Source organism: Macaca thibetana, chromosome 4 (genome assembly GCF_024542745.1).
Source record: "Macaca thibetana thibetana isolate TM-01 chromosome 4, ASM2454274v1, whole genome shotgun sequence".
Taxonomy (NCBI): domain Eukaryota; kingdom Metazoa; phylum Chordata; class Mammalia; order Primates; family Cercopithecidae; genus Macaca; species Macaca thibetana.
The window spans coordinates 135,511,880-135,781,884 of record NC_065581.1 but is presented as its reverse complement, the minus strand read 5'-3'; the positions used below and the strand labels follow the sequence as shown (position 1 = coordinate 135,781,884).

The window sequence follows — 270,005 nt, the reverse complement described above, 5'->3', positions numbered from 1 at the left end:
CAAATGTATTGCTTCATGTAGAGTATACTAAAAGTGTGTTCAACTAAAGAACAATTTTTTCAATTCACAGAAACTTTTGCCCAGAGAGCTGCACCAAGCCTGTGCACTCACAATTTTTTAAAGATTCTAATAAACAACTTCATAATTTTCTTAAAGTGCATCTTCCTTGTTTCTGTATAGCTTTTGACATTGAAGGCTAAACACACCAAGTTTGCAGGCCAATTTTACCTAAGCAGTAATTCGACAGTAATATGAGAGTTCACTTCCCCTCTGCAGGTTGAAATGAGACTTAAGTTTCTGCCTGCAGATCTTCACGCCTTCATGATGTTTAGGGCCTTGGTCCTGAACCACCACTCTCATCCATCTTGCACTATCTGTCCCGCTCTGTCAGCTTCCAACACCATGATTTTCTGCCCTCCCACGGTGCCACTGCTCTCCTTGTGTCTAACACAGTATCTTTTCTTTCTGCTTTCTTCCTCGACCACAGGTAAAGTTCTGGGCTTGGACTATTCTACCCTTAGCAGCTCTCGGTAAACTACGCATTACTCAGCCCATCCTTGAAACCTCATGTCCCACAGGGTTTGCCGTAGTCCCCTAAGTAGGACCCACTGGACACAAAGCAGAAGCACTTTCCCCACAAGCCCTCCTGAAATCAGCATTTGCATTACTGGGTTTGACCTTAGTTTTCTGATTGCTAGCCACTTCTGTATAAGGGGTTGGCCTGATTTCCTTTATGTTTAGCTATTGGCCAGGATCATGTTCTAACTGGGTAGAACACTTGGCATCTCATCAACTTCATTCTATCACCTTCTATATGAAAATTTCAGTGGCTCTGTTCTACCCACCAGATTGGACTACCATAGATATTGATAGCTCCTCAATCAAACTGAGGTTCACAGTATCCTTTTGGACAGGTATCTGGACTTCAGGTCTCCCTTTTCTAAGAGTGGCCTTACAGCTGGATCAAGTCCCCTAAGTCCTGGCTTCATCCCAAGTTCTAGTCTCCATTTCTCCTAATCTGCGTGTGTACATCTATGATTTCAGCAAGCCTCAGTCCAAAACCAAGCCTGTTAAAAGTCCTATAATAATATTTCACTTGACCTTGTCTCTCATAAATCATTGTCTATACTTTGTTGATTTGATAAGTTTATTCTTTTCTTCACTCAACCCGTGAACAACATCAACAAAAAAAAAATGTTCGGTCTTTTCCAGCGCAAGAAGAAAGAAAAAAAAAATGTTGACATGAGCTATGTCAGCCTGCGTGAGGCTTCTCTCTAGCTTTTAAAACAATAACCAATCAAAACTGTTTGGGTAAGGTTGCTTAAACATACTATAATTGAATTCACATTTTACAATTTTATAGTGGAAACAAGAAAAATGTAGTCAAATATTTACCTAATTTAATGCTATTTCTAGGACAGTCTCTTAATCCACTAATCCTACTTTATAAAGAGAAGAAAATGAGATTTATTTGGCATATGTTCTTCCTAGTGAACCTATTTTAGTCCCTCATACACATGCTTACAGATTTATAGTTATTGCAAATACAAACAGGTGGAAACAGCCTGTGGTTAGTGAAACAGTGGCAAGAGATGACTCCTACAGGTAACAGCTTCCCTTGACAGAGAATCACAGCACCTTTTTTTGACCTTTCTATGTTCCTTAAGTAGTTTAATAAATAAACAACGAGGGTAATGTAGAATTTTTAAACGGAGTTTTACATCTTCTCTCAGAATGAAAAGAAAGATGAACTTTGGCATTTGTCAGAACTGGTTTCAACCTACAACTAGACAGCTACATGACCTGAATGTCTTTAATTATGAATTTCCCTGTGTGTTAATGAGAGCATAATATCTTACAATTTGATTGCCAGGATTAAACTAAAACGTAAAGCAACTAATATGTAAGAATTTAATAAAGGTAAAATCCCTTTCTCTTCATTCTCTTCTAAATGTTAATCTAAAGTTTCTTATACAATTAATTTTCCTCTTTAAGATTTAGTTTCCTATTCTATCTAACAGAACAAAACTTTTATAAAACATATGGTCACCATTATCTCCTTTCAATATCTTCCAACTTACCCTAAGTGAATACTAGTTTCCAATTTTCTTCAGCCATATGAAACCTGGGAAAAATTAGTCAAATAGGTATATGCTCCCCAGTTACTAAGGGTAATGAAGTGCTCATATTAATGCTTTTGAGAATATCCTATTTAATTTAGATTGGGTATATGTGATTATATTAAATAAACAGTATTCTTTTAAAACACGTAGACCTTGCACATAACTCTCCATATTTGGGGGTGGAAGGTGGGCTTTCCGAATGTTCTGATCTCCACCAGCCCACTTCTCCGAGACTACTGTCTTTAATGGGTTATTCCTGTCACACTTTACTAAACTTCCCGACATCGCCATTTTTTTTAACATGGAAGTATCTAGTTAAATCTGCTACTCATGCTGCCATTTAGGGGATATTGTTTCATCTTCACCTATATGTGTGCCTTATTTTAAAAAACATTGTTTTCATTTTCCAACTACCGTCTGCAGTCATCCTCTGATGCCTTCCACATAGTGGGGACTCAGCAATCAGGACCAGCTTATTCTCTCCTGAACCTTTTGCTACCCAAAATCCTCCCCCCCTATTTTTTCAATGCTCTCAGGTGGTCCCGCACTTGATGCTTAGATTCTAAAGCCAAAGTCTCATCCATGGCAACAAATAACCAAGATAGAAACCTACTCCGACACCAACCTGATTATAGCAATAATGGTATCTCCCACCTTTGTAATATTCTCTCTTCATCTCAGCAATGCTCATAAAATCTACCCAAGACTTCTTAAGATATTTCTTTTTTTCTCAATGAGTAATTTTAGCAAACATAAGAAAGAAAAGCGCCAGGAATGTAAACAAGAAAGGTCGGGATAATCAGGGCCATAAGCAAGCTCCATCCCATGTCAGCCAGCCAGGGCACCCAAATTGTCTTCTTCAGTGGCCATGGCATGACTTTCCAGGTTCAACCAATCTCAAGGCAGCTTTGGAACAATCAAGAAACAGTTATGCCCTAGGTTCCAACTAATCTGTGGGAGGCAAGCACACAAGAAATAAGAAAGAAATTGACAAAGAATATACTATTTACAGTTTTCTTTATGTTACATTTTATACAACCTTACAGAGCTTTGTAATGGCTAGAATGTCTAACAGGCCCAGAAAATGTTCTCTACCTCCTTCCTCACCTTGAGCTGACATTTTTTAAAAAGAAGTAATGAATTGAAAGACTCTTGAGTACCTTAAAGGAGCAGGGAAAGAACTGGGAGCCCTGTGTTTGAGTCAAATTCAAAATTTGCTTAATGACCTTGGGTAAATTGCTTTGCCTCTTTGAGTCTGTTTCCTCATCTAAAAATGAGAATGACATTATCTTCTTCCTAAGTCCATTGTGAGGGATAAATGAGAGTATATTTGAAAGGATTTCAGAAAATATAAAGTGCCAAACATATGGTAAGTGCTATCATCCAATTCCAGCAAAATAACAGAGTAGAACCACCCATCAGATGAGGGGGAAGCTACAAAATGTGCAATTTGGATCAGCGCACGAATTTCATTCCCCAAACCACAAAATTATCATCCCTGCTTCAAGTCACCATACTGGTCTCTCACATCTTATAGAATGTATATTTTCAAAGACAATGTGTAGAGATTTCCAGGGCTCTGGAAAATGGAATTGTTGCCCCTGGGAGTATAAGAAGCGAAACACAAAAATTGATCTTAAAATAAGCTCATTATGTGGCATTTTGTTAGTGTTGACTAGAGAAATAAGAACAAAAGATTTGATGTAAATGTGATTTAATCTCTCAAGGAGATTAATGTCTTCTTATATGTATACATAATTTTCTAAGGTAAATTATATTTTTCCAACTTATTTTGCAATCATTTCTAACATATTTCCCAATCGCCCCTCACCTCCTCCACTCTAATCCTACGGGAAAGCCTTTGCCCATCCCTGTCTGTTTGTTTGCCTTATCAATTTGCCTTATCAGTTTGCCATCTATTTGCTGTCAACCCCCAAATACATATCTCCAGCGCCGACCCCTCTCTTGATGGACAGATTTTGATATCTGACTGCCACTCAATGCCTCTACTTAAATGTCAAACACGTCTCAAATTGAACTCTTTATCTGCGCTCTCTCTCTGTACCCTGGTTTTCTCCATCTTAGTTAATGGGTACTCCATTTTCTAGTTGGTTAGACCAAACACTTCAGAGTCACATTTCCACATTCATTCTATCAGGAAATCTTTTTCGTCCTACTCTTCAAAACAAATACCAATCTAACCACTTCTCACAGATGCTACAGCTACCATTTTCGTCATAGCCACCAACATCTCTTGCCTAGGATACACAATAGCCTTTTGAAACTTACATCAGTATATGCCATGGCTCTGCTCAAAACCCTCCAGTGGTAACCCATGGTAGTCCAGGGAGAGCCTGACAAGAGTTGACTCTACTGTTACCTCTATGACCTCATTATCCTATTTTTCTACCCCAGCTCACCCTGCCTCAGCCACACTGGCCTTTTTACTGTTCTGTGAATATCCAGGCACATTCTCTTCTTATGACCTCTGTACTTGTTTTTTTTATCTGCCTGGTGAATGCCCTAAGAGATCTATATAGCTAACTCCTTCACATTGTCCACTATCTCAAGGAGGCCTGCACTGACCATCCTATTTAAAATTTCAATTCCCCTCCCTAGCACTACAGATCCATTTTATCTTCTTCTTATTTTTTTATCTTCTCTAAATGCATAGCACTAATAACTCCAATATGATCTTTATTGGGTTTTTTTTTCTGTCTTTCTGTATTAGAAAATAAAACCACAAGGGCAATGTCTCAGGTAGAGTACCTGGCACTCAAAAGATATTTGTTAAATAAATGACTTCAGTCTGTCAGTTTTCTAGAATCTTGAAAGTTGGGTCATGGGATGTATTTGTTTCCTATTGCTATTCTAACAAGTGACAATAAATTTTGTGTCATAAAACAAGAAAAATTTATCCTCCTACAATTCTGAAGATTGGAAGTCTAAAATAAGGTTTTCAGCAGGATGTCTTCCTTCTGGGGACTTCAGGTCTCTGTTTCTTTGCCTTTTTCAGTCCTAGAGATTCCCTGTACTCTTGGATCATAGTCCCTTCTTATCACCCCACCTTCTTGTTTCTGTTGTCACATTTCCTACTACTCTTACTCTGATCTCCTGCCTCCCTCTTAAAGTATCTTAAAGAAGCAATGAAAGGTTGAGGTAATTAGGGCCATTAGTAGAGCCATTAGACTTGTGATTACAGCAGGCCCACACAGATCATCCAGGATAACTTTCCCACCTCAAGATCCTTAATTTATTCACACCTGCAAAATTCCTTTTGCCATATAAAATAACATTCACAAGTCCCGGGACTTAGGACTTGAACATCTTTGGGGTGGAAGGACAATATTCAACCTACCAGGTTGAATATGAGAAACAGCTAGAACTACAACAGCTGAACAGATGCGAATGAAACTACTACAAAACTATATTTGCCAGTGGAGCAGGCACAACAAGGAATAGCCAAATTGGGGTTCAAGCTTTATTTGAATAACTTGGGAGACAGATAATATAATTTATATTTAGGCACCTACTGAAGATAGAAAGAAAACTAGTAGATTTGGGTTAGAGAAGTTTTGATCAAAGAGCTAAGAGACAAGAGTAAGAACTTGGTCCAGGGTGAAACACAGCATTTCTCCTAAGCCACATAAAGGATTTTGGACTTGGTTCTAAGGGAAATTGGAAACTACTGACAGGGCTTACATGGGAAAATGGCCTAATAAGACATACATTTTGAAACATAGTACTCTTGCAATAATGTGGGAAAAGAGTGAAGAGTAAGAGGATATGTGAAAAGACCACTTGGGAGAATGATGAAGTAGTCAAGGTGACAGTGGCTTGCTACTGTATTGAGTCTTAGTTTCCTCTCTGTCAAACAAAGATCATATTATCAACCTCACCTGGCTTTTGCAATGATTCAATAAGAATACACATAAATCACCATGTTGGGCACATAAACTGTGCTGGCTACTGGCATTGTAACTCTATGTTATCTATTCCTAATACAAAATTACAGAGCTACTGCTTAAAAGGAAATAAGGTATTGATTATACCTAAAACAAGGTATTTAAAAACCAATAAACCATTGACCTAAGCACAACAGGATAAGGAGCTGCCCTCTGCACTGTCTGATTAGGTTGAGAAGATAGGTCTTTCCACACCTCTTGCTAATAGAAGTAAGAGATGACAGTGAGCTCAGAGGGAACTTTGGGCCCTGGATGTTAATAACTGGGAAACAGGGAGAAACAAAATCATCACAGTGACATTTTGTTGCTAAAGATGCAATATTATGAAAATGAAAAATGTTGAGGGTCTCAGAAGTGCTTTTCCTTGTGTCTCCAAGCAATGAGGTCGAATAGTACTGGGTATAGGAATAGACTTGGGCATGGCAAGTAGGCTCAAGTTGTGGCTCTATCATTCACTAGTCTTACCATTGGGAAAGTAATGTAAACTCGCTGAGCTTCAGTTACCACTTCTGAAATCAAGATAACACCAGAAATATATCACATATGACTTTTCATCAGAATTTGATGAGAAAATGCTTGCAAAGTGCTAACACAGTGCATGACACAAAGTACTCAAATAGTTATTATTACATTATTTATGCTGTAGCCTTTTTCTTTTCTTATATGTTGATCAGTCCAATATCTTCAAGGAATTGTGAAATAGCATCCTGAAAGTTAAGGGAGGCAGAAAACAGACCAGAAAGGAAGCAGCAGAGAGAATGCTAGGGTCAATATCAAGTCATCTTAACCAGGGACAACACTCGCCTATGACTCAAGCAAGGATGGGAAATTGTGTTGCAGTCGAAGCGTGTCAGCAAAGAGCAGACTAAGAGCAAGCAAGGGAAGATGTAGGCTGGAGCCAAGGGGAAGACGGAATGACAGTATCACAAGAAGAGGTCATCTCCTTGAGTGTCCGACTCACTGTTGCCAGGAATCCGACAGCCCACAGGAGGAGGAGGACAAACGAGAACACTGGGCGTACCCTTGAACTGCAGCTGCCTTCTCTGAAAACACAGGCATGTTAACTCTCCTTAGATGAAAAGGGGAAAGAAGCTCTTTGTTTGCAGTCTATTCCAGAGGGCACTGAGTGTCTCCTATTGGAGTGTGAAAAAGAACCACTTAAAACAAGACTGCTGTTGTCAACAAATAAAATCAGGAAGACAAATCTCATTAGATACTATCAAGACTAACAGAGACTAGTACTTCTGAGCTTTCCAATAGATTTGGACTGCCAAGGTTTATGAGTTGCATATGGCTAGGAAAATAAAATAGATAATCTAATTTTCCAAAAGCCAAGGGAGTGTGAGTCAAAGATAAGAAAAGAAGGCTTATATAACTAAGTCTCCTCAGGAGGAGAATGGGAGAGTTGCCTAATCCACATTCTTCCCTTTCGATGTCCCATGAACTCAGGCTGAGAAGAACACATTTAATGCTATGGGAAGGAAGAACTGGGATTTTTGTCTCAGCAAAGTACGTAGAACAGGCACTTGGAATAGCTGTCATAAGATGAATTTAGAAATTTTCAGAATTATAAAGTGTAAGATGTCTTCAGCAAACTAGATATGACTGGTTACAGGTTATGCCCATACAGAAAAAGATTTCAATGGCTCCCCATTGCCTAATGATTACAAGATCCTCCCCCTGGGGAGGAAAAACCTTCCCTTTCTCTGTTCAGTCCCCATGGTGAGATCAGGAAACCCTGAGTGTCCCAAGTATGCCATATCACCTGTGTGTGAAGACTAATCAGAGGATGCCCCGTCCAAATTCTAAATTCCCAAGATGAAAGGACTGTCCATCTCAAGGCAAGCATCCACTCTTGGTCCAATTACACATAGTGAGCCCCACACCACAAACATGGCTCCCAGAACATGTGCAACGGGGGAAGGAAACTGTAGATTTGTTAGAGATCCTAAAGTGTGTCCAGATTACTTTTCCCTCTCTTTATCTCCTGATTGCTACACTCAATCACATTAGACCTGTTGGAAAAAGAAATTACACAGGACTTCAAGGCCAAGATTTGGAAAATAGTCAGTATATGCGCTCAGGCTCATAAATCTTAAATTGTATTGTACCTTTCTAAGCTTAAAGGGCATGGGTCTCAGTAAAAGTAACAAAATCACATCAAGGTGGGGATGTTCAGAGTACAGTTTCTCTGGTACGTGCTGGTTCCTTACCAGAGAACGTGTGTAGATGCCAGTGTACATGTCATGGAAGCCTGGCACTGGGATATTTCGAGTCTCTTTTAAATCCAGCTATGTCACTTTGAAATGATAGCGTTATTATCTTAAAAAGATCATCAGTGCCATAGGGTTGAATTCATCTCAGTTGATTTTCCCCTAAGTCTCATGCCTGTAGCTACAGAATGGCACCTAGTTCTCATAGATGAGTGATCATTCATCTGCAGAGCCACAGGGCCCAGGAGGTACTGAACATGACAGGCTTGGCCCTGGCCTGTCACACAGGCCCCACTCAGTGTCCCCTCAGAAAGAAGCCTCTTCCTTGTCCTTCCAAGCAGTGCAATATATCCCTCTTTCCCATCACTAGAATACGGTGGTTTTGTCTCCTGGATTAGGTTGTAAACATTATGGCACTGCTTAAGTGTCAGTTTGAATCCTGGCTCAGCCACTTGACCATGTGACCTGGGAGAGAGAGTTGCCAACTGGGAAAAAGGAGATAAAAATATCACCCTCTTAGGTGTGTTGTGAAAATTAAAAGGCAATGTATATAAAGCACATAACATGTTGCCTGGTACAAAGGAACTGCCCAATAAAGGCGAATAACATCATTATCATTTTTTGAGAGAAGAGTCAGTATCATACTGCTATTTGCATGCAATGCCTATACCTAAGTACAAAAACAATAAATTAAATAGAAAAATGGCCACTCCAGGACAATGCCTCCAGCCACCTGACACAGAGACTTGCCAAATGCCTAACATGAAGACACAGCATTGGCAGGTTGCTAGACTTGCCTGTCTTCTTTGAATTCCTCTTTGGTTGCTACACTTGCCTGAGTTCTTCGAATCTCTTTAGAATCCTACCTATCTGTGGATGCTAGACTCACCTGTCTTCTTCGAATCCCTTTAGAATCCTATCTATCACATGTGGGTAAGTTCTAGGAGTGTATTAGCCACAAATATCCATTGAGCACCTATTATGTGCTAATTACTGGCTTTTAACTTTGGAGATATCTGATGAGAAAAAAAAAAAAAAGACCCTGTTCTCAAGGTGCCAACCATCTCATTCCTGAATGCATTATCTACTTTAACTCTTAATGTTCACCTCGTGTTCACCAATCCAAAAGTTTTCACAATTTCATGGTTTGCAATGATTTCAGATTTTCCAGCTGAAGCAGCAGCATCTTTTCCGGTTGACAGCATCCCTCAGGACACTGCTGTCAGCCCTACTCTTGCTCTGGTTCTATTGCAACAGCATCCAGGTCACTGCTGTCATTGTAACTAACATTCACAAATGATGGGCACAATTTACAAAGTATTTGTGTAGATTGTCTCATTTATTGCATCCAGATGGGATACGTATGGGTTGCTTTACCACAGCTCCATACAGCACAGTCTCTGCTGGGTTTTAGAATCTTTTTAAATAAGCCTAGATGCTCAGTTTTCTTTTTGTCCACAGCAGGTCCCTGAGTCTTTGTCTTTATGTAACAATTTATATGTTATTCACCAAGCTTCTCTTCTAGGTTCAGACTCAGGGTAACACATTTTGTGTTTGAAATTTTGTGTTTCTCTCAAATCCATGGCTTTGTACTTACCATCCTTTGAAGGTCATCCGCTACCTTTGCGCCCATTCAGAGCTTTGATCATTCTTATAGTCCGAAGTCAGATCCCAAAGCATCAAAGCATCTTCATTCTGAAATGATCTTATGCTGCCCTGGGAAGGAAAGTTTCTTAATTTATTTTTATTAATTTTTATCCACTAAATATGTATCTCAGTCACAGCATTTAAAATCTTAGTCATTATATTTCTCTACCTAGATAATTCATTTTCCTTATTTTCTTCTGTAGGTAGTTTCCTAACTACATGACTCTGACAGAGCCACAGAAGTTGCATGTGTACTAGGACATATTTTGGTGTAAAAGTTTGAGAAATAATTTTAAAATCTCAAACACATGTATCAGTTTCTCTCTACCTAAATGTTTCTTCACTCTCACTCAGGATGATGCAATACTGCTCTGTGGTGAATTACCATGGCCGTTCTTGTGGGTCAGTGCTCATGCCACATTAGTGATTGACATTTGACTATCGCTCATGTGTCCATAAGTTTATGTGTATATATTTTGACATAAATAGACCAGTTTTAAATATCATTTAACTTCTTAGCAAAAAAAAAAAAAAAACCTGATACAAAATCTCAAGTTAAAAATGGCTAAAAGAAAATTCTATTCTATTCGCTTAGTAATTCCTATGTATAAATCAACATATTCAAGGAGAGGATGAGGAGCAACATTATTTGTAACTATACCAACTTTGCAAGGACAAATAGTTCATAATTTCTAAGGAAGCCTTCTGTAGTAATCATCTCAGGCTACGATAACAGAATGCCAAATGGATGATTTAAACAGCAGAAATTGATCCTCGCAGTTGTGGAGACTAGGAAGCCCAAGATAAAGGTGCTGGACAATTCAGTTCCTGGTGAGGACTCTTTCCCTGGCTTGCAGACAGCTGCCTTACTTTACATTTCCACCTTGATGCATATACATCAAAAAAGAAGGGAGATCTCTCTTTCTTCCTGTTAAAGCCACTAATTCATGATGAAATCTTGCCATATTTAAAAGAAAAGCCACTAGTCGTAAGAGACCCACCCTTATAACCTCACCTAACCCTAATTATCTCCCAAAGCCCTCATCTCCAAATTAACTAATGAATATTGGGGAAATAAAAACAGTTCATAACACCTTCTTTATTGAATAATAATCTCTCAGCTCAGAACAACTTTGGAACACCAAGGCAAAAAAAAAAGAAAAAAAAAAAGGCAGCATTATGTTAAAATAAAAACATTTAAGGTCAAATTGGAAGAAATATTCATCATTGTAATAATAATGCTGCTGAGTTTGGTTGCTGTATACATTATTTACTGTGGGCCAGGTGCTCTTCTATAGCATTTATATTCTCTATTATATATACTCATTCAATGTGCAAATATGATAAATCTAAGGATCCTAAATATACAGTTTATGCATTTGTTATAGAGTATATATAACCAGTACTGTAACAGAGAAACAAATAATATAAAAAGATATCTCTCCTGGTTTTATGAATTCACTAACAAACATATGAAACATTATTAGCCTCATTAGTTATCCATGAAATGCAAATTAAAACAGCAAAATGTCATTTCTTCACCCATGAAATTAATGAATATTAAAGAAAATGATGGTGCGAAGACATTGAGATTATCACTCAACTGCTATTGATGGAAGTATAAATTAGTATGACTTTCCTAAAAAGCAATTTGACAATATATGCAACAAGAGCTTTACAGATTTTTCTCTTCATCAAGCCAGTAATCATTTTCTGGCATACTTCTCAGAAATTAAAAAATGAATGATTATAACAGCTGGGTAACAGGTCCTTATATAAGTCAGATTGTTTCAAAAAATACAAAGACGGACCTAATAACTTTGAGACAGAGATCTATTTTTTTTGGCATATAATGAACTTTTTAAAAATTCAAAAAACTGCGTATCTCTGAGTATCACTAAAATAATTGCAATTAACATTTGATTGTGAAAAGTTGTTCTGTGTCTACACATATATAATTGAAAAAGAGGACTAAATCAATGCTGAATTTATTAGGAAAAATATCTATCCATTGATAACTAAATTTTTTAAAAGCTGAAATCCTTTCTCAGAAACTAAGTTTCAGTAAAACTTAAATGTTTTATTAATTTTATCAAAGTATGTGATATATTTTTGTTTCATCAACAATAACTTCAACATATATACTTATTTTGCTGTAGAGAAACACAATTGCTTTGTATCATTGAATGTATTACTTTAGGATAAACTTCTAAGGAAGAAAGTCCAATAAAAACAGGAGTTCAAGGGAAAAAATGTAGAAATTCTTGCTATTAATGATGAGCTTCCATGCATTTTTTAAAACAGACAACAGGGTATCAAATCACTATGGTTCTGATATTATTCTTGAAATAATTTAAAGTATTAGAATGTCATTTGCAATTATTTAAACTTAGGATGAAAAATGTTAGATTTTAATGAAAAAAATATTCATGGTAATACATCCTTGTAGTAATCATTTTAGGGAGTATGTAAGTGGAAAATTTTGAAGAACATCATTATAGTGTATTCAGTGTATTGTTTACCATCCAATAATTAGGCTTTGGAATCAAAGCCTTCTGTAACACTTGTCCTAAGTCTTGTTTTACAGGGCATCATATTTTTCAATGCATCTAGTATATGTTCCTTGGGTTTTGCTATATAAATTATAGTAGGCAGAACAAAACTCTTATTATATGTGGCAATGCAGAAAAGGAATGAGAATCAGGACAGCAGCTCCCAACCAAGGATACCTTCAAGAACGCTGCTAATATGGAACAAGCTTTAGTGTCTCAGAGTTATCAGCCCTTCTTTAACACCAGCTCCCAAACACGTTTAATTTAAAATCATTTGATTTAAATGTGGAAAAGTTTCTTAAAGGTAAAAATCATAAAAAAGAAAACTTAAATTAATGGTATCCCTTAAAGACAGGCAAAATTCTTGGAGAAGGAGGCTTTTTCACCTTTAGCCCAATTTTCTTCAAAAGTTACTCTGAGTGATCTTTTAGATACTTTAGCACAGTCAATTTTCTTCAAAAGTTAACCATTGTGAGTAATATTTTAGATAAGAGGAACCAAGAAGTTCTTGTATTAACTAAAAATAGAAATACAGATAATTCAGATATTAGAAATTAGATGTGAAAACGATTTTATGATCAAGTTTCCCTCTGCAAAATATCCAAGTGGGGAAAGAAAGCCTTGATAAACCTTATTCCTCTGCCTTTTCCCCCAACAATCCCAACTAAATTCATAGTTCCCAATTCCTATTTACATGTTGGTGTTTGGCAATAGGCATCTGTTCCCATCACTCCAAAATACTCTAGACCTGCTCTCTAGGTCAGCCTTGAACTTGTAGACTTCAGCTCCAGTGGTTTCTACTTAACTTTCATCTGGTTCACTTCTCTCAATTATTTGACATAGTTGAGCATTTCCTTTCTGTTAAACCTGTTATCAACCCTGACATCTGTGATTTTTACTCTTCTGACATTACTACTATGGTTTGAACTGTTCCTTCTAAGGTATTTCTCCCTTTATGCATCCCGTAAGCGGAGAAAGGCATTCTTCAAAGTTGTTCTTAGCCCTCTCTTGGCCCTTCGCTCTCAAGGGACCATTTGTTTTGCTTCTATGGCTTTAAATATCACCTCCCTGCAGTATTTTCTAAATACATATTTTCAAAGAAATCTTACCTAAAAGATGTCTCAGTTGTAACTGTTCAGTCTTTTCAACACTGTAAGCTCAACATATCCTCACCTTCTCTCCTTTCACACCCATAATACTTCCCCCTCCCTTGCCCCAATCACTTCATTTCAAACCAGTACTTCTCCCTGTTCTGGGAGTCAGTGAAAAGCACCATCATCTTCTCCTAAAGGTCTTTAAACCCCGCTCCCTCACTTCTCTTCATCCAATGGAATCATCAAGTCCTTTTGACCTCACTCTGCAACATCTGTCTGCCCCGTTCTCACTTTTCACTGCCACAATCCTAATTCTGAGCCTCATCATTTCTGACCTGATCTAGTCTTCAATATTCTAACTGGGCCTCCAGCTTAAGTACCACTATACTCCGTTAATAATTACCCAACTAACAGTGTCCTTTCTTTATCCTCCCATTACATTTTACCCATACAATTAGTTGTACCCATATCTGCTTCCCTCAAATCAAAGCCCATTTGCTAGGGATACATTCCCCGTCAATCCTAGTCACAAATCTAAATCCAATCTCCTTGTGGAAATGCACACACAATTGATTTTTACATCATCACAACCTAATTTATGGTATAGCACATAGCAAGCACCAAAATGCTAAGAAAAACAAATGGATAGCCATTTTTCTTTCAGAAATGTTAGAGTATTCCTTATCAAAATAATATTGTCTAACGAACTCGGTATACTTTGATGTATTATCTAGTTATGCCTAACAGTTTCTTAAGAATAAAGAATCTTCATTCCTTCTCCCTTCTCTTTTCTTTTTTTTTTACAAAGTTTCACTCTTGTCACCCAGACTGGAGTGCAATGGCGCAATCTTGGCTCACTGCAACTTCCGTCTCCCAGGTTCAAGCAATTCTCCTGCCTCAGCCACCCAAGTAGCTGGGATTACAGGTGTGTACCACTACATCCGGCTAATTTTTGTATTTTTAGTAGAGAGGGGTTTTGCCATGTTGGCCAGGTTGGTCTTGAACTCCTGACCTCAGCTGATCCATCCACCTCAGCCTTCCAAAGTGCTGAAATTACAGGTGTGAGCCACCACGACTGGCTCCTTCCCTCCTCTTAACATCATAATTAGCATGAGGATGAATGAAGCATGTCCTAGAACATGTTTCAGGATTCTTCGACAAATGGAGATGCACAATCTCTTACTTAATTCTTCATGTTCTCAGTAAAACTCCTTGTTTTTGCCAAATACTTGACAAAAAAGTAACAAATATAAGAAGTAATGTTTACTTGCCAACAAAATTTTAGTCTCCCTGATTCTAAGTATGGATGTCCAAAATAATGCCTTAAAGATATAAACAAGATAGGGCACACAGCTCCCCACCGTCTCTTGCCTAAGATACTACATTCCTTAAAAAATAAATGAACTTGGTCCTTGTCTGTTCTTACACATAAAATCATGCCTGCCAAAATCAACAATTATGCCCTCACAAATTGTAACCAAATATACTTAGGCCCAAATTTTAATATAATTTTACACATACTGGATCTTCACTCCCTATATAAAAACTATACGCTGCATTAAAACAGTCTAACAAACATCTCTCTAGACAATTTTTCCAAAATATAATCCTCAATAAGACTCTAAATAAATTTTAATTCTTTAAACATCTAGTATTTCTTTAGTCAACAATACAAACTGCATGATACAAGCAACCAAAGCTAAGATGCCCCAAGATTTTCCCCATTGAAATGAGAGTCATGAAGGCACAAGTGAATGATTAAATCACTCCCTTTTTGTGATTGTAACAAAGCTACAGTCAGGTGAAAGAAAAATTTAACTGATTGACTGCTCAGAATTTGGCCACTGTCTGTGACTCTCCTTATGAACTTCCCTCCAGGGGAAATTCCTTGTTCACTTTGGCCCTTGCTGGAGGGGAAGGTGACTTGAAGCAGAGATTACATGAAAGCTGTTATTTTGTAAAGGTTACAGGAGATGCAACAAGAGGCAGCGCTGAGCTACCCAGGTGCAGTGAGAGAAGAACATCAAAAGAGGAGTAAAGACAGCACGAAGTAGAGCTGCATTCTCTGAAGCTTATCTGAGCTCCTTCAGTTCAGAAATCAAGACTTGCAATCTCAAGATAAAAAGCTGGCTTGTGACAAAGCCAGTGTTTCTTGACCAAGTTGGAAGTACCATAGAAGCAGTTTTTCTTGCAACCAATCTATTTCTCATATACAGTATGCAGCTACATGTGAAAATAACTCATGAAACTCTTCAAAGAAACCTTAAGGACTTGAAGAAATGCTTATGTGGAAGGAGGGGGTTCTAGTGTTTCATTTGGAATCCTTTCTACCAGAGCCAACCGACTGCATACATGACTTTAGGGCACAAGTGAAAAAGAGAAGCTGGATGCCAAGTCCGGATTCCAAGATGTGAAGCCAATGGAAATGGGAGGGAAATTATTATTGCCATTTAATATGTATTAAATATAACATTTGAGAGATCACAGACCCAGAAACACCAGGGCAAGGAATTGGAACTTCTGCCAGCATGAGCAGCTAACGCCAACTGAAAGGGCCCAGGATTGTCCCAGAAGTGAACAATGTATCAAGACAGAAAATGAACTGCATAAGAGTTTTTCTTCCTAGACCTTCTGGTCTGAAATGTGGGGAGAGAACTCTGTCTTTATGCCAATCTGTTTAACTTAAATGAAACAAACAATATTTAAAGTTGAGCTGAGCTCACGGAAGTAGAAAAAAGGTGTTTTCACAAAATTATTTCTATGCCCTACGGTGCCACCGATAATCTAAGGAAGAGTTACTAGCACTGATTTCCAGGTGAGATAGTGTGGCATTGGAATCAATGACTCCAAATGAGATAAAGAGGGACATTCCATAAATATCCAACAAATGACTCCTAACTTGGGGAAAGGAATGTTCATGGGGGATGCTATCAGAATTACCCTTCGGGGGAAGGCTGGTTATTCTAAATATAGGTGCTGCCCACCATTCCGCCATTCTCTCATCTATTTATTGGGATCTATTACTGACTAGGTCTGTTACATCTTTTCTCTGTATTGATGGGAAAAATAGAATATGGCAGAATTACATATAAATATAAATATATATATATATTTACACACACACATTTGTTTTTTTTAGACTGAGTCTCACTCTGTCACTAGGCTAGAGTACAGTGGTGCCATCTCAGCTCACTGCAACCTCCAACTCTCTGGTTCAAACAATTCTCCTGCCTCAGCCTCCTGAGTAGCTGGGATTACAGGCACATGCCACCACACCCAGATACTTTTTGTATTTTTAGTAGAAACGGGGTTTCATCATGTTGGCTAGGATGGTCTTGATCTCCTGACCTTGTGATCTGCCCACCTCGGCCTCCCAAAGTGCTGGGATTACAGGCGTGAGCCACCGTGCCAGGCCCAGAATATTTTAAAATTATTAAGGTACAGCTCTGATAATATTGAGCAAAATAACAAATAATAAAAATACATTTATTAAATACTATCAGGCTAGTATGCTGCTGAGTCCTTTGTATGGATTATTTAATTCTAGTAAGCTGCTAAGAAGTAAATATTCCTATTATTATCTTTATACAAAGTATGAAATGAGGCACAGGCAAGTAACTTGTCCAAGATCACATTTGTTAACCCAGGTTGTCTAGCTCCAGTATCCATATCTTCTCAAAATATTACTTAAATTTGAAAAAAAAAAAATACTTAAAATTTAAAAAACTTTTTCCTAGCATCAAAGGCCCTATGTGAAGCACTTCCAACTCTTTCTTCTGCTAGTGCCTTATTTGCTCTCTGTGTAGCAGGAGAGCTCCTTATACATGCTGTCCGTACTCACAGTCCCCAATTCTCATTCTCTTAACCCCGCTACAAGCATCCTTATCACTTTACCAAAACTACTCAGCAAGGTCTACTAAGACCTCCATATAGATAAAGCCAGTGGTTAACTTCTGCCCTTTAGCTCATTTGAACTATAAGTAGCATCTGATACTACAATCACTCCCACTGCAGTTGGCTTCTGGGGCACCACTGTCTCTCGGTTATCTATAAGGTTACTTATTTTCAACCTCTTTGCTAGTTCCCTTTTTTTCTAACCGCTAATGTTGGGTAGCTTCAGGGCCAAGTTCTTGGTAATTTTATTATACCCAGACTCACTCCCTTGGTGATCTCATGCAAGGTCATGGTTTAAAAGTCCATATGCATGCAGATGAATCCAGCCTAGACTTCTCTCCTTAATGCCTGCTCATGTAACTGCTTTCAAAATATTGCCACTTGGATATCTAACAGGCACTTCAAATTCCATACATCCATGACTGAACTCCTGAATCCCTGCTAACGGTACCTGATTTACCTCCACTTCCCTATTTCTCTTGTTGGAAAATCCATCCTTGCAATGGCTCAAGTCAAAAATCTTGCCGGGCGCGGTGGCTCAAGCCTGTAATCCCAGCACTTTGGGAGGCCGAGACGGGTGGATCACGAGGTCAGGAGATCGAGACCATCCTGGCTAACACGGTGAAACCCCGTCTCTACTAAAAAATACAAAAAACTAGCCGGGCGAGGTGGCGGGCGCCTGTAGTCCCAGCTATTCCGGAGGCTGAGGCAGGAGAATGGCGTGAACCCGGGAGGCGGAGCTTGCAGTGAGCTGAGATCCGGCCACTGTACTCCAGCCTGGGCGACAGAGCGAGACTCCGTCTCAAAAAAAAAAAAAAAAAAAAAAAAAAAAATCTTGTGGTTATCCTTGATTTAAAATCCTCTTGTATCAGAAAAAATACTGTAGACTCTACCTTCAAAAATATATCTAGAATCTGATTACTTATCACTCCACAATTACTGCCCTCACCAACAGTGCCCTGCTTCACTCTCAGAAATGTCCTGATTTGAACAATAATCGCCCTAACACAAAGCCCTCCATGATCTTATTCCCCATCATAGTGTTACTTCTCTTCCCTGCCCTGTTACTATCACCAGCCCTGAGTCCACCCCAGCCACACCTTTGGTAACCGGCACATTTCTGCTTTGGACCTTTGTTCTAGTAGTTTTCTTTGCATAGAATGTTCTTCCAGATATCTACATGGCAAGTTCCTTGAAGACTTGTTTCCAGTATTTTCTTAGTTTTTAATTATTCAATGAGACTTCTTGTTGAATGCTGCAATGACCCTATCTCTCCACAACTTGTCCTATTTGTTCTGCTCATCTTTTTTGTCTCTATTGTACTTACCACCTTTCAATACACTATAGAATTTTATTTGCTCATTAATATTTCATTATCAGTCTCCCTCCACTAGAATGTAAGCTGTATGAAATAAGGGCTTTTTGTTACTTTGTTCACTGGTGCATCTCAAGGGTAGAACATGTCTGGCATATATGTAGGTGACCAGTAAATATTTGTTGAATGAACACATATACACTATCACAGTGACTGGCAAGATGGCCAAATAGGAACAGCTCTGGTCTGCAGCTCCCAGCAAGATCAACGCAGAAGGCAGGTGATTTCTGCATTTCCAACTGAGGCACCCTACTCATCTCATTGGGACTGCTTAGATAGTGGGTACAGCCCATGGAGGGCGAGCCGAAGCAGGGTGAGGCGTTGCATCACCCAGGAAGCGCAAGAGGTCAGGGAACTCCCTCCCCTAGCCAAGGGAAACCATGAGGGACTATGCCGTGAGGAACAGTGCATTTCGGCCCAGAAACTACGCTTTTCCCAGGGTCTTCACAACCCACAGAGCAGGAGATTCCCTCAGGTGCCTACACCACCAGGGCCCTGGGTTTCAAGTACAAAACTGGGCGGCCATTTGGGCAGATACTGAGCTAGCTGCAGTGGTTTTGTTTCCTAACCCACTGATGCCTGGAACGCCAGTGAGCCAGAACCATTCACTCACCTGGAAAGCGGGCTGAAGCTAGGGAGCCAAGTGGTCTAGCTCAGCAGATTCCACCTCCACAGAGCCCAGCAAGCTAAGATCCACTGGCTTGAACTTCTTGCTGCCAGAATAGCAGTCTGAAGTCAACCTGGGATGCTCAAGCTTGGTGGGAGGAGGGGCGTCTACCATTACTGAGGCTTGAGTAGGCTGTTTGCCCCTTCAGTATATACAAAGCTGCTGGGAAGTTCTAATTGGGTGAAGCCCACTACAGCTCGGCAAAGCCACTGTAGCCAGACTGCCTCTCTAGATTCCTCCTCTCTGGGCAGGGTATCTCTGACAGAAAGGCAGTAGCCCCAGTCAGGAGTTTATAGATAAAACTCCCATCCCCATGGGACAAAGCACCGGGGGAAGGGGCAGCTGTGGACACAGCTTCAGCAGACTTAAACATTCCTGCCTGCCAGCTCTGAAGAGAGCAATGGATCTCCCAGCACAGCACTCGAGCTCTGCTAAGGGACAGATTGCCTCCTCACGTGGGTCCCTGACCCCTGTGCCTCCTGACTGGGAGACACCTCATACAAGACAGCTCCAGCTGGCATCTGGTGGGTGCCCCTCTGGGATGAAGCTTCCAGAGGAAGGAGCAGGCAGCAATCTCTGGTGTTCTGTAGCCTCTGCTGGTGATACCCAGGCAAACAGGGTCTGGAGTGGACCTCCAGAAAACAGCAGCAGATCTGCAGCAGAGGGGCCTGTTAGAAGGCAAACTAACAAACAGAAAGGAATAGCATCAACATCAACATCAACAAAAAAAGCGTTCACACAAAAACCCCATCCGAAGGCCACCAACATCAAAGACCAAAGGTAGATAAATCCACGAAGATGAGGGAAAAAAAAAAACAGCACAAAAATGCTGAAAATTCCAAAAACCAGAACACCTCTTCTCCTCTGAAGGATCACAACTCCTCACCAACAAGGGAACAAAACTGGATGGAGAATGAGTTCGATGAATTGACAGAAGTAGGTTTCAGAAGGTGGGTAATCACAAACTCCTCCAAGCTAAAGGAGCATGTTTTAACCCCATGCAAGGAAGAAAGACCTTGAAAAAAGGTTAGAGGAATTGCTAACCAGAATAACCAATTTAGAGAAGAACATAAGTGACCTGATGGAACTGAAAAACACAGCACAGGAACTTCATGAAGTATACACAAGTATCAATAGCAGAATCAATCAAGTGGAAGAAAGGACATCAGCGACTGAAGATCAACTTAATTAAATAAAGAGTGAAGACAAGATTAGAGAAGAATGAATGAAAAGGAACAAACAAAGCCTCCAAGAAATATGGGACTATGTGAAAAGACCAAAAAGACCAAACCTAAGTTTGACTGGTGCACCTGAGAGGGATGGGGAGAATGGAACCAAGTTGGAAAACACTCTTCAGGATATTATCCAGCAGAATTTCCCCAGCCTACCAAGACAGGCCAACATTCAAATTCAGGAAATACAGAGACCACCACAAAGATACTCCTCAAGAAGAGCAACCCAAAACACATAACTGTCAGAGTCACCAGAGTTGAAATGAAGGAAAAAATGTTAAAGGCAGCCAGAGAGAAAGGTCAGGTTACCCACAAAGGGAAGCCCATCACACTAACAGCAGATATCTCTGCAGAAACCCTACAAGTCAGAAGAGAGTGGGGCCAATATTCAACATTATTAAAGAAAAGAATTTTCAACCTAGAATTTCATATACAGCCAAACTAAGCTTCATAAGTGAAGGAGAAAAAAAAAATCCTTTACAGACAAGCAAATGCTGAGAGATTTTGTCACCACCAGGCCTGCTTTACAAGAGCTCCTGAAGGAAGCACTAAATATGAAAAGGAAAAACCGGTACCAGCCACTGCAAAAACATACCAAATTTTAATGACCACTGACACTATGAAGAAACTGCATCAATGAATGGGCAGAATAATCAGCTAGCATCATAATGACAGGATCAAATTCACACATAATAATATTAACCTTAAATGTAAATGGGCTAAATTTCCCAATTAAAAGACACAGACTGGCAAATTGGATAGAGTCAAGACCCATCAGTGTGCTGTATTCAGGAGACTCATCTCACATGCAGAGACACACAAAGGCTCAAAACAAAGGGATAGAGGAATATTTGCCAAGCAAATGGAAAGAAAAAAAAAAAAAAGCCGGGGTTGCAATCCTAGTCTCTGATAAAACAGACTTTAAACCAACAAAGATTAAAAAAAGGCAAAGAAGGGCACTACATAATGGTAAAGGGATCAATGCAACAAGAAGAGTTAACTATCCTAAATATATATGCACCCAACACAGAAGCACCCAGATTCATAAAGTTCTTAGATACCTACAAATAGACTTAGACTCCTACACAATAATAGTGGGAGATTTTAATATCCCGTTGTCAATATCAGACAGATCAATGAGACAGAAAATTAATAAGGATATTCAGGACTTTAACTCAGCTCTGGACCAAGTGGACCTACCAGACATCTACTGAACTCTCCACCCCAAATAAATAGAATATACATTCTTCTCAGTACCACATAGCGTTTATTCTAAAATTGACCACATAATTGGAAGTAAGACCCATCTCAGGAAATGCAAAATAACTGAAATCATAACCAATAGTCTCTCAGACTACAGTGCAATCAAATTAGAACTCAGGATTAAGAAACTCACTCAAAACCACACAACTACATGGAAACTGAACAATCTGCTCCTGAATGACTACTGGGCAAATAAAAAAATTAAGGCAGAAATAAATAAGTTATTTGAAACCAATGAGAACAAAGACACAACATACCAGAATCTCTGGGACACAGCTAAAGCAGTGTTTAGAGGGAAATTTATAGCACTAAATGCATTGACACCCTAACATCACAATTAAAAGAACTACAGAAGCAAGAGCAAACAAATTCAAAAGCTAGCAGAAGACAAGAAATAACTAAGATCAGAGCAGAACTGAAGGAGATAATGAAAAACCCTTCAAAAATCAATGAATCCAGGAGCTGGTGTTCTGAAAAGATTAACAAAATTGATAGACCACTAGCCAGACTACTAAAGAAGAAAAGAGAGAAGAATCAAATAGACACAATAAAAAATGATGAAGGGGATATCATAACTGATCCCACAGAAATACAAACTACCATCAGAGAATACTATAAATAACTCTACGCAAATAAACTAGAAAAACTAGAAGAAATGGGTAAATTCCTGGACACATACACCCTCCCAAGACTAAACCAGGAAGAAGTTGAATCCCTGAATAGACCAATAACAAGTTCTGAAATTGAAACAGTAATTAATAGCCTACCAACCAAAAAAAGCTCAGTACCAGATGGATTCACAGCCGAAGTCTACCAGAGGTGCAAAGAGGAGCTGGTACCATTCCTTCTGAAACTACTCCAAACAACAGAAAAAGAGGGACTCCTCCCTAACTCATTTTATGAGGCTAGCATCACCCTAATACCAAAACCTGGCAGAGACACAACAAAAAAAAGAAAATTTCAGGCCAATATCCCTGACGAACATCGATGCGAAAGTCCTCAATAAAATACTGGCAAAGGGAATCCAGCAGCACATCAAAAAGCTTATCCACCACGATCAAGTTGGGTTCATCCCTGGGATGCAAGGCTGCTTCAATATACTTAAACCAATAAACGTAATCCATCACATAAACAGAACCAATGACAAAATCCACATGATTATCTCAACAGATGCAGAAAAGGCCTTTGATAAAATTCCACACACCCTCCTGCTAAAAACTCTCAATAAACTAGGTATTGATGGAACATATCTCAAAATAATGAGTCATTTATGACAAACCCACAGCCAATATCATACTGAATTGGCAAAAGCTGGAAGCATTCCCTTTTAAAACCAGCACAAGACAAGGATGTCCTCTCTCACCACTCCTATTCAACATAATATTGGAAGTTCTGGCCAGGGCAATCAGGGAAGAGAAAGAAAGAAAGGGTATTTAAATAGGAAGAGAGGAAGTCAAATTGTCTCTGTTTGCAGACAACATGATTGTATATTTAGAAAACCCCATCGTCTCAGTGCAAAATATCCTTAAGCTGATAAGCAACTTCAGCAAAGTCTCAGGATACAAAATCAGTGTGCAAAAATCACAAGCATTCCAATACACCAATAATAGACAAGCAGAGAGCCAAATCACAAGTGAACTCCCATTCACAATTGCTATAAAGAGAATAAAATACCTAGGAATCCAACTTAAAAGGGACATGAAGGACCTCTTCAAGGACAACTACAAACCACTGCTCAAGGAAATAAGAGAGGACATAAATGGAAAAACATTCCATGCTTATGAATAGGAAGAATCAATATCATGAAAATGGCCATACTGCCCAAAGTAATTTATAGATTCAATGCTATCTCCATCAAGCTACCATTGACTTTCTTCACAGAATTAGAAAAAACTACTTTAAATTTCATATGAAACCAACAAAGAGCCCATATGGCCAAGACAATCCTAAGCAAAAAGAACAAAGCTGGAGGCATCATGCTACCTGACTTCAAACTGTACTACAAGTCTACAGTAACCAAAACAGCATGGTACTGGTACCAAAACAGATATATAGACCAATGAAACAGAACAGAGGCATCAGAAATAACACCACACATCTACAACCACCTGATCTTTGACAAACCTGACAAAAACAAGCAATGGGGAAGGGATTCCTTATTTAATAGTGTTGGGAAAACTGGCTAGCCATATGCAGAAAACTGAAATTGGATGCCTTCCTTACACTTTATACAAAAATTAACTCAACGGATTAAAGACTTAAACATAAGCTCTAAAACCATAAAAACCCTAGAGGAAAACTTAGGCAATACCATTCAGGACATAGGCATGGGCAAAGACTTCATGACTAAAACACCAAAAGCAATGGCAACAAAAGCCAAAATTGACAAATGGGATCTAATTAAACTAAAGAGCTTCTGCACAGCAAAAGAAACTATCATCAGAGTAAACAGGCAACCTACAGAATGGAGAAAATTTTTGCAGTCCATCCATCTGACAAAGGGCTAATATCCAGATTCTTCAAGGAACTTAAACAAATTTACAATAAAATCAACCCTATCAAAAAGTGGGTGAACGATATGAACAGACACTTCTCAAAAGAAGACATTTATGCAGCCAACAAACATGGAAAAAAGCTCATCATCACTGGTCATTAGAGAAATGCAAATAAAAACCACAATGAGATACCATCTCATGCCAGTTAGAACGGTGATCATTAAGAAGTCAGGAAACAACAGATACTGGAGAGGATGTGGAGAAATAAGAACACTTTACACTGTTGGTGGGAGTGTAAATTCGTTCAACCATTGTGGAAGACAGTGTGGCAATTCCTCAAGGATCTAGAACCAGAAATACCATTTGACCCAGCAATCCCATTACTGGCTATATACCCAAAGGATTATAAATCATTCTACTATAAAGACACATGCACACATGGTTTATTTCAGCATTATTCACAATAGCAAAGACTTGGAACCAACCCAAATGCCCATCTATGATAGATTGGATAAAAGAAAATGTGACACATACACACCATGGAATACTATGCAGCCATAAAAAAGGATGAGTTCATGTCCTTTGCAGGGACATGGATAAAGCTGGAAACCATCATTCTCAGCAAGCTAACACAGGAACAGAAAACCAAGCACCATATATTCTCACTCATAAGTGGGAGCTGAATAACGAGAACACATGGAGACAGAGGCGGAACATCACACACTGGCACCTATCAGGGACTGGGGAGCTGGGGAGGGAGAGCATTAGGAGAAATACCTAATGTATATGACAGGGCGATGGGTGCAGCAAAACACCAACGCACATGTATACCTATGTAATAAACCTGCACGTTCTGCACATGTATCCCAGAACTTAAACTATATTTAAAAAAAAAAAAAAAAGTTAATTATGCCGTCTTATCTTAGACATCCCTTCACTTACTTTCCCGGTTCACTGCCTTCCTTCCTGTCATAATCCTTCTGCTTGAAATAGACGTTGTCAAAAGCCTAATTTCAGCTTAGAAAAATGTCCTCTTCTCCCACCCTTCCCATTCAATGGATTAAGGATAAAAGCAGACAAACAGATTGAATATAGAAACTCTGAAATTATTTACAATTTCAGAATCAGTAATCAAAGCAAGAGCTCCACAGTGTTCTTACCTAACTGCCTGGCACTGAGTCTTAGCAACTTCCCTATGAACTCAGGTTCATTCAAAAAACTTCCCGTAGTTTCGATTCAAAGGAATCCCTGACCAATACTGCCACCTACTGATGAGTAGGTGAGAAACCAGGACAATCAGAGAGTGCAAACCAGTTTAATGAAAACGAGGAAAGACAATAATGAAAAATCCCATGAAGTTGGTAAAATAATCTGCCTTTCCCAAAGAGTACTAGTAAGGAGTTTACATCGAATTCTACAGCAGCATTAAGCAAAGATTGTGTAAGTGCAAAGAATTACAATGACCTCCGATATAGTCTGGCTCTGTGTCCCCACCCGAATCTCATCTTGAATTGTAATCTGAATTGTAATCCCCACATGTTGGGGGAGGGACCTTGTGGGAGGTGACTGAATCATGAGGGCAGTTCCCCGTGCTGTTCTCGTGATTGGGAGTTCTCACAAGATCTGATGGTTTTGTGAGGGGCTTTTCCCCCCTTCACTCTGCACTTCTCTTTCTTCTCTGTCCTGGCGCCATATGAAGGACATGTTTTCTTCCCCTTCCGCCATGACTGTAGGTTTTCTGAGGCCTCCCCAACTATGTGAGTCAATTAAACTTCTTTTCTTTATAAATTACCCACTCTCAGGTATTTCTTCATAGCAATGTGAGAACAGATTAATGAAGCCTCTTTGAGAAAGGAGCATCACCAACGTTAACAGGACAACCAGTCCTCCCTTAAGAGTTCAAATGTTTCAAACTCAAGGCAAATACATTTGTTTTTATTTTGTCTCATACACACACAGAAAAACAAATAAAAATCTAGCCTGAGATTTAAAACTCACTAAGGGAAAAGAATCACAGCAAAAGCAGTAGGTTAATATCAGGATATTTATATTCAAGGATCTATAGTATCAAGCTTTTTTTCTCTTTAGATCCAGCCATGGTGGCATGTACCTGTGGTCCTAGCTACTTAGGAGACTGAGGCAGGAGGATTGCTTGAGCCCCAGCACTTGAGGCTGCAGTTAGCCATGAATGCGCTACTGTACTCCAATCTGGACAACAGAGAAAGACCCTGTCTCTAAAAAAATAAAGATTTTTTAAAGTCCATATTTTTTGGTTATTTATGTCATATTATTCAATATTGATTAACTTGGGTCATGAGTTCTAAAAGGCATTCAAAATAAAATGGCATTTTCACTTTTTAAAAATTAAGATCTGATATTTTTTCATGATCAAAAATATGTTGTGTCTCCCTCCTGACCCTCCTTTTCAGGTAGGTAGCAAACATTGTGAAAATTAGTTGGCATAGGCTTCAGAAAACCTTTTACTTAAATCATCATCCTCACTGCTATCTTTTTTTTTTTTTTTGAAGTCATATACACCTAAAATGTTCTAAGCCCTTAATTTTTCTTTTATGTTGTTAATTGTTTTCAACCCACTAAAAAGTACCATTTTGCTAATTGGGAAATTAATACATATTGTCAAAGAAACAGACTAAACTGTATTTTGAAAATCCTAAAAAATAAAAATTTGTAAAAGGAAAAAAACTAAAGATGAAAACACATTTATATCTCTGACATCTTCCTACTTTAAAAATGACAAAGAAAATAGCAGAAATAAAATAGAGGTGACTTTTAATAACAAAAAGAGTCCATTTCTCAATATTAATAAAGAGCAAAAATACTCATAAACACATAGGATTAAAAGTAATGATTCCAAGAGAAGATAATTTAGAAAAAGGCATTTAATTACAAAATTTTCTTTTAAATAAAAAAAGCAATGGCACGAATCACCACAAAATTATTTAAGTGATCATATCCACAGGCTGTTCTTGTAATTATATGCTAAAAATTTATGACTGTTCTCATTAACACCATTCCCCCCCCTTAATTAGAGACATCAAGAGCTTCTGAGAATGTGTAATTTTTCCTAAAGTACTACTAAAAGTATCATAAACACCGTTTGTGCAGCATTCATTTACATCACCTTTTATTTACTACCTTCTAAACTCATAAAATATTTAACATTTCTCTACTTCATTTCTCTTATTTACAATACAGAGGCTCATCTCTTGTCACAATATGGTTTGTGCATTAAAATCCCTGGGAATAGGCTTTTGACAATATTTTAATAAATTGACTCCTATTATTTAAAATAAGAACACAAACAAAAGCTTGTTCACCCAGAAGAATAACTCTTCCAGTAGACTTATTCAGGAGTTTAAAAAAAATCCCTCTTTAAGTAAAGTACTTTCTTCAACCATTACTGGATTATACTATCATGCATATTTATAACGCTAATATGACAACACGTAAAGCCAGCTATGACTTTTAAAATTCCATTTAGAAGAGTACAGTAGACAGAAAGTGCTTTGGCTTTCACTCTCTTGTTATCCATAATCCAGTTATTATTTCACATGGGTATATTTTATTTATTCTTAGTATATAAGTATTTAATGGTTCAGTAATAACTGGCAGCTTCTGACAGTCCTATTTTCTTGATCGCTGATACAATTCTGTGAACATAAGTCAGATGAACTGAAAAAAAATGCAAATCACCTCCTGTGATACAGCAGGAAAAGGTGGAACGTTATTATTTGAGCAAATGATTCAAAGAGATGAATACTAACATTCTGTCGTGACAGGAATACTGTGAAATTAGGTATGTTTTAATGTGCTATCTTCACAACTTGCCATACCTGGTATTTGTTATCTTTTTGGTCAAAAAGCAAACCTAACTGGGAAAGGGCAGATGTGAGGAGGTAATAGAGGTGAGAGAGCATATATTACAGTATACATGAGTTTAGGAGAAAAGAGTGGGAAGAGAATACATTTTCACATATTAAAAAAAACAACTATGTCACATCTGGACACATTTCACAGAGCATATGAAAACTGCCCATAAGCTAATTAAGCCTCTTTACTCTCACTCCAGAAATTTTTTTCTAATAATAACATTAATAATAATTAATATAATTCTGGCAGCAGCACAAATCTATGACTTTTTAAGGCTTGAGGGAGTCATTTTTAAATAGTTGGGTACAACTGAATAATCAGAGTCCTGCCATTTCTTTTATTTACACTCTTGACTCAGCAAGAATTATTACAGAAGGTCCACATGGTTATCTGCAGCTGGTTAAGTCTTCTACAATGGCTTTGACTTTATAACCCACTCAGCATTTGGGTTAAGCTGATATAAATCCTTCATGTAAGTGTCATCATCAAGGCAGCGTTCCCCTGTTAAAATAGATGTTGCGTCAGTTTAATACAGCAGGTAGATTGGTATGCAATTTTAAACTTAAGCTTAATTATTTAACTCTTAAATCTTGGGCTTCAACATACTTATTCTACTTTGGGAGGCTGAGGTGGGCAGATTGCTTGAGATCTGGAGTTCGAGATCAGCCTGGGCAACATAATGAAACCCCGTCTCTACAAAAAATACAAAAATTAGCTAAGCATGGTGGCTCGCACCTGTAGTCCCAGCTACTCAGGAGGTTGAGGTGGGAGGATGGCTTGAGCTCAGGAGGTGGAGGTTGCAGTGAGCCGAGATTGCGCCACTGCACTCCAGCGTGGGTGACAGAGGCAGACACTGTCTCCAAAACAAAACAAATCAAAAAAAAAACTTCTCATTCTTTCCTGTTTCTCAAAATATTGTAAAAATTGGCCAACAACTGGAAAAGTAAAATTGATAGTCTTTCTCTAAATGAATAGGTTTCAAATTAATTTAGGAAGCTGAAAATATTTTGTATGATAGGCTTTTAAATGGTTCCTTAAAACCTTAATCACCTTATTAGGAGGGGCAATGGTTCTGAATCCACCTAAGAAACTACACTTAATTCCCAAGATCTAAAAGTAAAAGAACAAATCAAATATATTAATATTTAAATAACCTTTACTAATAGAGTTAACAATTCCAGGTTTCTAGTGTCATGGCCTATTTAAAGAATAAGCCTTCACATTCCTATCTTTAACTTTCAATAATTTATTAACATTTTTAATTCCCACAAAAACATTCTACATAATTTATTGTTTTATATGTATGTATGTATATCTGTGTGTGTGTGTGTGTGTATGTGTGTGTGTGTGTGTGTGTGTGTATATATATATATTTTTTTTGAGACAGAGTCTCGCTCTGTTGCCCAGGCTGGAGTGCAGTGGCCTGATCTTGGTTCACTGCAAGCTCTGCCTCCCGGGTTCACATCATTCTCCTGCCTCAGCCTCCTGAGTAGCTGGGATTACAAGCACCCGCCACCATGCCCGGCTAATTTGTTTTTTGTATTTTTAGTAGAGACGGGGTTTAACCATGTTAGCCAGGATGGTCTCCATCTCCTGACCACGTGATCCACCTGCCTTGGCCTCCCAAAATGCTGGGATCACAGGCATGAGCCACCGTGCCCGCCCTGTAAAATTATTTTTAATTACTATTTTGAACTTAACATTATTTCATTTATTTCTTAATAATTTTACCCTTACCATTTCCAAGAGTCAAAAAAGAGAAAAAGATTATTTCAAATTTTTAAAAAGAGATGGGTAAGACTCACTGATAATTACAAAAGGGTAAAATATAAAACATGGTCAAAATTAATTCATTCCATTTTTTAAATTACTAATGTGAATTTGAGTGTGTGTGCATGTGTATAAAATTTAGCAGTAAATCAACTGTGGCAAAAGTAAATCTGCTTTTACTAAAAATATCTAATACTGTACTATAATAAAGTGTTATCTTAGCCTTATATAAACTCAACTACTTCCTTTACTATGTGACATGAGTATATTAAAAAGAAGAGAGTTTTGAAAAACTTGCATCATTAACCATTCCAGGAGTTATTCTTACTGTATAGGGAACTTGCCTTTGCTGAAATTGAACATAGATGGGCATTTGTACAGAAGGAGCTCAAACAGAGCCTGAAGAGAAAGGTCAAACCATTAAATAAATTCACAATATTCAGCAACTATCTAAAGCATGGTATATTTTACTTCTAATTTCCTGTTCTTCCTCCAAAGACATAAATAATAACCACTGGCAATATCCAAACAGCATGTGAAATGTAAAGAGAAAAAAAACCTGCTTACCAATATTTCCTCCAATTTCATACAAAAAAACTTCTCCTTTCTTGAGAGTCTGGGCAACCCCACTATGAGGGACAAAACAAAGGGATTACTTGTATCATCAAACAGCTTGCAAGTAAATCACTTTAACGTGCTTGGGGAATTCTGGCTGGTATGGAAAAATTCATAACTTAGATACACTGTAATTATCTACACGTTTGTATTTTCCCATCTGTTAAATGTACCCAATAGGTAATAAAAGTGTCACACCTGTACATTAAGATAAACAAATGGAATTATACATCTGAAGGCAAAATAGTAAATCAGTATCTAAATTTGTAAAATTCAAAAGAAAAGTTAATGTAACATTTCAGCTGCCAATCAAATTATTAATATGATTATCCACTTTGTATACAAGCCTAAATGGTCCTCATAAAACTATTAAAAGAAATGTTTCCACCTTAGTTTTCACATTATGCTTATTCAATAAGTATTTATCATGGGTTTGCTGTGCTGACAACTCCAGTAGTGTGCAAGATGCATATAAAGAATAAGACATGCGTCTGGCTGGGTGTGAAGGCTCATGCCTGTAATCCTAGCACTTTGGGAGGCCAAAGCAGGTAGATCGCTTGAGCCCAGCCTGGGCAACATGGCAAAACCCCGTCTCTACCCAAAATACAAAAAATTCAGCCGGGCATGGTGGTGAGCGCCTGTGATCCTAGCTCCTCGGGAGGCTGAGGTGGGAGGACTGCTTGAGCCCAGGAGATGGACGTTGCAGTGAGCTGAGATTGTGCCACTGCATTCCAGCCTGGGAGACAGAATGAGACCCTGTCTTCAAAAAGACAAAAAAAAAAAAAGTGTTTAAAGATTTACACTCTTCAAAGAATAAAGTGTTCCAGAACAAGCTTCAAACATAAAAATTGGTGAAACTCAGTGGCTTTCAAATCTTTCTATAAAAGAATTACCTGAGAAACCTGCTAAAAATTCAGACCGAGAGCTCTAGAAACTCAGATTTAACTGGTCTAGAATAAAGCCCAAGAAACTGCTTTTCAAATGCTCTATAGTGGATTCTGAAGCATGGCAAGGTTAGTAGACCACTGAGATAAGGCCCTGAAGACACGCTCTCTGGAACTGAGAAGAGAAAATCAGGTCTGACTTGTATTCGAGCCATTAGGAAGAACATGGTATAGCAGCAGCCTCCTCACCACCCACGGAATGGCTTCTGGTTCTCCTCCTTTCTCTCCCCGCCCTGTGTCCCTGGCACACTGGAGGGCTCTCTGGGTCCTCAGGCTATGTTCCACCTGCTGCACTGCATCTGATCCACTTTGTTTCCAACCAGGGTGTAGGTTTATCTTTTAAATTAAGTAATTTAATCATTACTATTTTTGTTTTTAATCTAGTACATAACACAATCAACTATGGGTCTAAAGAGAGTCCCTATTTCTGTGAAAACCAAATTGAATGTTTCAGGAGGCTTGATTTAAAGAAAGACATCTAGTTAGATATTGCTCTCAGACTGATTCTCAAGTATCTGTGTTCCACTTTAAAGAAACAGGAACTAGATTTCCTGGCATACTCTGATTTTTGCATAATGCTAATCAACAAATTCATCATTAAAGAAAAGGCAATAATCCTTTATCAAAGAATGAATGAATGTGCAATTTATTATACATATATTGTATGTCATTCATGTATCTATTGGCTTCAGTTGAGGAGGTGGGGGGAGAAAAAGAATGGAAGGATATACAGTTTCCAACTGCCCCAACACAGGTGGAATACAAATGGAAGAAGCACAGGAATGTGGTGGAAGAAATATATAAACATTTACTGAGAATTTCACTTATTATGTGGCCCAGACAGACAGTGCTATATGTGCACAATCATTTTCCAGTTAATTACAATAATAGACGCTATTCTGGTCCATTCTTATAAATGAGGAAGTTGGACTTAAAGAGATAAAAACTAGCTGAAGGTGAAACAGAAATAGTTAGCTTTGAAATCCAGATTGCATCCGCAAGCATAGGGAAAGGGGCTGAGGACTGGGTGCGGAAGTGAGGTAAATGGAGGAGAAGTTTACCAGACTTCCATCTAGGTGGAGAAGGATAGGAGGAAGAGCGGGAAGAAGATACCCTAATCCGGGTGTAGCAAATGCTTATTTAATACAAACACAACAAGCAGGAAATCCAAAATTGTCAGAGGATAGTTGTCACAAGTTGGTGCTTTCTGTAACAATATACCTATGATTGTTTCATGCTGTACCTTAAATATTAAAGTCACAGTTGAATGTGGTGTACAGCTTCATAGTCTCACACTATTAGCAAGTAGAGGAACAAAAGCACAGACTAAATTGAGCACTTGGGTCCTGAAAGTAAATGTAAATTAACTGTGTCTGGCTGGAAAGAGCTGCTTATATCTGAAGTCTGGCCAGGTCTTCAGGTACACATTCTGGGAGACAATGAGAGCATGGCTGGTGGGAAGAATGGCAAAAGTTAGTATCTACTAAGTCAAAGTAGGGAGCAGAGAGGAAGTGGACTGGCTTTGCAGAAGCTGCAAAACACTATAGGGAGGAAAGACATTTGAGAACTTCCAACTGCCCCCAGGACATAATCCCCCAAAATCCATCTACTCTCAGACTCTGCACTAGTGGTTCCCAGATCTATGGTGCTCTGTAGATCCTCCAGCCAGCATGGAGAATGGTTATGGGACTGCCTTTGGAGTGAAACCACAGATTGAGAATTCCAGTTCTACCACCTATGAAAAAATGTGTGACCTTGCAAATCTCTGTTTTCTCATCAGTGAAACAGATGCAATAATAGCACTTACTTCAGAGTGCTGTTTTGAGGGAAGTTTACACTGGCTTATTGAAGCCTAGATATTACCAATAAACCTCTCTCTCATTTCATCACCATCTGTTAGCTGCACAGAGTCATCCTTTCTCCCAATTTATAAACCCTAAGGGAAGGTACTTTAAAATATATGTTTATATCTCCCCTTCCATTTATGGTACTAGAAGTATGTAACATGTTTGTTCTGTTTAAGGCCCTGTGCTAGAACAGAAACATATTACATACTTCTAGTACCATATATTAAAATCGGAGAGGCTTTGGCGGAAAGCTTGATTGAAGCCCCCAAATGTTAGAATGAGGAGATTAAATTCAATGAAAGACCAAGAGAGAGTATTCGTAAACTGAGATGCCAGTGCCCTGGATTTCCCTCTGTTTTTAAACATTTAGTTTATTTCAGTGACTGAAAATGAGGCTGGAGAAGGCATGAAAACATGACTTCAGCTAAAAAAAGAATTCAAAGGGCAAAACCTGAAAATTCAATATACTTGTTAGAATCTCTAAAATTTAAGAAAAGACACTACAAAGTGTTGTGGAAAGGGCATACTCTACTATAGTGAGAGGGATGCTAGCAGCTTTCCAATGACTTTCCCTGCCCCGTCAACCCCAAAATATAGATGAAGGGCCTGTTGTCCTTAATGAGGATGGTATGTTCTCCCCTTGAGACTTCAGCACTCAAAGGCCTGGTTTTCCTCTTTCAATTCTTTATGGTTTGTTTTTAAATTTGACCATTTTGAAATTCATTATATTTCATAGAAAAAGTTGTGTCTTTTCTTTATTTTAATGCCACTGCATCCTAATTAGTAATTTTTCTTACAGCCTACAAACAGTAATTAACCTCCAATCAACATATCCTGGAAAGAATATTGAGTGGTCTCGCTTGGCAAGCCCATCATAGGCCCAGTGAAGGAACGCTCAGAAATCCTGCTTGAATCAAGCTCAACCTGAACACAAGCCACATCAAATGAACTAAACTCATTCTAACAGTCTAATGGTTAAGTCTGCTGTTCTCTTCTTCTGGGAAAACAACATTTTTAAGCATTTCATACTACCCCACAATTAAAAAAAGGAAAAGAAAAAAAGCAGCAGCGAACGGGAGAGAGAGAGCAAGTGAGTTATGCCATGGAATAATTAACACAAAACAGGCCTCTACCTTTCTTGGCTGAGAAACCTGGCAAGTACATCACTGGCTTTTAGTTCTTCAGTTAGCTGTATTGCCATGGAAACTTTCGAAAGATGGGGAGCTTGCACTCGAATCACTCCCTGAGGAACGTCAGCCTGCAAAGCAATAATGACACTGGAACAAAGCTGGCAGCAGCTGGAATGTGTAACTCTACAATGCATTATATAGTAAGTGTGCTTAACTACTACACATTTTACTTCACTACATAAAAACCTTAACTACTGTATAATGTAATTTGCTAAATTACATCAAACCTCAAATATCCTCTTAATGGTGATAGGGGAACTTTATAATGCCTGTGCAGTAATGCTTAATTATTTTTAAAGATGTAAAGAATGACAGCAATAACCATTACTGCCATATTAAGTGCTGATTTCTGAGTATTATCTACTAGAGGGTGCTTCTTCATGTAGCAATTTATGAAACTGAATCAGAAAGAAGTTACTTTGTGTGCTATTGCAATATGTACATTTGAAAAATCTTCCTGGACATTCACAAAATTTCACAAAAATTTTTTTGTCTCTGAATGTTTTATAAAAAAGAAACATGCTTTTCTATTTATATTATGTCTGTTCCCCATTTGGTTAATGAGCTCATGCTTTTTGGCTATACACTTTGAACTTACGATGACCCCTTCTAAATCTTTTGCCCACGGATGTGAAAAACATTTTATGGATTCGAGGATACCAGTGAAAGTTTATGAGGTTTGTAATACCAAAATGTCAGCTATAGCATTAGAGATATTAGGCTTAATTAATTCCTAAATGATTTTGCTAAACTAAATACTATTATTTATAACCATTATGACTTAGACCTTAGAATAAACACCAAGCATAAATCATGTTTAAAAGATAATGCTTTAAAAAATATAAATACCCTGCTCAATTGAACCAAAATTTATTAAGCATCTACTGAATACTGGATATTGTACTATGTTTACTTACCTAGTAATAAGAAACAAGTCCTTTACTGCATAATATTATTTTATGCCCACAATATGTCCTTTTTTTTTCTTTTTAATGTACACAGTCTTGAATTTTTTTTTTTTTTTTAAAATAAACATCTCGGGAGTTTGAGACTAGCCTAGCCAACATGGCAAGACCCTGTTTCTACTAAAATTAAAAAAAATTAGCTGGGTGTGGTGGTGCCCACCTGTAATCCCAGCTACTTGGGAGGCTGAGGTAGGAGAACTGCTTGAACCCAGGAGGCGGAGTTTGCAGTGAGCCAAGACGCACTCCAGCCTGGGAGACAGAGTGAGACTCCATCTCAAAAAATAAATAAATTAATTAAATAAATATCAAGCAGAGATATACAACAGATGCCATTAATCTGATTTCTTTCAAAGTTCAACAAAAATAATATACCTTTAGAATCAGGCTCTATAAAAATGTAGGTACCCTAAAAGATTTAATATTGCTTCTCAGTAATATCAGAGATTTAGTGTGGGAATAACAAGAAAAAGAAGCAACACTGTATAAGACTGTACAGTGAATATGGGACTGTGTAAGGCCACGGACTGCAAACAACAGCTAGACCTGCAAAGGTATCACAAAGGACCTGACCATCAACCTCAGAAATCCTGCTGCAGAGTGGGTGGTGCCCCACCTGCTTCCTTCCTCTGACCCATCAGTGAAGGGCCACAGAACACATTACTCCAAACCTTAACAAAAATAGACAAAGGCTTCCAGGGCCTTGCACTCATGATTTTGCTGGGCTAACTTTGGTCACAGCATCCTCTTCTAACTTCTCTTGCAGGACATATTATGCTCAATTCAATCTGTGAAGGACAACCTAATTCCAACCTCCCAATTCCAACCTGTGCCCAAATCCCTCAATTCCTGCTTCATCTTTCTACCCAGCCTGAATCCTTGGCTTGGTTTTTTGACTTATTGATACTTTAATCTATGACCTTGACCTTATCCCTAGGATACAAGTATAATTTCCTCTGTCCTTGATTCTGTGACAGGCTTTATTTTCACTTGTAACACTTGGGAAAACATGCTGCTTCTTGCAATGGATGGGGCATTTCATGTGGTACAAAGCAGTTATTAAATCAATGGTGTAACATACAACTCAGGAACTCCATGAACTTCTCCCTGGGGTTTGAACTCTAGGTTATTTCCCACTATGGCCATTTAACCTGTTTGCATGGCCTCACCTATCTGTTGCCTCATAGAAGGTGGAAAAGAATAAGTGGCATGGACACTTTTAACGTTACACTAAAAATTGTAATAGCAACATCTGAAGCATTGAGACTGTGCTCGTAAAACCCCAATCTGCCTTGTCTACTCAGTAAGCACAACAATATTAGTATTTTGAATTCTGTTAGTTTATCACTATTATTACTATTGTTTTGTAGAGGGACCTGAATGGCAGGCTAGAGTTTGCAGATAGCCATGTACTTTATATCGAGGTTAAAAGTTAGGAAATCCTGGTTAAGTCATAGTGTCAAATATCCTTATATATAGGTTTATCAGGGACAGAAATTGCTCCTATAGTCACATCTTATCCAGCCCTAGAATATCAGGCAGTCAAATCTACACTGACATTTAAAGTGAAGATGATTGGATTAAGTTTTTATATAGAGAAAGTCCACAATAAATGAGTTGCAAAACCAAAATGATTCAGAAAATAATATATTATCATAGAGAGTTTAGGGATATGGTAACCTTAAGTCAGCTCCTTGCCTTTCCCCCCACTATTTCTTGTAGCACCACCTATTGTTTAGATAAAAAGGCCCATCAGCACTCCAAGCTTTCCTATCTTTGTGTACGTTCTACTCCCCCTCCCAAATCTCTCTCTGCTAACCATTTTTCAAGGCTCAGCTCAAATACCTCAAACTCCATGGACTCTTCCATGCTCCACAGGGTCAAAAAGAATCTCTTCATTCTCGTTCTTATAAAGGAGCGCTGACTCTCCTTTATAAGGGTCCTACTATATGACCTGTAATCTGGTTGTATGCCACATGTCTTACTGTCATATGTAGCCACCCATCAATGTTTATTAATTAAATGAATCATTCAAAATTACTTATTTTTTGTTTTTTTTTACTAACAATTACAACATAAACAAAGTAAAATTAATCTAGAATAAAAGAAAGTATGCAAAGGGGTATCTCCTTAATGGCAAAAAAATCATCTTAGGAACATTGTCTAAAAGAAACAAGTTAAGGTGCCTCTATCCACCATATGGTATTCCTTCCACTACCAAGAAAAGACAAGAAGGGAAAGAAAGCAGAGAAAAGGAATTAAGTATGCTACAAGAGACGATTCAGTCACTTACTTCTGTAGAGAGTCAAAGAGAAAAGCCAGAGTTACTAACATTAGCATGTACCTGCTTGGGGATGTAGTCTCTTTTCCCCTCCAACACCTCTCATGAAGAGCTGAATGTATTAGTCTCTTCTCGTGCTGCTATGAAGAAATACCCAAGACTGGTATTAAAGGGTTTAATTTATTAAACCCTTTAATCAAAGAAAAAAGGTTTTTTAATTGATTCACAGTTCCTCATGGCTAGGGAGGCCTCAGGAAACTTACAATCATGGCAGAAGGCACCTCTTCACAGGGCAGCAGGAGAGAGAAATGTCAAACAAAGGGAAAAATCCCTTATAAAACCATCAGATGTCATGAGAACTCACTCGCTATCACAAGGACAGCAGCATAAGGGTTACTACTGCCATGATTCAATTACCTCCTACCAGGTGCCTCCCACAACACATGGGGATTATGGAAACTACAATTCAAGATGAGATTTGGGTGGGGTATCATTCCATCCCCAGCCTCCCAAAATCTCATGTCCTCACATTTCAAAACATAATCATGCCTTTCCAACAGTCCCCCGAAGTCTTAACTCATTCCAGCATTAACCCAAAAGTCCAAGTCCAAGGCCTCATCTGAGACAAGGCAAGTCTCTTCTGCCTATGAGCCTGCAAAATCAAAAGCAAGTTAGTTACTTCCCGGATACAATGGGGATACAAGCAATGAGCAAATGCACCCATTCCAAATGGGAGAAATTGGCCAAAACAGGGGGCTACAGGCCCCATGCAAGTCTGAAATCCAACAGGGAAGTTGCCAGATCTTTTTTTTTTTTTTTTTTTTTTTCCCAATGGAGTCTTGCTTTGTCACCCAGGCTGGAGTGTAGTGGCGTGATCTCAGCTCACTGCAACCTCTGCCTCCCGGGTTCAAGTGATTCTCCTGCCTCATCTTCCCGAGTAGCTGAGATTATAGGTGCTTGCCACCATGCCCAGCTAAATTTTGTATTTTTAGTAGAGACAGGTTTCACCATGTTGGCTGCTGGTCTTGAACCCCTGACCTCAAGTGATCCACCCGCCTTGGCCTCCCAGAGTGCTGGGGTAACAGGCATGAGCCATCATGCCCAGTCTAACCAAATCTTAAAGTTCTAAAATGATCTTCTTTGACTCCATGTCTCACATTCTCACATTCAGGTCATGCTGATACAAGAGGTAGGCTCCAACAGCCTTGGGCAGCACTGTCCCTGTGGCTTTGCAGGGTACAGTCCCCCTCCCGGCTGCTTTCACAGGCTGCTGTTGAGTGTCTGCAGCCTTTCTAGGCACATAGCAACAGCTGTCAGTGGATCTACCATTCTGGGGTCTGAAGGACAATGGCCCTCCTCTTATAGCTCCACTAGGCAGTGTCCCAGTGGGGACTCTGTGTGGGGACTCCAAACCCACATCTCCCTTCTGCACTGCCTTAGTAGCGGTTCTCCATGAGGGTTCTGCCCCTGCAGCAAATTTTGCCTGGACATCTAGGCATTTCTGTCTATCCAGGCATTTCCATACATCCTCTAAAATATAGGCGGAGACTCCCAAACCTCATTTCTTGACTTTGGTGTACCTACAGACTAAACACCATATGTAAACTTGCCAGGCTTAGGGTTTGCACCCTCTGAAGTAATGGCCCGAGCTGTACCTTGGCCCCTTTTAGCCACAGCTGGAGCTGAAGCAGTTGGGATTCAGGGCACCACGTCCTGAGGCTGCGTAGAGCAGGGGGGCCCTGGGCCTGGCCCAGGAAACCAGTTCTCCCTCCTAGGCCTCTCTGTGATGGGAAGGGCTGCCTTGAAGGTCTCTGACATGCCTTAGAGACATTTTTCCCATTGCCTTGGTGATTAACATTTAGCTTCTTGTTACTTATGCAAATGTCTGCAGTGGGATTGAACTTCTCCCCGGAAAATGGGTTTTTCTTTTCTATCACATTGTCAGGCTGCAAATTTTCCAGACTTTTATGTTCTGCTTCCCCTTGAATGCTTTGCCGCTTAGACATTTCCTCCACTAGATACCCTAAATCATCTCTCTCAAGTTCAAAGTTTCACAGACCTCTAGGGCAGAGTCAAATTGCCACCAGTTTCTTTGCTACAGCAGAGCAAGAATCACCCTTATTCCAGTTGCCAACAAGTTCCTCATCTCCATCTGTGACCACCTCAGCATGGACTTCTTTGTCCATAACACTACCAGCATTTTGGTCAAAGCCATTCAACGCATCTCTAGAAGTTCCAAACTTTCCCACATCTTCCTGTCTTCTGAGCCCTCCAAGTCTTTAGGAAGTTCCAAATTCTTTCATATTTTCTTATCTTCTTCTGAGCCCTCCAAACGGTTCCAACCTTTGCCTGTTACCCAGTTTCAAAGTCACTTCCACATTTTCAGGTATCTTTACAGCAGCACCCCACTCTATCGGTACCAATATCTGTATTAGTCATGGTTCTCTAAAGGGACAGAATTCATAGCATAGATGTATACATAAAGGGGAGTTTATTAAGGAGTATTGACTCACATGATGACATGGTGAAGTCCCACAATAGCTCATCTGCAAGCTGAGGAGCAAGGAAGCCAGTCCGAGTCCCAAAACCTCAAAAGCGGGGAAGCGGACAGTGCAGCCTTCAGTCTGTGGCTGAAGGCCAGACAGCCCCTGGCAAACCACTGGTGTAAGTCCAACAGTCCAAACCTTGAAGAACTTGGAGTCCAGTGTTCGAGAGCAGGAAGCATCCAGCCAGGAGAAAGATGAAGGCCAGAGGACTCAGCAAGTCTGTTCTTTCCACTTTCTTCTGCCTATTTTTATTCTAGCCATGGTGGCAGCTGATTAGATGGTGCCCACTCACATTGAGGGTGGGTCTGCCTCTCCAGTCCACCAACCTAAATGTTAATCTCCTTTGGCAACACCCTCACAGACACACCCAGGAACAATACTTTGCATCTGTCAGTCCAATCAAGTTGACACTCAATATTGACCATCACACGAAGAAGGCCTCTAATAGTATGACCATACGCCCATGATTTCTAAATGAGCTCAGGTATCATAGCTTTGGGGAGTACGACCATGCTTCCTTATGAAATGAGGTGTTGAGTTCAGGGTGGTATAAGGACTTGCACAGAAAGCACCACATCTGACCCAGGAATCTAGGATCTTTCTGATAGTTAAGAGTTTTAGAGTCCCAAGGTACTAGCTTCTGGGGGCAATTGAGAGTTTTCACGTATATGTGTAATGTTAGGTAATTGACATATAATTGACATAAAAACCACAGGCTGGTTTTTGCCAAGATGGGAAGCAGCATGAGTACCCTCCTACAGATTCCTTCTGGCTATGAAATAAAACATTTCCCACATCCCTTTCCCTCAATGAGCAGGGAATGAGGTTAAGCCACCTTTGAGCTCAGCAAGAAACCGTCCCAAGCTACAAACTGTAATCATTTTGACTTATTTCAAACAGCTTGCATATCAACATCCTTGGAAAGCATTTCATTAAACTAACAATAGTACATGGTTTTCATTAAACCTTCCTAGGCTGACATTCCCTGACCACTAGAGAACCTGTATTCTATAGCAAGGAAAGCGTGTGTGTGTGGTTTGTGTGTCTATGGGATATGAACATTTCTCAGTTTGTTTATTTCTGCAGTGATTCATCCTATCCAAATTCTTACAACGATACAGAGATTGAGAGTTTGACTCAATATGGATCTACAATGTTCTTTATCTCCGAAGAAGAAATGAGTTTAACCAATATATATAATGGTAAAACTAAAGAGTTAAACTTGTTTCTGGGAAGTTTTTTGCTGGATATCTTGACAAGGAAGGCCAAATGATATTTATGAAGATGACAAACAATAAATTATGCCAAAGCCATCATTTAAATGGTGTATGACAACCACTATTAAGTACTAGAATCATGCTCTATCGAATACTGAAGCTATTAGTATACTAATTACATTGAGATGCCAAGCTTTGAAAAGACACAACATGCCTGATCGTTAAGCCAAACAGTCTGTTCTTAACTTGAGCCATAATAATAACTGAATCTGTACACAGTATGATCTTTATAACCTTTCTATTTCACATGTTTTAATCTAAAGTTGTGACTCTGTCCCCTGCATTTTTTTCCCCATTGAGAGAGGGGAGGAGTGTGCTTGCGAACTGCAGTTATGTGAGGTACAGCAGGACTGGAGAAGGGCAGTATTTGACTAACACACCATCAAAGAAAAGTCACAAAGGATTTTACAACTTCAAGAGTGTTAATTTCTTATGCATGCAAAGATTATAATAATAGAGAAAATGACCTCATATTGTCTTCACATGTTTTACATATTGAAATAAAGTTTATATTTCTAAACCTGATTTTATTATTATCTGGTTAAATAACAATTCTAGCATTTTTTCATAAGATATATAAAAACACTGCATTGCTCATATTTTTGCACTCTAGAGATTAGAAATTGAATGTCAGACCTGTAGAAGAGGTCTTTTTCTTTTCCATTAAAAGCTAATTTAAATGTAAAGCTGACATTTTTTATGCTACAGAAAACCCTTTTTATCTTCAAAAGGCCAAATTGGAAATATAGCTTTTTCAAAAAGAAGGCCAGATATAACACATATTTTAGAAAATTAAACAGGGACATTTTAGCAAGGTATCTTAAACTAAAATGGTATATTCATCACCCTAGTCTGAACTGACAATACTGGGAAGTGGTGATATAAAAGGAATTCTCTAATGTCTTGAACTATGTGCTAATTATAATTGGATCTTTGTTATCCAAATGCCTTAAACTTTTATCCAACTCACAGATTCAGAGGATTTTAAAGAAAGGCTTAAAATAACTTCCATAGTTAATAAGCATTCAATTTCCAATGACATAAGTTCTAGTATTTTTTATTTTAATGTGGTATTTTTATGCACTATTACAAAATCAGGGAATGTCATAAAAAGAAATAAGATTTTGTGCTTGATATTGTAATTTGATTTTCCACTTGGATCCCCAAGTAAATCCAGACACTGTTTCCAGACCTAAAGCAGATGCTTGAAACAATACCTGCCGCAACGCTTTGCAGCGAGAACCATTAAATGAAATCAGAGTTGCAATTCTAAACAGAGTTGTGCATAAAGGCACGCAACTCTGGCCACAAACAACTCAGCATCTACACCACACTGCTTCCAATGCCAGGATTCTTCCAGTGGTAGCAACAGATTTCTTTTTCACAGCCATAGCCCTATACTCTAAAATGTGACAAGATTATTCTGGAACTTTTAGCAAGTCACGTAAGCTCTCTAAAGCTTGAGTTCCTCCCTGGTAAATTAAGGGTGTGATACTAGCATGTCCCAAGTTAACACTAACATTAACCCTAGGAGAGAAAGCCTTTTGTTTCCTTGACCTGTGAGGTCAAATGTGGTAAGCAGCATACGGCATCTTTGACAGAATCTCACAGAGCCACTCTGTAGCCTCACTCTCATAAACGAACAGCCTCCCTTTGAGAGGTGAGCTTGAATGGCAGAAGAAACATCATACAAACCTAAGTCACAATAACCCTGAGGCCTGGATGAGTCAACAAATCATAATCAATTGTTCATCAAAGCTGCCCCCACATTCTTAGTAGGCAGAGATGCAATCTGAGGTAATTATAAGATATCTGGCATTTCCTTTAAAATTCTAAAAGGAAGAAACATGTGGGAGATAGGATGCAACAAGATCAGAAAAATGTGTTCGATTATTGATGATAAAGGTTTTGGGGGGCTCATGTACTATTCTTTCTACTCATATGTGTGTTAAAAAAAGTTTCATGATAAAATTAAATATACATGTGCATACACACATACAAACACACCAATAGGAAGAGGGAATTACCCTTCCAGTTTTTAGACAATACACACGCCCAAGTCCTGCCCTGGGAGAGTCTGACTCAGTGGGTCTAGTGAGTCACCCAATCATGGTTTGCTTTTTGTTTTGTTCTAAAATAATATTAGTAGGCCAGGTGCAGTGGCTCACACCTGTGATTCCAGGTGTGAGAGGCTGAGGAGGGAGGATTGCTTGAGGCCAGGAGTTCGAGATCAGCCTGTGCAACATAGCAAGACCCTGTCTCTACAAAAAAGTTTAAAAATTAACCAGGCATGGTGGTGCATGCCTGTAGTCCCACTTACTCACGAGGCTGAGGTGGGAGGATCCCTTGAGCCTGCAACTTTGAGGTTACAATGAGCCATGATTGCACCATTACACTTCAGCCTGAGTGACAAAGCCAGCTCTTATCTCCAAAAATAAACAAACCTTTAAAAACTTAAATATTACAGATGCCTCTATTGTGAACTTCTGGTTAAACACCATTAATCTGATCCTAGGCTATCATTTTATAAAAGAAACTGAAGCCCACAGAGGTAAAATGACTTGTCACACTCACTCATGGCAGAGCTGGGGCTACATCCTCAAGCCACATGACTTCTGAGGTCTATGTGTGGGTGCAGGTGTGTGTGTTATCAATCCCAACAAGTTAAAGGCTATCAGAAAATGATTGTTATTAATGGTCTACAATTTTCTTATTGTTCCTCCAACTGTTTCTTCCTAGTATAATTAATGCATAAGACATATTAGTATTTAAGAACATCTACATTTGAACCAAACACTTAGTATGCTGTAATCACTAAAAACACTTGCCTTATGAGGTAAATTGAGTACATCTTACAAGCTGGCTCAAATTATTAATTACCTAGTCTAGCATGTCTTAATTATACGAATGCCCGATTTTAAACAGTTAGCTTTAATAGCATACAAAATTATTATTTTTTAAGAGGGGTGTCACTGTGTTACCCAGGCTGACATCTAACTCTGGGCTCAAGTGATCCTCCTGTTCAGCCTCCCAAGTAGCTGGGACTACAGGTGCATGCCACTGCATCGAGCCAAAGCCTCTTAAAAATATTACCTTGAAGAATGTTTACGATCTATAATCTCTCTCACTCTCCAATCCCTGGCAACCTAGCTTCTTCCAAAAATTATCATTGACAATGTTTTGGGGAAACTAATAATTAACCTTCAAATTCAAAAACCTTTGTCCAATGTTAACCTTACTCAGCCTCTCCGCAGCATTTGGCATTACTAACCAAGCTCTTTTTACTTAGTCTACTCTTTCTGCCTGGGCTTCAGATAAACTGTACATCCTTCAACTTTCTCTTATTTCCTATTATTTCCTAGCATCCTTTACCAGCTCTTCTTGAATGGCCCATACTTCAATATTGTAATCCCTAGAGATCTCTCTTTGTCTCTTTATTTTCTTACTCCTATATCCACCTTGTATAATATGAATCACTCTATGGCTTCAACAACAATTTCTAGGCTCATCCCAAAGCTGTGTCTCCAATGCTGGATGTTCCTTAAAATTCAGGCCCCCGTAGCCAACTCTCACACAGGCACGTTAACCCAAAGTGTCAAAAACTTACTTTTAAGCCTGTTTCCCTTTTGCTTGATGCTAAAGTCACCCAAGGCAAAATTTGGCAAGTCATTGTAGATTCCCTTCTTCTTCCACACCCTTCACATCCAATCAGTATCCACATCTTGCAGGGTTCCTATTGGCTCACATTCTAAAGTTTTTTCCATTCTCAACTGGGCCTTGGCTCTAGCCCAGAACCATTTTAAGAACTACATATAAAACATATTTTATAACAGCAGTGATCCATGTTCATTGTATTACCACCCATAAACCCAGAGTTTTGGTATATATCCTTCTTAGAGTCCTTCTGTGATCTATGGCGAAACAAAGGATAATGGTGAAGACTCCATGGATTTAAAGTCATACAGATTTGGTTTCAAATTCCAGCTCCACCAATTCCTGTCTAGATAACCTTAGTAACTTTAAGATCAGTAATTCTCATTTTCCTCATCTGAAAAAAATTACACAATAATACACTCCAATTGGACTACCATAAATATTACATGAGACAATGTTTATACAATGTTTAGCATCATGCCTGATCTATGCAAAACATTAAAATCATAGTTACTACCCCCTAAAAATACAGCACTACACCACTCACTGATTCCTAACTTCTTTTTTCACATAGTAACAGATTACGAATCTCTTCAATGTCAAGATACACATTTGTACATTTTCATGGTATTTCGCTGTATAGATATGCCATAACATATTTAACTAGCCACCTCTATTCTTTTGGATTATCTCTAATTTTGGTCAGTGTAAGAAAATGACAATGAACTTAACATAAATATTTGCTTGCTCATGCTATTACTCTCAATTTCTGAGTCCAGTGAAGTGCATGGTTTTCAAGACTTTGCCACATGCCACTGTTCTCTGGAAGGACTCTACCAATTTATACACTCCCATCAACAAGGAAATTACCTACCATCTCCTACTTACCCTCCAGTCTTACATTCCCTCAATCTTTCCTTTGCCTTTCTGCAGTTCCCTATCATGCACAGAATAGAAACTTTGCTCTCTCTCTCTCTCTCGAGGCTCACTCCTGCTTCCCCCATCTGCCCCTGTCTCTCTACGCACCTAAGTGGCCAGTTAGTATGACCTGATTGTCTCTCCAAACATTTCAAATATCCCCACTTATATGTCTAATAGACATCATACTCAACAGGTCCTAAATTGAAATCACGAAATTGAAAGCAATACCATCCTTCCAATTTCTCAGGCCAAAAATCAGTCATTTTTGACCTCTTTTGTTCTCCTACATGATTTCCATCAGGAAATCTCAATAGCTTTAACTTCAAAACAAAATCCAGAATCCAACCATTTCTCCACTTTCCAATGCTGATACCCTGATCTGAATCACCATTATCTCTCACCTGGATTACAAGAACCTCTCAAATGATCTCCCTGTTTCTCTTTGCCCCCTTATAGTCTATTCTCAACACAACAGCCTAAGGAATCATTTTAAACCATAGTATAGATTTTCAAGCCTTTGTTTCACACTCCCGTTTCACTCAGAGTAAATCCAAATTTCTAAAGATGATCTGTCTACAAGGCCCTATGCAATCTTGTCCCCTTGCCCCCTGACCTCATTTCACACTACCATTCCCTCTGCTGGCTTCACTCCAGTTACAATCACTCCTTAAGGTAAGTTCCTACCTTAAAGATTTTGCACAGACTATTCTTTCTGCCTGGACTGAGTTTCCTGAGATATACACACAGCTCAATTCCCTGCCCTTCTTCTTGTCTTTGCTTAAATGAATAATATCCAGACTATCTCAACTTAATAGTGCCAGGGGCTCTCCTTCCCAATTCCCCTTGTTCTGTTGTTTTTATTACTTTTGGAGGATAAACCACATACTAACACATTATATGAATTACTTCCTAGATTTACTTTTATTTTTAGAATTTAAGCTGTAGAAGAGCAGTGATTTTTATATGTTTCATCCAATAATTTATATTTCAAGTATCCAATAATTCCTGGCACACAGTAGGCACATATCAAGTAACTGTTTAACAAATGAAAAAAACTACCCCCAGGCAATTTCATGCCCTATAGTTTCATACTGCATATTTGAATGATTTGGAGGAGAGTCAAGAAAGTACAGCAACCAGACAGAATGAAGGAGGGGGCGTGGCTTACAGCAAAGTAGATGGTCTATGTTCCATCCAAAGGGAACAGCTTCTACTCAATTCCAGGCAATTGCTACCCTGCTCGAAAGCAGGCCCCTTACCGCCAGAAGATGAGGGATGTCCCAACATCCATTTGTTATTCAGATGGTGGTTCAAACTTTCACATTAAATCTTTTAGTTTTAGAATTCTGGCAGTTGCCAGTTGGAAGAAACATGCAAAAAACTCTTGTTACTTAGTGACTTACCACATATCCACAGTATTTGAACTTAGCTTGCACCTCTACTTGTTCTGTGATTGCTTTCTGTGTCTATTTACTCTCCCTAATAAAATGACATAATTTTTTTAAAAAACCTTTGGATATTGATTAGAATTTTTTTTTGAGATGAAGTCTCACTCTGTCACACAAACTGGAGTGCAGTGGCACAGTCTTGGCTCACTGCCTCCTGGGATCAAGCGATTCTCCTGCCTTTGCATCCCGAGTAGATGAACTACAGGTGTGTGCCACCACGTCCAGCTAATTTTTATATTTTTAGCAGAGACGAGGTTCCACTGTTTTGGCCAGGCTGGAGATTAGAATTTTTCTACCAAAATGACAGGCCAAATGGACCTCCACCATGGGCTGCGATGTCAGAAGGCTTCCTCTGCGGGTTAGATGGCTCCTCTCTAGTGACACCTGAACAACACTGATTTATTTTTCACATCTCAGCTTGACTCCCCAGTGAAGCCTCTCTCATGCGTACTTCCTGTTTTGTCGATGACAGTACCGTGGTCAGGCTTCAATCACATACCTCTGAGCTACATCCCTTCTACATCCCTTCTCCTGGCTCCTCGAGGGTGAGCACTCAGCTCCCTGACTCCCTGGGAACACCTAACATAAAGTGGGGGCCTAGCACCAAGGTGGCAGTAGCATTTTGTTAGATGAGTAACTGAATTTCACATAAGGGAAAAACAAAACAAAACTCAAATGCTTTTTCCCATAAATGACAAAATCACTAAAATATTCCATCTCCAAAAAGTAAACATTTCATTTTTTCTAAATATTATTAAAAAGGTACACCCCAAATATTTCCTTAAGTAGATCCTCAGCCTCAGAGTATCACGGCTAAATGCCCTATAAAAAGACAAGGCTATAAAGTCACTTAATATGAATGAGAAGGGCTGCAAAACAGATTTTATTCACATATTTACAATGGTCTTAGAGGTAACAGAACATTCTAAATTTAACCAAAAGCCAAACAAAAATGCTTTCTAAAAGCCTTTAGGATAATATCAAGGCCTTTCTAAAAAAAATAAGCATTATTTACAACTTCTCTTTATGTTTTTAAAGATATTTAAAACTTGATTTAAAATGTTTTACAATGCCAAGAAAGTATTATTTTTTAAGAGTGAGAGATACAAATAAATCTAAGAGAAAAACTTTGTTTTTATGGTTACTGGATCCATAAGCAGGTCATAACCAAAAATTCAGACAAAGGCTGATAACTGCATTTTCACATTATTCCACAAGATGTCAGCATGTAACTAAACAACTTCAATGGTGGTGGTAGAGGGAGGAGGTGGATTCACTTAAATAGAACAATAGAAACCCGTTCATTTCATGATCTTACGCTACAGCTTTGGTAACTCACTTCATAAACGCATATCCATGTATATTTCATTATTGTAAACCCAGTTCTTAATATATCCTTACAGTACTTTATAAATACAGCTATTTAGGTATTTCTTTTTTGAAACACCTTAATTTTTTTCTTTCCAATTTAGCTCTCAAAATTCTTCTGATCAAATTAAGAACCTTCAAATACTTATTAAAGTCTAGGAATAATCCTCGGCACAACACAAACATTAACCTATTTGTCTCTCTGGATTAGCTATTTTCCCCCATTCTACAGATGAGAAAAATTTAGAAAAAAAAAATGTCAGTGGTTCACGTGGGGTTACTTACTCACTCTAGATTATATATTCAGTAGGCCACTAGAGTCTCTGCAGGAGAGGTAGGGGTAGGGGTAGGGGTGTGTGTGGGGGTGTGTGTGTGTGTGTGTGTGTGTTCAGTCTTGTCTTGATATCTTCCTTTGTTCCCCATTAACAGCTCACATGCTGAGTCACCAACACCTGACCAACTATCAATCCTGATCATTAGCAGCAGTAGTAGGAAGATAGTTACTGATGTCTTTCACTTACAAGTAGTACCAAAGCCTAGTAAGTGGCAGAAAGTCATACTATGACGACATTAAATAAAAATATTTGGTATTAAAAAATAACTTAAAATCAGAATAGACACACGTCTCCACTATTTTCTTACATCATTTGTACTCTTATCTTGCTTTTCATATTTTTCTCGGTCATAAGCCATTTTCTTCAGCAGTTTCTTCATGGCTCTTTTATCCTTTTTATGATTTTCCGTGTTTTGCTTCCTCACTTGGTTTACAATAAACTTGGGAATCTACAGAGAAAAGGAATTAATCTTAGAGAGGAAAAAGAAATGCCAGCATTTTAAACTACAGAAAAAAACTGTATTTTTTAAATTTCGAAAGGAGTAAAGAGTTTCTCTTTTTGATAAGACTGCCATTTTCCATGCAGTATTCATTAAATCTGTGAAAAGAAAGTGCTTCATATTATTCCCTTACCAGGTGTGCAGGGCATCCACGTGGTGTAATTCACCACCCACTGTGGAAGGTTCCAAAAGAGGCTTTGTGAAGTTCAAGGACACAGTGGCCTTCTTCCAGACTGGAGACCCCCTGAGGTGACGAGCAGTAGAAGCCACCACCTCCATAGGTCTTTCCTTTTGCAGCCTCCTATCTACAGCCCTGCTAGCTAACCTAAAGTCCCCTTCTAATAACCAGCTAGCCTCTGCTGTCACGAGAGAAGGAACAACTCCCCAAGAAACAAGAGCTGATAGGTGGCTAGCAAAAATCCAGGACAAATTTATCCTAAGAAATCACATTAGCAAAAACAAAATATTTTAAGGTATCAAAATGTAACCATGAAATAAGGTTGACAAACATTGAGATTTAATAAATGGACATTAATTTTTTATTAAAAAACACATTTGAAATCATCTACATCAGTTGTCTTTTTATAGATTATAAAGACTTCAGGATCTAAATATCATCACTCTTTTTAACAAATTAATGTTTGGAAGTTCCTCAAATAAGAGATTGAAATATTCAATATTATAATTTTGCTTGGAATTCCTTTAGGTCATTTTTTTCTAAATGCTTCTAAGATGCCTCGCTGAAAAATTATAAATTTCATTGGAACATGAGCACCTAATCAACGAAGGCTCTCATCCACTACCATCCACTGATAAGCTGTCAAAACAAGCTCAAAATAAGTGTAAAACAGAGGAAACCATTTTTAAAGATGTTCTCAGCCATAAGGGTACAAAATGCATGCACCCCTTTCAATAAAGGGTCTATGAATAAGAACTGAATAATCTGAAACGAAGATAGCATGGGCTTTTAAAAATAGAGCAGGACTAAACACTGAGAAATGGGAAAATAGGCAGAAGTAAATAAAAAGTACTTCTTACAAGGCATGTTTTGACATAATTTTAAAACAGAAATTCACAGGGCCCTCCTTACCTATACAAATAAAATGTCTTTAATATTTTCTGCACTCACAAATTTTAAATGTAATTTAATAAAGCTAATAACAAACATGTAGTATGTTTTTAAACTACTAAGAACAAAGCATATGATATATACTTACTGTCCACAGAAGTTTTTGATACTTAATCAATAAGTGCATGGTATTTGCTGTCCCAGCTGCCATTACAAATTCTCGCTGTTCACTGGACTTCAATCCCAACGCATGACACATAAAGAGGTTTGGGGCCATGACCATTGCTACATTCATGACTGTCATTTTATTTTTTTCTTTATTATCTATTACTCTTTGGAGAAATTCAAGAAGGGCCTGAAACAGAAATGACTCTTTTGAGATTGGTGTCATATATGAAGATAAAAGATTAAAGCACTGTCGCATATGCAATTTTTATTTCATTAAAAAAAACAAGTTGTGTATAAGCACAGTCAACTAATCACATCCAACAGGCCCTGTTACCAAGACTTCTCCATTTGGTTGACGCTCCCTGAGGTGGAAATTTGCTTCTACTAAGGACCTTGGTGCTGGAGAATGAAGCAGGGATGGCACATAGCTGAACTAGGGAGCAGAGAGAGGAGAGGGGAAGTGTCAGACCTCTGGCCTATGGGAGTCATGGAGAGCTGAAAAGTAATTTAAAACATCATACAAACATTTGCCTATTTTAGGAAGTGCTGCATTTTCCTATGTAGAGACTTTTAAAAATTACCTCAAAAAGGGTCATTCGACTCCAGTTTCATTTGCTTTAAGGCAATCAATATCTGGCTGATATGGAACTTATAAAGAATGAACCAGGCACTGGGCATGGTGGTGTACACCTGTAGTCCCAGGCCCTGGGCATGATGGTGCACACCTGTAGTCCTAAGTACTGGGCATGGTGGTGCAAATCTGTAGTCCCAGGCACTAGGCATGGTGGTGCACACCTGTAGTCCCAGATCGGTGGGAGGATCATCTGAGCTTAGGAGTTCAAGTCCAGCCTAGGCAACAGAGAGAAACCCTATCTCGGAAACAGAGAAGAGAAGAGAAGACAAGAGAAGACAAGAGGAGAGGGGAGGGAATATTGTGATAGAAAAAGTGGAGAAACGAAGAAAGACCAAAGAGAAATTTTTTTTTTTTTTTTTTTTTTTTTGAGACCAGGTCTCGCTCTGTTGCCCAGGCTGGTGTGCAGTGAGAGATCATAGCTCACTACAGCCTCAAACTCCTGGGCTCAAGTGATCCTCCTGCCTCAGTCTCCAGAGTAGCTGGGACCACAGGTGCACGCTACCATGCCTGGCTAATTTTTTTTATTTTTCATAGAGGCAAAGTCTTGCTATGTTGCCCAGGCTGGTCTTGAATTTTTGAGTTCAAGAAATACTTCCACCTCATCCTCCCAAACTGCTAGGATTACAGGCATAAGCCACCATACTCAGCTGATAATTTTTTTTTTTTTAATGAATGAAAAAAAGGAACTTTTCATCAGAACAGGTTAGGTTATGCTCAGCTTGATGCCACGTACATCCACCCCTATTGCAGACACTCATTGTCCTCTGAAAGTACCTTCTCCAAAAGATAAAGGCAGCTGAGGTCGCCCTACTCTAACAGGGCTTAAGATTTCTCTTTTGCCTTCTTCATTTGTTCTAGAACAACAGTAACTAATAACTTCACAGGTATTCAATGTTCTCTATGAATGAGGCAGTTTATGAAGCACATTATAGAGATTACTTAATCCTAACTTGGAGACAGACGCTGTAATTACCTCCATTTTACAGATGAGAAAACAATGTTTGAAGAATGTAAGTAACTTCCCGGTGGTCATACAGCTAGCAAATCCTGAGAAAATTTAATTACATGTCTATCTGGCTTTTGTTTCTAAATTCTTAACTACTAAAAGAATCATTTTTTCATAGTTGGCCTAAAATCCCTACCCTAAAAAAGCCAAATATACTATACTAAAATGGAAAAAGGAAAAAAAGTGTCTATCTTTCAAAGAATTTCAGGAAAAAAAAGTTACTGTAAGTTCTAACAGGTTGCTCTTGAATCAAGTTTAGCTGCTATATAGACCTTGAAAATTTGAAACAAATTAAGGACAGAGCTTTAATATCTAACAACGAGATTTATGTATCTAATTTCTAGTACAGTGCTCAGAAAGTTAAATTGTAATCCAAGCATAAAGTTATATAAAACAACATGTTCTCAAATGAGGACAAAAGATTAATTGAAGTTTAGAAAAAATATTTAATTTTGTTCCACAGAGACCAGAATAATTGTTCAGGGACCAGTGTATCTCTTTCTTTATGAGCATAAATTACAGAGATTAGGTAATAAACCATTTTAATTGTGGTGTGCATATGTAATAACGTTACTCAAAATATTACTACCAGAATACTAGAGAATAAGACAGTTGATATAAAATTAACGAAATGTTAGCCCAGCCCTTGCTGAAGGAACTGCAGAATTTTCTATCTGAACCTTAAGAATTTCCCCTTTTTATATATATATATTTTTTTATTTCAATAGTTTTTGGGATATAGGTGGTTTCTGCTTACATGGGTAAGTTCTTTTGTGGTGATTTCTAAGATTTTGGTGCGCCTGTCACCTGAGCACTGTACAAGGTACCCAATATGCAGTCTTTTATCTCTCACCCTTCTCCTATGCTTCCCCCGAGTTCCCAAAGTCCAGTGTATCATTCTTATGCCTTTGCATCCTCATAGCTTAGCTCCTACTTATAAGTGAGAACATGCAATATTTAGTTTCTTATTCCTGTGTTACTTCACTTAGAATAATGGCTTCTGGTTCCATCCAAGTTATTGCAAAGGCCATTATTTCATTCTGTCTTATGGCTGAGTAGTATTGCATGGCATGTGTGTGTGTGTGTATGTGTGTATCTATCACATTTTCTTTATACACTCATGAGAACTTCTCCTGTTTCAAAAAGTATTTACTTTATCACCATCCTGGTGGTATCAATCTATCACTGGCCTCACTCTCTGAAAAGCCAGGTTTGAATCCCAGCACATTTACTTATTAGCTGGGTATGATGTTAAACCTTTATATACCTCTGCTCTTTAAAGCTTTCTTATTTGTAAAATGGGAATACTTATCTCAGCCTGGAAGGATTGAGATAATGTATATAATGAGCTTCTTAAAACTACAAGAAAGATAAATGTCAAGAATTATATTAACATGGATCCCCTCTTGCTATCGTAAAATCAGTCTTCAGTATGGTTCCAAGTCAAAGGTAGGTGTGATTATTTGTCCAAATGCATCATAATTCAAAGTAAAAAGGAACTGTGGGCTGGGAGCGGTGGCTCACGCCTGTAATCCCAGCACTTTGGGAGGCTGAGGTGGGCGGATCACCTGAGGTTGGGAGTTCGAGACCAGCCTGACCAACATGGAGAAACCCCGTCTCTACTAAAAATACAAAATTAGCCAGGTGTGGTGGCATGCGCCTGAAGTCCCAGCTACTCGGGAGGCTGAGGCAGGAGAATCGCTTGAACCCGAGAGGCGGAGGTTGCGGTGAGCCAAGATCACGCCACTGCACTCTATGCACTCTAGCCTGGGCAACAGGAGCGAGACTCTGTCTCAAAAAAAAAAAAAAAAGTAAATGTGGTTAAGTAGCTTGCCCAAACACACCTGTCACTTCACTATCACACCAAGATGTGGTATTTAACATGGTGCCTCCTAACCCTTAGACTTGCTGTAGCAATATTCCAAACAAGTCATGTACGTGATTCTGTCCTTCAGATGACAACTGAAGGCGTGTTGCTAGCACTGGATAAGTCAGGGAATTTTGCGTTAGGCTTCCTGAAATTATATTGCATTGGAGTTTCCCTTCCCTTTTACAGAACTAAATTTATGGCTTATTCTTTGCACATATGGCATTCTTGTTAAAATGTTCTATTATTAAAGTTCTGGTTTGAAACCTTCAGCAGAGCTGGCTAATTAAGTCACTAAAGCTTAAGTAAACATGTAAAATTACTTGTTTGCATCTTCCAGTTTTTTTACCAAAAATAGTACTTCCTCCCCCTTAATTAAAAAATTATGTTTCCAATAGCCTCATACACAAAATGTAAGAACTATCCTATAATTTTAAAAATATTTTTTAATAGTTTTTTTAAAAGAATATGCCTGGGACTTTGAGGGCAAAGTCCAAAGAAGAGTTCCAGATCAGTCACACCCAAAGCAGCCATATTGAATTGAGTGCTTCCTCCCACAACGACTTGAACTCATTTGAATGTAGGGGTATCTTAAGTAAATCATGAGTCTTGCAATACTCACCGCACACTGGTCATTGATAGGACGGTCACCCAAAGATGTGCCAAGAAAAAGTCAATGAGTAAGAAAAAGATGTTCCTCCCTATTTCTGAGTAGTTGAAGCCCTGTGTTGGGAGCACTGCTGACAAGCAGGGGACATGTTGGATCATCAGCCCCACTTTGTCCTGGGCCATATGCCCCTGTCTCAGCCACAGTCTACACACACTTACACAGCAGCCCTGGGCACACACATTTCAAATATAACCCTTTCTGAATTGACCTCTGTCTCAAAAGCAAATTGAACCAAAACCTAATGCTGCCTTCTGGGTTATTCATTTGACAACCAGTGAAGCAAAGGGCTTTTTTTCTGACTTAGGAAAGGGAATAGCCCTTTGGAAGTTCTCCTGTAGCAGACATAGCATTTTTACCTCCAGTAATCCCCATAAGCTTCTTCATCAAGAAAAGTTGAGTATTAATATGCATTCCATGGCATTAAAGAACTATCAGTCATGCAGTTACAATTCAAGGAGTTTTAATGAATTAAGAGAAAAAAATTCCAAGATGTAGCAAGTAGTAAATTTTTTTTCTTAACTTGAAAGTTCTTTTCATGAGGAGATTTCATTTTAAATAGAAAAAAATGAAGAGGGTAAAGAAGCCCTCTACCCATATAAAAAATATTTTTACGGCAAGGGCAAAACTTAAGATAATACTTTTACTAAGTTAATTTTTTTTCTTTTTCTAAGAGTTTATAATTAAACCTTTTGCAACTACACTATAAACTCTATAAACTCTGCTGTTAAGGAAAATAAATCAGTGTGGCACAATCCCTGATTATAAGAGCTTCTGACAACACTTACAATAGATGGTATTAAGTCATATAAACATTAGACCAAATCACTTCAAAATGATGATATAAATCAGAAACCCAGGATAAACCTTTAGAGAAATAACTAGAATTTGTTTGAGTTGGTCTATACTTTGGCTAACAAATGTATCAAATCACCATTATGACTTATTTCAAAATCTACCATTTCTAACTACAAATTGTAATATCTTTAGGTAGTAGTGGGTTATATTTGATGAGCTTTAGAATTTTTGTTTTAAACATTTATATTTTACCTTACTGCTGCTAACTGCTTATTAAATACAATTCGATAAATGCAAAAAAAAAAAAAAAAAAAGAGGAGAAAAAAACTAAAAACCACCCAAGTTTCCATTAACCAATGAACCTCAATCATCTGGTTTGGAAGAATAAATGTTATAGTGAAAATTTAAAAAAAAAACTTAAAAATATTAGTAACATAACCTCATAAATAAAGAGTTAAAGACTTTCACCCTCTGTCCTTAAAAGTAGGCTTTTTTCTTTACAGACTTTTATGACCATATCCAAGATACACATCTTATTGCTTTGCAACAAATAGTGAAAAATTACTGTGCTTAGTTCTAAGGGATATTTAATGTAAATTAACCGAGCTGACCTTCAGTGTGTCCCTGTTTGCATCAGGTAGGAGGATGACAAGAAGGTTCAAAGCCTGTAGTTGCTGCTTCTTGGTTGGAAGATCTGTAGAAAAATTAAATAAATCTGAACTCTTTTCTTTAGTGAACATTTTCCTTTACTTTCTTTTTTCACTTTTTAAGGAAAAAGTTATTTGGCATAAACATGACTATAAAATCTAAGACACAACGACTGAGCAGCAAGCCTTGTTGAGAGTGTGTTTGTGGGAGATCAGCAAAAGCAGCTGCTGTTAGGAGCTTCCTCTCTCTCAGAATGCTCACTTCCAACTGTGATCATATGACGCGCGGCCTTATGTTTGCAGACACACAACAGTGCTTTGGAAATAATTTTAACTTCTGCATGATAATTATTCCCCAATGAAAAGACATAGAGGATGGGACCTTCCACGATATGGTATCAGGGTGCGTCTGTAACAGTGAAGTTTGTTTCTTTTAATGGCGAGTGAACAAATGCATGGTAAGAGTCCATTAATTCCAACAGGAATATGTAAAATACGGCCTGGAACACGATAGGTGCTTATAAATGCCTGTGGAATAAATTAGAAAACCAAGCAGCAATTCAACAGTCTCAGAGGTGCATTATTATCATTGATGCTATCATTTTCAGTAGCCCTTACCCTATTTAAGTAATACTCATGGATATTTAGAATCATTCCAGCATTTCTTTTCAGCAATAAATTTGGTCCTGTAATTCATATCCAGGAAATGTATGCAACGTAGCACAATTTAAACATTAAAAAGTATTTCCAGCAGAAGCTAATTTATTCTGTTTAAAGAAGAAACTTGTTAAGAAAAAAATACTTTAAACAAGATGATTTCAGTTTCATCTCTCCTAGAAATTCTGAAGAAATGTCATGATACGAGATGACTCATGAAACCATCTCAATATTGTATGTGTTAAGAATAGCCTGGCGGTTCTGGTTGAAACTGTAGCTCACTGCAATTTTTTTTTTTTTTCTGAGTCGGAGTCTCACTCTGTCTCCCAGGCTGGAGTGCAATGGTGCAATTTCGGTTCACTGCAACCTCAACCTCTCGGGTTCAAGCAATTCTCTGCCTCAGGGAAGCAGGGATCACAGGTGCACACCACTATGCCTGGCTAATTTTTGTATTTTTAGTAGAGACGGGATTTCACCATGTTGGCCAGGTTGGTCTCGAACTCCTGACCTTAAGTGATCTGCCCACCTCAGCCTCCCAAAGTGCTGGGAGCTCACCATAATTATTAATAGTGCCCCTCTTTCATTCTTATAAGTGTCCCTGTTTAAAAGATAAAGATACAGTTACTTGGAGGCAGTGATCGCATTTTTACTTTTCTTCATGGCCTCTAGGTGTAAAATGGATAATTAGGTCAGTAGATAAACCTTATAAGATGTGGGTTCACTGGAAAAAGAATTGAGAACTATTAGAGACACTAATGTGTAACTTGCCCAACATGACAAAACGGCAGTACATAAGAAGCAGCTTGTGACCTTCCGCCAATGAGGCAGCAAAATGCTTTGCTCCACATTTCTGCATGACAATGTCAGAATTTAATTTTTCAAGAAATGCTCACAGACCCTACCACTTCTCCTTGTGCTTTTATAATAACTGCTCATCCACAACTTCTCCAGTAAGAGTTGCTTTTTAACACTTGGCAAAAAAATTGTATCAGAGATCTTACATGACTCATTCTATTATAAGAGAAACGTGAAGTTTCCAGGTTTTAACAGTGAAATATATTGTATTGCTTAAATGGCATACAATTAATCTGTACCCAAAGAGAACATTCTGTTATCTGTTTACTCAGAAATGCATATTTATAAGAAAAACGGAAAACAATGCATGGCAGCTGAGCACCCACTGACATCAGTTGAGTCAATATGTCCACCCAAATACGTCTGGTTACGTTCTTTGTGATGCCAAATGTCATTAAAACAATTAACATAGATGGCACCAGCAGAAGGACTGCTTCAAAGAGGGATAGTACTTACTCTGGACAGCCTGAAAGGCTTTGAGATACTCCACACTGAGCAATGGCTGAGGCAACTCCCGAATGAAGAGCTTCAGCAGGCTGGCGGCATCATGCTGTTTGACACTTTCCCAATTAAAAGTCCCTTCATAAAACTTTGCTTCTAGTTCTTGGCAAAGATTCTGATAGGCACAGGAAAAAAAAAAAAAAAAAGCAGCTATAAGTGCATTTTTTTCTTGCTGAGAGTATGAAACATTTTCACTTTCAAGAGATTCTGCTCTTTAGACAAGACAAAGCAAACTACCAAAAGTCATTATTTCTTTTACTCAGAAAAAAACTACTCCTCTCCTCTAATCCAAACGTACTTTACCAATAAAAAACTGTACCTAAGGCCAAAACACATTTTAAAATTTATACTTTTTCCTGGACATTCCACAAACTGTAAATAATAAAGTTTTAATTAAGAGATTTGGTTAAAATAATTGTTCCATTTTGGGGCTTCATCTACATATTATAAATCTTCATTAAATTAAGAAAAAAATCATTAAAAAAGAAGTATGTTTTAAATTATTTAGAAGTATATTACATAACAAAATACATACTCAATCTCTGGGCCTAAAACAGAAGGCTACCTCTGATTAGTCACCTATGGGAAATGGAAAACCCAATTTTAAAGCAAACGAGGCATGAAAATACATCAATATACCTGTCTTTAACGCACAGCCATCCTGCTGCCAGCTGCGGAAAACAATCTGAGTCCATGCAGAATTAGAAATATCTAGTTCACTTACCTCATAACTCTACAATATTTGTCAGGCAAATTATTACTAATAAACCAATTGAGTTCTGTAATTACTATTTTTTGTATACTTCTTTACTATACATAAATCTTACCATGTTAAAAACCATCACAAGTTTCTGTCAGTTTCCTCTATTACATAAAACCATTCTCCCAAAGTATGTTTTCTGTTTTCTTGTAAGGCAAATTACCACATTTTCTCTTCCTAACACAACAACCATTCTCTACCCTCAATTATTTGTGTAATTGATGAAATAGGTGAAGGGGAGTGGGCAAAGACAGAAAAAGAAATAGGGAGGAGGGAAGGGGGAGGGAGGAAAGGAGGGAGAAAAGGAGGGGGAAAAAAAGAGGAGGGATGGAAAAAAAGAGGAGGGAGGAAAAGATAGAAAAAGGGAGTGGGAGATAGGGAGAGAAGGAAGAGGAGAGAGAGGGGGCATGGAGGGAAAGAATGAGGGAGGAAAGGACAACAGAGGAACATCCAGAGAAGAGAGGCAGAAAGAATGGAGGGAGAGGGAGAGAGAATAGTACAGAGAAATTTGGTGGGGCCAGGGAGAAAAGAGACAACCAAAATTTTTGCATATTATCTTTTAAATTATTTATAATGGACCAGCTGCTGCATAATTTGGCATATGACAACAGGCTGGGTTGAAGAGTTGAGCCAGCTGAATCCACTTAATTGGCCTTCTTAGAAATTACACTTAGTTAAACTTGTCCTTCTGCCAGCCTTCTCATTGCAAAGTAAAATCTGCATTATATTCACTATTCTGTACTAAGTAAATGTATTTTTGCCTCCTGTGAGCTGGCCATCGCAGTCTGCTAGTGAGGGCCTGAGTGCTTTCAACAGTGAATTGAGGACTATCTTGCTGATATGGGTAATATGAAGTTATATTTGTTACCTGTTTCTGAGGAACTATATCTTTGTTAGTGAATGTACTTACTAGAACTTGTCTCAGAACCACACAATGTCCATGACTGACTAGTGGCGAACGTGCCGTAGGTGTTACATTAAGTGAGACAATGACAAACTATGAAACTTACAAACACCACAATTTCAGGGACGTCTAAATATCAGACGCCAAACCCAGGGGACACAAGTGGAAGCTTATGATCTGAATATAGCAGGCTACTCAAATCCTATTAAAATGAGATCACTATGCAGTAAGAGCCAAGGAGGTTGAAACTGGTGTCCTAAATCAAGGCAACTTATCAAAATAAGCAGGTGATGCAAACTGTGGAATGTATAAAGAGTAATTCCAATCCTGGCCACGCCACAGCCCATTAGAAGCAGGCCAGGACAGTGTGCACTCTCCAAGAAACACTTAGTCTTGATCCAGTTCTAAAGATTTCATAAAGAATGTTATGAAAGTGAAGAGAGATTATCTCTCTTCTCTCCTATTTTCTCTTGGATTTTCAAATTCAGGAAGACATGCATTGGATGTGGGCAGTGGTTACTTGTGCTATCTCAGTGCAGAGGTAAAGGTGAATCTGGAAGATCGGGTAAAAGTGAATAGTTAATGGCTGCTTTCCAGATACAGCTACAATTCCAAGTATGAGTCCCCTTGATATTTAAATCCCCTGAGGGGATATGTAGTATAAATCCCCTGAGGGGATATGTAGTATGCATCCCCTGTAGGGTAATTCCATGTTTATCATGCATTCATTGGAAGCTTCATCCCCCAGAGCAAAAAGTGAGGCACAAAGATGACAGCATCCTGGCCAAATCTATCACAACTATCCCCACGCCATTAATATTTTAACTCATCACATTCTCTTGTCATAGTATTATTATAGGTAATATGGTGATTTTGGAAAAAAAAAAAAACGAAAAACAAAAACCAGACAGGACTGTAAAAAAAAACTAAACTGAATGATAAAAGGTTTTATTGTTTTATTTTATCTACTTTACTAACAATGGAAAAAAGGGGTGGAGAGGACAAGCTTTTTTAGCTTTTAAAATGCATAAATGTAAATAAACAATAAAATGTTTACAATTAGTAGAACCCAGAGATTACCTTGATTCTAATGGCAGCTCCAGGGATTCGTAAGAGGCCTTCGGTTTCCAAACCTCCCTCTTCAATTCGAGAAATTAGCTGTGCATAAACAGAGAAACATTCTAATTTCGATATTTGTAACAGGTACAATTCCAAATTTAACATCTGTTTCACATGTAAATAGAACTGATTACAATGACATGTAAACTGGATTTTATGAGGTTTTGAATGCTATTGCACTACCACTGTCCTTCAAAACAGTAAGTCCAGAAACTTTTGTTGTAATTTAGAAAAAGTTGGGCCTTATGCTACTTTATAACAGAAGTGTGTAATTTCACACAACAGCTGTGGTACTCCAAACAAACAGAGAATAAAGATGCTCATTGTTTAAAAGCAACTAAGAACATCTATTTATTCTGCTTTTCCAGAAACCTACATTCTGCAATCAAATAAATCTTATGAAAATCTAACATTTGCATACTTACATCTCATTTTTAGCTTGTTCCAAGAAAGAATTATTTATGACATGCAGAAAAAAAAAACTGTTTGCAAATATTCATTTTTAAGCCTTTGGTGTTAAACAAAGAAAAATGTCCTTGTATATGGCCTCTAAGTCATACCTGATGCCCAATGAATACACTGATCTAACTCCAGATTCCCACAAAAAGCATTTTTGTTTTTGTTTTTTAAAAAAGCAGAAACCCGCAAAAATAAGGCAAATGGAGAAATTACAATGACTATTGGAGGCTAAGAAGAAGATAAAAGAGTGGTCAGATTCTTGGTAAAGTGATCTTCTTGGAGTAGGCATTCCCTGAGCAGTACACAAAGCCTTTACAGAACATATTCTGCTATTTTAAGAAAATCAGTTTTCATGTCCTCGTTTAAATATAAGGCATTTCCTAGCATCATACAGGTTTTCCTCCCTGGCACCCATTCTCATTTCACAATTGCCTTCTCTACTTTATAAGAGACAGACCTATTCTTCACTCATCCACAATCTTACTATAATATTCTCTGCATGCCCGAAGGCATAAAATCTTCTAGAGTATCAAAAGAATGTAAAAAAAAAAAAAAACAAAGCAAAATCAGGGAAGCCTCCTTTAATGATTAAACAAGACTCTATAAACTACCCAGAGCTTACTGTTTTCCCCTTGCACATAAAAGTGTCTGTTAGGAGCAAAACCTGGCATCATAAATGAGGTCTTTTGACCTTTGTCTCGATATTCTGAAGTTAGATATATTGTAGGATGTGGACATTGGAAGAGATGTCAACTTTTCTTTCAAGACTTCGCCTCTTCTATTCCTGGGTTATATTATGGCCAAAGAATGCACTGATATTGAGGAAGCCAGATAAGAATTAAGCATAGTAGTCTCAAAATTCTCCTAAGGATTATTAGGAAAAGAGAAGCATCTTTGATCAGTCAAAGCAGTACAGGATTTTTAAAAATTCTTCTGGAGTATTTTCCAAGACCACGTTTTTTGAGTAACACTGGATAAAAACCCACAGCAAAAATTTTAGGCGAATTATTTTAGATCAGATGGGCGTTATTCAAAATAAAGCATTTAAAACCAAATTTAACCAATATTCAATGTATAGCCAATTTTCATTTTATGTGATCTTATAAAATGTTTAAAATGTTTCTAGTCCTATTAACAAAATGTACAATTGTATGCTAGCTGCTGAAGCAAATTAGTTTTCAGCAATACATGCCTTTCACTTTCATTAAGTACACAGGAAAATGTGATTGTGACTTCTAAATAACTGAATGAGCATAATTTCTGCATTTTAATATTTTAGTCCTTTTCATTATTCTCTAAGGCTAAAAACCAGCACCCAAGAGAGTTATGTACATATATCCTCTGAAGGAATGCCACGTGTTTTCTCATATATCTCGCTCTGAAAATAACATATTTTTAGCTACCACATTATACTGCATTATTAAAATATAAATAATACTTTATAGCTTTCCTTTTCTTATCAGGATTAAAATAGAGATGAAAAATAACTACATTGACCCATACATTTTAATGATGCTGTTTTGACTAATTTACCTATGTTGTGTAATTTATCAGTAATTTTCATAGCATTTCTCAAAATATATATTACATACTTATGTGAATTGAAAAATGAAACGAAAATACAGACTCTGACACAAAGTATGGCTGAGTTGGCTGATTCATTTGACAGTGAAAACACTAGATTTGATAATTAGGTTATAAGGCAGACTTTTTTCATAGATTAAAAATTAGCAATATTTCTATTTCCCCACCTTTCTAAGAATACAAGGTTTAAACAATGTACCTCTGAGTAAAATAATAATATAACAGATAAAGGTTCATAGATATTAAATAAGCTTTGTTAGTGCCCTTTCTGGGTATATAAGCTCAAAAAAATAGTCCTCTAAAGACTGGTAATGAATCTTCTTGCAAATTAGTCGTTTCTAATTTTCCCCCTTTAACAAAACAGAGATAAGACCTAATTGAGTTGTCAGCTGATAAATCAAAACTTTTTTTGTGATAGATCATTGTGACTTTTTGCTTAAAATTCACAGGGGATGCAAACAGAGGAGTGTTATCTACAAGTAAACTTTTTATATGCTCCTTTATTTTTTATAGAAACAAAAATACTTTAGGGCCATTATCCAATCCTTCAAACAGATAGACAGCCAGAGTCTGCAGAATGTTAAGGGACCAAAAATGTAAAATAACCAACTAAATAAATAAAAAAAAACTTCAAGAGAAAATGACAAAGGGAGATTTTTCTTAATAGACTGGATGCAATCCTCAGGCAGATCACATGGCATCATTGAACCTCCACAGAAACTAAAGCTCGCTGTATTTCTGTGGTGTGATGGTGAATTTCATTCACCATCTGGCTAGGCTATAGTGCCCAGGTGTTCAGTCAAACACCAGTCTATATGTTGCAGTGACAGGTTTTGTTGTTGTTGTTGTTGTTGTTGTTGTAACAGTAGACTTTGAGTAATGAAAATTATTTAATACTCTCTATAATGCGGTGGGCCTCATCCAAACAGTTGAAGGCCTAAAAGATTTTGGTTTCCCAAAGCAGCAGCAATTTCGCTTCAAGATTGCAACAAAGAAACACTGCCTAAGTTTCCAGCCTGCAGCTTTTCTACTCAAGATGGTAGCATCAACTCTTGCCTGAGCTTCCAGTCTGCTAGCCTGCTCTACATATTTCAGACTTGTGAGCCCAATTGTGTGAGCCAATTAAAAAAAAAAAAAAATCTCTTCATCTCACTCTAAATATATCCTATTGCTTCTGTTTCTCTGGAGAACTTTGACCCAGGAAAGGATGCTGCTGAGATCCCTGCTTTGTATAGGCTTTGGTATATAGTAAATTGCAACTGTTACTGACAGAAGAATTTGAATATGTAGCCTGTATTTGTCAGCCTCCTCCTGTTAATCACAGGTACTGCTGACAGCTCTCCATAGATACATGTTCTGCACACGGTGGCTAGCAGAGGCTGATGGGTGGGATAAACTGTGTAGAACAAAGTTTGTCAGGAGAAATAATGAGATGCAGGTTTGAAGGTAGTGGTAGATATGAGAGGAAAAAAGCACCAAATGTTAGTAGGTAAGACAGGGAATTGACTAGTTTGGAAGAGCGGAAGAATAAGTGCCAAGTAGATTGAGCCTTAGTACTGGATGAGCTTGCTCAGCCAATTAACTGCAAATCAATTTCTACTGTCCCAAGAAATTTCAGAAACTGTGATATGCCTGGGCTGCAGCAAAGAATCTACAGCTTGGGTGGTTCGCAACTGAGTTGACCTGTCTTCCTCTCTGTGCGTTCCTTAGCTTTTCTCAAATGTAATCTGTGTTTCTGAACAATGATGGCTCAGAGGTTGCATGGAAATTTTTATATTGCCACAGATAATCCCCTTATGAATAATTGAGTGTTGACTACACAAGTGACTTAATAGTTTAGCAATCATTTTCTAATTCTACTTTATGGTTTCTTTGCCTACTTTGGAAATAGGCACTGGTAAATTAAATTGGACATCCTCACTGTAAATAGAAAAGCTTAGGAAATATACACAGGCATGAAATATTCATGAGGATGCAATTCCCTAGAAATTTATAAGCAGTTCCCACTCCTATGTATTATAGAATTGAAATCTCAATTATACAAAGCCAGCTAATATAAGACAGGAAAATGATGCCAGGTAATCACAGTTACAGTAATAACACAGAAAGCATCACCATGAATATAAAACTTATGAGCCCTTGAAACAAATTTGCTTCCTGAATAGAAAATCAAAGTACAAAACATGACAGTATATCAATTGGAAAACTATATTATAATAATATGAATACAAAAAACCACTATTAGCTTAAGTATGTTCTCTCTATGCTGACCGATCCAAGCCTACTTACTTTTTGAAAGATCAAGGGTATTCGAGTTCCTAGTACTTTCCTCTGATCTTGTTCTAATAGCACTGTCAATGGAATGCAAAAAAGACCAGAATCTGCAAGAAAAAATTGTCAATCTATAAAATATTAATATAAAAATGTTAAAGCATGAGATTTCTGATACTGTCAATCAGACAACTATATATTGAGCAACTACTAAGTGAATGACAGCATCTCAACATTATATATATGGTGGCCAATAGCAAAATCCTGGCCCTGACTTATAGAGGCATGTAGCAAGGAAAGACAGCTAAACAAATGATTGCGAATAATTACCAACATAATTACAAAAGTGCAAACTGCTGCATAAGAGAAATAGAGTACTGTGACAGCATGAAAAATATCCAGATAATTTACTAAATGTAATCAAATTAAAAATTCTTACTTAAAAGCAAATATTGGCCAGGTGCAGCGGCTTATGCCTGTAATCCCAGCACTCTGGGAAGCCAAGGTGGGAGGATTGCTTGAGCCCAGGAGTTCAAGACCAGCCTAAGCCTGGGCAACATAATGAGACTCTATCTCTATGAAAATTTAAAAAAAAAAAAGTTAGGCAGGTATGATGGCAGGCTCCTATAGTCCCAGCTACTTGGGGGGCTGAGGTTGGAGGATAGCTTGAGCCTGGGAGGTTGAGGCTATGGTGAGCCATGATTGCACCACTGCACTCCAGCCTCGGTGACAGAGTTGTCACCTTTTTATCACCAAAAAAAAAGCAAATATCATTCGTCTTTTCCACATTAAATAGACACTGAACATTTTACAATACAGCAAAATATAAATATTTGCTTTCTAAGAAATCAGGCAAGATTAAGATCTTGTTCTACAAATGTTTCTTTTTAGAAAACAGATACTTGCTACTCTTAAATTTGTGGTTGTATACACTTAGAAATAGCTCCAGAAAAAAATAACGGTAATAATTTACAATTTTTCTAAATTAAAATCATATGCCTTGAGTCTGGTATGAACATGGCTTCTACCAGCACTTCCACCCTGCCCCCATCACTGAGTGGACAGTTAGCACCAAAGTGGTAACTTTTTCCTTTATGACCCACACCAGCATGGAAGCGAAAATCATCTGTGAACATGAAAAAGGGGATTATCTTGTGGTGTGAGGACAGACATTGGATATTGTGACACTTAATTGAGATGCCATTCAAAAGAATGCCAGTACCCAGTAAATAACTTTCCAGTTTGGGAATTCAGAAAAGATGTAATCTCAAAAATGCCAGGGGTCTAGGGTATAACATAAAATCAGTATCTTGGATAAGACAAACAGGTATTAAATAAAAATGGAAAGAAAGTCTATTAACAGTGATAGCCTTGATAAAACAATTTAATGTTTCTTTGCCAGGATGCAATTCTAAAACATACCAATAAAAAATAAAAAAAAAAAAAAAACTCTCTGAGCCACTTTAAAAATCTTGGGCACTGACCCACAACTGCTGAAATTGTATTTCTAGTTTATGTCTGGAGAAGACTTTGTGATGAGCTTCTCAGAAAGCATCTTAAGTCTTCATTATCAACAATGGACTTCGGAAAAAACAGAGCACCATTTAACTCAGAAATTCACCATCCTAGGCTTTAAGCTCAAATACTCAAAGGAACTAAGCACAGAATGAGGTCTTCTGGGGCCTAGCATGACAGGACAAGAAGGGAAGGTACACTTCAGTCCTACAGAGTAATTGCCTCTAAAACCTAAATCAGGTGAATACTCATCTTTGTGAATGTTACCATAGCAATTCCATAATCCTCATTCTTGGTTTCTCTTTAGGAGGTACCTCTAAGGTTAAATAAGAGGACAAAGAATCCTAAAGTAAAGCTTTGTCAACAGAGAATTATGTGGATTTCAAGACCAATAAATTACTGGAGAAACAAAAACTGAAGAGGTGTCTGTTCTCCATTATATCATAAAAAAATAAACTGTTTATTTAATGGGTAAAGCAAGGTACTTACAAAAAAAAAACAAAACCACTCCACATTTCCATGATGAGTACAGTCTAGTGGTATTGTTGTGTCACAATGGTGGTATTTTCTTAATAGGGGAAAGAATGTCTTTGCAAAATAGGTAAAATTAGAATGTCGAGGAACAAAGGGGCAGACTACTAACTGGCCTATTTATTTTCTATCCAATGAATAAACAAAAGTAGTCACTGAGAATCAACAGTCTTAAAGTCATTTTTCAAGACCTGATTCTGGAAATAAGTATGTGCACCAAATACGTATCTTTTTAAATATATAGTTTTTAAAGGAGAAAGCACATGAGTTACAATTGTTTCAGATTTTCCTTCTATGAGAATTAAATTATTTCATTATGCCTTTATTCTCTATAGTCTAGGACACAGTGTATCTCTATCCAGTTACAAAACTTTTGAAGGCAACATCTTAGAATATAAACTTTAGACGTCTTCAAGTGTTGGTTTATTTTGTAGGTGTTTTTCCCTGTCTCCCAGAAACACTGCTAAAAAGTCAAGTCCATCCTTGCGATTTGAGAAATAAATGCAACGAAAAAAAAAAAAAAAAAAAAAAAAAAAAAAAAAAAAAAAAAAAAAAAAAAAAAAAAAAAAAATTTAAAAAAAAGGGGGGGGGGGGGGGGGGGGGGGGGGGGGGGGGGGGGGGGGGGGGGAAAAAAAAAAAAAAAAAAAAAAAAAAAAAAAAAAAAAAAAAAAAAAAAAAAAAAAAAAAAAAAAAAAAAAAAAAAAAAAAAAAAAAAAAAAAAAAAAAAAAAAAAAAAAAAAAAAAAAAAAAAAAAAAAAAAAAAAGGGGGGGGGGGGGGGGGGGGGGGGGGGAAAGGGGGGGGGGGGGGGGGGGGGGGGGGGGGGGGGGGGGGGGGGGGGGGGGGGGGGGGGGGGGGGGGGGGGGGGGGGGGGGGGGGGGGGGGGGGGGGGGGGGGGGGGGGGGGGGGGGGGGGGGGGGGGGGGGGGGGGGGGGGGGGGGGGGGGGGGGGGGGGGAAAAAAAAAAAAAAAAAAAAAAAAAAAAAAAAAAAAAAAAAAAAAAAAAAAAAAAAAAAAAAAAAAAAAAAAAAAAAAAAAAAAAAAAAAAAAAAAAAAAAAAAAAAAAAAAAAAAAAAAAAAAAAAAAAAAAAAAAAAAAAAAAAAAAAAAAAAAAAAAAAAAAAAAAAAAAAAAAAAAAAAAAAAAAAAAAAAAAAAAAAAAAAAAAAAAAAAAAAAAAAAAAAAAAAAAAAAAAAAAAAAAAAAAAAAAAAAAAAAAAAAAAAAAAAAAAAAAAAAAAAAAAAAAAAAAAAAAAAAAAAAAAAAAAAAAAAAAAAAAAAAAAAAAAAAAAAAAAAAAAAAAAAAAAAAAAAAAAAAAAAAAAAAAAAAAAAAAAAAAAAAAAAAAAAAAAAAAAAAAAAAAAAAAAAAAAAAAAAAAAAAAAAAAAAAAAAAAAAAAAAAAAAAAAAAAAAAAAAAAAAAAAAAAAAAAAAAAAAAAAAAAAAAAAAAAAAAAAAAAAAAAAAAAAAAAAAAAAAAAAAAAAAAAAAAAAAAAAAAAAAAAAAAAAAAAAAAAAAAAAAAAAAAAAAAAAAAAAAAAAAAAAAAAAAAAAAAAAAAAAAAAAAAAAAAAAAGGGGGGGGGGGGGGGGGGGGGGGGGGGAAAAAAAAAAAAAAAAAAAAAAAAAAAAAAAAAAAAAAAAAAAAAAAAAAAAAAAAAAAAAAAAAAAAAAAAAAAAAAAAAAAAAAAAAAAAAAAAAAAAAAAAAAAAAAAAAAAAAAAAAAAAAAAAAAAAAAAAAAAAAAAAAAAAAAAAAAAAAAAAAAAAAAAAAAAAAAAAAAAAAAAAAAAAAAAAAAAAAAAAAAAAAAAAAAAAAAAAAAAAAAAAAAAAAAAAAAAAAAAAAAAAAAAAAAAAAAAAAAAAAAAAAAAAAAAAAAAAAAAAAAAAAAAAAAAAAAAAAAAAAAAAAAAAAAAAAAAAAAAAAAAAAAAAAAAAAAAAAAAAAAAAAAGGGGGGGGGGGGGGGGGGGGGGGGGGGGGGGGGGGGGGGGGGGGGGGGGGGGGGGGGGGGGGGGGGGGGGGGGGGGGGGGGAAAAAAAAAAAAAAAAAGGGGGGGGGGGGGGGGGGGGGGGGGGGGGGGGGGGGGGGGGGGGGGGGGGGGGGGGGGGGGGGGGGGGGGGGGGGGGGAAAATTTTTTTTTGATTTTTTTTTTTTTTTTTTAAAAAAAGCAATTTTCCAAAATTTTTTAAAGGGAAAAAAATTTTTAATTTTGTTTTAAAACTTTTTTTTTTTTTTTTTTTTCAAAAAGTTTTCAAAGGGGGGGGGGGGGGAAAACAAAAATTTTTTTTTTTTTTTTTTTTTTTTTTTTTTTTTTTTTTTTTTTTTTTTTGGAAAAAGGGATTTTCAAAAAAAATTTTTTTACTTTCACTGCTGAATAAACTGGGACTAAGATGTTACTTTATAATCACAAGCACACAGTGGTATGTTTTTCTGCCTTTCTCAAATATTTCTTTTTTAATATTTTTTTTTTTTTTTAGAAAGCAAACCACAAGATAAACAGGCAAATTTCACTAGTGTGTACATTTAATACAAATTACAATCCCATTGTGTTTACCCATTACTAAAACTGATCATTCTCTTACAGTTTGGGTTTACCTTTGAATTTTCCATATAATTCAATTGCTGATTAGCTGATTTAACTGCATCTATTTTATTCCCTTTGCTTTGGTACTATTTGCATCTTATCGTTAATACTTCATCGTCTCAATACTAGGGCAAAAGACATGTCCTAAAGCAGTAATTCTCAAAGGGTAGTCCAGGGAACATTGGGGGTATCCAAACCCTTCCAAAACGTCCAGAACTATATTAATAACTAGTAATGAGGCATTATTTTGCCTTTCAAACTCTCATTCTCTCATGAGTATACAGTGCAGTTTTCCAGATGTAAATGAGTGCCATTGCAACAGACTGAATGCAAACATAAATATGAGAATCCAGCTGACTTCAACTAAAACCAGACATTAGAGACTTGCTAAAATTAAAACCACGATACACTTAATTTTTAGAAAATATGACTATTTTCCATTTTGAGAAAAGGGTATTTATTTTAACTATAATATTCTTATATTAAATGGACTAATATTTTTTCAATTTCTCAATTTTATTTTCAGATATGGTAAGTGTCCATAAGTATAACCCACATAAACAGAAGGTTTTTGAGGCCCTTAATAATTTTTAAGTGTATGAAGGAGTTGTGAGATGAAAATGTTGGAGTCACTCTCCTAGAGCAATTCGTAAAACCTATGACTTTAAGTGAGAAGCTAATTCCCTTTAAGCAAACTCAATTCCAAAAGAGAGACTTCAAGTCCACTGTAAGACGAAGGGGTCTTTCTTAACTGTTTGTAATGTGTTTTTTTTTCTAGGAGAACATTAAATAAACAGAATGAACATCACTGAAGATGGGGCCTAAGCAAATTTCCAGCAGGGGGCAGGATGGCCTCCATGGGGCACTGCACTGGATTCAAGAGGGTGGAGCCAGACCACAGGTGGCAAATCCTGTTTTCATCACTTACTATGTGACCTTTGGCAAACAATGTCCCCTTCTGCGCCTTAGCCTCCTCATCTGTAAAATGAGAACAACTGAACCTAACTTATAAGGTTGTGGTGAAGATCAAATGATAAATAGCACTCAAAAAGTATTACATATTATATTTTTTTCATGGAGCTTTTAAAATAATATCAGCATGTCATGGTCTTCCTTTATTCCTATGTGTCATGGCAAGGTAAGAAAAAAATGAAAACAATAATTATCTTATCGAAAGACAGTTTATTTAATTCTGCAAAAGTCCTAATAAGGTAATCTTATTAGGTTACCTAAGTCCTAAGAAGGCATCTTCTAGGTGGAGAAACTAGATTCAGTTAAGTCCCTTATACATGGCCACAAAGCCAGTGATGTCATGAGGATGCAAATTCAGTTCTCCTAAATCCTAAGTTTTGTAACCCTTCTGTTTTACTCCATATTTCCCATCCACCAGAGTAGGCAGGGAGATACCTAGGTTGATAGGTGTTCATGTGGTACTGTGAGCCCCTCAAGGAGAGCAGCCACTTCTTAACCACTTCTGTAACCCTGTTGTACCACAGACCTGGCACACTACGGGTGGTCTGTCACAGTCCACTAAATGAATAAAGACGCACATCCTACAGGGAGGAGAGCAAAGAATCAAACTCAATGAGGTGGAGGGCCCCTGGCTTCGTGTTCCCCTGATTTTCTGTGATTTCTACTGAGTTTTCCTTTTTAAAAATCACACAAAACTGGTCACTTTTTCCCATGTTTGGTCCTATATTTCTGGTAATTGCTTCATTTTCTGAATGCTAAACCAACCATATTTACCTTTTTTTTTTTAGTGCTAAAAGTTTCATTAAAATCAATTGCTTTGTGTCTAATAAGCCAAGCACACGTAATACAGGCATTTAAAGCATTACTCAAGGTAAATGTTTACAGAATCCTGAAATATTATTAATTCAAACATTTGATTTACCTAGCGATATATGTCATGAGCTTATTTATTTATTTATTTAAACATTGTGCTTAATGAAGGAGTTAGTTCTTTATCCCAATGTTTAATTCATAGCAGCAGCTTTAAATATTTATGAAGTTTCCTGTCGTTTTTTGTTTAGTTAATAGACTGAATGGTTCAGTTCGTTGGCTAAGAGAAAGCAGTGAAATTTCAGCAAGAGAAAAGTTCTCTACCTCTTGGAAAATGTGTTTAAAGAAAATAATAAGGCCAGGCATGGTGGCTCATGCCTATAATCTCAGCACTTTGGGAGGCTGAGGCGGCTGGATCACCTAAGGTCAGGAGTTCAAGACCAGCCAGACCAACATGGTGAAACCCCATCTCTACTAAAAACACAAAAACTAGCTGGGCGTGGTGGCAGGTGCCTACAATCCTAGTTACTCAGGAGGCTGAGGAAGGAGAATCACTTGAACCCAGGAGGTGGAGGTTGCAGTGAGACAAGATTGTGCCATTGCACTCTAGCCTGGGAAACAAGAGTGAAACTCAGTCTCAAAACAAAACAAAACAAAAAAAAAAAAAAAAAAAAAGAAAAAAGAAAAGAATAAAATAAAAATTTTCAAAAAAAAATATAAGGTCATTGATTCCCATGTGTTACCATAAATTAACTAGGTAGCTTTCCCTGGCTGTGTTGCTCTTTTGTAGGATTTGCATTTGGGAGTCCTTAGGCATTTCATCACTAATAATCAACTTGACTTTTTAACTCATCAAATCGCTCTAGCTTTGACTTGGAAAGCAAGAGAAAGGCTTCAAAAGCGTAGTCATTAATGTCAAGCCTCAGCATGTCAAGTTACTTCTCTAACTTGTTTCCATGTGTGAAAAATAGGGATATCTACCTCCTGGATGTCATCTAATAAATAAAATAATTACAGACCATAATATCTGAGATATAATGTGTACACACTACGTAGGGCTAAGTTTTCAAACTAAAGCAAATTAAAGGTTATAAAACCTGATCTCCAAATTTAAGAGGAGAAATTTGAATCCACTGTGAGAGATCATAAAGAATTAACAAAGACTGCTCGATGCTGTGAGGAAAAGGAAGTGAATATGAAATGAGGTCAACAGAGAACAATGTATTACACAAAGCCTACTGCTTATTTACAGAAGCAGAGGAGCATGGAACAGAAATGGAACTGAAGGTTTTATCTACTTAGACACCTGCCTCAGAGTAGTGAATAGAAATCTTACTTCTTCGACCATGGGAAGGACTTGTAGAAATTTAACAGAGTCCACACCTTCTAGAAGACAAATGGACTAAAAAAAAGTTTGTATAGATGAGTATAAGCCTATTTGCATAAACAAATACATGGACAGATTAACAATAATGTCTAAAGGATGCAACCTAAATCAAAGGTGATTTCATATATTTATTTGATCTAATATAAATTCATGATCAGGAAAGATAGAACAGGAAAACTGATCTTGAGCTAGTCTCTGAAGAATAGATTAAGGTTTCCTTGGCAAATACGGAACAACAGAGGGGTAGAAATGGAGAGGTCATTTTAAACTTGGGGCACAACATGAATATAATTAAGAAACTAGGTGAAGGTAAATTAGTTAAAGAGAGAAGAAAATGGCAGAGGGAGTTTTGTTTTGAAAGCTCTCAAGTGGAGATTGATTATATTTCATTCCATTGTTAGAGTCAACAACTTAAAAGCCAACAATGTCTTCATTTTGTTTAATTAGATTCTACTATCTTTCAATTTAAAACCTTTCCATATTTTGTGATGAAGACTGTCACTTTGAAAACATACTTTTCGGCTGGGCATAGTGGCTCATGCCTGTAATCCCAGCACTTTGGGAGGCCGAGGTGGGCAGATCACAAGGTCAGGAGTTCAAGACCAGCCTGGCCAACATAGTGAAACCTTGTCTCTACCAAAACTACAAAAAATTAGCCAGGCATGGTGGTGCGTGCTTGTAATCCGAGCTACTCAGGAAGCTGAGGCAGGAGAATCTCTTGAACCTGAGAGGCAGAGGTTGCAGTGAGCCAAGATGGTGCCTGGGCGACAGAGCAAAACTCCATCTCAAGAAAAACAAAAACAAAAACATACTTTTCCTGAGGATAGTCTGGCAGAGTGGATCATCATTTTAGGCCAATTTGCATACTCTTTTACTTTTCCCATTAGGTATAAACACAAAGTTTTAAAAATATACAAGAAGGCCAGGCACTGTGGCTCATGCCTGTAATCCTAGTGTTTTGGGAGGCCGAGGCAGGAGGATCACCTGAGGAGAGGAGTTCAAGACCAGCCTGGCCAACATGGTGAGATCCCGTCTCTACCAAAAATACAAAAATCAGCCGGGCATGGTGGCGGGCACCTATAATCCCAGCTATTTGGGAGGCTGAGGCAGGAGAATTGCTTGTATCCAGGAGGCGGAGATTGCAGTGAGCTGAGATCGCGCCATTGCACTCCAGCCTGGGCAACAAGAGTGAAACTCCATTTCAAAAAAATATATATATATATATACACACACACACAAATATATATATACACACATATATACACATATACACACACACACATATATACAAGAGAGCCTGGAAACAATTCAGATGTCCACCATTAGGGGACTGACTTGAAAAATTATGATATACCCATACAATGGAGTACAATGTATCTAACAAAAAGAAGTGAGAAATATTTCTCTATACTACTATGGTATGATTTCCAGAATACACCAGTAAGTCAACAAAACAAAAATCAATGTGGAAGAAACTGCATAGTGAGCTACCAGTTTTCTATGAACAGAAGGATAAACCATGATATTAAAAGGAAAGAAAATTTGCTTCTAAGAGGAGGGATTGAATAGGTTGGTATATATATATGTGTATATACATATATACACGTATATACACATATATATACTAACATATATGTATACACACATACATAAATACATACACACACACATATATTTGAATGTTCATATATATATATATGAAAGTTTGCCTCTAAGAGGAGGGATTGAATAGGTTGGTAGCTGAAGGATAAAAGCTAGACTTTTAATACACTTTGTTTTTCAACTTTAATGTTGGACTACATAAGTATTTTACATACTTATAAACCAAAATTAAATTTCAAGAAAAGCAATCTCTAAAAGTTGATAATAAAATAAAGCAAATTAACCAAACCAGGTATGCAGTTGATGGCTTAACCATCCAAAGAGTAACAATCCTAGACAACTTAAAACACAATAATTATAAAATCCCTTTTAGGATGTACCCCCAAAACACACACACACACACACACACACACACACAATAAAGAAAGAAAAACAAGTTTAAACCATTTCTAGTAATCATATTATTGATGGTAATATTAGCATACTCTGAGAATACTGTGCATTAGCGTAGGATAAAGCAAACATGCAATTATGTGATATTCTAAATATATCATCTGCCATTTCCTGAGAACTACAATTCTCAGCATGGGAGACAGAAGATGCTCATGTACTTCTGTGTCCTCTGAAAAGGCTCAAAAGTAATGACCAGCCCAGAGAAATGAACACTTCTAGTGTCCTGATCATAGTCACAAAAGTCTATTTCTGCTCAACAGAATCAGGGTTTCCTGCAGAAACAAATCGGTCTAGGTCTGGAACAGAAAATACACTAGACAAGCCTATAAAATCTTGTCCAGGATGTCAAATATGTATAAATCTATGAGTTAAGACTATTTTTACAAATATATATAAGTCCATGAGTTAAGACTATTTTTTACAAAGCAAATTAAAACATTAATTGGTCACAGGTGAAAACTGTAAGTCAACAATTTCTGACAACAAATAGAAGGTAAAAATGACCACTTTCAGAAAGTTGTTCTCAAAGAAATATCCAAATGAATAACTAAAAAAGAAGAAAATATTAGATCACAATTTTGTAACCGTTAATAAATTACTGGATCCAGGTATTGATCAGCAACAGCTGCTACAGTGACAAAAAAAAGAAACAGCTATTATGAGCTTCCCAACAGAAAACACACAATCACATATCTGACATAGTCTTGACCCCCCCAAAAAAGTGAAATTTAAAGTCAACTAATTGATAAGAAACAAAAGAACATGTTAAACTACACCAGGGGAATAGTCAGAGGGGGAAACTCTCCACAATTTAATAACCAGGTTTCTTTAATAAATTAATGAGGAGGGAGGAAGGAAAAATAGTGAGAGGAAGGGATAGAGGGAAAGGAAGAAAGGAGGAAGGAAGGAAAGAGAGAGAGGGAAAAAGAAACAGAGAAGGAGATTTAAAAATTCTTAAAAGACATATCAACTAATTGCAATACAATACATGAGCCTTATTTGGATCCTGACTCAACCTGTATAAAAAGATCATAAAATGATGTGATACAATTTGAAATCTGAAAACTGCTTAGATATTTGAAATTAAAAATTGTTGGCATTTTTGGTACAATAATGGTTATATGGTTATGAGTTTTAAAATCCCCTCTTTGTCTTTTAGAAATATAGATGATAAAATGTAATTCAGAGATGTATTTCAAAATAACACAGAATAGGGAACTGGGTGGGGGTATGAATAGGTCAGGATTGGCCATGGGCTAATGAATGTTGGGGCTGAGTGCTAAGTATTTGGGGGTTCGGAATACCATTCTTTTTAACTTTTGCCTTTGTGAAATTCTGCATAATAAATGTATTTTTTAGAAAATACAAGATATTCAGTAGCAATGAGAACATTCACTACACAGAGCTTGGTTTCTAAACACAATTTGCTGCTAAAAAGTACCAGAGCTTCTTGGAGAAATGGATGCTTTCAAGTCTGCAGGGAGAAAATTACAAAGAGAGCCTGGAACATCTTGTGCTAGAAACTGAAGAAGCAATTATGGAAGACTGTGTCAGCCAGTAAGTGTAGAAGGAATAATAGAATTTTAAAATAGCCATTTCTTAAGCACCAGGTTAGTTATTGTTTAAGGCAAAGTTACAAATGGATGGTGAAACCACTGGCCAATAGGCTTTACTGACATAAAAGATATTTGCCCAGTCTCAAGGATGACAAATTATTATTAATTGCACATAGGAAAGGTATCTTTTTACGATAAGGAGATCTAGTGAACATCTCTCCTTAGATAAGTTGGTGATCAAACTTCTATCACCAATAAAGGGACCAGCTGGTACTATGCATCTCTTCTGATGATGCAATCGAAGGCATAAACATCCTCCATGCAGTAAATGTGGCTAAAAATGTATAACTTGAATCCAGTCCTGAGGAAACAATCAGACAACTGATTTGGACTCTTCGATAATACTGAAGGAAAGCAGGAGACTGACCTAGATTCAAGAAAACCAAACAGACATGACAACAAATATAGTATATGACCCTCGTTTGGAACCCAAATGGGAGTGGAAAAGGGAGAAGCTATAAAGAACAATACTGTGACAATTGGGAAAGTTTTGATATGACTGTATATTAAATATGATTATCACTTCAGTTTAAATTTCCTAAGTATTAAACTAAAAACAAAGTTAGAACATACATATAGATAGATATAGAAAAGAAAAAGAGGTTATAAAATGTTAATAACTGTTGAATTGATCTATGAAGGCCAAATGGTGTTTGCCATACTATTCTTTCAACTTTTCTGTGGGTTCTACATTTTTAAAATAAAAAGTTGATGAAAAATATATCCTGAGCCAGGTGTGATGGCTCATCCCTGTAATCCCAAGACTTTGGGAGGCTGAGGTGGGAGGATCGCTAGAGCCCAGGAGTTTGAGATAAGCCTGGGCAACATAGTGAGACCTCATCTTTCTCTGTCTGTCTCTCTCTCTCTCTCTCTCTCTCTCTATATATATATATATATACACACACACACATATATATGTATATGTGTGTGTGTGTGTATAACTGTATGTGTATATATATGTATATGTGTATGCACATATATGTATATTTATAAATAGTGTACTACATACAGGTAACGTGGCATCATCGCCTTTGCTCTTCTGGATTTTCTCCTTGGAGCTCTCTTTCTGATTGAGTGCTTGCTCGGCAAATGATACCTCCAGGTTGATGTCTGTTTCAGGGGCAGGTGTCTCCTCAGGTGGGATCAGCTTCTCTTCACCAACAAGGTTAGATGTCTGGTCTGGGGGGCCAGGGGAAAAGAACCCAATTCATATGCTTTATTTCTTTCTTTTTTAAAAAAATTCTAATGCATCCACTACATAAAAACATTTGGGAAGAGTACTATTATCTCCAGGCAATACTTAGCTGTTATTTTAATAATAAAGAGTATACTCAAAAATCCTATCAATGGTGCATGGGAAGTGGGCAGGGAGACTGTGGTGACTAGCAATCCATAGTTCAATTGTGCAGTCTTTGAGAGCACAGTCCTTAAACTGGGTTCCAATTCCAAAACATTGCTGGAAGATAGTAAACTTTTAATGAAAAACCTCAAAAGGTTTTGAAGTATTAATTGTTGTTTTATTCTATACTGAGAAACTAAAAGCAAAAAAAGAGGGAGGTAATGAGCAGTAATCTCTTGTAAAGCTAGTAATTTACCATTTAATTAATTTCCTCAGAGTGGATCAGATTCCTGGAATAAACTTCTTCCACACCCTGCATTTACTTTCTGGAATATTACCTACCTATCATAGTAAAATTTCCAAAACAACAGTTAGTGCCAAATAATTATCACTATGCGAGTCAGGTCTGGACGTACCTGGTACGGGAATGGTTGGGTTTCCACCTGATCATGTCAAAGAATATAAAAGTTCCCATGACTATAAATACTAGTCAAATAATTTTCACATATTTACATCAAGATTTCAAGGATATCGTAAGTTTAACTTTGTTTTGGCTTTTTTTGGTTTGTTGTAATCCTCCACAAAGGAATTTACATTTAAAAATCTCTTTGCTGAAAACACCAGGTTTAAGCTTTGGAGAAGATAATTCTAAATTTGATTATTTGGTAAATTTACAGTTTTAATGCAATTGACAGAAAAAAACCTAGAGCCAATAACCAAGATTACTGTTATTTTCTCACTGTTGACCTTTGAATCATAGTAAGAAGCTCTGAATTACAAAATACATCTATGCAGTGTCTACACATGCTTACATACTAACAGGCTCACGTACAAACAAAGTGACAGAAGCTAAAGTTAATTTAAAAAGTTAATAAATGTCATAAATGCATACATTATTAAAAGTCTGCGGTTCAGAAAAATAATCTTTATATTCATTTACATAAAAGTGAAAATGCCTGTTTTAATCAAAATCAAGTTTAGAAGTAAATATGGATCTAGTTTTATTCAGTCCCATTAAATAACTAGGGTAGACTTCGTGGGCATGAGACCCCTGCAGCCACACAGGGCTCCAGGCTCAGGACGGCTCCACACTTAGTTTAATACTCTGCTGTTACATCATGAAATTAAATAAGAGGCCCTATATTTTCAGTTTGTCCCTGACCTTGCAAATTACATAGCTGGTCCTGATAGCATCTGACAGTTAAGAAAGTAAGAATTTACCTGTGCCAATTCCAAAACTAAGAATACATTTAAAGTCCGTTGATATTATTAGTATTCATCTGCTGCCATGTATATTTATGTTTCTCAACAGCCTGTGACCATTTTTTAAATTAGAATACCTATACCTTTTGATGATTAATTTTTTTTAAGTATCAACATGAATGTCAAAGCACAATTTTAATTTTATTTTCCCTCTGGTTTACACTCCTTTATGTTTTACTGTGACTATGTACGTTGGTTTCCTAGGAAACTATTCTAAGAGGAAAAAAATGATTAGCCATTTTCTTAAATTAGAAGCTACCTTTCTAGCAGCTGAGTAGTTGTGGGCACGAATTTCAAAAGTACTCTTTCTTCTCACCACTTCCATGTCAGGGTTACAATGAATACCCCCACACTCACACCCACACCAACGGACTATGCTGAATGTAAAGCTGAGTAACTGTAATTAAGGTATTACACATTTAACACACAAATTCCCTTCAAAAGCATGGCAAAAAAAAAATACCGCATATCAAAGTTCTGGTTAAAATAGAAAATCAAGTTGAAGTGGAGCACAGAAAAAAAGAGTTTCAGGGTTGAAGGGGGTACTGCTACAAGAAATGGATGATTACTTGGCTAATAAGTGATGATTTAATTATCTACTCTTAATAAGAACAGAATGCTGAGATCAACCTTTTGGTTCTTAAGGTCCTAAAATAAATAACATTTCTGTCATCTAGTTTATTTTTAAGTGCACAATAGCACTGGGTTACAAACATTTTGCAAATCTCCCTCAAGTTTTTCAGTTGTCCAAAATATCCTGAAATGCCTTAAAAAAAAATTTTTTAATCACCTGACTTTAAGATTCAATTGCTTCTATTTAAAAAAAAAAAAAAAAAGATTTTTCTTTCCTCTGTAGAAATTCAAAAGAAAATAAGAAACTACACATATCAATATAAAAGTTTAAAAAATTATTGGGGCATTATTAATATTTCTAAATGTATTATTAAATACTGGGCCTTTCATAGAGTTTATGATTTAATGAAAAATGAACACATTACAGTGAATTAATTAATTTGGAATGTAACAACCCTTGCAACTATAAAACTTAACAACTTTTTCATTTAGAATAAGTATTGTTGGTGGAACATATTTAAAAATCCAAGTGTGGGGAAAACATTTAAAAGAGACTATGTCTCCCACGCCTTCAAATTTTAATCAGAAACAGCCCCATTTTTGAACCTGAGACAATGTTTCCATGCATTTCATCCTGAACTTTCCAACGTTTGGCTTACACTGGTTAATTCACTGGCTAGTGAAAGAGCATGGCATTGCCCAGAACAGGTGCAATAGGGAATACTCAGTGACTTGGATGGCATCACACATTCTCTTGTTATTCTGATTGGAGGCTCTATGCCCACTACGTAGCATTCTAGCAAAAGCAGATGTAAATCAAGCAGCAAGTTTGTCACATTTCACTTGCCTGCTGCAAGCTAGGCAGGCAAGTGCTCACACTATGAACTTGTCTTCCAGAACTTTTGTTGATATAGCCTACATCATGATCCCTGGCAGGGGAGGAAAACACCAAGAAAAGGACAATGTTTTCCTCAGTATCCATTCACCAACTGCCAGTCACTCTTCCCCAGAGCCCAAAGCATATTGACACTGGCACAAAAAAACCTGTCTGTCTCTCCTGATGACCCAGCTCTCTAGCAGGCAGGGTAGCTATGCCAGCTTGCTTGCCACTTCAACATCTGTGGGTACATAGATTTGAGAAAACACCTAGTGATTTCATTCAGTTATAACGCATAAAACTGAAGAAACATCCACAGAATAGTAAAAAGCAAGTGCTTTTATAAATATATATGTGTGTATACACATGTGTGCATATTACCTTTAAGGCAGGGGTGCCAGAGAGAAGTTCTAAGAAAAGTATGGAAGGAAAATATCCCATATGATCTTGAGTAATGTAGGATTTTTATAGGAATGTTGGAACACTCCTCAGTCCTCCACAGTTTACCTAATACTCCTCCCACTACTACTTCCAAACCAAATGCAACACTGTTAATGGCATGAACACCCCAGTTGCTAAATTTTAGGAATATAAACATAAATCACCTGTTTTAGTTTGTTAAATAACAATTAACGATTAAATTTTTAAGCTTAAATCGATTAACTTCACTTAGAATATTTTCCCTTTCTGTAAACAAATGAAATAGCTATAAACTCTTTCTTAGTAAGTACTAATACAGCCTTAATAGTCACTTTTGGCTGGGCATGGTTGCTCACACCTGTAATCCCCACACTTTGGGAGGCCCAGGAAGGCAGATCATTTGAGGTCAGGCGTTCAAGACCAGCCTCACCAACATGGCAAAACCCTGTCTCTATTAAAAAAAAAAAAAATTAGCCGGGCATGGTGGCATGTGCCTATAATCCCAGCTACTGGAGAGGCTGAGGCAGGAGGATCACTTGAATCTGGGAGGCGGAGGTTGCAGTGAGCCAAGACCACACCACTGCACTCTAGCCTGGGAGACAGAGCAAGACTCCACTTCAAAAAAAAAAAAAAAAAAAAAGTTACTTTCTTCCATACCTCAAGTTTCTAATTCACTTCTGAAACAACAAATGTTAGCAGAGAAACATGAAAAGGAGAATTATAATCAATTGCCCATAAAAATCTTAACTATTTAAAAAAGTTTTTCTATAATATCTAAAAAATTACCCCATTTATGAATTAGGAGCTTGTGATTTAAGAACAATGCTGCAAGTTTGTTGGCTCAGTGACCAGCTGTATGGCATTGGAAAGTGGCTTCTCAGCTCTAAGCCTCAGCTCACTCATCTGTAAAATGGATTAAGAACAATAACCATTACATTGTTTTTGGGTGTATTAAATGAGGTAGGCATCTCCTGATAACATCTGGCACATGGTAAGCACTCAGGAAGATACGTATATGCATTTTGAATCAGAAGATAGGGATATACATTAAAAGAAAATTGAAGGCCAACTATATGCTCAGCCTCATGTAATGATCCACTTGGGACTTTTCATTAGCATTTTAATAGAATTTGTTTACTAGACTTGAAGGTGAATGTTTCATAAGACTGTAACTGTTTGTTATGCTAATTAAAGGGGGCGGGGAAAACAAGAGAACAGGTTCAACATACCATCTCTTCCTTGGTATTTGTTTTCATTTGTTCTAAGTGACTGCGATTCAGTGTCATCTGGAGCCTAAACATAGAAAACAGGCCATTTAGTCATCTCCAACTCAAAACCAGAGAAAATGATATTGTAAATAATTTTGTTACTAATCTTTAGAGTACAAGAAATGTACTCAGAATTATAACAATCACAGTGCAAAAGGGGCACTAAGGTAATAATCAACAAGCAATCATCCAAAAAATATTTTATTACCTACAACTTGTAAGAGACAATAGTATGCCCAGTGGGAAATATAAAAAAAGTCATGAGTGTGTCCCTGTCATCAAGAATGCTACTATTTAGTGGAGGAGAAAGGATGAACATGTTAAAAAATTAGTAATATCTATTAATTGACAAATGGATAAGCAAAATGTGGTCTATCTGTACCATGGAATGTTATTTGGCTATAAAAAGAAATGAAGTATTGATACATGCTGCAACATAAATAAACCTTGAAAACATTATGCTAAGTAAAAAGAACCCGTCACAAAGAGCCACATATTATATGATTCCATTTATAGCAAATGACCATAATATGCAAACCATAGAGACACAAAGCTGACTAGTGGTCACCTAAGAGTAGGGAGGGAAAGATGGGGAAGGACTGCTAATGGATATAGGCTTTCTTTTGGAAATAATAAAAATGTGCTAAAACTGATTGTGGTGATCATTGCACGATTGTGAATATGCTAAAAAGAACATTGAATTGTGCACTTTTAGTGGGCGAATTGTATGGTATGTGAATTATATCTCAATCATGCTGTTATAAAACGATAAAAGTACATGTCCCTAATAAAATAGAAATTCTTCAAGTAAAAAAAAAAATCCAGAAATAAACATGAGATAAGTAACTAAATTACCAAACCAGCAATAAGACCTAAAACATCTGAAGGAATTCCTGTTTTCAAGGGGCCGGGGCAGTGACACCCAAGGAATGGAGCCTTCCAAAGGTTTATGGAGATGGTAAACCACGGCTGACTCTGCTCAGCAGTAAATGTGGCCAGACAGTACTTCCTCCTTTCCAAGTAAGGCATTCAGAGGTCAGGAAGGAGAGTCTGGATCAACCACAGAAAGAGGTCTATTCAAATTATTTTTAAAAATAATATTGATAATTCTACTGGATTTTATCTCAGACAGAAAGCGGCCATTGCAGTCTCACTACACGTTTCACCTCAAGCTGTTGTCCAGGAAGGACTTCATCCTCCACCTGAAGTCTAAAAAGAGCCTAGAAAAGCACTAGGCTAGGGACATCTTGACCACTAATGAACCACTTAGAGATGGGGAAAACCCAGGACAATGTTACAGTGACTACTACCAAGTCACAGAAGTGGGACGTGGGTACCCAGCATCACTTTAACCCCTTGAAGGACAGAGCAGTCCCATTCTCTCTCCTTCCTCCCACAAGTCGGCAGAGGCTGGTCCTGCATGGCACAATGAGCAGAGTGATTCCAATCTCACAAAAGAACACATATTTTGGAGCATGTGGTTGGAATTATTTTCCTTAGCAATTGAAGATGGCAGTACAGATGGTGTTCATTTCTGTATTATATTTTCTAGTGTCAGCAAGGCCTTCATGAGGAAGCATTTAACATGGAAGAGCTGAATATACAATCGCTCAAAAACAGAAGAACTGCAAGTGAAGATGGCTGGCCCACGTTTGCTTGAGGGATGGGGGAGATAAAGCACTTTTCTCATGGGTGGCAGTGTTTCAATCAAAGGCATGCAGTGTAAGCAAGTTACCATTATTCAAATTTCCTTTTGCTAGTTCTCTCTTAATGACTCCATCAGATGACACAATCCACCAATTACCTTGGACTCAAACCATGTGGTTCTGACACTGCCAGAAACTTGCTGGAAAAATGTTGTTTCTAGCACCGAGTAGCAACATCCTCTTGGAGACTGGCAGAAATCCCACAGTTTATATTTTGCTTAGGCTCAGCTCTCTGTTCCATCCCCCTTTTCACTTTTCACTTCCTCTTAACTCCCTTAGTGAGGGTTCTCTAGTTGGGAAGAAAATGTCATAATACTAAATTTCCTTACCATTCATTTTTCTTCAGCTGGAAACCTAGCCCAGTCCTTTAATACTAGTGGATATCCCAAATAACCACTGGGTAGTAAGCAAGTGCTTAACTTAAGCAAGTGCCTGGAGCAATTTAATGACCCCAAAACTCCTATAAAATGGACTGGACTTGATTCGAAATTGATCATGCAAAGAGAGTAGCAATCTGCAGCTAGAAGGGCTTTCTTGTAAGAATAAAATGTCTAGAAAAAGCAAGAGTGTCTACATGACAGGAAGATACCATGAATATAAACCCTTTCATTCCTTTTTTAAAATAAATAATCATTCAATTTTTGTTATCTTCTATAGTGTGAATAGAATCTCATATTCAGGATGCTTAATGTCAGAATCGTGTACAAAATGCAAATATACCAGGATAGAGAGTGGTTAAAAGCATGTACTTCAAAATCAAACAAATTTGGGGTTACTATCTATAGGACACTGAGCAAGTTACTTAAAATCTGGCAGGGCGTGGTGGCTCACACCTGTAATCCCAGCGCTTTGGGAGGCTGAGGGAGGCAGATCACCTAAGGTCAGGAGTTCAAGACTAGCCTGGCCAACATAGTGAGACCCCGTCTCTACTAAAAGTACAAAAAATTAGCCGGGCATGGTGGCGTGCACCTGCAGTCCCAGCTACTCGGGAGGCTGAGGCCGGAGAACTGCTTGAACCTGGGAGGTGGAGGTTGCACTGAGCCAAGATTGTGCCACTGCATGCCAGCCTGGGTGACAGAGAGAGACTCCATTGACAAAAATAAAAATTAAAAAATAAAATAAAATCTATGAGCCTCAGCCACAGAATGGAAATAATACCTCACTCACAAGACAGCTGTAAGGATTAAGTGAGATAAAGCACGTTAAAGTGGTTGGCACAGTAATTGTTCAGCAATGGTGGCAGCAGCTGGTATTGTTATTATTATTACAATCATTGTTCAAGAGTCCCATTCCGTGTTCATTCTCCTTCCAACCACCTCACTGGGTCTTTTAGGCCAGAGCTACTCAAGCCAGAATGTAAATCAACTTTGACCTCAAGAACACCATCTAGATCAGCTGATTTTTTACTTTTTTTCTGGCAGCAAGACTTTTTTGATGAAAGAAAGAGGATCATTTATATTCTGTGCAGGCTCCTTATGCCCTTACAGATGAGTAAAAGGTAATCCACCAACTGGCTTGTTCGAGTAGCACTGATCTGAGCCACACAGTTCTTGTACTGTTGTTGTTGTTGTTGTTGTTGTTGTTGTTGTTACTGTTGTTTGAGATGGGTTCTCATTTTGTCACCCAGCCTGGAGTGCAGTGGCATGAACACAGCTTACTGCAGCCTCGACCTCCAGGGCTCAAGCGATCCTCTGGCCTCAGCTCCGCAAGTAGCTGGGCCTACAGGCACATGCCACCACACCCAGCTAATTCTTGTGCTTTTTGTAGAGATTAGGTTTTGCTATGTTGCCCAGGCTGGTCTTGAACTCTCCAGTCTCAGCCTCACAAAGAGCTGGGATAACAGCTGTGAGCCACCACGCCCAGCCTCTCAAACTTTTATCATGCCTTCCCTGATACCTCTCTTCATTCATCAGTCCCACAGTCTCTACCAGACCCCACAGCTTTCATTAATAAGTCAATCACCTAGACAAATATTTACTCAATCTTTTGTGTGCTGTCGCTGTGCTAAGGCTAGACACCTTAAAGTTTAACCTAAAGCTGCCTCCTTACGTATCTTATGTTCATCCTAAAGGGTTTCTCTGTATTTAGTGAACTCTAACCTAACTGAGTATGTAAACAGACTGTGTAACCTACTCGTGTCAATCACCAAATTTTGACCAGTCAAAGGTGGCCAACTGTTCAAACCATATTCAAATAAGGCAAACACAAAGCTGTGACCAATCCGGCTGATTCTGCACCTCACTTCCATTTTCTGTAGATCACTTTCCTTTCCCTGTCCATAAATCTTCTTTGACCACACGGTAGCACTGGAGTCTCTCTGAATCTGCTGTGATTCTGGGGGCTGCCCAATTTGCAAATCACTGTTTGCTCAATTAAATTCTGTTAAATTTAATTTGTCTAAGGTCTTTCTTTTAACACCACAAAGGAGAAGTTACTTCATGTCTCAAGGTTCCTACTTTGTAATTCAGCTGCAATTAGCTCCCTCACACTCTACTTATCCATCCCCAAACGAGTCTAGGGACAAATCAAATATTCCTACAAGCATTAATAGATAGGGAAGAATACCCTAATCCTACTTTTGTCTAAGTAACTGTTGGTAGTCACGTTGTCTGAGAAGCTGTCCGCTGTCCCTGTCACCCCTAGTGGAGTTAGAGTCACTTCTAATGCTCCAAGGACACCCTCTTCCCCTAATGCATGGATTGTCATGCTGAATTTTAACTAGTTTTGTTTTCTGCCTCATCAGTATAACTTCCAGAAAGGCAGGAAGCAAGTCTCTCTTGTTTGCTGCAAGCATAGAGTTTTGGTGCCTGGCACAGAATAGGTGATCATTACATTTTTAATCATTCGAATTAAACCAGATTGATCCAATTAATTGTAAGCAATTAGTCCTTTGCCTTAACATCAAAAAAGAAAACCTACTGTTTCTTTCGATTCTCTCTGTTGAGCAAATATGTCTCTGACGTCAGGAATCTGGTACTGTTTGTTTTTCTTCCTCAAGGTCTGGGAGACCGTCTCTACTCGTTTCTGAACTGCTGCTGCCTGGGTCCGGGTCAATGTTGATAAAAACACCATGCTTTCCTGTGGATCTCCAGCAGACTCTCCGAAGAGATTGGACAAACCGGCCTCTTTAAGCCACTCTTCTTCCAATTCTCCCTCTAAGACAGTAGAGAAAAGTAGTACTTAAATCACAAAATATAAGAACCTTTATATTTTTTAAGCTGTTAAAAATTCTTACTAAAACTCTTCTATTGTAACCAAACCACAGTGCTAATAATCATTATCTAAAACTTGGACAACTGCCATACACTCCAGCCACGATATCAAATTTTAGATGGATTTCATATATACTCAATTGAAATTTTTAAATGACTTCACATGTAATTAACCTCTATAACTTCCTTGCAGATTAACCCAGAGGATGATACTATTCCCCTTCCAGAGATGAGCAAAGAATAAAGAGATAACTTACTTCCATCAAGTTACAGAAATAAGTCAATGCTGGGGCTATATATTAAGCCCAGTTTCTTGGCTTAAATTCAGTACTACCTCAGAGTCCAACACTAATTTATGGAAAGCCTTGTTTTCTCTGTTCACTGTAGCTGACAGGAAGTGCAGCAAAGAAGTTAACAGCATCAGAACATTGGGAACTAATCAATTTCAAATTAATTTTTCTAATCTTCCAAGTCAGCACATCAGATTATTTTACAATGTTTTTTAAAAGCACAATATATTCAGCAAAAAAAAGCTTATATAGGAAGCTAATCAAACAAGAATCAATTCAAAACACTGAAAGCAGGAAGTAAATATTCATGCAAATATTGTGTAAGATCTAATGAAAGTTATTTAAAAGCAGAAGGATAATTAGAATAGATTCTTTCCAACCATCATGTTTATAGAGGAAAATAAAGGAGGGATGAATTGGGACACAAAAGACCTGGATCTGTACCCCATTTCTGCACCTTGATAGCCAAGTCTCTTTGGACAAGTTACTTAGCCTCAAGTTGACTGTTTTCTGATCTGTACACTAAAGCATACCTCTTCCAGCTATGCTATAACCAAAGGTGAGAATGTTATATGGAAGGAGTTTTGAAAAGCCCTGAGACAGACTGAATCACATGGTATAGCACCTAGTCCTGCCTGTCTTTCTATACTATATAAACTTCTTGATGGCAGAAATCAAGTATTAATAACTGACTTCAAGAGACATAAGCCAGTACTAGGCACTGTGCACACCAGACAACAAAAACAGCTTACTAGCATAAAAAGTCAGCAAGGCCAGGCATGGTGGCTAGGCTTGTAATCCCAGCACTTTTGAGGTGGGTGGATCACTTGAGGTCAGGAGTTGGAGACTGGCCTGGCCAACATGGTAAAACCCGCTCTCTACTAAAAATACAAAAATTAGCTAGGCGTGGTGGTGCACGCCTGTAATCCCAGCTACCAGGGAGGCTGAGGCAAGAGAATCTCTTGAACCTGGGAGGCAGAGGTTGCAATGAACTGAGATTGTGCCACTCCAGCCTGGGTGACAGAGCAAGACTGTCTCAAAACAAAACAAAACAAAACAACAACAAAAAACTAAGTCAGCCATTATTATTTATGCTTTTAAGGTAGTACTCAGTATTGGTGTACAAAACCAAATTGCCAGAAAAAAAGCTGATGTTGTTACACAACAAGGAAAATAAACAAGATTACTATGTAGAGTCACTTTTTCCATTAAAAAGTAGAAGTAAAGCTTAAACAATTTAAAGTCTAAGAAAAGGTGTGGGCATGTAGAAAACATTCCCAATCTTCTTGATGACCACATAGTACATAATAATCAATGAATCTAATTAACATTGGAGAATTATCAAACAGCTAACGACATACTTCTATGTATTGGGTTTAAACGCTGCTTTCTCAAACATATTCTCTCCTTATTCAGCAGACTAGTATGCTACATCCATCTTGAAACAGGGAGAAAGAAAGGGTGAAAGATACTATTAATTATCATAAATAAGCTTGACTTTATTGGTATCATATTTGGGAAATGGTGACAGAAAAATAAACAAGAAGCTAAAGAATGAGTTAACTGTAGTGTTCTTCTAGGTCTGAGAAATTAAATTAAGAAAAATCCCCAAGTCTTCTTTTTAAATAAGTATTGGTAGATTTTTCAAGCAATGTTGTAGCCAAGGAGAAAAATCTTATTTATATAGATTTTGCTACTTAATTAGATCCTAAGTAATTTAAGAAGTCATTGTGTTGAGAAGTAAGTCTCTATTCGTGGATCACAAAGCACTGATTGGGGCTCTTACATTTTGGCATTTATATATCAACTTACATAAACATACTGACAAATGTATAGATGGCACAAGGCATAGAAAGAAAGCTAATATAACAGACAAGAGAAACGGACATGAAAAACTTGGCAACTGCTTGAATTTCAGAGATTAAAAGAAATGGTACAAAAAAACTTTTAAGTAAAGTTTTACATGTTTCTCCCAGAATATCAATTATTACAGCAGACAATGGGAACTATGGCTGGAAAGTGACTCTACAGAAATTATGCACCAAATACAAGAAAGAAGTAAATATGGAAGCTAAAAACGGTAATGCCACCATCTACTGCCCAACTCTGTATTTTTAGATTAGTTGGCTAAACATGAGCCATTGCATCCAATCTGGAGAACTATACTTCGAATGACAAAATAGCCAGGACCACAGCAGGTCTTTGAAAACCACCCACAAAGATTGGTTTATGTGAATTTTCTTTCTAGAAAGGTCCTGGCTAGGAACAAGATAAATATTCTCAAATATATGAAAGGCTATCATGTAAAAATAGAAGAGCTCTGTTCCATTTGTCCCAAAGGCATAACTACAGCAAGAGAGTCAAAGTTAGAGGACAGCAGACTGTAAATCAATAAAACAAAGATCAAAGGAACTCAAGCTGACTGACCACTGGAAAAACAGTATCACTGCAAAGCAGTGCTCTTTCTATCACCATCTGCACTCACTAGAGACCAAATGACAATGTGGCTATTATATTACAGAAGAAATTTAAAGAGAGGTTAGATAGTTTCAAAGATGAAGTCTAACTCTAAAAAGCTATGATACAGTGAGCTTAGCCAACAACATTCCAGCCATATCTATGACTACGCTAACTTACTTATGCCACTTGTATCTGGCAGTTGCATCCATAAATCTGCCTCAAACAAGTAATTTTCAAGTTGAAAGGCAGTATCTTTTTTCGGTGGTCCTAGCTTTAATTTTTTTTTTTTTTTTTGGTTCTCTTCCTTTCTATGCATTCATTTCCTATAAATACAAATACAAACAATAAAAGCTTTATTTAGTTAGTTATTACCATCAGGTTCTTTGACGACAACCACCTGTTGATCTTCTTGTCTGTTTTCACTAGATTTCTTGATGTTTTCTAGTTCTATCCAATAGTCTTCCATAGACAGTTCATCCAAAGAATCCTGGGAAATTGATCGATCAAATGGAGGCTTCTCCATAACTCTGGTGGTGGTGCTTTCCTGGTTCATAGTGTACTGGCCATATCTGCGACTACAAATTCAAAAGAACACATGGTTTATTTTAGTACAAAAGGAAGCAGTATAATTTCTAAAGTATCACAGCAACATGCTGGAGAATTTGTTAACTCCTTAAGTTCTCCTTAATAAAACCAAAGGAATATATATTTTGAAACTGTTTACTCTGGAGTGCTACTGATTATAATATGCTTGTAGAATAAACAGTTGCATGCTCCACAGAAAAGTATGGTGAAGTACAAAGAGCAACATGGTAAATTATTTTTCCATTTACATTAAATGAAGACTCATTTTTCAAATATATTTTTTAGCGACAAGGTCTTGCTCTGTTGCCAAGGTTCAAGTGCACCAGTGTGACCATCGCTCACTCTAATTCCAAACTACTGGGCTCAAATGATCCTCCTACCTTAGTCTCCTGAGTAGCTACTACTACAGGCATATACCATATTGCCCAGCTATTTTTCTTTTGGTAGACATGGGGTCTTGCTGTGTTGCCCAGGTTGGTCTGAAACTCCTGGCCTCAAGTGATCCTCAACTGATCCTCGCACCTCAACCTCCCAAAGCACTGAGATTAAAGGCATGAGCCACCACACCCAGGCATAAGAGTCATTTAAACCTGAAAGTTAGTTTTTAAAAAGCAACATGTTAAATCTTAATTACAGACTATTAATTGGGAATGAATTTTATACAATTTTTGTGTTTATCATTTATATTCATAAACAAAACTTAGTCAACTGTTATATAGTAAATATCTTCAACCGATGAAGTATTTGAATTTCCATTTTATTTTTGAAATCAAAATATAAATAGGATGATTTAAGTTTGCTGTTATAATCTACTGTAGAAAGCAATTTCTAATCTTTATTTATAAATGGACCCATGATTTATATGTATTAAAAATTCCAAAATGTGGTGAAAACTCATTTATTAGCAACTCTGAATAGCTTGGAATTACCTCAAACATTTCTCTCTCTGATATCATCTATGAAGAATAAATTGAATAAATAAGAGTATTTGTATAACTTCAAGTAAACGGTATTTTTTGTTATAATTCACATCTCACCTACTTCTAAAATAGAATTAAAGGAGCTTGTAAGACCTAGATTTAATAAGTTTTTGTTTTATTATTTACAGAGAAAACCATGCCTGATTCCTTAAAAGAAGAAATTTTTCAGCTTTGATTTTTTCAGAGGCTTCCCCAGCCATGCTGAACTGTGAGTCAATTACACCTCTTTCCTTTACAAATTACCCAGTCTCAGGTATGTCTTTATTAGCAGCATGAGAATGGACTAACACAACAATAAATTTTTTTAAAGCCTTTCCTTTATTTACAGTTGATATGGTTTTGCTATGTCCCCACCCAAATCTCATCTTGAATTGTAGTAACCATAAGCCCCACATGTCCTGGGGGGACCCAACAGGAGGTAATTTAATCATGGGGACAGTTACCTTCATGCTGTTCTGGTGATAGTGAGTGAGCTGTCACGAGATCTGATGGTTTCATAAGGGACTTTTCCCCTTTTTGCTTGTTACTTCTCCGTGTTGCCATCATATGAAGAAGGGTGTGTTTGCTTCCCTTTCTGCCATGATTTAAGTTTCCTGAGGCTTCCCCAGCCATGCTGAACTGTGAGTCAATTACACCTCTTTCCTTTACAAATTACCCAGTCTCAGGTATGTCTTTATTAGCAGCATGAGAATGGACTAACACAACAATAAATCCAGTAAATTTCCATTAAGAACATGTGCAGAAAAATGCAAGTCATTGAGTAACACCAATTTACATAAAATACACATATATCCTCTTGCTTCAAAACATGCATAAAGGCAAAAATGTCACCCTGCCAATTTTTTTAATTTTTTTTAAAGAATACAATTTGAGTGAGGACAATCGTTGAATAACTGTTTTGCTATTTTAATTTTCAGATTACTTCTCTCAAGAAGGACTTCCAGGAAGTAATTTTTTGTTTGCCAGATTGGTTTTACTTACTGTACATATTGAAAATAATTTTAAAATTACAATAAAATTCTTTAATAGTGTGTGAACATTCACATTTAAACTAGCCTTTCCCAAAATTGTTTAAAATAGTAGGATTTTAATAGTACATAAGGGAGAGGGTCACTAAACTCTGGGCAAATCTATCCAGCAGCTTAATTCCTACTGGTTTGTTAGAAAAAGTCAAGGAACTTGGCCGGGCGTGGTGGCTCACGCCTGTAATCCCAGCACTTTGGGAGGCCGAGACGGGTGGATCACGAGGTCAGGAGATCGAGACTATCCTGGCTAACACGGTGAAACCCCATCTCTACTAAAAAATACAAAAAAACTAGCCGGGCGCGGTTGTGGGCGCCTGTAGTCCCAGCTACTCCGGAGGCTGAGGCAGGAGAATGGCGTGAACCCGGGAGGCGGAGCTTGCAGTGAGCCGAGATCGCGCTACTGCACTCCAGCCTGGGCGACAGAGCGAGACTCCGTCTCAAAAAAAAAAAAAAAAAAAAAAAGAAAACTCCAGAAACTAGAAAAAGTCAAGGAACTTAATTTAATTGCCTATTGCTGCAAATAAATGCAGTATAACTGAGCACTTAGCTTTAATATGCTGATATGCCAGTTTTATTCCTTTAAAGATGAGTCTTCCTGCCTTGATTACAAACTTTATTAATGCTGGTTGCATGCATGAATAAACAATCACTATAATCTCTCCCCAGTAGCAACCTTGGGGTGGTGATGGGTGGGAATTAGGACAGGGGCCAACAAGCCTAAGTCTAGACATGTTTGTGAATCTCTTTCCTTAAGTCTCCATTGTTCATTGTTTGCCTTCATGGGACATACTGCCCAATCCATCCACCCTTTCCTGGCTCCCAAAAGTCTTCATTCCTGAGAGGGGCATCAACGGTCAGCTAACATGGACCAGACTGCCACAAGGGTTCCCTTAATTCAAGGGGTACTTCCTCCCTCCCTGGCCTCAATCGTCCTGTTTACATCTCTGTGTTCCACCTGGGTCCCCATATCCGGCCCCAATGGTCATTACATAGCCAGTATTTTTCTTTTAGAGTTTTCACTCCTGATTCTTAAATTAACATGTAAATGAGAAAGTCATCCCTCTCTTAAAAATAAAAAATATATATTTTTAAATTTCTGGTTCATCAGCTCAACTTATCTATATTGTTCATATTCCTTACTTCTGCCTTACCAGGATAGCTGATGTTAATTTACAGATGCCTGCCAGATTTATTTTTTCATATTGCATGTCAAATATACAGATTCTTTATCCTTTTGTTTTCTCTCTCATAGTGTGAAATTGACCACCTTACTTCTGTCTCCTTCAACTCTTACCCCCCTGTGAGACCACAATAAGTACTGTAAACTGTGTGAAATTGACCAAACCATCCTACCAGAAAAAATAGGACTGGCAGTGTTGGAACACATCCCACCGGACAACCCACCTGGGTGCCCGGCGAATGATGTATAATGACTAACGCCAAATAATTTGGTTTATCTGCTCATGGGAAAAAGGTGCAGTTGAACTAGAAGTACATTAAGCCTTTCAGTCCTGAAGGAATGTGTTTATTCTGGCAAGAATTTTCCAGTAAATTTCCATTAAGATAGCATGTGCAGAAAAATGCAAGGTCATTGAGTAACACCATTGTTACATAAATACACCATCTATATCAAGCCTTGCTTTCAAAACATGCATAAAGCAAAAATTGAATAGCTTAGTGCTGATGAATTGACTCAATATTTTGACTTTAATAAGATTCAGAAGCTGAATAGCTTTGTGATAACCTAAAAATACTGAGTCATGGAAAGGAGGAATTTTCTTTTTCTTTCTTCCATATTTTTTTGATCACTGGTAAATACTGCAAGAACACATTTTCATTTTTAAATAAGAGGGGATGAGGAGTGGGAAGGACGCAGCCATTCAGTAATAGACTACCCTCCTTGGTCACCCTGCCATGTATTTTTTAATTTGTCTAAAAATGTAAGTGAACATTCCTTCAGTTTACATCAATGAACATGTTGTGTTACTTCTTTTCTTTGTAGCATATATTCTACTTTTGTACTTCAGACAGGCAGTGACTAAAAGCCTGGACCCTCTTAAAACCATTCTGCTAAGAGGCCAGTTAACTGGTTTCCTCTTTTCTGTTTTTAGGAGTATGTTATATGATACCATGTTCATTCTGCAAATGAGGTTCAAAAACATAAAGCAACATCTGCTAGATGTAATGAAGTACAGAGCAGAAATATTTTATATTTCCAAAAGATCCAAGCTGACACATGGTGTTGAAATCAAAGAAACACGCAGTTTATACCACAGGCAACTACCAGTGACCCCTACCTGACTTTCTAGCAAGCAATTATTCCAAGTTCCTTCCTCCTCCCTCTCCCTCCAGAATTCTGTGTGCTAATCATGCCATGGATATGCTTCAGAAGCTCCCGCATTTCTCACCTTTTCCAACTATAATGACAGAACTAGACACTGTCCTCTAAAGGAAGTTGCCAGCATTGCTCTATAAAGAATTGCTTCCTAGCTTGCTGTACAAGTCACGCTCTTTCCAATACACCAGAGTATAATCATTTTGCTTTTTTACCATGGACACTCACATCACAAGCAAATATTCACTTTACAGACCCTGATGGGCCTTCCCGGAATCTTCTTTTCCCTCTTGCTAGCATGCTCTGTTTACAAAAATGAGGGCTTTGTTTTGTTGTATTTTCCCCAGGTATATGCTATCCCATTTTCTGGTGATACATTTTCCACCTAATCAGTGAATTTCAAAGGCAATGATATCGTTCAGGGTATGAGTTATAATGCCTGTTATTTATTTTGTCATAGCGAATATTAAACTGGTCTGACATTTTTTCTTTACAAAGAGGTGGAGGTTGCCATTGATTATACTGAGGTCAGCTAGAAGATTGATGATTTATTCTGCTATCAATGCAGTCAGCTCAGTCAGCAAAATGAAATGGAAACATATGGAACTAGGAATCTAAGTACCAAATGATTCCAGCTCTACTTAACTGCAATCTTTGGGTAAATCACTCAATTTCTCTACTCCTCACTTTTCCTATCTAAAAAATGGGAAGAATAACAGTAGCCTTGCTTGCTTTGTTTGTTGTGAAAATTCTTACTGAAGTGCCTCATAGGTAACCATGAAAAACGTCCCCTAGGTATACTTGTGCTAACTGCATAGAACTGCCCCTTCACACTGTTTAATAAGATCCAGAGGAATCATATGTCCTCTAGAACATTCTCAAGCTTTTTGGTCTCAGGACACCTTTACACACTTAAGATTGTTCTAAGACCCTCAAAGAGCTTTTGCTTATGTAGGCGATATCTATTGATATTTATAATACTAAACACTGAAACAAAAAAATTTAAATACTATTCATTTAAGAATAAACATCTTCACAGAGATAACATTAAAAAGGCCATTTTTCAAATAAAAATAGTGAGATGAGTAGCTCTGTTTTATATTTTTGAAGCTGCCTTTAATGTCAAGCTTAAAAGAAGACATCTGGATTCTTACATCTGCTTCTGCGTTCAATCTTTTACAATATTACAGTTCACGTCGTCTCTGGGAAACTCCACTGTATTCTCATGAGAGAATGAGAGTGAAAGAGGCAAATAACGTCTTAGCGTTATTATGAAAACAGTTTTACTCTGCTACACACCTGAAAGGGTCTGGAGAGCCTCTGGTGTTCCCAGACCACACTTTGAAAACCACTGTTTTAAGAATTCTCAGAAACAACACCTAATGGGTCTGAAAATGCACATTTCAATTCTGTGGGCAAAACTCCAGAAAGCCCTCTGAGAGAAACAGACTTGCTTTCCTAGTGACTGGACCTATTTCTTTGTTTTTGTTTAGTTCTGTATCTTTTCACACAAACTGGGACTTATTCCAATATATCCATATTTAATTTATACTATAATGACAAAGAATAAAAACGTCATTTAAAAAAAACCCCTCCCTTACCAATATTGTTAATCTTTTGCTGGTGTCCATGATGAGTAAGGGGCAGAAGTTCTCTCTGGGTGTCCCCTTTTGGCATATATTTGAAAAATGTGCCTTAATGTGCCTTTGTCATCCCTACCCTCTAGCTAAAAACTCCCTCAGGGCAGATTTATTTGTAAGTAGGATGTTTCTTCTGAGCTCATATATTTAACTATCTGGTCCAATTTCTACCCTGTGTTCCCTACCCTGTTAAAAGTCCTGCTGTGATGCTTTATACCCAGTCTGTCTCCTGATTCTGACCCTTCGAGGCATTTTTGTGGCCCAAAGTCAGCTTTCTTGAAATCCTCTGATCCTAGCACCTGTTTTGTTTTGTTTTCTTACAAGATCCTTTCTAAAAAGGATATACTTTCTTTCATGTTCCCTATTCTACTTTTATTTCCATGCAGGACAAGAAGTGATTGAGTTGGGATATACATACAGTGTAAGACAAAAGAATAAAGTTTATTTTTGTTTCGGCTTTGTTCTGTTTTAACGTGTAGAAAAAGAAAAGGCGGGGGGTGGGGGTTCTTACTCAGATCATGACTTATAAACCATAATGACTAAGAATATTTTAGAAAAAGCCATATGTATTGAAGTGTAAACATTAGAATACTATTGCACCTCAGAGATTTAAACCTATCCCATCATTTTGTAGATGAGGTAATGAGGCCTGAAGGTTAAATATTCCCCAATTTTACCCAGCAAAGGGGTGACAGAACCGAGATTAATGCCCTCATTTCTTCTTCAGTGGTCACTTTAATATGTCAAACAGACTAAAAAGGGTAGGATTTACTTTGTTTTCCCCAGATGCATCAATCTTTCTGAGTTTGTATTGCGTATAGCCAAGGCAAAAGTAATCTTGTTGACAGTCTATAATTTGCACTTTCAAATGACCATTACACTTATCAAGAAAAAAATACATTTAAAAATCAAACCATATATTTTTAAAAGGGATGAGAATTATTTTCCAATGCACTTTTTCTTTTTAATTTTTCAATTTTTTTTTTGTTTTCTGAGATGGGGTTTTGCTGTGTCTCCCAGGCCGAAGTGCAGTAGCACAATCATAGCTCGCTACAGCCTGGAGTTCCTGGGCTCAAGCAATCCTCCCAACTTAGCCTCCCTGAGTAGGTGGGACTATAGGCACACACCACTTCACCTGGCTAACTTTTTCTAGAGACAGAGTCTCCTTGTATTGCCAAGGCTGGTTTGGAACTCCTGGCCTCAGGCAATCCTCCTGTCTCAGCCTCCCAAAGTGTTGGGATTACAGGTGTAAGCCACTGTCCCTGTTCAATGCCCTTTCTAAAATATGGTTTGTGGCCAGGCACAGTGGCTCACACTTGTAATCCCACCACTTTGGAAGGCTGAAGTGGGAAGAGTGCTTGAGCCCAGAAGTTCAAGACCAGCCTGGGCAACTAGTAAGACACCCATCTCTATTTAAAAAAAAAAAGTGTCATGCTGGGCATAACTTCAAATATAATCTGTTTTTTAAAAAACTTTGTTTTGTAAATTTTGAAATTTTAAAATTTAATACTGTTTCTTTACATTATCTCTACGTTGGAAAAAAAAAAGCATGTTTCTCATGTGTAGATTTCTCTCTCTCTTTTCAGCAGTGATATTAAAGAACTACTGTAATCACTACCATGGCGAGATGGCAAAGCTATTAATATTGTGTAATGGCCCTGTCCATCAAAATATGCTGAATTTGAATGACTATGAAGAGCTGCAGCCTATGAATGACCCAAGTCATTTTTACCCCTTCGAAGAGAATGCCTACTGTTGTTTAGCTGAAAGCAGTAATTATTAGAAGTGGCTCTGACATCCAGGAAGAAAGAACACTGATAATGCCTGAAGGCAGTAAGAAGTTGATTAGAAAGCAATACCACATCACTCACCCACACACATACCCATGCAACCATCAGAACCCAGAGAAAGAATCTAATCTCTTCTATCTGACTCAATTGCTATAGTCTCAAGGATGTACTGAACTTCACATAAACTTACTTATTTTCCTCTTTGCATATCTTACCCTTTTCATTTTGGGAAAAAAATAAAATTTACTTAGTTCTTTCAGCTTTCCTTTTCTTTAAAAATAAAAGTTGCAGCCCGGTGCGGTGACTCATGCCTATAATCCCAGCACTTTGGGAGTCCGAGGCGGGCGAATCATGAGGTCAGGAGATTGAGACCAGCCTGGCCAACACGGTGAAACCTCGTCTCTACTAAAAATACAAAAATTAGCTGGGCATAGTGGCGCACGCCTGTAGTCCCAGCTACTCTGGAGGCTGAGGCAGGAGAATCGCTGGAACCCAGGAGGCAGAGCTTGCAGTGAGCCAAGATCATGCCCCTGCACTCTAGCCAGGGACAGAGCAAGACTCTGTCTCAAAACAAACAAACAAACAAAGTCACTTAACATCTTGTATAGTGCTTTATAGTTTTTCAGTGTTCATCCACTTTTGGGTTTGTTTTATACTCCTCACTTTTGACAGGCAGAAAAGACAAAAAAAAAAAAAAAACCTCAGCAAAACAATAAGCAAATGACCTGATTATCCTGTTTATGTCACATTACCTAAGCAAAACTGAGAAAAGAAGCCCATTAATGACACTGTTAAGAGCTAGCTTTGAGGCCGGGCGCTGTGGCTCAAGCCTGTAATCCCAGCACTTTGGGAGGCCGAGGTGGGCGGATCACGAGGTCAGGAGATCGAGACCATCCTGGCTAACACAGTGAAACCCCGTCTCTACTAAAAAATACAAAAAACTAGCCGGGCGAGGTGGCGGGCGCCTGGAGTCCCAGCTACTCGGGAGGCTGAGGCAGGAGAATGGCGTGAACCAGGGAGGCGGAGCTTGCGGTGAGCTGAGATCTGGCCACTGCACTCCAGCCTGCGCGACAGAGCGAGACTCCGTCCCAAAAAAAAAAAAAGAGCTAGCTTTAAAAACTTAGCTTTATCAGTTTTAGAGAAATACATGGCACAACCAATTCATAGGTGCTGGGTTTTTTGTTTGTTTTGTTATTTATCGTTGCGACTTTCACTCTACTTTTTCTTTTTTTGTTTTGTTTGTTTGTTTGTTTGTTTGTTTTGAGACGGAGTTCTGCCGTTGTTGTTCAGGCTGGATTGCAATGGCGTGATCTCGGCTCACCGCAACCTCCACCTCCCGGGTTCAAGTGATTCTCCTGCCTCAGTCTCCCAAGTAGCTGGGATTACACACATGTGCCACCACGCCTGGCTTTTTTTTTTTTTTTTTTTTTTTTTTTGTATTTTTAGTAGAGACAGGGTTTCTCCATGTTGGTCAGGCTGGTCTCAAACTCCCGACTTCAGGTGATTCGCCCACCTCAGCCTCCTAAAGTGCTGAGATTACAGGCGTGAGTCACGGAGCCTGGCCTCCCTCTACATCTTGACATCACTAAAAGAATAGGGATATAGTAACCACCGCCAGGTCTGGTAGAGAGAAGGGAGGGAAGGCCTAGAAAGAAAGGAATATGGGAAAGGCAGCAGGCAGCTGAGGCAGGTTGCAAAAAATCACTTCCTTTTTAGATACAGACACAAGGAACATATAAAGGGAAAATGGTAGGCCACCACTGGCCAGGCATAGGTGTCTTGCTTTAGAGCTCTGGTTCTAGGTAGAAGTGAAATCCTCTTTGTTCCTGAGCTTGCCAAATCTCTCAGGAAGCAGTTTTTCCTCCTCAATCGGAGGTACAACTCAACAAGTAGCCAAATGGGAACCTGGGACCTTAATGTCAAAATCACCTTCCAAGACAAGGATGAAGGTATCTGTATTGGGGCTTTGACATAAAAATCTCAGGATCTTGCAACATGGGTTCAAAGCATATCCACTTCATTCAATTATCCGTCACCATGACTTGCATCCACCTGATACCCTGGACCTGCTGTTCTTTCTCCAAGACCCTCTATCTTTTTCTTGTTCTGGCCAGCTGTAGAGCCACCTGGAAATAAAACACCAGTAGCTACCTCGCCACTCGGAGCATAGGCTCTCCAGTTTGATCTGTTTTCCAGCTGTCATTACTCAATTTCATATCTCAGTACCTTTCTCTCTGGGGTTGGAATCACCTTGCTTCTGTAGCCTCCCCACATCCCTTACCACATCCTGCACTTTGATGATCTGCTCATGAGTGTCCCCACCATTAAATTATGTGTTTCTTGGGGGCAAGAATCCACGTTTCTTTTTTCTTTTTTTTTTCATTTTAGTATCCCTGGGTTCAAGCAAACTGCCATAGCAGATGTTGGTGAGCTGTTCAATTATTAAAGTACTGCTGCCTCTGAAATAATTTCTAAGGCATTTCTTATTTAATTGCACAAAACTACAAAAAAATAAGAGAGAGGGATGAAAACTGGATAGTAAAGAAATTAGTCATCAGAAAACTCTAAAATGAATTAAGGTAAATGTCCCACGTCTCCATGATGCTACTTGTGGATGTTTAGTCTAAAAGTAGGTTTCTTAAAGGAAACAGAAGCATCCAAAAGGAAGGGCTGGTTGCATATGAGACTGTAACTAATATTAAATTATAAACAAGTTTCGGCTCAGAGTTTTTTAAAGCACACATTCCATAATTCCATTCTTCACCTTAATCTTTAAAACAAATAAATATTTACTGAATGCACTACTCTCTGGTTGGGTGCCTTATCACAGATGTTGCTTTAACCAAGCTCTTCAAACCTTTAGTGTGAGGTAGGTGACAAAAGACACCAGCACCAGTTATGGGTGGAATTTTCCAGTTCCTCACTGAACTAGTGGCCCAGACAAGTCTTTCCAGCATAGGCCTCCAGGTCATGGCCTTTACTTCAAGATTGTCCCTAACACTCTTCAGGCCCTGCAGTGGTTCACCATTCCTTCTTCAGTAAGAATTTCACCTCCTCTTGGGCCATTTCTGCCACTGTTATCCACTCATTCTCAAGTCATCCCCTGCTCAATCACTTCCTGAGATTTAGACCAATAATTTGAGGTGACATCTATAGTCCCTTGCTCTGGCCTAAGTGCTACTTATTCCCCGCCAGCTTCGTATGTTGAAATCCTAACTCTCAAGGAGATGCGATTAGAAAATGGAGCCCTTAGGGAGGGGATTCGTGCTCTTATAAAGGAGGCCCCAGATGGCAGCCTCGCCTCTTCCACAATGTGAAGGACATGGTGAGAAGGTGCCATCCGTGAGAAAGCCAGCCCTTCCAGACACCTAATCCACCAGCCCTTTGATCTTGAACTTTCCAGTTTCTGAAACTGCGAGAAATACATTTCTGTTGTTTATAGGCCACCTAGCTTATGGTATTTTGTTACAACAGCACAAACAGACTGAGACACCCTTCCTGGCATCCCTGCCCCTCCCCTGGTCTGTTTCTCAAGTTCTCCAGGGTTTGCCTGAAGCCCCCTCACTGTCCATTACTAAAGTTGTTCCTTCCCAAGATGGAGCCCAGCTTCCTCCGCACGACTGTCTAGTACTCAGTTCTTGTTTCACAGCAACCATATAGCTTTAGAGGTAGTGATCAGCATCTAAATTTTTTGTCAACCTTTATCCATTCATTTTTATTGCTCTTGGCAAATCAAATTTTTCACCTTTTCAGTTTCAAAGCTGTGCTCCTGTTTTCTTTCTGAGAAATCTGTCAAGTTCCCAAGACATTTTCATGGATAAAATGAAGAAAGATTCACTAATGAAGATTAAAGGTTTTTCCACCTCCCCTCATATTCTTCAAGTGGTCACTCAAAATTCCCCCATCGTAATTTCTATTAGTTCAGAATCTCATCACTACAGTTTGCCAATACACCTTAAACATGTAATAATACAGATAAATTTACACCAGGATGCAAACTCCCTCACATATAAGACTTAATATGCTTCAAGATCTGGGATCCAAGAAGAGTATTTAAATATCAGCCAGGAATTTCATTCTGGCTGCTGACTGACTACAGATTTATAAATTGTAATATTCTGACATCCCTGCAGTTCATAAAAAGTTTCTATTGATTCTTAATACCTGTCATGATATAAGCACTAACAAAATACTTGTTGATATAATACAAAATTATAAACAATGTTTTGAAATTTAATGTTAGAATAGTACTGAATATAATCATGGTTTTCCTTATTTCCTATAGCAAATATATTGCCCTCCAGCAGAACTTTTATATAACTTTCCATGCTAATAAAAACATCAACACAAGGCAATGGTGAATTTAAAAAAAATTTTTTTGATAATAACAAAAGCTACATAACAGCATATTATGAAAGAGACATGGGCATTATCATTAAACTCTTCTTGGTTCTTTGTGATTATCCACTGCAATAAGGTAGAGAAATCATCTCATATCTCAGTGGGAGTAGGAGAGTATGAAACCAACCTTCCCCCAGCTAGCAAAGGAAAAAACATAGACAAACACTGGATGAAAATATTAAAAGTGAAAGGAGATTTGTGTTTATGTTAGAAAATATAAGTGGAGAGGATATTTATAAAGTAATGTTGATGAATAGTAATAGAACAATTAAAAGCAGCAGCACTTCTGTGGTAAATACCTAGATTGAAAAAAGAAAACTGCTTCCCTTATGTTATAACTGTAATTTTACGGGTAGCTCAAAATGAACTTCAAACATTACAATGCTCCACTGGTAAGTATGGAAGGCCAGGAAGTGTTTTTATATGCAAGGTGCTAAAAGTCAGCTCTACTAGGGGGACAGAGAGGATGGAGAAATAACTCCCAGCCAAGCAAATAATTTAGCCAAGCTTAGAAACAATTCATTTGTATTTTCTACTAAATGTGTTCAGCAGTCAGTAACAAAGTAGAATATGTGAATACTACTACAAAACAATCTTTTTAAGTGAGATTATCTAAGACCACTTTTTTCTTCACATATTTGAAACGCTGAGCCCAAGACAGATGTGAATGCAAGCAGCCTAAAAGATACATGAAATATAAAACAAGAACTAAAGACAATTTCCATATGCAAAATGCTACTTGTGGGTAACCCACAACATTTGAAGAAAAAAAAAAATCCAACTGACCAGCCTGGGCAACATAGTGAGACACTGTCTCTACAAAACATAAAACAATTAGCCAGGCACAGTGGCATGTGACTGTAGTCCCAGCTACTCAGGAGGCTGAGGTGGGACAATCTCTTGAGCCCAGAAGTTCAAGGCTACAGTGAGCTATGATCATATCACGGCCCTTCAGCCTGGGTGATAGAGTGAGACCCTGTCTGGAAAAACACACACACACACACACACACACACACAACTCACAAAAACAAGCATTTTCAGTAAAAGCCACTGAGCTTTGTTTAGAGGATAGGAACAGGGCTTACAGGGCAGTGAAGCCTAACATGAATATGAGGGATGGACAAAGGTTTTACAAGAAGGGATTGTGGAAACCTGAGAAAGGTGAAGGGAGGAGAGGTAGATGACAGAGAAAAACACTTTTAATAAGGAAGCACAGTTAATGCTATTCTTGTGCAATGCCACATCATCTAGCACAATATGGGCATACTGAGCTCCAGCAAATGCCACCCGCAGACACATCAAATTCTAGGCGGATTAAACCCCACAAGCTGGAAGTTTATTACCCTGTCCTAGCTTAATTTCTGTCCTGATCCTTAAGAAACATCTCTCCCTTCCAACCCTTAGTCTCAGTCCCATTACCAGGCTTACACTAGCCTACTGCTTACCTGTTTTTCACATGGGGCAGCAAAATTCCCACTTAACCAAAAGCAATATGGCATCAGGTTCCAAAATGTCATTCCCTGTGGGGATCTGAAACAGCTGAAGATGAACATAAGTAGTTCATGGCCTCAAGAGTTGCCCCGCTACCTAGAGCCAAGGCTGTCTTGGCACTCCATAGAAATCTGACTCTGTATCAGTGTCCCATTCAAGGACTTCCACCTCTAGTCTTCCATTTCCATCCCTCTGGTTCTTCTCTGCTTTTGCCATTGCTATACACCTGGATCCTCCTCTCTGCCCAGTTCCTATAAAGAAATGATCCAAGTTGACTGATTTCTACTTCTCCCCAAAATGCTGTCTGCTACATCACTTTCCTGAGCCCTGAATTCTGCACTGGTCAAGGCTCCCAGGACCTCAACTGAACCTCAGCAGAGGTCTGAGCTACCCATGCCCCTGCTTGTCAGGAAAGAGAGGTGGAAGAAAGAACTGTTGTGTCAGAAATCCATCACTTCAGAAGAGATTAGTTAATGAGCTATTGAATGGAAAACAGAGGCTTGACTGGGTGTGGTGGCTCAGGCCTGTAATCCCAGCACTTTGGGAGGCCGAGGCGGGCGGATCACCTGAGGTTGGGAGTTCGAGACCAGCCTGACCAATATGGAGAAATCCCATCTCTACTAAAATACACAATTAGCTGGGCATGATGGTGCATGCCTGTAATCCCAGCTACTCGGGAGGCTGAGGCAGGAGAATTGCTTGAACCCAGGAGACAGAGGATGTGGTGAGCTGAGATCGTGCCGTTGCACTCCATCCTGGGTGACAAGAGCAAAACTCTGTCTCAAAAAAAAAAAAAAAAAAGAAAAGAAAAGAAAACAGAGCCCGTAGAGACCACAGTTATAAAAGATGATGAAAGGATTAAGAGCATGTAATATCCTCCAGGGCAGAAGTCAGTATTTATGCTGTATCACAGCCATGGAAGCCAGTGTAGATGATAGCATCAAAAATAGAACTTCCTTTACCATCTTGCCAGGATAAGTCTACAGAAAGATCAAGGTTGTCAGATACTCTAAGGTAAAGATCAAAGACTTAAAACTTTTTCTTGCTTTTTTTTTTTTTTAAACTCATGTGTTTGAGGGCCAATTGTTAAAGGCTCCTACCTCATGAATGACTTCAGTTATTTGCAAAAGCCAGTTCTGTAAAATGCACAGCTTTCATAAGACAAATATTGTCAGACTCTAAGCATACTTTCATACACCAACCAACACAATACAGAAATGCTAATTTCTTAATCCAATAGTTTTATGAATACAGTTTTACTGAACAATGCCTATATTTATTCATTGGTCTTCTCTCATTACAGATATTAATCAGAATTATGTACTTAGGTTTTATTATACAAATCATTGCGGTTATGGTTTTAAAAGGAACTTCATCCACATAGTATATGTCAGGCCTCTGAGCCCAAGCCAAGCCATCGCATCCCCTGTGACTTGCAGGTCCGCCCGCCCAGATGGCCGGAAGTAATGGAAGAATCACAAGTGAAAATGCCCTGCCCCACCTTAACTGATGACATTCCACCACAAAAGAAGTGAAAATGGCCGGTCCTTGCCTTAAGTGATGACATTACCTTGTGAAAGTCCTTTTCCTGGCTCATCCTGGCTCAAAAAGCTCCCCCACTGAGCACGTTGTGACCCCCACTCCTGCCCACCAGAGAAAATCCCCCTTTGACTGTAATTTTCCTTTACCCACCCAAATCCTATAAAACGGCCCCACCCTTATCTCCCTTTGCGGAGTCTCTTTTCGGACTCAGCCCGCCTGCACCCAGGTGATTAAATAGCTTTATTGTTCACACAAAGCCTGTTTGGTGGTCTCTTCACATGGACGCGCATGACAATATATATTTTCCATTTCAAGTAATACAGGAGACATTGAAAAAATAGTGAAACTGAAATGAAGCCAAGGCTTCAGTGTTTTGGTGGAGTGATACTATAGAACTTGAGTTCCTGCTTGTTAATGATAAACAGATCACTAAAGTTGTGATTCACATAATCATTCAACAACTACTGACTCCCTATTAATTGCAAGGCAACTATAAATGCTGACGTTTGAAGTCCAAAGAAGCACAGGGCTTTACTGCTGATCTCTGAATCTACATTTTGATAGAGGTGATAACATATGTAGGGAAAGAGTAATACAGGGCAGCCTTGGCTTGTTTGAGTGGGACAAACAACAGGTGTGGCAGTGCTCACTGCCAGTTAAACGTAGGCAACGACAAGATGCCAAAAAGTGTTTAAAAATGTCAATAGCACAGTAGGCCGGGTGCGGTGGCTCATGCCTGTAATCCCAGCACTTTGGGAGACCCAGGCGGATGGATCACAAGCTCAGGAGTTCAAAACCAGCCAGGCCAATATGGTGAAACCCCCTCTCTACTAAAAATACAAAAATTAGCCGGGCATGGTGGCGCGCACCTATAATCCCAGCTACTTGGGAAGCTGAGGCAGAAGAATCGCTTGAAGAACCTGGGAGGCGGAGGTTGCAGTGAGCCCAGATCACACCACTGCACTCCAACCTGGGCGATAGTGATTCGGTCTCAAAAAAAAAAAAGAAAAAAGTCAATAGCACAGTAAGAGGAGGTGAGAAGGGAGATTCCAGTCTTTTGCTACGCCTCATTCTAATTGAAAAAAGCTCTCCCAGAGCCAACAGTGTCTTCCTGTTGTTCAGTTCAACTTTATTTCCCTCTAACTTAAGCCCATTTCCTGTGAGCAAATAAAGAAGTAATCAGTGTCCTCTTTATATTAATCCCCTCCTGGGAAAAGTTCAAGGCAGTCCTTTACTATATCTTGAGTTGGCCAATCAGTATTACTCCTTTACTTTTTTCCCCTATATTTTAAAAAGCAATGTCTTATAAATACAACCTGTAGTACACATTCTTATTGACATCTAAATCATGAAGTACCTACAGATAATAGCATATCATCTTTGTTCTGAAATTTTTCCATTGGGCCTTTTTCAGATTGGCTCTTACTCTGCAAGTGAAAGCTCCAAGTTGACATTAATTTTAGAAACAGGTACATATTTAAGCCCAGGTGGGAAGTCCTTGGCACAGATACCAAAGTTAAAAGCCTAATCATAAATGTTTTTTGCTTCCTAACTGGGGAAATTAGCACAGTTATTAATTGCTTTCCATGGTTCTAGTTTCTTTTTAAGAAAGCCTTTGCAGATCATTTGCATTAATATTATGCTAATAAAAGGGGATGGTAACTAGTTTAGTCTCTTCAGTAGTAACTACAGATCAGAGAGAGATAATTTACATGTTTTCTTAATTGAAGTGAGCTGGCATTTACACACTCATTTTCATCATTTTTGAAAAAAAAAAAAAAAAAAAAAAATACATATTGGGCCAGACTGGACAGGAGTAATTTCTCCAATGGAATCATCTAAACTCAAGTATTTCCAGAGACATTTTGCTTCTAAGCATGAATCTCAAATGACAAGGATGAGTATTCAAACACAGAGCAACCATCTGCATCACAAAATACATTTCAGTTCCTCTCTGCAGAAGGAATTCATTTACCGTGGAAGGCCATTCACTTCCACTTCTGAGTGCTTATTCCTCAAAAAGCTTCCAAGTATTGTGAGAACAATGATTAAAAGAGGATCTTTCCATCTGTGCTGCATTAGGCTGCAACACAGACCCTCCTGCAGAAACAGTTTTTGCATAATTCATTATGCCATTTTAAACCCTCATCAGTGAATTGCAATAAGCGATGGAGTATGTGCATGACAGAAAAGAGACCGACGTTTATTAGCTGCCCGCTAAGCAGTCACCTAATCCTTACTTTGGGCTATTGCTCCATGAATCATAGTATAGGGTCACTCATCTTATCTCCAGTAGGTTCTTACTCCCACTTGAAGTGTGGTCATCATTTTTAGCCCATACTAATGCCTCCAGAAAAAGTGTTTCTTACACCATTATCGCTGTATAGTGTGGGAAGGAAATACTAGTGGAAGAGAGAAGGTGGCATATCTTCAGGTCTACTGTTCACCATGTGAGCATGGCTGATACATCCTACAAAAGGAATGACAATATCTTGTCTCTTCTCCTTCTAAAAATCATATAGCACACCTATAAAGCCATAATTTCACCTGCCACTTTGCCTTGGAAGTGGCAGGCAAGGACCTCTCTGGGTCCCAACTGACACCCCAACCACAGAATCTGTATCTTGATTTTGTTATTTGGAGATCTGTTTAAGGATGCACTGGAAAAGAATTTTATGATTACAAAAAAATTAAAATAAAATTGTCTTAGGTACCTCAAAAAAAAAAAAAAAACAACAACCTTTAAACACTGAAAAACTGATTAAGCAGAAGGTAACAATGATGGCATGCAATGTATATAATTTTAAATTACCAAAAGTAGTGAGAAACTGTGTGGACAGCAGGGTTGAGGATGCGGACAAATCTTACACTAAAATTTCTCACTTTCCATTTCTAATTCCCTAGGTCATGGTAAAAAGAAAAACAATACATTCTGAGTTTTCTATTTATAGGTAACAGTAACATCTGACATATGATAAAGTTCTTCAGTTTGGTGATTCAGTAAGAATCAAGAAATCATCTCAAAAATACAACTTGAACTGAGTTCACTGATAGACTCTTCACTGAAACAAATTTAAAGTCAGTAACTCATAAGAATGGAAAACAACTAAACATCACTTTACGGAATCTTCAAAAGCACAATTTGGCGGGGGGGGGGGTGCGTAATGGGAAACCTTCCTGAGGTGTTTCAAATATGAGAAATAAATTGATATTTGAGAACAGTGCTGGCCAATAGAAATAAAAGGTGAGGACAAAAGTTATTTAATATTTTTTAGTAACTACATTTACAAAAGTGAAAAGCAGATAAAATTAATGTTAATTTTAACCCACGCAATATACCGCAAATATTATCACTGCAACATGTAATAAATATGGGAATTATTAATGAAATCCTTTTTATTCCATTCTAAGTCTTTGAAATCCTGCACGTAATTTGCACTGTCATCATAACTCAATTTGGAGCAGACAGTCCAAGTGTTCAATGACCACAGGTTGCTGACGACTACTGTCTTGACAGGGTAGCTTTAGAATGAATGAGGCAGTAGGCAGGTTCTCCTTGGACAGCCCAGCAGATACAATTGCTGTAATTCCTTCTCACTGCTAACATGTACAAGTTAATGCCTGTTTATCTACAGAATATTTGTTTTCTCATTGACTCAGCAAATATTCAGAGAAAACCTACTTTATTCCACACTATGCCAAACTAAGGAACACAGGTGTACTTCACACAAGATAGGCCTAGAATTTTTTATTTTTATTTTTATTTTTTATTTTGAGGCAGAGTCTCACTGTCGCCCAGGCTGGAGTGCAGTGACGCAATCTCGGCTCACTGCAACCTCCACTTCCAGGGTTCAAGTGATTCTCCTGCTTCAGCCTCCGTAGTAGCTGGGATTACAGGCACTTGCCACCAAACCCTAGCTAATTTTTTTGTATTTTTAGTAGAGATGGGGTTTCGGTATGTTGGCCAGGCTGGTCTCAAACTCCTGGCTTCAAGTGATCCATCCAACTTGGCCTCCCAAAGTGCTGGGATTATAGGTGTGAGCCACCATGCCCGCCCTGGGCCTAGAATTTAGAAGGCAACAAAGACATGTGCAACTCCATATCCTAAGTGGTAAGTGCTATGGAAGCACATATCAGGGAAGCCACAAGCTCTAGTGAAGGGATCCGTTGAAGGCTCCACAGAAGAGTGACATGAGCTGGAGGTTGAGTACAAGGGGTCTGCCAGGTAGAACGTGATGAGAAAGGCCTTCAAGGCATGGCAACCACACAAGCAAAGACAGAGAAGCAAGCATGGACAGCGGGTTTAGAGAACCACGAATGCGGTGATGTAGACAGACTGCATTCGTTTTCAGGGAGGTACAACCCCCTGGGGGAGGGAGAAAGCACCAGCTGGGGGGTTGGGGGTGGGGGGAATAAGACTGACGCCAAATTCTGCAGGACCTTGCTTGTCAAATTAAGAACCCTGGAATGCAGGCAGTATGACAATGGAAAGTTTTTAAACAAGCAAATGTCACTATCAAATTCCTGTTTTAGAAAGATAATTCTGAGAAGGCACATCCTGAGACAGCCTGGGGCCAAGATACTGTGGAGTAAACAGATTGCTGAGAGATGATAAGGTCCTGAATCCAAAGGGCATTGGTAGAAACAAAAGTGGAAGGACACATGCAAGAAGTTTTTCCCAAAGAGAATGCTTTGGTGACCAATTAGACAGAGTAGATAAAGGAAACAGAAGAAACAAAGATAATTCCACAGTTTGTTCTTGGACGGGAGGGTAGATGGCAAAGTCATTAATTGAGAAAGGGAAGATAGAAAAAAAAAAAAAAAAAGAGCAGTTTGGCAGAGAATGTGACACCCTCAGTTTGGACCTGTTGAATCTGAGGTATGTTGGAGACCCTTGCTACCTAAATGTGCTCCACGGACAAGCGGCACCAGGCATCAAGCTTGCCAAAAAGACAGAACTCTTAGGCTCCACTCCAGATTTGTTGGATTCAAATCTGCATTTTAACAAGATCCCAAGGTGACGCCTGTGCACAGTCAAATTAGACAAGGACTGATCTAGGCATCTGAAAGTCTACGTTGTGCTCATGAAAGAGTTACTGGCTGGAGGATAATTTTGGAATAATTAGCATATCCATGAGAGTTAAAACGATGGGAGTGGAAGAGTGTACCAAAATCAAATTTAGGATGAAAGACTCTGTGTGTGGTGTGAGGGAGGTTGCATGTTTGGAATTGAAATAAAGAATCATCATAAAGGTCTACAATGGCTCTCTTGTTAAGTACATTAAATAAAAACTGAACCAAGAAGAAAAGGAAGAGGAGGAGGAGAAAAAGAGGAAACAAAACCTTTAAAAACAAAACAACAACAACAACAAAAAGAATCACAATGGTGAATTAACATTAAAGCTATAAAGAACTTCTTTTTATGATTAAGAAAAACTCATATTAATGTTCCTTAATAGTCAGGGATGCTGAGCAACAAAAATTTGATATGAGTGGAAGGAGAAATAAATGGAAACTTTAAAAAAGAAGTGGGAGCAGTCAGGTGTGGTGGCACACACCTGTAGTCCTAGCTACTGGGGAGGCTGAGGCAGGAAGATTGCATGAGCCCAGGAGTTCAAGTCCAGTCTGGGCAAGAAAGTAAGACCTCATCTCCAAAAGAAAAAAGAAAAAAAAAGTGGGATACAAAATATGGATAATTTGTTTAATAATTTGTAAAAGACTTTTTAAAAAGTTAATATATGGGATGATTAATATAAAAATATTAACAGTGGTTTGTCTTGATAGTAGGATTATAGATTACTTTGTTCATTCTACTTTATTGTTCCTTTCCCCCTATTTAGTAAGTATCCACTCCTTTTTTCTTTAAATGAACAAAAAAAAAAAAGACACTGTTTGCTGGGATGGGGGGAATCAAAAGGCCTGGATTCTTGGCTAGTTTTGCCAAGCAGCTAACTGACTTTAGGCAAGTCATTTCACCTCTGCATGCCACGGTCTCCGCGGCTGTATACTGAGGGGCTTGAGAACAAGATGTTCTCTTCTAAGATGATTTCCAGCTGTGACTGTCTAGGATCCAAATTGGCAGCAAGGTGAGATTCATGTGTTGCCTCTAAACTCTCCCTTGACAACACCACAAATAATGTGCAGGGTATCCGTTCAGCCCTCCACCCTCAGCCCATCCCAGTCTCTGCATCCCACCAGATCACCCAGCGAACAATTTTCCTGGAGTTTTGTTCAGAACCCAACAGCTGTTTAGAGCTGGTTTCAAGTCCACCAAGCAGTCATCTGTGTCCTCTATTTCCCAGGTGACACTGTTGTCACTACCTGTTGTTGACACACACACACACACACACACACACACACACAGAACACAGAGCCCCTGAAACCAAGGGCCCCTCCCAAGATCCATGCAAGTTGCAGCTCTCTGAGGCATAATACTCTCTGAAGGCTCCATGCTAGATGCCAAATGATTAAAAACCATTGTGCATAATTACCATTCCATGTAAAAAGCCTTAAAATATATTTTTAATGGTTTTACTGCAGGTTACAGAAGCAAAGGCAGGAATAGCAAGCTGTGCTCTTTCATGTGGGAGGATAGTGCACATGAATACAAATATGGCAGAAGATGAAAGTACAGCAGACAAGGACAGGCTGCTCTTTCAGCAGCGACAGCAACCCAGTGTGAAGGGCCCATCAGGGCATGATGCCTGCTTCTCAGCTCCTTGGAACAAATACTCAGTGTAAACGCACTCTCTCCTTTTGAAGTGGGTGCGATTTGTCTATTGTCATCCTCTTGCCTTAAATTATGCTCCAATATGGATCTGGAGAGGTGTTTTTGTTCTTCTGGTGCAGAAGTCCTTCACATTAGCCCATGAAAGCTACTAAAGGGGTTCTTCTCCTGTAATACATGCTTCCCTCTACAGCAAATTTGTAGTCAGATGGCCTCCTTCGAGTGATACTGAATGGCCATGTGAAGCCTTCTTTCTGTTTCACTGTGCAAGGATTCACAAGCATGACCTTGTAGCCATAGGCAAAGTCAGCTGTTTGGTTAAAATCAGGGTACCGACAGCTCGCACTATCTGATACAAGATTCACTGCTCTCTATGCCTTAATCAATTGGTCCTGCTTAGAATACAGAGAGGCACATTAGGCTAAACTGAATGTGTAAGTGAGGAACAGTATGGATTGAGCCTGCCACCTCTTAATTCCAACACATCTCAATTCCTAATAAGAATTTAAAAGCCTAAAATCTGCCAGAAAAAGAGAACTCTCATGCATTTGAAACGTAAATGTTAATTAAAATTTTATTATTTATGCTGCCCAGTTGCTCCACTGTAAGAATTAAAGGTGTATTTAATAATTTGTCAGGGGCAATTATCACAATAACAAGACTACGAGGCAGTTGTCATTGTAACCCCCATTTTAAGGATGAGGAAACTGAGGCTTAGAGAAAATCAGCATGGCCAGGAAAGTGAAGATGCAAACCCAGCCGTGTGGCCACAAAACCCATGCTCTAGCCTCTGTATGATAAAATCCTTTGAAATCTGTCCTCAGCAAGGGTAACACATGCTGTGACAGGGTTTAGAGCTGAAACAACCCTGGAGAACATGAGGTCCAGTCATTCTCAACCTATGTATGCTTCACAGCTGGCTGGCAGAAGAGGAGCAGCAAATACTCTGGATTATCAATGCGCTCCAAGACATATGTGATAGATACGGACGATCCAGTCCCTATCTTGCTCTGACAACACAGGCTTTTTCTTTTTTTCTAGAGATGAAGATAAAAAACAAGGTTCAAGTCTGGTATAAAATCCTCTGCATCCTGTTTCCTAGGCCCCAGTAATTAAGTCCAGTCCTTAATTACTCCAATGTGAATATGGCACAGCAGAAAAACTGGGTGCTTTGCCCAGTAACATCCAGGTAGTTAATAGCTGCACCAAACATCTAAAAAGGTCTCCTGACTCCCAGTCAGGAAACAGCACAACCAAGTATCCTCCATTAGGACAGACTGTATCATGACAGAGGAAACACATTACTCTTTAACTTTATCAGCAGGGTAATAAAGACAGGCAATAAATACTCTTTTATTGATAATTATTTTCACTCTGTGAACTTTGACAGCCCAACCCACTGATCTTTTGGCTAAAGAACAATTAGCCACAATGATAGCACTTCACATATTCTCCACCATATCCACACGTAATGAAATCTCCTTTGGAAAGAGCTGTTCATACTAAGATTTTAGCAATCGCAAACTGAAGCCCACCAGGGCGACCTGGCAGCCAGAAGTGTTTTGTTTGGCCAGCAGCGTGTTTCAAACATTTTTAAATTGGTTTACCATGTTTTTTTCTTGTAACATGTTTCTCTGAGCAGGCAGCAGGTGCGGTGGGGCTGGCCCCTTTGAACAGGTTATCTACCTCCCAGGTTGGCACAGCCCCCACCAGTCCCATCTGAAAGCTCTGCTATCTATGGGTCCCTGCGGGCCTCTGGGTTTGCAGCCTCTGCTTTACTGCATTAATGTTATGGGATTAAAATGGCATGACTCGTTATCTCGAACCCATCACCAATGATTGGCATCTGAAATCTGCATCAAAATATTGGGCTTACTTTAATCAAGACAACAATGAACACAGCAGGGGATGGGGAGATAGGACTGAACTGATGACCAGCTAGGTTGATTATGGTCCTTCCTTTATCAGTAAATAGCAGTATTACTTTGATCAAGACACCTACCCTCAATGGATCATGGTTATTTCCTCATTTGTAAAATAGGAAAGTTGGACTGGCTACTTTTTTTTTTTTTTCAACTTTGAAATCCCGTGAGATGTTTCCTACCCAAATTGCGTACAAATCTAGGAATTTTCCCAGGAATAGAGATGTTAGTGAAGAGTAGAACCTGAGAAATGTGTCTTTGGAGTCACCTAGACTAGAATTAGCAACTTGGTTTCATCATTTTCCATAAGATCAAACGCAAGTTATCTAAAACTCTCAGAGCCTCAGTTTCGTCACCTTCTTTCATTTACTCAAGATTGAAGTAAATGAATTTGAGCATCTACTATATATCAGATACATTCTATATGATGGGGATTTAGTAGTGAGCAAAACAGTCTGTGGTCTGATAGAACTTACACATTCTAGTGCAAGGAGACAAAATATAAACAAAAATGTATAACCAGTCAGGTGGTGAGAAGTGCTATAAAAATAAATTAGGTGGGTTAAGAGGATGGGTGGGTAGCAGGGAGCAGGTTACTAAAGATGGAAGAGAAGATCTCTCTGATGACACTTGAGACCTGAATGAAATGGGGGGATGACACTAGAGACCTGAATGAAATGGGGGGATGACACTAGAGACCTGAATAAAATGGGGGAAGGGGATAGCGGGCAGGGAGTTTCAGCCATGCAGATATCTGTGTATAGACTGTGCTAGGTGAATAGTTATTATGAAAATTTGATGATGTGAGAAAGAGAACTCTCATAGAGCCTTTAGCACTTTTTAGAAGTGTGATAAGTTCCTTTCCTCCCACCTCTTCATTCCCCACTTTCCCTCTTCTATGCCTGTTTGTCTTCGGGATCTACTCTCTGCCTTTACATCAGCCCCAAACACAACACAGCGAAGTAGACCAAGGGTTTAATTCCACTCTCTAACCAATGACAATCTACATCTGTCAAATCCTATTTTTAATAATCAAGTAAGAAGGCCGGTGCAGTGGCTCACGCCTGTAATCCCAGCACTTAGGGAGGCTGAGGCGGGTAGATCGCTTTGAGCTCACAAGTTCCAGACCAGCATGGGTAACATGATGAAATTCCGTCTCTACTAAAAATACACACAAAAAAAATTAGCCAGGTGTGGTGGTGCATGCCTGTAGTCACAGCTGCTCGAGAGGCTGAGGTGGGAGGATGTCTTGAGCCCGGGAGGCAGAAGTTGCAATGAGCCAAGATGTGCCATTGTACTCCAGCCTGGGCAACAGAACCAGATCCTGTCTCCAAAAAAAATGAATAAATAAAAAATAATCAAGTAAGAGAGCCAAGTCTTGCCTCCACTATGTTCTGGGAAAGATCCTTTTATAATAAAATGCTCCAAAATACAAACAGGTAGTTAATAACAACATAGAGCAGAGCAGAAGAGGTTAAGATCACAGTCTCCCTATCAGAAAAGCCTGGATCACATCCCAGCTTTGTTTGCTGCCTGCATGACCTTGATTAAGTTGCGTAATCTCTCTGAACCTGGATTTTTTCACCTGTGAATTAGAGACCAACAATGTTACCTCTTCTCAGAGTTCAGGAGAAACCTGAATGAGATATGTACATAAAACACATGCAACTTTCTTGGCACAGAGGAAAGTGCTCAATGATGTGCATCTGTTTCTATCAGGGCTTTTCATTACAAGTTACAGAAATCAACTCCAATATCTTTGCCTGCTGCTAGTCTACTGGCAAAATAAATATATTAAAAATATAAATTAAAAGAGAAAAAAATTAACTCTGATGAGCCAAGCAGAAGAGAATTTTTTTTTTTTTTTGAGACGGAGTCTCCCTCTGTCTCGCAGGCTGGAGTGCAGTGGCCGGATCTCAGCTCACTGCAAGCTTTGCCTCCCGGGTTTATGCCATTCTCCTGCCTCGGCCTCCCGAGTAGCTGGGACTACAGGTGCCCGCCACCTCGTCCAGCTAGTTTTTTTTTTTTTTTTTTTTTTTTTTGTATTTTTTAGTAGAGACGGGGTTTCACGGTGTTAGCCAGGATAGTCTCGATGTCCTGACCTCGTGATCCGCCCGTCTCGGCCTCCCAAAGTGCTGGGATTACAGGCTTGAGCCACAGCGCCCAGCCGAGAATTTTATTAAAAGCGTACTGGGTGGCTCCCAGAATGTTCATCAGCCAGGAATAATGCCTCGGATCACGCCACGGACTGATCCAGGAGCACCAGGGAGCAGCAGATGATGGTGCTCCACCAGCAATGCCGGTAGCAATTGACATAGCCCTCTTTTTGTGTGGAAAAGAGGGTTACTCTGCCTCCCAGCAAGTTCTGAAAGTAGAGAACTCCCCGCACCAGAATGAGCGCTCAGATTCCGGACAGTCAAAAGAATCACAAGTGTCCAGCCACACCACCAGTGCAATACAGTCCTCCTCCCTCCACATCATGAGGATTGGCTTCAGGGCCCCCTGTGCATACCAAGCCCTGTGGATGCTCAAGTCACCGAGTTGGCCCTCTGTTTCTGTGGGTTCTTATTCACAGGGCCAATGGTATACAGTATCCTCATCAAACCACCTTTGGAGCACCTACTAGTTGATCACGCTACTTCCCTCACCAAGAATGTCCCTGGCCCTCTCCACACACTTCAGCCACATCCTGGAGACCCCCAACTCTGGGATGCCTTCAACCTGAACTCCAGGCCCTGCCTCCACCCTTCCCCAGCTACTTCTCTTGCAAAGTACCCTATTATAAACTGATTTACATCCTGACTATACCTGTGCATATAGACACCGACTCTTTTTAGAAGTAGAGATAAAAAACAAATGTATATACAGTTGTAAATACATCCTGGTTCACTAATCATTTCTGTGTATATCTCATCCCACAAATAAGATTACAAGTCTTGGTTGACTGGGAACGCCATTCTTTTCTCCTGTATCTGTTAAACGCCTATTTCCTATTCTTTGTTGATGCTTAATAGCACTTCCTTTAAATCTGGGATGAAGCATAGGTTTTTTTTATAGGGAGGGTCAATTGTCTAATTCATCTACAAATATTCCTTTGTTAAAAAAATAAATTCAAAATCTAATATGGAATGAGAAAAGTAATCAGTCAATATTATTTCACAATATTGAAGCATTTACAAATTATAATAAATTATCATTTTGTAAACTCAGTTTTGTTTTGTTTTTTTTAATCTAAAGGGAGTAAAAATATCTTCCCACTCTGGGAAGTGGGGGAACCTACAATGCCCCAATTTTACCAAGAAAAAAAATATTTTTTTTTTCCTATGGAATAACATCCCCATCTTGTGGGCACTGTTGTTCAATGTTTTCAAAAATCATAGCAACATTTTTAGAAGAGTGATATCTCTTAATACTTCTCAGGGATAGAATTGAACTACAACCCCTATTTGGCCCATAAGCCAAAAGTTCCCTGTATCTTTAATAAATGCTTTCTGCACGAAGCATTCAAAAATTTAATCAAAGTCTATAATGAGTCAGGCATCAACCAGGCCTATATAAAAAGAAAAATATATATGTGTGTGTGCGTGTGTGTGTATGTTGTGTATGTGGATGTATATGCATACATATCTTTGGATTCACGGGTATCTAAAGACAATTCCTACCATGAAAGGATTCTCTACTCACATGAGTAATAAACTCATTCAGGAAACATATATTGAGATCCAAAGTGTCTAGTAGGGCATTGGCTATTCCCCTCAGGTCAGGATTTGCCAAGCAGAAGGCAATACATACATGGAGGACAGGGAGAAACTGACAAGAAACTCAGTGGTTCCCAGCAGGCTCTTGGCCAAGGACAGGAGGCTGATAATATCTGCCTGGGCTCTTGGCCAAGAGGAGGAAGGTTACTGAGCATTTAGAAATATGCATGCACAAAAGAACTGAAAATCAAGAAGGGAGAGGAGGGTTACGAGACAATGGAACAATGGAAAAACAAGGGAAGAAAGCATCAGTATCCTTTTCATCAAAGGGAAGGAAAGACATGCACATCTATAAAAAGGAAGTAAAATGAAAGTGAGGAAAGAGGCTGACAACAGTTTCCAATTCTTTCTCCCTCGGTCTGTCAAATGCCCCTTGGATATGCAAGTAAATCTGCAACTTCAAGATACCATAGATATGTAAAGTACCCTAGTCAGCTACCTGCCATCCATTTGGAATTATCATGTAACAAGCTTATCTGGTCTTGTTTATATTAATTTCCCTCATTCAAATAGTTCTTTTCTAGAGATAATGTTTCCCAAGCCAGGACATGATATAAACCCACTATTTCTGATCATATTTATTTCAGATGACCTTTTTCATTGAAGGGTATCACTGCATGATGGAGCACATGTGCAATATAAATACAGCATCCTCAACTGCTAGTCCACAAACCATAAACTTATCCAAATAATCTCACACACACACACACACATACACACACACACCATTAAAAACAGTCTATGGCCGGGTGCAGTGGCTCACGCCTGTAATCCCAGCACTTTGGGAGGCCAAGGCGGGCAGATCACAAGGTCAGGAGATCGAGACCATGGTGAAACCCCATCTCTACTAAAAATACAAAAAATTAGCCGGGCGCGGTAGTGGGCGCCTGTAGTCCCAGCTACTCAGGAGGCTGAGGCAGGAGAATGGCGTGAACCCGGGAGGCGAAGCTCGCAGTGAGCCGAGATTCGGCCACTGCACTCCAGCCTGGGGACACAGCGAGACTCCGTCTCAAAAAAAAGAAAAAAAAAAAAACAGTCTATGGACTCAGTACATGTCAACATCTCCAAAATCTCTTTTAAATCTTTCTAAACCATAAAAGAAGTCAGTCCCAGGGCACCCTGGTCCATCTGGTCCCCAGATTCTTCAGTCTGCTGTTCAAGACTCTATGAGCTCTGCCCAGCTTTTCTCCATTCCTCCTCGGGTTCCTCTCCCACTTCTCCCTTCAAGTCCCCCACTATGGCCAAACAGTACCAGCTTCCGGAGCCCACCAGGCACTCTTACTACCCCAGAAGCATTGCCTGTACCGTCCCCCTCCACCTAACACCCTCGACACTTCCCTAATGGCCACACTGCAGCGAATGTCCTCCACTCGATCTCTAAATGTCTACCACGTTGTGCACTGCTCTTCTCCAACAATCACTGAATGACTCCACAATTATGATGAGATTCCTTTAGTGACAGTCTGAGGTTGCAGGGAGAATTGCAGATTTTGAAGTCCAACAACCTTGCTGCTGACAGGACATAGAACTCTGGGTATAATATCTAACCTCTTTGAACACTTGTTTCCCTATTTGTAAAACGAAATTGAACAGTACCTATCATCTTGCATGGCTGTTAAGAGGACTAGAAATAATTCACATAAAGGGCCAAATAGAACTGCCTCAACTCCAGAGAAATAAAACAATTACGCGGTGTCTGTAGGACAGGCTGTGTGCTCAGTGAAAACAGAGCCAGGCACTACTCTCCTCTGTGGTCTCCGTACTCCAACTACTGTGCTTGGCATCTAACATGCACTTTTTTGTTTTTTCTTTTTTCTTGAGACAGAGTCTCGCTCTGTTGCCCAGGCTGGAGTGCAGTGGCGCAATCTTGGCTCACTGGAACCTCCGCCTCCCAGGTTCAAGCCATTCTCCTGCCTCAGCCTCCCGAATGGCTGGGACTACAGGTGCCTGCCATCATGCCCGGCTAATTTTTTTGTATTTTTAGTAGAGATGGGGTTTCACTGTGTTAGCCACAATGGCTTCGATCTCCTGACCTCATGATCCGCCCATCTCGGCCTCCCAAAGTGCTGGGATTACTGGGGTGAGCCACCACACCCGGCCCTAACACACACTTTTTAAAGTCAGAAAAAATAGGCCAGGCACGGTGGCTCATGCCTCTAATCCCAGCATGAGCTGGGAGGCTGAGGCGGGCGGATCACCTGATGTCGGGAGTTCAAGACCAGCCTGACCAACATGGAGAAATCCCATCTCTATTAAAAATACAAAATCAGCTGGGCATGTTGGTGCATGCCTGTAATACCAGCTACTTGGGAGGCTGAGGCAGGAGAATCGTTTGAACCCAGGAGGCTGAACCCAGGAGGCTGAACCCAGGAGGCGGAGGTTGCAGTGAGCCAAGATCATGCCACTGCACTCCAACCTGGGGAACAAGAGTGAAACGTCTCAAAAAAATAAATAAATAAATCCAGGAAAAATAACTAAACTAATATGCATCAAAATGTTAATGAATCTATATTCAAGCAAAGGTTTTATAGACAATTGGTTGTTTTTTAATTTGTAGTTTTCAGGACTGCCTTAATTTTCTAGAGTAAACAAATATTACAAAAGCTATGCTAAATATATTCACTACAGCACCATAATTTTGGCACATAATCCCCGTTACACATTGCAAGTAGAAATTACATCGACTTTATATCTATTTGTCTCTTATACTTTGTATAATTTTTCTCCTCAGGCACTTATGCTTGCATAAAGCAACTTTGCTGGACTGAAATAAGGACAGTTTTTATTAAAATTCCCCTTAAATTCAACTCCAAAACACCTCCTCAGAATTTTGTTTGTGACCACAGTGTGTGTTAATTTGGTTATCAAGTTCAAACTTTCTCTGGTCTAAATTCAACTTTAAAAAAAAAAAAAGAAATAAACCTAAGAGAGCTTACATTATCACTTCATGGATATCTCATTATTATGACATTCCCACTCCCTTATATGGTAGGTGTCTACAGTCATCTGGAGTTTTAGTATTTTAAATATTCTTCAATATATTATGCAAAGTTAACGCAAGTGGAAGATGGAGAAATTCTCTATTTCAAAACTGAAGCGGCAACAATGTGCCCATTAAAATGAAAAGGAAGATCACATATCACAGGTAATGTTTGTTCCTGCATGCTGGTAGAGAATATTCACACCAAGGATGAAGGGTGGTACCCTCTCAAACTTAAAAGCAAAACAAACTGCCAGAAGAGAAGGCTACATTAGTGGACAACTAAATTATTTGAAAAGTCTCTTATACCATCTACTTCACATCAAAAGGAGAATCATTCAGATTCACCAAAAGTATGTGAAGTCGTAACTCCTATTTTTTTTTACTGCCCTCCCCCCACCAAGCCTTTCTCAGCCTACTCCCCTCCTCTGGGAACTGCCAAATCATAACACTGTGCTCCCCTGTGCTCACCTGCTGGCATCAGCAGGAACCCAGCTCCCCCTCAGGTTCCTCCCCTCCACACAGATCTCAACTTCCTCAGGCCTTCCCGGAGTCCCAAGAAGTAATGACTTTTACCCAATTCCCAACCTGATGTCAGTTTTTAACACTTCCCGGTACCAAGCCCTTCCCAAGATAGAAAACCTACCTCTTCAAATCATAACATTTGCAGAGTTACAGTATTTTAGAGATGTCAGGAGTTAGAAGCCATGGATACCCTCTAGTTCAGTGGCTCTCAACCTTAACACACTTACTTGCCTTTAACCTAATACCTATTTTATAATCTTCACTTTTATGATTCTGAAGTAAAATTCAAGTAATTTACCTATACATAATCCTGTGTGTATGCATATGCCCTTTATCATAATATTAAGGAGAAATAAAGGAAAATCATTTAAAATAGGTATTTCAATATGTGCCTGGACACTAACAGACATAAAACGAAGTGGTCAACTGTTTATATTTACCTATACTTATGAGTGCGTTCACATTTGGAAAAAAAATCAGAAAACATTCTGCATGAGAAATACAAAAATTAAAAGGATAAAGGGACACATGTGTTCATCTTCACAAATGAAAATGTGAATTAGGGCCAGGCGCAGTGGCTTATGCCTATAACTTCAGTGCTTTTTGGGAGGCTAAAGTGGGAAGACTGCTTGAGCCTGGGGGTTCAAGACTAGCCTGGGCAAAAAAGCAGGACTTCATCTCTATAAAAAAAATATATTAAAAATTACTCAGGTGCAGTGATGTGAGCCTGTAGTTCTATTAATAGCTACTTGGGAGGCTGAGGTGTGGGGATTGATTGAGCCCAGGAGCTCGAAGCTACAGTGAGCTATGATCGTGCACCTACACTCGAGTCTGGGTAAACGGAGTAAGACTCTGTCCCTAAAAATAAAAAATAAAAAAACTTGAGTCAGATTAAGCAGAGGTGAGACTGACTTGTACATGACATCTTTTCAGGAATGCCAGCTAGGTCATTCTAGACACCAGACAATTCTTTGTTTGGCAGGTCTGTCCTGAAATTGTAGAATGTCTAACACAGCTGGAATCTGCCCTACAAATGATGGGACAACATAAAACACCCCCACAAATTCCCAAAATACCCTTTAGAGGGCATTACTGAGAAGTACTGATCTAGTTCACCCCATTTTGCCTCTGAGAACACAGAAGTTCTGAGAGGTCAAGTGATTACAATACTCACAGCAGGAATAGGTCATGAACCATGACAAAGTGGGTTCCAGAAACAAGTCTCATAATCACCACCCACACATACATGTGCACGCACACACACACTTCCTCTCCCCTCCTTTCTTCTACACATGGCTGAGATTTTTCACCTATGTCCTCTGCAATCATCGTGCTTCAAATTCAACCATCTGTGTCCCTCTGACCCCACCCGTCCCAGGTTCTTCCTGAATTGTGTGTGCCAACCTTACTCCCCACGGCACATCAAGTCTCACTAATGTGCCCACAACCTTGGCCTTGTTAACTCAGAGCACCAAGATCTCTAACTTAGCATTCCCCTTCTTGAGCTCCAACCAGCCTCCTGACTGTCTCTGGGACCTTCCACTTCCCAATCAGCCCTTTATGTCAGTTCCTTCCTTCCCACTCCCAAACTCAGCACCCAAGAGAACTCATTCAGCATTGCTCCCTCAACATTAACCATTATGTGTAACACGGGTCTCTTGGTTGACACCCACTGTTGGCTTTTTCCTTAGTCCTTACTACACAGAAGTGTGAAGTATATTAAGTTCCATATCTACACAGGCTTGCAATACTTCCTATTCACCAAACACAGTACAATTCTATTCAGTGTAGTTCTAGCTGTTTAAACATTTTTTTCAATGGCTGTCCCCAGTGTGCTGAGCTAATGTCTAATTCAATCAACCTATAGGAAACAACTTCGCTTTTATAATCATTAGGCAATAAATGATGAGGATGCTCCTTCCAATAATGTCTTTGTTCATGCTCTATGGCTAAGAGGAATGAGTTTCTCAAAGAACACATTTCCTTCAAAATCTGGTTCTTGTTAATATCCTCAGCAAAGCTTTCAAGACCTTAGCTCATATTGATCTCTGTATTCTCAACTTATTAACAATGACAGATCTTCAGAGAAGAAAGAAATCTACAGATTACCTAGTCAAGTCATTTTATTTTACAGATGAAGAAACTGGAACTCAGAGAAGGGAGCAAGCAGTATCCAGTGATACAACCAGTTGTCTGCAGAGAAAGCTGCAACATAGGTCTCTCCACTTCCTGCCCAGTTTCTTTTGATTACACCAATGACTCATTGCATTTACAGACCTTTCAAAAGATCAGAATTGTTTTTCTTTAAAAATATGCTTCTGCATAAATTTTAGAAAGATAATTCTATTATGCTTCACAATGTCCTTCATCTAGTGCTTAAAAATGGAAATATTTTTGCTTGCTACATATTTTCATACTACATGGAAATTTAATACAAATATCCACTTCCTATTTCCCTTGTTAATTTCTTTCTCTTTCCCCCTCCCCCCCCAAGTCAAAAACCATCTGCAGCTTGCTTCCCAGGACAAAACAGTCATGCCAAAAAAAATCTTAAACAGAGTAGCCAAATCAATGTCCCAAATGAAGGTTAAGTTATACAGCATTTTGGTTTCCAACCAGGTTTATTTTACAAGTGTTTTTTCTCTTTATAGGAAGGAGAGAGTAAAGGAAATCACAACATTTCTAAAGTGTGCCTGCATGCCTTAACCATTAGTCAACAATGATTCATACATTTTTAAGCTCTTAACTGTCTCAATGAAACTTGTCAGATCTCAACTATTTTATATGGTAAATGCCTTGAATGATCAGATTCAATTATTTCTATTCTTTTCATGCACTTATTTTTACCATTTGTTTCTTAAATTAATGTACATCAGTTAACTCTTTTTAATGGTATCTGTAGAGACCAGTCAAAATGCAAAATAACAACTCATTTCACCAGCTTTGAAAATCTATTATTTCTATTATTTGAGGTTATTTTATAATATATTTTAAATACAACTGCAATGTAGAAAAGGAAGTAGATATGTTATCCCAAATCTACTAAACTGAGTGACAAAATAGAGAAAGTTTCTAAAGTACTGGCTCAAATTTCACTGCCTTAATCTCTAGGCCTACAGAGTAATACACACACACACACACACACACACACACACACACACACACACACACACACACTCCTCCTCTTTGAAAAAGATGATAGTCATTGATTTGTTTTAAGCTTCTTCCCAATTCTGCCTCAAGCTTTTAATCTCCCCATCACTAAATACATATATTTTATTACAGTATTTTATAAACTGTCTTAAAATTTCAATTAATAATTTTTACCTACATGAAAAGTGTTCATTGAAATTCTCATTATTACAACTACCTGGTATTGAAGGAAACAAGTGTAAGATGTTAGCAAGGAAGGAGGCACATAGGAAGATTTGTAATACATGTCCACAACTTTAAAAAAAGACACTGTAGGCTGCCTGCCTGGTTCCATCATTAATTGTGAAATCTTGAATGTCACTTAATCTTTCTGGCCTCCTTCCTGCCATGTAAACCAAGGGAGAATATGAACATGGTATCTGTTTAAAATTCTATGGCTCTAGGACACTACAAAAAATGTACTGAATTATTTTTCTGTGACATGACTGATTAAAGAGCTTATATACACAGTCAGCTTTCCGTGTCCATGAGTTCCACATCTGTGGATTCAGCCAACCATGGATCGAAAATACTCGGGAAAAATAAATATCCTACACAAGTTCCAAAAAGCAAAACTTAAATTTGCTGTGCACTGAGTACTATGTTGAATCTATGCAAGTAAAGTGATGTATGGGTAGTGTGTTAGGTATTATAAACAATCCAGAGATGATTTAAACTATACAGGAGGATGTGCATAAGTTATACTATGCCATTTTACATCAGGGACTTGAGCATCTGTGAATTTTGGTGTCCTCAGGGGTTCCTGTTCAATCCCCCATGGATACCAAGCAAGCGAGGACTGTTTATGTTTAGTTAGCCCCTCAGCAGAGGCCCTCCCCAAGAGTTAAATTATGAATCCCTGATGTTTGTGACATCGGTTCACTATCACGTATTAAGTGTGGCCAACTGAATCTACGATTATTTCACAATTTTTATAAGGTGTCACCTCCATTCTTCATTAAAAAAATTTTGACAAAATTGCTAACGAGCAAAACAGCCACGAGGGAACACAATAATAATGAAACGATACCAGCAGCTTATACTTACTGCGCTCTCACCATCTGCCAGGGACTCTTAAACATCTGCACAGGTATTTTTGCATTTACCCCTTACAATCTTACCATTCTGATTTGTCAGTTGAGACACAGAAGGACAAGTGGTGAAATAACGTGGCCCATGCCACATTGTAAGTGGGAGATCTGGACTTGGACCCCAGGCAATCCACCTTCAGCTCACTCAGGTGGCTAACCCCTTCACCTGGGAGTGTCTAATGAAGAGACTGAGTGGCAATATATGTACGTCAGTTCAATCTCACACTGATGAGCTACATAATCCTAGAACCCATTTTTCACATCTGCAAGGTGTGGGCGGGTGTTGGAGCTTTCACAGTCCATTATCTGGCAATGTAATCTGGAAAGCCCACAAAAGCGTTTACCACAGACATCTAAAAAAGATGGATACTTCTCTCCGGAACACCTCTTACAGCACAGCCACTTGCCTTTCCCTGCTTAGTATAAATGGACCTAAGAGCAAGGAAACAGCTGGGTTCCCAGCTCTAAGACATTATGAGAGAGTATCTCAGAGGGAATAAGAAATAGAGACTTAATTGTTTTTCCTTGTTCCTAGAGATCCAGGTAATAAATTCCCCTCCATATGTCCCTATGTCTACCTGTGCTGTCAATCAAATAGCTACTGTTTTTAGACCAACTCCTACACCAAGTTTACCCAAGAGCCACCTCACTCCACCTTACTCCACTCAACCCTGCTCCATGCTTGTCCACAATTGGGGGAGCAATTGAATCACATGTAAGGACTGACCAATAAGGGGCCATGGGTCATTTTAAATGGCAGCTCTTATTTCTGCTCATGTTTAAAACAGATCTGCCCAAAACACCTGGTTGGTGCCATTGGGGTCAGACACTTGATCCATTGTATCAAGTGTCAGACTCTGATTCTTTCCTGGCTGTCTTCCAGAAGAGGCTACTGAATGGTGAGAAAGGTAGGAGAGAAAGAGGAGAGCTGCTGACCGGCCAAGCTTCCTCATATCTTATGCAGTTGGTCAGTGTTCCTTTAATAGGTGGGAAAGTAGTAATCTGCAGCAAAAGTAGTCAATGTCTTCTAACGAGGGAAAGTGGTAAGGACTGTTATTTCTGCTTTCTAACGACCCACAAAGGTTAAATTACCCTAATGAGTTGCAGAGGGGGGCAACAGGTCCAATACCACAATTAGAACCTACATCACAGGGTCAGTCTCTTCAATGGAGTTTAAGGTATTCAGAAACTGAATATTCACTAGTATGTGAAACTATCAAACGATCCAAAAATCAACTGTCCGTGGCTTAGGAGCTCTCACACCCCTGGCATCTCCACGGTTAGAGCTCACATGGAAAATATTCCTTTTCCATCCTGAAGACGGAATGGAAAGACTCAATCTACTCATGGAGCTTAATATTATACACCTTATAGAGCCTCAATTTTAAATGTTACAATAATACTCTTTAAAGCACCTGCAAAGTGTGATGCACTGAGCAGGCACTCACTGCATAACACTCATCAGGGATTCTAGGTTCTGGTCCTCCCATCACCAGTTAGACATGAGCTCCCTGAGTAGTCACTTTACCTCTCCAACGTGCATTTCCTTGGGTGTGTTAAAAAAAAAAAAGGGTTATACCAGATGACACTCAAAGTCCCTTAAACACAAAAATCTGTAACTACAAGGTAAAAGTAATATCCTCGAAAATTATCAAACCATCAGTGGTTTATCTGAAAACAGACGAAAAATTTTTGTCCTCTTTTTTTTTTTTCTTAAAGTAAGGAAAATAGAGGATTCGGGGACAGTAACACCGCTGAATTTTTGTAAGCCTAGATAAGATAAATGGCAATGCCAGATCTAAAACGTAAATTCAGAGAGACTGTCAGAGTCCTGTGCCAAAGGTCAAGTTTAAATAAAAAGTTGTTTTGTTGGCCAGGCGCCGTGGTTCACGCCTGTAATCCCAGCACTTTGGGAGGCCGAGGTGGGTGGATCACGAGGTCAGGCGAGTGAGACCATCCTGGCTAACACGGTGAAACCCGTCTCTACTAAAAATACAAAAAAAATTAGCCGGGCGTGGTGGCGGGCGCCTGTATTCCCAGCTACTCGGGAGGCTGAATCAGGAGAATGGCGTGAATCCGGGAGGCGGAGCTTGCAGTGAGCCGTGATCGCACCACTGCACTCCAGCCTGGGTGAAAGAACGAGACTCCATCTCAAAAAAAAAAAAAAAAAGTTGCTTTTGACTAATATAACTCCATCTACCTTTCTTTCCTTGTTCATAATAATTACATTAACTTATGATTATGGGTAGCTAGTTTTAGCCAGTTTGGTGTACTCTCACTTTCACTAAGTACACCAATTTAAAGTTCTGACTCTAAAAGAAATGAGACACTGTTTTAAAGCATTTAGATTGTATCTCTGGGTTATATTTGTGTGTGCTATTCAACAAACTCCTAGAAATGTCCTCACTGATGTTTACAGAACATTCAATGAAAGACGCAAAATAACAATGGCTACACTATTTCTCAGAATTCTATCATTAAGAGTACCTTGAAAAGCTGGTTGGCTCTTTCCCACACATCCCCAACCCTCTTGGTCTTTTATTATAGCAACACTGTTCACAAGTGACTTCTTCCTGTCATCATTTTTCCTTGTCCTTGCACAGAAACCTTCGCAACCAAACTTCAGCACTCCTACCACTGGCTGATATTTAAGCTTCCCATACAGCAATAATATTACCACCAAAGCTATGAGTAATTTTAATGTGGGAAAGGGAAAGGAAGTGCAAGATAGCAATAACTGAAAGGTAAAAAACAAAACTTGCCTATGAGTATCATCCATATTTTATCAACTCTGCCTTACATTTCTACCAAAGTAGAATTATCCTTGTTTGTTGTCAGATAACAGAGAAATGATTACATGCACACAAGTTATACCAGCTCACCGGGGGGAAGGTGCAAACTTCAAGTGTGTGTTCTTTCAAACCATGCCCCATTGAACCCCAGAGGTCCATAGGGTAGGCCTTTTTGGGTCTCTGATCAATATTTACACAAAACATGAAATAAAATTCCCCGTTACATCTCTGAGCACATATCTGAACTTAAATGCATTATGGATTAGAAAGTTGCAGTTCTTTATTGATCTCTTTTCCAAATCCATGCTGATACAACATTTGTGCTTAAGAAAAGCTGTACAGGCAAAGATATTGCTCAAACATATACAACACACTCAACAGATGCCTGGCAAAATGCAGGAGCCGTTGGCATCTGTACTTATGGAGATACAGCAACCAAATACATTGTAATTTGGAAACAAACCCATGTAAGAGGTATCTGGGGGAAAACTGTGGAAATTTTAATATGGCCTTCATATTAGACCATAATTATCTTTGGTGTGATAATGGTACAGTGCAATGGTTCTCAAACTTGCCTGCACATTAGAATCACCCGGAGCTTCACGAAAAGCAAACAAACAAAAAATACTTATGCCTGTGACTCATGCAGGGATTGAGATTAATTTATCTGGAGTGTGGTCTGAGCTTTGTACTATTAAATTTTTCTAAATTTAAAACTTCAAATATAGAAATAAGATTTACATGTACTTATTAACCCACTATAAAAATTTCTAAGTGCTTAAATCTTTCAAAAAAAAAAAAAGTTGAGAAAACAGTATCAACCATCCTGCTGACATGACTATCTTAGAAAAGATACTATCCTGGGCACAAAATTCAGCATATCACAAACAGAAAACTACTTTCAGATGATAAGAAATGTTTAGGAATTCACTAAATAGCTTAATAAACTATAGAATAAATTCTTTTGGCTTCAATGCTTACTTTAAAATGTCTTTAAAAGTTGAAGTCCAATGCCTTACTTACATTATTCTGAATATTAATTGTTTCTGTAGAATACTGCAGGCATAGGATACATTTGGGTTTTATCTCTACTGACCCTAAAAACACACTTTAAAGTACATTTTAAAATAAATTCTTACTATTCATCTGATTTGTCCTAATTTGCCACTTTCTCTTAAAAGATACAACAAAAATGTTCCAATTAATATTGGTTCTTCAATCAGTCTAAACTAGTGCCATCTGTCATCTGAACAGTTATTATTCCTAGGAAAACTGTAGTTATTCATTATTTATCTCTCGTCAACTTGATATTTTTCCTTGGCAAGAACATAAAAAGAATAGTGAGAAACATAGCTGGAAAAGCAGATTGGAGTCCTCATTTTGAAAATGTTCATACTTAAGCATGTACTCATTTGGAAAATATTTATTGAGAACCTACTACATGCCAAGTAATGTGGATACAATTATACACAAGCCAAACAAGATCCCAGATTTATAGTTATGTTGGGAATACAGACAAACATGCATGACACAATTAGAGGGCTGCTTTTAGAAAGTAATCTGATGATCAGAATTAAACTAAACCTGGCTTGTAGTAAAAGCTGATATTATATGTAAGTAAATAAAAGGGTGTTCTTTCATGAAAATTAAGTTTGGTGGTAAGGTCCTCCTGGACAAGCTGCTTACCATTTCGTTTTTATTTCTCTTTCCTCCTATATTGATTTCATGTGACTGCTATAACAAATTACCAAAATTTGGTGGCTTAAAACAAATTAAATCTATTCTCTAAAAGTCTGGAGACTAGAAATTTAAAAGCAGGATCACTGGGCTGAAATCCTGGTGTCAGCAAGGTCGCACGCCCTCCGACGTTTCTAGGGATCCAGTCCTTGCCTCTTCCAGTGTCTATCTGGCGGTACCAGCATTCCTTGCTGTGGCCACATGACCTCAGTCTCTGCCTCCATCTTTACATGCTTCTCCTCTGCATATCAAATCTCCCTCTGCCACCTAAAAGGATACTTGTAATTGCATTTAGGACCCAACTGGATAATCCAGGATAATCTCCCATCTCAAAACCCTTAACTTAATCACATCTGCAAAGACCCTTTTTCCAAATAAGTTCACATTCACAACTTCCGTGAATTAGGACTTTTTTTTTAATTTTTGGAAGCCATTATCAGACTATCATACCTACATAGAAAGCCTAAGAATGAAAAAGGGTAATGAGGAAAAAAAACCCACAAATTTACTAAGCCAGAGCATTTACAGTTCTGCTCCAAACACATCTGAAGAGTTTTTCTGCTTCCGAATAGGTCCCCAAAAGCAAAGTTCTTTACTCCTAAGTTATTTAATGTGTTTATGGTGAGAATTTAATTAAATTATACTGGGAAGTGCCATACAAATTAAAACTTTTTTTTAATTTTTATTTATTTATTTTTTTTGAGACAAAGTCTCACTCTGTCACCCAGGCTGGAGGGCAGTGGCACAATCTCGGCTCACTGCAAGCTCCGCCTCCCGGGTTCACCTCCCGGCTTCTCCTGCCTCAGCCTCCCGAGTAGCTGGGACTCCAGGCGCCCGCCACCACGCCCGGCTAATTTTTTATATTTTTAGTAGAGACGGTATTTCACCGTGTTAGCCAGGATGGTCTCGATCTCCTGACCTCGTGATCCACCCGCCTCGGCCTCCCAAAGTGCTGGGATTACAGGCGTGAGCCACCGCACCCGGCCTAAAACTAATATTATACCTCTTTTCTCCCCCCTCTTCTTCCTCCTCAGCAATAACCTCAAATTTCCCTTCAAACAGCTCCTGTAAGTTTTACTGACCCATTTCAGAACTCTGGCTTGACACTTCACTGTATTACATCCTGGGAGAGAGAGCCCAAGAAAACTCAGCAAACAGCCCCCTACACAGGGCCAGTTCTCAGGAGCCTTTAGGATCAGAGGTGAATCTGGGCAAGGCCAAAGCCTGGTCTGGTGGTACCCTGGAGCCAGATCGTTTCCAGAACTGGAAGAGTAACATGGCATTCATCCAGGGGACATGCTCATTACAGCTGCTTTTCCTTAACTGAAAAAAGAAGTCTGGGTTAGAGAGCCTAAAAGCCTAAAGGCAAAATTATATGGATAACCCAGACAGGATGGATAGACCTCAAGGCTCCAAGGAAAACAGTGAGGAGCCTTTATGACTTTTGTACTTCAGCAATGACAGCAGTGGAGGAGGGGCCAGATCTCTGCCTTCCCGATAAACCTTTTGAGTAGAACTGTAACGCAGCCCACCATCATCCTGACTCGCCTCCTTCTCTAGTTTCCTGGATATGGAGAATTGCTGCCATTCTAGAATCCACTTGCTAAGATCTTTCATCAAAAGTATTTGTTTGTTTGTTTGTTTGTTTGTTTGAGACAAACTCTCACTCTGTTGCCCAAGCTGGAGTGCAGTGGTGCAATCACGGCTCACCGTAACCTCCACCTCCCGGGTTCAAGTGATTCTCCTGCCCCAGCCTCCGGAGTAGCTGGGGCTACAGGCACGCACCGCCATGTCCAGCTAATTTTTGTATTTTTAGTAGAGACGGGGTTTCACTATGTTGGCCAGGCTCATCTTGAACTCCTAACCTCGTGATCCCGCCTCAGCCTCCCAAAGTGCTGGGATTACAGGTGTGAGCCACGGTGCCCAGCCAGAAGTATTTCTTAACATTGTTAAAACTTAATGGTGTCCTCCAAAAAAGAAAACATCCTGATGTAGAAAACCTACATATAAATCAATAATTCAATGATTGCTTGTATATAAGCCCCATCTACTTTCTTCTCACTCCAAATCTGAATTAGTATACAAATTCAATCCTCAGCCTCTTAAGCAAGAAAATACCACCTCATATACTATGATGCCATTAGAAATATATTCCCATTTTATTTGAGCTATTAACATTTTTTTTGCTTGTATAAACAGAATAAATAATTCATTTCATGGATTAAAACGTAGCAACATGAAGGCAAATGCAAAATAAATAGCAAATCAAAATCTGTGAAATACTAGACAAGGGTTGTCTGATGTAGGGCAAGCACTGTGAGACAGTCCAAAGACAACACATTGCATTTCACTTTGTTTTCAAAGAACATGGTGACCAAGTTCACAGGTTAGGCAATCCATTATCCCCTCTTCCTCATTTATTGGCTTGCCTTCACCTAGCAGAAGTTTCAGGCAGCTACACAAAAAGTCTATTGTTTCCTCTCCACTATATCTCATCAAGTAATGTCCTTTCACTCCAGTGAAAAGCCTATATTCTCTTACTGAGCTCATCCGAGCTTATTAAATTTATAATTTAACAACTGTGCCAACACACTGTAATTACAGAATCATTACATGGTTTTTACATACAATTATTTTTTAAAGGAAGGCTCGCTAGAGATCCAGTTTATGAAAGCAGATATTACATCAATCCCCTTCATACATTCTGAAGAAAAGCTCCTTCACCTCTTACTACCCACCCTACCAAGGAAAGGACAATATTGGTGTCTGTTAAGTATGAAGGCATGCCAGGGTCACAGAAGAAATAACTCCAGCTTTGGAACATAAAACAACCCATGCCTTTCTCTTTGCCAAGCCAGAATCCTGACATGACCGCTTCTGAAGCCCCCTTGCCTCATTTCCCTGTGTTCTGAGGCTAGCTTCCCTCTCTGGCAGACCCCCAGGACAATACATGAGGTCTTACAGCCAAGTAGTCCTACAGATCCAAGAGGAATCAAAGCATAGCCGTCACCCACACAGGATGCAAATGGCATCTTCTCGTGGACAATTGGGTGCCATTATCTGTAGATGGTTATTGAAACATAGATTTCTGACATTAGTGTTAGTCCAATTCTAAAGTTTGATCTGGCAAAAATAAACTAAAACCCTAGAGATAAAAAGTAACATTCTTATGTTCCAAAGTATCATCACATAATTGGCAAACATTTATTGACTGTCCACAGCCTGCCTGGCATGAACTAGACATTGAGATTCAGGAATAAAGAAAACAACATGTTTAACGCCTTGATGAGTTTATAGTCTAAGATGGATACAGTAACTGGACATACAGCTGAGAATAAACAAGGACTGAACAATAAAACACAACGAGAATTTTTTTGAGAAAACTGCACACATAATGCATTTTAATTAAAGTAAACCATATAATACATTTTAATCAAAAGACATAGCTTGATAATATTACTATATTCTATTGATTGTTCTATTTCTTTCTCTTCCTGTTTCTCCTTTCTGTTTTTACCACCATAGTTATTCGCAGACTTATATACTTCAGAAAAGAAAAGTGAGAAACATGTTTTGTTTTTTTCTTTTAATTTGAAGTGGAAGGAACCAGCACAGGGTTGTTGGGTTTTTTATCTGCCAAGTAAGGGCTTTTTTTCCCCCAGATATGAAAAACTATATCTACTTTCATTAGCTTCATTTCATTAAAACATTGATCACACATTAATAAAAGAATTTGTGATCAAATTAATTTACATATAAACAACCAATATCAGATCCTTTCATATTTTGATTAGCAGTACGAATTACAGAGCAGGAATTATAACAAGTAAGAGAAGAAAAAAGCCCTAATGAGTCAAAAATGTAATGGAAAATAGAGGTTGGAGATGGCAAAATCTTTCCTTATTTCACAATTTTCTCTGGGGCCAGCCCAATTTACCTTTAACAATGCAGTAACAAAGTAGCAAGGTGTATCTCTGCCTTGCATGGAGTGGATATAGTGAATGAGAACACCATCAAGAATCATAAAATGATGTAGGCATACCTGGAAAGTAACATGAAGGTGTAACCACGTTGGGGGGAGTTCTGCTAAGAAAGGAAAGGTGAGAAAATACTTGGGAGAAAATGGCTTTTTAAAGTGTGAATTGAAAAGAGAAGGAGCTCGAGGCCAAGAAACTGACACTGACAGCCTGAGACGATTGAAGTGCAGATTAGGATTGAGTTGGGGCAGTTGAAAAATAAAGTACAGATCTGAAAAATCTTAGAGAAAAAAATAACAAAGCTTAGTAACAGCTCCTTGAGCAGGCCTGGGGAGAGAGATGTCAGTGATGACTCAGATGTCAGGAGTGGCAAGGCAGGCCAGCAGCAGGACTGCCAGCCACAGGAGGAAGTAGGAGAGGAAATGATGCATGTGATAGCTAAGAAACACTATAAATGGCTACATATCTGTGGTTTCTCCAGAAAAAATGCATGTGCAAAACGTTCTGTATTCAGTTCCCTAGTTAAAATATAACTGTGAGGAGAGCAACAGATTAACTACACAAATTGTTGCTGTAAGATAGCATGCCTAAGAATGTGCATGGGAAAAAAAATACTGAGGCAAAATAAAATTCAACTGTGGTTAGCTCTAGAGTAGTATTATATTAATAATATAAGTGACTTTTGCCTCTTCCTTTGTGCTATTTTCCTAAATTTTCTCTAATGAGAATGTTGTCTTGGAGGGCAAATTTTTGAAAGTTCCTAAGTGATCATGTCAGAATGCTGTGTGTTAGTCTGTAAAGTTCACGGAAACACATACACACCAGAACGCATCCACCAACATTAGGAATTATGGAGCTTTCAGCACATAGAGGGTCCTCCGAAACAGCATTAATGTATCCATAGAAGTCGATGTGAGTCACTGTAGTTGGCTTTCTGGTGACTTTCATGTGTTTAGCATATAATGAGAAGTACACAGGTTAACCATACTTTACCCAAATCATGAAAGCCAAGAAATGTGTCTAATCAATAAATTACTTAACCCAAAGTCTAATACTACCCCAAGGAATTTTTCAAGAAGATCTGTGAAATGCCCTCTAGAGTTAGAGAAGATATCAGCACTAAGATATTCAAGTATTCAATAGTGCTTCACGATCCTAGAAAAGTGGAATGGGTACTTGCAAAGTAAACTGGGCAAATACAGTATGCAAGGTCACTGAAATAGAGAAACGTCATTACCACTTTCTCAGACTCTGGCAGTGGACAGTGGACACAGTGTAGTAATTAATAGGACAGCCTCTGCAACCAGGCTGCCAGGGTTTCAAAGCAGCCCCACCACATTCCTAGCATGTCACCTCGAGCAAGTTTTCTTCACTTTTGGGTCTCGGTTTCCCCAACTATAAAATAGAGACCATAACTATACCTACTCTCATACAATCATGAAATACAGGGCTGGGCGCAGTGGCTCACATGTATAATCCCAGTACTTTGGGAGGCCGAGGCCGAGGCCGAGGTGGGTGGATCACTTGAGGTCAGGAGTTCAAGACCAGCCTGGCCAACATGGTGAAAACCCATCTCTACTAAAAATGCAAAAATTAGCCAGGCATGGTGGCAGGCACCTGTAATCCCAGCTACTTGGGAGGCTGAGGCAGGAGAATCGCTTGAACCCGCGAGCCAGAGGTTGCAGCGAGCTGAGATCACACCACTGCACTCCATCCTGACAGATGGGCTGACAGAGCAAGACTCTGCCTAAAAAAAAGAAAAAAAAAAGTGTGAAATATAAATGAGTCAATATTCAAATATAGGATATTATAAAGCACATAATACCAGGCAAATTGACGGTATGGTTTAAAGGTTAGTTGTTATTATTATATATTGATTAAAGAGAGATGTCAAAAAAGCCCAGCCTTCTCAAAAATTCTATTCAGACTTAGATGCAACCATTAAATGTGCCATCATGGTGATCACTTGATAGTTTTCTCCGTATTGAAAAATACAAGGTAGCTTTTTCCTCTCCCACTTCCTTGTATTTTCCCATCTAAATCTACACACAAAAATGAATCTAGTTAATACTTGAGTTCCCAGAAGTGAGAAGTCCAGATGGTTTTCTCCCTACTCAAGCCCTCCTCTAGGAAATGAAGAAGTCTTTTTGCAACAACCTTGTATGTTGGCAACAACTTTCAAAATCAAAAGCAAGTTGACTCCACTGTAAAAGAAAAAGGCTTCTTGAGCCTTTACATTACGGGGTCAGGGGCGGTGGGGGGCGGTTGGTACACAGGTGGAGAAAATTAGAACAGAAAAGGAAAAGTCTGGGCTAAAGGAAAATTAAATAAATTGGGGGTTTTGCAAAAGGCTGTAACACCTAGCTCTCCCATGATGCCGCACAGCTTCTCGGAACCCAACTCTTACTATTTCCTCAGCTCCCCTCTCTGGATAAAGGTTCTTTTCCCAACAGGGCCATTCATTTGTGTGGTAAGTACCAACATAATGTAAAATATGAACTCCCACGCTTCCAAACCCTCCTACCATGGCTGCCCTGTGTTCCTCAGCCACTTTCTCCTTTGCACTGTCCTCTAAAGGCTGGGCTGCTCATCTCTTAGTGAGCTTGTCTTCCCAGCCATTCCCACAAGACTCCCTGCACATTCTACAAGTGATCTGTGAACTTTGAAAGTTCCTAAGCGATCATGTTAGATCATGTTCAGGGAGCATCTGCAAGCTCACCTTACCTCCAAATCTCACCAATCAGAGGAGCCTCCAGCCTACCACTCCACCAGTAAGATATGAGGATAGAGGTTCCCTGTGCAGGTAAGCTGGCAAAGACCAGAGTCTTACCCAGAATTGGTTGGCTCCTCACAGGGTTCTCCTCACAGACTTCTTCAAAGTTCAGTCTATTCCCTAGGATACTGAGAAAGCCATCCACCTGGATATTCCAGAGAAATATGGGCTGAACTTCCAGAATCCTCAGATTTGCAACTATAGAAGTGTTTAAGTGTTACAAGTTATAAGTTATATGGATGTTTGTCTTTCTCCAGACTGATATTTCTTTCAGAAGTCAGGGGAGTCATCCTGTTATCTGCCACTGAATTCCCTCCCTAATAAAACCTTTTTTTTTTTTTTTTTTTGAGATAGAGTCTCTCTCTCGTTGCCCAGGCCAGAGTGCAATGGTGCGATCTTGGCCCTACTGCAACCTCCGCCTCCTAGGTTCAAGCACTTCTCCTGCCTCAGCCTCCTGAATAGCTGTGATTACAGGCACACGCCATCATACCTGGCTTTTTTTTTTTTTTTTTTTGTATTTTTAGTAGAGACGAGGTTTCACCATGTTGGCCAGCCTAGTCTCGAACTCCTGACCTCAGGTTATTCACCCAACTCGGCCTCCCAAAGCGCTGGGATTACAGGCGTGAGCCACTGCACCTGGCCATAAAACCATTCTTTGCAAGCACAGTTTCATCCCTTTGAGATGACAATTGGCTACAGATGTTGAACAGGTATGCAGGGACTAGCTTTTATGCACCCCACCTTTAGGACTTGCAACTTCGGTTCATGGGTCTCAGGGAAGTTGTAAGTTACCAGTTTCCAACATTCCAAATTACTGCAAATGGCAGAAACTACTAATGTTTGGAAACGCCAAGAGTCTGAGGATCTACTGACACAGCATATAGCTAAAACCTCATCCACATAGTGTTAAGAAAGCATTTCCTGCCTGTCTGGGCTGACAAGCCACAACCCTTTTCTTCTCCTCAGGCACCAAGCAGGACTCATCAGGACACCTGGGCTCAGGCTCAAAGCCTGTCAAAGCAGGGCTGGACTGAGGACACACCTTCATTCTCTTCCCAGAACAAGGGAAGGAAATAGGAGAGCATCTTTGCTCTAGGAAGGCAGGCTTCAGTACAGGAAGTGGCAACAATTCATACAAAGTGCCATTCTTTCCTCTAACCCACACCTTGACCTGTGTTGACCATCTCCCTCTCTCATCACACTATCTCTAGATTCTTCCACGTACTCATTGAAAACTGTGTTCATGACAGAATAGAGGAGGAAACTGTCTCAGATAGCATAAGAGGTTCAATAGTAACCAAGCATTTTTTTTAGTTATTTCCAGTGGGCCCGTGTGCTTTAGCTCACTTAAATCTTCACAACACCACTAAGGCACAGGGATGTTTTGTAACTCATCCAAGGTCAGTTAACCAATAAGGGTGGATCTGAGACACAAAACCATGCCATCTTGTCATCGAGAGCTCCCTCTTCCCACTGCAATGTCAATCCATTAGACAGTTCCAGTTCAGTAGACCCAGTGATCTCTGATAGAGCAATTGGGTATTCTGAAGAGTGGGCAGATCACAAGCAAACATGGATGAAAAGAAATCCCAATTCTTCAGTCAAGACTGATCTTTAAGACCTTCCACAAAGTGGCCTCAACCTCTCATTCCAATCTTCCCTTCTCCTCCCCAAGAGCCATGTCAGCATCCTTACAGTATCAACTCCCTTCCAAACTTCTCTCTCTTCAGAATGTATTTACCTTCTTCCCCTAAAACCAGAATGTATTTACCTTCTTATCCTAAAACCCAATCCTATCCAACTGTGCCAGCAAGATGAAACCTGAAACTTTCTCTGTCTTCTTAGTTGGATGTAAGATGTCATTCTTCTGTAAACACCTATAGCAAGATTGTTTAAAAATGATTTAACATTATAATAATTGTAACTTCCAGTCCTGTAACACAGATATGACAGAGCTTATCATCTTTAGTAGAAAACATGGGACAGTACACAAAGCACCTGTTAAACTCCAAGGAGTTACCACAGCAGTTTCTAAAAAACACGTCTTATCAGCTGCGCGCAGTGGCTCACGCCTATAGTCCCAGCACTTTGGAAGGTCAAGGCGAGTGGATCACCTGAGGTCAGGAGTTCAAGACCAGCCTGACCAACATGGTGAAATGCCATCTCTACTAAAAGTACAAAATTAGCCAAGCATGGTGGCACATACCTGTAATCCCAGCTACTTGGGAGGCTTAGGCAGGAGAATCACTTGAACGCAAGAGGCAGAGGTTGCAGTGAGCTGAGATCATGCCATTGCCCTCTGGCCTGGGCAACAAGAATGACACTCCAAGTCAAAAAAAAAAAAAAAAAAGTCTTGTCATTGATAGCTACTATACTGGGTAATGAAAACCAAATATAGCTGCTACCAGTGACAATGATTCCATATTTTGGAGATTCAATAGACTAATGCTAAGAGCAATGCATCTACCTATTGTCTAATATAAAAACCTCTATTTTCTTCCTGTCTCCTTGAGAATCTCAATGTCACAGAGTCAACAAGAGGCAAATTCTAAGTAATTCTTTAGCATGCAAAATGTATGTGCTATTACTCTCCTTTGTCTGGAATTTATTAAACAAGCAGAATCAAGGGAGCGAATCTGAAATTTCTAGAGGAATAAATGTGCGCTGTCACTAATGATCATCTCTGAGGCCTTGTCAGGCGTTTGGGAACAAACTTGCCAGGCTCCAGCATGAAAGACACCAAGGAGAAACCTGACAGCTGAGAAGTTTCGATTTCCCTCTCACGTGAGGATAAGAGAAACTGGCATGTATTGTTTGTGTGTGTGTGTGTGTGTGGTTGCTTGGATGGTTTTGTTTTTGTTTTATTGAGACTAACTCTCACTCTGTCACCCAAGCTGGAGTGCAGTAGTGCGATCTCGGCTCACTGCAACCTCTACCTCCTCGGTTCAAGCAACTGTCCTGCCTCAACCTCCGGAGTAGCTTGGATTGTGGGCATGCACCTTCATGAACGGCTAATTTTTGTATTTTTGGTAGAGATGGGGTTTCACCATGTTGGCCAGGCTGGTCTCGAACTCCTAGCCTCAAGTGATCCACCCACCTCAGCCTCCCAAAGTGCTGAAATGGGCATATATTGTTTTTTAACTACCCCAAGAAGGAGAAACGGGCATACATTGCTGTGAATTTGAAAACTTCACCAGAGTACTTTCCTCAATAATACAGGAATAAGAATCCACTTAAACATTACAGTTTTGCATTAAAATGCCCTTTCAGCATAATTGCAGGAATCCTTGTGAGTGTATAAGCAAAATGCATATATATTGACACCTTTCTGTTCCTCTATTTCATCACTTAGAAAAGGCATGCATTTGCTTTTCACAGAAACCTGGAAAACAGTATTTCTGGAAAAACGATTCTTTGTGTACCTCCCACAGTCCTGGCGTCCAGCCTTCAAATTTCCATTCTGAATTCCAAAACTACAAAGAGGTTTGGCCATGTAAGTAAACTTGTCATCTAATTTCTAAAGGAGGCTGATTCATTTTTAAGTAATTGCATGCATTTAAATTATGAGTCTTATGTTAATAAGTAGACATATAAGTGCTGTGGCCAAACAGTTCATTTATAATGTTTTATTCATTACAAAATCAACATAAATGTTCTGCCCATGTACACGTGTGTGTGTGTGTGCATGTGTGTGTATGTGGTGTATGTGTAATGATTTGTATGGAAACTATAAGTAAAAATGCACCAATAATGTATTCATAATTCTTACATTATCAGCACATACATGCAGTGCCTAAAGTGTAACAGTTCACAAAAATGAATAAAACCACTGCTGAACTAAATATATGTTCATCAGAGAGAAACCTACAAATGCTATGCTTAAGACAGAGACAATTAGTATCTGATGTGGCTTAAACAAAAGTGGTAGATTTTTACCCTCATCTCATCTATTATTACATACAACATATAACTTCTCCAAATGCAAAATGATTCACATTCCAAATACAATAAAACATAACAATTCAGAGACTAAAGAGAGTTGATTGTCTACATTACTTACAAGTACAATTTTAGAATCTATAGATAAGGTTCATTTTCAAACAAATAATATTTTCCTTATTTACTTTTTCCCAATATGTAATACAAATAAAATATTAAATGATATAAATATTCACTTCGAAGATATTCAGGCATAGAGGATACATATCAATAATACAGCATTATGTAGATTTGTAGCACTTCATATTCCTCCCCCTGAAAACAAAAACATTTCACACTACAATTTCACCAGCTTAATGACATATGTCACAATCTAGATGATTCATGTGAGACCAAATAAATTTTATATGCTTTCACAATTTCATATATTCACAATATTTCACAATATCTGAATAAAGCAAAATTTATATGCTTTCAAAGATTTTCTTAAAATCTTTGAAATTGAAAATTCATTTCAATACTATCATTACTTATTCAATACAAACTACTTTTGAATTTTTTAAAATGGTACCTGAATACAAAATCACCCCATAACAACTGTTTTGCATCTCAATCATTTATATATTGAGCTCAATGTAAGCTGATCCTTTGAGAAATACAATGCATGTAATATTATTGCACAAAATCCTCACAGTTCAACTGGTTGTTCAACATTAATTTAGTCCACTAATACAAATGAGATGGGGAAGAAGCAGGTAGTATGTATATGGGGGAAGGAAGGAAGTGAATGGCCCCAAAACAGTCACCTCCAACATAAACACACACTTTCCCTAGCCTTATTCCTTGATAAAGACTATACAGACTTTGGCCCCAGCTCTTATCAGCATGGGGCCCTTAGAAGCCTAGAGAACTCCACTAACAGAAAAAGAAAACTACTACTCGGGGGTGGGAAAAAATTGAATCATGCAGAAATGCTTTAGCATATCCATGAAAAGATCTATCTTAATCTAAAAAGAATTCTGTGCACTTTAACATTTTGCTGAGTAAGCTGTTTTTTCCTAATAAAATTCACTTTCAATCATTTCTTCAAGATGCTCAGATTATTACGATTTCAGGTAGAAATTTGAAGAGAGGCTCTCTCTAAGCATTAAAACTTACTGGCCAAGGGTTCACAGAACAAAGTTTTATAAGTGATATATTGTATTCGAGCACTATCAATTTAAAATTTTCCAAAGTACACCTAAACAAGTGCTTCTCGCCACCTAACCAGGAAGCATAATCTCAGAGGTGTGAACTACCCCACAATGGCAACAAACAAAAGGTCTCTGGCTGATACTACATTCACATAATTGTGGGAGTCCTCACCCACCCACTGCCCAGTCTGTTTTCAGGTTCCCAAAAGGCTTCCAAGGGGCAACAGCTACTCCTCCCTGCAGCCATGTGCTCCAGGAAGTGCTATGTCCATGCATCTGATACCCCCGCTTCTGGTCAGCCCACACTGGCGTCTCCAGTCCTTGGCTGTTCTTGCAAGCCACCTCCACTGCCAGGAGTGCCTCGGGCAGTCTCCTCTCAGGGGCCACCTGGGCTTGGCCCAGGGCTTCCTCAGCACTGACATAGCCAGCACCTCTGTAGAATGACAGAGGAGGAGCAACTGCCCTTTCCTTCCATAATTGTTCTCCTCTTCCAGGCCCCTGACCATTTTTCTGTTCCTGGCCCTGAAACCCAAAGACCCCCTCTTTCTTTGAACGACAACCTCTGGGCCTACTGGCCTAAGTCAAAGGCTGGGCAGCCTGGGCATTTCTGTGGATTTTGTTTTCAGTACCTTGTGAAATGTTTTACTCTTTACAAAATGCATGCTTCCTTCCTCTCCTCTCCTCAAAGGCAGGCTGTCCAGGGAGTTAAGCTTGCCTGAGCAAACCCTTTTCTCAAGAATATTCCATCGTGCCTGGGTCCCCAGTAACACAGAGTTCATTCATATTTTCCTTCCCTCTCTTTGTCCTCCCTGCACTAGGTTGGCTGACTTTGGAAGATCCCTCCATACGAACCACTTGCCTGGGTACAGAGAAATGATATCATGTCAAAGTGGTTAAAAAGGCACAGAATTTCAGGGGAGAAATATGAAAGCACACAGACATCACCCACAGAACTCTACAGGGAGAAGGCAGCATGGGATGGCATCCTAGGAAAGCAGGAACAGTTTGAGTGGACACAGAATTCTATTTTTTCCAAGATTTGTAATTTGTGGCAGCAGGACATTTATGGGAACATGTCATGCAGGGACACCTTGGCCTGGAAATCATCTATTTATAAAACAGGTCTAGGTTTAGGACCAAGAATAAGGCAATCCCCATACCTCTGGCTTCCTAAGAAATTCAAATCACTTCGCCTAAAAATGGAGAAGCTCCTGAAAGAGCTGTAGTGAGTTGATCACTTGGCTAATATTTATAAACTAAGAAACTCTACATGCTATGAAAAACATCCATGACTAAAAGATTATTACAAGTATATTCTCTCCCACCAGCCAGTTCTTATTCATCACCTTCTCAAATATCCAGTAATTTAATCAAAGGCACTTTTGAACCACCAAATAGGTCATTTTATTTTAGAACCTTTGGGTCTGTGGTAGGCCAAGACTTTAATGTCCTTGTGTCCCCCTGAAATATATAAATGACTTTACTACGTGAAAAAGAGCTGTTCATCGGTAATTATGAGAACTCCAAGCTGTTTCACACCCAAAGAGAATTGTCCTTGGATTTGAGTGGAAAGTTCTCATGCAACAGCAAGGGTACCGAAACAATCTAGATTGTTGGGGAAGACCTGGAGATAAGGAGACTCAGAGCCATCTTACTGTACTATTTCTAGGCTTAAGAAGATCTGATGCTTCATCTTCTAAAGAAAAATACAACCATTAATGCCAGTAGTGATGGTGGTGGTAGCAGTGGTGTTCTCAAAGCATATCTTGTTTGTGTGTCATGCTGGTTCCAGAAGACTTTTAATGCATCTATGGAGTTTCCAGTTTTCAAATGATTACTAATGGGGAGAGAAGAAGGTCCCAGCCTAGGGCTTTCTCTTCTGCTCTATCTACAGGAACTCTTACTTCCCCCTTGGTTCCTGTGGCCCCCACTACAGCCATGGACCTCCCCAAATGCTGCTAGGAAGAGCCAGACCACAGCCTGCCATAGAAGATGTCCTCCCTGTGAACTGAGGCCCCACTGCCACTCAGACACATGCACACAGAAGGGAGAAAAACAATAACTGCACTGACTCTACACCTCTCAGTACAATGAAAATGACTGAGGTTCAAACCAAAGCTGATGTACATACAGGTCACGTCATCTGGGACCAGTTATGTCATGTACCTGAGTTTTAAGATGAGGATAATAATTCTCATCTTATGAGGATTAAACAAATTTCATCTTAAAGTACTTGGAATATACAGAGTGCTCAATATATTTTCTTCCTTCCTGTGATGATACAATTTGCCCCAGTTTTATGAGCAGCTGACCATGAAATGCCAGTCGATGTCAAGGCGACACAAAATTATTTACTAAATGGCAGAATTTTGTAAAAGTATTTACTACTTTATTGTAGTAAATAGCATCTTGGCGCCTGAAAGCAGTTAAGGTGATTTCCCAAAGTACCTATTTTACTACCAATGAATTGCCTAGAATCCAGACTGGCATAACCTTCTCTAAATACCAAAGGGAATAGAGCTTTTATTACAAAAACAAACACAAACTACCAGACAGGCAAACATTCCCTTGTACTTTTAACTTGCTCGGTATATACTTGAAGAAATAGCATTCGGTTCACAAAAGATAGAAACAAAATAATTTCTCTGAATGGCACAGTGGTAAAGACCCTGACAACTGGCCGGGCGCGGTGGCTCAAGCCTGTAATCCCAGCACTTTGGGAGGCCGAGATGGGCGGATCACGAGGTCAGGAGATCGAGACCATCCTGGCTAACACGGTGAAACCCCGTCTCTACTAAAAAATACAAAAAACTAGCCGGGCGAGGTGGCAGGCGCCTGTAGTCCCAGCTACTCGGGAGGCTGAGGCAGGAGAATGGCGTGAACCCGGGAGGCGGAGCTTGCAGTGAGCTGAGATCTGGCCACTGCACTCCAGCCTGGGCGACAGAGCGACACTCTGTCTCAAAAAAAAAAAAAAAAAAAAAGACCCTGACAACGAATTGCCTAGGTCTAAATCTCAGCCCTGCCACTAGCAGTGTGACCTTGGGCAAGTTACTTTACCTCTCTGTGCTTCTGTCTCATCATCAGTAAAATGAGGATAATACCAACAGCCTGAATGGGTTGCTATGAGGATTAAATGAGGTAAGACAGCCTCTCCAACTGAGTGGCAGTGATCCTTACCTGAAAATCAATGTTCTGCAAGAAAACGCTGAAACTGTGCCACTTTTAAATAGAAAAACTTGTAACACATATACCCAAGACACTGAAGCAGTTTCTAAAACATACGCAACAAAACTCCCATGTCGAATAAAGAAACTATCATGTTGGAATACAAAATGCTTAAAATGCTATTAACTGAAGACCAGTTAGTAAGATTATGAGTTGCTTCTAGGCAGTGACAATGGTATGTATCCTCTTAGTTGACATTGTGTATGTTTTCAACATGTCACTTATTTCCCCCATATTCAGGTTAAAATGTTTTATTGGGCTTTAAGACATAAATATAAATTTTCTCTATAGAAGATATAAAGTAAAAACTGTTTTACTGAAAGACTTGTGTTCTGTGAAGCTTGAGTATTAAAAAGAAATATTCTTACTATGGAAATAAATTCACCAAGGTGGAGATTCTGCAGATCATGTCAATATCTGTAAAGTATATGGTAGCAAGCAGAAGACAGCTTCAAAACATTAACAACTGCGACTATTACGAAAAAGCCTAAAATATCTCACTAATTCCAAAGTATACAATTTTTAACATTTTTCAACGTATAAAGGGACAGCCATGTTTGGGAATTTCACAAACTGTGTTCCCTGGAACAATGGTAATAACAATTCTGCAAATAATAATAATAATAATGGCTCCTAGATCAAAAACAATTTGGAATATGTTACTTGCTACAAAGTCTCTGCATCTCTCTTTTAGAGATTCAAAACACTCACCAGGATATTATATGCTACAAGAAGTCCTGCAGTAAACTTTTTTTTTGCCCCAGAAACTCATTGCTTGCTAACTGCAGTAAACTTTGTTTACACCAAAATATTGAACCACAAAACTCTTTTTAATGGAACACCTGTTAACAGTGTCCAACACACAATTTTGGAAACAGGGATCTAAACCCAATTTATGGAAGAAATTTTGCTTTAAGCGGATTAACAAAGTATTAGTCTCTCCTGAGATGTGTAAATAGCTATAAGAATGGGCCTTTCATTTTAAGAGCTGCTACCCTGGACTTTGCCTTCAAGCTTCAGGCTTCAAGCTAAGTTTAAAAAGGGATTAGTCTTTTTCCTCTCCCTGCAAAACAGAGATGACACAATTTTCAATCTATAACATAGGGGATGGGAAAATTATTGAAAGTTTATTTCTCTAAATGACACTAATATCTTAGCAATTAAGTGATCTGACAAAGCATCCCATCATTTCTACAGGCAAATAATTTAAATTTATGCATTAAGTCCCCTCAAAAACAGTGGCAGTCCTAAGCTGAAGATACGAAGTATTTTAAAGAAATGTAAACATTTTCTTATCTTAAAGTACTGTTAAAAGAAAGTTCCCTCAATTAAGGGAAAAACATTGTCCTCCAGCCTGCTCCACCCGCCTACAGCTCAGAGGGCTTCCTAGTCAGGTATCTTCTCCCTTTCTTTGAAGTGTGGCAAGAAGCAAATAGAGTTTAGTAATAAGCACAGTAAAGTGAAAGTTTCTAAACGAGAAAGAAAGGAAATCCTACACTGATGCTATTCAAGTATGTGAAGTCTCAATGATAACAGTTATTGGATGACTGCTAAATGTAACTACTGTACTGGGAGTAGAAAAACCAAGTAACTCAAATACTGGCAATTAATTTTCCTATAGCCTCTGGGATGTTTTTCGCATGTAACATGTGATCTCAAAAAAATACCACCTACTCTAAAACACTGCATCTGTGTCCAATAGTCCCTTAGAGTAAATATCACTGGATGTAAACAAAGAAGGGCCTTTGGCAACTTGGCTGCCAAGAAAAGGCAGCAGCAGCTTAATTTATTACACTACACAGAATAATAGCTAGCTGACATTTCACAAGAACTTCCTACAGACCCTGTCATGTTCTTTAAAAGAGTATCTCGTTTCTCAGTACTCTGTTCTTCCCAAATTCAAATTGGCACTTGTGCCTAAAATCTAAATTTACATACTTTTTGGAAAACATTTTTGGGAATCAAGCATAATTTTTTTTTTTTTTTTTTTGAAGACGGAGTCTCGCTCTGTCGCCCAGGCTGGAGCGCAGTGGCGCGATCTCGGCTCACTGCAAGCTCCGCCTCCCGGGTTCACGCCATTCTCCTGCCTCAGCCTCCTGAGTAGCTGGGACTATAGACGCCCGCCACCACGCCTGGATAATTTTTTGTATTTTTTTAGTAGAGACGAGGGTTTCACCGTGTTAGCCAGGATGGTCTCGATCTCCCAACCTCGTGATCTGCCCGCCTCGGCCCCCCAAAGTGCTGGGATTACAGGCATGAGCCACGGCGCCCGGCCCCATAATTTTTAGCAGGGGGGAAAAGTCTGTATAATAAAGTGTCCTGCAAACAATAAATACCCAGTCCTTCTAAAATATCAAATATCAATCAATTCAAAAATATAGTTAAGTTCTATTATATATGGGGAATTGAATCTATATAGTCCTTAGGATAAAGAATAATACCGGGCCCCTGCATAAGGCATTTATGTTCGTGATGAACAAAAAGATTATTCAATATGAAGTTACCAACAAAGCCAGGCTAAGAGATAAATGCACATAGGATATGCATTTATATACAGATGCAGATTTTAAAGTCAAGCTCCAGGGTATAGGGGATCCTGTATAAGAGTAGCAAGCAAGAAGATCAGGAAAGGCAGGTAAGGCCAGGTACAAAGAGCCTGGAATGACATCTGGGTAGCTTTTCACCGAAGATAGCCACGATCAACTCCTTCTCCTCTCTGTGTGCTAGCCATTCCCTCATTGAGAAGTGTATCCTATTCCTCCATCCTCTCGAATCTGAGTTGGCCTATGATTAATTGGCCAATAGAACACAGCCAAGTGACAATGAGTAACTTCTGAGGTCATGAGAAGCCTGGTAGCTTCCTCCTAGACTTCTCGAAATCCTCGCTCTGGGGTAAACCCGCAAGAATGTCAGAAGTCTGATTACCTGGCTACTGTCGTACTATCAGGGAGCCCAAGTCATCCAGAAAATGCAGGAGGAGAAATGCAAGAGATAACCAACCAGCACAAGTGCCAAATAAATGTGTACATGAAGAAGCCTCCGAAGACCCCACCCTAGCCCATCTTGCATGATAAAGCCCAAGAAAGAATTTGATTGTGATCCTCCAGAATCAGAAAAGAAAACTGGGGTTTTTAGCCCCTAAGTTTTGGAATGGTATGTTTCACAGTAACAGACAACTCAAACCACCACCTTGTCTTTCAGGATAGGGGTCACACACTGGCAGTGCCTGGGTCAGATCCATCCTGCAGATGGGATTTTTTTTTTTCTTACTCAGTATTTTCGAAATCCTAGCTAACATTTTCTACCAAAACCCACATTTTTCTGAGGCCTGCAATTTCTAGTCATCCACTTCACTCATTTATTACCTGCCAGGTCTCTATTGATTCTTCTGTAAATAAACCTTGTTCTAAGAAAATAACAGGGGGCAAAGGATTAATAATGCACTTATACAATTGCCTAAATATATCCTGTGTGATTACACTATAATAGAAAATAATTCAGAAATGCTATACTTCCAAAGAAATTCAGTCTGGAAACATTAAAATATATCCCCATTTGCAATAATAAATAAAAAATTAACCACCAATAATTTATCTTTAAAAAAGACACTATATACATTTACTCCTAATTTCACCTAAAAATATTCTATCAGATGATGTACCGTAACTTTGTATTATTTGGACAACGAGAAATGAACAGGCACACACTTAGTAACCTTAGTAAAAACATTAATTATAGAATACGTTGATCAAGTTACATGTTTCTAGCCCACCTATAAATAGCCTGAGTTGCTTTCAACTTTCAGTTGCCAACTTACCTTTTCTTACTCAAACTTCATCTCAATTACTCAACAACAAACTCTTTGAAAGTTCTATTCCTCAAAAGAAAGAACCATGGAAGACTTCCTAAATATTATATTTAAAAAGTTGTTTTTGAACCCAATTGAGTTGTACTGCAAGCTCCTTCAGAGCAGACATTTGTACATTTGTTTTTTTCTAGGCTTATCATTTGTACCTAGCAAAAACCTTCACTCTTGTTTAGTTAAAACATGTATTCATTTTCAAAAAATAATTTAAAACTTAAGATATCCCATGTTTACATGTCTTTAAAGCCTGAGTTACCCAAATCTCTCAGTATGATTTTAATTTTATGCTGTTCAATCAATAATTCCTATTATTTTCCTCAAATATAGATGGTATCTGACAGTCATTAGCATTCAGAAATGAGCCAGATCTCTACAGCCAAACCACCAAAATTTCAAAATTCTTGTTAGTGTGAATTGCAAGATTTTTCTACAGAATTCTAATTTTATAGAAGCATGGTGTTAAAGCACTTTGTTTTTGGAGACGGAGGCTTGCTCTTTCGCCCAAGCTGGAGTGCAGTAACGTGATCTTGGCTAACTGCAACCTCCGTTTCCTGGGTTCAAGCGATTCTCCTGCCTCAGCCTCCCGAGTAGCACGTACCACCATGTCCAGCTTTTTTTTTTTTTTTTTTTTTTTTTGAGATGAAGTTTTGCTCTTGTCGCCCAAGCTGGAGTGCAATGGCACAATCTCAGCTCACTGCAACCTCCGCCCAATGGGTTCAAGCAATTCTCCCACCTCAGCCTCCCGAGTAGCTGGGATTACAGGCATGTACCACCACGCCAGACTAATTTTTTTTATTTTTAGTAGAGACGGGCTTTCGCCATGTTGGCCAGGCTGGTCTTGAACCACTGACCTCAGATGACCCACCCCGCCTTGGCATCCCAGAGTGCTGGGATTACAGACATGAGCCACGCACCCAGCCTAACGCCCAGCTAATTCCTGTATTTTTAGTAGAGACAGAGTTTCACCATATTGGCCAGGCTGGTCTTGAACTCCTGACCTTGCGATCCACCAGCCTCGGCCTCCCAAAGTGCTGGGATTTACAGGCATGAGCCACCACACCCAGCCAAAGCACTTCTTCTTACTTTACTACATTAATTACATTATACAGCTATAATCTGATTCATCTAAAGTCACAAGAATGCATGCCATTTTCCACCTTCCTAAATAGTCCCAAATCAATGACAAATGTAGACAAGTACATAATCCCTAACAGAAGACAGGCACATGTTTAGGAGACAAAGAAAGGCATATTTATTGGAGTATACAAAGCTCCCATGTGCCTGGGGAAGGACATTGTACTAAAGTAAGATAAAACTAGAAGCAGAAAAAAATCAGAACTTTTACTTCTCAGATCACAAAAGTCTGGAGACGCAACAAAGAAACATTGAACAGAAACCCCCAACTTAGCTGAAGACTTTATTTGGGTTGGAAAAGTTTATTTCTAAACCTGTAGTTGGGAACTTTTCCTACAGTAATGGTGCTACAAATAAATGCTGTTTTAAGTTTTCTGGCTAGTAAAAAGAAATTAATCCATAATATGGTAGAATTATAGAATGAATATCTCCATGGAATTTAAATATCATTTTTGCTATTTTTTCCCTATGAAAAATGGCTGCTAAATTTCTAATTGCATACAGCTCTATCCTCCCCCCAAGTTCATCCTTTCGCTAATTATGTCCACACCCACCAAAAAAGTCCCAGTCTCTTAGAGGTGGAAGCAAAGCAGCCTGCTCTTATGAGCCTTTTGTAAGCAGGAACTACAGTGCTGATAAGAACTTGAAATGTAGGTGTAGGGAGAAACTGGAGAACTTACTAGGAGGACATAGTTTCCTAGCCTACGGCCTGGAGCATGTACGCAAGTTTATTATGTATTCTATAGATGAGGAGAAAAACAGGACAGTTTTCAAATTTTTGCATTAAATGGGAAGGAGATGGGGCACGGAGCTCAAGAAGAACTAGGTGAAGGGAACACATCCCCCAGATCTGTGCCACAGATATACATTCAGCTGAACTCTGCCCCATGAAACATCACTTCTTGGTTATGAGAACAGCCTAATCAAAAACAGCTGTTTTATATAAATAAATTTTAAGGGCACAAAAGTATAACAATTATTCTTTTCTCAAACCCTTTAGCTACAACAATACATTGGTACTTTTACCTGCAAGTATTCATATAACCTAAAGTCAATTTGCTCTTTGAGGAACATGTGCAAATAACTTTTCCTTGCTCTACACTAGACGATTTTCCATCTTATTAAGAGCAACAAACACTCTGCAACTTTATAGCTACCCAAACTGAAGCATTAAAGCTATTCAAAACAGTCACCCGGGCCTAACAAGAGTTCAACACGTTTAAACACTTAAAGTCCTTTTTGGATATTAAATGTAGTATTCAAATAATATGAGCTATTTATATAACTCATCCCACTATTAGTTTTAAAATAAAGGCGTTATACTGCATATGCATTAGAAACAAACATTCATTTCCCAAATGACTTACAAATTAATCACAACGATGCTTTCCTATACTATTTCCAAATTAATTCACCAACAGGTAACAGTCTGCCCTTTATCATCATCAAAAACATGTACTTTACATCAAGCACTCATGTAAGTATGTTACATATTTGACTCAGTCAATCCTTAAAATAACTCTTGAGTTAGGTATTATTATTCCCAGTGTGCAGAAGGAAACAAAAAACTTGAGGCCCTGAAACATTAAATAACTAACCCAGAGTCACAAGCTACTACATGAAAGAAAGTAGGACTTCAGCCCTGGCAATCTAGCTCCAAAATCTGTGTATGCAATCACTACACCTCCTCCCGCTCACTCGTTCATTCATTCAATCTTTTAGTAACTGCCTAAAGTGGACTAAGCACTTTGCCAAGGCTTAGGTATAAAGGAACACTCCTCCCTTAAAAAAAAAAAAAAAAGACAGGCAGTTTCCCACCCTCGATGAACTTACATCTGAGTATATAGCGAAAAGTAAAACTCAAATTAAACTCAGAAGTTTAGTATGACAACTCTGGTTAAGTGAAATGAAGTGAAATGTCTGGGGAAATTGTAAGATACTGTATGGAAAAGGATTTAGTAATAATATTTATCAGTATAATTTTTTAACTTTCTCAAACGCTACACATTTGATCTTTATGATTAACTTTGTGAAGCAGGCAGGACATCATTACACGATATGATTTCATAAATGAGGAACCAGATAAATGTGTTATGTCCTAAATATCTTAGCAAAGATGCCACATCCTTTGTCCAGGGATCTCCCTATCCACAGACTCTGCTTTTCTAAAAAGATCCAGAACAAGCCAAATCATAAGCTGCCTGGGGATGTACTATGGCCTGTTCACAAAGATTAACTGGACAAATCTGATCTCCTTTTAAAAATGTGAAATTAAGGCTGGGCACGGTGGCTCATGCCTGTAATCCCTGCACTTTGGGAGGCCGAGGCAGGCAGATCGAGAGGTCAGGAGTTCGAGACCAGCCTGACTAACATGGTGAAACCCCATCTCTACTAAAAATACAAAAATTAGCCAGGCATAGTGGCGGGCGCCTGTAATCTCAGCTACTTGGGAGGCTGAGGCAGGAGAATCACTTAAACCCGGGAGGCGGAGGTTGCAGTGAGCCGAGATCGTGCCACTGCACTCCAACCTGGACGACAGAGCGAGACTCCATCTTAAAAAAAAAAAAAAAAAAAAAAGCGAAATTAGGAAATAAAGAGATGGGTCAGTTAGCTATGAAATGTAAGATAACTCAGGAGGTAACCAGGCTGGGCATCCACCAGGAGCCAAAAGCTCAAACTGAAATGATGAAATTAGAAAACCAGTGGTTAGCAAAGGATCGAGAGTCTCCAAGAGAGCAGAAACGCCACGAGTGTCCACACATGATCAGTTGCTAAGGGAAGAAGAGATGCCTCCTTTTCCTATGACCCAGATCCCTGTAATAAACCTCATTTTTCTTTACAGCCAAAAAGCTTCTACCAAATGCATATGAAAAGGAGATGAGGTGCCATACTCTTTTTCAACACAGAAATTCAGATACTTAGTGGACTTGAGTATGGGAAAAAACCACAGGTAGTAACTGGTCACACAGGTCTCCACGTTTCCTGTTTATTTCTTGCAAAAAAAGGATAAACTTGGCCAGCTCACAGCAACAAACATGGAAGTCAAAAGAATGTGCCTTTAGAAAGATCTAGACATCCCTTCTGCTCCTCCTGCCCTAATCCATGCCCAATACCCTGACTCATCCCCACTCTCCTCAAATAATGAGATTTCTTATTCTGTATCCCTTTTTAATCAAAAGAAAATAAAAAGCCCATTAAATACCAACTAAATAAAACATTTAGAACAAACCATCTTTCTCAAAGTATTTGTACGAAATGAAAGGGTGGGCACAGGACAGAGGGTACCTAGAGCAGGGTTCAGGAGAGGAATGTTGTCATACCTTGGTCTAGCAACCCCAAACCTATGGGGTGATCCATGCTGTTAACGACTCCCACTGAGACCCACCGCCTACGGGCCTCGTCACAGTGACACCACTACGACGACGAGGCAGCCTTCTCAGGGCTTTTGGACAGAGCAGAATCAAGAAGAGGCAGCAGGGCCGGGCACAGTGGCTCACAGCTGTAATCCCAGCACTTTGGGAGGCCTAGGCGGGCGGATCACCTGAGGTCAGGAGTTCGAGACCAGCCTGGCCACCATGGCAAAACCTTGTCTCTAATAAAAATACAAAAAATAGACAGGTGTGGTGGTGCATGCCTGTAATCCCAGCTACTCGGGAAGCTGAGTCAGGAGAATTGCTTCAACCCAGGAGACAGAGGTTGCAGTGAGCCGAGATTGCGCCATGCACTCCAGCCTGGCAACAGAGATTCCATCTCCAAAACAAACAAAAGAAGAAGAAGAGGCAGGAGGAAGAAGAAAGGGAGGCAGGAGAAAGAAGACAGCCACAGGGCGTGGACCTTACAGATTCATGAGCAAGGAGTAGAGAGAGAACTGACCCTGTGGCCAGGGGCAGTCTTTTTTTTTTTTTTTTTTTTTTTTTTTTGAGACGGAGTCTCGCTCTGCCGCCCAGGCTGGAGTGCAGTGGCCGGATCTCAGCTCACTGCAAGCTCCGCCTCCTGGGTTCACGCCATTCTCCTGCCTCAGCCTCCCGAGTAGTTGGGACTACAGGCGCCCGCCACCTCGCCCGGCTAGTCTTTTTTTTGTATTTTTAGTAGAGACGGGGTTTCACCGGGTTAGCCAGGATGGTCTCGATCCCCTGACTTCGTGATCCGCCCGTCTCGGCCTCCCAAAGTGCTGGGATTACAGGCTTGAGCCACCGCGCCCGGCCCGGCAGTCTTGGCCTCTAGGGTGCTGGGTTCTCTTTCTAATTCATGAGACAGATGTTTACAGCCAGCGGGGAATTAAAAAAGAAGAGTGAAACAGATAATTTGTTCTGGCAATACGTCCATTTATCAAAAGTGATTTAAGCCTAACACCCATGCAGTCCAGTGGCAATCATGTGCATCATTAAATGCATCAATTGTTATGAGTCTTTATTGCTTCAACACTTGTAGAAGTATGATAAATACTAGTAGAACTCAAAATATTAGGAAATTCATAAAATATGAGAGCAAGCCCCCCTTAGAAGAGACAAGGGAGCACAGTGCAATTATACAATGCAGAAGTAATAAATGTGCTGTGGACAACAAGGCAAATGTTCAGCAAGTTTCTCTAGGAGGGGGTGGGTGGGGATGGTTCTGATAATTTCTAAATCCTTATATTTGAAAGGCATAAACTTAATTAAAAGTTCTATGAAGATATTATAACTTTAATAGGCCCACAAAAACCACAGGTCTCATCAATGAGAGAAATCAAAAGGCAAATATCACATGTCTGTCAATGAACGTAAGACCTCCCCAGTTGGACACTGGGTGCAACCTCTAACAATTCAAGAAGAAACTATGGATAGGGCTTTTAAACTACAGTGAAGAAAATGTCTTTACAAAGGACCCTTATGTCACGAAATTGAAGAAGAGATTGATCTGGAAAACAATTATCCCCATGGACAGGTTTAAATCCATTTAGTCACTAAATTCTATGAAATTAGAATGAGGAAATACCCTTTAGAAGCTAAAGTTAGAAAAAATAAAATTTACATATTACATAATTGCATTATAAAAACTCATTACCATTCCTTTTTTCCAACAACAACAACAACAACAAAAATATATATATACACACACACACACACACACACCCCATCAGGTAATATACAAATTCAGAATGCGGAAACTTTTTTAATGGTATACTACATAGGTTTTTAAAATCCTGTGAAGATTCATGTAAAAACACTGAACTAATCAAGACAGCCAGCCATGTTTCTCTTTTAATGTTTATCTCAAAAAGATGTTTCTCAAAACTGAGCTTCAGGCCAGGCATGATGGCTCACACCTATAATCCTAGCACTTTGGGAGGACGACGCAGGCAGATCACTTGAGGTCAGGAGTTCAAGACCAGCCTGGCCAACACGGTGAAACCCCATCTTCACTAAAAATTCAAAAATTAGCCAGGCATGGCAGCAGGCACCTGTAATCCCAGCTACTGGGGAACCTGAGACATGAAAATCACTTGAACCTGGGAGGTGGAGGCTGCAATGTGCCAAGATCACCCATTGCACTCCAACCTGGGTAACACAGCGAGACTCAGTATTGGAAAAAAACAAACAAAAACAAAAACAAAAAACTGAGCTTCATGTCTTGCTCAATTTACCCCAGCCCCCTTATACCCCTCTGCAAGTCTTCCCTATCTAAATTAATGATCACTTTAACATTACAAGTTTCTTAGGGCAAAAACCTTGCAACAATCTTCAGGTATTCTCATTTGTCCATCTCCTACAGGCTCTAACGTCAAAAGACTCCGCTGCTCACCCCATTAATTACTAAAACAACTGAAACCCTGGCCCAAACCACCACCACCTTAACTTCTTGAGCAGTACCACTGCTTCTACACTCCATAATCAATATAACAGCCACAGGGACCTTTTAAATGTGCTCTCTTCCTCCACTGCTCAAAACCCACTCCCTCAACAGCTTCCCATCTTTCTTTCAGCAAAAACCCAAGTCCTCAAATGTTCTATAAGGTTATCAACTCACACCTTGCTTTCTTCTTCCTCCCTCTTCCTTACCCTGACCCCTGCAGCCACGCAGGGCTCTTTGCTCTCTGGGTACTTGGTTTCAGACTTACTCTATCTAGGCTTAAGGCTTCTACACTCCCTACCCACTACCTGCCTTAAAAGCTCTTCTTCTTCTGATTTTTGCCCCCAGATATTTTGGGGCTCACCTGTCACCTGCTCAGGTCTTTTTTCCCTCCAGGCTACCCTCCCTGCACCCAGGTGTTTGTCTAGTTTATTTCCCCCCATTACAACCCCAGTATTTAAACAACTGCGTGATACACAGTAAGAGAGAGCTCTTATATGTGGAATGACTGAATGATTATGCTTGCAGAACCAAGGAATGGGTGAGACATGAACAAGTCAAGAACTGAGATAAGCTTATCAAGATGATAGCCCTCTTACATTTGGCATACTGGGCAGTAGTAGTTTTAAGAACAGGAAGAAAGCATGGAGACAGGAGTGAGTCCAGCTGCCAAAAGAGGATCACCCACATTCTATCTTACCATAGAGTCAATATTTGCAGACCTCAATGCCCATCAATACCCCCAAGAAAGGCCTAGTATAGGTAATCACTACCAGTTCAAATCATAAATGGTGCTATGGATCAAGATGATATTTCCAAGGTCTTTCAAACTTGAAAGGCCTAAACTTTTACATTATGGTTCATTCTCAAATACGTCATTTTTTAAGCATATGGATCATGCCCAGGTTTCTTAACACATGACAAAATGATATTCAGAAAAACGCTTCTGAAACAAGGGAGAATATTCCATATCCTGCAAAACTCAATCCTTTCTTTCCTTTTCTTTACCTAGTATTAAAGAAAAAGCAGCTAGCTACAAACCAGACACTCTTCTATGGGCTTGACAGAGTTCATCCCACTCAGCTGTCTTAATGAGGTGAGTAATATTATGAAGTTCAATTTACAGGTAGAGAGAGAACTCCTCCAAGGTCACACTGCTAATGAATGAGAGAGTTGGGATGTGACCCCAGACAGGTTGGCCCCCAGAGTCCAGGGTTTCTGGGTTTATGTCACCCCTGTGTAGCGCCTCTTGGTTCTGCCTACCCAATACCAATGGCAAGTTGGGTCAACAAGACCTTACGTGATGAATGCTGTATATTTATTCAGAGAAGGCATAAAAATATCTCACTCATCAGTCCATTTAGGTAGCTAAGGAATTAGAAGGCCCAATAAAAAAGGTTGATGTTCATATTAAAATATTAGTAAAAAATATACAAAGTAAACAACCATTTCTCTTAAAATGGGAAAGTCAAAGGAGAACAGTAAGAATAGACAAAATGCAATATTCTTTGAAAAAATTCTTTTCTAAAGTAAATATTAAGAAGCCTGCTTGAAAAACAAGTAAACAAAGTCTTATAAATATAGCTACTCATAAAAAAGTGGTTTCCTTTGGAAACATTCAACTGTGTACAAGTCAGCCATAACAACTAATGTTAACATATTTCTTCAAATCCTCATGTTTTGATGAGGAAACATACAAAAGAAAAACAGAACTCTATAAAGGGAGAGGCTGTAACCAGGAGTGGGAGGAATTCCTTAATCTGACATTCAATAAATGTTTTCTGATAAAGAGGGATAATGGAATGAAGAAAATTTTAGCTAACAAATTACTTCCAAAAATATTAATTCCCTACTATCCCAGCTTTTCAAAAGACCAAATGGTAATAAAAAAGGACTTGGAGCCGGGTGCAGTGGCTCATGCCTGTAGTCTCAGCACTTTGGGAGGACAAGGTGGGCAGATCATCTGAGATCAGGAGTTCGAGACCTGCCTGGTCAACATGGTGAAACCCCGTCTCTACTAAAAATACAAAAATTAGCCAGGGGTGGTGGCACTTGCCTGTAATCCCAGATGCTTGGGAGGCTGAAGCAGGAGAATCACTTGAACCTGGGAGACGGAGGTTGCAGTGAGCCCAGATCACGCCACTGCATTCCACCCTGGGTGACACAGTGAGATTCTGTCTCAAAACAAAAAAAAGACTTGGTATGGCTAGGCTAAAACTCAAACACTTTCAGGCTGGGCAGAGTGGCTCGTGCCTGAAATCCTAGCACTTTGGGAGGCTAAGGCAGGCAGATCACCTGAAGTCGAGAGTTCGAGATCAGCCTGACAAACATGGAGAAACCCCGACTCTACTTAAAAAAAAAATACAAAATTAGCACTCAACACTTTCTTTCCTTTTCTTTACCTAGTATTAAAGAAAAAGCAGCTAGCTACAAACCAGACACTCTTCTATGGGCTTGACAGAGTTCATCCCACTCAGCTGTCTTAATGAGGTGAGTAATATTATGAAGTTCAATTTACAGGTAGAGAGAGAACTCCTCCAAGGTCACACTGCTAATGAATGAGAGAGTTGGGATGTGACCCCAGACAGGTTGGCCCCCAGAGTCCAGGGTTTCTGGGTTTATGTCACCCCTGTGTAGCGCCTCTTGGTTCTGCCTACCCAATACCAATGGCAAGTTGGGTCAACAAGACCTTACGTGATGAATGCTGTATATTTATTCAGAGAAGGCATAAAAATATCTCACTCATCAGTCCATTTAGGTAGCTAAGGAATTAGGTAGCTACAGGTGCATGCCTGTAGTCCCAGCTACTCTGGAGACTGAGGCAGAAGAATAGCTTGAACCTGGGAGGCAGAGGTTGCAGTGAGCCAAGATCGTGCCATTGTGCTCCAGCCTGGGCAACAAGAGCAAAACTCCATCTCAAAAAAAAAAAAAGAAATACTTTTCAATAAATACTCTAAGTCATACGCTAAGTCATATACATATGTATAAACAGCATTATAAAGGCATGAATTCATCTCATGAAACTAAATATTGGATTAAATATTTCAAAGAACATATTATTTACAGACAAAATATTGTGATAAGAAAAGTTATACTTCCATGCTCTCTCCTATAACTTTTAAATGGGTAGGAGGAAATGCAGAATTTAATTTAGCTTTTATTTTTATTTTATTTATTATTATTTTTCTTTGAGCCAGGGTCTCGCTCCCTCACCCAGGCTGGAGTGCAGTGGCGTGATCTCGGCTCACTGCAATCTCTGCCCCCACAGCCTCCTGAGTAGCTGGGACCACAGGCATGCGCTACCATGCCTAGTTTGTGTGTGGGGATTTTTTGTTTTGTTTTGTTTTGTTTTGTTTTTGGTAGGGAATTTGGGGGGGGGTCTTTTTTTTGCCCAGGCTGGTCTCTAATTCCTGAACTCAAGCAATCCACTCACCTCAGCTTTCCAACGTGCTGAGACGGCAAGTGTGAGCCATCACACCCAGCCTAATGTAGCCTCTTTTTAAGAGTTTTGTTTTGTTTTTACTTTTTGGAGAACTTCTTTAAATAGGCATCGACCATCAACCTTGCACCTTGGAGCAGCTTCCCAGTGCTTAAAACATCACCTGACCAACCCAGCCAAAGCCAAAGTCCAGTTCACCCCCACCCCAAACCACCATCACCATTCTTAGGTGGTCACCGCTGACCCCATCCCACCTTCAAATCCTCCTTCCTTCTATTCATCCCCTCCCCCATATCAATTACAGTATCTCAATTCTCCTAGGATAAACAGGGCAGTCTCCCAAAACAACAATAAGTTTATCTGATTCGTTACCCCTTCCTTAAGGGTAAAAGCCAGTGAAGACTAGCTCTCCTCCCTCCTTCCTCCTTCCTCCCTGCCCTGAAACCAGGCTCCCATCTTCTCCGGTCAATATCAGTAACAATCCCTAGAACTAATTCAGTGGTGGGAAGCTGGGTCTGGTATGGGCAGGCTACATGGCAGCCAACGAAGATGCCCACCTGGAGCTGTGGCCCTACAGAGGGCACCTGCTGTGTGGGCAGCTGCCCACCCTGCCACCTTAGTGCCTCTTGGTTCTGCTTCAGCCTAGGCAGAGAATGGTCTGATCCTCTCTTGTTCTCTCAACCCACTCAAGTATGGGCCACCCACACTGCAAACACGGAATAATGAGTATCCAGAACTGGAGATGCAGCCCCAGACAAAGGCCTAGAACTTCAGACCTTCCAAAAACTTAACTAATCCCTGGGGTTTGAGTCCTATGTGAAAATGAGAGGTTTGGACTCACAGTCCTTAAGGTCCTTTCCATTCTCACAATCGAGATCCAAGATTCTGCTCATATCCTTAGGCCATCCCAGCCTAAAGTCATTGGAGAATGTGCTGTGCTTGTATAATTTTGGCAATTTTGACTGACATGTGGAATCCAAGTTATGGTTGGGTATGGGGTTGGTGTTGCAGGCTGCTTAATGCTTACCAATTACTAATACATTACAGAAAAATGGATGAAAACACCTCAAGATCTCTTGATTTAATGATTTAACATTAAGTCATTTAAAATGATGGAAAATGAAATGGTAACACAGCTAAGGCACAAGCAGCAAATCTTTTTCATCTTTGGAAATGAATTCATTCAATGAAATACATACGGTGGATGCTATGTGAGAAACAGTTCCGGTCAGCTGGGAGTCTAACACCAAGTATTACAGCCATTCCTTTGATTTTTCTCCCTCCCTCATATTTGGGGATTTTAAAACAAATGAAAGGCAGCATTATTTCAGCTTAAGGCACAGGCATAAGTCACATAAGAACAAAGAAGGTTTTATTATCACATTAAGCATTGAGGAGGAAATGTGCTTACTGATAACTAATTTAGTGTTCTAAGCTATTAGGTTAGTATTTGCTTCTTGCAATCTTCTAGGCCAATATTTATGATTTATATCTTGATGGAGGTAAAAATGTTCAGCTAGTGAGAAGGTCATTAAGGAGAGAAAGAAAAAAAAAAAAGCTCTTAGAAAATGGAACAAGAACAAAGTACACAGACAGGGAGAAAGGTACCCTTTGTGCCTCAGTGGTCTATAGAACATTTGCCCTCTCTGCCTATAAAGTGATTTAACATTAACCACATTTCATTCCAGCAGCAGAGTGCTATCTCCTGACAAAAACTCCTTTCTGAAAGCCTGGGGGGAAAAAAATCCACATACACAAAAGAATGTGAAACATATTGCCACAGGCCAGTGTCTTGGGCTTTTTGCCTAAGAGGTTTGCTTTCAGCAAAGAGAGGGGGAAAAAAAACACTCTAACAACAACAGCTTGTACAGTACAGTGAACAGCCTCCCTGCTTTTTGGCAGACTTTCCCAGCGAACAGTTCCAGTGGCAGTGCCTTGAGCCCATTCAAGAATTCCATTTCATAGGAAAGGAAGTGTTTCAGATACACCTATTTGATCTTTCAGCATGTGCAAATGCACCTGCTAAACACCTAGTCTGACAGCCCATACAGTCCTCTCCCCAGTTCCTTCTTGTCCGTCTTCACCAGTCATCATATGGGTTATTTCAGACTTGGACTAGGTGAGATGAAAAGTACATAAAAATCACGCCAAACGTTGCTACTGCTGCTGCATGAGCTTAGGCTCGACGTGCAGATGGAATTCCCTTCTCCCCACGCCAACTTCCCTGTCACTTTTTCCCTGGAGCAGGTAAGAGGGTTTGGTTTTGTTTTCAGCTTCCAAAGGCTTACCTCGAGGTGGCTTCCTCCCCTCCCTTTGCATGGCTGTCCCCCACGGCCTGGTCCTTGCCGCTGGGGTGGTAGGCTGTTAGCACCACTCCCTGGGAACTGGAGAGCCAGCTCATGGTGAGAGAAGGGGCATAATTTCTGCGATCCTGACACAGAGAAGGGGAAAGAAGTTCCTGTCTCGCCTGGCAACTCGCTCATTAGCATTGGCCAGCTCCTCCCCGCAGGCTGGTGATTCGCACGGGGAGGGGCGGGGTCTGTCCAGGGAAGGGCTTCCTGCCTCTCCAATTAGAAGCTGCAACTCAGAGCATTGTTTAAACTCTGGGCAATTGCACTCTGGGCGGCTTTGGTTAAAGGAGGCGAAGGGTGGAAGCGACACGGGTTGCACCTACCCCCAAGTTAGTCTGATCAGATTAAACTGCCAGAACGTATATTCAACTCAAAACTGTAACTACAAGCCATCTTGCTTAGGAAGTCATGAGTTACTACCGAGCCTTTTCTTCCCCCTCCCCAATTCCTCTATCTGATAATTTCTGCTGCTTAATGTAACATGAGTTAAAGGCATTTCTTAACCCCTTCATGTTCAGCGTTAAAATTAGCCACAGTAAAAAACAACGAACCTGCGGCACAACTGTGCAATCCAGACGACGAGAAGGGCTTGATCCTTGTGCCCAGTTGAAAATGCCCTTATAAAAATTACTGTGTGTCCTGGAATGTCGTCTTCTTTCACATAAGGCCAATCTCAAATATACATCTTATCAAAATATTGTTCAGTACCCAAAAGGGATAGACCTACCAATGCACTGTTAAGTGTTATTGCTGGGAACAAAAGAAGTCCCTGCCGTTTGTTGAACACCTACTATATGCCAAGCTCTCATGGACGGGTGTTTCACATGTATTATCTGATTCCATTCAATTCTCTCTCTCTCTCTCTCTCTCTCACACACACACACACACACACACACCCTACAAGATAGGTATCACTATCATCTGTGTTATACATAATACAAGGAAAGTAAGGCTGAGGGACAAGTTAAGTAACTTCACTAAGATAACACAGTTGCTAGTGCCAGAAGCTGGATTTGAACAGAATTCTAGGCTACATTCTTTTTTCTTTCTTTTCTTTTTTTTTTTTTTAATCACCAGTATGCTGTTCTTTGTTTTGCAGATTAAGAAACAAGTTCAAAAGTTATCATAAACACAAAAGACAACTCTGTTCTTTCTCCCCATAACCCCTCAAAAAAAAAAAAAAATCACATTTTTAGTTTGTTTTTGAATCAGGGTCTCACTCTGTCACCCAGGCTGAAGTACAGCGGTGATCGTAACTCACTGCAGCCTCAACCTCCCGGGCTCAAGAAATCCTCTAGCCTCAGCCTCCCCAATAGCTAGGACCACAGGCATGCACTACCACGCCCAGCTAATTTTTTTATGCTTTGTGGAGAGGGGGGATCTCACTGTGTTGCCCAGGCTGGTCTTGAACTCCTGGGCTCAAGCAATCCTCTTGGCTCAGGCTCCCAAAATATTGAGATTACAGGCATGAGCCACCACGCCCAGCTTCTACTCTCTTTGACATACCCAGTAGTCTGAAGATTTTTTTAGATTTTTATGATTCATCCAACTATCTAGAATTCCCCGTGAACAAGCTTTCAATTCCATCATTACATAAACTTATTGCTTATACCTTTTCATTATTTAAAACAGTCATGAAAAATCATTTCTTCCTCCTTACATACTCTAGAAGTATCTGAAATTTATTTTTGAATCCTCTTATAATTTACAAAAGTCTTCCTTAAAAAGAATTTATATCTTCCACCCTCCCCACTGCATTGTTGCTCAGCCTTCCCATTTCCACTTCCACAGGACTTTACTTGCTATCTCCTTTTTATCCCCATGACCTCAACCACCTCTAGATCCTATAATGCAGTCTTAGCTCCAAACTTACAATAGCCCTTTTAGCTCATCTCCTTGTCACTTCCTTTAAATTGCTTTAACATTATGATCACACCCTGGCATAGCCCTCATGATCCCTCTCCTTGCTTAAAAACCTTCATTGGCTCCCCACTGCTAAGAGAGCCAGTTCCAGGCTTTTGAGCAGATCACTGGGCATTCCTGCTACCTTATTCATACAAGTCTTTCCATCTGCTAGACACAATCTTTTCAGGTCCCACTATCACTCCTTTCTCTTCATCTGACAGCTAACTTAAATTTTATACCTACTGAGCCTTCAGGAAACACTGAATGGAGGAAAAACTGAATGAATTGAAAGTATCCTTTAAAACTCTACTAAATATATATATATATATCTCTCTACTAAATTTATATTTAAATATGTGTGTGTGTGTGTGTGTGTGTGTGTGTGTGTGTATATATATATATATATATTTTTTTTTTTTTGGAGACAGAGTTTTGCTCTCATTGCCCAGGCTGGAGTGCAATGGCGCGATCTCGGCTCGCCACAATCTCCACCTCCCAAGTTCAAGCGATTCTCCTGCCTCAGCCTCCCAAGTAGCTGGGATTACAGGCACCTCCCACGACGCCAGCTAATTTTGTATTTTTAGTAGAGAGTGGGTTTCTCCATGTTGGTCAGGCTGGTCTTGAACTCCAGACCTCAGGTGATCTGCCAACCTCGGCCTCCCAAAGTGCTGGGATTACAGGCGTGAGCCACCATGCCCAGCCAACTCTACTAAATTTTTATATTAAAATTGGTAATATTAGATAAGTGGTTCCCATGCACATACCAGTGCTAACCTATGATGAAATGTTCACCAGTTCAGGCAAAATGAAAACTATAGAGAGAGGGAGGCAAAAATTAAAGTAAATTAGAAAAAATGTGTTTGTCTTTTTAATGTCCTTACATGGAAAAAAACGTTAATACCCAGCTTATCCACCCCCACCCCGTTTTTTATGTAGCTACTCTGAAATGCAAACATATGGGAATCACTATCTTACACAATTACTGATGGCAATCTCTACATTATCATTTGGAAATTCTTTTCTGTTCCCCCCCACCCTTTTTCCTCCCCTTACTTCCCTCTACCTCCCTTTTTATTATCTTCCTTTTTTTCTATTTCTCCTTTTTCCTTTGCTATGTCTTTAGTGTGTCAATGTCATCCATGCCCATTGACAGACATGGGCTCTGCGCCTCTCACGTGACAGTTTGCGATGAAGATTTTGTCCAGTCATAGCCAAAACAATTATTTAGTTATATTTTTGCCTAATTATGGTCTTTTCACTTGTTTAATAACAAATCACAATGTACAGGCTGGAATGTAATTATTTTACAAAGTCAAAATAATATTTGAGTTTGCAATAACCGGTTTTTAATTTCTGTGCGGCACAAAACCAAATGTGATACAAATTGATTTACATAGCTTCATACAGAAAATTTGAATCCTTCTAATTTAGCTCTCAAATGTCTGAAAATCCTCCTAGCTTCTTCTCCTTTCCTCCCAGCAAGCCCTGTTGCTACTGGTCTAAGGGTATTGCCTATCACAGGCAGAAAACTGGTAGGACTGTGGCCTGGTGTGCATAGCCTCAGATACATGCTCAAGTAGATTAAAAATGGTTTTCAGAATTTTCCTATGTCATCAAGGAAGCAAACCTAACTACCAGTATGGTCCCTTAAAAAGCTGTTCTTTTTTGGGAGGCTGAGGTAGTGGATCATCTGAGGTCAGGAGTTCAGGACCAGCCTGGCCAATATGGGGAAACCCCATCTCTACTTAAAAATACAAAAATTAGCTGGGTGGTGTGGTGGTGGGCACCTGTAATCCCAGCTACTCAGGAGGCGGAGACAGGAGAATTGCTTGAACCCAGGAGGCGGAGGTTGCGGTGCACTCCAGCCTGGGGGACAGCACGAGACTCCGTCTAAAAAAAAAAAAAAAAAAAAAAAACCTGTTCTTATTTCACACTGTAAACTGTACTAAGGTTTAGCTCACATCCATCCCTTATACCATTATCGCTCTTTTGCAGAGACAAATATTATGAAAAAAACACACACGCTTTTTTACTCCTTTCCGCAACCATTTTAAACACACACACAAGAACCTCAAGACCTTGAAGATGTTAATATTCCGAGCTATTAAGTGCGTGCCAAACACTTTCCTGTTATGAAACATCTTACAAAGTAATTAACAACATCAAGACAGTTTAAACATTCATTTCATTCATTCTCTTTAAATGGGGTGTACTAGATGACACAGGAAGGGAAAAGGAAGCGGTAATTTATGTACCCAAATAGGTTGTTAAAAATAGGGTGAAGATGGTCCTGCAGTCTCTGACATTTGACATCCATGTTCAAAAACAATGAAGAAATTTTTCTTCAGTTCAGTGCTAGTGGTAGCAAAGAGTTTATTAGCTGGTTTTTATCTGTTGATTTAGGAGCCTCTTTGTAACATGGAATTATATTAGAAGAATGTCATGCAATGGAATCAACATACAATTTATCAAATTTTTCCTCAACTGGTCTAGTTCTCTTAAAGAATTAACGAAGGAGAATATGTACACACACTCTCTATATGATGATGAAAATCTTCAGAGACAAAAGCCATATGAAAATGACCTTTCAAATGGTACAATTAAATCCAATTTTCAATATTATAACAAGAACTTGAATAAATTAATCAACTGTGAAGTTAAAGTTTCACGTAGGTGGTAAGGGCTAGACGTATGAAGTAGCATTGACTACTGAAGAGGAAGGGTTCTTAACATCCCTTACCTCATGTTTTATCACGACCTTGTAGGAATAGTTCTTGTCAGCTTACAAAGTTAGCTACCTCTGTGTTAGGGTACTATAACTGAAAATTATTCCACATAAAGAATCTCAAACTATTTCCTTGGGAATTACACTCATTGTTATTAATTCTGCCTCTGGAACAACAAGAAATAACCCTTTTCCCTTTCTCTGGACAGCTCTAAAAATGTCTACATTATTCTCAAAGTTATTTTCTTAACTGCTCCTCCTGGGAGAAAATACTAGCCGTGCTTGGGATAATTTGTAACTGCTATTGCCAGAGGTTAATTTAGGCTTTTCGGCAATCATATAGAAAACATGTTTCTTACAAATAGTTTATTACCAATAAATAACAATAGCTAATATTGAGTCCTTACTCTTCGCTAGACATGGTACACATAGTCTATCATTTAATCATCACAGTCACCACCAGGGATAGAAACTGGAATTACGGTCACTTTAGAGATGAGGAATTTGAGGTCATCCGGTTCGTCGGTGGCAGAACCAGGACATGTAAACCTGGGTTTATGTGACCTTGGAGCCTGAGCTCTTAAGCATTATAAAGGTTACAGCAGTCCTAGAATTGACATCATTTTATTTCTGAAAAGAATCATACAAATAACAAAGTTAAATAATCTACAGCAAACCTAAGGTCCTTAATCAAATGGAATATTGATATAAATGCAATGCTATGGAGATTTACACTCAATTCTTTTCTGGTACTTTGAAACTTGTTTTTTATGTCAAATTATTGGGGTAGTGTGGCATAATATATACACTAGTCTAAAAGGTCATCATCATTATGCCATCATATCTAAAATTGTTTCCACTGACAGAAGTGAAAAAAAGTACTCTGATCATTATGATTATGAATTTTTTTCTTAAAAAAGCAGATTAGATGTGCGGAACCCAAAGCTTATAGAATTTGTTAGCTATGGAGCCTTAGATGAGGCCTTATGCAAGAGCCAGACTCTGAAGATTCAATTTCATTTAACTTCATGAGAAATTTGCCCTTCATATCAAAACTAGCCTAAGCTGGAAATTATCCAAGAAAAAGTGCCATGCCCCTAACTTTTCTTTTGGTTTTCTCTTCATTGACAACTAGAATGGAGACATATGTTGCAAACGCTTGCAACTAGAAGTATGAAGATGAAGTATATTCTGGAGGCTAATACATACTAGAAAAGTAGAATTTTGTTTATGAATATAAGTTTCGATTTTAAAAGTCTACAATTGTATCAATATTAGATTTGCCAAATACAAAAATCCTTGTCCTGCAGTAGATTACAAAGGCTGCTTATCCGCTTGTTATGTAAAAGCAGCCACTGTGAGTGGGGAAGAATGGTGAAGCTGCAGATCTAAGGAAAGGGATGAACTGATTCATGACTTGGAGAAAAAGAAAAATGGAAGCCATGTTTCCTTCTTTTTTTTTTTTTTTAAACAGAGTCTCGCTCTGTTGCCCAGGCTGGAGTGCAGTGGTGCAATCTAGGCTCACTGCAACCTCTGCCTCTTAGGTTCAAGTGATGCTCCTGCCTCAGCTTCCCGAGTACCTGGGACTACAGGCATGTGCCACCACGCCCAGCTAATTTTGTATTTTTAGTACAGACAGGGTTTCGTTGTGTTGGCCAGGCTGTTCTCAAACTCCTGACCTCAGGTAATCCGGCTGCCTTAATCTCCCAAAGTGCTGGGATTACAGGCATGAGCCACTGCACCCGGCCTTTTTTATTAATGGGGTTATCTACTCTAAAATAAAGGCAGTTCTTCCAATGTGTTAAAGTAGTCCCTGGAGTATTCTTTTTTTTTTTTTTTTTAACCGAAATACTTGATAAAACTGCACAAATGTCATTACATAATAATTTCTATATTCTGAGCCCATTGGGGAATTTTCAGTCCTAGAAATGTCATCAAAAATGGTGAAGCTTTCTGCTTCCTTTCTTGAAGGTAGAGGGGAAGAAATGGTGACGCAAAGTTTTTCTGGAAAACAGGAATCCTCGTCCCCTACTTACAAATGAAGCATCTTAAATGTTCACTAGTGTACTTGCTTTTCTAGTGAAGAGATTAGATTCACATATCATCATGGATCATTGCCCTCTACAAGTGCACGAATTAGTAGCAAGAACAACTATATTAGGGCCATGTAAGTTATCAATATCATCAGAACTTGGGCCTTAATTCCTAACATCTTAAAATGGGGTATTAAGAAACAATAGAAAAATGTTAGTATTCTCTTTTATGACAAAGCTTCATTAGTTTTCTAGAGTATGTCTAGATATATGTGACTATTTCACAGAAAAGGTTTAGTTTTAAAGAGAAAAGGAAAACACACCCTCAAGATAATTTCAAAGAGGAATTTAATGGGCATGGGAGGTGGCTTATTTAATAGTAATTTTTTCTGGTCAATTGGATGATTAAATCTTTTCATTCTTAAAGACTCAGAACATGCCGAGTTGTTTTGCACGAGCAGCCACTGTATCAGCAGAGATTGGAAACAAATACTAGCCAAGATTTTTTTAATGCCACAATTGAATGCTGGCACAGAAAGGGACAACTTCTTAATGTCTCTGCAAGCAAAAATCTCCAGAAGGTGAATATAACTTTTTTCCAAATTTGCTTTTACTCAAACAGGAGAGTAACAATTCTTGGCCTCCTGACATGACTTCAACTCAGGACCTTGGGAAGATTCTAGATGAGTCAGCCTCGATCTGTGTCTAGCAGAGCAAGTTACACGAATTCCTTTTTTTTTTGACACAGGATCTCACTCTTGTCACCAAGCTGGAGTGCAGTGGCACAATCACAGCTGATTGTAACCTTGAACTCCTGGGCTCAAGTGATCCTCCCACTTCGGCCTCCTGAATAGCTGGCACTGCAGACATGTGCCACCACGCCCATCTAATTTTTATTTTTTTAAAGACAGGGCCTCGCCCATCTTTAAAATTATATTATATATTATATATTATACATTATATATAATGTATATAATGGTTATATATAATATATAACTGGTAAATATAAAATATTTAATATATTTAATATTAAATATATAACATTTATTATATATAAATATATATTTATATATTATCTATATACAAATATATAATATATTAAATATATATTATATGTATTTTATATGTATATTAAAAATATTAGCCAGGCAAGGTGGCATGCACCTGTAGTCCCAGCTATTCAGGAGGCTGGGAGAAAAAGATCCCTTGAGCCCAGGAGGTCGAGGCTGCAGTGAGCCATGATCAAGCCACTGCATTCCAGCCTGGGTGACAGAGGAAGACCCCGTCTCAAAAAATAAAACTAAATACATGTAGGTGTGTGTGTGTGTGTGTATATATATGTATATATGTGTATATATATTCACACACACATTATTTTGTGGAAAAATAGAATTTTATTAAAATGTATTTGGGGAAGAATTTACCTTGTTTCTTATATGACCATTATGACCATTGGAGATTTTTGTTTTCCGGAAATAATCATTTTTTGCAAATAAGTGAGCTATAGGTAAACACATTTTGTACTGTATCCCCTCAATTTTAAGAAACAGATTTTAACATATTCAAAATTAGTATATACTGTAAAATCATTCAGATTATTTGATATGGTGGCAAGACTTATTTCCCAAAAATCAATTAACTTGACTCATCTTACAATTAATAGAAAGCTACAATGAAGAAATAACGTACTCTGTCTCTGCCAAATTTTGGTATATCTTACTTAGCTACCTCATTGGGTATAAAGTATTTGCTTCATTGGTTATATAGTCTTTATGCAAAAATAAATTCTAGTAAAATAAGTAAATTGCATCCAAAATTTTGAGTATCATTCATTATATGTTTTTTTGGAGCCAAGATCTGTAAGTTTCAACTGATTTCGTGCCTTCAGAAAAGATTGAGAATCACTGTGTAGATGTTACTGTAAAGGCTTTTCACCTAAATGCCCCATACCTTACTCTAATTGAGAAAGATCTCTTTATATAATATCCTAGCACCAAAATGGTTTGTACTCCTGAAATATGCTCCGTAAATAGCTGGAAAGGTTATTTTCCCTCATTCTATTTAATAATTTGGCTAGCTGGTTTGTTACAAAGGCTCAAAGAACACAGCTATAATCACAAGGACCTTGGCCTTCTGAAATTTTAAAACAGAGAGAGTTTAAAGTATAGGGCTGAGTTTGTCCAGAGTTTATATCCAGCCCAAATATCTTTTTTCATAGAAACAGCTGCTAAGGAAACAAAGGTTAGGCAACAGCTGGTCAGGCAAATGGTTACAGTGCCAAGACTGTAAGATTTGAGGAAAACTCCATATCCTGACACCAAAACGCTTTCTTACAGTGTAAACTGCTCCTGTTCAGAGACTGCCTCAACACACAGTCCCGGGCTCTATCAAAATAATTATTATAAGAACTGATGCCAAAGCCTTAAGAATCACTCATAAATAACATCTTCAAAATTTCTATTCCACCCCCCCAACACACCCCACCAAACAAAACAACAAAAATTCAGAAGATTGTCTACACTTCAGTGAAAAAAATCACAGTCCACTACAGAGAGTAAAAAATATATTATTTTCCATCAATCCATCTTCCCAGTAACTATGTTTCATCTTTGTATTTTTCTTTTAAAGTCTATAAGATAGTTTTCCTTTTCCAATAAGAAAATTACATTTTTAATACAGATATGTCACGTTCCTACTAAGATTAGTAACAATAAACGTAATAAAATTCTGTCTAGCCATCATCCTTCTAAGCATGTCACCACTTTTTATACATACAGAGAATACCTCTCAACACTGCAGATTAGATACATTCATAAAAAAAAAGGTTTAATCATAATTGGCATGAGAGTGAAGAAAAGCAGGAAGAGAGTGCCTTGGTGTGACAAAGGTAGATTATTGAAGTAGTTTTAAAATTTTTTCCAGAAGGTGAATATAACCTTCCAAGTGTTTGAGTTTAAATCATACTCTGTGATGTTCTGGGAAATTTATATCACTATAAATTATCAAGCATTCAAATCAAGGCAGTAGAGCCAGATTTGGGGTCACAAAAATGAGACATATATCAGAATTCTCCTTACTACGTCTGCCAGGCTCAAAAGTAATGCTTGTCTTAACCTTGCAAAGATCATCAAAATAAAACTCTGGTGGCAAATGAATACATCAGTTGGAGAAAACAAAGTGAAATAGGCAGAGCCCTTCACAATTTCATTTCTTTCAAGAGAGACTGCCTTTATAGTATTTTATGCAGTCTATTGGGAACATTCATGTATTGGAGGAATATAAAAAGAAATTCAGTAGAGTCACCATCAAACATTTTAAAAAGAGACTTCTTCAAAGGTTTCAGTCCAGAGCAGAAATTCTACCATCTCAGTGTGAACAAGAAGCACAAAATGATCCTGTCTGAGACTCCTCGGCTCATCCAAGAGCAGGTACCAGGCACCAGCAATGGTCTCCTCCGGTGTTTTGAGGTAGACAAGTAGACCTGCCTCCAATAAAATAATTCCCTATCAATCTACAGTTCCACCATCAAAGTCACATGTGGGGTTATATTGCAGAGTCACTGATTCACTTCAATCAAATAGTTCTAAGAGGGATAGATGAATCAGATACAACAATCCAGCCCCCAGATGTTTATATTCAGTTAGGATGGACACGTGTGTGCCTATTTATGACATGAAGCATTAAACATAAATGCAAAAATAAGTATACTCCATTGCTAAGTGGATATTTAGTTGTAAATATTTCCAAAATCTATTAAAGTTTCATAATTAAAGTAATGGGCATATGTGATTTTCCCATAAGCTTTCTGTATTAAACACTTATTATAACTAGAGAAAATGCTAGTAAACGTACATCAGGTACTAACACACTATATCTTGAATTAGGGTGGGTAGAACAGGGCTTTTCATAAGGAGGGGGGACAAAAGAAGCCAAGGCTGACTGCTGACGCTAGGTCAAGGTGTGTTCACAAAGTGTTGTGAAGCATGCAGGATGGGGAAGGGGAGGCAGGATAGGGAGATTCACCATAGAAATAGATAAATTTCTACCACATGTTTAGGGACATCCAGTGCTTTGCAAGTATTTCATCTATATTCCATAGCAGTGGGGAATAATCCGAGGTGACTGAGCGAGATAGCAACATCATCAGATCTACACAAAGAGAAAACACAGTGACGGCTGTGAATAAATAGCCACGGACAGGAGGAAAAGATGGCTAGGAGGTTGCCACAGTGAGCATATCAGTTAGGAGGTTGCAATGATAGGACAGCAGGGGCAGATCCATCTCTGCTTCATCATCTCCCCCAACCCATGCTACACATAGCAGGGCCAATGCAAAGACACAGTGGAGCCATAGAATCTTCAGGACCTCGTAGATATGTGGAAGTGGGAATGAAAGAGGGAGTCCAAAACTATCCAGTGGATTTTACCCTAGATGAATGGAGATGTCTAACAAATGGTCAGAAGACAGACCCTGATAGTCCCCACAATAGGAAGGCCTTGGGCATACAGTTTTGAAGTGCGTGGTAGCAGACGGTAGGTGACAAAACAGTGTTGAAAACTCTCTTTTCATAATTGAGGTTTTAGATCTCTAGGCAGCCTTCCCCAAGAGAACTAGTTGTCCAAAGGATTTTTCTTCTGTCTGCCTTATTGACGAGTGCTGCATTTACCTATTTCTCAGGGATGCTTAATTTCCACTCTGGGAGCCCACATAGGTCCTTTAAACTTCAAAACTTCAGGGAAGTTTTTCATCAAGGATACAGGGTTTAAGGGCAGAGTGAGGGAGGGTGGAGAAGAAAGATCAGAAAGGTGAACTTACTAAGCATCTATCAAGTTTTAGACACTCGCTGAGCTCTTTAAGATATTTTTTCTCTCTTAATCCCCCATTTGACAACAGAGGGATGATGGTACTTCAAGATGTATCAGTGACTTGGTTGCCCAAGATGGTATAGCCAGCCTTTGGTAGAGGCTAGGAGGAGGCTAGGCTCACTTGGAAGCCCAACTGCAACTTCCAGTAACAGGCACCCATATCATCTTCATTTAGGTTTGAGGATTTTTTTTTTCTGACACAGAGTCTCACTCTGTCACCCAGGCTGGAGTGCAGTGGTGCAATCTCAGCTCACTGCAACCTCTGCCTCCCAGGTTCAAGCGATTCTCCAACCTCAGCCTCCTGAGTAGATGGGATTACAGACATGAGCCACCATGCCCAGCTAATTTTTTGTATTTTTAGTAGAGACAGGGTTTCTCCATGTTAATCAGGCTGGTCTTGAACTCCTGACCTCGTGATCCGCCCACCTCGGCCTCCCAAAGTGCTGGGATTACAGGCATGAGCCACTGCGCCTGGCCTGGATATTTGATATTACTGAAATAAGTTTATTTCTTTGTTACTGGATCCATTTTCAGCCTAAATAAAATGTGATTACTAAATAGAAAAAAAAATTCTAAAGCTAAAAAAATTCATAATTGAAGATTTTCCAGATAGACCATGAAAATATAAAAGGAATTCCCACAGGAAATTACCAGTGTGATTCCACCCTGGATGTTTAAGGCCTGAAGGTCTAATACCTACTGTCAGTTGCTCTATCACAGTATAATACTGATAACTTGCTTTGCTTTTGGGTTGACACCATGGTCTGAGGTTTTAGTATTGATCTTTAATTTCAATCCATCTTCATAGTTTTGCTCTATCCAAGCAAAAGAATAGTATGAATTGATTTAGGGATCACAGTTTTTTTGAACATTTGGTTTATATGACCTCAAACCAATTTTCTGTGAACAATGAAAGGAGGAAAACATCTGCTCCAAAAAATGCTAGGCCAGGTGAATAATATCCTTCCCCCCTCTTCCTTTTCCTCTTCTTTAAATAGAGGCCCATCCTTGTTTACAGGACGAGGGCAAGAGGTAAAATCCTTTCCAAAAAGGATGTAGTGTATGACATTGTTTTTAAGTTATTCTGCAAAACTGCTACATTGGCTGCCCAAGGAGATTTATTCAACATAAGAGTAGCTAAGCTCTCACCTGTATCAATAGATACCTGTGAGAGGCCTAATGGAACACTAAGGAACACTGGAAAAATCAAAGGCTCTGAGGAGATCTCTCTCTTAACTCACTCATACCACTAAACTTCTGTTTCTGAATCCATAAAATGGAAATGCCACGTTCCTACCTACCAGGGCTGTTCTAAGGTATAAATAAGCTTATTGACAGGGTAGAGAAGAAGAACAAGCTTTCACTGAATTTTATTCATTGCATATCTGCATAGTGCCAAAGCCTAATATGGAATGCTTTATTCCCATCATATAGACAAGAACAGTGCAACTCAAAGATTAACAGCAGGACAAGCTCTTTGCTCAAATTGCTTAGATTTAAAAAAAAAAAAAAAAAAAAAAAAAAGAGCTAGGATTCACAATAAAATCTCTTTGATTCAAAAATTCATGCTTTTCCCATTATTCTATTCTGTGTATAAAACACCATATGCATTGTTAAGGTGAGCTTAGTTTTGATACTATTAGTTTACCAAATCTAAGAAATCGATCACTTGTTAAACCTATCATTCATTATTTTGTCAATGGCTTATAAAGAAAAAAATAATAACACTGCCAATAATATTATGAACCAATTGTAAGGTTATACTCCAATTTCAGAGAAGTTTAAATGTGAATGAAACAAACATACATCTTAGAATCAATGGGAGACAGAAATAGAATGCCCAAGTAGAACCAATTTTTACATTTCATAAAAAAGTTACAAACTTGGTTCTTTTCAGGCTTACCAGGTCTTTCAAATCTTTAATAAATGATAGAGATGCCGGGCGCGGTGGCTCAAGCCTGTAATCCCAGCACTTTGGGAGGCCGAGACGGGCGGATCACGAGGTCAGGAGATGGAGACCATCCTGGCTAACACGTGAAACCCCGTCTCTACTAAAAAACACAAAAAACTAGCCGGGCGAGGTGGCGAGCGCCTGTAGTCCCAGCTACGCGGGAGGCTGAGGCAAGAGAATGGCGTAAACCCAGAAGGCGGAGCTTGCAGTGAGCTGAGATCCGGCCACTGCACTCCAGCCCAGGCAACAGAGCAAGACTCCGTCTCAAAAAAAAAAAAAAAAATGATAGAGATACAGCCATTTATTCAGTCAATATTGTATACCTACTCTGTGTGGCATTGTCTCAACCTTCAAGGACATCAGGCATACCAAAAAATAGCTCTGGATATGATGATAGAAGACTGCAAAGATAAGAGGGTACATAAAGCATGGAGTAGTTAATTCTCCTAGGGACAGAATGAGCTGTCAATTTTTTCAAGGCAAACACAAAGGTCGAGTTAGTGGCAGGTAGTCATTTACCTCCTCATCATCTTTATTACACACAAGTAACTGACGTCAAATGCAAAGCATCCATTTTATTATGAAAGTCCCTACCCTGGATTCATCTGTTTATCCTTTGTCACCTTTAGGAAGGTTTGTCGCCTTTCTGACTGGCACAGAAGTCTTTGTAATGGGCCATGGGTTATTGGAACCTGCCCAGGCCTGGATTCCTCCAGACTTTGCACGTCACCACCTGTACCCGTCACGTTCCTTGGCTTGGTTTTTGGGCTCCTGGATAGACTCTGGGATTGTCCCTTGGCTGACCTGCACCTTAGCATTTTCACTGAAACAGTCCTGCTGGGATGAGTTTCTGTGTCTTCTAGGAGTACACGTGAAGGCCTAAACCCTAGAGACCACCTACTCTGCCCTGGATCACTTGGCAATGACTCAGTTTATATCCTTTAAGAGTTCTGTTTTGCACCAATCAATGAATTTATTTGTAGCCTGACAGACATGTGTTAGAAACACAGTCATTCATTTCTAAATATCAAAGCCACTACTTGTCACATTAATTGATGCAGCAAACTTCAAGTTAATTAATAAAAGAAGAAAATCCCTAACTACCTTTTGATAGTTGTGGATTGTCTCTTCACTCTCTATTTCCTGGATTAATGTGAGGGTTGCCAAATAGGCTCTAAAATATCACCCATGGCATAAATGTTGCCAATTCATTTGTTTATTATTTTGTGAGAAAGTGTTCCTTGCCTACGCAGTTTATTCATTCAGCAAACACTTTGGCATGTACCTACTAGTGAAAGGCACTGTGATACTGATAGTGATGGTAATATGTTGATGAATAAGATGGAATAATGAACCTGCAAAAAGCTAAGGGGCTCAAATTTTTAAATCCTTGAGTTGAAAACAATATGCATTTATTAAAATGTCAATTATATGCTCTTCTGTACTATTTTTCATTTCTGTTTTCTGAAACAGTTTCTACTCCACTGCCTCTGTTTGACATATGAGGAAACTGAAAAATTAGAAAGATTAAGCAATTTGCCAGAGATAAAGCCAACAGTGCTTAGATTTGAACCCAGGTCTCTTGACTCTAAATCAATCATCTGACCTTTTTACTAAAACATGTTGCTCATGACATCTATTCAAAAAGGGGTATTATGGTATAGTTAGACGTTCCAGGCTCAGGCAGATTTGTGTTGTGCTGGTTGTCATTAATGAAACCTTAGAAAACAACTTAGCAGCTAGAGCTACAGTATTTCAAATGCTAGTCTTTCAACTAAACAAACAAGATACCCTATGTTTGTTCACATTTGACCAAGGAAATATCATGGATCTATATTATATTCATATAAGTGCTCCATAGATTCATTGGAACTCATTATAATGAATTCCAGGTCCATAACAAAGGATTGTTCCAAAGGTGACCCACTCTTAACTTGAAATAACATTTGGTCCCAATAACTAAATCCTCCTGGACTGGAGTCCACTGAGTAGCAAAGCACTTGCCTGCTTGCTTACTTTCAGAGTACTCTCTGTACTCTGTACCACCATAAAGAGGGGTATGAAACTGTTCTTGTAGGTATTTTTAGTTAAACATGTACTCTTAAAACACATACAATAGCCTAACCTTTTAAAAAAGTGACAGCCTTCATTTCTCATGGGAAAGAACTGGTTGTTAATTTAGATCTCCCTTAGACACTCTAGAAAGGTCCAATTACTGAAGTATGAACAACATTTCAAGGTGTGACAGTTTCACCTACAACATGTTCCTATGGAATGCGTCTCACTCTTTATTCTGCTATCGTGCTATACTAAAGTTATTTATACTTCTGATAAACCCTTCCCTCTGCTGTGCACACACATACACACATGCACACAGACTCCATAGGACTCTGTTTCCTGAGGACAGGAAGTTCCACCCATTTCCCTACTCTTAATATGTCATCTAGCACACAGTCATTCATTAGCATTTGTTGAGCGAATATGCCGAAGTGCCAAAGTAAAAGCCACTGATCTGCCCAAGGACACAAGTAAATGCCTCGAGAGGTCTGCATCTCCACAAAGGAGACGGATGGGTCAGTGTCAACCCTGAGAACAGCATAATAGAGAAATAAGGTAGCTGTAAATCCTTGCTAGAATAGTTATCTGGTTGATAAAATAAATGCTGGAAATCTGTGGTAAGAATAAGCTGTTGCACTGAATCACCCATTATTAATTCAACCCTATATCACCAGTGAAGGAAAAGTAACATCAACTATACATTCTGTAATAGCAAGGAAAAAAATCATTTTCACTCTGCGCTTTTACCTCCCCTCTCTTAAAGAAACCAGAATCACTATCACATTAGCAATGACTGATTTGTCAATAGTCACAACCTGTCTTTATCTTATTGAGCTTCAGAATCCATGATAAAATTGCATCAAGAAAAGAATATGAAGTCCTTGATTCTCTATAGCACAGCATTAAACTACTACTTTAATCACTAATCAACAACCATAATTTAGCCTAATTATAAATTATAAGTATCTAATTTTAGAAGACCTTTGCTTTATAAATCCTAGACACTAGAGACATTATTAACTTAGCTCCTTGAAATTATTCCAGGGCCGGAAACATCCCTTGTACATTCTTGCTGCATGTATCTGGTCTAGAAACAGACCTGTAATCAGGATCTTTTCTTCAGGTTTCTAGGGGTCAAAGCAGTCATCTATTTGGTATGAGTTGAGCATCTCTGAGAAGGCAATTATATGCCACCCACCCAAATCTCTCTTCTCTTTGTACTTGAAATATCACCTTGGGCCTCAGATTGTATTTTAATTGCTCCCCCAAGGTACTGGTCTCTGGAATTGTGGTAAATTCAAGCCCTTATCAATGTAACAAAGACCTGAGTCAAGGAGATGCCTGAAATGGGAAAATAAATCCCAGAAAGGAAGGGACACATTTGCCGCAGCATATATGCATGTGCATGGAGAACATAAGCCTTTTGCTTATAGCTTTGAACTACCACCAATTATGTTTCTGTTGCGTGTTGACATTTTCAACTAGAACTGGGACAACTGAAGTATTATCTTTGCCAGGTGTAACTACTGGCATAAAAAAAGAAAGGCAAAAACCATTGTGGCCCTTCAAGATGTGATGGCCAGTGACATCGCGCTGAATTTTCTGATTTGTAAAATGAGGGGTTGTGCTGCTCCTGGGGACCCCTGCACACCTTTAAGCTCCCACATGATAGGTCTATGGTATATAACTATGGCACAAATTTCACTGGCAGTGTGATGGACCTCACTTTGTACATTGGCAGGTCATATAGGTATGATGGTGACAGTCACCAGCTGATTCAAAGAACAGTGTCCCAAAACTCCTGACCTCTGGAGATACTGGACAGTCAAGAGTAGCGAGCAGTGAAACAAATGGGGGAAAAATGTTTGCTCCCCTGGCCTCCTACTCCTTGAAAGGCCTTCTATAGGAAATTGCAAATCATTAAGAAAGCTACAGGGGGCCAGGCACGGTGGCTCACGCCTGTAATCCCAGCACTTTGGGAGGCCGAGGCGGGCAGATCACGAGGTCAGGAGATGGAGACCATCCTGCCTAACATGGTGAAACCCCGTCTCTACTAAAAATACAAAAAAAAAAAAAACAACAAAAAAAAAACAAAACAAAAACAAAAACAAAAAAAACAACAAAAAAAACTAGCCAGGTGTGGTGGCGGGTGCCTGTAGTCCCAGCTACTAGGGAGGCTGAGGCAGGAGAATGGCATGAACCCGGGAGGTGGAGCTTGCAGTGAGCCGAGATCGCGCCACTGCACTCCAGCCTGGGCAACAAAGCAAGACTCCATCTCAAAAAAAAAAAGAAAAAAAGAAAAAGAAAACTACAGGGTAGCAGCTTTAGCAAGTGAAGGCTAGTAACTCTTTTTTCCCTGGAACCTGCACAGTGGTGCTGATTTGTCATTCCTGATAATCCCATGATGCTGGACATCACGAAGTACAACAGCTAATTTGTGTGGTCTTCCCATTAAGAGAGAGGTAGCCTAGTAGGGACTTGGCTTTGGAAGAGGAAGCCAGTATTAGGAGTTTATCTTTACTGTTTAGAGTTGACTTTATTTCAAAGGATGTCAGCAGCATATATCATGTGACAGTGGGTCAATCATGACCCCTCATCCAAATGCAGTCATCATAGTACCTGGTCTTCCCACTACTTCTCGTCCATAAAAAGAGGGTTACTCTATTCCCTGATAGCCTTGCCTTCATACCATCCACCTCCAGCCAGAACTAATAATTAATCCAGGGGTAGCAGTGTGAAAAAGACCAGTGGCTTCAGGAATTTTGGTTTCCAAAACTGATATGGATACTAATTAGCTCTGTACAAGTTAACTTTTCTCTGTCTCCACACCCTAAGCAAACAATGAAAGGGCTGGTTAGACCATATGAGCTCTCAGCTCCCTTCCATCTTTAGTGATTCTTTGATAATAATATGTTACCTAAATTGTATCATTTATTATGATTGCTTACTGTGTACCACGCACCATACTAAGTGCTTTTCATTTATCATCTATTTTAATCCTTACAGAAAGAGAGGAAAATGACATTATCCTCACTTTATAGATTAAAAACTGGCCAGGCGCAGTGGCTCATACTTGTAATCCCAACACTTTGGGAGGCCGAGGCAGGCAGATCACAAGGTCAAGAGATTGATCGAGACCATCCTGATCAACATGGTGAAGCCCCGTCTCTACTAAAAATACAAAAATTAGCTAGGCGTGGTGGCACGTGCTTGTAATCCCAGCTACTTGAAAGGCTGAGGCAGGAGAATTGCCTGAACCCGGGAGGTGTAGGTTGCCGTGAGCCGAGATCGTGCCACTGCACTCCAGCCTGGAGACAGAGCAAGACTCCATCTCAAAAACAAACTAACAAAAAAAAAAAAGAAGAATCAAAAATAGAGTTTACAGAGAGTTCTTCCCTACTTATACTTTTCAGTCAAAAGGTGTTCTTTGTTTAAAAATCACACACAAATTCAGTGAGACAACAAAAAATTCACGTGAAACCAGATCAAATATAAAATAGTATTATTCTAACCATTCTATTTTATCAACTGATGACTTCACTTTTTACTCTGCTTTTTTAAACTGCCAAATCAGGTGAATAGATTCATTATTTTAAACACGGTGTTGCATAAATCTGGAGGATTCCTCTGACAAGCCTCTAAGAAGGTGTATGACAATGATACGCAGGTACTGAAATCAAAAGCAGCTTTAGGAAAACTAATCTTCTGTGTCTAGGGCCTTGTGTTAAAAATGCCTTCGTCAGGGGTGACTCCACTTCAGTGCCAAATGTCTGTCATTCACCTGTCATTTCCATCAAGTATTAATATGAAAAAAGGCAATGTTTTCACCTGTTATAATGAGGCGAACTTTTAGCTTTAATTTGATTGCCACCTGCTGGCTAAAAGACAAAACCTTCCTTCCGTAGCGAAAACTGCTTGGTAACTCAGAAGGATAAATGCAAACAAATGAAATTCATATCATTAGCAAAGCCAGCGCTCTCTTCCACCAGCTTGTTTTCTAAAAGGAAGGGAACTGATATTTAATGTGTCTATTGTATGTCAGGTGCTACGCTAGGTGCTTCGGATTACTGTATTATTACATTTAATCAGCTCCAAACCATGTGACATACCACCATTTTGAAGAAGAAAAAACAAGCAACTGGCTTCACATCACACAAACAGAAAGCAGCAACAATCCAAAACTAGGTCTCACCTAGACAACTTTCCTTCATCATCAACATATCCTCATTCCATGATTCCATGATTCCATCCTACCATGAGATGCCCTAATAATCTCATGCTATCCAGAAAATACTGGTGAGCTGAGGCTTAAAAGCAGAGCTATAATTCACTGCAGTCACAAAGCCTTCCTGATATTTCACAGGGAGGCAGAGACAGGCCAGATAAATACCTCAAAACCTTAGCAGGGAGAGCCACCAACAATCAGTCAAAGTAAGGTAGTAGAACGAGAAGACCGAAAGTCATCAATAGAAGCAACATAAGGGGATGAGGGAAAAAAAAAGACTTGAATAATTACAAACCTTCAGTCCTTTAGCAAAAACAAACAAAAACAAACAAAAGAAAATAAGGGGTGTTGGGTATTTTTCTTTGGTTTATTTAGGAAAGACTCACCCGCTCACCCGTCTCCTGGGGGTACCGGGGTACTGGTGCCATGTAGCACACACATGGCCTAGCGCCTGGCCACCAAGAGCTCAACATCTTGTTGGCCAGGCACAAATAAAAAGGAAGGCTTGCGTACTAGGGGTACTCAGGGCCCCTCTCTCACTCTCATCTACCATTTCCTTTTGTCTTTGAGAGTCTTTACCACTGAAAAAAAACAATGGCTAGTGTTTGAGTGGTAACCTTGTGCCAGACACTGTTCTAAGTACTTTAATATATTAACTTAATCTTCACACAATGGTAAGAGATAACTGGTGTCTTTAATCTCTCTTCCATAGATGGGAGGGTAAGCAACTTGCCTGAGATCACACAGATCTCTTAAGTGATGGAACCAGTGTTCAAATCCAGGCACTGAGGCACTTTGTTCCACAATTTATGTCTTTAAAAAATAGTTTATGTGGCCTCTCACAGAATCATGATCGCCTTGGTTTCGCAGAGGAAGACTAGGAACAGAAAGGTCAAGTGATTTATCATATGTTGTACAGTTAAGAAGCCAGCAGGGCCAGAAGTGGAACTAATTCTCCAACGATTTGTCAGTCCAGTTATCTATTATTACCATCATGTTGCTTCTGAAAATAAGAATAATGACACAACAAGCAGAAAGAACATACACTCCCACTAAGGAAGTTCAGGGTCAGGTTCTTGGGAACAGAACCTGCAGTAGTAATGATGGTAGAATGTGCTTATTCCAGCAAGGCTGCTGGAGGTTGGGAATTACCTCCAGATCCAGCCCATCAGGCTGAGAACCCCTCTTTTATCTTGGAGGCCAGCTCCACTCCACAGAGAGGCCTGGCACGAAGAAACAATTCTGTTAGTGAGAAGTGATTAATTAGACATCACAGATAGCCCCTGTACTTGGAGGAAGCATGTGAACTTCCATTTACATGGTTTATCAAATTAGAATGATCATCAACTTCTGGGGCAAATTTTAAATGTCAGCTTGATGTTCTAGAGCCAAGTGGAAAGAGAAGAGAATCACAATCCACTCCAAACGTCACTATGAAAGTAACACCCACACAAAATCGTATCCTCAGATGAAATTTTACCTGGAAGTTTTAGGAGGAATAATTATCATTTAACAATCATTTTCCACTTTGCCTAAGACCACTATAATTGGAGAATATAGTTATAACTAGCATTTACCACCAATCAAAATATTGACACTGAAGGCAGTGTTTAATGAGATAGATCAGGAATTGAACCAGTCCAGAATTAAAGACAGAAAAATCACAAACTAATGATCACCAGTACGTAGACCTAAAGGAATTTGATGAGTGTTTCTACTTTGATTACATGTATTTGATTTCATAGGACACTAAAGCTTGTATGGCACTATACTTTTTAAATTTTTTTTCCACCATATAATGTGTATGTGTTTTCCTTTATGACGGCTTTTGGGTGAAGGGGAAAAAATGCAAGTAGAGAAAGGAAAAAAGTATGATGGAAAATGTAGGAGATTCCACAGAGAATTTTACAAGAGTTATAATATTCATTGTTCTAAAATACTTTATAATCATTGCCAATAGCTTGAAGATACATATATCATGCTCTGCCCGTGAGCTAAATAAACTGAATTTGTTTTAAGCTTTAGTGTAACATTTCAAGAAAAATATGTATCTAGAGAGGATGATCAGAATGGTATGAAATTCTCAAAATATATATGAGAAAAAGTAGAAAGAAACAGGAATACTTGTCTTTGAGAAAGAAAAAACCTTCGGAAATAATAGTAGCAAACATTTACTGAATGTGTATTATATACCAGACATGGTGCTATGTAATTTACATGTATTACCTCATTTAATCCTTACAACAACCACATAAGGTAAGTATTATTGCAATTTACAGATGAAGAACTGAGGGTGAGAAATACTCACTACTCACCCAAGATCATGAACTGACAAATGGGGAAGGTAAAACCTACCGGCAGGTCTGCCTTATGTAAAAGCCTAGCATCTCATTCAATCTGCTGTATGGCTGCAATGTAAGAAACCATTGCTGAGTCTGTATTGTAGAGACTGTGCTGATAGACAGGTTCTGGTACCACTGCTGCCACCACCTGGGAATATGCTTTAGGTAAATTATCATTTCAATGCATTGCTGCCCCTTCATCTAACAAAGCAGCAGTTTGGATGATCATTAAAGATTTTTATTACTTAGATTCTATAACTCCAAATATTTGGAAATGTATTGAATGGAGAATGAATGAATTTTGTTGCTCTAGATGGCAGAATCAGAAGAAATGGACTTATATAGAAACTGTCTATAACACATGGATTTTTCTGGCATTTCTATAGAATAAAATGGAAGAGAGAAACATACAGAATAAGAGAATCAATAAAAATATGTCCCAAACTTTTTCAACATTAAATACATTTACATTTTAGTGACATTTTCATGTATTTCCTACTAATGGTATAGTAGAACCAAAAATTTACCCTGAATTCAAATTTTACAAACTAAAATTATAAAATTATATTCTGTGCACCTTCTAATTATTTTCATATCTATCTTTGAGGCAGTGACTTTCAAAAAAATTAAATTCTGAATATCTTAAATGCTAAAATGATTTTAGTAATTTGAGGCAGTTAAAATGTAATTTGGCAGTGCTAATGTAAGTGTTTTAAAACATTTATAATCCACCAAAAAAACATGTTGACATATTTATCAGAACAATTCATTCTCAAATATAAATGTTTCAGATGACATTTAATTATTTTTCTATCAAACTAAGGCTACGGTAAATAAAATTTAAGATATTGAGAGAAAATCCATATTGTCTAGCCATTCTACTCTAAAAATTAACTTACTACCTCTATGGGGATGATTTGCAGTCTTGATTTCTATTCTCGATTTCTCTCCATTTAATGCTAGGTCTTGCATTTCCAGCTACCTGCTGGATCTCTCTGCTGGGCATCCCTTCAATACCTCAACTCTAAATGTGCATCTTGCCAGCCTGTGGAAATTACAGAAAAGTGTCCCTAAAAGAACTTTATGAAATGATAGCAATGAGTAGTCCTCAGTGTCTGATCCAATGTAACCTGAAGAGTAGACCAACTATCAGGCCAGCAGGACCATGCCAGTAGGAATGGTTTATAATCCCATTGGGTTAACATATCCAAGGAAAGATCATGTGGATCAGAAGAGAAGCATAGCCAAGGCAGGAAAAGCAGACACATGCATGGGAAATGGCAGCATCTCTCCAAATGAGAGGCCAAGGACCTTACCAACTTGACATGGACACTGACTAGACCTCGTTACTGAGAGAATATCCCAAGTCTATTCTATCTGGCATCCCTTGTTTTTGCTTACAAACTTTTTCTTCTCATAACATGGCTTCACATGTTGTTCTGCCCAAAAGTAGACATAGTACTATGCAAATCAACCAAACACAAGAATTTCAGGCCGGGCGCAGTGACCCATGCCTATAATCCCAGCACTTTGGGAGGCCGAGGCGGACAGATCACCTGAGGTCAGAAGTTCAAGACAAGCCTGGCTAACATGGCAAAACCCAGTCTCTACTAAAAATACAAAAATTAGCTGGGTGGTGGGCGCCTGTAACCCCAGCTACCCAGGAGGCTGACGCAGGAGAATTGCTTGAGCCCAGAAAGTGGAGACTGCAGTGAGCTGAGATCACGCAGCCTGGGCGACAGAGCGAGATTCCATCTCAAAAACAAAGAAGAATTTCACCTTTCTGTGTCACTGGTCCCTAATAATGTATCAATAAAATGGCTTCTAACTTACTTGACAGAGGATGAATTGGCCATGCCCACCTGAATACTCCTGTCCTTGACAAGTCAAATATAATACAAGAAACATGTACAAAATGGAAATACAGCTCTGTGATTTATCACAATGCAAACTCAAGTAAACACCTCCCCAATTAAGAAACAAGATACTCAGGCCCAGAAACCTTGCATGCCCACTCCACTTCCTTTTCTATGTCTACCTCTACTATCTGAAGTTAACATGGTAACCAACTCTTTGCCTTTTTTTTTTTTTTTTTGTACGGTTGCCACCTAAGCACACACCCCTAAAACTGAAGCTCATGTTTTATCTGTTCTTTAAGTTTTCTGTAAATGTAAAGATACAATATGCATCCTTTACTGCCTGGCTTTCTTTTGCTTCTAATTATGCTCATAAGATCCATCCATATTGTTCAGACTATTCAGATAATTGGAGTTTATTCATTCTCATTGCTTCATAGTGCTCTATGGATAGAACACAATTTATCTGCTCTACTGCAGAAGTTAGGGCTGTTTGTGGTTTGTTGTTGTTTTATGTTTTGAGACAGAGTTTCACTCTTGTTGCCCAGGCTGGAGTGCAATGGTGAGATCTCAGCTCACTGCAACCTCTGCCTCCTGGGTTCAAGCGATTCTCTTGCAACAGCCTCCTGAGTAGCTGGGATTACAGGTGCCCACTACCACGCCCAGCTAATTTTTCTATTTTTAGTAGAGACAGGGTTTCACCAAGTTGGTCAGGCTGGTCTCGAACTCCTGACCTCAGGTGATCGATCCACCTTGACCTCCCAAAGTGCTGGGATTACAGGTGTCAGCCACCATGCCCAGCCCTACAGTTTTTATCCACACAAATAATGTGCTATGAATACTCTTGTATGTCTCTTGGTTCACTTGTGAACACATTTCTACTGAGTATATACCCAGGAGTTGAACTGCCATGTCATAAGGTCTGTATACCTGCAACTTTAGCAAATAATGCTAAACAGTTCTCCAAAGGGATTGCACCTATACATTATCTCAGCAGCACAGGAGAGGTCCTGCTGTTCCATACCGTTGTCAACATTTGGCATTGTCAGTCTTTTGAATTTTAGCCAATGCGATAGTTAATACTGAGTGTTAACTTCATTGGATATATATATATATCCTATTAGTTCTGTTCCTCTAGAGAACACTGACTAATACAGATTCAACCTGTTGGGTGGAAAAACTTAAAATCACAAATAGAGTTAATTTTATCAAACACTACATGCATCTATTTAGACAATCAAGTTTTTTTTTTCATTTGTTCTGTTAATGTGGTAAGTTATATTTTTTTAATGTTAAACCAATGTTATATTTCTAGATTAAGCCCAATTTGGTTGTTACATATTTTTTCATATGTTGCCAGAGTTGGAATGTATTTTATTAGTGACTTTTGCATCTAGCTTCATAAATAAGAGAGGAATGTATGCTGTGATACGAAGAATAATGCTCTCCCCTCAAAAAATGTCCAGATCCTAATCCTTAGAACCTGTGAATACATTATATTCTACAATAAAGGGAAGTGAAGGTTGCCAATTAGCTGACCATGAAATCTGGAGTGCCCTAGATTAGCCAAGTGGCCTAAGGTAATCAGAAGAGTCTTGAAAAGTAGAAGGAGGAAGCAGAGGAGGCCAGAACGATGCAATATCATAAGGACTAGGCTGCTGTTGGCTTTTTAGATAGAGGAAGAGTTTTCACAGCTAATGAATGCAGGCAGCTTCCAGAAGCTGGAAAGCGCAAGAATTCTCTCCTAGAGCTTCCAGAAAAACATGTAGCCCTCCTGACACATTGATTTTAGCCTAGTGAGACTTGCATGGATTTCTAACTTATAGAATTGTAAGATAATACATTCATATTGTTTTAAGTCATAAAGTTTGTGATTTGTCATAGCTGTAAGAGAAAATTATAACATGTGCCTAAGTGGTAATTCTACCAAAAAAGTAAAGAATTCTCAATTTCTGGTAATAACCTTCTTAGTGTTTGGTATCATGATTATTCTGATTTCCTTAAAAAAATGCTGAGCTTTCCTTTTTCGACTATTTCAAAGAGTTTGAAAAACATTCATTTTTTAGTGTTTTGTAGAATTCATCAATGCAGGCATTTGGGCCAAAGGTGTCCCTAAGTAAACGTTTTAATTATGAACTCAACTTGTTTAATAGTTACAGGATGACTCCAGCGTTCTATTTTTTCTTATATCAGTTTTGTTAGTTTATATTTACTAGGAATTCATTAATTTCAACTAAATTTTCAAACATATCAGTGTGAAGTTTTCATGATATCCCCTTATCTAACATCTAAGATTTATAGGGACGTCATGTTGTCTTCTTCGAGATCAGTATTTGTGCCTTCTCTTTTTCTTAATCTTAGTTTCACCAAAAGGTTATTTGTTCTTTTAAAGAATTTGCTTTTAGAATATATGATTGTTCTTTATTATATTTTTTCATGTCATTTCTTTCTTCCCCTATATTTTTAACTAAATTTGCTGGTCTTTTTACTTTCTCCTATCATATGCTTAGCTCACTGATATTTAGGCTGTCTTCTAACATATAGTCATACATTTCCTTCTAAACAGGGCTTAGGTTTAGCCAATTCATCTTACAAATATGAATCAATATTACGTGCTGAAAATATCAAAATATTTTATAATTCTAGATTTGATTCAAGGGTTACTGGATGCCAGTTATGTCTTTATTTCCAATCATGTGGGTTTTCTCTAAGTCTCCGTTTGTTGATTTGTAGCTTATTTGAAATTTGATCTCCAAGATATTCTGTAGGATTTCAATCCTTTAAAATTTGTTCAGACTTTTTTTGACCCAGTATATAGCCTATTTTAATAAATGTTTTACACATGCTGAAAAGAAGGTATATGCTCAGTTGTTAAGCTCTATGTGCTCATCAAGTCACATTTGCTAACTGATGTTCAAATCAAACTAATGCTGTTCAAATTTTCCACATCTTTGCAGGGTTTATTTTACCTTGCTTATTCTATTAGTGCCTCGGAGTAGTATATTAAAATCCCTCACTCTGGTTAAAGATTTATTTCTCCTTGTAGTTCCATAAATTTTATGTGGCAGTTATTTCTTATTGCAAATTAATGAACTGACATTCTGGTCTTTACTTCAGCCTTCCATAAGTGTAATTTAGATAGAGTGAGTCAGACTCTGAAGGTATCATGGCCTCTGGATCCCCACAAATGTCTCTGGGTCAAGGATTCTCAAACTTTATACCCTGAACCCCCTTTGTCAGTCTGGGGAAATTGGTAGACTTCAAGTTTTTAAATGCATAAAATAATCAAGATAACCATTTCAGAGGAGTTAATTTCATCTGTTATCAATATGTTAAAAGTAATTGTGATACTGTAACACGTGGGTTTCTTTACTGTTACATTCAATAACAAGATCAAATGGTAGTTCTCATGATCTCTATAATTTCAAATTAGTTATAAGCACAAGTAGCTTTAAGATATTTGCAACAACTGCTCTGTGATATGAAAATATCTGTGATCTCCATTGGTGACAAAGTAACAGATTCTGCTAATACTACTGTGGTTTATGGCCTACATTCTTTTTTCTTTTTTTTTTTCTTGGACAGGGTCTCACTCTCTCACCCAGCCTGAAGTGCAGTGACATGATCGACAACTCACTGCAGCCTCCACCTCCTCAGCTTGATCGATCCTCCCACCTCAACCTCCTGAGTAGCGGGAACTACAGGCACATGCCATCATGGCTGGCTAATTTTTGTATTTTTTGTAAAGACGAGGTTTTGCCATGTTGCCCAGCCTGGTCTTCAACTCCTGGGATAGAGCAATCTACCTGCTTCAGGCTCCCAAAGTGCCAGGAATACAGGCGTGACCCATCATGCCTGGCCTTTACAGCCTATATTCTTAAAGAAATATTCAATTTGAGACAGTGAAAATAAATATGCAATTTTGTTTCTGTCCATGTTCATAGGCACCCTCAGTTTTACCTGTTAAGGGATTCATGTTCATGGACCATAGGCTAACAACTTCTGCTTCAGGTTGTCAAATCAGAGATAAACCTTTTAGGTGTTATAAGTTTAGGTTTTAATTTTTTTTTTTTTTTTTTTTTGCTTTCTGAGACAGGGTCTTGCTCTGTTGCCCAGGCTGATGGACAGAACATAATCACAGCTCACTGCAGCCTTGACCTCCTGGGCTCAAGAGATCTTCCCACCTCAGCCTCCCATGTGAAGACAGAGAGTCCCCGTGTTGCCCAGGCTGATTTCAAACTCTTGGGCTCAAGTGACCCTCCTGCCTCAGCCTCCCAGAGTGTTGGGATAATAGGCATGAGTCACTGTACTTGGCCAAATCAACCTTTTATAAAATTCTCTAATAGTGTTTTCACCTCTAGTTTGCTAGCTCCTGTTTATTCCATTCTCATTCAGTATTTTCTTCCCCCTTCCTCATTCTTGCCATTTATTATTCTTCAGTTTATAATAAAAACAAATTCCTAGCCTTTCTCCTAAGTGTCTTTTTCTACCAACTCTGCTATTTTAGTTAATGATATAATCATTTTCTTAAGGAATAGGATTGTTTCCTTCTCTGAATACAAACAGTAATCTATTCCTCGTATATTCGACTCATTGTGTTTATCATATTGTGTCTTCCATTATATTTATATACCAGCCATATCAACATTAGATAACAAATTTGTTTAGAGATTTACTCAACTATTTCATGAGTATGAATGCAACAGATGTTCTGTAAATGCTTGTTGAAATTATGTAATTTTTACCTTTTAATTATATTCATCCTTTAGAGATCAATTGAGTGGATAAAAAATTGACTGACATTTCATTTTTATTGTTTTAATCTCTTTAGAAAAATCTAAATCTAGATAAAATCTCGATTTATGTTAACTCAATTCTGGAAAGCTGCCAAATGCCCATTTATAGAAAAACTGACAATCTGTGGTATTTTCATACAATCAGCAATAAAAAAATTAGCTTAATACAAGAAACAATACAGGTGAACCTCAAAAACATCACAATAAGAAACAAAACAGACATACACACTTAAAAGCCAGACATAAAAGCACATATGTATTTCATTTTAAATGAAGTTCAATAATAGACTAAATCTAGAGTGACAGAAATCAGGATGGGGAATATGAGAGCAGGACTTGGCTGAAAAGGGCACAGGAGAACTGTCTAGGATGATGGACATGTGCTTTTTCTTGATCTAGGTTGGTGGTTACACAGGTGTACACATTTGTGCTCATTCACTGATTTCTACATTTTACCATAGATGAATTATGCCTCAATAAAGTTAAACACTAAAGAAAATATACTGGCCAGCCACGGTGGCTTATGCCTATAATCCCAGCATTTTTGGAGGCTGACGCAGAAAGACCACTTGAGCCCAGGAGTTACAAGACCAGCCTGGGCAACATAGGGAGACCTTGTCTCTACAAAAATAAAAATAAAAAATTAGCCAAGTGTGGTAACACATGCCTATGGCCCCAGCTACTTGGGAGGATTGCTTAATCGCAGGAGGTCAGGGTGGCAGTGAGCGGAGATCTTGCCACTGTACTCCAGTCTGGGCAACAGAGTGAGACCCTGGCTCAAAAACAGACAAACAAAAAGATAAAAAGCTGCAGCATATAGAAGAAAGCCTACTACTAGGCACTATTCTAAGAACTGAAGATGTAGCACTAAACAAAACACTGGGATATGAAAGAGAAAAAAATAATGAATAGTATGTTGTGATTGTAAACTTCTTTTGACCAGAGCAAAATATATGCCTAGTAACATAATTTGAATTGCAACCTTTCAGAAGCATTCTTTCATGCTGGTTTCCCATTTTTATTACAGTTTAATGTCTTTATTAATACATTTTTATAATACACAGTTAAGTGTTCATTGTAAAAATATATATATAGAAAATCCAAATAAGCATGAAGAAAGTTAATTCTCCATAATCCCACCACAGAGGATATGTTTTTATATTGTCTAAATAAGCTTTTTGTTCTACTATTGGACTATGTCCAATAGTAACAAGGGGTTTTAACTATAAGTTCCAAGATCATTTCAACATTGAAAATATTCCATTCTTTGCCTATAATCCCAGCACTCTGGAAGGCCAAGATGAGAGGACTGCTTAAGCTCAGGAGTTTGAGACCAGCCTGGGCAATGTAGTGAGACCCCATCTCTTTTTTAAATTAAAAAAAATCCATTCTAATTGATTCATCAGTCATTAAAAAACAAACTTAAAACAAGAAACAGCTAGGATATGTCTTATTTACAGCTTTTCACAATAAAGGGAGTATGGATCTATGTGACATTTGTACATTTAGTACATATTTTAATGCGATTGAAACTAAGTCTGAGGAGACTATACGGGCTTAAGAATCCTTGACTTCAGTCACTGGATATCATCAGGATTTTTGGAAATGTTTAACACATTAAAAACATCCATATAGAGAGGATGGGGTGAAAGTAGATACAGAGTCTTAAGAATAAAATGTTCTAATGGGTCCCCAAGGCTTGCAGCAGCACTTCCAATGAGGGTGGAGGGAGTGGTTAATTGTTCTGCCATCAGTGCATTTAGGAAACAGTTCATGTCTTTTCTCACCCTAGGAAAATCGGAATACACATAGTAAAATGATGCTGTCAGAAGTCCTACAGTCAGAAAGCAAGCTTGTTTTTATTGAACATTCCCTCAAACTTATTTGCCTGTCCAAGCTGCTCTCTCTCCTCCTACTCCCATCTTAAGTGACAACTGGGAACATCTCAAAGGCTACACTTTGGAAACATCAGTGTATCAGGGGCACCCGGTCCATCCTGATGTTCCCAGCTGCCCTCTAGCCTGCCCGCCATCTTCTTCACACACACATCAGAGCACCACCACTGCAAACCCACTGCCACTCACCATTGACACCCTGGTGGCTCCAAATGCTACCCCTTGGGACAGGCTATTTGCTCAGCATGAGTACTCTGCTCCCACTTAGGCCTCCCAGCTGGTAAATGCCTTCTCACGCTTCACCAAGTTCTGGTAAAACTTGCTCGTCTCTGCCATAGAGGCTTAGACATTTTACATTCCAGTTTTCTAGGCTTCCATTTTACACGCCAGTTTTCACCCTTCTAGACATTTCCACATTATAATTGCTTGTCTTCTTTTGTAACACCCTACACACAAGTCTAAAGGTAAGATCCCTAGATAGTAGGTTGTTTTCCATTTTTTACTAAGGTAGACTGTCAGATAAGAGTCTTAAATATTGGTTAAATTAATGAATTGATGAACAGTAAATTATGATACAAGCTCTTTTCAGGGAGGGAAAACAAAATGAAATAGCAGATTAAGGTGCCTGGCTATATTCTTATTTCATCAACTAACATATGGTGTTCAAAGTCTTATTGAGAGTGCATTTCTGAGTAACCTCAGATCTCTCCATTTATTATCCAATCAAAAAACATCTGTCAGTGATGGGTTATGCTGTAAAAAAATTAAAAAGGCTGGGTGTGGTGGCTCACACCTGTAATCCCAGCACTTTAGGGGACCGAGGCGGGTGGATCACCTGGGGTCAGGAGTTCAAGACCAGCCTGGCCAACATGGTGAAACCCCATCTCTACAAAAATATAAAAATTAGCCAGATGTGGTGGCAGATGCCTGTAATCCCAGCTACTTGGGAGGCTTAGGCAGCAGAATCACTTGAACCCAGGAGGCAGAGGTTGCAGTGAGCCAAGATCGTGCAACTGCACTCCAGCCTGGGACACAGAGCGAGACTCTGTCTCAAAATAATAAAAAAAGAAAAAAGAAAAAAATGGACTAAATATCACTGAATATACATTTTAAAATGGGTAAAATTATGTTTTATATTGTTTACATTTTACCACAATAAAAAAGTAAATAGAAACAAGAATCATTTTTCTGATTGTTGTGGGAGAGGGAAACATACTTAGTAAACTAATACAACACCTACAATTTTTTAACCAATTTCTTTGAATAGACAATTTTTAAATGTGTTGAGCTGAAATTGAAAAGAAATCTAAGGGTAAAAACAAAGCAAGTGAAAAGAAGTTATGAAAGCATAGATGCATGTTTTTATTATAAAATTAAACCACAAAGAGCCCTTTAATTAGAGAAAATAGAGAGCTATTACTGTAAATGACATCCCCATTAGTACTAAGTAAATTGCAAGGGACAGCTTACAGCTTATGTGTGACTATGAAGTTAACTGGTTTACAATAAAACACATTCTAATGCCATCTAAGAACTGTCTATGAGTAAGATTTTTATGTGGTTCATAAGCTTATTCCAAAAGACATCACGGTATAGGGGTTCCTAGGGTACTTTGATATCTGAGGGACAAGTTGTAATAACAGATCCTTGAGCCCTTTACTCATAAATGTTCTTCAAAGGGGATAATGTTTCTGCTTTGTTTTAGACTAATCAGCCGTGACTTTATAGGCAAACTGCTTCTTTATTTTGGAACTTTAATCAAAAGCTCTAGTCTTTATAATATATACAGAAAAAGCAACTACATTTAAACTCAGTCCATCATTCACGTGACTTATACAGATCAAACACATTCTGCTTCTTTTAGTTTTGCCATTCTTAAAAATAAAACACTTCTTAAATTGGTTTAACTAAGATTTTCCAGGTTTCCTTTATATATTATGTAACATGTAACACTGAGAAAAAAAAAAGATCAGTGAAGAAATAGTAAATCATATAAAAAAAGTGCCAATCCAACCACAGAAATGACACTTCCCTAGAAATAGTCACAACATAACAGATAAACAGCAGTAAGAACTTTCTAAAAACAAATTCCAGAATTTTCTGTTCACCTCTTGTAGTTATTTTTCATAATCAAATGTGGGAAAGATAAGGGAAAAAAGTATTAATCCATTGACTCTGATGATCTGGTGGCAAACTATAAGGTTAGTATTTTCTGTCACCTTTTTCTTGAGATGAGGGTAGGAATCCTTGTACTTTTCAATCCCCAGGATCTGCTATAGACCACATGGAGTTAATGGATTTATTTTTTCCACTACTTCTTGTAGACAGATAATCTAGGATCATAAAATAGAAGAAACCAGTTCATACAGAGTGAGTGCAGCCAAGCAGCCATCAGCTTCTTCCTATTCCACTTCACTGAGCAATTACTGAACAGACGAGCTGTACAGACACTAAATGAACATCGTCACTACCTCTCACTTGTTTTTTGCTTCTGACCTCTTTAAAGGTTTGGACAAAGCAGGTACATTTTGTAAAGACCTAAATAACTTATGAGAGAGTACAAAGTAAAAGCTATTTATCAATTCTGCATGGCCTGCCATGCCCTTTCACCATCCTAGGGATACAACTTCCCCCCAAATGATTCCAGTATCAAATACTGTTATTTTGTTGCTACTTGATCTACTTCTAAGGCCTAGTGTTTAGACCTTGACATATAGATTTGTCAAAAAAAGCTTCCATCCTCCCCATTGCGCAGCTTCTCTGCCTAGTCCCAATCCCCTCTCTCCATGGAATTCTACACTTGAATTTCTGACTCATCCCTTTGTGATTTTCTCAGAGTTGACACTTTATCTGCTTGGGCTGTGGTCCCAGCCCGTCCCTTACAACTTAGTTAACTTCCCCTATACTTGACTCCAGAGATGCTGTACTTACGATACCAACCAACCTGCCTTCTAGCTGACCAAATTCCAGACACTGGCACCCTGGGCCTGCTACTTCACTGTAATTTGTAGACTGCATACTCGATACAATAAAGAGTATGAAGCTATTATGTTGGTGCAAAAGTAATCGCGGTTTTTCTCATTACATTTGATGGCAAAAACCGCAATTACTTTTGTACCAATCTAATATTTGGCAGTATCGCCCAAGCTGTTTGGGGAGGTGAGAGAAGGGACACATTTGCACAGCCAAAGACTAAGACTTGATAATAAGAACTCTGATCCAAAAAAAACAGACATATTTCAAGGGAAAAACTACATCTTGTCAGCATAATGTGAAACATGCAAGAGGTTTAACACGTAATATGTGACACATCAAATAAGCTTATATCAAAATATAAGTGAAGAGAAAGGTATCAGAACATCCTTTAAAGTACATTATATGCAAAGTTAATAAGTAAAGAGTAAGTTTGGCCATTTTCAAAAAATCCTTTTTTCCCCATGTAACCACAGATGTAAAAGAATATCTGGATAATATTACAGGAATAATAATGGAGGAGACACAGGAGAGCATGTGCAGTCTCTACCATCCAGGTACAAATAGTGGGAAACAATTATGTATATAATAAAACTTTTCCCAACCCTCTAAAACCCACAGCAGAAGCAGAATGTTTGAAACTTGCAGGCTTCTATCTAGGTTGGGGGAGCTTTTCTCTCGTTATATGTTTACCAAGAATTGGTAAGCTATTAACTAGTTGGACCTACTATTCTAAGCAGACACATTTTATATCAAACTGATGAAATGAGTTCAAAAAGAATGGCTTCTATAAAAACAAAGTTGAATGCCACATGAATCCTCTAAAAGGCAGGCTGCCAAGAAAAACTGCTGTTGAATTAGGAGAGAGCTAGACAGCCATAAAAAAGCTAGAGAGAAATTTATAAAAATCTAGAATCCGGCCAGGCACGGTGGCTCACACCTGTAATCCCACCACTTTGGGAGGCCAAGGCAGGCAGATCATCTGAGGTCAGGAGTTCGAGACCAGCCTGGCCAACATGGTGAAACCCTATCTCTATTAAAAATACAAAAATTAGCCAGGCGTGGTGGTGCATGCCTATAATCCCAGCTACTCAGGAGGCTGAGGCAGGAGAATTGCTTGAACCCGGGAGGCAGAGATTGCAGTGAGCCAAGATTGGGCCATCACACTCCAGCCTGGGGACAAGAGTGAGACTTCATCTCAAAAAAAAAAAAAAAAAAAAAAAAAAAAAAAAAAAAAAAAAAAGAAAATCTAGAATTCTACTGTGAAGATGTTTTAAACTATAGTACTATATGATTTTTATTATTTATAGAACAATAGAACTCAAAATACATTTATATCCTTATGTTTCCATGTGTTATATGAGCATGGGGAAAGACACGAAGAGGTACCAACACCAAGTTATAAGTATGGATTTCCTATTTTTGTACTATTGTTTGGAAAATGGTTATGGAGATAAGGTGAGCGGGGAAACGACCGCATGTGAGAAAAAAGTTACACAATAAATAACATCATAAAGATAACCGTGAAAGGATGATTATTGAAATATCAGTGGTAGTTATTGTTGAACAATTTTAATTTCATACATTTCACCATTTGTGTATTTTAAATGAACATTATTTTATATAATCATAAGAAAAGGAAGTTGATTTTCATTTTGAAATGTTTTAATATAAAAAGTGTGAGAACAGAGACCATGAGATTAACTTTTGGGGGAAAGCGGGGAATCAATGCGTAGACATTGCAGGAAAATTACTTTTGATTTTTGCTGACAGAGTGCCGACCATTATACCAGAGAGGAAAGACTATAGTGAACAATCTCTATCATTTAATTTTCTGAATCTACAGTTCCATTCTTCAGGGAACGAAGGGATCAGTTGTTTCAAACCTCATGCTCAGCTTTTAGCAGGACATTTTCTTGTCCGCTTTTACCTGCAGTATTTTAGTAGAAAATTAACATTGTCTTTTATAACTAGAGCCCATAGACTTATTTATCATTCTAAGTCAACTTGTCTTCTGGTGGATTTTCAATATTTAACTCTGGGCCAGTGCATCATTCAAGCATTGCCTGTCACACGTTATAATTTAATTGAAAGAGCAATGTACTCATTATCCTTTGACTTCCCAATAGATGCGGAGCATCCGATTGGAAGGTGCTTTGTGTTAATTGCAAGGGATAGGGGTCTTTGACATTAAGTTCTAATGATACACTTCCATGTGGGAAAACAATTTGTAAGGAAACCTTGATTCTTTTAAAAGTTGACTTAAAAGGAAAAATGCAACGGGGAACAAATTCTAAAAGAAAAATAACAACTTCGCTACAGTGCAAACTACTAACTCAACAACATCTGGAACCAGCGACAAGAATCCAGCTCCAAGCTGGACACAGTGGCTGATGCCTATAATCCCAGCACTTTGGGAGGCCAAGGAGGGAGGACTGCTTGAGGCCAGGAGTTTGAGACCAACCTGGACAACATAATGAGACCCCATCTCTACAAAAAATAAGGTCTCAAAAAAAGAATTCAGGTCTACTTACAGTGTCATAACAATTCTTTGGAGTTTTTAGGAAGTGAACATATATGTATTTTTTTAATCCCTTTTAACATTTTTCCCTTTCCAATACATCTCAACCTTTAAACTTCAGTACTACTTAGAAAAATTCACACACACCTCAATCTATTCCTTTTTCTCTATGAATTCAATTATTTATTAGACAGGCTAAAATAGCCACTACTATTTAGGTGTATGGTATCTTCTGTACATCAGGTTCTTCACCCATTAGGTTGGTGCAAAAGTAATTGCAGTTTTTGCCATTACTATGGCAAAATATTAACTCATATATGGGGGAATTCAGGCTCACAGAAATTACCTAACTTGCCTATGTTTCTATACAAATAGGAAGTGATAAAACTAGAATTCAGATACATCTTACCCTGGATTCTGGGTGAGAGCAGGCACAATGTGCTCAAGACAGGGACACACAAATGCCTCCACTTTTGCTATTAGCTCCATTGGTCAAAAGCTACCTTAGGAGTAATTTTATAAGATTAGGTTTACTAAAAAAAAAAAAAAATGTATGAAGTGAATTAATCTGTACTAATCTGGAACCACTGAGTAAAAAAGTGAAGTCCTAGAAAATAAATGCAATTTTAACAGCTTTTTAAAAGATTAGGTTTACTTTAGAGGGATTCCATCACCTTGGTTGTGCTCCAGAACTGTTTGTCTCCATATTTCTCCAGGAAGGTCAAAAGAAAAAAAAAAATTATTCTAGAGCTACTGCAGGCTAGCATCAATTTTCTAGGTCCCCTGCAAAACCACTTCCATTCACTCTGAGTTAAAAGGACCATGACTAGGAAGGAGCCCTCCTGAAGTGGACTTTAGGTTCATACCAGACTATTAGGGAAGCTGGTGCGTGAAAACACGCCCGGCGGGAGGAATCCCAGTGCACCTCGGTGCAGCTGCCTTTGGCTGACGCAAGAGTCCTGACAGACACTGATCCGGCCTGTTTCGCTTCCTAGCTCTTCTCATCCTGTCTTAATAATTCATTTGGTTTTACTTTCACTTACACACAAACACACACACCACACGAGTGTATCACTAGGAGTTGTTATTAGTATACTTAATATTAATGTCAAGAGCATGTATTCTGAGCTCACCCAAAAATGCAAATGCTTTTTCTCTGTGAAGAAAATATGGTTAATTCCACAAATTTTTCTTTTTCTCCTAAAAGTAACAATTAGATTGTTTAGACGCTGTATACTCTGTAATGTACAAAACCAGACCTTCAAATCTCATGTCAAAAGCAGAAGTCAAACACACAAAAATCAACGAATTTGATTAGCAGGATGGCACAGTTTGCAAATTACCTGCTTTCCATTTTTCTTCTCTACATCTAGGTACCGTAAAAAGCGGCAACGTGGCATGGTACAAGGATTCTGAACTTGACCATCAGGAACCCTGGAGTCTAGTCCTGGCTGTCCCACTGAACTGTTGTTGTGCTACCACAGGCAAGGGCCTTAACTTCTCTGGCCTTAGTTTCTTGATACGGGAAACAGGAAGAAAGATGACCAACCAGCTTCTAAGATGCCTTGCAGTCTAATCCCCACGTTGGAGACTAGTGATCCCACCTTCGACAATGCTTCCCTACTTTAAACTTTCACTTGAACTGTGAACTTTCATTATCATTGCCCAGCACCCCCATTAGAAAAAACAATCACTTGGTTACAAGACTGACCAAACATCTGCTCTAATCTTGCAAAAAAGAACTGAAGAAGCAGGAGAAATGGAGCACTACCACCTTCTGTGCGAAATGAAACTTGTGGTTATTTGATGCCGCTGACAAAGGACATTATTACACTATTCGGAATTACAAATGAGGTTAGAGGTAGTGTTAGATATTAAGCAGGTTCTATTTCATGGTGATTAACAAGGATAGAAAACGACATGCTAAATCACATCAGAAATGTCTTTTGGCTGTTTTTCTTAGGTATGCCAGGAAGAACTGGAGTCGCTTTTATTGCTTTTCTTATTCCTGTGCTCCTGAAGGGAGAGGGGAACAGGCAGAAGAACATTAGTCATCTGCAATTAATTACTCACTGAATTTTCTAAGCCATGATCATCTTTCCTTTTGAGCTTTCATCTAAGTATCTTTAAGAACTTCTGAGTATTAATTATACCAACACTGTCTTGAAATAAGTTTTGGCTTTGATTAAAAATTATGTGTCCTACTTTTAATTACTCTATTCAGGTGTGGAGCCTAAAGAATCCCAGAAGGTTTGAGTTTGGAAAGATGTTGAAATACATCCGGACCGACCCTCACATTTTACAGTTTTTGAGACTAGAGAGGTTAAGGGACTTGCCCGATTTCACCCAACTAATCAAGAAACAGATTTAGCCTAGAATGAACCACATCCTGTTCTCTAAGGCCTCATTTGAGTTGGTGCCAAAATAACATATTTCATAATAATCTTGTAACCACTCACCTCCTAAGTTACTTTAAAAAAGTAATTTATGGATAACTTCCTTAGACGCGAGGCCAGCATGTAGGCGGAAATGCCTGCTGCCATTTAAAGATGATCTGAGGACTTAACATGAAATATATTTCCCTTCCTGAAATTTTCAGTATTTGTGATATAGGCTAAAATTCAGGCAATCAAGATTAGGTTAATCCTCTCTACATGGCAAGCTATTTTGGAGATGAATGAGATCAACTGTGTTCAAATGCAAGAAAGCAGCCCCTAAACCTTAAAAAGTCCACTTTATCTGGCTAGTAACATTAAAACCTGGGTTCAAGCATTATGCTATCTGTGAGGGATAGCAAAAACAGGTGAAATAGCTTCTTTTCTTAATGTCACCTACAGTACCCAAGTTTCTCTAGGGTCACTGAGCAGTGTGGGAAGGACATAAAAGAATGCTTGTAGGTGAGAAAGAAACAGGAGATCACCTACGGGGTGTTTAAAGAATTTTTTTTTTTTTTTTAATTCACAATATGGCAGAGGTCCAGCCTTCAAATGCAACACTTATCTCAAGGGAACACCATGACATAGTTCAAAGCCTTGAGAATCAGAACAGGCTCCTCCACTTGACACTCATGAGACCCTGGGCTTATTACTTCACCTCCTTAAGCCTCAGTTTTCTCATCCATAAAGTGGGATAATTGCCCCCCACCACAGAACTGTTAGGAGAATTGAATGAGATAATACATAAACAACGCTGATGTTAGTCATCAGAAAGTAGTACTCAATAAGTAAACTCAAGCTTGCTTCAAGACAATTGGCCCATCTTCAGACCAAGTGTTGGGCCATTAATGGTTTATGTAGTTGTAAAGCACAAAGATACTCACGGAGCATTCTTTTCATAATGCTATTTTTCTTCTCTCCTAAAAAGCTGTTTTAAATATATATATATTTGTGTGTGTGTAAGAGAGACAGGGTCTCACTCTTTTGCCCAGGCTGGAGTACAATCGCATGACCATGGCTCACTGTAGCCTTGACCTCCCCGGTCTCAAGCGATCCTCCCATCTCAACCTCCTGAGTAGTTGGGACCACAGGTGCATGCCACCATACCTAGCTCATTTCTTAATTTTTTGTAAAGACAGGGTTCTCCCTATGTTGCCCAGGCTGGTCTCGAGCTCCTGGGCTCAAGCAGTCCTCCTGCATCAGCCTCACAAAGTACTGGGATTACGGGAGTGAGCCACTGAACCTGGCCTAAAATTAATTTTTTGTTTGAAGGAATGAGACTTCAGCTGATCCTTCTGACCACCATTATTTTTTTTTCCTCTAGAGACATTCAGAAAATCATGTGAAATTGCATTGACCTGGGTTACATTAGAGCATCTAATCCGAATACTTATGCTTTGTCTCTACTTCGTAATATCCTTTTGTTTTCTACCTTTTGTTTGTTGCCTCTCACTCTGCCTCACGAGGCTCTCCTCCTCAAAGGAGGCACAGGTGATAAAAAGTGAAAAAAGTTATGAATAATAGTTGAAAATACAAATAAATTACATTAGAGCCTAAAGTCTGGGAGCTTTATGACCTAAAAAACAAAGACCTCTAGAGAATACATCCGTATGCTTTTTGGTTATATTTTTTATGCTTTGTATAATGTCACAAGCCTGCGTTTCTGAAAACAAATTTGAATCCAAAAAAAAAGCACAGAAATTAATTTTATAGAGTTCATAAAACTATCCCTTGACTCTATCATCTTTTTTAAATACTCAATTTACTTTATTTTTGCTATGATTAGGGCCAGAATTATTTAGTAGAAATGATGCCAGGAAGTCTGTGTGGTGACTGTTCTGCCAAACATAAAGTGTTGGCATTCTGCTCAGACTTTTCAAAGGACGACTCCACACGGGAGATAAGGCAGAATTTTACATCGGCAAAACGTAAGGTCAGGTATTCCTTACGTTAGGTATCAGTAGCCTAAAATCAATTATTCACTTCAGAAAATACATTCTATCACAAATTGAAACGAGGGTTGCATGTATCCTACAAATGTCCCCTGTCTCTTTTGTTCTTGCGCGCCATCTAGTGTTATTTAGGGGAATATTTACCTACAATTCTCACGCCCAATCCGGCCTTAGTCTGGAGAGCGATCAAATAGTTCAATACCCTGCCTTCATTTTTCATTGAAAGCCGAGTCACTGCTTTCCGGAGGTGAAACAGATAATTACTGATCATTTTGAAATTAGATTTTATTCTGGGATACTGGGAACAGTCTCCGTTATACCCTGCTGACTCACTTTATTGCTCATAATCATCATTTACCGAGAGTTTCAGCAGCACGGAATTGAGATATACACAGTGCTCATTAAAGAAAATTAAATATTACAGTGACTTCAAAATTAGACAAATAACTGTTTTGGTGCAAGGTATATACTTTACTCAGACTCAGAATGAGTTTGTTCAGACTCAATAACACCTACGATAATCACTTATAAAATGGGCATCATTATATATATTACCACCAACATAATCTATCTTCGAGGCTTATTTTGAGGGTGGGGGGAAGAATTTTCAAAGTCCCTAATAGAGTTTATGATCCACGGAAGCAATTAGTGACAGCCATTTTTAATACGGAACAAGTATTCCTATAAAATGGAGTTCTCAGAAGCCAACACTCCATTGGATCAGCACCCACCAAGACAAATCAGATATGGTCTTGTGCAATTACTAGAGTATTCTGTCTTCCAACAGTTCTTCCCCCATGATGTATGCGGTACAGTGGAATGGGTGACCGCAGTGGCTCTAGTGCTCACAGGTAGAGCTCACAGCTCCTTCACTTACCAGCCAAGTGACCACACACTTCCCACTTGACTTCTCTTCAGTGCAGTTTCAATATCTGTCAAATAGGGATAATGATAATATCTATGTCACTGATTTTTGTGAGGATTAATGTGCTGATATGTGTACCTGGCACCTAGCAAGTGCTATATGATTAAGTTGTTGTTTAAGTATTAGCTGAAATTTAAAGCACAACAAAAGTTGTTTACAGACTGGCTGTGGTAGCTCATGTCTACAGTCCCAGCACTTTGGGAGGCAGAGGCAGGAGGATCACTTGAGGTGAGGAGTTCAAGACCAGCCTGGGCAACATAGTGAGACTTCGTCTTTACAAAAAAAATGCAACATGTAGCCAGGCATGGTATTGCATGCCTGTAGCACCAGCTACCCGAGAGGCTGAGGAGGCTGAGGCAGGAGGATTGCCTGAGTGAGCCCAGGAGTTTGAGTTTACAGTCAGCTATGATCATGCCATTGCATTCCAGCCTAGGCACCAGAGCAAGACCCTCTCTGGAAAAAAAAGAAAAAATTATTTATTTGGTACAAGTACTAATAACACTGTTGTAGAGGTAAGTGATATTTAACAAAACCCAAATTTTCGAGAAAAAGGTTACTACGCTACATAGGTTGCTGTTTCTAAAATACATTGTTAAAAATGTCACCTTGAAAGATCTTTTAAATAGAAGTATTTTTATTTTAAACAATACTAATTTTCTCTTATTTTTTCTTCTATGCCCCCCTACTGTGCTACATGCTTGTGGTTATTATGTAACTTAATTCCTAGGACCACACTCTGAGGGAGGAGAGCGTGACCATTTTCCAGACCGTACAGATGAGGAACTGAAGCCTTAGAGAAATTAAGGAACTTGAAGTTCAGAGCTGGCATGTATAGGTGAAAAACACAAAAAGGCTCCAAATCCAGGAATGTTTATAACCGCTACATTAAATGCCCTCTCCACTTATAAATGGTTGATGTGGTGTCCTGTAAATGCTTAAACATAAAATAATCCCTAGCTCCTACAGCAAATAGCTTAACTTCTCCAAGTCTCCATTTTCCTTAGATGTAAAATGAGATTCAGTGGATCAGATGGTTCAAGATGCTGAAAACTCTAGAATTTAAAGCAAATATTTTTACTTCGTAAGTCTTATTGGTAAATCTAGGAATTTATTTGAAATTGAAAAATAAATCTATTGTCTTAATTTGGCTTCCTTCATTTGGGCTGCCATAAAAATATGTCATGAATTAGATGGCTTATAAAAAGTAATTTCTCACAGTTCTGGAGACTGAAAAGTCCATCATCAAGGCAGATTCAGTGTCTGGTGAGGGCCCACTTTCTGGATCAGAGATGGTGCCCTCGTGCTTTATATTCACATGATAGAAGGACTAGCTAGCTCCCTGGAGTCTCTTTTATAGGGGCATGAATCCCAATAATGAGGTCTCTGCCCTTGTGACCTAATCACTTCCCAAAGGTATCACCTCCTAATACCATTTCCTTGGGGGTTAGGATTTCAATATAGGAATTTTTGGGGGGATGCAAACATTCAGACTGTAACAGAATTGTTCTACTGGATTCTCTAATTCATAGTCTAACAATTATAAATCATCTATATCAGTACAAGAAATTGTTAGATTTGATATTATCTAATTCAAAATTTGAAAAGTATAAGGATATTTATCCTTATATAAATAACATCATGGTATCACAATATGCAATTCATTAAATTTATATGAAATCACAAAATCAGACAACTTAATATTTTCTTATTCTGTGATATTTAGACATTTTATATTAAAAATACTATCACTTTACTCACTTATTAGCCAGTCCCAATTTGAGTAAATGTAAAAAAAGGAGAAATGTGCCACAAGTCAACCTAGGTATTAGCAACACTAAACATCATTGGTATTTTGTTTTTATTTTCCTCAAGTCAGCCAAACATGTATAAGAAATAGGAAGATAATAATATTGGTACAATCTTACATTCTTTAACATTCAATTAACACACATGCAACAGTTGAAAGGGATTACTTGCTATTATGGTACTGATATAATAGACAGTACTGAATTCAGTCTCAGTCCCCATAAATCATCCTATACAGCCAATGCTGCAATGGTCTGGCCAAGAATGTGAATTCGGTAGTGGTCACCAAGATAAGGAAACTTAGTTCTTAACAAATGAGCACATTAGGGTAGTAGTGATACTTAATGTAGAAGGAAGAAGATATTCCCACATCTCTGACCATTCATTGTAAGGTTCATAATCTTTCACACACACTATTTTCATTCTCTTCATAGGACTCATAACTCTGATTTATTTATTCCCTAATTTTTAGTTTATAGATAATAATTGTGTATATCTATTTGGACTTGTTTCGAAATACATGTGGAATAGCTAAATTGAATATGTACATTACCTCACATATTTTTGTGGTGAGAAAACTTAAAATCTACTCCTAGCAATTTTCAATAACTCAATACATTGTTATTAACTATAGTCACCAAGTTGTACAATAGATCTCTTCAACTTATTCCTCCTATCTAACTGAAATGTTGTGTCCTTTGACCAATATCTATCTCCCCAATCCAGCCCACCAACTCCTAGGCCCCTGGTAACTACCATTCTACCCTTTACTTATGAATCCGAGCTTGTTAGATTCTTCATAGAAGTAACATCATGTAGTATTTGTCTTTCTGTGCCTGGGTTATTTCACATAACATAATATCACCTAGGTTCATCCATGTTGTCCCAAATGACAGGATTTCTTCTGCTTTAAGACTGAACGGTATTCCACTGGGTATGTACACACCATATTTTCTTTATCCATTTATTTATTGGTAGACACTAAGGTTTATTCTATTTGTTGGCTATCGTGAATAATGCTGCAATAAACATGGGAGTAGAAATATCTTTTTGACATACTGATTTCATTTCCTTTGAATATGTCCCTGGTGGTGGGACTGCTGGATAACATAGCTCCATTTTTAATTTTTTGAGGGAACTCCAAACTGTTTTTCATAATGACTGTACTAATTTACCCTCCAGCCATGATGTGTTTATCAATCATCTATCAAAATTCAGGTTCCATGACATGAGGAATTAACCTGTCTTAATAACCTGTATGCCTAGTATATAATCTGTATAGCTAGTATGTGACCTAGTAAATAACCTATATACCTAGTACCTAGAATAGTAGTACCTAACACATTCTAGTTGTGCAGAATGTATTTACTGAGTAATGAATGAGATCATGCAAGTGGTTAAAAATAAATTACTTTCTCTGTCCAGATAAATTTTATTGCTAATACTTTGTTGAGAGTTATTGTCCTTTCTACCTCTCCACCACTAAGACGAATCTCCTCCTACCTCCATTTACAAGTGTATCTTAATCTGAAAACCCTTCTAGACAATGACAGACAATGATTGTTTGGTATCCAGCAACCTAACCTGCTCCTGAGCCTGGCGGATATTTGCCCTCATGCACACAACCTTCCTTCTGGGCAAGAGGCATTTCAGGGTGGTTCTACCTCTCCTTCTGAAATTTCTTGTCTTCTCAGACTAGATGCTCTCATCTGGCAACATGAACTGTGCACACCTTCATCATGCTTCGAGTTACAAGTTTCCTTATGGATTGAGAGAGACTTGTGTCTCATAAGCATCTTCACCTTTCATTAGTAGATACATATAATGTACACCATGACAGGTGTCAGATGTCCTCCTACCCTGAATCTTTGCTTTCTGAATGAAAACTTGGATGTCATTCGGTACTGTGAGATGGACAAGCCCACATCCACAACTTGCTTCAGACGCCACCCTCACCACACCCCTCCAGCCCCTGCAAAAACCTATAGTAGCTCTGACAAGGCCCACATCTAAACTGCACGTGAAGGTACCAGGCTTACCATCAGGCTTTTCCACACTACAACGCCTCTGATCCCCTCCATTTGGAGGTAGATCTCAGTTTGCTAAATCTTTGAGGAGGGCACCAGATGGCAACAGGCTGACACTTTATGCTGTAGCATAGTTTCTAAGACCAACCTTAACCTCATACTTTGGGAGTTTGTGAGCACAAGGTACACGAAGTATCATATCCCTTTGATGGGGCATGAGCAATTAGACAAATGGTAGCCCTGTTGCTATTACACTGGATCACCCTAGACTTGGATTATATACTTCTTAGGCTGGTTATCCCCCCACCATATTCTAAATTTCACTTGAGATCATTTGAAATAGGCCTTTTTCTTGACAACTTCGACAAATCCCCAAAGAAATCTGTATCTAGGCACAGACCTGCGGGCCTTGTAGAGCTCTATGGGAAAAGACTGTCAATCAGGCACAGGCTCAGTACTACCTAAGGTGCCTTTAAAATACAGATTCCTGAGCTCCAGTCTCAAGAAATTTTGACTCAGGAAGAGTCAGGTGGGGCCTGAGAATCTGTATTCTTCAAAAGTTCATTTACTACTGGCACTTCCTCCCAACCATCACTCAACTCTCCACCTCATTGTGTCTGAAGTATATTCATGTTAGGAGCTCATTAACCTAAACTGCACATCTATGAGCTATGCAAAAAGCTTCATCTTGCTCTCAGAATAAGGAAGGACCCATTCATTCATTTGTGCATCAGACATCATGCTAAAAATCTATAGGGAAATAAATAATAAAATATAGTTCCATGGGCAGGACTGACTACATAATTTATGGGGTGCAGTGAAAAATAAAAATGTGAAGGTTCTTGTTCAATAACTTTTTTTTTTTTTTTTTTTTTTTAAGAGACAGGGTCTTACTCTGTTGCCCAGGCTGGAGTGCTATGGCATGATCTCAGTTCACCGCAACCTCCGCCTCCTGGGTTCAAGTGATTCTCCCGCCTCAACCTCCCAAGTAGCTGGGATTACACGCGTGTGCCACCACATCCAGCTAATTTTTGTATTTTTAGTAGAGATGAGGTTCCACCATGTTGGCCAGGCTGGTCTCGAACTCCTGAGCTCAGGTGATCCTCACACTTCGGCCTCCCAAAGTGCTGGGATTACAGATATGAGCAACCGTGTTCAGTGAAATTAAGATGCCATTTCCCCCGTAAAATAGGGCTCAGGAAATATTAAGAATCTCAGGACAGCAACAGCAGAGCATTAAACCAAGCATGGGGCCCATCTGACCTTGGGCAAAGCATATTCATTTTCAGAATCTACTTATCTAAACTACACTCCTAGGAGCGATAGAAAAGACAAGAAGTATTTCATTTTGCTCTCAGAACAAGATCTCTTAGAACTATGTCCATAATCCTGGCCCAGCCTGTGTATGAAGAAGGAATCTAGAACATTCCCACCTGAGAAATGAAGTTCCACTAACAGGCAAAAAGTGATGAGCCGATCAAAAAAAATATTAATGATCATGAAGAAACAGTCTCCATTTCAATCAATTTTTCTAGTTGAACTAGAGTTTGTACTTCTAATGAGTATGCTTAAAATAACAACAACGTAATAATAAATTAGCATTCTCCATTACTTCGTGGTTTTCCCAGGTACTATAGCTTTCTAGAATCTATGAAAATAAATCCTTAGAAATAAAATTCTCTTTGTTGAGCTGACCAGGGGATATGCAGGTGATATCCATGAAAAGGAAAGAACAACAGGTCTTCATTTCTACTTAACTCACAATAGCTTTTAATATCCTTTCTAATCTTAATCATAAGCAAAAAAAGTATGAAAAATTTCACTGAAGACAGCCAGGTTCAAACTTGAATTAATCCAAAGGCACTTAATAAATGAGCTCTTTCATACTACAGAACATTATTCTTGTTAAGCCATTTGTCAAATTCATATGCCAACATTTCACATTAGTAATCATCATGATTCTATAATACAGAATTATGTAGTTTAAGAAGTTGATGGCTATTTTGTTGTATGGATTTGAGAATCTATAAACCCAAGTCTTGGTATTTATTCCTATCCTTTTAAGATTAAAGAATTTTAAAAAGAAAGGATGCAGGCCAAAAGCATGACAGAAATGCTTGCTCTTCATAAACACAGTGCTTAACAGTTTTTTGTATGGATCATGATTGTCGAGGTTACTATATTAGCTGCCAAAGTGCCAAAGGCTTGGTTCTTCTACATTTACTGTTTCATTGCTGTTTTGCCTTATTTGTATTCGGACATAATACTTGGCTTCAGAACATTATAAATAGCAATCAACAGAATTAAAATGAGCACAGCCAGCATACAGTATATTGAAACTGTGGTACGAGTTAACGGGTGCAGCACACCAACATGGCACATGTATACATATGTAACAAACCTGCACGTTGTGCACATGTACCATAGAACTTAAAGTACAATTAAAAAAAAAAAAAACCTGTGGTAGAGAGGAAACAAGTTCTCTAAACAAAAGCGCACACAGAGTAATAAGGGCTTTATATTGTTTAAAAGGTACCTTGCGCAGATGTTAAGGGATGTTTTCTCCTTGCACACAGAATAGGAGGAGCCAGGAAAGATGACCTCCCTAGCGCCGCAGCCATTTCTACACGGCACTTGTACATTTAAGTTTCTTTCTCTGACACCATGTAAGAATAGCAAAATGTGAGCCCTTCACACACGGTCAAAATAAAATCTCACTCACTTTCAAGGAAAAGTAGAAAAGGGAAGTATCAGGTATAGAATCATAATTTTACACACTGAAAACAAATTTACAAAAGAAAAATAATTTTGTTGAATTGAACACTATACTTTTTGGACTGTAGTTTTATTGCAGTCCACTGACAAATGTAATATCCATTCGATAACAAAATTCCAGTTTATAGATTTTCTGAATACTGATAATATAACAAAATCTATGTCGAGTTGTTGTTTCGAACTTATCAAAACATCTCATATATACCTCAACCAGCAAAGCCTATATGATAGTTCTATACACCATGACAGGTAAGTATTCTTCAGAGCCATTCTTTTAAAAATACATTCAAGCCCTGGGACTTCCGAGGTGGTGAGCCTGGGGTAAGGGCCAAGCATGGTCTTAAAACAATTTTAAAACTCTCTGGGTGATTCTGAAATACAGCTAAGGCTCAGAACCACTGTTCCAGACAAATGGTTCTCAAAGTGTGGTCCCTAGACCAGACACATCTGGGAACATGTTCCAAATGCAAATTTTGCAGCTCCACCCACACATACTAAATTAGAAACTCAGTGTGGGGAAGGAGGAGTTTAACAAGCCCTCCATGGGATTCTGATTCAACTTTGAGAATCGCTGTTTAGAGATGAGTTAAGTCAAAATCGTCTGTCTTGTAATTACTAAAACAAAGCTATCAGGCCTTTCACCAAATTTTCTTTGACAGTTTCTATGCTCATCATACAAATCAACATCCATCTTAGACATATACTACTCCATATAAGGACCTAATAGCTGCTACTTTGGGAATGTTTCTACAGGCAATCACTTGTAGGATCTTAGCCTCCAGCTCTTTCTCTGGGTTAGAGCAGAGGTCAGCAAACTTTTTCTGTTAGGGTTAGATAGGAAATGTCTTCAGCTTTGCAGGCCACATGGTCTCTGCCACACACAACTGTCATACACAATACATATGTGAATGGATGTGGCTACGTTCCAATGAAACTTTATTTACAAAAGCAGGGGTCAGGCCAGATTTGGCCCAAGGGCTGTAGTTCTTGGAAACTCCTGAGTTTAAGAAAATGACTATAGACTAGTTGGGAAAGCAAAACACAACACAACACACCACTCCTCACCCATGAAGGCACACTCACCCATGAGCACAAAACTGATCCAATCTGGAAGGACAGACTTCCTTCCAGATGAAGGACAGACTACAAGGAAAAGGAGAGAAGGAAAAGTGGTTCATTTATTCACTCATCCACATAGTAAACATTAAGTGTACACTAATGTATGGAACCAAACACCAAAGCCCTATCCTCACAGACCCAAGTTTAATAGAAGAAAAAACTAGATTAGACATGAATAAAAAGAAACAAGGCTTTAATATTGACCAAATTGTTCTGAGAGTGTAGGGTTGATTGACAAGGTCTGAAGCAGCCCTGAAATAGGTCACATTAGGCCTGGATCTTCAGGATTGAAGAAGATGATGTCTCTTGGGAAAAAGGGAGAAAACAAACATTCCATAGGGAGACAGCAGGTACAGAGACACAAAGCTCAGGATTAACACGTTCAAGAAACAAAGAGATCAACGTAACTGGACCACAGGGACAATGGTAAGAAACGGGAGACAGACTTGGAACATGGGCAAATTGGGATGTACCTTGTCTGAGAAGTTTGAAGTTTATGTGGATATGCAGTATTGTAAAAGTTGGAAACTCTCATAATCAGAACCTTTAGAGAAAAAAAGAAACTCAATAGATCATCCTGCCTGTAGCATAAATGACCAATTAGGAGAGTGTTGCAACTTCCTATAATATTAACTGACTGTCAGTTATATATGTTATAATATTAATATATATTATATAATATATTAATATGTTAATATATAATATTCATATTAATATATTATATTAATATAATATTAACTAATATTTTATATATATAATATTAACTAAACAAAAAATGGAGAGAAGCTCTCTTAAAAAAAAGAAAGATATTTGAGAATAGAGTATTGCAACAGGAATACACTGCCATAGTAAGCCATGTTTATATTCAGGGAGGTAAAGGAAGACAAAGTTTTAAGAGAAAAAATGAGGAGGATTACATAATTGCTTTGACATAATTATCCTTGGCTACAAAGATCAATAACAAGGATGATGCCAGTCTAAGATTGAACCAGCACTTGCTGTGCAGATGTCCTTGCAGAAGTAGTTTTTGTAGAAGGTTTTAATGGCTTTTGTGCAAGCTTGTGACTTCTTTGGTCTTTTGAAACACTTTTTTAAAATCAGGCATACAAGCATGAGAATCTTCCTTCATAGCCTTCTGCAATGCTTAACAGACCCAGTGAAAGACAGAAGTTTATTGAACCAAAGTAGTGACTGGTAGACTGGATGAGAGGAAAAGTTTTATGAGGCTTTTCTGAACTTGCATAGACATACTTTCCTACTGAATGGAGGAGAAAAAGCTAAAAAAGATTCTCGTCAATCATTTGGGAGACTTTAGAAAAGGTCAGACTTAACTGAGACAGGAAATACAGCAGGAGGAGCAAGCTTGGATTACAAATATAAACCCTATTCTTTTATCGGTATGCTGAATTTCAGACGTCTGGGGACAGATAAAGAGGTGGTCTTAAATGTTTATTTCATAAAGTGACTTATATGAAATCACTCTAAAAGCTTGGAAATAGAATGCAAACAATACTAGTATTTTTAATAATCAAGTCATTACACAGCTATTAAATGGAACGTATTTGAAACCAGAATAAGAGGTGAAATGAATACATTCTTGGAGAGTTGTAAGGAGACTACTGCAAGATTTCTCCCTTCTATGTTTCAAGTAGCCCCTGTCTGGGGGTCTGGAGGAAGCCCACTTCCTCCTTTACTGATAAGTACTTCTGGAAAGATGAAGACTTATGAGCAAAACAAAAAAGTTTGATCCTCTCAGTCTTTGAACCTCTTCTGGTCTACTCCAAGTCAGAGTGGTCCTCCCAAGTTCAGCCTCTTCCTAGTCTACCTCTAGTGAAAAGACTCCAATGTAAAGAGAGTACTAATATCCACGTCTCTGCTAAAGCAGGATAGTGAACAAGTACAACTTATATAGAAGGTCAAAGGGGAAAATTCAGCCTTCCTAACTGCAAGGAGTGTAGTGCTAACAATTTAGGTTGTGAAAGGGGTTGGTTAATTGAGAAAAACAGACACCACATATCAAAGACCTCCAGCATCTGGTGTGCAGTAAAATATTTAATAAATAAAAGAAGTGACTCTGTGGCACATAAACTCACTTTCTCATCCAGTCGTAGAGCAGACATTTTCCAGTTTATTTAAGCCAAAGAGATATTTTATCAGAATAAAACAAGTTTCTCTGAAAATAACAACACTGGTGTCAAAAAGGGTTCACAGGACAGATACCAAAAATATTACCTGTAAGTTTGGGTGCTAAGACTACAGAATACTTCATTCCTTTTGAAGACAGATCCCTGTATTTTCTAACTTTTCTATAGGATACCAAAAATATTATAGCAATTAAGTTTGGGTAGAGGGATTATGATTTAATTTCTTTGGGGACAAGTCTGCATGTTTTCTAGGTTTTCTACAATGAAAGTATACTATGTTCGTAATTAAAAATAAAACACAATTTACAGAAGGAGGTCTATGTATTGGCTTCCACCTCCACTACTACCTCCGTAGTGCAAGTTACCAAGGTCTCCTGTCTACAGCAATGACATCTTTCCTGATCTCCAGCTTTCCCTCTTGACATTCTCCACATAGCAGCCACAGTGCTCCTTTAAAATGCATTCTCCAGTGGGTTCCACTGCACTTTTAAAAAATGCAGTCTCTATAGCCATTGCCTATCTCTTTAAACTTATCTTCTTCCTCCCCAGCTCCCCCACACCCTAGTCCCCACCTCATTCCCACCCCCATACTCCATTCCTGCCATTACCCCACCACACACATACCCTCCAGTCTGACTACACTACTATATATCCATTGCTAGAGCAAACCAAGCAACCAGAAACATGTCGCCAGACTTCAGCTCCATTCCAGGTTCAAATCATACGTCATTTCCTCAGAGAGGGCTTCTTCCCTCAGTGTCCTACCAGAAGTCACACTCTAAACTCTTTGTCTGCTCTTCATAGCACCAAGAAGTGCCAATATTCAGATTCCAACTGGACTTTCACGTTTGATAAGATGTCTGCCATGGCCCTCACTTAACCTCCATTGCTGAGCTGCTTGGCAGAAACAATATCACGGAGAAACAATATCAGGCTTTGCCTCAAACCTCGGTGTGTCTGTGTTCTCAAGTTGTATTCCTAGCAGTGACAATCAAAGTCACTGGCTGCATTAAAAGCTAACTATACCCTTGAAGATGACACAGAATCCCTGGAATTTGGGGCATGAATATATCAATCCTAGAACTAATTTCATTTTTCTGGCATCTTGCCTAGACTACACATAGTTAATGTTTGAGTATTTCCAGTTCTCTGTAGGTACAATTATCCTTTCATTAAATTGCTAAAACCAAAGCTAGGAATCATTTAAGTAACGGAAAATTTCTTTATTACATCAAAACCAATCAGTGATTAGCACTAGGACTGAAACCTATCATGCTATACAAATAATAGCTGAATAGCTACTTTTAGACTGTTAAAAATTTGATGGAGGGAATAACTGAGAAAGTTCTCTATTTGATGGTGATGATGATGATAATGATGCTTATTTAGAGACAGAGTCTTGCTCTGTCATCCAGGCTGGAGTGCAGTGGCAAGATCATAGCTCACTGCAGCTTGGAACTCCCGAGCTCAAGGGATCCTCCCACCTCAGCCTCCTAAGTAGCTAGGACTACAGGCAAGCGCCACCACACTGGGCTAATTTTTAAATTTTTTTGTAGACAGGATCTTACTATCTTGCTCAAGATGGTCTCAAACTCCTAGCCTCAAGCCAGCCTCCCAGCTTAGTCTCCCAAGTAGCTGAGGCTACAGGCATGAGCCGTCACACCCTGCCCTATAGTTCATTAATATGCTTACAATCTATATTTATGTTATTTTGTTATAGTAAGTATAATTTATAGGAAAAAATAACGAACATTTATATTAAGATAAAACATTTCTGATCATGTAGCCCTCTACTGAATGTTCTTGGGGTGTATTCCGGTCCTGGTTTTGAAAATAAACAAGTTATATAGCTGAACTATGTTCAGCTCCTAAGCACTAGTTGAGTCCATTTCTAAAATAGTAGTAGGGAAATAAAGAGGCACATAAAAGTTCTTAATGAAGCAAAAGGCAGGGAAAACACATTATAACAGAAGTTCTAGGACTATTTGATTGCCAAAAGGGAATTCATTATATATCAACCATGTGCTTCACAGACTAACTCCCTCTACGGGAGCTTATGAAATCTCAGTTATTTTCTATCTGATATGGAAGAGACATGGAGGATGGAGAGTGGGGTCTGGGACAGATTAGGGACAGAGGATAGGATGCCTCCACCACAATTCTCACCCTTTAAAATGGGAAACATAATAACTTGCTCTGGAATAGTTTTACTCCTCATTGTGTGATAGTTGGGTGACAGAGGAAAGAGGGAGAGGATGGAACAGAACAGTCTCTCTCTCATATTCAAATGCGGAAATCACTGTTTCCTGTTTTCCTTTTATGACTGATCATCAAGGCAGTACTCTGGGTCACTGCTGAGTGTGGTACTCAGCATTAGAACACATTTTGTGTCTAACTAGAATAGGAATGATCATTGCTGGTTACAGACTTACCATCCATCCCAGACAATGAGACCAACACAGACAAGGGAATGGAAGACAGGTTTTCCTCAGTAAAATCCTGGGTCTTTGAGAGCTTCTGAGAAGGGCACTTCTTACGTTAATTTCACTAAGGGACACCTGGGTGGGACCTGAGCCGTTAGCAGCATGAACAGGCAAAGATCAGAGGTCAAACTATTAACATCGGAGAGCTCAGCTTTTGTCTTCCCATGAGTCCACTAAGGGCTCAGGAAGTGGAGTGCTACTAATCATGCTGGGGTGTTGACACCCAAAAAAGGAAGAAATAGGTTTCGCCAAGCTTCTAGATAAGTAATCAGACTTCAAAGAACCTCATCCCTTTTGTAGAACAAAGTTTGTTGACTGAATGTATGTGGGTTCTAGTCCCTACAGAACAAACTAGAAATAGGAATTTCTAGCGCTATACAAGCTTGACCCCTCACCCTTTCTTACTAGCTGATGTGTCCTCAGGTTTGTCGCCTTCTTCTTGCTTTGTTAGAATTTCCTGACCGGTTCCAATCATCTTTAACTGTTTTCAGAGCTGAGACACACCTCCCTTGCCTTATGTACCTGCCTGAATTTCATGTATCAGGCACGCCTTCATAGACCTGTGCAGATCTGCCATGGCAAGCTATGGAAAACAGCAAGTACATCAGTGAAGGCTTGGATTACCAGTGATAAGGCAAATTTTGAACCTATTTTACAGTTTGTCTATAAAGATAATGTCACTCATTCATGGTTAAATGGGCCTGCCAGGGTATGCGTCACAAATACTAAATTATGTTTAAAAGAAGGCTTTAAAAGCAATCATCTATCCAGAAATTCCAACTTTTTTTTCCAGTGAAGTAGTCACCACTCAACAAGTATTTCCTTGTCTTTTTTCTTCCTCTGCATCACTGTAAGATTTTTATTCTTTTTATTTTGGTTTTGATAAGGAAAGAAAGATCCTTTGATGCCTCAGAGAAAGAATACAGTTATTATTCCAAATGAGTTGTTTTTAATAAGTGTATATTTAAGCATGAAACAAGTCTAATACCAAACTAGGAAGACGACATTTTTCTGCCCCATTTGATTACAATTGCTAAATGGTAGACAATACTTGTAGACCTATTATCTTATTAACTTGGAATTTACTTGGAAAAGTGCTTTCTCTTAAAACTGCTAGCCAAATTAATAGCAATGGAAATTGTAGCTATGATTACACGACATTTTGGACAGGTTTTCTTTGGTGGCAGAGTTAGATATATTTATGCAGCTGCTGTTGGTTTCAGTTCCTACAGACTCCTCTCTTTCACTTTTTTCTATGAGGAGCCATATGAAGATGTTGACTTTCCACAATTTCCATCAAAAATGTTATTTTGCAAACACAAAACTACGTTTTGAAAATGTTTCTTTACTTTTAAACCAATGCCTGATTGGAGAAGCCATCCTTCTCAGCACCCAAAGATGACGAGTGTTAATTTTAAATTTTTGTTTAAATTTGTGTCTCCTATTTATTTCAAGAGTAAACCCTGAACACGTTTGAGGTTGTGTTGTTTTTTCTTAACAAATAACCAGATAATCATAGTGTGACTATTTCCTCTAGTCAGTCTAAGTTCAATGCTGACCAAGGTTGATGTGAATGTCAAGATTAATTTTTCTTTCTTGGCTGTTACCGAAGTCATAATCATCTCGAAAAGGCTATTAATTATATCAGTTTACCTACAAGCATAAAGTACCTTTTCCAAGAATATCCCAGGAATTATTTTTAAAAGGAGAAAAGAAAGTACCCTTAACCTCATCTTGCAAATGGAGACTTAAATGTTAGGCTCAAGGCAAAATTCTACCAAGTAAATTTTAGAGTCAAGACGGGTTAGTAAGAACACTAATGCTTGTCTTTAACCCCAACCTGAAAAGATTTTTTTTTAATTACACAAAAAGTCCTCTTCCCCAGTCTTCCTTAAGAACAAACTAATAGAGTGAGAGCAAGGCTAGTTGAAAGACCTTTCTCATCTGTATATTTCAAAGCTGATATGCATTGCAAAGAGAAAAGCATGCAAAGATGCTCTCCTTACCGGAGGTGAAAGCATTGTGCCAGCTCTGTCACTACTGTAACCATCTTCCGCAGGTGGAGAGCAGGGAACGCCAGGGTCCCAACAAGTGATGAAAAGCGATAATTAGAGCTCCTGCAAGAATCTTCCCTAAGCACTTTCTTCCGTGACACACCTACTTTGTGGCATCTACGCGCTCTTCACGGCTAACCACAATCCTGTCATTGCGGCTCATTCATCCAGCAGCTGCTGGAAGGACCGGGCTGAAGCGTGGGCGCGGGGAGGGGGACACCCGTGCGAGCGCTGAGCCGGCAGAGCGGCTGCAGCCCGCGGACTCCCCGGGCCCCCGCCGCTGCGCCGCTGCAGCTGACCGTGCGAAAGCCGCATGTTATTGGGTAGAAATCAGCTTTCCAGGAACAGGCATCAGCTGTGCACGAGCCCGGCAGCATCTCCAGACAAGTGCTAGCCGGTGTTGGTGCAAACCAAAGCTTGCTATGTGCTCAGAAAGCGGCCCCAGCTACTGAGCATGCTCGGCTTCTACCCAGCTGCTGTTATCAGAGCCCCTCAACTGTTGACTTCTGCTGATTTGAGAAAGGGAGAATGAAGGAGTGGGCACGAGGGTGCGATTCGGTGAAGGTAATACCTTAAATCTGGAAATGATCTCTTCCGTATCCCCGTGCCCCTTCCCCATCGCAAAAATAAAATTTAAAAAACAGAGTAAGGATACACTGCTCTGCAGTTAGGAAACATTTTTATGGATAGGATGATAGAGATGTTTGAAACCTACCAGTAGCTTTTAGTTTTTCGCTTTCTCCCTGCCCAGACCTCCGGGATCAAGCTTGTGGTGTAAACTGCGAAAGGGTTTAATCCTAACAAATCACTGTTCCTCGAGGATTAAGTATAGAATTGCCTTGTATTTGAATATCTAGGCAATGTGCCACAAATTAATTATCTCTCTACAGTCATAATCTGCCTCCTACTAGACAACAACTTTCTTAAATATTTTATAAAGTAATTGTGCCAGTTTTGAAATTTAAGTGTTCACTTATATTATAATACACATCTTGAAATTTAAGTCTTCCAGATGGTAAGCTCGATGCAAGCAAAGAATGCCTGACTGATTCACGACTGTAAACACAAATCTTTTCTTGAGGCCTTGGTGGATGGCCAGTACTTCATAAATGTTCCTGTGATGATTAATTGGTGAACGATGGGTTAGATCATCTGTTAGTGGTGCTTACAGGAAAGCTGAAGTTCTCGAATTTGGTATGGACCCCTATGCTAACTCGACCTTCTCAGCTATTTTGGGCTTGTCAATTATTTGAAGATAGAAATACACTATACATTAGGTGTGCAATGTGTAAGAAAATGGCTTTTAAGTACTATTTACATTTTATTATTTTTATTATGCCTCCTTTTCTTCTCTTTTTTCAGCCCCCTAAGATGCCACTCTCCAAGTTGAGCCTAATTCAGAGCATGCTGTCTCAGCTACTACTGAAACCAATAACATCAGCTCTCCATTGTTTGCAGATAACAAAATTATTTCATTTTGAGAAACTTTTAGCCAGTCATCTCTGCCAAGTACATGGAGGGTGAATCTGAGAGGCTTTCACAGATGAAAGGGAGCCTGAAACCTGGGCCTGTGAGAGCCCACACAGGACACAGGTGAGATGGAAGTCAGGTGAATTCCTACCAGGTGTTTCTCTGGCCTGGCCCATGAGTCCAGTTCCTTGGGGCTGGAAAGTCCTCTCTTTCTCCCCTTTTTCTCTGCCCCATCCTCTGACTCTTTTGTTTGTTTGTTTTTTTTTTTTTTTTCTTGAGACACAGCCTTGCTCTGTTGCCCAGGCTGGAGTGCAATGGCACAAACACAGCTGAGACAAGTGCTAGCTGGTGCAGTGTCAACCTCCCGGCTCAAGCAATCTTCCCACCTCAGCCTCCCAAGTAACTGGGACTACAGGCACACACCACTACTGTGGGCTGATTTTTTTATTTTTTACTTTTTGTAAAGACGGAGTCTCACCATATTGCCCAGGCTGGTCTCAAACTCTGGGGCTCAAGCGATCCTCTCTCCTTGACCTCCCAAAGCACTGGGATTACAGGTGTGAACCACTTACACCTAGCCCTCTTTCTGTCCTTTTGGGACTCAAGTGTTACCTAAGTACCTCCTGACTCCAGAGCAAGCCCACTCTGATTCCCCTTCCATGTGCCTTTCCAGTGATACTTTCTTCATTATCTGTAGTTGAATCATACCCCACCATACCAGCAGCTTTGAATTTCTTAAGGGTAGAGACTATGCTGGTTTTTTTTTTAAATCTGTATGTATAATTGTATACATACAATTACAATTTTAATTGTATAATTGTATACATACAATTACAATTTTAATTGTATAATTGTATACATACAATTACAATTTTAATTGTATAATTGTATACATACAATTACAATTTTTATTGTATAATTGTATACATACAATTACAATTTTTATTGTATAATTGTATACATACAATTACAATTTTTATTGTATAATTGTATACATACAATTACAATTTTTATTGTATAATTGTATACATACAATTACAATTTTTATTGTATAATTGTATACATACAATTACAATTTTTATTGTATAATTGTATACATACAATTACAATTTTTATTGTATAATTGTATACATACAATTACAATTTTTATTGTATAATTGTATACATACAATTACAATTTTTATTGTATAATTGTATACATCTGTGCCGTTACTTGTTTTCACATGTTGTCAAGATTACATGGAGACACAGGAAGAAGTCCTTCTATTGTAATGACCACTTAGAAAATGGACAGAGTTAGTCTAGGAACATTTCTTAAAGGAAGTGATTGCAGGAGGAGAAAGAACCTTTTCAGTATAACCAAATCAAAGATTTCATAACTGGAAAGGAAGATGCAGACCTGCTAAGAACAGATAACTAGGGTGAGGCTGTTTTATAGGTTTTAATCCCTACTTCTCTGTCCCGAACAAAAATAGAAACGAGTGGGGAGACACAATTGCTCCTGCTATGGGCCCCATGGACTCATTCAAATTCATAGCAGAGATTCCTTATTCCATCTACCTCATTTACCATCTACCATTTTTTTTCTTGCTATTTATTATATTGCAATGAACCTGGTTCTCAAGGGTTGCCCAAGGTGTTCTAATCACCAAAGTCAAGAATTTCTCAGTTTTGATGACAAAAATCACAATTATCACTTATTTGCACCTTATTCTCTGCCAAGCACCACTAAAATCTTTACAACTATCACATTTAATTACCACATGAAGCATTTTTTAGCGGCATTTATCACAATCTTATATTTTGAATTTATAGTATATAATAATGTGTTTGCTAATATCCAAACCATACAGACACACAAACAATAATTGGTGATGGATAAGGACAGAGAATATTATCTTTAGCTGCTGACAAAACCAAGGCTTTGAGAACCCAAGGTAAGATAGCTAATAGGTGGAGCACGGTGTGAATTCCATCCTGTTTAGTGCCAAAGTTCAACAGTCCTTAACCAGTCTAAATTATAGCCTCGCTCCACAATAGTACCTTTTCCAAGAAAATATGGCTAAAGTTGAAGGCAGGGGCCAATTCCAAGTTGACTTGATGCCACTGGGGCTCAGAAACCAATACCTCAAAATATAGCACTTCAACATGCTGAACCCAAGGAGCCTCAAGGTCTGACCTTTCCCATCCCACCTCTAAGCATCTCTCCAAAAGCACAGGATGGATCCGAAGTTCCTTTATCTGTTTAAGATCCAGATCCATCAAGGACAGTAGTGTTTTTTTTGTTTGTTTGTTTGTTTTTGTTTTTATTCCCCCCTGGTAATACCAAAAATGTAAACACACCTGAACAGACCCTTCACAAGATATTGTCTGCCTCCCAAGATCATTCAGATCCCAAAGTGAACTATTTACAAGTTAATTTCTGTTCACAGAGTCATTCATTCTCCCTCTGACATGGTTTGGCTCTGTGTCCTCATCCAAATCTCATCTTGAATTATAATCCCCACATGTCGAGGGAGGGAAGTGATTGGATCATGGGGCCTGTTTTGTTTCCCCCATGCTTTCTCGTGATAGATCTGATGGTTTTATAAGCGTCTGGCATTTCCCTGCTTGCACTTCTCTCTCCTGCCACCATGTGAAGAAGGCCTTTGCTTCTCCTTCACCTTCCACCGTGATTGTAAGTTTCCGGAGGCCACCCCAGCCATGTGGAACTGAGAGTCAAGCCTCTTTTCTTTATAAATCACCCAGTTTTCGGTAGTACCTTTATAGCAGTGTGAGAACTGACTAATACACCCTAGTAATCCTATTGCCTCTTAACAGAATTCCTCTTCATCCTGTTCCCATAACCAGTTTTCTTAGGTGGTATATAAGCTTTGAAACCCATTGGACGGTACATAATCACACTGTGGTTCTCCTGTGTACATGTTAATACATTTTGGATGCCTCATCTCCAACTAATCTGCTTCCTTGAGTTGATTTTTTTGTTTTGTTTTGTTTTTTTGTTTTTGTTTTTTTTTTTAGTGAAACTTCATGGGCAAAGGGGCTGTTTTCTCTTGGCCCCTATAATGCCAAATCCTGGGCTTAAACTCTACTATTCTGTCCCACTCCTCTACAAAATTCTTTCCTCTTTTGAATTCCTTGACATCACAGTTTTCTAATTCTCTGCCTTTCTTATTTTTCCAGAAAAGTTAAGGCTTCTTTCCCATTCATTCATTCATCTCATCGTTGCTACTTGTAACAATAGTTATCACTTCTTGTGACTTCTGCATTTCTGTCTAACTAGTCACCCTGTTTTAATTTCTTGCTCTTCCATCCTTCTTCCAAAAAACCCCCAAAGTGTACTCCTAAAATTTCATTTACCATTACAATTGAGAAATAAAAATAAAATTCTAAGTCACCCAGCTGACTTAATGGACCCCCCTCTTGGCCAAGGGGACCCCAAAGAAACCTTGAAAACTGAGTTTCCAGTCATGATGGGATGTGAGGTCGGACACCTTGTTATATCCCCTCCCTCACTAACTGCCATTAGGCTTTCATCCCTAAGGGTGAAAAAGAAGCCAGTCCTCTCAAAAGACTCCACCACTGATAGCAGCCAAATGCCTGATAAGAGACAACCAGCTATAGAGTGGTTCCGGCCAGTCTACAGAGGATGCACCATGAGGATTTTGATGTCCTCTGCTTCACCTTTTGACATCAGGGGGCCAGAACTCTACCCTCGGATCATGCTAATGCTGCCATTTTTTGTAGATGGGCCCCATGAGGAGGCATGAAGCTCAGTTGGATATGCACATGCTTCTCCTTTCATAAGTATTCATGGCTCCTCCTATGGTTTATTGAATAGATTTGCTCATCCCACCCAGCATAAACTCCTGTTCCCTTTGTCCCTCCCTCAAGTGTTTGTTTCCCGCTCCCGACCAGAGGTTACACTTCCCAGCCTGTCAGAATGGCCACCTGCAGGCTGCAGCCCTTTATGAGAACTAAAGCTCTCCTTTCTAAATGTATGAACCTCATCAATCTTCAGCTGACACAGTGAACATTGTTGATTGTCTTGAGAGAGTCGGCCTTTCTTCTAATAGATCCCAAATTATCCATCTTTATCTGTTCATATCCCCAAACAGTCCATTTGCTCAAGGAAAAGTTCACCGGTCTGATTCTCATTGATCTAATAGCAACACCAAACTCTTGCCATTCCTTGGTTAAGGAATGGGTATGTAACCCAATTTTACCTGATGAAAAGGCCAGGAAAGTTTGCGGCAGGCTTCAGAAAGCTATCTCCTTTTTCTTTAGTGGATTTCTGAGATTCCTTCTTATGTCTTATATTTAAACAAGGAAATACATAGCCCCTAACACTACTAGAAAGCCTCTTTACACCTTGAAAAGAAGTCAACATTGTACAAAGCGAAGAGCAGAGATTTAAAAAAAAAAAAAAAGGTGGGGGGGACTACTGGTGATATCATTAAATTGATCTATCCACCCAAAGGCCTACTTTACCTCTTGATTTATTGGATTGTGAGCCAATAAAATCTGCTTAGAACCAATTGAATTGGGTTTTCTACTTACAGTCAAAAACCTCTTGTCTGAGATAGATTTTTTTCTTTCCTATTCAAAATGCTGAAATGATTAGGAATAAACTAAGTTTTGTGGTATAGCATTTGAGAGTTTGTTCCTGGCCCCTTCTGTCTTGGAAACTTTGTCTCCCATTATATTCTGCTATGCACTTGACACTCTGGACATGCTTGACTGCTTGCTCTCACCATGTCACTTGCTATCCCACAGGCCCCTGCCTTTGTACTGCATTTTCTCCTACTGAAATTGAACTCTTCAAGATCCGGAGTACAAGATACTTCCCTCCGAGACAGATTTTCAAAATTAGTATTTCTTCTTTTTATATCTTCATATATGTTGCTTGTACCTGTGTGTGTAAATCTGGGTCCTCCAGGAGGCAGAGCAGCCAGGATGGAATTAAACTGCAACAATGACGTCTTAGGAAACGTGTGGGAGAGAACATGAAGAGCCAAGGGAGGCTGGGGGAACTATCAGACTATGATGCAGGTATGACCCTGAGTGAAGAAGAGAGAAAAGGGAAGGAAGCTGGATGCAGTATAGTTATCAAGAAAGTTCAGCAAGGGTGGTGGTAAATCCTCAAGCCAGCCTTTCATCAGAGGAGTCTGACTTCTTCCAGAAACAGGCTGCCCTAGTATGGCTGCCACTCTCAGTCGTTGGCTGGGAGCAGCCTACAGGAAGCTTGGTTTCAGTATAAAAGCTGTGATGCCTGTCATAAGGGGACCTTGTTCACTCCCTGCAGCTTTACACTCCCTGCAACGTTACACTCCCTGCAGCTGGAGGGTAGGAAGGTACTTGCTCATGACTGCCATACTCTTTATTTATTACTCATTCAGTATGTCCTAAATTCTACAAGTTATTTACATGAATCTCTTCCCTGCTGGATATAAACTCCTTAAGGGCAGGACCTGGACCTGGATTCATCTTTTTGTCCCACTGTGTGTTTTCCATAGTATGATTCCAGTAGACTGCTGCTGTGTTACTGAACTGCATTCTAGAATATATTGCCTCAGACCTCTATATCTGCAATTCCTTAAAATAATAGGAATAATATACCCCCTAAAGTCAATGAGAACTTGCTTTCATAAGATGTAAGATATTGTTCCATGATTAATATTTTTAAAAAGTTTAATTCAGTCGTACTCACCTGTCTTCTCCTACAGATCAATGTGTCTCCACAAAGAAGTTTGATTCTGAAATTTCAGCATTGATGAGGTAGTGAAGTGGAGCATTTGCTGATTAATACGCAATTTTTCACAAATTTAATCCCCAAGGAAATGGATGATTAAACTTGGAGTTAAATTTATAATGGACTTTAGTTTGGGCTGGAGAAAACTATTTCAGACTGGTATGATACACTCTACTATTTCTTCAACATTCATTTTTAGGTGACATGAAAATGGATCTTTCAGGTACATTTTTTTTCAGATAAAAGGAAGATTAATAGTGGCCACTGAGGAATAAAGAAGATTAGAAAAATCTGTGATTATTTAAGGTATAATATGCATTATTAAGCAAGGAGGGAAAGCATGTAAATACAGGTATTTTGGCACTTCATTATACTTTGTAATGTTCTAGGTACTATCAACTTAGGGTCAATCAATTTATCTATGGTTAGGATATAATAAATAGTGCTTGTATCAGTTATGGTCCAATAAGGAGACAGAAACCACACAGTAATTTGAAAAGAGAATGTTTAATATAAAGAATCATTAACTATTTACAGAGAAAATTACAAAAAGGGAATAAAAATAAATTCAAAGAATACCCCAAGACTGAGTGAGTTTACTCAAGGAAGGAGGCCCTCTCCAACACTGGGACTCAGAGCTCTTTGGAGTGGTTGCTGTCCCCTGGATGGTGGAGAAGTTCACTGGGTTGCCCAGGCTGGAGCTGGTCCACAGTCTGCAGGCTGATACTCACAAGCTGTAAGTCTCCTGCTGAGATGCTCATGGGCTAAGCTAGTAGGCAGGACACTGCCTTCTGGGATGCTGATGAGATTTTCTGGGGAGCTACCTGCTGGGCTGCTGTAGAACTGGCTGGGAAGAAGCTGGCTGGGTACTGACTGAAATCACCAGAAAACCAGAGTCACCAGCAAGAGGTTTTGTTGAACTCTCTGGGCACCCACAGAATTCACCAGAATCTACCTGCAGCAGTGTGCCACTGAACATACTGATGTGAAGCTAGCTGGGGTGACTACAGAGTTCATCCAAAAGCTGCTGCTAGGAGAATGAGATGCCTGGAGAGCCTGCTGAGATGACTGCAGCCCTCCCCTGGAAACTGCTTTGGGAAGTACTGCTGTATCTCACTCACTACTGTAAAGCCTCCTGGAGCACTTTTGGAACCACTGCAAGATTTCTACAGCGGTGCTGCTGAAACTCCCTGGAAGTGAGCGCCACTAGGTGTCCTGAATGCCAGTCCAGCGCTGCAGAAGCAAGAATGTTGGGGGAAAAAAAAAACCCCACTGGAACCAGGAAGAGACATCCCATCCTCCCTCAGTGTCCCTCTAGCGCCCTCTACTGACAATGCCTAACATCATGCCTGCTGGCAAGAGAAATGCTTCTTCAGTGTCAAGCGATAAAAGAATGGATTTGGAGCTGAGAGGTAATAAATTGATAACTGACACAGTCTTTTTGTCAAAATCACAACTTTGTATTCAAATGCTCTCTTTACTCACTTGTCTCTTCCATTAGTAGATGATATGTGTTTCAAAAGTAAGGATAATTTTTATATTTCATGTGTAGCACAGCTCCTGGCACATATTATGTATTTACCAAACATTTGTGAAAATGTTGTACTGAATACGTAAATATTGCATCCTGTGCTAAAAGATTCACTTGGTCTGAGAGCACTAGGTCTGTGCAAATTTAGGTGGCATAAAGGGAAGCTGTTGTTTTCATTGTTTGTACACAGAAGGAAAATGGCGGCAGTGCTGATTGATACATACATAGCACACCTGCCGAGTCACTATTTTCTAAAAGTGGAATTTTTTTAAGTCACTAGGAATTTCAGTTAGGGTTGACTGGTTGGAAATCCTCCATAAATCTCTAGGGAAAAAAAATCTCCTTTTTTTGAGCAGCAGTACATTCTACTCAGAAATGTACTGCGACAAAAGCAGTTATACTAGTAAGCTGAATGATGTCCATTTCACACAAACTTTAATAACATGGAAAAATGAAATAAAAACTACTGGAATATATGACAAAGGTTTGTTGTGCTTAAGTATATATCAACAAGACCCATTTCTTCGACATTTTGATTTAAGGACTGGATTTATGTTGAAGGTAGAATTACTTGAATGAGTTTGGGAGTTGAAGAATAGAGAGATGAAATTATTTTGTCAATATCAAGCATCAAATAAATGCCTCAAGTAGCTAGAATAAGAATAAAAGAGAAAGACAGATTTACTTTAAGGAATTGGCTCACACAATTGTGGGGGATGACAAGTCTGAATTTTGCAGGGCAGGCTTGCAGGCCAGAGACTGATACCTAATATCTCAATTTGGAGGCAGAATTCCTTCTCCCTTGGGAGACTTCAGTGTTGTTGTTGTTTTTCTTTGTTTGTTTCTTTTTTGAGATAGGGTCTTGCTCTGGGGCCCAGTACCTCGGCTTCCCAAAGTGCTGGGGTTAAGGAGTGAGTTACACCAAAAAACTGTGTGAAAATGTTGTAATCTGAATACATAAATATTATATCCTGTGCTAAAAGATTCACTTGGTCTGAGAGCACTAGGTCTGTGCAAAAATTTAGGTGGCATAAAGGGAAGCTGTTGTTTTCATTGTTTGTACACAGAAGGAAAATGGCAGCAGTGCTGATTGACACATAGCACACCTGCCGAGTCACTATTTTCTAAAAGTGGAATTTTTTTAAGTCACTAGGAATTTCAGTTAGGGTTGACTGGTTGGAAATCCTCCATAAATCTCTAGGGAAAAAAAATCTCCTTTTTTTGAGCAGCAGTACATTCTACTCAGAAATGTACTGCGACAAAAGCAGTTATACTAGTAAGCTGAATGATGTCCATTTCACACAAACTTTAATAACATGGAAAAATGAAATAAAAACTACTGGAATATATGACAAAGGTTTGTTGTGCTTAAGTATATATCAACAAGACCCATTTCTTCGACATTTTGATTTAAGGACTGGATTTATGTTGAAGGTAGAATTACTTGAATGAGTTTGGGAGTTGAAGAATAGAGAGATGAAATTATTTTGTCAATATCAAGCATCAAATAAATGCCTCAAGTAGCTAGAATAAGAATAAAAGAGAAAGACAGATTTACTTTAAGGAATTGGCTCACACAATTGTGGGGGATGACAAGTCTGAATTTTGCAGGGCAGGCTTGCAGGCCAGAGACTGATACCTAATATCTCAATTTGGAGGCAGAATTCCTTCTCCCTTGGGAGACTTCAGTGTTGTTGTTGTTTTTCTTTGTTTGTTTCTTTTTTGAGATAGGGTCTTGCTCTGGGGCCCAGGCTGGAGTGCAGTGGCGCAATCTTGGCTCACCATAGTCTCAAACCCCCTGGGCCCAAGTGAACCTCCCACCTCAGCCCCCTCCAGTAGCTGGTACCACAGGTGTGTACCACTACACACAGCTAATTTTGCTTATTTTTTGTAGAGACGAGATTTCACTATGTTGCCCAGATTGGTCTTCAACTCCGGAGCTTGAGTGATCCTTCTACCTCGGCTTCCCAAAGTGCTGGGGTTACAGGAGTGAGTTACTGTGCACAGCCAGTGTTTTTTTCATAAGGCCTTCAACTGATTGGATGAGGCCCACTCACATTATAGAAAGGTAATCTGCTTTACTCAAAGTCTATGACTGGTTTAAATGTTAATCATATCTGAAAAGAAAAATCTAGATTAATATTTGACTGAATGTCTAGGGACCATAACCTAGCCAAGTTGACACATAAAATTAATCATCATAACATCTAACTTCATTTGCAAAATACCTTAGCAATAACACCAAAAATGTGTGAAAATGTTGTACTGAATACATAAATATTATATCCTGTGCTAAAAGATTCACTTGGTCTGAGAGCACTAGGTCTGTACAAATTTAGGTGGCATAAAGAGAAGCTGTTGTTTTCATTGTTTGTACACAGAGGGAAAATGGCAGCAGTGCTGATTGACACATAGCACACCTGCTGAGTCACTATTTTCTAAAAGTGGGATTTTTTAAAGTCACTAGGAATTTCAGTTAGGGTTGACTGATTGGAAATCCTCACCAGTCATCACATGCATTATTATTTTATACATTTAATCTTTTAGATTTATCAAGATGTAAGATAACTGAGACAGACAGAGAGAAACTATTAGCACAGTGTATTAGTCTGTTCTCACGTTGCTATAAAGAACTACATGAGACCATATAATTTATAAAGAAAAGAGGTTTAATTGACTCACAGTTCTGCAGAATTTACAGGAAGTATGGCTATAGGTAGGCCTCAGGAAACTTACAATTATGGCATGAGGCAAAAGGGAAGCAGGTACATCTTACAAGGCTGAAGAAGGAGGAAGAGAGTGAAGGTGGAGGTGCTAAACACTTTTAAACACACAGCTCTCATGAGAACTCACTATCACAAGAACAGCAAGGGGGAAGTCCACCCCCTTGATCCAATCACCTTCCACCAGGCCCCTCCTCCAAAATTGGGGATTACAATTAGACATGAGATTTGGGCAGAGATAAAAATTCAAATCATATCATGTAGAAATCGTAAAGGAAATATTAACATACAGAATTTAACAAAGTATTACTGGTATAAAACATTATGACCAAGTGGAGTTCATTGGATGAATGAAAAATTAGGTCAATGTTAGGAAATACGTTTAAACCCCTACATAGATTGAAAGATTAAAAGGAAACTGAACATGTAATTATCATAGCAGAAGCTTAGCAGAACCGTTTTTCTGGCCAGAGGAATTGAGAAAAGGGAACTTTAGGAGTCTGAGAATGTGGGGGGAATCCCTGAAATGAGACAGCTGGGCAAGAGAACTCTCTATACAAACAAATCTGACACAAGCCCCCATTTTAATCTCTGCATGTACGGAACATACCCAAAGAAGCACAGCAAAGGCTTTGGGAATGGAACTATGATATAAAACAGGGACAGATTCACAAATTGGCCCATGCACAGGGTGGATTCATACAGCGTAGCACAGCTTTGAAAAATGAACTGACAGTGGAACCATAGTCTAAGATGGATCTTTTAGTCTGAACATTGACTGATTGCTGACAGCAGTTAACATTCTCCACAGGAGTTTAACAGGACCCAGAGTCTCACAATATAATATTCAAAATGCCTGTGGTAAAATACAAATGTATGAAAAGTATCACAAAAATCTAACCAATTGAAGGAAAAGTTCATCTACAGATGCCAACTCTGAGATGACCAGATGCTGGAATAACTGGACAAAGGCTACTATTCAGGAATCAAATAGACTGAAGTGTTGATGTACTCAACAGATTGGCTAAATCTCAGCTGCATGTGTTAAGTGAAATAAGCTAGACTAAGAAGGGTGCATTCTGTGTGATTCCACTTACATGGTATTCCAGAAAAGACAAAACTACAAAGATGGTGATCTGTTAAATCAGTGGATGTTTACGGTTAGGCATGAGGGGAGGGGCAGACTACAGTAAGAATCACAGTGGAATCTGGGGGGCAATGGAAAGTATCTTGATGGTGGTGTGATTACATGACTACATGCATTTGTCAAAACTCAGAATGTACAGCAAGCCAGGTGTGGCAGCGCATGCCTGTAGTCCCAGCTATTTGGGAGGCTGAGATGGGAGAATCGCTTGAGCCCAGGTGTTTGAGGTTGCATTGAGCTATGATCACACCACTGCACTCGTGGTGACAGAGTGAGACTCTGTCTCTAAGAAATAAAATAATAGTTTTTAAAACTTAGAGTTTATAACAAATAGAGTGAATTTACTTTATGTAAATATAAAAAGAAATATTAAGAATTTTTTTTTAAATTACTCTCATGCCTTTGAGGAATGATTGAACTCTATTAACGCATCTCCCATCTTACATACTAATATTGTGGCAGCATTTTCATATTCCCTTGTTTTTATAGCTACAAACCAGTCATCACATGTAGTATTATTTTATACATTTAATCTTTTGTTTTTAAGATTTATTAAGATGTAAAAAGTTCTTTTCTACTTCTTGCATCTCATTTCTTCCTGAAATTAATATTCTCCTCCCTGAAGTACCTTTCTTAATAATTCACTCAGCATCATTTGTAATTTCGCTCATGTTTTGTTTATCTTAATAGCAGTTCATTTTGACCTGACATTTGAATGATAGTTTATCTGGGTATAAAATCTAGTTTCTCAGTTATTTCCTCTGAATATTTTGAATATATTATTTCGCTGTCTGAGAAGATTTCACTGGTAATATTTCACTGGTATTGATGCTGTTTATAAGTCATTATTTTGCCACATTGCTTAACATCTTCTCTTTGATATTCATTTATCTGAGTGTGTATGTAGTTTTGCTATCCTGTTGATTACTTGATTTGACTTATGAATCTTGGATTCTATCTTTATTAAATTCTGAAAACTTCTATTTTACGCCATTTATAAAATTTTCCTCTTTTCTATTTTCTCCAATGTCTTCTTATGTAAAACCAGTTATATGTATGTTGAACTTTCTCATTCTATCTTTCATGTCTGTTCATTTTTCTTTCACATTATCTATTTTTTACAATGTGTTGCTTTCTGGATCATCTTCTCAGTACAATTTACCAATTCACTACTTCTATTTCTAAATATAATCATATGTTTAATCTATTCAATGTTTTAAAAATTCTAGTGACTATAGATTTATTTTCTTAAATATAGATTTATTGTTCTTAAAATTACCTGGTAACCTTCATAGTGATTTATACCTTTCTCATATTCTTGTTTGTTTAGTTTGTACTGCTTTAATTATTTAAACATAATCATTTTATAGTTTGTGCCTGATAATCTTATTCTTGATGTTATTCTTGGGGTTTAATCATATCATTTTTTTTCTCTGCTGACTCTTTTTGTGGTGCATCATTTCCTGTGTGTTTTAGAATTGTAGATTGTAAATTTATCTTCCCAGGACTTTATAATGAGAATCCTATGTGATCTGATTTGACATACCACAGTATTATAATTAATCCAGCAATAAAATTTATGTTAATGTATACAGTTACTAGACTACAGAGATGCAGTTACCAGACTATAGAGATGATGAAAATTCAAACCTGAAACCTGTGTGATTGGGTTCATGATTATAAATTTATAAGAAATGTTTTTGTTTCTTGATTTTTTTCAACTACAGCCCTGGCTAAGACTAAAAGTTTTCCTCATCACCTACCTGTGCCAGGGACAGAAAATTTTTAGTCTACTCTTCTCTGTGTGTATATAACTTCAATTGCTTATCTTTCTATAGACCCAGTTCCTTACATGCTATCTCAGCATGAAATTATGTTCAGTTAATTTCCAAGCCTCTAGTTTATCGAGATTCACATGCCCCTTTCAGAAGACTGAAGTATCAACTCACACTTAATCTTGTTGTGTACAGTTCTCTTTAGATTTTTATCTTCTGGAGATTTCCCTCACTTTTTTGTTAGGATAACTATGTATTTTTAAATTAAATATACTATCTTTTATCCATCATTTCTATGTATTTGTATATGAAAGATTTTTAGTTTATGTAGACTGCCCTATTTTCAGAAAACCTTCAATTTCCTTTATACATTATATTTAAAAATATTAATTTGCCAAATTTTTATAAACACAAAATATTTTGATATTAATTTTGAAGTCATTTTAATGGCATCAGATAAGGACAAAAATTACATAACATGTCCAATAAATGGTTCATGTTAAAAGACTAAAAGCCTAATCACAGGTTAATAACCAATGTAGTCTTCTAGAATTTTTACAACCAATTTGAATAAAACACTGAATACAGAAATGGTTAATGGGATAATTGCATAAATAACTTTTCTTGGGATAATTGTGTAAGTAACTTTTCTTCACAGGCGAAATCTCTTACTAATAGATCCTAATTCTAGCAAGAAAATTGACATGGAATTTTGAACATCTAGTGTACAAATTATTGGTTTTGGATGTTTGCTGTTCATCAATTCTTAGAGACATAAAAATGATTTAGCATAATGTTGGCAGGCCTGCATGGAAATGAGTAAATGCTTTTATGGCTGATAGTAATATAAATTGGTGCCATTTTTCTAAAAAGCAAAAAGGCAGTATATAACAAGATCTTGAAAATATATTTGTATAATTTGACAAAAAGAATTCTACTTTTGTGTATACAGCTTTCCTTTTTATTCATCTGTTTTTTTCTTCCTTTGTTCATTGACCAACAGTATTTAGGAAGGTGATTGTATGTCAAGTCTTATGATTATTCTGTGGATAAAAAGATAATTCAGACACACTTCTTTCCCTTGAGAAACCACAGACCTAATTGTGTAACTCACTTCTCCTCCTACTTTCACACTCCCACCCTGCTCCCCAAAGACATGCATTATCTACAAATATATTTTGAAACTTGATAGTTTATTATGGCCATTTGTTTCACATAAGCTCCTTCAATAGTCATACAAAGAAATATAATGGTAGCATGAATAGTGAATATATGTCAATCTACTTCTTCTGTGAGGGAGTAATACAGTCCACAATTAACATCTAGCCATAGATATCTAAATAATGGAAAACTATGAAGAAAAAATATCTTTTATTATTTATTTTTTATTTAAACATATATGTTCATTGAGTATAATATGATGTTTTGAATATGTATATTTTGTGGAATGGCTAAATCAAGCTAATTAACAAACTATCTTTTTTTTTAATGGTGAGAACACTTTAAATCTACTTCCTTAGCAATTTCCAAGAATGTAATACATTGTTATTAACTGTAGTCACCACGTTGAACAATAGGGGAAAAACTATTTTTCAACATTGGAGAACATGCCACACAGGACTGTGAATTCTGAAGTGAAAGTATTGATATTAGACCTCCCATCACCTATACTTTCTGCCCAGAGGCAATTCTTTATAGTGTAGATAGGAAAACCTAAACAGTCTGACAATTATTCTGAGTTGAATAGACCAAGGTTGAAGGTATAAAAACATTAACCAACTAGAATTCATGGAGTAGATTACTCAAAAATCATAGGTACATGGATAAAATGTCCAGAAATCTAAGTACGGAACCCTTGAATTTTTACCTGAATATGAATGTGTTTTTACATAGAGTGAATACTCCATAAGCCCAGACAAAAACAGCTTTCAAGAAATGAATAATTACTTACAAGTTGTAAGACAAATTTCTAGAATTCACAGAACCAGGAATTAAGCACTCACAATCCAAGTAGAGAGGTCTCATTGAAGACATGAGGCTTGAAGGAGCTTCATTTAAAACTTACAATAATGACAACTCTAGACACAACTTTAAAAAGCTTAAAGGGCCAGGCATGGTGGCTCACACCTGTAATCCCAGCACTTTGGGAGGCCGAGGTGGGCAGATCACCTGAGGTCTGGAGTTTGAGACCAGCCTGACCAACATGGAGATTATAGGCATGAGCCACCGCGCCCGAGCTTGTGCCATTGCACTCCAGTCTGGGCAACAAGAGGGAAACTCCGTCTAAAAAAAAAAAAAAAAAAAAAAAAAAAAAAAGCTTAAAAACAAATCTCAAAGGCAATATGCTCATCAAAAGAAACTTGATTGCTTTCCAGAAAATAACCAAAGTATTTTAAAATAAAAAATCCAGCAGTCGACAACGTAAAATTCACAACATTTAGCATCCCATCAAAGCTCACTAGACGTGAAGAAGGGAAATGTAACTCATAATCATGAGAAAAAATCAGTTACAAAAGAAATCAGAAACAAAAGAAATAACAGATGATGAAATTTGCAGAAAATGATGTTAAAGTATCTATTATAAATATGGTACATATGCTCAAATATATGAGGGAGAGTAGAATCATGATGAGGAGAGAAATTGAAAGTGTAAAAAAATGGAATGTGGCTCCTAAAGATGAAAAACACAAAATCTGAAATGAAAAAGATACTAGAGGGGGTGAACAGAGTATTAGACACTGCAAAAATAAAAGGTTGAACTTGAAAACCTAGCAACAGAATCTATTCAAAATCAAGTACAGAGACAAAAGACAGAAAATAGTAAACAGAGCACAGTGACATGTGGAACAGTATGAATCAGGCTAAACATATCATGAGAGTCCCAGAAAGAAGAAAGCAGACAGAAAAACAAAATCACTAAAAGCTTAATTTAAATGCAGAGGAAAAATTATACTACTGACTAGAATTTTTACTCAGTGAAAATAGGTTTCAAAAATGAAGGTCATTCTTTCACAGTTCAGGTCTCTGAAAAACTTCCATCTCCCACTGAAAGTTGTAGTCTTAAGAGTGAAGCCATCACATACAAGACTTCAGTAAAGTCAGTCTGAACACTTGCATTAGTTGATCTTATTTATTATCACAAGCTTGAAAACACACAGTTCTAGAAAAGGTGGCCTCCCCGTGCACACATATAATTTTTAAAAAGGAGAAGGTACTTTGTGAGGCTGGAGCAGGAGGATGACTTGAAGCCAGGAGTTCAAGACCAGCCTGGACAATCAAGCAAGACTGTCTCTACAGAAATAAAAATTAAAACCAAAAAGGAGGGCAATAGAAAAGGGAACAGTCAGCACAAAGAGGGCTGAAATGTGCAACAAAAATCAGCACAATGAAAACAATGAATAATGAGCCCTGGAATTCAAAGAGATGGGTTTTCATTACGTTCTGAACAACACATTACAAATAAACTATTTTTAAAAATGAAAAGTGAGGGAAAAAGAAAAAAGAATGTCAACCCATTAATTGAGCTCTTCATTTTCTCTTCAAATTGTTTTTGATACATAATAGTTGTATGTATTTATGGGGTGCATGTGATAGTTTGATACATGGATACAACGTGTAATGTTCAAATCAGAGTAATTGAGATATCCATCACCTCAAACATTTATCATTTCTTTGTGTTGGGAACATTTCCAATCTTCTCTTTGAGCTATTTTGAAACATACAATGAATTATTATTAACTATAGTCACCCTATTGTACTATTGAACACTACAACTTAATCCTTCTGTCTAACTGTATTTTTGTACCCATTAACCAATCCCCATTTGTTCTTGATAAAGTTCAATCAACTCTTTTGTGAACACACATTCTCAGGTCTTTTTGGGATATGATTATCAGCAATTCTTTGACCTTCAAAGAGAAATCTGAGTGTTCGAATTCACTGGAACTCCCAATGTTGACAGTGTGCTTCTCTGAGTTTCCTGAGATGTGTTGCCATTTCCACTTTGAAGTGAATCTTACAGCTATCTGGTTTTAATGTATTCTCCTTCCTTCTTATTCTCCAACTCCTCAGTTAAAGGATTTGTCTCCTGGTCAGACAAGGTGATGGTGGCTTCACCCAGTGGTCTCCTCTGAACAGTAGGTACCAGCCTAGGGTACGCAGAACCTTGCTACAGGGTTTACAAATCCACCTGTATTCCTCACAGTACAATCAGGAAAATACCCTTTTTAGGTGGGCACCAAGACCCAACCTAAGCTAATGAACCTGTTTGTGCTGGGTGTTTGAATCTGCTGTGGAGATACAACAGGTAGAAAAGGAAGTAGAGTGAGTCATTTCAGATATAGGTGTGCATGACTTCCCACTAAAATGTACTACTGGTACCTGTTCCAAGGAGTATGTAGGCTCTCTTCATTGGGTACTTTTCAGGTATGTTCCTCTTGTAGTCTAAAAACATGCCATTTTCCAAAAAAAATAAAAAATAAAAGAATAAAGTGAGAATGGGGTAACCCCTTAACTAAAAATAAGATAATATTATTTGTTAAAAATCTAAAATGTAAAACAGGCCATATACACAATCTGTAATTATAACAACTCTACAAAGCTAATATTATGATCTTCTTTGCAGCAGAATGCAAATACTTAATCCCTCTGCACCATAGTCTTATTATTCTGTCTCCCTATCTAATTGACTTGCTGTTCATTCTATGATTTTGTCCCAGTGTTTCTCAGTTTCATTTCTCCTGACTCAGAAGTATGGCACATCTTTATATTTTGATGTTAGTATTTTGTCTTGACTTATTCATAGATACTCCTTAATATTGCCCCTCCCAGGTCAGACTAGCCCATTGCTATATTTTTTTCTGACTGCAAGAGGCATTTGTTCATTCAGTAAACATCCATTAAGCCCCCACAGAATTCTAACTCAGCAGTGAGAAAAGTAGGTCTATGGACAGTACAGTGCTTATAACATTTCAGAACAAGTGCTTCTCCTCTGGCCAAAGCCAAAGCCTATTAGTGAGCTCGATTAACTCCTTCACCTTAAGTAAGCAAGAAAAGATGAAGCAGAATAGCATAAGTGAGGCAGATGACTTCGGTGACAGCTGATCTGAGCACATGCTTTGGTTAAATTCTAATTTTATAAATATTTATTGAGCATCTAGGCAGAAACCGGGAATGGGAGTATGGTGGTGAAAAAGGTGGACAAGACCTAGACTTTACTGGCATATACACTTTAGTAAGGCACATGGACACTGAATTAGTGGGTGATGAAAATCTTGTAGGTTGAAATGAAGGGCACTTACCCTAGTGAAGAGTGAGGGAAGATGAATCCAGGCAGAAGAAATAGAACTCACAATGACTCAGAATTAAGAAAGAGCTTGGAATACTGGGTGAACTGAGGGTGGATGGAGGTGGTGGTCTGGAACAGGGATAATGGGTGGTGGGGTGGTAAACAGGTGGAAAGGTAAGCTTGATACTGAACTGGGAGCCTCTGCGGTCTTGTTAAGAATTTAAATCTTGAAAAACAAGAGAATCTTTAAAGAATTTAAATAATTTTAAGCAGGTGGAGTAACATGATTAGATTTACATTCCTAACCTAACACAGTGGATAAAATAAGCAGAATAGGGGACTTTTCTTCAAATATGGCAGATGGAACACGTACACCTCTAACTGCTCCCCCAGTCCTTTCTAAAATAACAGTAAAGGTATTTTTTAAGAAAGCAGAAACCCTGAATGACAAGGAGAAGAGTAAAAGTGATCCCATCAATAAAATTTTGGAAGCTGAAAAGCAGATGGCCAAGTGGTAAAGGATTTAGCAGGCCCAAGAAAACCAAACCAACAGTGGAAAAGCAGAGAACCAACCTGATTTATACAATAGAATCCCCCAAAGCTCAGCAGCTAGTGCCACCAGCTGCTTCTAAATGTAGACATGACAGGGACCAAGGAAAGCACCAGAGTCAGGGGCACTGGCCTAACATCTGTTTAAGAAGCAGTCAATCTCTGTTCCATGTAGCTGGGCTACTGTGTTTCACCCACCCTGGGGAAAGACTGAAGGCTTATTCTCCGGAAAGGAGGTTTCTGGACTAGAGGACACCTAGGCATAGCCAAGAAGAAGGAGGAAGATAGATGTTGTCAACAGACCGGTACTGAAACCTGGCAACTTAATTCTCCACTCCTAGACAGCGAAAAGTCAAGCTTTCGTTCATAAGGCAGGAATGTAGAATCATCTCCTTTAAAGAACCTTTTCAGCTCAGGGGAAAAGTCCTAAAAATACTGACATCAGAGGCTCCACAACTGCTGTTATTGCAAATTATTTTATTGTTACAAAAGTATTTAGTGAGATTTTATTAATTCTCCCCCCAATAGATTCCTTTAAATAATGTTATATTAAAATTTATATTAATAATTATAATTTACTTTGCATTTTAACATTTATATGTCATTTTGGATATTTTAGAATATAACTTTTTTGAAAATATATAAACAAAATTTTATTTACATATTTAATGAAAATACAGTCATTTCATATTCAATGAAGTTAAGCTCACTTTGAATATAATTGCATTTTATATCTTAATCCCTTAGAATGAGTTCAAATTGAGAAATAGAAAATATAAAAGTAGAGCTCAGGGGAAAACTAAAAAGCATAAGGAAATAAGAAATGTTCAGTGGTGCAGTCTGCTTAAGTTATTAAAAACTGGAAACAACAAAAATAAGATTTATATTGAGCATGACCCACATAAAAATTGTAAACCGGCCTGAGCATGGTGAGTCACACTTGTAATCCCAGCACTTTGGGACGCTAAGGCAGGAGGATCACTTGAGCCCAGGAGTTCCAGACCAGCCTGGGCAACAAAGTGAGACCTTGCCTCTAGAAAAAAAGTTTTAAAAATTAGCCGGGCATGATGATGCAAGCCTGTGGTCCCAGCTACATGGGAGGCTGAGATGGGAGGATCGCTTGGGCTCAGGAGGTCAAGGCTGCAGTGAGCCGTGGTTATGCCACTGCACTCTAGCCTGGATGACAGAGTTAGATCCTGTCTCAAAAAAACCCCACAAAATCGTAAACAATATGTTACATATTCTTTATTATAATAAATGAAGATTTAATTACTGACCAAAATAATGAAAATGAAAAAAAATACTTTTATCAAGTCCACAACTTAAACAAGTCAAATGAAATCCCTGCAATTTTATATAAATATTTCATGAAGATATTACTGTAAGAGATGGTCAAAATCACAACATAAGTGATAGACATATGCTGAAAATAAAAAATATGTTATAACTATGTTTAAACTTGTACAATTATTGTTTCATTTCCAAATATGCTTACAGTGGCTTTTTTTTTTGTTTTTTGAGACAGGGTCTCACTCTGCCCATGCTGGAGTGCAGTGGCACAATCACAGCTCACTGCAACCTCAACCCCCCCAAGGCTCAATCAATCCTCCCACCTCAACCTACTGACTAGCTGGGACTACAGGCACATGTCACTATTCCCAGCTAATTTAGTTTATTTTTTGTAGCAACAGGTCTTACTACATTGCCCAAGCTGGTCTCGAACTCCTGGACTCAAGCAATCTTCCAGCCTCACCCTCCCAAAGTGCTGGACTTACAGGCATGAGCCACTGCACCTGGCCACATATTGTGACTTTTATTAACAATTTCATTTACTATTCCTCAGCTAAGCAGCTTCGCCAAATGTAAATTAATTAAAAATAGTCTAAGAACTACACTGACCTAATTTGACATTAATGTTAATAGAATACAAATCATGAGAAAATCCTAATTTTAACATAAATAGTATTTTTTAAATTTTTAAGTGTTTAGTTATTAGATGGCATTTTGGCTTCCATTTGTACTCTCTCACAGACCATCTAGAGTTAGCAGTGGACTAGAGACTGGTTAACAGTTGTTAAATCAGAACCCATTACCTTAACCAGGTGAGGACTCATTAACTTAACCGGAGGATTCTGTAGACCTGATAACCACCTTTAATACTTCACTGGGATCATTTGGGAAGCAATAATGCAAGCAAATTAACCTGAAGAGATTCAGCCAGGGCAAAAGAAATAGAAAGAAAGGATGCATGAAAGGAAGATGGTCTCTAAATCACTGGTTCACATCAGAATCACCTTCATGAAACATTGAATAGAGTAGACAGAGCTAATAAAAATTGTCACCCATAAAGGTTTAACCAAATAGTTTCCAGACTATTTGCAAATCTGGAGTGGTAATGAGTTGCTTGTTTACTTTTGTTATTTTTTCTTAAAAAATAGTGATTCTAATGTGAGGAAGCAATTGCAATAAAGTACAATAGATATGACTTAGTGGCATCATCTTCTTATTGAAAAAATACCCCAACCTCATCTTATCTGCAATGGAAATAGAGTATTTCTTTACTGCATATAATAGAAAAAAAATTACAACTGTCAGAAATGATAACCTAGACTACTTGTAGAAAGCTTCCCTTAAAGCTGTAAATCACCAGTGTTAGCACAATTGCACAAATTTCCTTTTCGTTCCTTTTTTATTCTTCTCCCTGTCTGTATTTCCTCTCCTCTTTATTTCTTTAATTGTCCCCCTTATAAGTGTTTCCCCACATTGACATTTCGAGTAATGCTTCTCGTTAAAAATGTAAAAATATTTTCACATTTTTGAACATATGAAGCATCAAAAATGTGTGGCCTTTGTGATATAATTCTTTAGATTTGTGACATATTAGGGAAGAAGATATTTTTAGTTTTGACATTTGAGAAAGTTTTTACCTGTATTAAAACATATGTTATAGTCTTCATTAGGATTCTTATTTGAACACACAAAAAAAACATCAGCAAGAAAACGCAAATAGCAGCAACAGTGAAGAGCACTGGCTTAGGTCAAACAGACCTCAATTTAATGTGAGCTCCCCCTTTGCCAGCTGTGTGACATAAAACAACTAGTTTAACCTTCACTCGTCTAAATGTCCTCATCTGCCAAATGGGTGTAATAGTAGCTCCTGTCTCCTAGAGATGTGAGAATAAAATAATCTGTGTGAAATCCTTGGAATTGTGTGAGGCACACAGACAAGCTTGTGGACATTATTACTGATCCCACTGTTGTTATTATTATTCATTATTTTTAAGTGACTCTGATTTACTTTTATAAAATAAAATAATACGTGCCCGATATGGTTTGGCTGTGTCCCCACCCAAATATCATCTATAGCTCCCATAAATCCCGTGTGTTGTCGGAGGGACCCGGTGGGAGATAACTGAATCATGAGGGCAGTTTCCCCCATACTCTTTGTGGTAGTGAAAGAGTCTCACAAGATCTGATGATTTTATAGGGGATTTCCTCTTTTGCTTGGCTCTCATTCTCTCTTGCCTGCCATCATGTAAGATGTGCCTTTGTTCTTCCCTCACCTTCCACCATGATTGTGAGACCTCCCCAGTCATGTGGAACTGTGAGTCCACTAAATTTCTTTATAAATTACCCAGTCTTGGGTATGTCTTTATCAGCAATGTGAAAACAGACGAATACAATGCCTACAATAGAAAAATGTAGATTGCAGAGAAGCACAAAATAAAGAGTCTTCTTCTGACTGCTACCACCCACCTCTCTGTTAATGGCTTCTTATGTATCGTCTCTCAAATTATTTTAGGAACCGGCTTATATACGATCCTTTCTGAAGCTTCATGCAGGCTTTGTCACTGAACATTTTATCTTGAATGGCTTTCTCTATCCACACATCTACATCACTCTCATTCTTTATAATAACTGTATCATATTCCATTGTGTACACGTACTACAATTTATATAAACTTTCTTTTGCAGTTTTTTTTTGCAATTATGTCTGTTAGGAAATGTCCTAGTGTGGTAGAATTTCTGGATTAAACTATGTGTATTTTCTACTTTGGTATATTTTGCTGAGTTACCCTCCCAAAAAGTTTGCATTAATTTCCTTCAGTGGTATTTAATGAATTTGGGTATGGCCCTGAAAAGATGCATGTAAATAATCTGTTTGAAATAGATTTTTACATTAAATTCCCTAGGGATATGATTTGCTTTAGCAGGGTTCATGACCCTTTGTGATAATTTTTGAAAGATGTAGATTCTCATCTTTCTGATGATGTGCATTCCAGAAAGTGCTCAGGGGTACACATTTTAGAGGAAGCATGTCTTTGGGAGACTGAACAATGGCCAGCCAATAATACTCACAACCCAATCCTTTGATTTCAGTGCAGTGAAACTCACATCAGAGTTCTGACCTCCAGAGCTAAGATTATAAATGTGTGTTGTTTAAAGTCACTAAGTTTATGGTAATTTGCTACAACAGCAGTAGGAGAAACCATTCATGTATCTCAGATGAAGATTCAGCTCTGTGGGCACATGCCGTCCGTACGAATGTATGAGAGCACAGCTTTAGAAAACCAAAAGCTGGCCAGGTGCAGCGGCTCATGCCTGTAATCCTGGTACTTTGGGATGAGGCAGGAGGATCAGTTGAGGCCAGGAGTTCGAGACCAGCCAGGCCAATATGGCGAAACCCCGTCTCTACCAAAAATACAAAAATTAGCTGGGCATGGAGGTGCATGCCTGTAATCCCCGCTACTCAGGCAGCTGTGGCAGGAGAATCACTTGAACCTAGGAGGTGCAGTAAGCCAAGTTGGTGCCACTGCACTCCAGCCTGCATGACCGAGCTTGACGCCATGTCAAAAAACAAACAACAACAACAAAACCCAGAAAACCAAAAATCTTTAGTACACAAAGCAGAAAAGCATTGAACCGGCCACATTTAGAGCAATATGGGCGGACCTGGAGGTCAGGATATTAAGCAAAATAAGCCAGACATGGAAAGACAAATACTGTATGATTTCACTTATATGTAGAATCTAAAATAGTCAAACTCATAGAAGCGGAGACTGGGTGGTTCCCAGGGGCTGAAGGTAAGAAGGGATAAACTGGGAGGTGTTGGTCAAAGGGTACAAAGTTTCAGCTATGCAAGATAGATAAGTTCTGGAGCTCTTCTGTACAACATAGCGTCTATGACTGACAATATTACATTGTATACTTAAAAATGTTCTAGGAGGATAGATCTCACATTAAATTCTCTTACCACAAAAGGAACAACGAACTAACAAAAAGTAAAACGAACAGGAGGAAATTTTGTCGGAAGTAAATAATTTTGTTGCATTGATTATTGGTAATGGTTTCAAGGGTATATCCTTATCTCCAAACACATCAAGTTATATACGTTAAAAATCTACAGCTTTTTGCCTGTTGTTCCAGTTACTGAGGAGGCTGAGGCAGAAGGATCTCTTGAGCCCAAGAGTTCAAGGCTTCAGTAAACTATGATAGCGCCACTGCACTCCACCCTGGCAACAAATTAAGACTGTCTACACTTAAGAAAAAAGAAAAATAATCCACAACTTTTTGCCTGTAGTCCCAGTTACGCAGGAGGCTGAGGCAGAAGGATCACTTGCACCCAAGAGTTCAAGGCTGTAGTAAGCTATGATAGCGCCACTGCACTCCAGCCTGGGCAACAAAGCAAGTCTGTTTCCAAAAGAAAAAAGAAAAAAATCTACAACTTTTTGTTATGTCAATCATACATTAATAAAGTGGTTTAAAAAGTGTTGAGCAGGCCACTCCACCTCCCCATCCTCCACTGCCCTAGACTCCAAGTGTCTCCATGGAGCACCCAGTGTTCCAAGAAGCAGATTGAAAACTATTCCTTTACTAAATGAAACAAGCCTTCCTTTAAAATTTGAGCATGTATTCGTAAATCTGATCTTAAAAAAAAAAATTTATTTTCACTTGGTAAGTTTGTTTTTGTTTTTGTTTTTTGAGAGAGTCTCATTCTGTCACCAAGGCTAGAGTGCAGCAGCGAAATCATAGCTCACTGCAGCCTGGATCTCCTGGGCTCAGGCGATCCTCCCACCTTAGCCACCTCAGTAGCTGCAACTATGGGTGCATGCTACCACACTCGTCTAATTTTTTATATATGTATATTTTTTAGTAGAGGTGAAGTCTTGCTGTGTTGTCCAGGCTGGTCTCAAACTCCCAGGCTCAAGCAATTCTCTTGTGTCAGCCTCCCAAAGTACTGGGATTACAGGCATGAGCCACCGTGCCTAATCTTGATAAATATCTTTTGTTTTTTCAACTTGGTAAGTATTTATTTATTTATTTATTTTTCCTATTTTCAGGGACGCTATACTGTGGCTCTGGGACACAGCATTGTACAAGACACACTTACTCTACCTCCCCCAACCCCCCACCCCCACCCACACAGGCTAAAGTGCAGTAAGGAATGTAGCCAATTCCAATGTAACAGACAAATGTTTTGATTGATAGGGAAAGAGTAGGGAGCTGTGCAGATGAACAGAAGGGGTACTGTCCATGGTCTCATATGAGGAGCAGGTTAACAGAGATCTTTCTGAAGATGTCCAAGCTGAGAACAAGCAGAGTGACCCAGCCCAGGCATAGAGGAAGGGACTGGGTAAGAGAAAGTGGGTGGAATGTAGATGATTATTCCCACTGAAAGAACAGCATTTCCAAAGACTTAGAAGTGAGAATTGGGTAAATGTGGAAAACCAGAAGTAGTTTGGCATGGCTGAAGCACAGAATGCCATGGTAAAATGGAAGAAAGTGAGGCTGAAGCTTTTGAGGGCCTTGCTGTTTCTATAAAGGTACTTCCAGTTTATCATCGTGTCCAGGCAGAGCCGCCTCTGTAGGTCTGGGGTGGAGCCGCCTTTGCATTTTGAATAATTACTCTGGCCAGAATGAGGAGGCCAGATGAGAAGGAGCAGCACCAGAGGTGGGATGAGCAGTGAGGGGGCTACTACAGGAATCCAAAGCTCATCTCAGTGGATCTAGACCCAAAGGAATGACCAGAAGAGTTGTTTAGGTCACACGCTTGGCAGGGCCTGGTGATGAGTGGACATATAGGGAATGTGGCAGGAAGAGAGAAATTCCAAAAAGACACCCAGATTCTTGTCAGGGAACCTAGGAAGCTTCTATCCTAGAAGTTTTGAGTTTAAGAACTTGGAGGAGGTATTCTCTCAGAGAGGTCTAGTAAATCGATGCATAAATAGATCTGGAGCCCCAGAAATAAATCTGGGATGGAGCTAGAGACTTACGAATTACAATTCATACCTGTTATACTTGTTACAAGCATAAGAAGTGTAATGTAACAAGTTATGCTTGGTGTTAAGCAAAGCATGGTGGCTCATGCCTATAATCTCAGTACTTTGGGAGGCCAAGGAAGGAAGATCACTTGAGCCCAGGGGTTTGAGACCATCATGAGCAACATAGTGAGACCCCATATCTACCCAAAAATATTAGCTGCACACCTGCAGTCCCAGCTACTGGGAAAGCTGAGGCAGGAGGCTCCCTTGAGCCCAGGAGGTTGAGGTTGCCATGAGCCGTGATCTTGCCACTGCACTCCAGCTGGGGTGACAGAGCAACACCCTGTCTCAAAACAACAACAACAACAGCAAAGAGAGTGAATTAAATTACCTAGGGAGAGGGTGTAGAATGGGAAGAGAGTTTAGGACAGAATTCTGGGGAAACCAAAGAATAAAGGACTAAAGGAAGAGAAGCCACCATGAGGCCAAAGAGGAGTAGCTGCCAGGGAGGAGAAGGAAAGGCAGTCAAGTGTGAGGAAGTGGTTAGCAGAGCCGGATGCGGTGCAGTGGAGGGTTAAATACAATGATCACAGAAAACACCTCTTGAATGTAGTACTGAAGGAGGTCTTGATCTTCACTCAAATCGTTCCAATAGTGTGATGCGGGCAGAAGGGTGACTACAAGATTTGAAAGTGACTGGGAACTGAGGTCTGGTGATAAGGGATGCAATTCGGAGCACAGGTGGAAGCACTCACCTCAAATGAGGGAAGGGAAACACGTTCAACTGTAACAGAAGGAAAAGAGGAAAAGATGGGTGCATTTATATTTTCTTTAAGGCAAGACTTTGACAAGGCTTCAAATATGAGAGAATGACCCTCTGATATCCAAATTATAAGGAAGTGCAATTTGCATTTTTTTTTATTTTTATTTTGTTGAGATGGGGTCTCACTCTTGCAGACTGGAGTACAGTGGTGTGATCTCAGCCTACTGCAGCCTCCACCTCCCAGGCTGAAGCGATCCTTCCACCTCAGCCTCCTGATTAGCTGGGATGACAGGTGCATGCCACCACGCCTAGCTAATTTTTTGTATTTTTGGTAAAGATGGGTTTTTGCCATGTTGTCCAGGCTGGAGCAATTCAAATTCTTGAGTTGCTTTATATGACAGAGACAGGACAGACAAAGATTAATTTTGGCTTTACCTAAGGAGAAACTTGTTAATGATTATAGCTACTAAAAATGGAATGCTTGTGTTAGTAAATTGCGAGTTCCCTATCACTGGTCTGGTTGAAATAGAGGCAGTAGCTTCTTCAAAAAAGAGTAAAGAATAAAATGGGGATGGCAGGGTTGGGGGTTGGAAAACAGAGGATTAACCACATGTTTTCTAATGTCCCTTCCTGTCCTTGACATTCAACCCTGCAAACTATAGCAAGCATGTTATGTATTGAGTCTCCTCCCTCTTGATTCCTTTTGGCTGGTGGTAAATATTTCATCCTGCAGACCCAGCCTTCAGATCCAGAAGCAGTCCCAAATATTTCAGACCTAAAAACTGCATTGCCTCCGGGGTGGGGACTGGAATTAGGCCTCTGACCTATGCTTAGTTTCTGGAGTGTCCGAGTTGTGAGCCTTGGGACTCCCTGGATGCCCACAGCTTTCCTCCAAATCACCACAAGCACCCATTCCAAGTGGCATTGTCTCCCTTATTGTTGGGCACTTGCTATGTTCCAGATGCTGTGCTAAATGCTAAATATATGATGATGAAAGTACATTCCATAAGGATACAGATTTTTGTCCAAAAACAGTTCACTGATGTATCCCCAGCACCTAAAACAGTGCGTGGTACAATGCAAGTCTTGATAAATATTTTTTCAATGAATGCCACAGACTGTCTTCTTGAATCCAGTGTACAAGACAAGCATATATACTGACAACTGCAGTATAACATGGCAAGTACTATTATGGAAGCTCATAGGAAGCACAGAAGGGGAATACCTTCCTTAGCCTGGGGATTTTTTTGGTATTTTGGTGCCCAACTAGCATTGGAGCACAAACCTGAATCAAAATCTGCCTGCTGACTTGCCAGCCTTTGCCACACTTGTCTACCCATAAAGCAGAACCACGTCACTCTACCCTAAACCACTAGCTTCAGTCAAGGCACTCCTCTTGGGTCCCTTGGGACCCCTCTGCCATTGAGGCACTGCCACCATCATGGCCACGTGTGGATATTGTTCCTGACCAAAGGTAGGCACTCACATCTACCAGGACAGGTCACACCCACCAGGTCAGTGTCCTTAGAGAGATGAATGTCAGCCTCAATTGCAACTTATTAGACATTGTATCTTGGACAGCTGGCCGGGCTCTTAGAGGGCAAGGCACATTGCCAGGAGAATGCCTCTAGCACCAGACACACTCCTGCCCCTGTGCTGCCTGCCTTAGAGTCCCAGTATGATTCACAGGATGTTCAAGCGAGTTCTCTAGGAATTAACAATCCAGCCACTAGCCCAGCTCATTTGCTTTCCAGCACATGTTACTAGGAACATTGAAGTGTCATCATAAAGAGGGAGGGACGTGGTGGAAGGAGCATGAGCTTGAGACCCAGACAGCTTCTTTGCCTCCTTTGTGTGACTTTGGGCAAGTCACCTTAATTGTCTGGTTCCCCATCTCTCCCTTCTCTCCCTTCTTTTTTATTTTTCCCTATTTTGACATATCAAGCATACAGAAAAGCTGCAAGAATAGTAAAAAGTATTCCCAGAAGCCCTTCATCCAGATTCCCAAAATGGCAACTGTTTCTGCAATTGCTTCATCCTTTCCTCAGTCACTATCTGTGGGTGCTTGTGTGCATGTATACCATGCATCTCAATTTTTTTCTGAACCACTTAAGAATAAGTTGCAGACACCCTCTTTCCCCTAAATACTTTAATGTGTATTTCTAAAAACAAGGAATTCCTCAAGTAACCAGAGTACAGTTTTCAAAATTGAAACAAATACTATTTGAAATAACATTGAAACAAATACTATTATTTAATCTACAGACCTGTTAAGGTTTTGTCAATGTTTCAAAAATGTCTCTTATAGCAATAAAAATCCCAGATCATGCATTTCATTCAGTTGTCATGTTCTTTTTTTTTCCCCCCACTCTTCTGCTGAAAGAGAAAGTTGTCATGTTTTTAAAGATTCCTTTAATCTGGAACATTTTCTGAGTCTTTCTTTGAATTTCATGATATTGGCATTTTTATAAAGTATAGCACAGTGATTTTGTAGCATGCCTCTAAGTTTGGGTTTGTCTGATGTACCGTCAAGAATAGATTCAGAGGCTAGGCGTGGTGGCTCACGCCTAAAATCCCAGCACTTTGGGAGGCCGTGGCAGATGGATCATGAGGTCAGGGTCTGGAGTCTGAGACCATCCTGGCCAACATAGTGAAACCCTGTCTCTACTAAAAATACAAAAAAATTAGCCAGGCGTAGTGGCGGGCGCCTGTAATCCTAGCTACTTGGGAGGCTGAGGCAGGAGAATGACTTGAACCTGGGAGGCAGAAGTTGCAGCAAGTCGAGATCACATCACTGCACTCCGGCCCAGGAGACAGTGGGACACTCCGTCCCCCCAAAAAAGAATAGATTCAGATTATTCACTTTTGGCAGAATGACGCAGAAGTGATGCTGAGCTCTTCTGAGTGCATCGTGTAAGAGGTATGTATTAGTTCGTTTTCACAGTGCTATAAAGAAATACCCGAGACTGGGTAATTTATAAAGGAAAGAGGTTTAATTGACTGCGGTTCCACATGGGTGGGGAGACCTCAGGAAACTTACAATCATAGCAGAAGGTGAAGGAGAAGCAAGCACCTTCTTTACAAAGCAGCAGGAGGGAGAAGAGTGAAGGAGGAACTTTCAAACACTTATAAAACCATCTGGTCTCGTGAGAACTCACTCACTATCATGAGAACAGCATGGAGGTAACCGCCTCCATGAACTAATCACCTCCCACCTGGTGGCTCCCTTGACACATGGGGATTACGGGGATTACAATTCGAGATGAGGTTTGGGTTGGGACACAGAGCCAAGAGCCAAGCCTTATCAAGGTATATGCTGCTGGTCAGTCCCATTGCTAGTAATGTTAACTTTGACCATTTTCTAATGTGGCGTTCTGCAGTTTTCTCAACTGCTATATTTTACCCTTTGTATTTAAAGAAAGATCTTGTGGGGATGCCCATTACTCCTTAAACAAGATGAATCAATGATTATAATGGCTGGCAAATGTTGATTTGTACAATTCCAACATTCTTTCTAAATGTATGAGTTGGCAGTCCCTTGTAAGAAAGAGTTTACCTTGTCCCCCAATTTGCTTGTTTTACTCGAGACTAATGAAGTTTAATTTACTAATAGTGTAAACTCCTTTAATTTACTATCTTGATTTTGATACTCAAATTGTCCCTGCTTTTGCCAACGGGAGCCCCTTTGAGCTGGCTCTTTTATCTTTTTGGTATGTCCTCATCATCCTTTGGTATGATGAAACGTCCCAGGTTTATTTTATTCTTTCCGTAAACTACCCCTGCTTAGCCATTTTTTTTTTTTTTCAGAGAAACCTGGCTGTTTTAGTGAAGAATGGTATTTGGAAAACAAGATCTAGTGCTAAGAGGTGAACCCCATTGTTAGTGGGATTTCATTTTTTCTAGGTACTCTCGGAGGACAGACCTGAGTGGGAAGGAAAAGGGGGAGTCAATGGAGTTGGGGGAGAGAGAGAATATATACATACATACATATATACATACTATATATGTATGTACATACATGTGTAGGTCTGTATTTGCGTGTGCATCTTTGTGCACGGTATATATAGAGGCAATATTTACATACACATACATGCATATATTCTGTACATATATGTGTATATATGTATATATTCTGTCTATATACATACATATATGTATATATTCTGTACATACATGTGTGTGAATGTATATTCTATATACTGTGTATATATATACACAGATATATTTGTATGTACATATTCTATCTACTTTGTATATATATACACACAGATATGCATATATGTATGTATATATTCTGTCTCTCTACTGTTTGTATATATTCTGTCTCTATATATACTGTGCAGTTTCATGCACAGAGGCACACACACACATATACAGACCTATACATATGTATATCCATTTGTGCCAATTTGTCTATGTCCCCATGAGTCACACTGATATCGACAATTCTAGTCCCCTTTTCAGATTTATCACTATCTTCTCCAACAGTGAGAACTCTGGATCCCAGCATCACCATTGTGTGTATTTATTTATTTGTTCAATTCTAGAACATACAAGTAGTTCTGGAATTACTAACCTATATTTCTGGGGAAAAAAACGAGGTCTACTAATTAGAGTTCGATATTTGTTTAGAGGTATTTTTGCCTTTAGCCTGAAGGCAAGTAATCTAGATATTTTGTTCAACATTTGCCTGAGTTAATTTTGTCTCCCTTCTTGAGTGTGATTATTGTATTCATTTGATTTATGTGGGGCAATTTATTTGTTTCCAATTGCATTCAGTTTCAGGCTATCCCCCCTTTTCTTTGTGGGTTTTTGCATTTTTATTTATTTATTTATTTGAATGTGGGAAACAGTAATATTATGGGTTTAATTGTGTCCCACCTCCCATCCCCTGATTCATTATTGAATTCCTAAGCCACAGTACCTCAGGACTCACCCTTATTTGGAAATAGGGTCGCTGCAGTTGTAATAAAATAAGTTAAGATGAGGTCATACTGGAGTAGGTGGCTCAGTATGACTGGTGGGACACCAATGTGACTGATGTTCTTATAAAAAGGGAGACTTTGGACTCAGAGACATCCATACAGGGAGAACATTATGTGAACTGGAGTTACGCTGCTATGGGCCAGGGAACTACCAGAAGCTAAGACAGAGGCCTGGAGCGCATTCTTCCTAGTGCCTTCAGAGGAAGCATGGCCCTGTCGGTGCCTGGATGCAGACTTCTAGGCTCCAGAACTGTGAGGCCACAAATTTCTGCTGTTTACACCGCTAAGTTTGTGGTACTTTGTTATGACAGCCCTAAAAACCTAATTCAATTAATATAGTTCCAGAAGTCAGGTCTATAAAAACAAGGTGTATTCAGAGAAATGACCCTTTACTTTCTACCCAACTCTCACTATGCCCAGTAGCAACCAATATCTTTATCGTAGTCTCTGATTTTTTCTTCTTGTGTTTCTTTTCATTCAAGCTAATAGTTAAACATGTGTTTATTTTCTCTGGAAATCACTCTATGTTACTTCCCACAGATCTTATTCATTCTGTTGTATAGCTGCATAGTAGTCCATTTTGTAGATATGCCATTTTTGTGTACATTGTGGGGAAATCCATTTTGTGTGTAGACGTGTCCATTTTGAAGAATAGTTGCTTCAACTATTCTATATGTGGGCATTTAGGCATTTTCAATGCAAACAATGCAGAAATGAATAATCTTGTGCATTTATATTTTTGTATTGGCGAAGGTATATCTTTACAGTAGATTTCTAGAAGTGGGATTCTTTGATCAAAAGGTAAATACGTGTGTGATTTTTTAGGTATTGTGAAATTCCCTCAAGAAGGCTGCATTCCCTTTAGCAACATATGAGAGTTCCTGCTTTTCCATAGCCTAACAAATAGAGTGTGTTATATATTTTTAAATGTTTCCTAATCTAATAATAAATGATATATCAGTGTAGTTTTAATTTGCATTTTTCTTATCCTGAATGAAGTTCAACCTTTTTTCATACATTTTTATACCCTTTTTCGAATTGTTTCTATATTTCCTTCCTTTTTCACTTGGATTTTTAAAATCTTTTCACTCTCGATTTTGAAGAATGTTCTATACATTACAGAAGCTCACCCTGTCTCTGCATGATAGAAGTGTTTTCATCCAGTATGTCAGTGGTTTTTTTTTCCTTTGTTTATGATGCTTTTTGCTGTCTAGATTTTCTTTTTCATTTTTACATAGTTAAAAATCATCTTTTTTTTAAAATTTTTATTTACATCCAGATTTGGAGAATCCGTTAGGCCTTTTCCAGCTTAAAGAGAAATTCATTCAGATTTTCTTATTGTACTTGATGGTTTCTTTTCTTTTTTTTTTTTTTTTTTTTTACCATTAGGTTCTTTATCTGTTTGAGGTTTATTCTTTTCTCTCATATGAGTTATGGATCTGATATTATCTTTTTTTCAAATGGCTACCAGTTGTCGCAGAAACATTTATTAAAGTTCACTCTTTGCCTTTTTGATGTAAGATGCTCCCCTTATCATATACTAAAGTTTCAAATATGTTTGGATTTCTTTCTGGACTTCTGTTCTATTCAACTTATCTGTCAATGTCTACTAGTAATATGCTTTTTTAATTTTAGAGGCTTTTTAATATGTTTTTTTTCTTGGTTTTTTTTTTTTTTTAGACTAGAAAGAGGCAAGTATATTTTAATATCTAGTAAAGCTAGTATTCCCTCAAAGCTTTTTTAAAAGCATTTTTCTGGGTATTCTTGCATGTTTATTTTTCCATATGAAGTTTGTGAAATTTTTTAGTGATATTGCACTAAATTTATAAATTTGCTTAAAGGAAAGACTTATCCTCATTTTTATGATGTTGAGTCTTCCAACCCAAAAATAAGGATGTTTTTCTGTTTGTTCAAGACGATTTTTACATCTTTCAAGAGTGTTTAAAGTTTTGCACTATAGATTTTGTACATTAATTGTTAAATTTATTTCTAAGTACTTTTATCTTCTTTATTGCTAATGTTAATGGGGCTTTCTCTGCTCTTGTGTTCTCCAACTGATTATCCTTTATGTAAATGATTGCAACTTGCCCACACCTCCAAGGCTGGCCCTGTGGACCAGTTGGCCTTATTTCTTCAGTGGAAACCTAGTCACTATGATGTGGTAGTAGGTGTGTTGTCACCTTGCTGTAACCATGAACTTCAAAATGTGATAAGCACCTGGCTGAATCATTGGATACAACATCCCTCATTAAGTCAACATGTGCTGTCAAGTTCATAATAGGTGCCTGTGGCTGCTAAGTGCCTGTGGAAGACTGGGAGGATCCCTACTACTCAATATCACAAACCCAGCTTTGAATTAGGAAATTGAGGCATTTAGTCTCTCTGAAGACACTTCATCAGGGCTCACTGAGGACCGAGTTGTCAGTGTGAGTTTCCAAGTTCTCTACATGATCATTATTACCAGTCTTGAGGTGTACTACAATGGCAATGATGTGGGTTTCCAGAGGAACGTCGCTGTCAAGCTTTCTCAGGCAGAACAGGAAGAGGCCCTCTTCATTGGTCACTGGAGTCCTCCAAGCCATGGTGTGCAGGTGAACACGTTGTGTACAAGCACATGGAACAATTCATCTTACCAGAGAGCTTTGAAGGTACAATCTCATGGGAGAGCCAAGACCTCCAAAGCTTTGTGTTAAGAAACCTTCACAAAATGGCAGTGAATATGGAGGGGGATTCTTGGAGTCTTTACAGCTGGGGAGGGTGCATTGCCTCATGAATTATTGGAAGGTATGGAGGGAGTTGAAGTGGTTTTAGATGCCTTAGTTAAGGAGGAAAACAGCATCTATGATGATAATTGTTTTTGTGGATGTTGTCAACACTCATTGAAATATACCTGCAAAATTATTGAACTTGATAGATGGACTGTGGAAACAACCAACTTTGATTTGTTACTAAAGACAGATGATGACTGTTACATAGGCTTGAAAGCTGTATTTAATAGAATTTCTCAAAAGAATCTGAATAGGTCTAATTTTGGTAGGGGTGTTTCAGACTGAATTGGGCAGTTGACAGAACCAGGAAGTGACAGGAGTTGGAGCACCCTGGTCATGCTTATCCTGCCTTTGCATATGGGTCAGGGTATGTGATCTTCAGGGACGTCATCAACTGACTGGCAGGCAACTCCAAGAGGTTACAGACCTGTCAGGGTGAAAATGTACGCATGGGCACTTGGATGACAGCCACAGAACCTAACAGATACCAGCACAGCATGTGGCTGTGTGAGAAGACTTGTCAGACAGGAATGTTGTTTTCCCCACAGTATTCTCCACAGGAGCTGACAGAACTGTGGAAACTGAAGGAATTCTGTGGTGATCCATGTCAATCTGAAGCAAGATAACAGGATTTGAATTAGCAGTGTCTAAACTCAGGGTAGGTGATATGGTTTGGCTGTATCCCCACCCAAATCTCATCTTGAATTTTAACTCTCACATTTCCCACATGTCGTGGTAGGAACCTGGTGGGAGGTAATCAGATCACAGGGGCAGGTCTTTCCCGTGCTGTTCTCATGAGAGTGAATAAGTCTTACAAGATCTGATGGTTTTAAAAATGGGAGCTTCCCTGCATAAGCTCTCTCTCTCTCTTTGTCCGCTGTCATCCATGTAAGACATGGCTTGCTCCTCCTTGCCGTCCACCATGATTGTGAGGCTTGTCAAGCAACATGGAACTGTAAGCCATTAAACCTCTTCCTTTTATAAAATGCCAGGTCTTGCGTGTGTTTTTATCAGCAGTCAATTGGTATCAGTAGAATGGGGCACTGTTGAAAAGATACCTGAGACTGTGGAAGCAACTTTATAACTGGGTAACAGGCAGAGGTTGGAACAGTTTGGAGTGCTTAGAAGAAGATAGGAAAATGTAGGAAAGTTTGGAACTCCCTAGAGACTTGTTGAATGGCTTTGACAAAAATGCTGATAATAATGTGGACAATGAAATCTAGGCTGAGGTGGTCCTGGATGGAGATGGGGAACTTGTTGGGAGATGGAACAAAGGTGACTCTTGTTATGTTTTAGAAAAGAAACTGGTGGCATTTTGTCCCTGCCCTACAGATTTGTGGAAACTTGACAGAGATGATTTAGGGTATGTGGTGGAAAAAATTTCTAAGCAGCAAAGCATTCAAGATGTGATTTGGGTGCTCTTAAAGGCATTCAGTTGTATAAGGGAAGCAGAGCATAAAAGTTCAAAAAATTTGCAGCCTGACAATGTGATAGAAGAGAAAATCCCATTTTCTGAGGAGAAATTCAAGCCAGCTGCAGAAATTTGTATAAGTAATGAGGAGCTGACTGTTAAGCCCCAAGACAATGGGGAAAATGTCTCCAGGGCATGCCAGAGATCTTTATGGCAGCCCTTCCCATCACTAGCCAGGAGGCCTAAGAGGTAAAAATTGTTTTGTGGCCAAGCCCAGGGTCCCCGTGCTGTGTGCAGTCTAGGGACTTGGTGCCCTGTGTCCCAGCTGCTCCAGTCATGACTAAAAGGGGTCAGGACATGGCTCGGGTTGTGGCTTCAGAGGGTGCTAGCCCCAAACCTTGGAAGCTTCCATGTGGTGTGGAGCCTTCAGGTATACAGAAGTCAAGAATTGAGGTTTGGGCAACTCTGCCTAGATTTCAGAGGATGTATGGAAATGCCTGGATGCCCAGGCAGAAGTTTGCTGCAGGGGTGGGGCCCTAATGGAGAACCTCTGCTAGGGCAGTGCAGAAGGGAAATGTTGGGTCAGAGCCCTGACATAGAGTCCCTACTGGGGCACTGTCTAGTGGAGCTGTGAGAAGAGGGCCACCATCCTCCAGACCCCAGAATGGCAGATCCACTGTCAGCTTGCATCATGCACCTGGAAAAACTACAGACACTCAATGTCAACCCATGAAAGCAGCCAGGAGAAGGGCTATACTCTGCAAAGCCACAGGGGTGGAGCTGCCTAGGGCCATAGAAGCTCACCTCTTGCATCAGCATGACCTGGATGTGAGACATGAAGCCAAAGGAGATCATTTTGGAGCTTTAAGCCCCATGGGATTTCGGACTTGCATGGGGCCTGTAGCCCCTTTGTTTTGGCCAATTTCTCCCATTTGGAATGGCTGTATTTACCCAATTCCTGTACCCTCATCGCATCTAGGAAGTAACTAACTTGTCTTTGATTTTACAGGCCCATAGGTGGAAAGGACTTGCCTTGTCTCAGATGAGACATTGGACTGTGGACTTTTGAGTTAATGCTGAAATGAGTTAAGACTTTGAGGGACTGTTGGGAAGGCATGATTGGTTTTGAAATGTAAAAAGGACATGAGATTTTGGAGGGTCCAGGGGCAGAGTGATAGTGGATATGGTTTGGCTGTGTCCTCACCCAAATCTTATCTTGAATTATTGTAACTCCCTCAATTCCCACATGTTGTGGGAGGAACTTGGTAGGAGGTAATTGAATCATGGGGACGGGTCTTTCTCACGTTGTTCTCATGACAGTGAATAAGTCTCACAAGATCTGATGGTTTTAAAAACAGGAGTTTCCCTGCACAAGCTCTCTCTTTCATTGCTTGCTGCCATCCTTGTCAGATGTGGCTTGTTCCCCCTTGCTTTCCACCATGACTGTGAGGCTTCCCCAGCCATGTGGAACTGTAAGTCCATTAAACTTCTTTCTTTTGTAAATTGCCCAGTCTCAGATATGTCTTTCTCAGCAGCATGAAAACGGACTAATACAATGGGCAAATGATAATCCAAGTGTAAGTTTGAGGAAGCCCAAGGTTTAGCAATAGATTTGTGGTCTTTCAGGAGAGTTTTAGACTGGCACTTTCACTTGGAATCAATGTATTTCTTAATGTTTGCACAAATTTCCTTTTTAAAAATCAACTGATTCTGTTGCACAAGAAAAGTTTTTATGTATATATTTGAAGACGATTTGAAAAACACTAAATTATTTTATAAAAGAAAAAATATTTCTAAAAATAAAAAAGAAAATGCCATTGATTTCTGTATGTTAATTTAATAGCCTGCAACATTATGAAGTTTTTTGATTGAGGTTGCCATTGATTCGCTAAGATTCTCCAGGTATATGGTACATCTGCAAATAGAAAAAATTTATTCCTTCTTTTCAATTCTCCTAGCTGTCTTTTGTGTGATTTCTTTTGATTTCTTTTGTCTGATGTCTTTCAATTTCTTTTGTCTGATTGCATTGGCTGACATTGCTGGTAGAATGTTAAGAATAGTGAAAGCAGTGGCCATCCTTGCATTGTGCCTCTTATTGTGTTTTCTCATTAAGTAAGGCACTGGCTTTAAGACTAAGGAATATGTATATTTTATCATGTTAAAAATGTATGTAACAATTCTTATTTTCTTGAGTTTTTTTTAAATCAGAAGAGGGTATTGATATTTTTAACAGGCTTTTTTCAGTATCTGTGGAGGTAATCATACTATTTTTCTTCTTTAAAATCTCAACATGGCATATTATACTAATGAATTTTCTATTTTTGAAACAACCTTGCATTCCTGAGATAAATTCTACTTGGTCATGCTGTATTTTTTTAAATGTGAAGCTTGATTCTTTTTGCTAATATTTAGAATTTTTCCAACAATCATTCATAAGTGATACTGGGCTGCAATTTTCTCTTTTTGTACTGTCTATACCAGGGTTAAGTGTTAATTTTATACTTGCTTCATGAAAAATGAGGATGTTTTCCTTCATTTTCAATTGTCTGTAACATGTAACAACAGAGCATTGGGACTATCTGATCTCTGAAGATTTAATAGTGATTTTCAGTCTCTCTAGCACAAAATGGGAACAATTATAATATTTCCTTCTAGGGAGTTGTCAGAACAATTGAATTGATGGACTTGGAAGTGCTTTACAAACAGCACATCTCTTGTCATGTGTTGATTACTGTAACAGAGGCAAGAACAAAATGTAGTGCAGAATGGGTAATTAAATCACTCTCAATTGGGAAAAAGATAGATACTGAGAAGGTTTCATAGAAATTATCTTTTAGTTCAATTTTGAATGAGGAGTAGGATTTTACTGACCCAAAAAGTAAATATTCCAGATAAAGGAAAGAGCATAAGTGGAGATATTTAAGCTTATGATTGCAAAATTTACCACATCTATGTAGTGATGTCTAGTTGATACTTTGACATACATTTATTTCTTTGATTCTTCTAGGATGGTAGGTGATTTGGTTTGGTGGTGTACCCATCCAAATCTCATCTTGAATCGTAACTCCCAGAATTCCCATCTGTCATGAGAGGAACCTGGTGGGAGGTGGTTGAGTTATGAGTGTGGGTCTTTCGTGCGCTGTTCTCGTGGTAGTGAATGAGTCTCACAAGATCTGATGGTTTTAAAAATGACAGTTTCCCTGCACAGTCTCTCTCTTTGCCTGCTGCCATTCATGTAAGATGTGACTTGCTCCTCATTGCATTCTACCATAGTTGTGAGGCCTCCCCAGTCATGTGGAACTGTAAGTCCATTAAAGCTCTTTCTATTATAGATTGCCCAGTATCAGGTAGGTCTTTATTAGCAGCACGAAAACAGACTAATACAGTAGGATAGATATTATCCCCATCTTAAGGTCAGAGAGGGCAATGACTTCACAAGTAAGTAACAGATCCTAGCACAGACACAGAGAGTAGACGCTTGATAAATATTTGGAACATTTTCTACTGATACAAAACCACAATTGATTTTGTTTCATTCACCCTTCCTTCTGTTCAGCTCTTATTTTTGTATATTATGCAATTAAACATTTATTACCAATGTTTACTGTTGTTTTGCATGATAACATACTGGCCATTCATTACTTCATTTATGTATCTTTTATCTTCACAACTAAACTATAGGTAAAGTTGTGATACTATTTGATAGATAAAGTAGACATTTGTTGCTCGAACTCCTTGTTGACACAGACCTAATTTTTACTCTCGTATTGTGCTTCTTCAAATAGCTCACGGGTTTCAAGGGAAGCTGACACTGTCTTCCACCCTTCCACTCTCTAGTCACAGGTGAGCTCAGATTGTCTCAACACTAAACAACTCATTCCACTGCTCTGGGATGGCGATTGGCAGAGGATCCAGTGTGAGCCAGTAAAAACAGAACTTTTTGGGAAAGAGACATCCTTGCCCTTTTTTCATTGGCTCTAACAAGAAGCATGAGGAACCAGATAGGAAATACAAGAGGTGAAACCGTCCCCAAATGGAGCTCCTACAGGGGAGCAGATTGAAAAATAGAGAGACATGAACCAAATCTTTTATTATTATTATTATTATTATTATTATTATTATACTTTAAGTTCTAGGGTACATGGGCACAACGTGCAGGTTTGTTACATGGGTATACATGTGCCATGTTGGCTTGCTGCACCCATCGACTCGCCATTTACATTAGGTATTTCTCCTAATGCTATCCCTTTCCCCAGCCCCCCACTCCCAGACAGGCCCCGGTGTGTGTGTGATGTTCCCCACCCTGTGTGCATGTGTTCTTATTGTTCAATTCCCACCTGTGAGTAAGAACATGCAGTGTGTGGTTTTCTGTCCTTGTATTAGTTTGCTGAGAATGATGGTTTCTAACTTCATCCATGTCCCTGCAAAGGACATGAACTCATCCTTTTTTATGGCTGCATAGTGTTCCATGTTGTATATGTGCCACATTTTCTTAATCCAGTGTATCATTGATGGACATTTGGGTTGGTTCCAAGTCTTTGCTGTTGTGAACAGTGCCACAATAAACATACATGTGCACGTGTCTTTATAGTAGCATGTTTTATAGTCCTTTGGGTATATATCTAGTAATGGGATCACTGGGTTAAATGGTATTTCTAGCTCTAGATCCTTGAGGAATCACTACACTGTCTTCCACAATGGTTGAACTAATTTACATTCCCACCAACCATGTAAAAGTGTTCCTATTTTTCCACATCCTCTCCAGCAACTGTTGTTTCCTAACTTTTTAATGATTGCCATTCTAACTGGCATGAGATGGTATCTCATTGTGGTTTTGATTTTCATTTCTCTGATGACCAGTGATGATGAGCATTTTTTCATGTGTCTGTTGGCTGCATAAATGTCTTCTTTTGAGAAGTGTCTGTTCATATCCTTTGCCAACTTTTTGATGTTTTGCTTTTTTTTCTTGTAAATTTGTTTAAGTTCTTTGTAGATTCTGAATATTAGCCCTTTGTCAGATGGATAGATTGCAAAAATTTTCTCCCATTCTGTAGATTGCCTGTTCACTCTGACGATAGTTTCTTTTGCTGTGCAGAAGCTCTTTAGTTTAATTAGATCCCATTTGTCTATTTTGATTTTGTTGCCATTGCTTTTGGTGTTTTAGTCATGAAGTCTTTGCCCATGCCTAGGTCATGAAAGGTATTGCCTAGGTTTTCTTCTGGGGTTTTTATGGTGTTAGGTCTTACATTCAAGTCTTTAATCCATCTTGAGTTAATTTTTGCATAAGGTGTAAGGAAGGGATCCAGTTTCTTTCTGCATATGGCTAGCCAGTTTTCCCAGCACCATTTATTAAATAGGGGATCCTTTCCCCATCTCTTGTTTTTGTCAGGTTTGTCAAAGATCACATGGTTGTAGATGTGTGGTGTTATTTCCAAGGCCTCTGTTCTGTTCCATTGGTCTAGATATCTGTTTTGGTACCAGTACCATGCTGTTTTGGTTACTGTAGCCTTATAGTATAGTTTGAAGTAAGGTAGTGTGATGCCTCCAGCTTTGTTCTTTTTGCTTAGGATTTTCTCAGCTATGTGAGCTCTTTTTTGGTTCTGTATGAACTTTAGAGTAGTTTTTTTCTTTTATTTCGTTAAGCAGAGGTTTGTAGTTCTCCTTGAAGAGGTCCTTCACATCCCTTGTAAGGGATTCCGAGGTCTTTTATTCTGTTTGTAGCAATTGTGAATGGGAGTTCACTCATGATTTGGCTCTCTGTTTGTCTGTTATTGGTGTATAGGAATGCTTGTGATTTTTGCATGTTGATTTTATATCCTGAGACTTTGCTGAAGTTGCTTATCAGCTTAAGGAGATTTTGGGCTGAGACGATGGGGTTTTCTAAGTATACAATCATGTCATCTGCAAACAGGGACAATTTGACTTCCTCTTTTCCTAACTGAATACCCTTTATTTCTTTCTCTTACCTGATTGCCCTGGCCAGTACTTCCAACACTATGTTGAGAGAGAACATCCTTGTCTTGTGCCAGTTTTCAAAGGGAATGCTTTCAGTTTTTGCCCATTCAGTAAGATATTGGCTGTGGATTTGACATAAATAGCTCTTATTATTTTGAGATACGCTCCATCAATACCTAGTTTATTGAGAGTTTTTAGCATGAAGGGCTGTTGAATTTTGTTGAAGGCCTTTTCTGCTTCTATTGAGATAATCACGTGGTTTTTGTCATTGGTTCTGTTTATGTGTTTGAATACGTTTATTGATTTGAGTGTGGTGAACCAGCCTTGCATCCCAGGGATGAAGTCAACTCGATTGTGGTGGATAAGCTTTTTGATGTGATGCTGGATTTGGTTTGCCTGATTTTATTGAGAATTTTCGCATTGATGTTCATCAGTGATATTGGTCTAAAATTCTTTTTTTGTTGTGTCTCTGCCAGGCTTTAGTATCAGGATGATGCTGGCCTCATAGAATGAGTCAGGGAGGGTTCCCTCTTTTTCTATTGATTGGAATACTTTCAGAAGGAATGGTACCAGTTCCAATTTTTACCTGTGCTAGAATTCGGCTGTGGTTCCATCTGGTCCTGGACTTTTTGTGGTTGGTATGCTATTAATTATGGCCTCAATTTCAGAACCTGTTATTGGTCTATTCGGAGATTCAACTCTTCCTGGTTTAGTTTTGGGAGGCTGTATGTGTCCAGGAATTTATCCATTTCTTCTAGATTTTCTAGTTTATTTTCATAGAGGTGTCTATAGTATTCTCTGATGGTAGTTTGTATTTTTTTATTGTGTCTATTTGATTCTTCCCCCTTTTCTTCTTTATTGATCTTGCTAGAGGTCTATCTATTTTGTTGATCTTTTCAAAAAACCAGCTCCTGGATTCATTGATTTTTTGAAGGGTTTTTCGTGTCTCTATCTCCTTCAGTTCTGCTCTGATCTTAGTTATTTCTTGCCTTCTGCTAGCTTTTGAATGTGTTTGCTCTTACTTCTCTAGTTCTTTTAATTGTGACATTAGGGTGTCGATTTTAGATCTTTCTTGCTTTCTCTTGTGGGCATTTAGTGCTATAAATTTCCCTCTACATACTGCTTTAAATGTGTCCCAGAGATTCTGATATGTTGTGTCTTTGTTCTCATTGGTTTCAAAGAACATCTTTATTTCTGCCTTCATTTTGTTATGTACCCAGTAGTCATTCAGGAGCAGGTTGTTCAATTTCCACATAGTTGTGTGGTTTTGAGTGAGTTTCTTAATCCTGAGTTCTAATTTGATTGCACTGTGGTCTGAGAGACAGTTTGTTGTGATTTCTGTTCTTGTACATTTGCTGAGGAATGTTTTACTACCAATTATGTGGTCAATTCTGGAATAAGTGCAATGTGGTGCTGAGACGAATGTATGTTCTGTTGATTTGGGGTATAGAATTCTGTAGATGTCTATTAGGTCTGCTTGGTGCAGAGCTGAATTCAAATCCTGGATATCCTTGTTAATCTTCTGTTTTGTTGATCTAATATTGATGGTGGGGTGTTAAAGTCTCCCATTATTATTGTGTGGGAGTCTAAGTCTCTTTGTAGGCCTCTAAGAACTCGCTTTATGCATCTGGGTGCATATATATTTAGGATAGTTAGCTCTTCTTGTTGAATTGATCCCTTTACCATCATGTAATGGCCTTCTTTGTCTGTTTTGACCTTTGTTGGTTTAAAGTCTGTTTTATCAGAGACTAGGATTGCAACCCCTGCTTTTTTTTTTTTTTTTTTTTTTTTTGCTCTCTATTTGCTTGGTAGATCTTCCTCCATCCCTTTAGTTTGACCCTATGTGTGTCTGTGCACATGAGAATTGGTCTCCTGAATACAGCACACTGATGAGTCTCGACTCTTTATCCAATTTGCCAGTCTGTGTCTTTTAATTGGGGAGTTTAGCCCATTTACATTTAAGGTTACTATTATTATGTGTGAATTTGATCCTGTCATTATGATGTTAGCTGGTTATTTTGCCCATTAATTGATGCTGTTTCTTCATAGCATCAATGGTCTTTACAATTTGGCATGTTTTTGCAGTGGCTGGTACCAGTTTTCCCTTTCCATGTTTAGTGTTTCCTTCAGGACCTCTTGTAAGGCAGGCCTGGTGGTAACAACATTTCTCAGCATTTTCTTGTCTGTGAAGGATGTTATTTGTCTTTCACTTATGAAGCTTACTTTGGCTGGATATGAAATTCTGGGTTGAAAATTCCTTTCTTTAAGAATGTTGAATATTGGCCCCCACTCTCTTCTGATTTGTAGGGTTTCTGCCGAGAGATCTGCTGTTAGTCTGATGGGTTTCCTTTGTGGGTAACCTGACCTTTCTGGCTGCCCTTAACATTTTTCCTTCATTTCAACCTTGGTGAATCTGACAATTATGTGTCTTGGGGTTGCTCTTCTCGAGGAGCATCTTTGTGGTGTTCTCTGTATTTCCTGAATTTGCATGTTGGCCTGCCTTGCTAGTTGGGGAAGTTTTCCTGGATAACATCCTGAAGACTGTTTTCTAACTTGGTTCCATTCTCCCCATCACTTTCAGGGACAACCATCAAATGTAGATTAGGTCTTTTCACATCATCCCATATTTCTTGGAGGCTTTGTTCATTTCTTTCTACCCCTCTTTCCCTAATCTTTTCTTCTCACTTTAGACATAAACCACATCTTGAGCCACCATTTTAAGCTGCACCTGAAGCCAGTAGACTTACTTTTCAAGCACAGAAGCCAATAAATGCCTTTATTCTCAAAATCAGTTTCTACCATTTTCAACCAAAGTGTATAACTAATACAATAAAACAGACAGTCCTGTATATATCTGATATATCTCATTAGCAGTAAGGAAGCAGGCAAAAAATCATTTACTGAGTTTTTGTAAGAATATAAATGTAGTACAGTGTAGCCATTCATGTCTTCATTCAATACACACTTACTAAGCATCTACAATGCCACTGGTTGATAGGTTTTCATGCAGAAAAATATATGTGAACTATCATTAATATTTTTATTAATGTAAAATAAATTTGCCATTAGTGTTTTAAGATTTTTGGAGCTTTCTACAAATGATAATTTATTCATTCATTCACTCAATTCAACAAAAATATTTTGAGCACTTACCATGTGCTAGTCCAATATTTCTCAGAGATGCTTCCCCTTGTAATTAGCAGAACTCATTTGTAGAAAAGCATGTTAATGACTATGAAAATTAACTCACATTACCAGTCCAAATTACAAAACCAGAACTTTGTACCGCTAGCCCAATCTTGTTTACTATATTAATAGAACTAAGAAGAGAAAAATGAACATATCAAGTTTTTATATATTTATCAAATTAGATTTAGTTTGGATTTTTTTAAGTGGTAAGAAAAATAGCCAATTCTTTAAACATCATTATATTCCTTTATTATACAAATATATCCTGTAAAAATTGAAGTATATTTAAGCCTGACTTCATAAGATCAAGTATAGTGGTCAACAGAGCATTTGCCCTCACAGCACAAAAGAATTATGCAATATTGACTGAGCTTCAGAAAATGAATCTCACCCATGTTTACTTTATATAGTATGATATATAACCCATCTTATTTGTATTGCAACATTTTGAAGCTACATTTGGAACTGAAATTTCTAAAGATGAGATTCTTCAGTGAGTTTATAAGTTTAGTTAGCTCTTCAAATTATAATAGATACCCACAAATTGTTTTTTTGTTACAATAGTTCTATCAGCCATTAACTTTAGGTTCACAAGCAGCATTAGAAATGTTCTTTAAAATAGGCTGCTTGAATCCAGGACTTTGGGAGGCTGAGGCGGGATGATCACTCGAGCCCAGGAGTTCGAGACCAGCCTAGGCAACATAATGAGACTCTATCTTTATAAAATATGTTTAAAAATTAGTCAGGAATCGTGGAATGCCTGTAGTCCCAGCTACTAGAGAGGATAAGGTGGGAAAATCGCTTGAGCCCAGGAGATTGAGGCTGCAGTGAGCCATAATTGCACCACTGCACTACAGCCTGAGTGACAGAGCAAGACCCTGTCAAAAAATAAAATAAAGTAAAATAAAGTGAAAAACAGGCTGCCTGATTCTTCGATTTGTATGTTCCACTGCCATAAATGGATATTTCCATTGGAAAATCCTACTGTCAGCTCAAAAGCAGCATGCCCAGTGCTTAATCTTTCTCTGTTCCATTCCCAGCCATTCTCACCTTGCACCCCAAGTCATTCGTATCATGAATTTGATGCACATCACTGTATCAGTCCTGCCATACATCTGTGCACCCATATATAATATATAGTAACATTTGTGTGCATGTTAAAAATATCCACAAAGAGATAAACATGTGTTTTGATTTTTTCACCAACATATTTTTGAGATATATCATGTTCACTTACAACTTCTTATTAATTTCTTTTAAGGGATATATAGTATTTCACCTATTAATAAGTTTTTAAAATCTACATCATATCAATGGACATTTATGTTGCTCTAATTTATCTCTATTAGAAACAATGCTGTAATGTATATTTTTGTACAAGTGTCCTTGTGCATGTGTTTCTCTGGGGTATTCACCTATAAGTTGACTTGCTGATTATGTGATATCACAGAGGCACAGTTACTAGGTACTGCTTTCCAAAGACAGGCCAGTTTAGCAGTGTTTGAACATTCTCTTTTCTTCACATTCTTGACATTTATTAGTTTCATCTGCATTTTCAACTTGAAATTCCTTAATCTCAAGCTACCTTTGACAAGTCCCCAAAATATCTGCAATATAACTTGATGTGCCACTAGATGCCTCAGTAGTGTTTGGCTAATTTCTACTAAAACTCTCTGCTACGAGACACCTTCATGACACATAGTCAATTTTAATGAAGTAAAGATTCTAATTCCATATACTGCTAAACTTCCTCTCAGAATCCCATCACCAAATTTTGGCAAATACTTTCAGTCCAATATCATAAATCTAGTCACTACAGAACTTTAATTAGGCATGTCCAACCTTTTGTGTAAACCCCCAAACATCATTCTCCATGGAGTACAATTAACAGAACAATGAAGAGGAATAAGTATTGGCCAGGATGTGGGAACACAATCACTTTTACGTATTTCTGATGGGAGTACAAATTGATTGCTATATGAGCTTTGGTGTATCATCGACCACATCTAGTAAAACAAAAAGTACACGTTGATTGTATTGAGTTTTTATTTCAGCTAAATTCATTTGGTAAAAAGTAGTATTTCATAATTATGGAAAATTAACTTTTCTTCACAGTCATATTGGCATTTTGTATTTCTTATTTTAATATCATTTCTAGTTTGTATCCTTTGTTCATTTTTCTGTTAGGCTGTTTGTATTTCCTTATTCATGTGTAACAGTACTTTCTATATTCAGGATACTATTATTTCATATAAGTTTTTGTGTATTTATATAAATTGCAAGTAACTTCACGCTATATTGCTTGTCTTTGAACTTTGGTTATGATGTCTTTGTTCTTTTTGGTCTGAAACTTTCTTCTTCTTCTAAAATATTGCTTAATCTTTTAAAAACTTTATGTTCCTAATCCACTCGTAATTTTATTTTATTTTTGAGATGGAGTCTTCCTCTGTCTCCAGGCTACAGTGCAGTGGCCCAGTCTTGGCTCACTGCAACCTCCACCTCCTGGATTCAAGCGATTCCCCTGCCTCAGCCTCCTGAGTAGCTGGGACTACAGGTGCAGGCCACCACGCTTGGCTAATTGTTTGTATTTTTAGTAGAGATGGGATTTCACCATGTTGGCCAGGATGGTGTCGATCTCCTGACCTCATGATTCCCTGCTTCAGCCTCCCAAAGTGCTGGGATTACAGGTGTGAGCCACCTCGCCTGGCCACTTGTAATTTTTTATGATATAAAGAACCCTAATTTATATTTTCCATATGGAAAGTCATTTATTGAATGATATATATTTTCTCTACCAATTTTTAATGTTACTGCTGTCTTTACACTAAGTTCCAGAACCTGCTTGGGTTTGTGCATACTTGATTCTGTTCCATTGATCTATTTATCTGTTCCAAAACCAAGGCCACAATATTTTAGTTATTATAGCTTAATACTAAATCTTGACATCACATATAGCAAATCCTTCCCCTGAACTCCTTTGAAAATTACCTGGACTATTCTTGGACTTCTACTCAAATATGAATTTTAGAATTAGTTTGGTAGATTTTTTTCATTGAAAAAATATTGATTTAAGAAATTAATTCAGAGATAATTGACTTCACAACATTACATCTCCTAGTCTATGGACACCTGCAATTATTCAGTGACTTTTTAACATATTTCAACATAGTTTAGTTTAACAAGTTTTCCACATATAATTGCTTAGTTTTATCCTGGTAATTTACGATTCTGTTGCTAATTTAAGTAAGATCTTTATTTGTTTGGGATATTTTCTAATTATTTATTAAAAAGGGACACTTAAATTTTTTATGTTTATCTTACTTCCTACAACGTTTCTATATTCTTTCATTGATTTTAATTAGATAGTTATTTATTTTTATTTTATATGCCATGTCATCATATACTCTTTCACTAATAGCCTATTAACCTTTTATTTGTTATTTTATCTCTTATTCAATTGGTTAAGAATTTCAATAGAATATTGAATCATGGGCAAGGGATGTTAACTTTACTTGTTTTGTTATTGACACTATTATTTACAAATCAGTGTCTGACCATTAAATATATAGTTTGCATTAGGATTTTATACCAGATAAATAGATTTTGTTTTATGTTTAGAATGAAAATTTTAAAAAAAATGAATCTTGAGGAGTCTGTTATTTTCTTATTTTTATAATGATCACAGTTTTCTCCTTTAATCTGACATATGTTGACTTGCATTGATAGATTGTTAAATGTTAAACTATTTTTATATCCTTAGGATAAAGTTTATGATAATGAGGTAATATTTTTAGAAGTACCCAGTTTGGATTCATTTGGAAATATTTCATTTTTTATATTTTTAAATATATCATTGTAAGTTAGATTGGTCTATTATTTTATTCTCACTTACATTTGTCAAGTTTTGGTATCAATGTCAGGCCAGACTTGAAAACTAATTAGACAGCTTTTTCTCTTTTTCTATTATGACAGAGATTGCCTGGTCCTTAATCATGTCATACAATTTACAATCTGAACCAGATGTGCTTTAGGGAAAAGATATTTTATTTTTACTACCAAATTAAGTTCCCCTAATAATTATTAATTACTTAATCTTTCTAGCAATGAGGGAGGCTCCCTGGGCATGGGACCCTCCCGGCCAGGTGTGGGATATAATCTCCTGGTGTGCCCATTTGCTTTAAGTACAGTATTGGGGTGGGAGTTACCTGATTTTCCAGGTGTTGTGTGTCTCAGTTCCCCTGGCTAGGAAAAGGGATTCCCTTCCCCCTTGCGCTTCCCAGGTGAGGCGATGCCTCGCCCTGCTTCAGCTCTGGCTGGTCGGGCTGCAGCAGCCGACCAGCACCGATTGTCTGGCACTCCCTAGTCAGATGAACCCAGTACCTCAGTTGAAAATGCAGAAATCACCGGTCTTCTGTGTCGCTCGCGCTGGGAG

At 38.6% G+C, this 270,005-nt stretch overlaps 1 protein-coding gene and 1 pseudogene across 1 annotated transcript; one reads left to right on the top strand and one right to left on the bottom strand.

Annotated features, from left to right (window-relative positions):
- Positions 1–26,430: 26,430 nt before the first annotated feature.
- ARHGAP18 (Rho GTPase activating protein 18) lies at positions 26,431–163,304 on the bottom strand. The gene is made up of 14 exons (XM_050788874.1): positions 163,081–163,304; positions 91,275–91,477; positions 87,860–88,095; positions 83,196–83,259; positions 78,157–78,673; positions 66,053–66,155; positions 61,682–61,759; positions 58,893–59,052; positions 56,889–56,971; positions 51,286–51,492; positions 49,877–50,017; positions 34,721–34,845; positions 30,749–30,810; positions 26,431–28,912 (listed from the first exon to the last, which is right to left on the bottom strand). The coding sequence occupies exons 1-14, from the start codon at positions 163,191–163,193 to the stop codon at positions 28,821–28,823; spliced, it is 2,184 nt and encodes a 727-aa protein (XP_050644831.1). The 5' UTR covers positions 163,194–163,304; the 3' UTR covers positions 26,431–28,820.
- An 81,932-nt stretch (positions 163,305–245,236) lies between these two features.
- Positions 245,237–255,644, top strand: LOC126953023 (UDP-GalNAc:beta-1,3-N-acetylgalactosaminyltransferase 2-like; annotated as a pseudogene).
- Positions 255,645–270,005: the final 14,361 nt, after the last annotated feature.

Coding starts and splice junctions, on each gene's coding strand:
- ARHGAP18 (XM_050788874.1), bottom strand. CDS start 163,193: ATGAGCTGGCTCTCCAGTTCCCAGGGAGTGGTGCTAACAGCCTACCAC. Junction 83,260..87,859: donor AGAGAGAATCGAAAGAAACA/GTAGGTTTTCTT, acceptor TTCTATGTTTAG/GCTCCAGATGACACTGAATC. Junction 78,674..83,195: donor CAAATACCAAGGAAGAGATG/GTATGTTGAACC, acceptor CTGGCCCCCCAG/ACCAGACATCTAACCTTGTT.